Source organism: Schistocerca piceifrons, chromosome X (genome assembly GCF_021461385.2).
Source record: "Schistocerca piceifrons isolate TAMUIC-IGC-003096 chromosome X, iqSchPice1.1, whole genome shotgun sequence".
In the NCBI taxonomy this organism is placed as follows: domain Eukaryota; kingdom Metazoa; phylum Arthropoda; class Insecta; order Orthoptera; family Acrididae; genus Schistocerca; species Schistocerca piceifrons.
The window spans coordinates 198,979,843-199,268,200 of NC_060149.1; the positions used below are offsets into that span (position 1 = coordinate 198,979,843).

Consider the following 288,358-nt stretch of genomic DNA (forward strand, 5'->3'; position numbering starts at 1 on the left):
CAAACAAATCAAAAGAATAAAGAGCAAATACGTATGTTCTCACACTACCGTGATTATAGCGCTGTAAAAGTTCTGCGCTGCAGCGCAGGCAAAGTACATTTTTCCAGAATGGGAATGTCTTGTCCATTATTAGGCGTCAGTTGTGTGCTAGTTTTAGACATGGGTGGGGAGCCTAACAGCTCATATGTGTGACGATTTAGTTATGTGGCAGAGGCCCCCGTGTCCAACTGAAATTTCCCACATTTCCTACAAAGAAGTAAATGAACAAAAAGTTTGTTTGACTGGTGTATCACCGAAGACTTGGAATCTTTCTTTCTTTTTTCGCTTACGCCATAGTCCCGCAGCGATCGCAGGGTTGGCGTGGTTACAACGGATTTGGCAGTTTTAGTGTTAGGGATGGCCAGATGCCCTTCCTGCCGCCACCCCGTACCCCCCAGGATGGGATCAGTGTACCCCAACTGTCTGCGTCGAGTGTAAATCGTGAAATAATGCGGTCGTGTTTCAAATGTCTGCGACGCGTGCAACTGAGGCGGAACGTGGGGACCAGCCCGGTATTCACCTAGCGGGATGTGGAAAACCGCCTAAAAAGCACATTCAGGCTGGCCAGCACACCGGCCCTCGTCGTTAATCCGCCGGGCGTCGACCTGGGGCCGGCGCGGCTACCCGAGTCCATGAAGCAGCGCGTTAGTGCGCTCGGCTACCCTGGCGGGTTTGTTATAGACTTGGAGTATACTACATTAATGTCATGGGCCTTGTGACCAGATTTTTGTGAGTGGGCCGAATTATTATATTTGTTCCATTGTAAACAAACAAATTGTACATGTCCTTTACTACAAGTGTTCTGAGCTTCTCAGGAGGAGCAGTCTTGGCGTTTGTGCCGTGAATAACACTGAGGGCACAACTTACTTCTGTTCGCCTGTGTAGCCGCTTGTTTAGCTAACTGCTGACGCAGCGTGGCGAGGCGTTGTTTACTCGACGTGTCTAGCGCACGCCGCCGGTGCGGAATGGGGCGATCGAAAGCAAGGGACTCAATCCGGCTAATAGCTGGTTGCTCAAATGTATGAGCCGACAAGGCACCGGAATCGTACTGATCTAGTATTTGCACTACCTACTGAAATGATGGATCTTACTGTTTCAAAATTTGTTCTCTGAGTTTGACATCAGGTACATTGTACACGATCGCATCACACAACATAATATCTGAATATAAAGCACCACAGGCATATTTGAATTTACATTTCTTTGTCATGCCCTGCAAATCTGTTACCCACTCGCGATAAGTTGGTTGTGACCGTTTTTCTTGCAATTTAAGAATTGATATCTAGCTGCTACCACATTCACGTGCTGGTCATATTAGTTCGTTAGTGAGTCTATAACACTGTCATACGCAAGTTCACTCAGAGTGGCGTTAGGAAAGAGTTTTTGAATTAATCTGAATACTGCACTTCCTACCTTGAATAATAGATACGGAAGTTTCACAGTACCTGGGATGTTGTAAACTGGCATATGGGCATCGACCTGGAGCAGCCACTAGAGCCATTCCTCGTCTTGTTTAGTAAACTGTCGAAAAGGTGGTATGTCAGCTGTAGCAGGCGGTGCTTGGTCTGTCTGGCGCGCAGCGTTGGCGAGCAGCTGCTGCACCGTGTTGAGTAGTGCAGAAATCTGCTGCGTGTGAAACTGAAACATCTGCATTAGCTGTATGGCATGTAACGCTTGCGGCTGTGACGCCTGAGCAGGGGGCGGGACAGGATCGGTGGGCATATTGGAAGACACAAATGCAACAAGTAGACAAGAAAGAAATCTAAATAACGACAAAATCAGAGAAAATTTCTGCAACGCCCACCTGAAAACACTGATTAGCAGAAGCAAGAAACTGTGAAAGCAATGAAGCGCCCCAGAAAAGTAAAGACAAGATAGAACTAAGGTGCTAGCACAATATACACAAAATGCCGTGGCCGTCAACACGGAGTTCGAAGGAGACTCGCCGCCAGTTGTTGGGTCTTGCCCACTCGTCCCGTATAGAGTGCCTAAGGAATGCTGCGTTCTCGGAATGCTATAACACAATTCAAGTAGATAGTTTTATTTCTATAAAGCAGATTGATAATGCTTAACTCTAATGTACAACGATGTCGCAAGCGATGGGCGACATGCAACATAAATCCGAGTCCTGGCTACACACAATGTTCGAATAAGCCAGGCTCATCCAAGAATTGCGCTCCGCGGGCGCAAGGCAGTATAGTTCAGCGCCCTGTACGCGACCGTGTGTCGGCATAGGAGCGAGAGACGAGCTGCGGAGCGAGTGAGGCCGTACACCACTGCTCTGCGCGTACTGTCCCGCGGTCAGATTCAACGCAACCAAATTAACAGAGGAAGTGCAGCTCTGTAAAAGTGGTCGATGAGCGGAAAATAAGCAAGCCATTTACTGTTTAGGTAACAATTAGGGTTCGTGTATCAGTATTCCTGCGGAAAGCTTTAGAAAACAATATCCAAAGCTACAACCGAAGAACAACTTAGTAGTTTTCTGACCAACGGGTTGATTCTATTAGTATTGCACATGCACACTCGTCATATGTGCAGTAGGCGTCTTTTGAAAGATACATCAGTTTATTAAATGAACTAGTGTCATAAATATTCTATTTTAGAAATAATTTTACGTTAGGGATTATAGAGTCTCATTCTTACTGTTAGTAGTTACAAGTAAATATTTTTTGTTGTACTTCGTGCTACAGCTTTTTGTATCCGTTTTCATAGTTTAGACATCGGATCGTTAGTTTGCTCTGTACGCAATAATTTTAATTGATCAAGTTTGAAAACTTATTAAAAAATAGAATTAAGGTTATAAAGACATTTAATCCTTACAGTCAACATTGTTAAAAAAGACAACATTTTACACATTTTTCTTTTTAGAGGAAATGATTTTGTCTAGGTTTGGTACAATATTCCGGACTGTTAACCTCTACGAATTAGCCACATTTTCATCACTATGTAGTGAACGGTGCTTAGCTTTAGCAAGCCTTAAAAGGGAGAAAAAGTGCTAACAAATTTACGTGGAACCAAATACTGAGAGAACTTTGGCTGCATGCTTGTGCAAAAGAGGATACTTCTTTCGTGGAAAACAGCTGTAAAAGTCATCCAAAGCTTTACACTTACGAAAGCGGTCCTTCAGGCGGATATCGCACTGCAGCTCAATCATCTCTAGTCGAAACACTTGTGAGACGTCCTCTCCCGGAAGGGAAGTGTCCACAATTCTCTTCGCGCAGCAGTTTTTCCCACAAAATTTTTTTTTTATTTTTTTAATGCTTGAATCGTCTGCACTAAGTCAACAACAGAGTGATTTTCGCCTTGGAGTGAAATGTTCAAATATTTAAATGACCAGCTTGGTCACTCAAAAAAGTCAAATTGGCCACCCACTTAGGATCACGAAATAATTCTTAAAAGGTATTGATCTCGTCCCTCAAGAAGAAAACCGATGAAGGACCTCAGCCATCGAACTTCGGGGTGGTAGGGGATGTCCGGGTATTCCACTTCGATATCAAACAGAAATTCTTTAAATTGGCGTTGTGTGAGTCCATGCGAGCGAAGATGTTCAAACAACTGTGTCCCTTACATTTTTTTTATGTTGACAATCTTCGCACAAAGTGCCTCCTGGTGTATCACAAAATGGACTGCCGCGAATAAGAAACAGCCCACTTCAGCCATTTTTGACCTATCCTAACCCAGGAACCCAGTGCGTATCTCTCGTAGCGCACAGGCTTCATCCGTTGTTACCCTGGTCAGGCGTTCCCATTTTAAAGGCATTGACTCGAACTCGTTCTCCACGACTAGAAAAATATCTAAACCCGTGGTTGTGTCCTTTAATGGTATGAGGTCGAGAAATTCTTCGGTGACACGCAGATTGTCATCGACACCCCGAATGAATATGACAAGCTGAGATATGTCTGCAGCGTCCGTGGACTCGTCAAGGGCGATAGAAAATGCAACGAAGTTTGCTGCTCTCTCCATTAATTGCTGCTCCTTATCTGAGGCCATATCTTCGACTCGGCGAGCAAAAAAAAGGCTCTGAGCACTATGGGACTTAACATCTTAGGTCATCAGTCCCCTAGAACTTAGAACTACTTAAACCTAACTAACCTACGGACATCACACACATCCATGCCCGAGGCAGGATTCGAACCTCCGACCGTAGCAGTCCCGCGGTTCCGGACTGAAGCGCCTAGAACCGCACGGCCACCGCGGCCGGCTCGGCGAGCACGGTTTGAGGCGAAAGAGCTATTTTTTCTAATTTTTTCAAGAGGTCTGCTGGACAAATGCAAGCAGCCGAGTCGACCAGGCAGTCCTTGATGAGATTCCCAGCCGCAAAGGGTTTCCCTGCTTTCACATTTCTCAGCGAGCATTTGTAACTTGCGCGCAAACTTTGCCCACCTGCCTCCTGTTCCTACCACGGCAAAAAAAACTTAGAATTAATTTTGTACAATCTAGTTTTCAAAACACTTTTATCATTTTAACAATTCATTGTTTTATTAATTGAAACCTAAATAAAAAACTAACAAAAAAGATTGGTTTTAGGTGCGTTTTCCTCCAGTTCCACTGAAAAGCGGCCATAGACTCTATCAAGTACAGCGAGATGTGGTCGTAACATAAATTTTTATATATTGGAATATTTGCGTTTTAATTATTTGAAAACTTAGATCAAATTACAACATAAGTTTTCCCATCCATCAAAACACAAATACACAAAAACAAAGAATGACACTTAATAACACTTTTCTGTCCGAGAGAGAGTTTGTGGCGGCTTTTCAGAAAGTGGCAAAAAATAAGGCACTGGAAACTTTTTTTCATGTCTGTGCGACGTGATTTAGTGCAATCCAAATATAAAAATTAACCGAAATGTTCCTCGTTGCTGACGATCCGATATTCGATAACTGGCACATTGATAACTGACATATCAGATTATAAAATACAGTTTTATTTATCATCTTTATAAATAATAAAGAGTCAAACGATAGGAAACACTTACTTCACTGTAATGCTGCTTGAAATTTTCTTTCAGTTCTTCAAGCTTTGACTGGCTTTCCTTTTGCGACAAATTCTTGAACTGATGACAGGTATTAAAGTGCCGCTCAGTCGAGTACTTTTTTAAATACGTGAAGTTCCGATGACATACGAAACATTTGGCATGATTTTCGACAGCAGTACAAAAGAAACTAATTTCCCACTCGGGTTTAAACAGTGCGGACGCGCCGCTCCTTCTTCTTTTTTTTTTGTCTGTTGCTGTTGACCATCCATTCCGGTCCACTGTAGTTTCACGTCTGTTGACTAACGGCTTTGTGTCGTATCAATGCTTTTGTCCGCTGCTGGCGCGGCGGTCTGTCTTCCGTACGAAGCGTATGGCGAGGCGCGGCGGGCGAACCACACGGTCAGCTAAGTGACACGGCTCGGCTACTGCAACATACCAATTCGTCCAGAGCGCTGGCCTCGGGCGATCGCGGGCGCTAACGCCCCAGGGGCACAGTTGGGGCGAGCCTCAAATAAGCAATGGATATCACTACAATCTTTATCGTAGCACTCTCTGCTAGGCCGCGCTCATACTGTCCACTAATGTCAGGCCGAGGCTTATATTTACTTCTTGCAGGTGTCGCTCCTATCATGGGGCGGTCCAAATCAGCGCACCTTTGGCCGACATCGTTTCACCACCTTCTCTTGTCTCGCTTTCTTCGACTTCCTTCCGGCGCTTGTGCTTACGCCAGAGCAGTCAATGATCTGACACCAGTATTTGATGACCCATCGATTGTCACCCATGGAGGGTGAAATGAGACGTCAGGAGAGCAGTGGATTTGTTTAATTAACTCCTTTATTCCGGCCCTCAGCTACGGTACATCAGGAAAAGCTTGGTGAAGGCGTCCAGTTGCCTCTCATGAGAAAAAATAGATGTCTTGCATCGTTTACTTGGGTGGCTGAGCTCCCTCCAGCCAGCTGGAGGCTCTGTGCTCTGGCAGTGGCTTTCTCATGACTCAGGGCAGGCTGCCCTGTCCCACGGTGGAACAGTGGACCCAGTACTACATTCCAGGATGTCTCTCCAGGTGTCGCAGATTCGTGTCGTAGGCTGTCATACTGAGACAAGAATATTTTAGTACACGAACGGCTGAGTTCTTACATGCCCCAGACTGTATTCGTTTAGGGCTTAAGGCACACACTCTAAACACTTCCATGGTGCCCAGCGAGGAAAGGCTTCCGTCCTTCCACTAGCGTACTGCAGTGTATAACATTGTTTGTTTATAGGTCATCTGAAGTTTTATAATTTTTTTGCTTCAAAATTTTCACATATAGGTGTTATATTTTCTGTATATGTAAAGTGTGCTATACTGGAGGTTGAAATTCTTTGCACTGTATGTGAGTAATGTACATAAAATACTATGTAAATTGTTTATTGCGTTAATTAATTTTCTGATGACATTTTGTATTTAAAATTATTTGTGTGTATAAACTGTTTATGTTGATATAAACTTGACAGTTGTGAGAAATTGTCGCCGCGCGGGATTAGCCGAGCGGTCTTAGGCGCTGCAAATGGCTCTGAGCACTATGCAACTTAACTTCTGAGGTCATCAGTCGCCTAGAACTTAGAACTAATTAAACCTAACTAACCTAAGGACATCACACACATCCATGCCCCAGGCAGGATTCGAACCTGCGACCGTAGCGGTCGCTCGGCTCCAGACTGTAGCGCCTAGAACCGCACGGCCACTCCGGCCGGCCTTAGGCGCTGCAGTCATGGACTGTGCGGCTGATCCTGGCGGAGGTTCGAGTCCTCCCTCGGGCATGGGTGTCTGTGTTTGTCCTTAGGATAATTTAGGTTAAGTAGTGTGTAAGCTTCGGGACTGATGACCTTAGCAGTTAAGTCCCATAAGATTTCACACACATTTGAACACATTTGAGAAATGGTCACGCTTAGAAACGATGTAAGAAATACACTTTATGTAAAAGCCAGTGTGCTTTTGTTTGAAACGAAAATGGAGAAGGTGGCAAAGGCGAATTGGCGCGCTACCTAGAGCAAGTGCGGCAAGTAAGTCACACAGTCCGTAGGCAGCAGTGATTGAGGAAAAAAACCTTTGTCCAGCAGGAGAAACTTTACCTGAAAATTTTCAAAAAATGCCTCGGATGAAAGCTGCAAACGGCTTATGGCATAGCTGCGAGGTGTTGGGCTACTGTACGAAGAACTCAACAACGCCAAGAAGAGAAATTGAGCTCGAACAACAAGAGTTGGCAGCTCTGCAGCCAGGCGACTAGCGCGAGTTTTGATGTTCTCGTAACGATAAGTCATTTTAGATTATAAAAACATATAGTTTCGTACTGATTACGTGGTAAATAGGTGTATTAGTGTGCCTTTTAAGCGTACCATTAAAGGATTCATTTTTGTTTACGTAATACAGCAGAAAACGCGAAAAGATCGCACAGTCGTATTTTATGTTTACGTTTTGCCGCAGCAAATTTATAGAATTTCGTTCAGTCGTTCTTTGTTCTCTCCAGAAATTTAACTGTAGCGTACCTTTTCATTATTTAACTCACATTTCCGGAAAGTAGAGTAAAGTTTAAGTTGTTGTTTCAGAAACTTTGCACTGTCGTTTTTGTTTACACATAGTTGCATGTAGGTCAAATTTGTGGAACCATATTTTCGTGTTTATCTGTAATTTAACTGACTTATTCTTAATAAACTATTACGTTTATGATGAGTGAAAAGTGCCTGACTTGCAGTAGAATTGTTACGTCGGGGCTTTGGTGTGATGGGTGCTGTAGTTTTTTCCATGTGGGTGACTGAAGTGGCGTGGGAATTGGGGAAGTAAATGAGGCTCATTATTGGTTTTGTAGGATGTGTAGTAGAGATAGGAAAATAATAGAACAGGAGGGGAAAATAGCCGCCCTTCAGGCTGAGTTAGACAAGGCCAGTGGAGATCTTGACAGATTAAGGAGGGAGCAGGCTAAAGAGAGTTGGGAAGTAGCAACAGGCAACAGGAGGAACAGGCCTAGAACTTTGTCTGACAGCTTCGTGGTGAATGTGGAAAATAGATTTGACCTGTTGCTTCAGTCAGAAGCTGGTGAGCCTCAAGCAACTGCAAGTGTAGACAGGTCACAACAAACTTTCACCAGCAAATTGAAAAGTAAGAATGTAGGGAAATCAGTAAAGAGAAGAAAGTGTTGTTGTTAGGTAGTTCCCATGAAAGAGGTGTTGGCTAACTTTTGCAGGATGATCTACGATCAGAATACCAGGTCACCAATTTTTTTAAACCTAGTGCTGGTCTGGAGCAGGTGACAGAGGATTTAGGATCACTTTGCAAAGATTTCACTAAGGAAGACACTGTGGTTATAGTGGGTGGGGCAGGTAATAGTACTGACAGAGATCCTGGGTATAGTATAGAGTGTGACTTGGCAAAGATTGCATCAGCATCCAAGAGCACTAGTGTTGAGTTTGTATCTGTTCTTGGGCGCCATGACCGACCTCATTTGAACTCCTCTGTCAAGAGAGTTAATTTGGAGTTGGAACGGCTGCTTATGTCGGGTGCAGGGTCACACATTGGTGTGGTTCCTGTTGATTCTCTCAATAGGTGGGATTATATTAGGCATGGACTTCACCTCAACAGGAAAGGGAAGGGTAAACTGGCTGGGAAAACAGCACGAAAGTTAAAGGGGGGGAGGCACTGTCATGAGTGGTAAAATATCAGTGGTTATAGGGTTCAGAAAAGGCCCTTTTTAGGGTAGGGAGGACAGAAAGAAACCAAATTTTAAGAGAGGTTAGGACTGAGACAAATTCAGTTTGAGAAAGAAACCAAAAACCATAATTCTAGCTTATTGCATCAGAATAAACAGCTATTGGTTAAGAATTTTCAACAATCAGCAGATATTTCAACTCTACCCAATTTTAACTCAGTCAATGGGAAATGTCAGCTATCTTTATTGCATCAAAATATTCGAGGACTGAGAAGTAAAATTAATGAATTAATTATCTGCATACATGAATTAGAGTCCTCAAACTCATCTGACATAATCTGGCTCTCTGAACATCATGTTACCACTGGTATAGAACTTTTAAGTGTTACAGGGTTTAGGTTAGCATCTCATTTTTGTAGAGCAGAATTGGAGAAAGGAGGAGTTGCCACATTCGTCAGGAACTGTCATAAATTTAAGAACATAGACATTCATAAATTTTGCCTAGAATAGCATGTGGAAGCATATGGAATGGAAGTAGAATCTGACAAAAAAATCCTTCATAATATTAAGTATATATCGAGCACCTGCAGGCAACTTTAATCTATTCATAAACCACCTTGAATCTGTACTGGCCCATTTAACAACAACAAACAAAGAAATAGTGGTTGCTGGTGATTTCAATGTGGATTTCCTTAAATACTCTCCCAATAGGAACTTATTTGAGTTAGTAACACTATCGTTCAACTTAATTCCCACTGTAAAGTTCCCAACTACGGTAGCCAATTGCTCACAAACAGCCATTGATAATATGTTTATACAAAAGTCCAATGAACAAAATTATATTACAAAACCAACAGACAATGATCTCTCAGACCATGACATGCAGTTCTTTCTGTTAAATGTTAATACTGAACAGGATATAAAATCTGTCAAATCTGAGCTCAAGAGGGCAATCAATAAGCCAAAAATTGATTATTTTAGGACACTCCTCAGAGACATTCACTGGACTGATGTTTACAGTGGTCATGGCATGAATGAAAAATATAACACTTCTGCTAATAGAGTGCTTACCTTATTTGAGCATGTTTTCCCTCCAAAACTAACCAAGGTTGGAGCAAAGTCTACAAAGAAGTCATGGATTACTCAAGGAATAGGGGTATCTTGTAAAACAAAAAGAAAACTGTATCTGTCAATCTGAAACAGTTCTGATGTTGATGCTATAGCACATTACAAGAAATACTACAAAATATTAAATACTGTAATACGAATATCAAAGCAAATATATTACAAGGAAAAGATAATCATATCAGATAACAAAATAAAGACAATATGGGATATAGTGAAGGAGGAGACCAGTAGAACCAGCCATGAAGAGCGACAAACAGCATTGAGAGTAAATGATACATTGGTGACAGATGTGTATAGTGTTGCAGAACTTTTTAACAAACATTTTATAACTGTTACTGAAGAGATGGGGTTGTCAGGTTCTGTAGGTTCTGCTATGGAGTACATCTGACCAGACATTTCAAGTAACTTCCATAACATGAATTTGACCCTGACTACCCCAGCAGAAATAATGTCCATCATAAAATCTTTAAAATCAAAAAATCTAGCGGGTATGATGAAATATCAACAAAGCTAATTAAAGAATGCGATTCTGAGTTTAGTAACATATTAAGCTACCTGTGTAACCAGTCGTTTATCAGTGGAATATTTCCTGAATGGTTAAAATATGCTGAAGTTAAGCCACTGTTTAAGAAGGGAGATAAAGAAATAGCATCAAATTTCTGTCCAATTTCACTTTTGCCAGCACTCTCAAAAATTTTAAAAAAGTAATGTACAATCGGCTTTATAACCATCTTATGTCAAATACCATACTGTTAAAGTCGCAGTTCGGATTTCTTAAGGGTTCTGATATTGAGAAGGCTATCTACACTTACAGGGGAAATGTGCTTAATTCATTAGATACAAAATTGCAGGCAACTGGTATATTTTGTGATCTGTCAAAGGCATTTGACTGTATAAATCACAATATCCTTTTAAGTAGATTAGAATATTATAGTGTAATAGGATATGCTGCAAAATGGTTCAAATATTATATCTCTGGAAGGAAACAAAGGGTGTTATTAGGAAAGAGACACGTATTAAGCTATCAGGCATCATCCAACTGGGAACTAATTACATGTGGGGTCGCACAAGGTTCCATTTTAGGGCCCTTACTTTTCCTTGTTTATATCAATGACCTTTCATTGGTAACATTACCAGATGCCAAGTTCATTTTGTTTGCTGATGATACAAACATTGCAATAAATAGCAAATCATGTGTAGTTTTAGAAAGATCGACTAATACAATATTTGTGGACATTAATCACTGGTTCCTAGCCAATTCTTTCTCACTAAACTTTTAAAAAACACACTGCATGCAGTTCAGAACTTGTAATGGGTGTCCCACGAGTATATGCCTAACATACGATGACAAGCAGAGAGAAGAAGTGGACAGCGTTAAGTTCTTGGTATTACAGCTTGATAATAAATTCAACTGGGAGGAGCACACAACACAACTGCTGAAGTGTCTTAACAAATCTCTGTTTGCAATGCGAATTGTGTCAGACATAGGGGTTATAAAAATGAAAAACCTGGTATATTATGCTTACTTTCATTCCATAATGTCATATGTAATTATTTTTTGAAGTAATTCATCAAGCCAAGCTAAGGTTTTCCAGGCACAAAAACGTGCAGTAAGAGTTATATGGGGTGTGAACTCAAGAACATCCTGCAGAAGCCTGTTTAGGGAACTAGTGATACTAACTACTGATTCCCAATATATTTATTCCTTAATGAAATTTGTCATTAAAAATATATCACTTTTTCAAACCAATAGCTCAATTCATGGAATAAATAATAGAAATAAGATAATCTTCACAAGGATTTAAAGTCACTTACTCTTGTACAAAAAGGTGTTCATTATTCAGGAACACACATTTTCAATAACTTGCCAGCAGCCATAAAAGCTAAACAACCAATGAAATTCAGTTTAAGAGAACCCCAAAGGATTTATTGGTGGCCACCTCCTTCTACTCCATTGATGAATTTGTCAGTGTGTGTGTGTGTGTGTGTGTGTGTGTGTGTGTGTGTGTGTGTGTGTGTGTGTGTATGTGTGTGTGTGTGTACACCTATTACATGTTTATTACCTTAATTCAGTGCATGAAGTGTTTGTAAAATGATTCCTTCATATAGTGTTCAATAAAAAAATGACGATCATTCCACTAGGGATCTGTGGAAGGTACATTAGCTTATTTGTTTCAGTTTTAAATATTTGTCATGTATTATTATTTTTATGACATGTTCTATATCCTGGAGGACCTCCTCACTATGGACCAATTGGAATGAAAGTAAATCTAATCTCTAATCTAATACTTGTAGGCCATGCTGTGTGACTGTAGTTGCTATAATTGTTCGCCACTCTCAAGCCTACAGCCATCGGATAAGATTTTTTTGTATTCTATGTTTGTACAACGTGAACCATTAACTGAAACTTTGAATAATCATTCTTGAACTTAAAAGAAATTGGTTCACACTGTTATTTCATCCTAATCATACACCTATGTAGGGCTCCTTCCTCATGTTCAATTAATCTGAGTATCCTGTGGTACAGACTTATGAAAGCCAAATTAATATAAAGAGGCACCATTTAAATTGTTTTTGTGTAAATAATGAGAAAGTTTTATTAAGTATTGCAAAGTTTGCTTACATATAATTCAATCAGAGTGAAGTCAAGTTACTAGAATCTGTTAAATGAATATACAGAGTTAGTTCAAAGAATAATATGTTTTGAGAGTAAATTCTAGTAAGAAAGAGGTTTTCTTAAAGTGAAATGTTCAGTATAAAAAGTGTGTGCTTTAGTATCTAAGTATTTTAGTATTTAAGTTTTTTGATTATGGAAAGTGTTTTTTCTAAAGGTCCCTTCTGGCCAAACTTGTTTAGCTTCCTTAAAGTTATCTACTGGGCTTTTTCTCTTTTAAAAACGTAATGTGTAAGGGTGTAGTCCAACATTGGTTAAGTGGAGTGATATTTATTTGAAGAAGCAACTTAAACTGTAGCAAGAAAATAGGCAAAATTCATACTTCTGCTTTTCCAATACTTCACTGTTTCATTGCCTTCATAATACATATTTTAAACCACTAAATGAACTTCGAATTGAGTTCTCCTAGTTTCAGTATAACACTATTCATACTGCATTTCTTTCTAATTGCTGGGTAGGATCTTAGAAAAAACTGGAATAGTCTGATTTACTTATCCATTAGACACAACACACGGTCAAATCCTGTAAAAGGAGTAACTCTGTTGATTAGCTTTTCCTATTAACAGCGCTATCCTCCCATAGCGCACTTTATTTGGAAACTAAACTAAATTTAGTAATAGGTTATATGTGGCAACAAGGAGACAGTATTTTCTGTTCTTTGGGTAAAAGCATATTAAATTACAATAGTAGTGGTAGAGTTATAAGTGTCGCCTGTTGCTGTACGACATGCAGCTGGCTCTGCTTCGGAACACTTTTGAGACTTGTCATACTTCACAATGCATAACACACTAGCCTGCCTGCGGCTGCCTCTGTTGCCACTCACTTCCCTCCTGGCGCACTTTCATATAGTCGATATGCTACAATACAGTTGATAATTTAAAAGAAACAGCAGATTAATTATTAACATTACATTTGTATGTTACAGTTGATAATTTTTTTATATCATAGAATGGGTTGGCTACTAACAAGTCATGCAGTGTTATTTTGAATGCTTGTTCTGGTAGATCTTGTTCAGTTTGTGGAAGCTCATTAAAAGTGATATTGACAGTCTGTGCTATGGAGTATAAATACATCTATTGCTTCATGTGTTGTAACAATATGTATTTTCTCTGTGTTATGCTTCTGGTGCTTTGTATAAATTAAAATGTAGTATATATATATATATATGTATATATGTTTATTACTGTCAAGACTTTTTGTACATAAAACAAATGTTTACAGTGTGCTTTACATGAAGAACCAGTAATTATCCTAATAGCTTTCTCCTGCAGTATTAAGATGTCATGCACACCACTAGAGTTTTATTTATTTATTTATTTATTTAACCTGGCAAGATTAGGGCCATCAGGCCCTCTCTTACGTCTAACCAGGCATTCTACTTATTTTACATTCATACGTTTTAGTAGGCATGTTAAACTACATCTAGTACAAAAAGTGAAATAAACAATTAGAAAGGTACACCTGGAAAAATACATACATATAGAGTTTATATTCGTAGATCATAAGTACTGTTATAATTAGACATTATTGAAGAGACAAATTTTAGATAGGAGTGCTGGCAGCAGGGAGTATGAGGGAGACTCATGGTGAAGGGAGGAGAAGAATAGACATGATGAAACATAGTTAAGGAAATATAAAGGAAAAAGAAGATTGCCTGGCTAATAGAGATACATGAAGGGGAAGGCATCTCAGGAGCAAGATAGGAGACGCTAGCTTTGCTATTTGACAGATGAGAGGATTGGGCTGGTACATTAATTTTGTGGAGAACTTTATGAGGATGATAGTAGGAAATGCTTCAACTTCTTCTTAAAAGCAGAGGTAGATTGAATTTTGCACAAGATAAGGAGCAGTTTGTTCCACAGGCAGACAGCGGCAACTGAGAAGCAGTTTGCAAAAGGTTTTGTTTTGTGAGTGGGCACAGTTAGGATACCAAATAAGAGTGACCTCGTGTTTCGATTATGATGGCATGACAGGTTTTTAATCTCTGAAGCAAGGTACTGGGGTGCTTGCGCGACGAGGAGTCTGTGAAGTAGACATAGAATGTGGTAGTCACGCAATTTGTCCGGCCGCAGCCACTTTAGCTCGGAGTATGAAGCACTAACATGATCATATCGGCGAATGTTGTAGGTGTAACGCACACAGGCATTCATGGTTAGCTCTAGCCGTCTTTTGTTTTCACTACTCGTGCCTTGTTGAATCACATCACAATAGTGGAGGTTCGGCAGAATGAGTGCTTGCACGAGCTGGCGTTTCAAGTCCTGTGGAAATATGTTCCGAAACTTTTTGAGAGCATAGAGACAAGCAGACGTCTTTCGGCACACTGCGACTGTATTCTCCGCCCAGTTGAGATGCTCATCCAAAGTTACACCCAAGTTCTTCACTGTTTTCTGATATGGTATTGGAGTACCGTCGAGCAGAATAGGAGGTAGCCGTTCGCGGAAATCTGAACTTATTAATATCTGATGGGCTATTAAGATTACTTGCGTCTTTTTTGCATTTAGTTTAAGCCCCAGGCTTTTCGCCCATGTCACTACCGAAGACAGATCATCATTCATCTGAGCGATTGCAGTGTTTACGTCTTCAGGTCTGACGCTTAAGTAGAGCTGGAGGTCGTCGGCATAGAAATGATATTTACAGGAGGACAGAACCGACGAAATATCGTTGACATATAAAGAAAACAAAAGTGGTCCTAAGACTGATCCTTGTGGCACTCCCGAGGAAACATGTTTCCAGGAAGATTTTTCATTTACGCAGACAACACATTGCTGTCTGTCTTTTAAGTAGCTTTCAAACCATCTCATTGCACTATCAGAGAAATTAAGCTGGTGCATTTTTCTGAGCAATATGTCAAAGTTAACAGTGTCAAAAGCTTTGCTGAAGTCCAGTAGCGTCAATATTGTTGCCTTTCGATTGTCGATGGCACATTTCAGGTCATCTGTTACTTTAATTAGATCAGTGTTTGTGCTGTGATGTTTACGGAAACCGGATTGAAATTCGTCATATAGGCTGAATTCATGCAAGTGTTCAGTGATTTGGTCATGAACAATATATTCGAGTGCTTTGGAAACGGCAGGCAGTATGCTAATTGGTCGGGAATCACTAGGCAGTTGCGGGTTTTCGATCTTAGGGATGGGTCGAATTATGCTTCTTTTCCATGCAGTGGGGTATATTCCGTTCACGAGGGAAAAATTAAATATGTCAGTTAAGACAGGTACTAAGATATCGGCAACATTCTTAATCATGGTTATACCGATACTGTCGTTGCCTATTGCATCAGAAGAGATTCTCATTATTGCTTTTCTTGCCGTATTTGTTGTTACATGTTTTAGATGGAAGCTATCGTTGTTAGTTATCCTGTTTGGGGATTCTTGTGGACGGTAATTATCAGCCGTGCTGGTATTCAGAGGAGCAGAGAAGAATTCATTTAATTCGTTAGCTGACACATGAAAGGTAGTTTCCGATTTTGCCTTTCCGACCCCCAAGCTACGGAGATTCTTCCATAGAGTCGTGGGCGTCAGATCGCTGCATACAAGGGAGCGAGCGTGCCTGATTTTAGCATTGCGAATGCGTTGTTTCACTCTGTTCCGTAGCTTTCTGTATTCTTCGAAACGCTCGGGTTTCGGATCTGCCTTGAAACGCCTGTGGGCAGCATCCCTATTAGTCATCATCTGACGTAATTCAGCTGTCAGCGATGGAGCAGGAGATTTTCTTACACGGATTGTGCGCACAGGTGCATGTTTGTCATAGAGGGCAGTGAGTTTATCACCAAGTTCATTAATTTTGCCGTCGATTGTAGGTTCTCTGATTATTTGATGCCATGAGATTTCTGAGCAATTGGCTGTTAGAGCGTCAAGGTCAATAGGTTTCATGTTCCTACGAGTTATGTAACGCGATTTGATCTTTGGGGGCTGCACAGAGTAGTCCAGGAATATTACATCATGTGCGGAGAGGCCAGGGGCCGATGTTTGACCAACATCTCTTACTTTGTCAGTCTGTTTCGTTGCGATTACGTCTATAAGAGTATGACTGTGCGCCGTATGGTGTGTAGGTTGTAATGGAAGAATGTTCATGCTATTGCAACTAAACAATCAAGTCACCCATTACGATGACATGTTCGTATTGACACTGGAGTGAATGTAATTCCGACTGGAAGGAAATCATTCAGTTTATTTTTGGCGGCTTGTACACGACGCCAGTCAAGAATTTCCGACTTTGTATATTTATTTCAATGAACATGAATTCAGCCTCTTTTTCTTCAGCAGGATTTGACATACATAAGACTTTCGCTTTGAGATCTGTTCATATATACGCGCCGACCCCGCCACCTCGCTTTTTTTATCTGTCTGCCCTAAGAAATGTGTACCCTGGGAGATGAATAGATGCAGAAGATATGTGTGGTTTCAACCACGTTTCGGATAAGAGGATTACGTGGTAGTTTAGTTGCTTGAAGAGGAGGCTGAGTTGTTCGTAATGTGCAGGTAAAGACTGGATGTTGCAGTGAGCTGCTAAAGCTGTGACGCGTTCCGCTGAGCAGCCTGGAGTAGGGTGGCAGACTGGTTTGTCCCTTTGTTAGGCACTACCTGCCGCGAGGGGCACTGGCTGGTGCTTCCGCCAAGTGACATAACACAGGGGTGTCCGAGATTTTGCGCGCCCTGTTTGTGACTCCGCGAGTGCCGAAAGAAAGGCGACTGCAAGAGATTTCCTGAGGTTGCGGGAGTATAGAAAATGGATTAGTGGTATTCGGTGCAAGGAGAATATGACCAATAATAGTGACGGCCGTGTGTCACTGTGTATCCTATGTCGTAAGAGGAGAAATGTAATTAGCGTATTTGAAACAGGTTAGGGTGGAAATAAGGGAAAGGGGAGTGATTTAAGAGGCCGATGCTGCCAGCAGAGAGAAGTAAGCTTAATAATTAATAGATTATCGTAGGAAGCTAGAATTAAATTGAAATTTACTAAAGTGATACTGGTAGTGATTATCGTAGGAAGCTACAATTAGATTGAAATTTGCTAAAGTGATACTGATGGTGATTTTTGTTATGAAAAATTCAAACCGAAGAGATGGGTGATTAATGAACTAAAGGAGAGACTAATAATTGCAATAGAACTATTACAGAATGGAAGACAATAAACTGAGAAAATGAAAAAAGTATTAGCAGTAACTAAAATTAAGTAATGGTTAGAGCTACAGACAAAAAAATAGTGAAAAGTTAATACAGTTACAAAAACAATTAGTTGAAGGTACAAATATGGGTATAATTGAAAAGTTAATACAGTTACAAGACTATATCTGAATATAGGGCTGTTACAATTTGCAAATGGTGTTGCAAGTTTGCACTTTTGGCTCAAGTAGCTTCACTTAATACTATTCAGTTCTGTCATGTTTGTGACTGTCTTCTTTCCAGCTGCTGTCTTAATGATTACTCTGCCATCCTGAGTCCACACATTCTGAAGACCGAAATGGGATATGGCACTGTTTAAAATCTTTAGCCGTTCGTGTGTCAGATCTTCCCTTATTGTAAGCCCTGTCCTTGCTAACTTCTTCTTCTGGGTAAAGATCTCTGCCCTTTTCCGGTACGAGAGAAATTTAATTATTATTAGACGAGGTTTGGTAGCACCTGGTAGTTTTCGTCCCACCCGATGGCTCCTGTCAATGTCTGCCTTGGTCACTTCAACACCTAATTTTTCACGCGCAACCTCTATAAGCAGGTTGTCTGTGTCTTCGTCCTTATTTTCTGCTACTCCAAACAGTCGTAGACTATTTCGCCTTTGGTACTGTTCTAGCTCGTCTGTTGCGGCAGATAGTTTCACTTCTAACTCTCGTGTGTTTTTCTCGTATTCAGACACCGACTTTTTTAGTGCTGTAATTTCGGCAGTATTGGCCTCAACAGTTTCACGCATTTTGGCCAATACTGCTGCCGTTACAGTATCTGATATAGTGCCTGCTATCAGATCGAGATTGTTTTTATCGCGAAGCGCAGCGTTTACCTCAGAGCGGACCAGCTCCGCTATAACGGGAGCCGCGGCCGCACCTTCCGCCAAGAGCAGACCCGCCGCACCTGCGGCTTCCCCGCTGCTGGACGCGCTGCTGTTCACTCTTCTGTTTACCATTTTCTCGAAGATATTGGCGGAGCACAGAAAAAAAATAGCACTATTGCACAGAACACTGTTGTTTACACGATTTCCACTTGTACTAGACAGCACCACCTGCGAGAACACCTTCGAAATCAACTAAATTTCGCGAGCCGAACTTAACACGTGTTACACTGCAGCCGCCATGATACTTTAGAGTTATCCCATAACATAATACCATATGATATTATGTTTTGCAAAAACGAAAAATTTATTGTTCTGATGTATATTTGAGGTACACAATCCCTAAGTCACCTTGAAAAATAAATTGCTCTTGTCAACTTACCACTAAAATACTGTACACAATTTGATATCTACATATACCCCCCCCCCCCCAAAAGTTAACATAACTTGTCTTGCCTGATGGAAGCTAGTCTTTTAGACTAAAAACTATGTGATGTGTTCTGTTTTCAACCAGTAAGAACCCATTTGCTTTAAACCAATAGGTTGCTTGATCAATCGTCTTTGCAACACAAATTTTAAGACTACTAAGATCATTACATTCAAATTCTTCAGAGAAAGCTGGAACTATAGAAATTCCTTGTAACTTGAAGGTGAGTCTGTATCTCCATTTTTGTGTACTGGAATTACCCTAGACACTTTAAACTCATCAGGAAAATATCCCTTAGATATACACTTGTTTATACAATATGTCATAGAGTACATAATACAATCAAATACTTTCTTTCGCCTGTTACAAGATATGTCATATACATCTACACTGATGTTTTCAACTGTTTTACTACTCTTAGAGAGAAATGAGGTGAGACCTTGGAGATGGTAAATATATTTGTATTTGTTTAGGACCTACAATTTTTTTTAAAAGTAGTCCTGATGGATTGATAACAGGTTTGGTAACAGCATTTCTTACTTCTTCAACTGATTTAATAAAAAGATCATTCGATTTTTAGGGACTGATATTTAGTTTGTTTTTTGCATTTTTGCCAACACTATCTATTAGTTTCCATGCAGCCTTTCCATTAACGGGGGAAATTCTGAATCTGCTACAATTCTGTGTTTTTTCCGCTTCTACAATGGTATTTTTATACTTATTTCTACATGGAACATAGGCTAATCTGGCACGGTCAGTATTCAGACTATGAAATTTATTGCAAAACAACATAGCTCTATTTTTCAAATTTGTAAGGTGATCAGTATATCATGGATTTTATTTGCATGGGATCTTGATTTTACAGTCTTTGTCTGTTGAAACTTCCTGGCAGATTAAAACTGTGTGCCAGACCGAAACTCGAATTCTGGACTTTAGCCTGGCTGAAGTAAAGTTGTGAGGACAGGGTAGCTCAGTTGGTAGAGCACTTGCCCACGAAAGGCAACAGTCCTGAATTCGAGTCTCGTCTGGCTCACAGGTTTAATCTGGCAGGAAGTTTCATATCAGCACACACTCGAATGCAGCGTGAAAATTTCATTCTGCTTTTGTCAGTTACTTTGCATTTATTTATGGAGATGTTGTGATCAACCTATATCAAATATGATTTAAAACCTACCAAATGTTGTCTTTGCTCTCAAATCATTACTTAAAGTGTATTGTGGGTCACCATAACATTGGCCAAACCAGTCTCTCTCAGCAAGAGTCCCACAAAGCCTGATAATTTTTCCATCAGTAACAGGTCTGATGATGACAACTTTTGGGACAAGGCCTAGTCATATTAACCTTTCAAGAGGGAACCTATTTACATAGTTTAAAGATACAGAATTATGATCAGGAAATGGAAACACTGTCATATCACATGATTCTTCAGTAGTTTTAAAGTTGACAAAAATATTGTCAAGGCAGGTTCGATCTCTTGTGGGCCTATTATTGATATAGTGTATATTGTGATAGTAGATTCTTCAGTTCTGTGACACTAAGTTTATGTGGTGTTACATCAAACAACGGCATTCAGAGCTCCACCTATTACAATATCATAATGCATCCATCTAGTCTCTCTAAATACATTTAACAGCATGTCCAATTTTTCTAAAACTTGGATGATCTGTACAAGGGTAGTATTACTAATTTAAAACTGTCAATAACTATATCAGAGCTTCAAAGTTCTGTTCTTCACACAGAAAATTTAGATCCAGTTTAATAACAGAGCAACTGAGTGATTGGTTAACACAGATTGCGACATCACCTCTTACATGCAGTTTTTTGCAGTAACTGTTTGCCAGTTTATAGTTGTCAAACTGAACAACTGTAAGTTCATTCTCAGTAGCCCCATATTCGCACAAACAAAAAACTCAAACTTATTCTCGAATCCAAAATCATTTATAATAAACTGTTTATCATTTGCTTCTTGGATGTTCAGATAGCAAAATTTTTACATCGAAACTGTGATTTCTTTTAAACATTTTGTCAAGGAGCTATAAAATCTTTTAGACTTACCATTACTTATCTTATGGGTTTCTTCATCCTGCCCGCTTTGACTAAAAAATCATTTCGACAGAGAGGAGGCACTGTTTCCCACTTACCCACAACACTGGACAATATTTCTTCTATATTAGCTCTCTTCCTTCCTTTTGATGGTGCTGTTGTTGCTGTTACTATTGGTGCTACATCTGCTGTTGTTGGTGCTGCTTCTGTCACTGCATTTTGTGCTGCCAATTTTGTTGATGTTTTTACTGCAGTTGGCGCAGATGCTTCCAGTTTTGTCAGTGCTGCAATTGTTTTTCATACAGATGTTGGTGTTGTAGCAACTAGTCTCTGTTGAATCCTCAGATGATTGTCCATATGTCCCTAATGTAAATGGCGATGTATCAGCTGCCAGATTTTGAAGGTAATGTTCGTCATTTGGATCAAATGATGAATCTTTTGCTGCTGCAGGTGATTGTGACGTTGGTGATATAGTTGCTGCCATTCCTGAAATACGGTTGGCACTCTATTGAGTTTTCGTTTGAGCTATTTCCGTAGTAATACCACTTTTCTGTTTTGTTGCATTGCAGAGTACAGATAATGCTATTTTGAGCACCATGTTCACACAGTTCTTTCTGAAGTTTGCTTATATTATCACAAAACGTAGCTGTGATACATTGCAAACACAAAATATCTTCACTGATTTCTTCGTTTCTGTTTATTATAAGCTCATCACTGGATTTCATCAGTGAAACATCGCCCATATCTGCACTCGAATCTGCGCAATTTAATTGTTCAAGCCTTTCCCTCATTTTATACTGTACTTTGCACCTAAGTCACAAAGAACACAGTGTTTTGCGCCTTTTACACGAATGTTTTCACATATCAGCACAATTCTTTATCATGTTTACATACATCACTTGAATAACTATTAAACACAACCAGCCGCCGTCTTGTCAACTTTTGTGCTGCCTACTAAATTTGTTGGCGTCACACAGACCTTCCCTCTCATTTAAGTTCACTAATTTAACAAAATATTGCCTTTGATTTTATTTTCATTGTCTGAAATGGTACCACCTAATAGAGAATTCTTTTCTGCAAGTATATTACGTGCCAGTTTTGGGATGTGAGCTGTGTCAGGTATGTAAAATACCTTCATGTCATTATTTGAAGGGTGGGGAAACCAACACTGTGTTTCCTATTCATCACATTTGATTCCTAATTACGCCATTAAAGAACGATTTATGGCAATACCACCACAAACCACAGCTTCCATATTAATACCAGTGTCTTCAGGTTTTCTGAGATATTTTTGAACCAAATTTACTTTCATGTTGGCTTTATATGCTTCTTCAGTAGCACATTCTCTGCTTGCACTATGTCATATTGTGCTTTCAGCTTTTTAGGACTTGGAAGACAGTAACTGTGGTCATCACAAAGAGATGTCGGTCCTCTAGGCACTGAAAGAATGCAATTACATTGTATGATTATAACAGTTATCTTACTGCATAAAAATAGAAATTACCTAATTCAAAGCTATAAGATCATGAAGTTGAAGGTTAACGCTTTGGGGACTTTATAAATGATTGAGAATGAAGCAAAATTTACTAATAACATTTATTTTATTAAACCATACATAAATTACGCTAAACAAGTTATTGATTGAATATCGTAAAAAACTAACAGGTGGTTTGAGTACACTGGACAAGGATCCTGGGTGGCAGAAGTGAGTCAAGTACTCTAGCCCTAAAAAATGTGGATAGCGCAATCTAAATTGATCTGACACTGAGCAGACTTTGTCTGATCAAATCTACTGTAGTTTCGCTACATAGGTGCAGCTGATAGCAAGTTGCGATTGAGATCTGTACACTTTGACAATTCCGGAGCGGCAGTACATTACTCTGTTTGGTTTGTGCGGCGATGTAACTTGCAGCTGGCCAGATGCGTGCGTTGGAGGTGAAACGCGAGGCGGCATCTGTGAATCGATCGCGGTCATGAAAGAAATGCAAAAATCTCACGGTCTACCGATCAGGCAGACGGATCGCAATTTACTCTCTACCAGAGCCCTGAAAACATGGTAGATTTCAGTGTGTGACACCCTCATTCGCTGGCTGTACGAAGGACCAATTTGGCTCACTTATACGACAGAGCACGCAAGGATACCAAACGTCAAGACTGGTAAACCAAAAATGAGTAAGTGTGCCCTCAGCAAACGAGTAGTCCGAGACATTTGAAGTCATACTGTCGGTACAGTATGAATCTCACTACATGCTCCCCAGTCTAAACTACTCACAAATGAAATCAGTCTCAGGACATGCCAGAGCATCGACCAGAAGTCCTTCCAGACTGAAGTCTCACACCTGAGTGCTTCACACCTCTTCAGAAAAAAAAACCCTTTCCCCACAAAGTGCACGAACAACACCGACGTCACCCCGTCTTAAGCCAATCACAGGGCTCTAGAGGCGCTAAATCTCCCATCCCATACAACAGCACAAACTCATGTCAAACCAGGGCAAGTGTTAAGAAAACTGCGTCTCTGACAAAAAAAAACTGCCAATTAGTGTCTTTTTGAAGTTTTCACAGAGGGGGAAGATGATTTTCTCCAAAGTCGTGTTGCTTCCCACAGCATCAATCAAACAGATACAATCTTAAAGATTTTTATTTAAATCGCCTGTGCCTTGGAGTTTGTTAATCCTAGGTATGAGGTGGAATAAAAGTTCTATCTCTAAACGTTTCTCAGACGCCGGAGTTTGTCATACAACCGAGGCGGCCGATGGAAGTGGTTCACAGGCCTAGTTTCAGTATCGGCAAACACGAAAACTTGTGCATTTTTAATACACGTGGCCCTGCACACAATGCCCAGTTTATGACTCCACTGTATAGACTAATTCCTTCAGTTCATCGCCCCCAGCCCAGACTTTGCCGGCGCCACGGCAGGTAGCTCAGCATTGTTCTGCTGGAGACCTGTCTCGATGACCGGCTGCCCTGTCTGACCTGTACAGCTGTGGGCCTGTCCAGCAAGATTTACTGAGGGATGGACTCACTGACAATTGCTTTCAACTCCCAACACGCCGTTTCTATGAGCTATGAACCATAAAAATACCTCTTGCTTTTAGTGCCCTACCAGGCTCCATCAACATCCGCTCAGGCCATTAACTTTCTAAAGTCTCTCTCAAGGTGCGGAAATTAGGTCAGAGAGTAACTTGTCCTCTCTCACTGCTCTGTACCTGCTGTTGATTTCTGCATGGGTGGTGTCTCACTTCAATATTGTTTAATGTGACATGAACGAGAGAAAATCATTGAAAATAGTAGGAGAATCTCATCCTGATAACCGATATATATATATATCTATAGAAAAGGTAACTTTGCCAATCAGGATTGTCCATGGCTAAAACATATCCTAGCTTGACCTCATTCATTCCGGGGGTCATTCACTCACATGAAGCTGCAAACCAGCAAAAGCACATGAAAACTTTACTGTGAGTAGTATGAATTACATCAGATCCAGGGGGTCATTGCTACATCAGACTTCCATTAAACATTTGATAGGCGGTTAAAAGACCTTGCAGCAAAGAAATATATCCATTCACACCATATCCTGAGGTCAGAGATGTCTAATGACCCTAATCATTTACAATGTTCTGAAGTATGAACTGTTCTCTGCTCATTGATTTACCCCTGCTCTGTCACTCATTTGGTCTCAATCAGCAAGCACGTACTTCTCAAATTCTCAGTGAACAAGGAAATCGCATGTGTAATCCGTATGTCTTAGTACCTACGTTGTGAAAATTTGTATATTATTTTTTACGACATGAAAACAAATACAGGCACATAATCATAGCATTAATAAATGTGCAGAAAAATATATATCTCACGATCAAGACAGGTCAATTGATACATACAAGAACACAAAAGGTCTTACATAATGATGTTACAGAAAGATATCGTATCACTCCCTCCACAAGGGCCCCTTGGGAGACAAATTTTTACAATTAAAAATGTCACACGAATTGAGAAAATGGCACTTATGCAGACGCAAAAACCATGACCAGTAGGACAGAAGAACAGCAATTTGCGCCAGAGTGGAATGGCCTCTCACTCAGCGCATGACATGGAAGAAGTGGCAGCAGACGTCTCTGGAGTTTCCTCTCATCTCAAGGCAGCATCGGGCGACTGGGCAACAACTGGCATCTTTGGCAGCTTCTGGATTGCAGCTGGGCTCTTGCCATCATCCTAATCAGGCAGCTGTTAGCTGTCAGCGACTGGCGTGACAGTACTGCATTTGACATGCAGCCCCCCCTGGTGTAGAAATCCATTCAGTGTTAGTGGACAGCCCTGCTCTTCCCATTCGTCTCTGCATTGGAACGCGCACCTGCCGGCACGGGACATCGGATTAGTTTGCCTTTTGTCGATGGGACACCTTACTCTCAGCACCCCACTGTGTTGGTTAGGCTCGGTGTGCGTGTCGACTGTGGTGCCACGCTACTCGCTTGCCCCTTGATTAGCAGCCTGGCGGGTCGTTGGCTGCTAGGGGGTTGTTGCCGGGCGAGGTGGCATCCCCCTATCTGCGCTGGCTTGTGACATGCCGCCTGCAGTGGTAGACGACAGGGCTGGGTGACGTAGGCACATCAGCTGGCAGCGGCCGGTCACAGCGGGCGGTCCAGTACCTGCTCACCTGGGCTGCCACAGCTGATTCATTCCGACTGTCTGCTCCCTTCGCCCCTCAGGCGGGCCACAAGATGAGACGCAGGCCCGTGAGGTGATGCAGGGGGGCTCACGCCAAATTCCTCATGGCAGCGTGAGCCACGGTGACAATCATCGCAAGTTGGATTGCAGTTTCAATATGCAGTTTGCTGAGGAACTTTGGCTCTGGCACAGATGGCGACTACTTCTGCTATGTTAATAGATATAAGTTCAGAATCGGATTCCAATTCTGAGTTTGAGTTCGAAACGGTGTGTTACATCGCTTTGATGAAACAAAAAACAGAAAAAAGTGCGTACGTGAAAAGAAGACTAAGTCATCGGGAATTCACTTTAACTAAGGAATTTGATGATGAAAAATTCACAAACTATTTTAGATTAAGACGTGATCAATTCCAAGAAGTGCATCGTCTCATCAAGAATGAAATTTACAGACAGGGATGCAGCTCTACAAGGCCGATTGGAACCAAGGAGAAACTAGCTGTGTTTTTAAGGTATGCTATTATGATTAACATATATCTCTATATATAAAAATGTTCTGTTGGTTTGTGTATAGCCACTAACCTCCGAAAGCTCTTGACCGATTGCTTTGAAATTTTGACACAACATTGCATTCTAATACAGGATGGTTTTTAGGTACCTGTTTCTTTAATATACTATATATAACCTATATACATGTAATTTTTCATGATTTTTCTTAACAATGATATAAAATTGTATAAATTCATATATTACAGCTATATAAATACATACATACATATATACACTCCTGGAAATGGAAAAAAGAACACATTGACACCGGTGTGTCAGACCCACCATACTTGCTCCGGACACTGCGAGAGGACTGTACAAGCAATGATCACACACACGGCACAGCGGACACACCAGGAACCGCGGTGTTGGCCGTCGAATGGGGCTAGCTGCGCAGCATTTGTGCACCGCCGCCGTCAGTGTCAACCAGTTTGCCGTGGCATACGGAGCTCCATCGCAGTCTTTAACACTGGTAGTATGCCGCGACAGCGTGGACGTGAACCGTATGTGCAGTTGACGGACTTTGAGCGAGGGCGTATAGTGGGCATGCGGGAGGCCGGGTGGACGTACCGCCGAATTGCTCAACACGTGGGGCGTGAGGTCTCCACAGTACATCGATGTTGTCGCCAGTGGTCGGCGGAAGGTGCACGTGCCCGTCGACCTGGGACCGGACCGCAGCGACGCACGGATGCACGCCAAGACCGTAGGATCCTACGCAGTGCCGTAGGGGACCGCACCGCCACTTCCCAGCAAATTAGGGACACTGTTGCTCCTGGGGTATCGGCGAGGACCATTCGCAACCGTCTCCATGAAGCTGGGCTACGGTCCCGCACACCGTTAGGCCGTCTTCCGCTCACGCCCCAACATCGTGCAGCCCGCCTCCAGTGGTGTCGCGACAGGCGTGAATGGAGGGACGAATGGAGACGTGTCGTCTTCAGCGATGAGAGTCGCTTCTGCCTTGGTGCCAATGATGGTCGTATGCGTGTTTGGCGCCGTGCAGGTGAGCGCCACAATCAGGACTGCATACGACCGAGGCACACAGGGCCAACACCCGGCATCATGGTGTGGGGAGCGATCTCCTACACTGGCCGTACACCACTGGTGATCGTCGATGGGACACTGAATAGTGCACGGTACATCCAAACCGTCATCTAACCTAACGTTCTACCATTCCTAGACCGGCAAGGGAACTTGCTGTTCCAACAGGACAATGCACATCCGCATGTATCCCGTGCCACCCAACGTGCTCTAGAAGGTGTAAGTCAACTACCCTGGCCAGCAAGATCTCCGGATCTGTCCCCCATTGAGCATGTTTGGGACTGGATGAAGCGTCGTCTCACGCGGTCTGCACGTCCAGCACGAACGCTGGTCCAACTGAGGCGCCAGGTGGAAATGGCATGGCAAGCCGTTCCACAGGACTACATCCAGCATCTCTACGATCGTCTCCATGGGAGAATAGCAGCCTGCATTGCTGCGAAAGGTGGATATACACTGTACTAGTGCCGACATTGTGCATGCTCTGTTGCCTGTGTCTATGTGCCTGTGGTTCTGTCAGTGTGATCATGTGATGTATCTGACCCCAGGAATGTGTCAATAAAGTTTCCCCTTCCTGGGACAATGAATTCATGGTGTTCTTATTTCAATTTCCAGGAGTATATATATATATATATATATATATATATATATATATATATATATATATATATAGCTGTAATATATGAATTTATACAAATTCTACTAGAATATGCGCGTATATATATAAACACGCGCATATTCTAGTAGAATGTTGTGTCAAAATTTACATGCGCGTAGTCCAGTGCAACGTTGTGTCCAAGTTTCAAAGCATTGGAACTAGGGTTACTATATATCCAAATGAAGTAACCGAGGGTATTACAGTCTTTATGTGAACACAATGGCTTATTTTTTTTAATATACAAATATAAAAGCATATTTCTCGCTTCCTCGAACTTTCTTAAGTAACTATTCCTTGGATTAATTGTTTTCATAGATCTGAGAACATGTGAGGTCTTTACATGATATAAAAGGCACTGTCCTGATTGACTGAGTGATTGACTCATAACGCCCAGTCGAAACCATTGACGATAGTGTAGGATGTATACACATTTCCCATCCATATTTAGCAACTGCAGAAGTATAACCGGGTCCACAAGTTGCCTATACTTCTGTATGCGATATAATATTGCCATCACCAATGGCAGAGGGTAACAGTTTAGTGTTCATAGAAAATTCTTTATTGAATAAACATAATAATATTGAAATGGCCAAAATATTCTGTAATAACACACAAATACCGTCTGCACAGCGAATGTAAATAGCAAACATTTCACTAATATTCAGTTTTCAGAGAAATCATTAATAAATGTGAGCAAATCATGCCGATTTAAGATCGTAGTTGAACTGCTTTGTTGAAACTCACAATCATCTTGTGTAGTAAGCGATGGACTGTTGGAATGTAAAGAATGGGACGGAGTTGATGAACTAGAGTTGGATGGACTGAGGGATTGGTTACTGTACGGGGACAACTCGTGATATGATGGCCGCTGAACTGTGTTGGACTGTGGAGTTCTCACAGGAATGTTGAGCAACGAGGCCTCCATTTCTGTAAACGCACGGAAAATGTCATTTCTGATGACATACTGAGATGACAGTGCCTGCATCTGGTCATCTGGTACATTGACATAAAGAAGTGGTACAGAGGATCGCTTGGAGCACTCGTTTGTGCCAACAGATTTCTTCTTTCTTCTGATCTCGATCTTCTTCGTTCTTCATGTTGTTCAATGCTTCGTTTGAGTAATCCAGCAATAGTGTCTTTCTTCATTTTTTTGCAGATGTCGGTTCTTGTGGCGGAGGTGAAATTTCAGGAAGTGCCCGTGATTGAAGTTCGTCCCGAGCACTTCTGATTACCTGCTGCATGTTGAGTGATTCCTCACCCTCGTCGACTATATCAGTTGGACTACCAGTGACACAATTTTGTGATGTGGTTTCATTATCATCAGTGTATTCGTTTAGGTTCCCTTCTCGTGTTTCATTGGCCATATACGATTGTAGAAATCCCATCTGCTTTTGAAATTTCCATTCTTTAACCGATTCAGCCGGTGCCCCACTTTTCATGGATTTTTGCTGTCTTCTAAGAGCATCTCTCAGCGAATGTCTCAATTTCTCCAACAACGCTTTCGCTTCAACACCTGCAACAACGATGTCAGAAGAGAATTTCGCTATGTCAATTATTCACTTTTTAATTAAAAAATAAACAAATGCAGCTACAAATCTATCACTCCTTTTTTAATTTTTTTTCTTTTATGTTCTAGGTATTTGGCGACAGGAAACACATACAGAACTATTGCATACAGCTACAGAACGGGAGATCGAACGGTCTCTAACATCGTATCGGATGTATCTCAAGCTGTATGGAAAGTAATGCAACCAATATTTATGCCAGAACCCACAAAAGGACAGTGGGAATCAATCGCAGCTGGTTTCCAACGAAGATGGCAATTCCCACACTGCGTAGGCGCCATTGATGGGAAACATGTAGTAATAAGAAAACCTGGTAAAACTGGATCCTCCTATTTCAATTATAAACACACTTTCTCCATCGTGCTAATGGCTACCGCAGACTACGAGTATAAATTCGATACTATTGATGTTGGGTCACAAGGGAGGTTCAGTGATGAAAGCATTTTCAACACAAGCGTTTTGGCGGAAAGAATGATGAAACGCACTTTACACCTTCCGTCACCTGCAGCACTACTTCCAATACAGGAGGCAATGCCTTTCGTATTTGTAGGCGATGAGGCATTTCCATTATGTGAGAATTTGATGCGACCTTATCCAAAACGAAGCATCACTGACGATTATGAAAACAAAGTGTTCAACTATAGACTGTCAAGAGCACGCCAAACGGCAGAGTGTGGTTTTTGTATACTTGCTTTGCGTTTTCTAGTTTTTCGAGCATCATTTGAAATTAAAGTAGATAGTGTTATCAGTGTTGTGAAGGCAGCCTGTGTGTTGCACAACTATTTAATTACTTCTAAAGCTGAAATAAGTGGAGACGACACTATGGAGGATATGCCAGAGTATCAAATGCGACCATTATTGCAATCAAATGTAACACGAAGTTCACAGAAAGCTTTTACAATTTACAGAACTTCACTACATACTTTAACACTACAGGAATGGTTCCTTGGCAGAGGGAAAGTGTTTCGAAAGGAAAGTACTGAGAAACTAAGAATATCCATACAGCTACGACATAATGATTCAAATACGTAAATTAACTCATAATATTTATGTCATGCTTCTATTTTGTGAAACAATACATTGGTACATGTTAATTGCAATAAAGGTTTTATGTTGGGATCAATATTAATTAAAATTTTAATTGATTTACTCGAAAAATGTTATTATTATAAACCATCCCGTACAGCCTGCAAATTCAACCACCTCACACTAACACCACCAATTTCCAAACCTGACCCATGGACATCCCTTTCATATCGCTAGGCCTGCTACAAGTGGGCCACGTAAACACACAGTACCTACTGCCCCAGTGTAACGACTGTACAGCATGTGCGCCGAGTACGTGGATGTGCCAGTGCCGGAGCAACCACAAATATGCCGCAACCACAAAATTTTTAGTTTGATAAAAATAAAATGAATATTTCTCATTTGCCTTTATAAAAAGTAGAGAACTATTATACAGTGAGAGAGAAGTTAAAATTTCTGACCTCTAAACAATGTCTTTTTTTTCCAGAAGGGTTTGCACATAGCATGGAATCCCTTCTTTTCGGCTTGCTTTCACTTCCTGATAAGTGATACGCTACAAGACGCCTGATTCCATTCGTCAACAGTTGTTTTTAAATATGTCCTTGCCAATATTGAACAATAATAAAGAATAATCCCAGATACAAAGAAGCCGATTACTATTTTTTTAAACATAACAGCGGTGTCGTTTAAGATTTCAGTGCAATTGTTTTCACCTAATATGGATTGTTATCGTTTTGTTTGTTGAGACCATGGTTTGAAGGATACCGGAGCTTTTGTTGTTGACTGACGTGGTTGTAAGCCCTTATGTGGGAGAGATTTTTATTAAATTTTATTTTTTACATGTTTAACAAAGTTTGGTAAGAGTGGCTGACTAGCTGGCTGGCTACAGGTTCTCACGCCGAAGAAGGCACGAGGAGGACTATACGGCGTGAGTCAGAAGGGGCAAAGTAGCTGGTGAGAAAAGCCCTTGCTGTCGCCAGAGCTACTGTATATATAGCGAGAAGTGGGCAAATTTCATTATTATCAATTAACAGAAACAGTATTTTCGCATACAGACATTAGCAGAAACAGAATCCTATTAGGCATCAGGACTATCCAACTACAAATCACTTTAAACAGTGCTCATAGAACTTTGTGTCATTCTCTTTATATATCAGAAATGTACTCGGACGACAGTTTCGATTCTATATTGATATCAAAGACGTGGTTAAATCCATCTATTCCGTTTCCACTGGTAGATATGGAGGGCTACACGCTAGTAAGGAATGGTATTGTAAGGAAGCTAGGCATCTTTTTTGATAAACATTTAACCAGGACAGAGCACATCACGAAAATTTGCTACAGAGGTTTAACAATGTCAATGTAGAATGTTAACAACTAATTACAATGCAACTGACCATTTCGTATGTCCGTTTCCTTGGCCACTTCCTCCCACTTCTCAGCTTTCAGCTTCGTTTTCAAGTAATCTTCATGGCTTGTATCATACAGAACTTTGCGAAAACGTACGGCTTCAATTAGCTTTTCCTCCATTTCGAACTACCAACAGTCAGAACCACCGTGAGCCTCGCAGTAAACTGCGTACAGGAGACTGCGGTCCGCAGGGTCACCAAGCGCGGGAACTGCGTCACGTCACGCTGCGCTCTAACGTGCGCAGGACCATTCAGTTGTGTGGTTCGCAAAAACTCACCGTGAGTCACCCTGCGTCACCTCACGGACCTGCGTCTCATCTGAACTGGCTGGCGTGGGCAGTAACGTACAGTCTGCCATGTTGGTTCCGGAGTCTGCACAATCCTCAAGTGTGGTCAAGTGCCGTATTCCCTTGCAAATGTCATTACGTCGGTGTAATCCATTTACAGAAAAAGAAAATAATGATGAATACAATTTTTTTCTTTACTTAATATATTTATTTATTTTATTACTAAGGACACAAATCAAAAAATAAATTTAATGACTGCAGGGTCCTGTTAACATTGTATGTACGTAAATTTTGTGGTGTGAGGTGTCTATACTTGTGTGTGCTCGTGATTCTGTTAGATTTTTGGTTAGTTCTATTCCTGTCATGCACTCTAATTTTACGCTGGCGTTTCCTCTATACCTCCACCAAACGTACAGACTTCTTCCAATACTAAATACTAACTTATTGTACTACCCTATGCCTTTGCTAATACTACCAAAGCGAATTTTCATGCATTTTTATTCCGTGTATACTCCTCCTTTATTTTTCGATGTCCGGCGGTATTGTCGCTGACGCTAAGTGGCCAGGAAGTGCGTCTACTCACTCAGGTGTTGGTGACTTGCCTGAAACCTTTGTAGTGGCATTTATGGTTATGAACACATAATTTTATATAGTACAAGGATGCCTCCGGTCTCCTGTGTCAGGATCGCTGCTGCTGAAATGAAACGCAAACATACTTCATTATATAGATACACTACAGGCCATTAAAGTTGCTACACCACAAAGACGACGTGCTACAGACGCGAAATTTAACCGACAGGAAGAAGATGCTGTGATATGCAAATTATTAGCTTTTCAGAGCATTCACTCAAGGTTGGCGCCCATGGCGACACCTACAATTTGCTGACATGAGGAAAGTTTCCAACCGATTTCTCATAGACAAACAGCAGTTGACCGGTGTTGACTGGTGAAACGTTGTTGTGATGCCTCGTGTAAGGAGGAGAAATGCGTCCATCACATTTCCGACTTTGATAAAGATCGGGTTGTAGCCTATCGCGATTGCAGTTTATCGTATCGTGACATTGCTGCTCGCGTTGGTCGAGATCCAATGACTGTTAGCAGAATATGGAATCGGTGGGTTCAGGAGGGTAATGTGGAACGCCGTGCTGGATCCCAACGGCCTCGTATCACTAGCAGTCGAGATGACAGGCATCTTATCCGCATGGCTGTAACGGATCGTGCACCCACGTCTCGATCCCTGAGTCAACAGATGGGGACGTTTGCAAGACAACTACCTGCACGAACAGTTCGACGACGTTTGCAGCAGCATGGACTATCAGCTCGGAGACCATGGCTGTGGTTACCCTTGACGCTGCATCAGAGACAGGAGCGCCTGCGATGGTGTACTCAATGACGAACTTGTGTGCACGAATGGCAAAACGTCATTTTTTGGGAGGAATCCAGGTTCTGTTTACAGCATCATGATGGTCACATCCGTGTTTGGCGACATCACGGTGAACGAACATTGGAAGCGTGTATTCGTCATCGCCATGCTGGCGTATCACCTAGCGTGATGGTATTGGGTGCCACTGGTTACAGGTCTCGGTCACCTCTCGCTCGCATTGACGGCACTTTGAACAGTGGACGTTAAATTTCAGATGTGTTACGACCCGTTGCTCTACCCTTCATTCAATCCCTGCGAAACCCTACATTTCAGCAGGATAATGCACGACCGCATGTTGCAGGTCCTGTACGGGCCTTTCTGGATACAGAAAATGTTCGACTGCTGCCCTGGCCATCACATTCTCCAGATCTCTCACCAATTGAAAACGTCTGGTCAATGGTGGCCGAGCAAGTGGCTCGTCACAATGTAAGTAGGCGGTTTAGGTTCTTATATTGGTAACGCCACGTAGCGCTCTGTATGAAAATCACTGGCTGTGCTGTGTGCAGTCTGTGGCTGGGTAGCATTGTTGGAATTTGCTATTGTAGTGTTGGGCAGTTGGCTGTTAACAGCGCGTAGTGTTGCGCAGTTGGAGGTGAGCCGCCAGCAGTGGTGGATGTGGGAAGAGAAAGGGCGGAGTTTTGAGAGAGGATGATCTGGACGTGTGTCCATCAGAGATAGTAAATTTGTAACACTGGATGCCATGAACCGATATATATATATATATATATATATATATATATTATGACTTTTGAACACTATTAAGGTAAATACATTGTTTGTTCTTTATCAAAATCTTTCATTTGCTAACTATGCCTATCAGTAGTTAGTGCCTTCAGTAGTTAGAATCTTTTATTTAGCTGGCAGTATTGGCGCTCGCTGTATTGCAGTAGTTCGAGTAACGAAGATTTTTTTGAGGTGAGTGATTTGTGAAAGGTATAGGTTAATGTTAGTCAGGGCCATGCTTTTGTAGGGATTATTGAAAGTCAGGCTGCGTTGCGCTAAAAATATTGTGTGTCAGTTTGGTGTTGATCAGAATAGGTGAAGAGCGAAATGTCTGAGTACGTTCAGTTCTGCTCAGCTGTTTGAAAATCAAATAATGTAAGAGGTTTACCAGCACAGTACGCCATTAATTTTTCTAAGGGGACGTTTCAACAATACGCCAGTCACTACTCTTGATGAACTTTGGTATCGTGTTGAAGCTGCATGTGCAGCTGTACCTGTACACGCCATCCAAGCTCTGTTTGACTCAATGCCCAGGCGTATCAAGGCCGTTATTACGGCCAGAGGTGGTTGTTCGGGGTACTGATTTCTCAGGATCTATGCACCCAAAATGCGTGAAAATGTAATCGCATGTCAGTTCTAGTATAATATATTTGTCCAATGAATACCCGTTTATCATCTGCATTTCTTCTTGGTGTAGCAATATTAATGGCCAGTAGTGTACATATATTTTTTCCATGGACCATCATTTCGTCCTTGCTTCCTATTCGCAGGTCTGGGGTTCGCCACTCTACCGTGACTTGCATTTGTCCGCGCTAATTCCCCATACACAATGTTTCGCCGATGGCGCTCACATAGCTCTGGCAAAATGCCACCACGAAACAGGCTACAACGCACGACAGGCGATGGCTCATATCGCAGTGAGTCTTAGCGTCGAGACGCGCCCAAAGTGTGGACCGCTAACACCATACGAAACACACCCGAAAATCGAGACGCACGTGCTCTATGGTACGATTTACCGTCTTGACACTACGAAAAACATGAAGTGACGTATATCCGTCCCTTGAGCAGTGTACAAGAAGCCACGGAAAGTAAACAGAAACAATTTCATCGACCATGGTGATAATTGTGAAGGCTCTTTTACGAGAATGCTATGACAGAGTACGATGCTCAATTGCGGAAATCGGACAACAGTTGTGAGGTATAAAGAAATAATAGCAGTAGCCAGTTGTTTGGAGTATTCAGTATTGCAACTTGCATGGTTTGGTATGCCACAAAAAGTGGCAATTGTTGATGACATATCACTTGCAACGGAATTTTAATTCAATCTGCCACCTGCCAGTGAATGTTGGCGGGAAGATGTCACAAATACACAACTCATTTGACCATGTTCAACAAGGACTCATGATGAAAACTAATCGAAATGACAAATAAACAAAATAATACCGAAATGGAACAAATCTAAAATTACGCTAAACAACACAATATCAATATTAAGTTACATTAAACAGTTCATCCAGAACAAATCTAAAATTACGCTAAACAACACAATATCAATATTAAGTTACATTAAACAGTTCATCCATGAAGACCATTTACATACTGTACCTTCTCTTCCCGTTGCAGTTCTCTTGTACCTTCGTACTCTAACAGATTAATATTACTCGTTCCGATAGTTTTTGCGGCATTGTATTGAGCTGAGTCCACAGCAGCTGTGTATCAGTTCCTGTTTGAATTTTCTCTGCGTGACCCCTGCGATGGGTTAGGTGGCCTCAATTCCACACATTCGCTACGTTGGTCATTCCATTGACCTTGACCCTTGCATTCCTGACATTACTTTGCTGTTGGTCCCTAGAATCCTGTTGGCCCTGGTTCGAGTTCTGTTGCTCTCTCCAGTTTCTGCTTCGTCGGTAGTAGTAGTTGTTGTTATGATCATAATTTCCTCGTCTTCCTCTATTTTCCCATGACGGCTGGTTATTCCCATTGAATTATGAATTTGCTTTCGATTCGATCAATATTTTCTTCCATTTCGTCCATCGTCATTCCTCTCTGCCGAATCTGACCAGTTACGGTCATTATTTTTACTTCTTTCCCGAAAGTTGTGAATTTCATTCACGTACTCGAGTTCGCACAGCGCACTCTTGAAAGCTTCAGTTGAATCTCTGCATCTACCAATGAGCAGTTGCTGGTAACGTAAATGTGATTTAATGTAGCAGTGCCTTATAATTTCCTCGGGATTGGACGGTTGATCCAAGAATCGGTTCTTCTTGACCAGGGATTCGAAGAATTTGATCGGACTGCGGAATCCTGACGCTTCTAAGTCCTTTCCTAACACGATCCCCTGTTTTATCGTTTTCTGTGTGTCCTGCGACCAGTATGAGTTAAGGAATGCGTCCTTAAATTCTTGGTAGGAGCGACAATTCTCCGCAACTCCGGGCATATGTTCTGCAGTCGACCCTTCTAAGAAACCACAGATAAACTGGAGCGTCTACTTCAGTGGCCAAGATGCTGGTAGCACATGATCGTACTGTGCCGTCCAGGTCTTTGGATGTAATGCGTTGTTTTCCTCCTTGTAGACTTGAAAATTCTGGATGGTCAAGAAAAGTTTGTGGTAGAAATGTTCGACGTATCCGCCATACGAATTTTCTCCCTCGTCTGCAGCGCGCGATTTCATGTATCCGTGCCCCTGCGATCCTCATGCACTGTTATGGTATCCCCTCTTGTTGTCAGATTCACGTATTTACGTTTCTGACCACCGTAGATGTGTTCAATTGTTTTCCGGCTCGGTCTCTGACACTGCGTAATGCCGGCGGAGCGTGTTCTATTACGCGTTTCGCCGCTGTAGGAGCATATTCCTGCTGCATTCGCCCATGTGCAGGGGTTGTGTTCTCATATAGCGGTTCGGAGAGTCGCAAAACATTCTCTTCACTCCTGTGATGATCTATATGGCACTCTACCGGACGAGACTGTTTGCAATTGCGCGACCCGCTCATGTGCCTGCCGTTCGTCCTTTGCCAACTCGTTTTGTTGCGCAACGACTCGGGTCTGCTGATCTCTTAACTTCAGAGATTTCGGCCTGTTTGATTTCAATTTGTTCTGTTTGAAGTGGGGCATTTGGTGCGTGACTGTCCTGTTAATAAGAGAGAGAGATTGAACAGATGATATCATTGGAAACAGAAGCGGGTAGGACACCCGGTCCCAAAATGGTATTGCAACATTACAGTCATGATAGAGGACCCCTTACCTTATATTTGCGCTCCCTTAACAAAGACTCTCTTTGCCGACTTATAGGTTCTGACAGTTTAGTTTCCCTTCTTGACTACCAGGGCGATTTCGTTTTAAATCATACAGGTCAGGAGTTAATATGTCACATTGTGGGGCGGCGGGTGGAATGAATGTAGTTACATAATGTTTGGTTTGTAATGTAGAAAAGATGCATTTCCCGGCCGTTTTACCATATGTGGGGCGGCAGGTGGAATTATTATTTGTTTATATAAAATGTTGAATGTTTTTCCCGGCCGATTAGCAATAAATGCGGGGCGACTGGTGGAAAATTTACTGTTGTATAAATGTTTGAATGTAGAAACACTGCAGTTTTCCGGCCGATTAAGCATATATGGGGCGGCGGGTGGAATTAATTGTTTTATATTTAAATGTTCCTATTATTTATGCTGTCTTTTGCCGTTCTCAACACTGGCTCTCTAACTACAATTTTGGCAACCAGAAAGTGATTAGCAAAACGTGAAGCCTGTAATTAGAATTCCTAGTGCCCACTTCATCTGAGAAATACGCTTATAGCTACAGCTTATAGTCATTGTGAAATGATGCTATTTGTCAACGTTGTGCACTTGATTTACAAATCTTGTAGTGAAAAAGTTATGTAGCGGTTAGCTTACTGTTAGATCCGTTTTAGACCATACATTGTTGGGAATGAAATGTAGCTAAAAGTACCAAAAAGTTTTTGAAATGATAATGATACTGATATCTGTCTCTGGTCTCAAGTAATGCGAGCTATTCAGTGGCGTCAGTGCCGCGTCCGCAAGCCACGGAGTTCGCGCGGTTACAGCTTGGTTTAGTGTAGTCATATAATGCAGCACAGAAAAAAAACTAATTACTAGTGATCAGCGCAGACCTAGTGCCGGTCCCTCTTATTATTTTAATGGTCTCATTCTCTAGATAAATCCAAATGTATAAGAATTTTTCCCTCGGTTACTGGACAATTCATCTGCTATGCTTTTATAATTGGCCACACGTTGCATCACAAAAGACAAACAATTATTTGTCATCAACATCCTACAATTAGTATGATGTACATTTCGTATTTCGAACTAAAAGATAACTGAAGCGCAATTCTGTAGTCTCGTTGTCTACTTTGACAGAAAAAATAATGGAGAGTTAATGAAACTACTGTAGATCGGCACAGATGTGCGTTTCATTGTTCTTCATTGGTTTTTTTTTTTCTTCCTTGGCGGGCTGCGCTGCACTGTCAAGGTAATCCCCACTCTTTGGCTAAATGGCTGGCGGGAGGCCAAATAAATAAATTTAAAAAGATCTCCACCCTTCGACAGCTGACAAGCAAGTCAGTAGAAAACGCAGCTGCAATCAACAGTTGCTCGCCTTTAGCTAGTCTGTGCTGTCGTGTAGAACGATGTCTTCACTCTTTTATTGGTATTGTTTTGACTCTGCAGTAACTCGTCGAGTTTTGAAGTACAGAAGAACTAGGAGGTTATGGATTCATCCTATGAATAGCGACAGACATTTAGGAGAGTTTTTTTCTTTATATGAAGAACTTAAAAACTATCCTGAAAAATTTTATTCAAATTACAGAATGAATCATAATACATTTCAGTATGTGCTGCAGAACATTCAAGACAAAATTTCTAAACAGAACACAAATTTTCGCAGAAGTATAACAGCAGAAGAAAAATTGTTTATAACGATAAGGTAAGATTCGTTAGTACACACTTTTTGGTTTGCAGTAGAACTTTGTACAACATTCGCTACCTCCAGTTAATTGTCGTCATGCTTTTGTATTTTAAATTTCACAAGCGCTAACCTCTGAGGGGAAGAGGTTTATGGGACTCCTGAGAATCATTAGGAAGTAATTAGCTTCGTCATTTTGGGTAATGTCTTGCTGTGCCTTCAACGAAGAATCGCAGAAATACTCCTTCAGAATTTTCCAACTTTTTTCTTCTTTTTTCTTCATGATGCAGCGCTTGGCAGTGGTGATGGTTCATCATGTGGAGCCCACTGATGACCTCACAGAATTCTTTTCATTACCTTGTAAGATAGACAGATTGATAGGCGAAGAGTTTTGAGATAATGCCCTTTGACTCAGTGGTTCTATTTCCACTGATAAGGAACTGCCACAGCATGACTTTACAATGCATTATCATCTGGTAGGGACACATTTCCGTCCCTCAGTGACACTCATATCTGTCTCCGTTTACAAGTAAATGCGAACTATTCAGTGGCGGCAATGCCGCGATCGCTGGCAAGCTATTGTTGTAAATGCATGTAAATACGGTAGATTAAATAAATGAAATAAAAGTAATTTCGCATGTATCATCATAATAAACGTAATTTTTCCTCACTGATCGTGAAATGTGAGGTAACATCTTAAAGTAAAAGACATGTGCAGTCACACTTGTGATGAAAGCAGAAGGGAGACGTGTGATGCGAGTACTGCAGAAGCTGTAGTGCTGCTCCACAGGCTCGCGCCTGCGGTCGGCTCGCGCCGGCAATATTAAACACTCGGAATGTCGTCGGCTCGGCTCCGGGAGGCTCACGCCGTGTCGGCGCGGCCCGGCCGCCAGTGTGAACACCGCAATTCAAAACCATGTGTTTGATATCGAAGCGGGCGGCGGCCCGGCCAGGCTCGGCTCGGCCCGGCCGGCAGTGTGAACGCAGCCTAAGGGAACGCCTGATCAAATCGGCTCTCCCGACTAGCCGCTGGGCTAGTAATGCACCACTTTAAGTTATTGAATAAATCATCGCTTCCTTTGCTGATAGCCGATGAAGCTCTCAATTTAAATGTGCATTCAGCACACAGGTAAGTAATCATCATAAAAGTCTGACGTGGCTAAGTCAATTATTTTGGGCGAGAGAATTAATTTAATTACACTACACGCAGTAGACGAGCTCTGAACTTGCCCTTTGGAGATACGCTATCGCTATAGTTTTATAGTTATTCAGTTGAAACTTCTCACATCTTTATGATTATAGCGGATCTCCCTTCTACTTAAACTTTAACATCCTAGCCTTATTTATTCGCTACTTAAACTATCTTGCTTCCTTAATTTTTTTGGACAAAAACCAGAAAATCATGAATTTCCACTAAAATTTTAATTTGTGAGATCCAAAGTACTGTTTCTATTAAATTATTATGAAAAAGGAATCTAAATATAAATTTTTAAGTCTCTAGGTCTTTTCTGTTGCGCCAATGATTTTTACAGAGAAACGTCCAAATTTCGAAAATGGTTAAAGTTATCGAACTGATATTCAACACATATTGATTTAGTATTACTCCTGACATGGTAGAACCGTTTCAGGTTATTTACTTGATTTTTAAAGTATTGCGAAACATTTATGACGTCAGAGCTAGTTACAGCGGACTAGGCTGGCACACAATGGAAAGACTGATGAGAATTTTATACAGCGTGAGTAGGCTGCTTCCCTACAACATCACTATTTCAAAGTTTGCTGCAGAAAATATATATTGGAAATTCCACATGACACCTCTCCAAAACTACAATATTTTGATTTTCTGGTTATTTGTTAAAACTCTACAGGCCTTTCTAAATTAGAGAATTCGTGAAAATGTCATAACAAAAGGGAAAATTGAAAAATTGTAGTTAAGAAACGAAAGGTCATAGAGATCTGAATTTATTTTAGATAAATACTTTGTTCACAATAGTATGAGACATGATTAATACATATGCACTTCTGGGCTTGTTTTTCATTCTTGTTTCTTTCATAAATGAAGTATGAAAATTTGTAACTTTTTGCGAATTTCAAAATTATGCTTTGAAAATATGAATAATCACAGGATGTTAACTGTCTGGAGAAATGATAAAGTGGGAGGACTGCTAACTGTCTGCTATGACATTAATGCATGAAATTCTTAAACTGTCAAAATATTTGTACATAAAGAGGAAAGAATCTAAATTTTCTTCATTACTTAGACCTTATTTTCTCCAAAACCCTCCTCCTAAATGTTCTACAAATTTCACGGTACTTTAGCTTATCATTGTACTTAGGGAATGTACAATCATAGTCAGCAATACTTGCCTATACAAAATGTGAGAAATTTTTTAGGTACACCCAGCTCCACTCTCAATGTCAAAAAGTCATAGACACATCAATATTTAAATTGATCAATTATTTTTCCTAAATGTCTTGGAAAACTGGTGTTTCTGAGAAAAATAATTATTTTACAAAATTATAAGTGAATGGGAAAAAATTCATAATTTTGTTCAAGAGCATTTTATAACAAAAATGATATATAGAATGTTTATACCCATTTTCGTTTTTATGATATTATTCACAAATTATTATTTTCTTCTGTCACGATTTTACTTTTTCATGACATTCCTTGAGTTAAAATTGTCTATAATGTAACAGTCAACACTGCACTGTTGAAAGGAGTTCATTTCTTTTTTTTCATCTGCTTTTCATTGAACTTGTGTAGCCAAACTGCATTTGCACGTGGACAAGGACTATCCAACAAGAGCAATACTTTGGAAATGGGAACTGCACGCTCATCTTTTGATGATGGCCATTTCAAAGCATTAGCAGGACCATAAGGTGTCATAAAGGAGATGGTTATATCTTGCAACTCATGACAGACACTTACTATCAGTCCTACCTACCACTGACTGTCATGCACACAAGAAATAAAGTGGCTCACTACAAAGTCTCCTAATGTACAGGGTGTTACAAAAAGGTATGGCCAGACTTTCAGGAAACATTCCCCACACACAAATAAAGAAAAGATGATATGTGGAAATGTGTCCGGAAACGCTTAATTTCCATGTCAGAGCTCATTTTAGTTTCGTCAGTATGTACACTCAATGGAGCACGTTATCAGGATTTCATATGGGATACTCTACCTGTGCTGCTAGAACATATGCCTTTACAAGTACGACACAACATGTGGTTCATGTACGATCGAGCTGCTGCACATTTCAGTCGAAGTGTTCGTATGCTTCTCAACAACAGATTCGGTGACTGATGAATTGGTAGAGGCGGACCAATTCCATGGCCTTCACGCTCTCCTGACCTCAACCCTTTTGACTTTCATTTATGGGGGCATTTGAAAGCTCTTGTCTACGCAACCCTAGTACCAAATGTAGAGACTCTTCGTGCTCGTATTGTGGACGGCTCTGATACAATACGCCATTCTCCAGGGCTGCATCAGCGCATCAGGGATTCCATGCAATGGAGGGTGGATGCATGTATCCTCACTAATGGAGGACATTTTGAACATTTCCTGTAACAAAGTGTTTGAAGTCACGCTGGTACGTTCTGTTGCTGTGTGTTTCCATTCCATGATTAATGTGATTTGAAGAGAAGTAATGAAATGAGCTCTAACATGGAAAGTAAGCATTTCCGGACACATGTCCACATAAAATATTTTCTTTCTTTGTGTGTGAGGAATGTTTTCTGAAAGTTTGGCCGTACCTTTTTGTAACACCCTGTGTACTGGGGTCTCTGCATTTTACACACAGTAACAGTCTGTATTTCGTGGAGAACCGTTCTTGCAATGTATGTGCCACTTTTGGAATCAACACAGTAGTGACCTGATTTAATTCCTAGCACATGCTTCATAGCAGACCACCCTTCTCTCTTTTTTAAACAAAATTTTCTTAATGTGCTTTCTTTTAGATCTAAGAGTTTTTTATTTGTTGATATGGTGAGTTCAAATCCAGTAGCATATCTTAAATCATCGACAGTTTCATGCTGGAGATTAAATGTTGTTGCAAGATATTATGGAGACCTCCTACCTCATTGCATGCACTTTTTCCATTATGTGTCGCTGAAAATATCCATTTTTTTGCCTCAATTCCTGCACTACAGTGTTGACCAAGCTCATAAAGCTGAAATTGGTTTTTGAAATGAGATGCTACTCCATCTGTCACATACTCATGTTTAGGTTCAAATGGCTCTGAGCACTATGGGACTCAACTGCTGAGGTCATTAGTCCCCTAGAACTTAGAACTAGTTAAACCTAACTAACCTAAGGACATCACAAACATCCATGCCCGAGGCAGGATTCGAACCTGGGACCGTAGCGGTCTTGCGGTTCCAGACTGCAGCGCCTTTAACCGCACGGTCACTTCGGCCGGCTCATGTTTAGGAAATGCATGGCCCCTAGATGTTATGTCACAAATTTTCATGCTGACAGTGTAGCATGCATATGCATTATCATGAATGAAATCATCACTGACAATAGCAAAACAGTGTGATGTTCCAAGGAAATGAACAATGCATGTGAATATTGATACCTGTGGTGTGCCTTTGGCAACTTTGAATTTAGTTCTGCAGTGCAACAGACAAGTTCTCAGCAAAGTTGAAATGAAGAACTAATGTGTGAGTGTTCTGGGATGTGGCTGATTTTACTTCTCTATGGTCTGTCTCTGAATATTCTGGCTATGGTGGTGAGCTGTTCCTTGCATGACCCAATGCCTAACCTCTGTAGCAAACTTCTCTGGCTTTACTGTCTTCTTCACCAACTCTCTTCCCTCCCACTATGCATAGGTTACACCATTGTCAGTATCCTGAAGGTGTAATGCTTCAACAGCCATCACTTCAGTATCAGGACACATTGCACACTTCTGCAACCAACATTTATCTTGCAGCTCTTGACATACACTCTGTGCACTTCTTTCCTGTGGCGCAGCTTTTGGCGAAACAATCAAGTTTTAAATTAGAGCAGTAAATACATGTGCATATTTCTTTCACTGGCTGGCATTTTATCCATTTTGGTTGTAAGAAGTAGAATTTTGTGAAACCAGTTTTTAAATTCAGGTTCTGCTTTTTCATTAGGAGATACGCTTCTCTTATTGATCTTGTCATATATTTTTTTTACCTTTTTAACTTTTTCACCATTTTCACTAACAGGGATAACACCAGCCTGCAGTCTTTGTTATCACTTAGGCCATATTCCACAGTAACACAGTAAGCATATCATCTTGCATTGGATGTCTACAGTGAGAATCTGCACATGCCCAAATACCTCTCTCATTCTTTGTTTTACGAGCTCTTGAGTTCAAATAATGTGGAGAAGTGGATATGTATTTCTGTACCTGCTGCTTAAAGTAGCTACCTGGAATCATTGTCAGTAACTGTACTTTCTGAGTATAGGTGGATACTGAGATAGCAGTATTTTGTTTTTGAAACCACACATCACATTTTGTGCACATATCACTACCTTCAGGTTCTGCGCCATGTGCATCTACATTAAACACTTCACAAAGTTTTGAAGATGTTGCTTGTATAAAACTTGTTCCAATTTCTTCCACATCTCTTTTTATGTACTGTTTTATACTTGTGCTTCTTACCTTTCCTGACATTGAAGGGGGATATAGTAGGGGTTACAGCAGAAATGCTAACATTCAATGCATCAACAATTTCACACCCAGCAATATAAACATCTGTACTGTTATCTTCAGTTTCACATTTGGGTGATGGTGATCATTCAGGTGGGTTGTTACTAAATTTTTTCTTGTAGTGAGTGTAGCAGTGCCTGCACAATGCATGTGATGCTAATACTGTTACTTGAGGACCAAGCTATTTCTGCAATACCCCTGAAATTTTCCAACAACTGTGATGTGTTTTTCACTTTTTTAAGCACCACCTTCTTGTGTCTTTTTTCATAGTCCACACACCTCACTCTTTCACTACTGTATTTCCTCACTAACACTGTATCTAACAAAAAGTTCAAACCAAATACAAAACTCGTTGTTGAATGGCTTATGTGCAAGTTCTCATTTGTTTGTTATAAACAGAAAAGCACTGTAAACAGTGTTACCAACATGCATGTTTTACACTAGAAAATCAGTGATCAAAACATGCAGAATGTTGACAAATTATTAACACTTTACTCAGAAAAATACTGCCTGCAATGTTTTCACTGACCACTAAAATATTAACCATCAGAAGTTAGTGAGGCATTACTATTGTGGTCATAAAGAGTTTAAAGGTAAAGTAGGGGAAGGAGCTTTTCTGCAGAACCCCAATACCACCTTAAAAAGGGAGGCAGATTACACCAGTAAATTGGATCTGCAGTCTCTCGGTCCCTTTGAGATCTTGCAGAAATTAAGTCCTGTTAATCTTCTTTTGCACACTTTCCACAGGGGTAGATTGTTGCAGGCTCACATGAGCCAAGTCAAGGAGAATTAGTTTGTTCTATCAAAGAAAAAAAAGGGGAGGGAGAGGGCCCTTCCCTTTTCTAGTTTTGGTGGGGCAGGTTGAGTCTTTTACAAATTGCCTGCACATGAGTTCGGGGCCACAGATAGAGTGCACTGTGACCTAGGGGGCGTGGTGGTGGTGCTGTGATCGAGGAAGCGTGATGCTTCAATGGGGAGTTGTAAGCTGGGACTAGTGGTGCTTGGGCAGCGACGACCACCTCTCTCAGTGTCAAGGGGGTTACATGGCTCGAATTTGTGGTGAGGCACACTGACTTTGGGCATGTTGATGTGTACGCACATGGAATATGTCACGTCACAAGACACAACGTGATCATGGAACTGATTTTCGTCATTTTGCATTCGCTAGCGATAGTTGTCGGCTTATTTGGCTCACAAACCATACAGTTGCCCGCCCTGTTAGCCGTGTGGTCTAACACACTGCTTTCTGAGCGGGAAGGCGTACCAGTCCCTGGCACGAATCCTCCTGGTGGATTAGTGTCGAGGTTTAGTGTGCCGGTCAGTCTGTGGGTGGTTTTTAAGGCGGTTTTCCATCTGCCCCGGCAAATGTGGGCTGGTTCCCCTTATTCTGCCTCAGTTACACTATGTCGGCGATTGCTGCAGAAACACTGTCTCCATGTGTGCATACACCATAATTACTCTACCACGCAAGCATTTGGGGTTACCATTGTCTGGGTACGGTGTGTGGCGGCGGTGGAGTGAGTGGACTGCTGTAGCATGTTGTGGGGTTGTGAACCACTGAGGGCTATGGTGGAGACGAAGCCTCTCCATCGTTTCTAGGTCCCTAGTTCAATACAATACAATACAACCATACAGTTTGTTCACGAAAACGGATGCATGTAGAATTCCTATGTTAGCTCTATTAAAATGCACATTTCCTTTCTTGACCAAATGTAAGTCATCCTGTTCTGTCTGTTGTATTCATTAATAAAAACTTCAATATCTGTGAGTATGTACATGTCCGCTCAGGAAGAACATCAGCTTAAGGTTCAAAAAATCGAACAAACTCATTCGTGACAGAGAGTGCAGTTGTATTTGAAATGACACCTTCCAAGGGTGTGGCTTAACCAAAATCAAACATGTGAAATGACTGGGTCAGGGTTTAAAGTACACATCATTCACCATTTTACAAACTGTATTACCAAAAAAACACTGTATATCCTAACAGAAAAAATATCCGAGACCAGCAGCACTTACAATAAACAACAATTATAGATTGAAAAACAGTTTGGATATGACACTGGTTATAAAATTAAATAGGACCTTTCATCAAATTATAATTCTTCATATACAAACTCACAAACTGGAAAGTTTTAATGTAAAATCATGATGAAATGTTATCATCATTTGAGCCACAGGCTGTATATATTTTAACAAAGGACACAGTTGGGAGAACAGTAATGGGTACAAATAAGTAAAATTCAATTTTCCATTGCCTTTGACAAGAACATTACAAACTTTCCCCACTGGGTTGACTCAACATTTAAACAACCATGAAACTAGGGTGACACAACCTTTATTTTAGAATTACAAAAAAATAACAAATATGAAATACCAGCACTAGGCGCTGCCTCTGGACCCCATGCAAGAGAGGTAGAGAGGTCACAGTTAACAATGCACAACCAGAATGTTTGGCAGGGATAAATCCCTTAAGCATGAGGTTTACGCCACGCAGCACAAATTATATTCTTTTCCTCTTGCAAGATTTGACTGGTAACACCAAACACAACAAACAGACACAACATGGCGATGACCTGAGAAAATAATGAATAACTAAAAACAATCTGTTGGTATATAGGCTCTTTGCATACGAAGTACAGTCAACTGTGGGCAAACCAAGTGCTAGGTGCACAAAGATAGTGCCGTTACAGCCCCCAACATTAAAAAAAAGGGGGGACTGCCACATTAAATTAATTACTAAACAAAAAGAATGAGCAGTTTACAATGGGAGTGGCTTCCCATAGCAATTTAAAAAACCTTCGCCAGTTTAAAAACAAATGGTACCAAACTGACATACACTCCTGGAAATTGAAATAAGAACACCGTGAATTCATCGTCCCAGGAAGGGGAAACTTTATTGACACATTCCTGGGGTCAGATACATCACATGATCACACTGACAGAACCACAGGCACATAGACACAGGCAACAGAGCATGCACAATGTCGGCACTAGTACAGTGTATATCCACCTTTTGCAGCAATGCAGGCTGCTATTCTCCCATGGAGACGATCGTAGAGATGCTGGATGTAGTCCTGTGGAACGGCTTGCCATGCCATTTCCACCTGGCGCCTCAGTTGGACCAGCGTTCGTGCTGGACGTGCAGACCGCGTGAGACGACGCTTCATCCAGTCCCAAACATGCTCAATGGGGGACAGATCCGGAGATCTTGCTGGCCAGGGTAGTTGACTTACACCTTCTAGAGCACGTTGGGTGGCACGGGATACATGCGGACGTGCATTGTCCTGTTGGAACAGCAAGTTCCCTTGCCGGTCTAGGAATGGTAGAACGATGGGTTCGATGACGGTTTGGATGTACCGTGCACTATTCAGTGTCCCCTCGACGATCACCAGTGGTGTACGGCCAGTGTAGGAGATCGCTCCCCACACCATGATGCCGGGTGTTGGCCCTGTGTGCCTCGGTCGTATGCAGTCCTGATTGTGGCGCTCACCTGCACGGCGCCAAACACGCATACGACCATCATTGGCACCAAGGCAGAAGCGACTCTCATCGCTGAAGACGACACGTCTCCATTCGTCCCTCCATTCACGCCTGTCGCGACACCACTGGAGGCGGGCTGCACGATGTTGGGGCGTGAGCGGAAGACGGCCTAACGGTGTGCGGGACCGTAGCCCAGCTTCATGGAGACGGTTGCGAATGGTCCTCGCCGATACCCCAGGAGCAACAGTGTCCCTAATTTGCTGGGAAGTGGCGGTGCGGTCCCCTACGGCACTGCGTAGGATCCTACGGTCTTGGCGTGCATCCGTGCGTCGCTGCGATCCGGTCCCAGGTCGACGGGCACGTGCACCTTCCGCCGACCACTGGCGACAACATCGATGTACTGTGGAGACCTCACGCCCCACGTGTTGAGCAATTCGGCGGTACGTCCACCCGGCCTCCCGCATGCCCACTATACGCCCTCGCTCAAAGTCCGTCAACTGCACATACGGTTCACGTCCACGCTGTCGCGGCATGCTACCAGTGTTAAAGACTGCGATGGAGCTCCGTATGCCACGGCAAACTGGCTGACACTGACGGCGGCGGTGCACAAATGCTGCGCAGCTAGCGCCATTCGACGGCCAACACCGCGGTTCCTGGTGTGTCCGCTGTGCCGTGCGTGTGATCATTGCTTGTACAGCCCTCTCGCAGTGTCCGGAGCAAGTATGGTGGGTCTGACACACCGGTGTCAATGTGTTCTTTTTTCCATTTCCAGGAGTGTAGAATAACTAAGAATGAGAAAAACAGCACTTACATAAAAGAGTTACTAGATTACGTTTATGTAAGTTAACGAGTGCCGACCTCCACTGACTGCTTAGGACTTTAGAATGAAGTAAACAGCAGTTACATGAAACAGCTAACAGATTACAGGTACATAAATTGACGAGATGCGACCTCCTCAGTAAAGGTGGTATCGGCCTTGTGGCGCGTAGAAGCACAGCTCCAAAGGCACTATGGCCAAGAGTCCCATAAGATGGCATACCACGCTGTCCCTGACGCTGTAACAGACTATAGGCGTGTCTAAGTCGCGACCACCACTACACAACAGCTCTCCCGCAGTTATGACACTCAGCGAGAAGACTAAAGACGAATAATCATTATAGTACAGACAAACTGTGGGTATCACAAAAGATGATGGAATAGAAAAATAATCGCAGAAGTATTACCGAGCATGGACTACCAAACCTAAACAGCAAGAAATTTTCTACTCAATTCGACTCCTCTCCGATTTACAAAAGCACCGGGAGCGAGAAGGGTGCGTCAGTGAGTCTCTTACACGGCCGAAACAATCACGCTCACTGTAAAAGAGAAATGTATCCTTTCAGATAAGAAGTAGGTTTGTCAGAGCCAAAATTCACATTAGACGGACAAGCAATGTTGGAGCTTAGTTCCATGGCCAGAAAACAGCTACCATGCGCGACCAGATTACCACATGGCGAATTACTCAATTTCGGAAGACCTGAGTGGGTTCTACACTAAGAAAGCCATTGTACACTTGCCCTTAAGCAGTCGGCACGATGATAGTTTTACGCGATCGACTTTCTAGTCTTAATTGACTCTCGAGACAGGCGTATGTACTGGAGTGCCCCTGGCGTTTAATTCACGTACTTAATCTCGTCTGCTTCGAGTGACCACTTTAGTTTACACTTCAGCGCCAAAACTGAGTGTGCTGTGATAACTGTCTGCTGTGCAGCTAAGCCTCTGAATGGTGAAAGTTTTTCATAAAAAATCGAAATATAGTAACAAAATGCAGGAACAGGCAATGATAATAGTGTTTATTAATGACCAAAGCAGAACTGACAGTGGAAGTTCCTCTCAAAGGTCGTGTAGTAAATGCTTTACACGTCTAAGAACTGACAGAATAGGAAAAGTGTCATCATAACATTTCAGAATATATATATTTATTTGCTCGAAAATATGTACTTGCAAACACATTTATCAGTATCAATAACGCAGTAAATAGAGCCCTTTTGGTTTATCCTTTGTATTTTGTTTTCTTCCTAAGTACCCAATAACATCGAACATTATTTTTCTCGTCAAATAATTCTGACTTTATCACTGTTGAAATAATTTTCATTAAAGCACGTTTATCGATTTACGGTCTAATTTATGCGTGGTGTAGGCTTTCTCCCTGTAGAAACAAAATACCTTTTTTGGTTTCAGTTATTTGGTATGTCTAGAAGGAGAAGGAAGAAAATACCAGGAGCTTATTAACTTTGAAGTGTGCCATAAAACAAAGCAAACAACGAAATAAGAATTAAGAAGACACGAAAGAACAAGATCAATTTCTATAACAGGAACCAGATGGACTACGATGGGCTAACTTCCGAGACAAGGCGCGTGTTGCCGTACGTATAGTCGTACTGTGGGAGATTAGTAAACACGGCGCCTTTGAAGCTATCACATGCTGCACACTACATCAATGAACGGAAGAGAGATCGCATAACACTTTCATAATAAAAAGAACGTCATGTCATGTATTCAAGAGCGTTTTATAAAATAAAAATGCTAATTTAAATGAAAGTAGGTAACTGCGTCAAAGATATTATACCACCATCCGGCGGCATCTCTGTGCATACTGCATATACTATGGGAGAGGGAATTTTGTCGTGTGCTACGGTTGTTACTTTGTTGTCAAATGTTGTATGTCAACACTAATGTGACTGGGTGGTCTCGCGTTTGGTTATTTCTTGCAGGTTATTGCGTGTGATAACGTTGGTTTATTCCCGTTATTGTATCATAACGGGACTGTGTCGTGTTGTGGCGGAGTGTTTGTCACTTTGGTGTTAAACGAAATACAACGAGAGAACGTTATTTCTTTGATATGAATTGGGTTTTCATGCTGTATCTGCTATTTACCACCTTTCATGTTGTTTCACTAGATACAAATGGCTACTGTTCGTCTGACAGATTTGACGACGATGACAAATGCACGAAATTACCATCCTCCAAGGTTAAAGGTATGGTATTTTAGTACTTTAAAGTACTTTATTTTGAGCTGTTTGCCAGGATATGAGCATTATTGTAGAAGTTGTATGCTTCCAGTATCACACATTTTTAAGATATGTGTAGTAAATTTCGTCCGTAACATAAATTGATAAACTGCTGCAAAAGTTTCGGCGTTTTATTTAATCTTGGGTTGTTACTGTGAGATGGACGTCTCGGTACTTAACTTTGTACGTTTTAATAACTTTTGCGACGATAATAACAAGAAAATGCAATTTGAACACTTGTCTACCTTTATACCTCATTTTGTGTCTTAAATTAAAAAAAAATGTTATTTGATCCAAATTGAGAAGCAAAGAAAACGACTGCCGTTCAGGAGAAAAAGTATGTTTTTGTTATCACTGTAAGCCGTCGAAATATTTGTGATAATCCCGTTGTATATTCAATAGCAATGTTGTTGTCAACATGACTGCCAGTTACGCGAAAAAAATTAAGTGATTGTAAACTCTATAAAAAATCTTTAGCCTTGCGTCACACTCTTTTGTACTAGTAAGAAACTATAGCTACAACATCATAATATATTTACTTAGCACTTTCTCAACTGTATTTGTACATTATTCTCAGTAAACCATAACGATACAAAGTACCTTTTACTTGCATCATTTCACCGCCTGTGTATTGTACTGTCATTTCATAAACAAAAGGAACAATTTTCTGCATTCGTCCATAAGTACTATAATTTTTCTTGTTTTGTATTCGAGGGGAAACGGCAATGTGTAAGTTACGGAAGTGCACAAAATTGTGATCCTAGTGTTCACACTGAAGTCGTGCCACCTGTCTTGGTGTACCTTTATTTGATTCTCTTTAATACTCTTTTGCCAGTCAGTCAAATCTTCCATTAATTGTAAAGTTGACATTCAGACCTCAGTCTCCTGCCCATATACGGTGGACAAGTATTACTCATATATAAGTGGCCCTTAAAAATAAACTACACAAAAATTTTTGTGTAATCTCCATCACAGGTTCAACATTACATCTGGTTTCCTCTACAAACATACAAGTGCTGCATAGTGGAGGACACGTGGGGCTATTATACCTCATCACCATTTGTGCTTTATTCATGATACTGGGAAAAAACAGTTGCTCACATTCTTTTAAATGTTTCCATGTTTCAGTGATGTTTGCCATTGTGGTACTTTCATAATTTGTGTGATGAAATAAAATGTTCATAATGTTGCTCAGTGGTGCCATATTCCCTAAATTTTAGTGGAACATAGTGCCTTTCTTTTAGTGTCTTGGAATTTGTTGTGCATTTCTATAATCCTGTGGAACTGACAAAGTAAACCACCCATAGATCTTTGTCTAGTAAAAGACCTTGGTTAAATTCATGGTACTCCCTGGGTATTTTCATTGATAGGTCTGTAAGGATAGTGCACACAGTCTCGTAAGGCCTCTTAATGAACTACGTAGGCCTGAATAAGTAGGGGTAGCTCCATTGTTTGAAAAGCTGACATCTACATGTTGCCATTAGCACAGGATCCCCTTTTTTTGTTGAAACTCTACAGACGCCCTTCCTTTGCTCATGTCTTGAATGGCATTAATAACAACATGTTTTTGTTATTCATTGTGAAATATACATGCTTTTTAAAGAAATATCTCAGTGCTTGTGCAGTTCTCTTTCTTAATGTAAAGACAGATCACCACAGGTTTTTATTTGTTTTTATTATTATGAGGGGATCTTCAGATATTTGTGCAATAAAACGCAGTATTACTTGTTTCGCTCTGCCAGCAAGAGAATGACTTCAAAAGTTCTCCATCTGACTGTACCACACCACCAGGCTACGAGGATCTAAAGATGGTCTTGTTGACAGAGCGAAACTGGTAATAAAAAACAGACAATAAGCAATCTGAGGTGGTTTGCCTCCCCAGTAATTCCTGACTCTTGTTGTGTTTCCTGCGGGTGGTGCTTCTGTTTGCTTAATTGTCTTATTATTTTAGTTACTGTGTCATCTTCATTTTCAATGAAATGTAATGTGTATCAAACAAAAGTTTTTTTTGTCATCATGTTTTTTATTTCTCACTTGTTTGAAAGACATTTCTGTTGGCTATAGTTTTGTCCATTTAAATATATATATTATCACTTTCTGGTTATAATACTTACATGAATATCATCGTTTTAAGGCTTGGTAGCATTTACTACATTCAACTTAAAATTATCAATAACATATCAAATGAAAGAGTAACCGAAACAGTTTTCATTACAAGTGTTCAATGTGAGTACCATTCACCATACAGCACACATTAAGTCGCTAGGCAAGTTCTTCCCTAACACTGATCAGTGTTGCAACAACTGCTTCAGTCCCGTTTGTTTAATTGGGTTGATCAGCAGGTAGTGGAAGCACATATGCATGATCCTTTGTGAACAACCAAAGGTATCGCAGGATGTCAGATTGAATGAATGTGGAGGCCATGCAAAACAGACTGTGTCATCCAACCCATGGCAGCCAGTCTGGTGGTCGGGTACTATGCCATTTAACCAGTCGTGTACTCAGTTATGTGAGTCAGGTGTGCACACCATCTTGCTGCCAAATAGGGTTCTGTGGTTCAGCTTCTTCCAATTGAGAAAAGAGCCACCAGCTACAGTTGCTTCACACTTAAACTTTCTGTCAAGATATGACACAAATAACATTCAATTTAGGGGTGTCTCGTTGCAACTGTACCATGTTAAGGGGATTTGTATTATGTGTGTTTACATTTCCACTTAGGTGAAGTGTCAATCACTGAAGATGACATGATTCAGATAATCTTCATCATCGTGTAGCAACATTTCATTTGCAAAATTGGCACACTAACCATAGTCTGTAGGTTTAGAGCTTTAACAACTGTAAACGATAAGGACATAGTTATAAGCATCTCCATAAGTTTCCACAGTCACGTCACCGGAATTGCAAATTCAGGACTAGCTTTCGTAACTGATTTCATAAGACTGACTCACTTGTTCAGCATGCCCTTCAGCCACTCTTGGTCATCCCACACTGTTTCCTTTGCGGAGACAGAAGGTCTCTTCAAGCTCCGCCGTGCGGGTCTGAGGGTTAGAATAGGCCCGAGGTATTCCTGGCTGTCATAAGAGGCAACTAAAAGGAGTTTCCCACTTTTTGGCCCTTAACGCTTTTTGGGACAGGTATTCAATGCCCACTTAACTTGGCTTCCCCATCTTCAGGACAAACAGTGGCGGCACCTTAATATTATTTGATGCCTGAGCCACACCAACTGGGGTACTGATCTTCTTACACTACTGCAGCTGTACAAAGCCCTCTTACAGTCTCATATTGACTCTGATTCAGCATTGCCCTCCACACTGTGCTTGCTGGACCCTATCCACCACTGTGGAATTTGGCTCGCGACGGGAGCCTTCCGAATGAGCCCCGTGAATAACATCCTTTAGGAAGCTGGCTTTCTTCCGTTGCGGCTCTGATGGCAACTATTGCTTGCAAATTATACTGCCGACATTCATAGTTTGCCCCGACATCTGAATTACCGTCTCCTTTTTTCTAACACGGCAATCCATCTACCGCAACGGTGGCCCAGAACTGGGAATCCCCTCGCCGTCCATGTCTGTTCGCTTCTTAATGAACTTGACATTTTCTCCCTACCACCTTTCCTGCAGGTCCATTTCCGTACAGCTCCATGGTCCATACCTTGGCCATGACTTCAGCTAGACCTATCGCAAGGCCGAAAAGATTCCGTTCCACGTTAGGCCCTCTGCCGGCAATTACTCTCTCTTCTCGGCGAGTTCCAGGACTCAGAAATAGTCTACAACGAGGGATCGATGGTCGACAGTCTTGCTAGTTTCACTTACGTTCACAATGTACGTACTGAACAGTGCTCCTTGACGGATGGCTGCAGTGCTTTCACTACAGAGTTGATAGCCATCTATTGTACCCTCGAGCATATCCGCTCTTGTGCCAGTGAGTCCTTTTTCATCTGTAGTGACGCCTTTAGCAGCCTACAAGCTCTCAACCAGTGGTTCCCTCAACACCCTTTTGTAATGACTGTCCAGGAGTATCTTTATGCCCTCAGGGACAGTGGACATTCAGTGACCTGTATTTGGATCCCAGGAATCTCGACATACCAAGCAGTGAACTTGCTGACAGCCTAGCAAAAAAAGACTACCGATAAACCAACTCTGGAGATCAGCCTGCTGGAGACTGATCTCTGATTGGTCTTCTGCTGCAAAGTTTTTGCGATCTGGGATACTGAATGGCACACCCTCAGTATCCCAAACAAACTCCATGTTATCAAGGAGACAACAAATGTGTGGCAGCCATCCATGCAATCCACTTGCAGGGACTCTGTTGTCCTTTGCCAGCTCCGCATCAGCCATACTTGGCTAACACATGGTCATCTCCTCCGTTGCGAGGACCCACCTTGCTATCGTCGTGACTCCTGTATAACTGTTGTCTGCCTCTTGCTGGATCGCCCAATTTTAGCCACTCTGTGGCGGACTTTTAACCTTCCCAGCACTCTACCTACAGTGTGGGCAACAATGCCTCAACGGCCGATTTAGTTTTACGTTTTATTCACGAGGAGGGGTTTTTATCATACCATATAAGATTGGGTGCCTGGCCTACTCTCCGAGGCCTCCACCCTCCCTTCCTTTTACGTCTTTGTTGCTCTTATTTTGCATTTTGTTTGCCTTGTTGTTTGTCTTCTCGCATTGTCTTTTATGCTGGTGATTTTAGTATGTTGCAGAGCGACTGGCTCATCATTTTTTGTCCTTGTGATCAGCCAGCCCAAGCCATCCGCTATGTCATTTTACTGCCTTCCTCTACCTTTCCTTTTAGTGTATGTTTCCCCCTTTTTTTTCGCTTCTTTCATTTTCTCTTTTGGTGTGGTTCCCTGTCGGGTTTACCTCCTTTTACTTCCCTCAACTCCTTTGTTTTTAATTGTTTTACCTTGAGACTTGTTTTCTTGAGGAACAAAGGACTGATGACCCTGTAGTTTGGTCCCTTTATACCCCAAACCAATCAATCTCTTCAAGCTGATGATACCATCTACAGATGTTATCACTTGGAGGATTACAGTGGAATGTAAAATGGAATGCATGTTGCACCATAACTACAGATTCAGACCTTACAAACTATAAAACACAAAAAGCTTTCTTTTCACAAGTATCTCTTTTTGCTACTAGCACTTGCTAACAGAATACACAGGAAACAGTGCATGCACTCCGGCACGATGATACAAACAAAACTGTTTTAGTTGTTTTTTCATTTGAGCTCCCTGCCGCCATTGGATAAGCAACAGCCAGCAGCAAGTCATACTGTTAGCACACTTATTTGTTTCATAGTTTAATTCTTAATTTCTTTGCATGTTTTTGGGTACTTGTATAGTTTAATTCGCAAATTCCGGGCGTATTATAGTAGTTTAGAGTTTTAATACCCGTATAGTGTAAATTTACATAGTCATCAGTCTTCTGTTTGTTTTGAACGGCTTTTGAGATAAAAGAGAGGGGAAATTTTTTTTTAGGTATGGATAGGGACTGCGCCTGTTGTGTACAGATTCAGGGGGAATTGACCACCATCTGACCAGCTGGAAGCTGTGTTGCCTGTGGTTGACAGGCTCCAGGCTGTTGTCCTGAGCGGCGGTGACATTGGGACACCCGAGGCAAGCATTTTGGCGCCTCTGGAACCTGTAGCATCACCTGGGATCTCTGATGCCACTGCACCCTCGGATTTGGGCATCTCTGCCACTCGACACGTGGCGGGGTTGCAGATCCCTGGGCGGAAGGTGAAAGTTGTTGCTGGCAGCAGAGCTGTACCCTTACACCTCTGTAACAAGTTTGAGGTACTGCCCACTGCTGGAAGTACTTCTGATCCAGCAAGAGTGGCCTCACCTGTTGCGGCAGTGGCCGGTCTTCCTGAGAGGTCAGGACAAGCACAGAGGGTGGGATTGCTTGTCATTGGGAGCTCCAATGTTAGGAGGGTGATGAAGCCCCTTAGGGATATAGGAGCTAAGGGTGGGAAGAAAGCCAATGTGCACTCCGTGTGCATACCCCGGGAGTCATCCAAGATGGGGAAAGGGTCCTTCTGGATGCCATGAAGGGTACAGGGTGCAGCCAACTGCAGGTGGTGGCTCATGTTGGCACTAATGATGTGTGTCGCTATGGATCAGAAGAGATTCTCTCTGGTTTCCGTTGGATATCTGAGTTGGTTAAGACTGCCAGTCTTGCTAGCGAGATGAAGGCAGAGCTCACCATCTGCAGCATCGTTGGCAGGACCGACTGCGGACATGTGGTACAGAGCCGAGTGGAGTGTCTCGCGACTGTGTAGGCTGCAGGTTCCTTGACTTGTGTCATAGGGTGGTGGGGTTTTGGGTCCCGCAAAATAGGTCAAGTGTCCACAACACACAGGAGGTGGCTACACGGGTAGCAGGGGCTGTGTGGCGTGGACTGGGTGGTTTTTTAGGTTAGACAGTCTCGGGAAAGATCAAAAAGGGCTCCAGTCTCAAAGGGTACATGGCAAAGAAACGACGAGAATCGACCAAGCAACAGTCGGTATTGTAGTTGTAAATTGTTGTAGCTGTGCTGGAAACGTACCAGAGCTTCAAGTGGTGATAGAAAGCACTGCAACTGAAATTGTTATAGGAACAGAAAGCACTGAAGCTGAAATTGTTATAGGAACAGAAAGCTGGCTAAAGCTGGAGATAAATTCTACCGAAATTTTTACGGAGGCACAAACGGTGTTCAGAAAGGACAGATGAAATAAAGTAGGTGGTGGTGTGTGTGTGTATGTTGGTAGTGGTTTATCTTGTAGTGAAGTTGAAATAGATAGTTCCTGTGAATTGCTATGGATAGAGGTTATACTCAACAGCTGTACCAAAATAATAATTGGCTCCTTCTACTGCCCCCCCCCCCTCCCCGACTCAGATGATATAATAGCTGAATGGTTCAAAGAAAACTTGAATCTCATTATAAATAAGTACCCCACTCATACAGTAATAATTGGTGGAGACTTTAATCTACCCTCGATTTGTTGGCGAAAATACATGTTCAAAGCTGATGGTAGACAGAAAACATTTTCCAAAATTGTACTAAATGCTTTCCCTGAGAATCACTTTGTACAATTAGTTCATGAGCCCACATGAATTGTAAATGGTTGCGAAAACACACATGACCTCTTAGCCACAAATAATCCTGATCTAATAGAGAGCGTTATGATGGATACAGGGATTAATGAACACAAGGTCATTGTAGCGAGGCTCAAAACCGTATCAACCAAAACCACTAAAAATAAACGCAAAATATATCTATTTAAAACAGCAGATAAAAATTCACTTGATGCCTTCCTAAGAGAGAGTCTCCATTACTTACAAGCTAATTATGTAAGTGTAGACCAGATATGGCTCAAATTCAAAGGTACAGTATCGACAGCAATAGATAGATTCATACCGCATGAGTTAATAAGAGATGGGACTGATCCACCATGGTACACAAAACACGTTAGAACACTGTTGCAGAAGCAAAATTCAGAAGAACTCAAAATTCCCAAGCCTGGCTAAGTTTCACAGAAGCTCGAAATTTAGTGCGGACATTAAAGGGAGATGCTTTTAATAGTTTCCACAATGAAACATTGTCTCAAAATATGGTAGAAAACCCAAAGAGATTCTGGTCCTATGTAAAGTACACCAGTGGCAAAAAAACAGTCAATAGTGTCACTGCGCAATAGCAATGGAAATGTTACCGATGATGGTGCCACTAAAGCGGAGCTACCAAATACAGTTTTGTGTAATTCCTTCATGAAAGAAGACAAAGTAAATATTCCAGAATTCGAAACCAGAACAGCTGTTAGCATGAGTGACATAAAAGTAGATATCTTAGGTGTTGCGAAACAACTCAAATCACTTAAGAAAGACAAGTGTTCCAGTCCAGATGGTATACCAATCAGGTTCCTTTCAGAGTATGCAGACACAATAGTGCCTTTCTTAGCAATCATATACAATCGCTCACTTGACAAAAGGTCTGTTCCTAAAGACTGAAAAGTAGCACAGGTCACACCAATATTCATGAAAGGAAATAGGAGTAACCAACTGAATTACAGACCCATATCACTGACCTCAAGTTGCTGTAGGATTTTGGAGCATATACTGTACTCGAACATTATGAATCACCTTGAAGAAAATTACTTATTGATACATAACCAACATGGATTCAGAAAATATCATTCTTGTGCAACACAGCGAGCTCTTTATTCCCATGAAGTAATGACTGTCGACAAGGGATCTCAGATCGATTCCATATTCCTAGATCTCCAGAAGGCTTTTGATACTGTTCCTCACAAGCTACTGTTAATCAAATTGTGTGCATATGGAGTATCGGCTCAGTTGTGTGACTGGATTCGTGATTTCCTCTCAGAGAGGTCACAGTTCGTAGTAATAGACGGTGAATCATCGAGTAGAACAGAAGTGATATCTGGTGTTCCGCAAGGTAGTGTCATAGGCCCTTTGCTGTTCCTGATATACATAAATGATCTAGGTGATAATCTGAGCAGCCCCCTTAGATTGTTTGCAGATGACATTGTAATTTACTGTCTCGTAAAATCATCAGACAGTCAATTGTAATTACAAAATGATCTAGAGAGAATTTCCGTATGGTGTGAAAAGTTTCCATTGACACTAAACAAAGAAAAGTGCGAGGTCATCCACATGGGTACTAAAAGAAATTTGATAAATTTTGTGTATACGATAAATTGCACAAATCTAAGTGCTGTCAATTTGACTAAATACTTAGGAATTACAATTACGAGCAACTTTAATTGGAAAGACACATAGAAAATATTGTGGGAAAGGTGAAACAAAGACTGTGCTTTGTTGGCAGTACACTTAGAAGATGCGACAAACCCACTAAAGAGACAGCCTACATTACACTTGTCCATCCTCTGCTGGAATATTGCTGTGTAGTGTGGGATCCTTACCAGGTAGGATTGACAGAGGACATCGAAAAAGTGCAAAGAAGGGCAGCTCGTTTCATGTTATCGCGCAATAGAGGCGAGAGTGTCACTGATATGATACGGGAGTTGGGGTGGCAGTCACTGAAACAAAGGCGGTTTTCTGTGCGGTGATATCTGTTTACGAAATTTCAATCAACAACTTTCTCTTCCGAATGTGAAAATATATTGTTGACACCCACCTACATAGGGAGAAATGATCATCATAATAGAAATAAGAGAAATCAGAGCTCGAACAGAAAGATTTAGGTGTTCCTTTTTCCCACACGCTATTTGAGAGCAGAATGGTAGTGAAGTAGTATGAAAATGGTTCGATGAACCCTCTGCCAGGCACTTAAGTGTGGATTGCAGAGTAACCATGTAGATGTAGATTATTTCTAATTGTAAGCTGAATGTAATAAATGCTGCAAATCCTCCACACCCTGATACTCATTTTGAAATGCCTGGTACATGTGGCCTATTTGTGTGTACCTGTATAATCTTCATTTTCTAAGCTGCTGAATTTATACCTTAATTAATCCTCATATTATTCCATATTCTTCCAGAGTTTGATCTTACCATTTCCTTTTCCTATTGCTTTTTTGTGGAAGAATGTGTGAAGGACAAACATGTTGCTCTTCATGGCAATTGTACAGATATATAATCTGTCTCCAGCATCATAGCTAAAGTTTCCCACTGAAGACTAGACCTTCAGCTTTATCCTACTTCTGTATTAAAACCTCCACTTACCACCAGGTAAGAACAGGACAGAAACTTCAAAAATGTGATGCCACAGAACAGTACTGAATGTTAAGTGAATTATCTTATAACTGAAGAACAGTTATTGAATCAAATCAAGGAGTAAAGAAATTAATCTTGCTATTTGGATTCTGACCACAATCTATTGGTTATGAACTGCAGATTGAAACTGAAGAAACTGCAAAAAGGTGGGAATTTAAGAAGATGGGACCTGGATAAACTGAAAGAACCAGAGGTTGTAGAGAGTTTCAGGGAGAGCATAAGGGAACAATTGACAGGAATGGGGGAAAGAAATACGGTAGAAGAAGAATGGGTAGCTCTGAGGGATGAAGTAGTGAAGGCAGCAGATGATCAAGTAGGTAAAAAGACGAGGGCTAATAGAAATCCTTGGGTAACAGAAGAAATATTGAATTTAATTGATGAAAGGAGAAAATATAAAAATGCAGTAAATGAAGCAGGCAAAAAGGAATACAAACGTCTCAAAAATGATATCGACAGGAAGTGCAAAATGGCTAAGCAGGGATGGCTAGAGGACAAATGTAAGGATGTAGAGGCTTGTCTCACTAGGGGTAAGATAGATACTGCCTCCAGGAAAATTAAAGAGACCTTTGGAGAGAAGAGAACCACTTGTATGAATATCAAGAGCTCAGATGGCAACCCAGTTCTAAGCAAAGAAGGGAAGGCAGAAAGGTGGAAGGAGTATATAGAGGGTTTATACAAGGGTGATGTACTTGAGGACAATATTATGGAAATGGAAGAGGATGTAGATAAAGACGAAATGGGAGATAAGATACTGCGTGAAGAGTTTGACAGAGCACTGAAAGACCTGAGTCGAAACAAGGCCCCGGGAGTAGACAACATTCCATTAGAACTACTGATGGCCTCGGGAGAGCCAGTCATGACAAAACTCTACCATCTGGTGAGCACGATGTATGAGACAGGCGAAATACCCTCAGACTTCAAGAAGAATATAATAATTCCAATCCCAAAGAAAGCAGGTGTTGACAGATGTGAAAATTACCGAACTATCAGTTTAATAAGTCACAGCTGCAAAATACTAACGCGAATTCTTTACAGACGAATGGAAAAACTGGTAGAAGCTGACCTCGGGGAAGATCAGTTTGGATTCCGTAGAAATGTTGGAACACGTGAGGCAATACTGACCTTACGACTTATCTTAGAAGAAAGATTAAGAAAAGGCAAACCTACGTTTCTAGCATTTGTAGACTTAGAGAAAGCTTTTGACAATGTTAACTGGAATACTCTCTTTCAAATTCTGAAGGTGGCAGGGGTAAAATACAGGGAGCGAAAGGCTATTTACAACTTGTACAGAAACCAGATGGCAGTTATAAGAGTCGAGGGGCATGACAGGGAAGCAGTGGTTGGGAAAGGAGTGAGACAGGGTTGTAGCCTCTCCCCGATGTTATTCAGTCTGTATATTGAGCAAGCAGTAAAGGAAACAAAAGAAAAATTCGGAGTAGGTATTAAAATTCATGGAGAAGAAGTAAAAACTTTGAGGTTCGCCGATGACATTGTAATTCTGTCAGAGACAGCAAAGGACTTGGAAGAGCAGTTGAACGGAATGGACAGTGTCTTGAAAGGAGGATATAAGATGAACATCAACAAAAGCAAAACGAGGATAATGGAATGTAGTCAAATTAAGTCGGGTGATGCTGAGGGAATTAGATTAGGAAATGAGACACTTAGAGTAGTAAAGGAGTTTTGCTATTTAGGGAGTAAAATAACCGATGATGGTCGAAGCAGAGAGGATATAAAATGTAGACTGGCAATGGCAAGGAAAGCGTTTCTCAAGAAGAGAAACTTGTTAACATCGAGTATAGATTTAAGTGTCAGGAAGTCATTTCTGAAAGTATTTGTATGGAGTGTAGCCATGTATGGAAGTGAAACATGGACGATAACTAGTTTGGACAAGAAGAGAATAGAAGCTTTCAAAATGTGGTGCTACAGAAGAATGCTGAAGATAAGGTGGGTAGATCACGTAACTAATGAGGAGGTATTGAGTAGGATTGGGGAGAAGAGGAGTTTGTGGCACAACTTGACTAGAAGAAGGGATTGATTGGTAGGACATGTTTTGAGGCATCGAGGGATCACAAATTTAGCATTGGAGGGCACCGTGGAAGGTAAAAATCGTAGAGGGAGACCAAGAGATGAATACACTAAGCAGATTCAGAAGGATGTAGGATGCAGTAGGTACTGGGAGATGAAGAAGCTTGCACAGGATAGAGTAGCATGGAGAGCTGCATCAAACCAGTCTCAGGACTGAAGACAACAACAACATCATTTGGATTTATATAGTCTTGCTACCAAAATTTATGCCTCTTGATCTCTTTCCACAGTTACAATGTCTATAGTTCCCTTATACTACAGCTACACAACCTTTGCACTTTAAGATCACATGTGTTCATTTTGTACTGATTTGCTACTATGTGGGGGACTTCAAAAGGTAAGTTCCACAATAATGAATATACGTATTGAGATGCCAATGTCAAAATACGTAGACTCGTGAACAGAGGTCGACAAGAGGTTCGTGAACTAACACCACTTATTGCCCGAACCGCCCGTTTCTGAGCCAAAAATATCCTTTTAGAATGAGAAGAGTTACCCCAAAATATAATACCATATGACAGTAGCAAATGAAAATAACCAAAATAGACTAATTTTCGTGTCGAACGATCACTCACTTCTGATACCGTTCGAATAGTAAAAATAGCAGTATTAAGTCTTTGAACGAGATCCTGAACGTTGGCTTTCAACAACAGCTTACTATCTATCTGAACACCTAGAAATTTGAACTGTTCAGTTTCACTAATCATATGCCCATTCTGTGAAATTAAAATGTCAGGTTTTGTTGAATTGTGTGTTAGAAAATGTAAAAACTGAGTCTTACTGTGATTTAGTGTTAGTTTATTTTCTACAAGCCATGAACTGAGGTCATGTACTGCACCATTTGAAACCGAGCCAATGTTGCACACAACATCTTTTACTACCAAGCTAGTGTCATCAGCAAACAGAAATATTTTGGAGTTGCCCGTAATACTAGAGGGCATATCATTTATATAAATAAGGAACAGGAGTGGCTCCAACACTGATCCCTGGGGCACCCCCCACTTGACAGTATCCCACTCAGACCCCACATCACAGCCATTATTAACATTGTGAATAATGACCTTTTGCTGCCTGTTGCTAAAGTAAGAGGTGAACCAATTATGAGCTACTCCCCGTATTCTGTGATGGCCCAACTTCTGGAACAATATTTTGTGATCAACACAATTAAATACCTTAGTTAAATCAAAAAATATGCCAAGCATTCGAAACCTTTTGTTTAACACAGAGAAAAGAGAATATAGCATTTTCAGTTGTTAAACGACTTCTAAAGCCGAACTGTACATTTGATAGCAAATCGTGTGATATAAAATGATCAATTATCCTTACATACATAGCCTTTTCAATAACTTTTGCAAATACTGATGGCATAGAAATAGATCTAGAATTATCTACATTATCCTTTTCGCCCTTTTTATAAAGCGGCTTTACTATCGAGTACTTTAATCGCTCAGGAAACTGACCATTCCTAAAGGAAAAATTACAAATATGGCTAAATACAGGGCTAACATGTGCAGCACAGTACTTTAATATTCTGCTAGACAGTCCATCATAACCATGAGAGTCCTTGTCTTCAGTGATTTAATTATTGACTCAATCTCCTCTTGTCTGTGTCACAGAGGAGTATTTCAGACATCAATCTCGGAAAGGCATTTGCCAAGAGAGTTATAAAATTTCCTGTAGAAACTAAATTTTTATTTAATTCACCAGCAATGCTCAGAAAATGATTGTTAAATACTGTACATATATCTGATTTATCAGTAATAGAAATATTTTTACTGCGAACTGACTTTATATCATCGACCTTGTGCTGCTGACCAGACACTTCCTCACAACTGACCATATGGTTTTAATTTTAGCCTGTGAATTAGCTATTCTATTTGCATACCACATACTCTTTGCCTTCATGACAACATTTTGAAGCACCTTACAATACTGTTTGGAATGGGCTACTGTAGCTTGATTGTGACTACTTCTAACATTTTGATATAATTCCTGCTTTGTTCTACATGATATCCTTACCCCACTAGTCAGCCTCCCGGGCTGCCCATTACTGCTAGTACCATGTTTAGAATGTTCTAATGGAAAGCAACTCTCAAAGAGCATGAGAAATGTGTTAAGGAAAGCATTGTATTTATCATCTATGTTATCGTCACTATAAACATCCTGCTACTCTTGTTCCTTGACAAGGTTTAAAAAACTCTGTTGCTGTTGGATTAACTTTCCTACATAGTTTGTAATTAAATATGACATTGGTTTGAGTACAAACGCCTTTTAGTGTTAAAATTTGTGCATCGTGCTCTGAAAGGCCAGTCACACTTTGACTAATACAATGCCCATCTAGTAATGAAGAATGAATAAAAATATTGTTTATGGCTGTGCTACTGTTCCCCTGCACCCTAGTTGGAAAAAACACAGTTTTCATCAGATCGCATGAATTTAAGAGATCTACCAACTTCCTTTTTCTTGCACCATCTTATACAAAATTTATATTGAAGTCACCAGATATAACTAGTTTCTGGTACTTCCTACAAAGTGAATCAATAACCCTCTCTAGCTTGAGCAGAAATGCTCTGAAGTCGGAGTTAGGGGACCTATAAACAACAATAATTAGAAGTTTAGTTTCACTAAATTCAACTACCACTGCACAACATTCAAATATCTGCTTGGTGCAGTGTCGTGATACATATATGGACTCAAATGGAATACTGTTTTTTTCATGCAGAGCCACTCGCACACCCCACAAGGAACTCCTTGAGAAACAGCCAGCTAATCTGTAGCCTGGTAAAGGAAGCCTCTGAATTGTTAGATTATTTAAGTGGTGCTCTGATATACCAATAATTTCATGCTCAACATCTATAAGCAGTTCACTAACTTTATCTCTAATACCTCTTATATTTTGATGAAATATGCTAATTCCTTCTCTACTTGGAAACATTACACCCTCGGTAGGTGAGCCCTTAGTTAGAGGAACTTCCTTTAAGCAGGTATACCTATCAGTTGACTTCAATCTAAAAAAGGTGCACCTCTAACACCAACTACTACAGGAATTTTTCCATGAGTGACACCACCACCACCACCATCACCCACTACACTGTCACCTATAAGCTTAGCCAGCATCCCCTTCCTATACCTATTGAGGTGCAGGCCATGCCTAGTGAAACCTGATCTACTGATAGACCCAACTGGCACCACTGAGATGTGACCCATGCTCTCTGCCATCAACGCCCTCCGCAGCCCCATGTTAATGCGCCTAACAGCTGCATTAAGGTGAGGTCGATCATGACACTGAAACAGTTGCACGAAGTGCACATTAGTCCACCAGTTTGAGTAGCTATCTTTACCAGGTCACCACCTAAATCATATTCCCTGTCCTTATCGAGACTGTTCCCTGCTCCACCCACTATCACTACCTGATCCTCCTTTGTAAAATTCTTACATGACTCCCCTATGCTGTCAGTCACTTGAGCCTACCCTGCACTAGGCTTCACAATGCTGGTGACCTGGTACTTACTCCTCAACACTTCCTGCAACTGCTGGCCCACACCTCAACCGTGAGAACTACCTAGCAGCAGAACCTTCTTCTTTCTGCTAGACTTTGCGACTAACCTAGGCCTCCTAATTGCTGAGGACTGCTGCATGTTCCCTACATCTACAGCTATAGGAGGCTCCTCTCCATTCAACTCTGACAGTTGGTCATATCTATTGCATGTATGCAAAGTAAAACTGTCTGAATACCTCCTCTTCCTAGCTGCCTTCTTGCCAACTGCCAGTTCCCATTCCCCACCACCCTTCACCCTCCTCAACCTATCTAGTTCCTCCTTTGAACATTGTAACTGCACCTGAAGGGCACAGATCTTACTCTCCTGCTCCTCTGTCAACTTATTTCTACTACAGATTCTGCATTCCCAGGAGAGGATCTCAGTAAAATGACCACTGGCTTCCCCACTACATTCCCCCCAATGAAAATACTTTGAACAAATCCCACACCGTAACCCACTACTCACAAACCTATGACAGAGCCCACACTTCTCACTCATGGTAAAATTTTGCAGTTACTGAAAAAACTATATGTCTATGTTACCAAAGTTCAGTTACATCAGTAGAACTATTTAAGAACTAACAGTAATGGTCTCAAAATTCTCTGCCTATTAAGAAAGCAACTACTCATGTTAATACTACTACACCACAGCTATTACCAGTACCAACAAAATTTCACAAAATTATTAGCTGAAACCAGCTACACAGTGTTAGTATAGAGTACATGTTTTGGGTTTCCTGCACACACGGGTCTGTTGCGATACAGTTAACAGGTGCTTCACAGTGTGGGGCTGAAATGGCTCGGGAACTGGAAATGTACTCCAAAGTAGGAGTAGGTGGGACAGTGCAGTTCTTGTGGGCAAAAGTCTAAATTGCACACAGATGCACCAGTGATGAGTATGTTCATGCAGTGGTTCTCAAATGATTCCATGACCAAGGAGCAGATTTCTATCATCAAGGAACTGAATGCTCTGCAGAACTATCTGACTGCTGGTTACAGAGACTTGGTGATGATGTTGAAAAATAGTGTCATATATTTGTGTCACTTTGAAATGTAGTGCAGCATTCAATAACAGTTGTATCACTTGTCATAATAATGTGCAGTTTACCTTTTGGAGTCCCCTCATATTTATGTAAATTGTAATTTAACGCTCTTGCATCTTTCTGCTGTCATTAGGTTACCATTGGCTTATGTAACACAGTGTTAGTATTATTAATTTATTTATCCAAGGATCAGTTTACAATAATATAGGATTTTTCATCTTACTAAAATTACAATTTAACTACTAAATTCTGTGTGCACGTTTGTGCGTAAGAGGTGTAACATCACATTTTAGTAACTGTAAAGTGTAGATTTGTGCAGTTTGTAGCACAGTTGTCATTTCTGTTGAACAGGCAGCTACATAGTTCAATAAGACATCAGCTTCCATCGTTGGCGTGTCAGGAAGATAGAAAGTTTCATATTTAGCTTTCTTTGTGTGCTTTTATAGTTAATTCATGAAGACTTTGGCTTAGAGCTTAATGTGTAACAGTCTTTTCATTTTGCCTGTCTGTAACTCAGTGTATCATCTTTATGGTGAATAGCAATCTATCCTTTCCATAATTTTTCACATTCCAACGTTGACTTTCCATTGTTCGGTTACTGTTGTTATGGTGGATAGGATGTGTGCACGCCGTGTGTGGACGCAGGAAAATCTGGCCGCAGTTCCTGAACAGCTGAAGACACTTTCAGCTACCATCAGCTGTCTTCAGACTGCTGCCTCAGGGTGAAGCGGGGGCAAAGAATCTAGCACATTGCATGGGACACCTCAGGTGTCACTTGTTTTGCACACGGGCTCAGCTGCTGAGGCACCTTGCAGTGTACCCAACACAGTGGATCTGCCCCCCCTGCAAGGTGAGTGGCTGGTGGTAGAATGTTCATGTCTCTTGGGGGTGGAGGGCCAATGTGGAGGATGGCAGGCTGTCCTCGCCCATTAACTATGTGAAAGGACAGGTGTCAAATTACTTCAACATTGTCTGAGCAGACACACTAACAAAGGGAGGGGGAGGTTGGTAGTTATCGGGAGCTCCAATGGTAGGTGCATTATGGAGCCTCCTAGGGAAATAAGTGTCCAGGGCTGGAAAGAAATTCAGTGTGCACTCGGTATGTCTGCCAGGGGGCATCATCCGAGCTGTGGAGGCAGCCTGTTGCTACTGGGTGTTCAGGGTGTAGTTCTTTGTGAGTTATGGCTCAGATCGGCACCAGTACTGTTTGTCACTTGGGTTCTGAGGTCATCCTCAGTTCATACGGCCTGCTGGCAGAAATGGTGAAGGACTACTGGCCTTGCACACAGGTTGCAAATGGAGCTCACAATTTGCAGCAACATTCACAGAATTGATCAGGGTCCTCGGGTTTGAAGCCGAGTGGATGGTCTCGAGCAAAGGCTCCGTTGATTCTGTGTCGGTCTTGGCTGCAGATATCTGGAAATGCATTATCAGGTGGAGAATTGGATTTCTCCCGCTGACAGGTCAGGATTGCACTACACAATGGAAGTAAGTACTTATGTAACAGAGTACTTGTGGAATGCACATAGGTTTTTTAGGCTATGGAGTAGTTTGAGGTCCTCTGACGAATGTACGTGAATCAGTATGCAGAGAGCGAGATCAGACTGCATACAAAGTAGACACTTAGAGTGAAAGAATTTTAACAGTAAGTTGTTGAATTATTCCTAACAAAGATAGTGAATTTACTGTCCTCCAGGGAAGTTGTCATGTCGAAATTATTCTCAGAACTGAGAGTGGTTTGAACCCAAAGTAAAAAGCTCTGAAATATTTATCAAGGCATGGATTTTATGTCAAAAAAGACCCAAGGAAATCCAGTATCTGCAGCAGTCCTACTTTCAGTGCTGGGTCTTGCTCTGCTGCATCAGTGAAGAAGAAACGTGCTCAGACGAAAGAATATTGTTTACATCAGGCCTGTGTTAGTTTTGTGCTAGTTTTACATCCAGATACCACACATGAACTTTCATGATCAATACTGATCACTGCTACACTCCATAGAAGAGTAGATTTTCTTCCCTCCCCAGAATTACTAATGTGTGAAAGGACACTGAGGATCCCACAACTGACAACATTTTGTAAGGGATGGTAGGGTGTGGGGTCATGAAGGGACTAGCATCTGATTGATACTCATCATATCCATAGTCCAATTAATTGAACATATTTATTCTTACAGCAATACATGTGTACACACTCGCAGTTGAGGCCCCAGCTGCCTACTGGCTTAAATCTGGCACAGATGTCACTAGCAGTGATGCTTTGTGTCAGGCAGTCATAAAGTGTACACGAGTGGGTCTTCAGCTCCGAAATCCCATATCGATGATGTTTCGTTGAATGGTATTCACACTGACACTTGTTGATGCCCCAGCATTGAAATTTGCAGCAATTTGTGGAGGGGTTGCACTTCTGTCATGCTGAACGATTCTCTTCCGTCGTCGTTGGTCCCATTCTTGCAGGATCTTTTTCTGGCCGCAGCAATGTCAGAGGTTTGATGTTTTACTGGCTTCCTGATATTCACGGTACATTTGTGAAATGGTCGTACGGGAAAATTCCTACTTCATCACTACCTCAGATATGCTGTGTCTCATTGCTCATGCGCCAACTGTAATTCCACGTTCGAGCTCACGTAAATCTTCATAACTTGCCATTGTAGCAGCAGTAACCGATCTAACAACTTCACCAGTCGCTTGTTGTCTGATATAGGTATTGCCGACCACAACACCGTATTCTGCCTGTTTACATATCTCTGAATTTGAATACACATGCCTATACCAGTTTCTTTTATAGTTCAGTGTATATTATTATTATTCATGTTCAAGCCAAGTTATATGGGCATTTTTGTAAAAGTCGCCACTTGAGTCGTTTTTTAAATAGCCCCTGTTAACATCTTGCCTTCATCAGATAACAAATTATAAGAAACAGCTTCTTTGATGTACGGGCTTTTTGCTGTTAAAATTAATTTTCTGTTAACCATGTGAAAGTCTTTTTTATGCTTTGTATCATGGTTGTGAATTTCCACGTTCCTGTTTATAACCTTAGTATCTTCTTTCATGAACATAATGATTTCCGTCATATACAGGGCATAAACTGTGAGAATATCAAATCTAGTGAATAGGCTTTTGCAAGATGTACCTTGGTTTTACCTTGGCTGTGGTCAAGGCCCTCTTTTGCTTTATAAAAACCCTTTCCACATTAGTGTGGCACATCCTACCCCACAGTACTTCATAACCCCCCTGCGGGTCCGGGGTAAGAATAGGCCCGAGGTATTCCTGCCTGTCGTACGAGGCGACTAAAAGGAGTTTCAACCGTTTTGGCCTTCCATGTGATGGTCCCCCTTGGGGTTTGACCTCCATTTTTCTAAATTTCTACAGAAGTACGAGCCTTTTGGGGAAGGACACCTTACGTGGTGTACCACTGGTCCTAAGTGCACTCAGACCTTGGCACTCAGCATTGCACCGGCGTTGTAACCATACCCACTATTACTCAAATTGGGCCTAAACGCCTTTTGGGTTGTCCAAGTTACGCCCATAGTGCGTCTCCATCTGCACCAGCGATCATGATGGACTTTCCATGGCACCAGAAATCCAGCACGGTAGCCAGCCCGTTGTGGTGGGGTCGTCATGTACCCTCTAGGTTGTAGCCCCCTGACAACACAGGGATCGTACTGCCGATACCTGAGCTGCACCCTCCCCACGTCGGCCAAGGAGTAGATGCCCGTCTCCTTGGGGCATCAGGACTCCCGGCAATGGTCATCCTGCCAGGCGGCCCTTGCTGCGGCTGGGTGGCGCCCGTGGGGAGAGCCCCTGGTCGGAGTGGGTGGTATCGGGGCGGACGTTTCGCAGATGAAACGTCACCACGTATCGGGTCGCTCTGCGGCCGAGTCTTTCAAAAGAAAAGGTACCGTTTCTAGTTCTGGTTCTCCTGCCCCTTCCCCCTTGGCCACTCCATGGGAGGAGGGACAGGCCCGCCGGCTTGGAGCGAAGTACTTCCCCCGCTATTTGGTCTGTTCTCGGACCGATGGGGGGACATTCGCCACCTCCAAGCCCATGTTCTTTGTTCAGCACATTGAGGACATCTTCGGGGAAATCGAGGCTCTCAGCAAGATGCGTTCAGGGTCCGTTCTTATCAAGACCACCTCCGCCACACAGTCGGCGGCGCTCCAGGCGTGCGACCGCCTAGGGGACATCCCAGTCTCCATAGTCCCACATCTGGCACTCAATAGGACGCAGGGGGTTATTTTTCATCGTGACCTCCTGCTACAATCTGATGAGGAGCTCAGGGCCAACCTGGAGCGCCGAGGCGTGCATTTCGTCCGGCGAGTCCAGCGCGGCCCCAAAGACCGTCGCATCGACACCGGGGCCTTTATCCTTGCCTTCGAGGGGGACGTTCTCCCGGAGAAGGTAAAGGTAATGTGCTACCGGTGTGACGTGCAACCCTACGTTCCGCCTCCTATGCGCTGTTTTAGGTGTTTGCGCTTTGGGCACATGTCGTCACGGTGTGGGGCTGAGCCCCTCTGTGGCGATTGTGGACGTCCTCTTCGTGAGGAACATACATGCACCCCACCACCTCGGTGCGTTAATTGTCCTGGCGTCCACTCGCCTAAATCCTCAGACTGCCCCGCATATCAGAAGGAGAAGAAGATACAAGAAATCAAAACTTTGGATCGGCTGTCTTATTCTGAGGCCAGGAAGAAGTACGACCGCCTCTATCCCGTGCCATTGACCACTTCGTTTGCCTCAGTTGTGTCCACTCCTTCTGCGGTATCCTCACCCCTCTCCTGTCCCCCCTCCGCCTCCTCCGCCCATCAGGGGGCTCTGCCTCCGCCTCCCAAATCCCTCCCTTCCAAATCCTCCTCCCCCGTGGCCCCCACCCCCTCTGCCCCAGGGGCCACCCTTCCTCCTCCTTCTCCCCACACGCCACCTGAGAAGCGATCCTCTTCTCAGGCGTCCATCGGGGAAACGTTCCGGACCCCGGCTTCCGAGGTCCGGCGTTCCAAAACGGACCCCGCGCGTGAGGACCTTCTTCGGGTCCAGCCCACCATCCCTGTGCCTCCTCGGCCTTCCAAGAAGGCCTCCAAGAAGAAGTCTCTATCCCCCTCTCCACCCCGGCGCGTTTCGACTGACGCGCCATCCGTGAGTCGCTGCTCCCGGCCGTCCTCAGTTTCGCCGGGACGCTCTGCTGCCAGGCGCTCAGCTGGCCTTTCGTCGGCAAATGATGCTGCCCCTCCTACACAACCAGGGACAGCGGCCGCAGCTGGCGACCAGTCGATGGAACCGGAACCGCCTCCCGTCGGTTGTAGCGTTGTTCCCTCGCAACCTGGCCCTCCGCGGCCATCGTGGTGACCAGCTCTTCCCCCGTCTCGTTCCCCCAACTTTTTGACTAGCGATGGCGTTGTTTCATTGGAACATAAGAGGTATTCGATCTCATCGGGAGGAATTACAACTGCTCCTCCGCCTGCACTGTCCGCTCGTCCTTGGACTCCAGGAAACCAAGTTGCGCCCGACTGACCGTATTGCCTTTACCCACTATACCTCGGAGCGGTATGACCTCACCCCTGTGCACGGTGTCCCAGCTCATGGTGGGGTCATGTTGCTCATTCGGGACGACGTCTATTACCATCCCATCCCATTGACCACCCCACTCCAAGCAATAGCTGTCCGCATTACTCTTTCTGCTTTTACTTTTTCAGTTTGTACCATCTACACTCCACCGTCGTCTGCTGTTAGTCGGGCTGACATGATGCACCTGATCGTTCAGCTTCCCCCGCCGTTTTTATTGTTTGGCGACTTCAATGCCCATCATCCCCTTTGGGGCTCTCCTGCATCCTGTCCAAGAGGCTCACTCTTGGCAGATGTCTTCAACCATCTCAATCTTGTCTGCCTCAATACCGGCGCCCCGACTTTCCTCTCGGACTCCACTCATACCTACTCCCACTTGGACCTCTCGATATGTTCTACCACTCTTGCCCGTCGGTTCGAGTGGTATGTCCTTTCTGACACCTATTCGAGCGACCACTTCTCCTGTGTCGTTCGTCTCCTGCACCACACCCCATCCCCACGTCCTTCGAGCTGGAACATACTGAAAGCTGACTGGGGACTTTACTCATCCCTGGCGACCTTTCCGGACCACGATTTTCCCAGTTGTGACAGTCAGGTCGAATACCTCACGGCTGTTATCATCCATGCTGCCGAACGTTCCATTCCTCGTACTACTTCTTCACGTCGTGTTTCCGTCCCCTGGTGGAATGAGGCTTGTAGGGACGCTATCCGTGCTCGGCGACGTGCTTTACGCACCTTTCGCCGCCATCCTACGTTGGCGAATTGTATTGAATACAAACGACTCCGAGCGCAATGCCGTAGAGTCATCAAAGACAGCAAAAAAGCTTGTTGGGCCTCTTTCACCGGCTCCTTTAACAGTTTTACTCCCTCTTCCGTCGTTTGGGGTAGCCTGCGCCGGCTGTCGGGCATTAAGGCCCACTCCTCGGTCCCTGGCCTGACCTCAGGTAATGCGGTCCTTGTTGATCCGGTGGCTGTCTCCAACGCCTTTGGCCGCTTTTTCGAGGAGGTTTCAAGCTCCGCCCATTACCATCCTGCCTTCCTTCCCAGGAAAGAGGCAGAAGAGGCTCGGCGACCTTCCTTCCACTCGCTGAATCTGGAAACCTATAATGCCCCCTTTACTATGCGGGAACTCGAACGTGCGCTTGCACTGTCCTGGTCTTCTGCTCCGGGGCCGGATGCCATTCACGTTCAGATGCTGGCACACCTTTCTCCGGCGGGCAAAAGCTTCCTTCTCCGTACCTACAATCGCGTCTGGACCGAAGGTCAAGTCCCCATGCGTTGGCGTGACGCCGTTGTTGTTCCTATCCCCAAACCCGGGAAGGATAGACACCTTCCTTCTAGTTACCGTCCCATTTCTCTTACAAGCTGTGTCTGTAAGGTGATGGAGCGCATGGTTAATGCTCGGTTAGTCTGGATTCTTGAATCTCGACGGCTACTTACTAATGTCCAATGCGGCTTTCGTCACCGCCGCTCCGCTGTTGACCACCTCGTGACCTTGTCGACATTCATCATGAACAACTTTTTGCGAAGGCGCCAAACGGTAGCCGTGTTCTTCGACTTGGAGAAGGCTTATGACACCTGTTGGAGAGGAGGTATCCTCCGCACTATGCACAGGTGGGGCCTACGCGGTCGCCTGCCCCTTTTTATTGATTCCTTTTTAACGGATCGAAAGTTTAGGGTACGTGTGGGCTCCGTATTGTCTGACGTCTTCCTCCAGGAGAACGGAGTGCCTCAGGGCTCCGTCTTGAGTGTAGCCCTTTTTGCCATCGCGATCAATCCAATTATGGATTGCATTCCACCTAATGTCTCAGGCTCTCTCTTTGTCGATGACTTCGCGATCTACTGCAGTGCCCAGAGAACATGCCTCCTGGAGCGCTGCCTTCAGCGTTGTCTAGACAGCCTCTACTCATGGAGCGTGGCAAATGGCTTCCGGTTCTCTGAAGAAAAGACGGTTTGTATCAACTTTTGGCGATATAAAGCGTTCCTTCCGCCATCCTTACATCTCGGTCCCGTTGTTCTCCCATTCGTGGACACAACTAAGTTTCTAGGGCTCACGTTGGACAGGAAACTGTGTTGGTCTCCACATGTCTCTTATTTGGCGGCCCGTTGTACACGTTCCCTTAATGTCCTCAGAGTTCTTAGCGGTTCATCTTGGGGAGCGGATCGCACTGTCCTGCTTCGCTTGTATCGGTCCATAGTCCGATCGAAGCTGGATTATGGGAGCTTTGTCTACTCGTCCGCTCGGCCGTCCCTCTTACGCCGGCTCAACTCCATCCACCATCGGGGGATACGTCTTGCGACCGGAGCCTTCTACACTAGTCCTGTCGAGAGTCTTTATGCTGAAGCTGCCGAGTTACCGTTGACCTACTGGCGCGACGTACTGCTGTGTCGGTATGCCTGCCGGCTGTCATCTATGCCCGACCACCCCTCTTACAAGTCCTTCTTCGCCGATTCTCTCGACCGTCAGTACGGGTTGTATGTGTCTGCCCTGCTGCCCCCCGGAGTCCGCTTCCGTCGCCTGCTTCGACAATTGGATTTTGCCCTCCCTACCACCTTCAGAGAGGGTGAGAGCCCGACACCACCTTGGCTCCAGGCTCCGGTTCATATTTATCTCGACCTCAGCTCACTCCCGAAGGATGGTACTCCGGCTGCAATGTATTGCTCACGGTTTGCCGAACTTCGTGCTCGACTTGCCGGTCACACCTTTATTTACACCGATGGCTCCAAAACTGACGATGGTGTCGGCTGTGCCTTTGTCGTCGGGGCCGCCACATTTAAATACCGGCTCCTCGACCAATGTTCCAGCTTTACGGCCGAGCTTTTTGCTCTCCATCAGGCCGTTCAGTATGCCCGCCGCCACCACCATTCATCATATGTACTCTGCTCTGATTCACTCAGTGCTCTTCAGAGCCTTGGAGCTCCCTATCTGGTCCATCCCTTGATTCAACGGATACAGCAGTCCCTCCATTCTTTCGCTGATAACGGTGGTTCTGTCAGCTTTCTGTGGGTTCCCGGACATGTGGGAGTGCCTGGGAATGAGGCTGCGGATGCTGCAGCCAAGGCTGCAGTCCTCCTGCCTCGGCCAGCCTCCCATTGTGTCCCGTCATCCGACGTTCGTGGGGATGTATGTAAGAGGCTTGTGTCGTTGTGGTGGGATGCTTGGTCATCCCTCCAAGGAAACAAGCTCCGGGCAGTAAAACCGCTACCAACTGCTTGGACAACATCCTCCCGACAATCTCGGCGCGAGGAGGTCCTTCTGACCGGGTTGCGGATTGGGCATTGCCGGTTTAGCCACCGCTACCTGCTCTCCGGTGACCCAGCCCCGCAGTGCCCTTGTGGTCAGGCATTAACAGTGCGCCATGTTTTATTGTCGTGTCCCCGTTTAAGTCAATTTCGTGTTGTCCTGTCCCTGCCATCTACTTTACCGGATGTTTTAGCTGATGACGCTCGAGCAGCTGCTCGTATTCTGCGTTTTATAACTTTAACTGGCTTGTCCAAAGACATTTAATCTTTTTACTTATTTTGTCTGCATCTTTGTCGGGTCCTTCTGGTGTCCCCTCCATCCCCTTGAGTTCTACCAGATTCCATGTGCTCTAACAACAGTGACTGGGCGCTAATGACCTCAGCAGTTGAGCGCCCTTAAACCCAACCAAAAAAAAAAAGAAAAAAAAAAGTACTTCATAAGACAAGGAAGGACATATTAATCCAAAATATAGAACCATTATGGCTTCAGAATTAAGGTATAGTGGTAATCTCCTTAATACATATAGACTGGATGCTATTTTTTTACAGACACGGTCAATTTGCTGCACCCATGAAAGTCATTTGTCTATGTAGAAACCCAAAAATTTACATTCCAAACGGGATTTTGACACAATTTCATCCTTCAAAATGTTGTGCCTATTTGGATGACTTGGCTTAAAGTGAATAATATTTGTTTTTCAATGTTTACTTTTAAGTTATCTTTTTCAAAGTGAGTTCTAGCCTTTTCAAAAAAGTGTTGAATTTCTTCGATTAGGCTGAGCTCACTGTCTGCACAACAGGCACCAGATGTGTCAGCGGCACACACAGTGGTGATATGCTTATTTTCAAAAGAACTTGGGTTATTATTTACATAACACATGAATAGCAGTGGACCTAAATTGGAGCCCTGAGGAACAGCAAAACATATATTTCTGATTCTTGACCGTTTCCAGTATTTTTCTGTTATCATGTATATTTCCTGTCCACTGTCATCAGTATATCATATATAATTTCTGTAGAGTGTCATCAGTAAAGCTTGGGAGTTTTTATTTCTTCTTTGTAAAGTTTTTATTCCTTTTTTCCAAATTTCTCTTTTATTTCCTCCACTGTTTGCTTTATGTATAGATTGAATGGATTATTAGGTGGGCTGTAATCCTGTTTCACTCTAACTACTACCTTCCTTTCATGTACTGACACCCTTAGAACTGCAGTCTGGCTTCTATGACTGTGCAAGTCACCATTGGCGTGTGGCAAAACTCTTCTTGGAGTCCGACGGTATTTCGCCCATCTTATGTGTTTTGGTTACCTCACTGATCAGCTGGTTGTCTAAGAGTTCTTAATGATTCCAAGTGAATGTCATCCACTCCAAGTGCCTCATTCTGACTTAGGTCTTTCAGTGCTCTGTCAGTTCTTGTCACAACAGTATCACCCCCCCCCCCCCCATCTCATTTTCATCTACAACACTTCCCTTTACATAATATTGTTTTAAAGTTTCTTCCTTTTATGTATTTCTTCTATATATTCCTTTTGGCATTCCATTGATTGCTTAGTACGGACTTACTATCTGAGCTCTTGATATTCATACAGCTGTTTCTTTTTTCACGAAAGGTTTCTGTGATCTCTCCATATGCAGCACCTATCTTTGTCATGGTTGTACATGCTCTACAGCTTTACATTTCTTATCTAGCAATTGTTTTGTCATTTTGCACTTTTTATCACCCTCAGTTTTTAGATTTCTGTATTCATTTTCCATGATTCATCTGTTGCATTTTTGTATTTCCTCCTTTCTTCTATTAAATTCAGTATCTTGTATACTATGCAAGGGTATCTACTGTACCTTGTCTTTTTGCCAATGTAATCCTCTGGTGCTTTCATTGTTTCATCTATAAAAATTGCCCATTTGTCTTCTATTGTCTTCTGTTCCAGTGTTTTAGTCAATAGCTGCCTAGTGCTCCCTTTGAAACTCACAACAATCTCCATCTCTTTCGACTTAACTAGGTCCCATCTCCTTAATTACCCACTTTTCTGCAGTCCTGTTTTAATCTGCATTTAATAAATGATAAATTATGGCCAGAGTCCACCTCTACTCCTGGAAATGTTTTGCATTTTAAAAATCTGGTTTCTAAATATTATCTGTATTACCATTATGTAAATCTGAAACCATATGATGTGTCCAGGTCTCTTCCATGTTTAGTCTTCTTTGGTGATTCCTAAACAAAAATCTTGCAGTGATAAATTGTGCTCTGTGCTAAATTATACTGGGTGGCTTCCCTTCTCATTACTTTCCCCCAGTCCCAGATCTCTTCATCATTTCCAGAATTAGTGTATGTGTATACTTGCACTACTATGGTGGACATTGGCTTTGTATTTTACCCAAGAGGAAGGTATCATCTTTAAACCATACAGTAGAGCTGCATATTTCAGGAAGTCGGTATCTGTAGTTTCCTCTTGCTTTCGACTGTTTTGCAGTACTGGTAGAATAAAACCATGTTGTATAATATTATGGTGTGAAATCAGTCAACCATCTAGATTGTTGCTCTTAGTGTGAGTATATATAACCTACACAATATTTCTGGGCTGTGACAAAAAGTCGAGAAAGAAAATTCTCTTTTTGCTATCCATATTTCAGAGCTATTATGCTAGTTCCACACACTTTTCTGTTTTGAGGATGGGAACCAGGTGATAAGAATTTATTGTTTCAGAAATCATATAATGTTGGGCACACTATCCAGTTTGATTATTTGTAATGGCTGTGACTCTATCCTATTGATATTATTGTAGAGGAAATTTCACACTAGAAACAACACATAATTATGTTAATGTTCTCAATCCTGCTCTTTAGACATAGCATCTACCTTGTAAAAGTCAAAATATGAGATGTGCTATAATGAAGCATTCCATCAAAACTAAAGAAATGTCTTCTTTGCTTTCAGATAACAGTGAGAGTTTCAGTCACTATAAGACACTGATAAGTGATGCAATAAAGAACTATGTTCCTTGTAAACAGGAAAACTGCAGTTGCTACTTAACAGTCATTGATGGTGATTTGAAGAGTTTTGCTGGAGGTATTTCAAAGCAGATGATCGATTCTATTGCAGATCGGTGAGTATTATTAACCCCTTTCTGTTCTTTATGTGCAGGATTTTGCGTGTTACAGGTTTTTATGTTTGACAGCCGCACTACCATTTTTCCATCAGACTTTGTCTCATATTTGGTGTATTAATTGTGTTATCACATTGTCTATCATTCTTGCACTGTGATGTGTCCAGTTACTTATAAGCTGCTGAGATAAGTTTGGTACCACTTGCATGTGTACAAACATGTCTGAATTTAGGTTTGTGGAGAGCAACTAATGAAAGAATAAGCCCCATAAAACTAAAAAATAACTTTACTGTGAAATAAAAAGAAAACAGCAACTAAAATGAAGGCTATCTGTTTGAAGGAACACGTGTGAAATCAAAGCCTGTTGCTTGGTAATAGCCCATTCTCTGTTTTTCTGCTACACAGATTCTAACGTGCTTTTAATTCTCCTCATGTGCTGTCCAGAAGACACTGTTGCTCCAGCTCGACTTGCTATTTGATGGTAGCACTTTTGAGGTCATCCACTGTGTGGCGACTCTTGAATTCTGCAGGCACTGTTCGTAGAATGTGTGTGGTGTGCACTCGAACAAGTGTCTCAAAATACAAACAAATTAACTGAAATGTTGACTGTAAGGGTGAACAATAATTTGGAGGATCCTGTATTTATGTTCAACAGCCCTCAGTGTACCCTCAAGAGCGATGAGAAGCATTCAACATCTATGCATATTACCGATCCAAAATGTGACTGACACACCTCTCTGCTGAACCAGTTAGACTGCATGCCTGAGATATGCATTAGTACTTTGCTGACTCTTCTCCCTTCAGTGGTGATCATGAAGTATCAGACAAGTCTTGCATTTGTCAGTGAAGAGAACCAAATGCTGATGAACCAGGTTATGTTACAGATACATCCTTGCCCAAAGTTTTCCTACACTACAGTCCTTAGGGGGAGGAGGGGTGGCTTGTAATGGACATCTAAAGACCAAACTGATCATGTGGAAATGGCTGCATATTGTCTGGGCTGTTATAGCCCTCTCAGTTGCCTCCATACTAGTAGTGCACAATTGTGTTGCATGCTGTATGCCCCATTCACAGTTAGTCTCAGCACAGTCTGCTGAACTACTCTTAGAATAGGTACGTAGTGATTTCCTGTGGCCAGAAGACTACTGAAAAAGAGATTTCTGAGGCTGGGTTACTTTGTTTACTTCTGTGCCTTATGATCTCTAGCTAGTCACCCTCATTATAAACTTCATAGTGGTAGTTCTAATAACATGTTCATTTCCTAATGTTGCTGCCCCAGTCTAGTTGCCATGTATCAGTTTTATTATTATTATTGACATCAGTTGCTGTTCAGAGTTATATATATGACCCACTGATGTAACTGAATCATTGTGAATTCTTTAAATTTATTCTTTTCTTTGTAATTATGAGAAGCACTCATTAAGTAATTTGACAATTTTTTTCTGAAAGCGGGTTGGTTTTTTTTAGGATACCAATATACCATATTATTCCCCCATCTTTTGGCTACAAAATCATATTTTTTCAGTGAAATCTCCATTCGATGCAATGGCCTTACACCACCTTACTAAGATGGCCTGTATGCCCACACAGTACCCTGTACACCCACATAGTAGTCTGTATGCACGCACAGTACCTTGTATGCCTGCATAGTACCAGTTTACTGGTCAACATTGGAGCTGACGTCTTGGTGCGTAAGTAACCTCCCCATCATCCACGTACTGCTCCCCATGGAGTGCATCCTTTATTAGGCCAAACAGATGGCAGTTGGGAGGTGCACTTTTGTGGTGATGAACATGTTGAAGTTGTTCTGAGATTGCAGGAGTCACAGCTGTGTGCGGCTGGTCGGCATGCAGGAGGTTTGACAGGTTTGCACGATCTAGTTGTGATGATGACAGATACCTTGACCAGTGATTCACCGTGTTTTCGTTCACTGCCAGGTCTCCGTAAACATTCTGCGAGCACCTACGAATATCTGTGATGCTGTAGTTTTCTGCCAAAAGAAACTCGATGACAGCACTCTGCTTGGAATGCACCTCCATTACAGATGCCATTTTGAAAGCTGTGTATAGTGCTGCCACCTATCGAAACTTTTGTGAAACTGTATGGGTGAAGCAGGAGTATTCCACAATGTTCCACAGCATATTATGCGTTTTTTCAACCAAAATTGGCTGAGAAAAAAATTTATTACATTACTTATTGAACACCCTTTGTATAATGTGACATAAATATTAGTACAAAACAGGAAACAGTTTAGAGTTTCTATTGTATTATGTGTGCCAGTGTTCTTCATGCAGTTGAAATATTAAGATAATAGTGTATGCAACACCTATAGGCTACATGTAGAGTGTTTTAAAAACTTACTAGCTATAAATAATTCTGTATACTTGAGGCACTGAGGCCATGCATGAAGTGTGACACATTATTTGTTTAAGTACAGAATTAGTGTGTTTCAAGGGCGACTTTTAAAATTTGGAGAATTATTGGGTTCTGATCCATTGTTACACTGAAAGGAGTAGTGTTTTCTGTAGTAAATTGGATTCTTTTTGGAATTGCATGCAATATTAAAATGGAGGGAGGGCCTCCATAGTCCAGCTTTGCAAGGTATTCATTTACTATCAGCTGAAGAGTTGAAAAGAGCATTTCTGCTGTGTGGCTTTTAAAGATTTCAGTGAGGAATTATTTGAGTGTGTGTTTTGGGCAGTTGCATTATCACCCCAAAACCTTGTGCACAATTTATTTGAAGAAACACATAGGTTTATCTGAGTGCCCAGTGACAGATGAAGTAAACCTGTCCTGTGCTTGGAGTCTGATTGCGTAGTAGCACCATTGTCATATACCAGTGCACTCCTGGGATTCTATTGGAAGTGTCTAAGATCTTAAACAAGTTTTTGAGTCACTAGGGTCTTTTAACAGATGACTGCTATACAATCTAATTAATAGAAGACTTTCGGTTCAAGTTTTTGACAATAACTCCTTGATACGTTTAATATGGTGTCGTCAGAATTAATATTGAACGTGGTTACACGTGGCTATACAATTTGTCTCTTATGTGAAGTGGCCTGGAATTTTTTTCCCCTGATGATGCTCATCCAATAAAACTGGTGAGCATTGAGGGGGGGGGGGGGGGGGGGGGGGACTTGGGTGTGTCTCCCTATGTGGTTTGGAAGAGTAGGGAAGTGGCCAAAGGCTGAGCTCCATAGAATCTTGTTGTACCATGACCTGTGTTAGCACAAAACAACCTAGTCACTAGCATTTCAGCAACCACCTCGCAATCCATCTGGTTTTCCTCTCTCCCCCTGCGGGTTTGGGGGCTAGAATAGGCCCGAGGCATTCTTGCCTGTCGTAAGAGGCGACTAAAAGGAGTCTCACACTTTTCAGCCTTTGTGTGATGGTCCCTTGTAGGGTTTGACCTCCATTTTTCAAAATTTTCCTGAAGAGCGAGCCAATTGGGGAAGGACGCCTTGCATGGTGCATAGTCTCCGTCGTGCGCTGAGACAGCTCGCACCCTTCCTTGACGTGGATCTGCAGTTCCGCTCATTCTCCAGCTGTTGGGTGAGGTCACCCTCCTGGGTGTGTTTTGTTCATGTACCCTGTCGGTTGTAGCCCCCTGACCACACAGCGATCGCTCTGTTGATGCCTGCGCAGATAACTCCCCGTGTATGCCGAGGAGTAGACGCCCATCACCCTGGGGCATCAGGACTCCCAGCAATGGCCTTCCTGCTAGGTGGCCTTTACTGCGGCAGGTTGGCGCCTGTGGGGATGGCCCCTAGTCAGAGTGGGCGGAATTAGGATGGATGACACCCCATGAAGCGTAGTACGTCATCTCCTGCTGGTGGTCAAACACCAGCAGTCTCTAAGCAGTCAAGGCCTAACTTCAGTGCTCAGAAATACGACGCCAGCCAAATCGTCATCCCCCTCCCCCCACACCTCAGCCAAACCGTGGGAGGAACACCAGGCTAAGGATGGCAGCAAAGCTTATTCACCCCGGTACCTCGTATGTACGAGAGTTGATGGGGAATCTTTCCTGTCAATGAAACCTCAGTTTTTTGTGGAACATTTAGAGGTCAAGTTTGGGGAGGTGGAGGACTTGTCCAAAATGCGGTCCGGGTTGGTCTCGATCAAAACAGCATCCTCTGCCCAGTCACGGGCACAACTTGCCTGTGGCAAGTTGGGGGATGTTTCTGTTTCCACCATGCCCCATAAGAGCTTAAATATGGTCCAGGGTATCATATTTTACAGGGACCTTCTTTTGCAGTCTGCCGATGAGCTGCACTCCAATTTAGAACAGTGAGGTGTCCATTTTGTCCAGCGCGTACACCGGGGTCCGAGGGATAATCAGGTTGCCACTGGTGCTTTCATCATGGCCTTCGAGGGTGACACATTACCCGAGAAGGTCAAGGTGATGGTCTACCGCTGTGACGTAAAGCCATATATCCCTCCCCCGATGTGGTGCTTTAAATGCTGGAAGTTCGACCGTATGTCTTCCCGCTAAACTTCCAGCGTCACCTGTCAGGATTGTAGATGTCCTTCACATCCCAATACACCGTGTGCCCCACCTCCCATCTGTGTCAACTGTGGGGAGCACCATTCGCCTTGCTCGCCAGACTGCACGATTCTCCAGAAAGAAAGAAAAATAATGGAATACAAGACCCTGGACTGACTGACCTACACAGAGGCTAAGAGAAAATATGAGAGGCTTCATCCTGTGCATATGACGTCAACCTACACCACCATTACGACAACGGTTCTACCACCTTCCGTTTCCCCGCTTACAGACTCCACCTGCCCCCTTGATGATGGGAGGGGGGGGGGCACTTCCCTCCTTGTTGCTCCTGCACAACCTACTTCAGGAGCAACACCCCCCCCCCCCACTCCTTCCCCCCCACCCCCCCTCCCACCCACCCCCACCCCACCCCCCAACCATCTCAGCAAAGTCTTCTTTGACTCCTCTCACCAGGAAGGGATCCCGTGGGTCACTCCCTTCCCAGGTTCCTACCAGTGGCAAAGCTGACACCCGCCAGTGGCCGAAGCAACCACAGGTAGCTGGTTGTAGGGCTTCACGGTCTTCCTCAGTCCCTGAGACTGAATCAGTGAAGCCCTCCTAGCCCGACAAACCTAAGGAGCAGCAAGAGAAACCTAAAAAGAAAGACCCCCAAGAACAAAAGCATTGCGGTGACACCCAAACCACCCTTACAAGCTCTGTATCTGAGGATGAGGTGGAGATTCTGGCATCCAATGAAAATCTAGATCTTGCTGGGCCCTCAGAGATAATGGCTGTCAATCGCACAGGTACTCATCCGGTGGCAGCAAGTGACCCCGAGATGTAAACTGCCTCATTGAGTGTTTCATGCCTTCCCAGTCTCATGATCATGTAATCCTCCAGGTGAATTGCCACAGTTTTTTCCACCACCTGGCTGAGCTACGGCAACTGTTAAGCTTTACACCTGCTTTCTGCATTACCGTCTAGGAAACCTGGTTCCCGGCAATGCAGACCCCTGCCCTCTGTGGCTATAAGAGATATTACAGGAACCGTAGCGACTATAATAAAGTGTCAGGTGGAGTTTGCGTCTATGTTCTGAACTCTGTATGTAGTGAACCTGTGCCCCTTCTCTCGTGAAGCTGTGGCTGTCAGCATAAGGACGACACAGGAAATCACTGTCTGCAATGTATATATTCCTCCAGATGGTGCAGTACCCCTGAACATATTAGCTGCACTGATTGATCAAGTCCCTAAACTTTTCCTACTTTTGGGAGATTTTAACGCGCATAACCCCTTGTGGGGTGGCGCCATGCTTACTGGCTGAGGTAGGGAGGTCGAAAATTTACTGTCACAACTCGACGTCTGCCTCTTAAATACAGGTGCCCCCACACATTTCAGTGTGGCACACGGTACATATTCAGCCATAGATCTCTTGGTTTGCAGTCCTGGTCTTCTCCCATCTATGCACTGGAGAGTGCATGATGACCTGTGTGGTAGTGACTGCTTCCCCATCTTCCTGTCACTCCCCCGACTTCATGCCTACGGACGCCTACCCAGATGGGCTTTAAACAAGGCAGACTGGGTAGCTTTCACCTCTGCTGTCACCACTGAATCTCCCCCACATGATGCAGGTCACTACAATTATCGTTTCTGCAGCGGAAAACACGATCCCAAAAGATAGTCCCTTGGTGGTCGCCAGAAGTTGCTGAGGCAATTAAAGAGCGTTGGCGGGCTCTACAGTGACATAAGTGATACCCTTCCCTAGAGCACCTAATAGCCTTTATGCGGCTCTGTGCCCACTTTCGTCAGCTTATAAAACAACGGAAACAGGGGTGTCGGGAGAGGTACGTGTTGACCATTGGGTGCGATACGTCACCTTCCCATGTCTGGACGAAGATCAGACGTCTTTTTGGGTACAAGACCCCAACAGGTGTCCCTGGCATTAACATCAATGGCATGTTATCTACTGACACAATCGCAATTGCCGAGAACTTTGCTGAGCACTATGCTCGAGCCTCTGCATCGGAGAACTACTCCCCAGCCTTTCGCACCCTCAAAGGGTGGATGGAAAGGAAAGTCCTCTTGTTCACTACAGGCCACAGTGAACCCTATAACTCTCCATTTACAAAGTGGGAGCTCGTCCCGGTCAAAACCCACTTGACTCGGATAGCTATCGGCTCATCAGCCTCACCAACTTTCTTTGTAAGCTGCTGGGGTGTATGGTGTTGGCGGTTGGGTTGGGTCCTGGCGTCACGTGGCCTACTGGCTGTATGTCAGGGCAGCTTCCGCCAGGGTCGCTGTACCACCGATAATCTTGTGTCCCTCGAGTCTTCCATCTGAACAGCCCTTTCCAGATGCCAACATCTGGTTACATTCTTTTTTGACTTATATAAAGCATATTACACGATCTGGCAACATCATATCCTTGCCACATTGTATGAGTGGGGTCTCCAGGGCCTGCTTCCAATTTTTATCCGAAACTTCCTGTTGCTCTGTACTTTCTTTGTCCAAGTCGGTGCCTCCCATAGTTCCCCCCGTATTCAGGAGAATGGCATTCCGCAGGACTCCGTGCTGAGTGTCTCTCTATTTTTAGTGGCTATTAACTGTCTAGCAGCAGCTGTAGGGCTGCCAGTCTCACCTTCTCTGAATGCAGATGACTTCTGCATCTCATACTGCTCCTTCAGCACTGGTGTTGCTGAGTGGTGCCTACAGTGAGCCATTCACAAGGCACAATCATGGGTTCTCTCCCAAGGCTTCCAGTTTTCAGCCGCAAAGTTGTGTGTCATGCATTTTTGTCGGCGTGGCACCATTCATCCAGAACCAGAACTTTACCTGAATGACAATCCAGTCACTGCAGTGGAGACATATTGATTCTTAGGACTGGTATTCGACGCCCGATTGACTTGGCTACCTCGCCTTCGTCAGCTTAAGTGGAAGTGCTGGCAGCACCTCAATGCCCTCCACTGCCTGAGTAACACCAACTGGGGTGCAGATCACTCTACGCTGCTGCAGCTTTACGGAGCCCTTGTTCAGCCCACCTTGACTACGGAAGTCTGGTTTATGGTTCGGCGACGCCTTCAGCGTTGCATTTACTCAACCCAGTGTAGCACTGTGGCGTTCGCCTAGCGAGGGGAGCTTTTAGAACTAGTTCAGTGACCAGTTTGTTGGTGGAGGCCGGTGTCCCTCCATTGAACATTAGGCATGCACAACTGCTTGCCAGTTATATTGCATACATTCATTGTTCTCCTGCACATCCGAATTACTGTGTCCTTTTCCCAACCATGGCGGTTCATGTCCCGCATCGGCGTCCCAGGTCAGGGCTTATGACCAGTTCGAATCCGGTCCCTTCTGTCTGAACTGGAGTCCTTCCTGTTACCACCTCTCCTCGAGATCCATTCACATACACTTCCATGGTGTACACCTAGGCCGCAAATTCTTGTGGACCTTTTGCATGGCCCTATGGATGCCGTTAACCCTGCAGCTCTCCGCCACCACTTCCTCTCGATTCTCAACATGTACCGGGGCCATGAAGTGGTTTACACCAATGGCTTGATGGCTGACGGTCACGTAGGCTTTGCGTATGTTCTTGGAGGACGTATTGAACAGCACTCCTTGCCAGATGGCTGCAGTGTTTTGACTGCAGAGCTGGTGGCCATATCTCATGCTCTTGAGCACATCTGCTCATGCCCTGGGGAGTCATTTCTTCTGTGTACTGACACATTGAGCAGCCTACAAGCTGTTGACCAGTGCTACCCTCGTCATCCTTTGGTAGCAGCCATTCAGGATTCCATATATGCCCTGGAACGGTCCCATCGTTCAGTGGTGTTCGTGTGGACCCTAGGACATGTCGGAATCCCAGGCAATGAACTTGCTGACAGGCTGGCCAAATGGGCTACACAGAAACTGCTGTTGGAGATGGGCATCTTCGAAACTGACCTGTGTTCTGTCTTACTCCACAGGATTTTTCAACTTTGGGAGACGGAGTGGCTTAACAGTATGCGCAACAAACTGCATGTCATTAAGAAGATTACAAATGTGCGGAAGTCTCCCATGCGGTCCTCTCGCAGGGAATTAATTGTCTTCTGCCGGCTCTGCATTGGCCATACGTGGCTAATGCATGGTTACCTCCTCCATCATGAGGTCCCACCTCGGTGTCGCTGTGGTTCACAAATGACGGTCATCCACCTCTTACTGGTCTGCTCACTTTTAGCCGCTCTGTGGCAGTCTTTTAACTTTCCCAGCACCCTACCTTCAGTGTTGGGCGACAATGCCTCAACAGCAGCTTAAGTTTTATGTTGTATTTGTGAGGGTGGGTTTTATGATTTGATATAAGTTTTAACACTTGTCCTTTGTCCCTCTGTGTCCTCCACCCTAGTGCTTTTAGGGTGGACAATTTAATGTGTTGCAGAGTGGCTGGCTCCTCCTTTTTATTCTCATGGTCAGCCAGCCTTGCGTATCTCTGTGGTTTTCTTGTCCAATTTTGTCAATTTTAGTGTTTGTTGCCCTTCTGTCATTCTTGTGGTTTTCTCCTTTCTTCCAGCTGTGTTTTGTATGTCTCGATAATTTTACTCCCATTCTTGTGGAATTATTTTAATCGGAACGAGGGATCGATGACCTAGCAGTTTGGTCCCTTCCCCCCCTCTTTTAAACAAACAAACCAACCAACCATTTTCCTCTATTCCCAGAATCAAACAGTCTGAACTCTTGGAAGCAACCACAATTTCACACAAAGCATTTATTAATATACCTCCCTCGGAGGTGCATTGAGGGACTATTCACTTAGTGGTTTCAGAAAAGTAACATCTGCACACAACTTCAAGCAAACTGTATTCAAAAATATCAAGGCAAGCACTCTGAAAAGCATTAATTTAGTCAGCTTTCAGGATTGGCTGTTGTTGATAGTACCTAAGCATTCACTTAATATGTTGACTGATAATTTGGACTAGATTATCCCCAGAAAAATAAAGTAAGTTATGTACTGTAGCATAATGGCCAAATTTTGTAATTATAGTATACGTGATAATCACTTTGAATTTTGGAAGAGTTTCTGAGATTGCCCTTTAAACATTCACTCAACAAATTTTATGAGCATGAAACAGAAACATAGCACCAGTTGCTATTTTTTCCTAGCTATACTAGGCCTTTCACTACATTTTCCTATCAAAATTGAGGTCTATGAACCTAATGCTGTAGTTAATAAATGATCCATACCATACTAAATTAAAAGAAGGTGTAGGGCTCTCTCCCTGTCTGGTAGAAGTCATTAATGAACTCTACAAGGTTCAGTTCTTGTATATATATTAATGAGAATTTAAATAAAAAGAAAGCATTTTGTTAAACTACACAGTTCAGCACTTTCTGCCACTGGTGCCATTAAACGTCTCAGAGAAATAAATTGGTAAAATAAATTATTTGCATTCAGTAATTCCCACTGTAATTATATTCTAGTGAAAACTCATCTCAAAAACAGAACATATTCTTTGCACAGAACTATGCAGCAAGAATATTATTGAGTGTCATCTTGTAGACAGTTTTTAAGTAGACCCTTTTGCTAGTACTTCACATTTTTATACAGTAGAGAGAGAGAGAGAGAGAGTGAGAGGTGGGGGGAGGAGGGGGGAGAGAGAGAGAGAGAGAGAGAGAGAGAGAGAGAGAGAGAGAGAGAGAGAGAGGGGGGGGGGGGATCTGATGATTATAATGATAATGATGAAAACTACTGGATTTAAGTGTTCCATTGACCAACTACATAAATATGTTGTGAAGCAACTGTCTTTTCATACTGCGAACCATATGATCAAGTAAAAACTCAATGGAAACTTTTTTGTCTCTTGTACCGATGACTTCCAATGACAGCAAAGAAACAATGAGAGAGTGTTGGGGTTCCATGCTAACAGGCATTGTAATATGCAAGTTGCGGAGTGCAGGGCATAATTGCCAGTGTAGACCTTTGCAACAAAGCAAAACAGCACAGTCAAAACAGCCAATAGTTTATACAAGGGGCACTCAATAATTAATGCAACACTTTTTTTCCGTCAGTCAATTTCTATCGAAAAAATGCAGAATTTACTGTAGGACCTCGTGGAATATTCCCACTTCAGCCCCGATAATTTCATGAAGTTGTGGAAAGTGGTGGCATTATACACAGTCTTCAAAATGGCGTCTGTAATGGGGGTGTATTCCAGACAGAGAACTATAATTGAGTTTCTTTTGGCAGGAAACCAGAGCATTGCAGATATTCATAGGCACGTGCAGAACGTCTACAGAGACCTGGCAGTGAACAAAAGCACGGTGAGTCACTGGCCAAAGTGTCTGTCACTGTCACAACGAGGTCGTGCAAACTTGTCCGATCTCCCACGTGCCGGTCAGCTGCACACAGCTGTGACACCTGCAGTGTAGAAACCTGTGAACACTCTTATTAGAGGTGATCGACAGATCACAATCGAACAACTTGCTGCACAACTGGATGTCTCTGTCGGTATTGCCGACACGCTCGTCCACCAATTTGGGTAGTGAAAGGTGTGTGCCCACTAAGTTCCTCGCCATCTAACAGAAGACCATAAAGAGCAACAAAGGACCATTTGTGGGGAATTGCTTGCACGTTATGAGACCGGCCGTGACAAATTTTTCTGGAACATTGTTGCTAGTGATGAAACGGGTTCATCACTTTGAACTGGAAACAAAACGGCAATTAATCGAGTGGTGCCTCACTACCACTCCTCTGAAGAAAAAGTTCAAATCCACACCCTCAGCTGGTAAAATCGTGGTGACGGTCTTCTGGAACTTTGAAGGGGTTATTCTCTTTGATGTCTGGTGCAATGATCAACTCTGATGTGTGTTGTGCTACACTGAGGGAATTGAAGAAATGACTTCAGCACGTTCGTCACCACAGAAATGCAAATGAACATCTCCTCCACGACAACACGAGGCCTCACACCAGTCTGCACATCCGATGTACTAAGTCCGAGGCTGCCCTTCATTGAGTGTGTCTCCCAAATTTCGTTGAGCCATCGAAACACTAATATACTCCCACACCTAGTTGGAACACCGTCTGTTGTTCTGAATGTTTCACAATAAAATGAACCGAGGGTGATTGACTTGCCATCTTCTACATACTGGAAAGTTTAGTATTTATTTTTATATTGCCTAATCTTTAACCATTTACTCTTAATGCACATTTTATTCAATTTCAACTGAAGATGTTTCGTATCCTCGAATTACTTTGGAAGTTTGAGGGCATATATACCAGGTGTACTCGTATGAAATGAGCGTTAAGATAAAAATGTGTCGATAGGGAACATTTGTTTTGAACGAGCCTTAATTTTTTTTGTTTGGTCGGTATGACGTCTGTCAAAGATATTTAGTATACATCAAGTCACAGAACAAACAAAATCATATGTTTTCATCGTGTTAACGATGTCGAATTTTGTACCGGAAAGTGATGATTTGCGGAAAGCATCAATTTTTTGTTTCCGTTTGAAAAAAAGTGCTGCAGAGTCGCATCGAATGCTTGTCAAGGCATACGGTGATCATGCTCTATCAGAAGCAACGTGCAAAAGATGGTTTCAATGGTTCAGAAATAATGATTTTGATGTAAGAAATGAAGAACGTGGAAGACCACCAAAAAAGTTCAAAGATGCCGAATTGCACAACAAACAATTTCTGACCATTTGAAAGCTATTGGAAAGATCCAAAAGTGTGGAAAATGGGTGCCACATGAATTGAATGAAAGACAGATGGAAAACCGAAAAACCATTTGTCAAATTTTGCTTCAAAGACATGAAAGAAAATCAATTTTGCATCGAATTGTTACTGGCGATGAAAAATGGATTTATTTTAAGAATCCTAAATGGGAAAAATCATGGGTTAATCTGGGACAGCCATCAACATCGACTGCAAAACCAGATCGATTCAGCAAGAAGACAGTGCTCTGTGTTTGGTGGGATCAGAAAGGTGTGGTGTATCATGATCTTCTAAAACCAGGTGAAACTGTGAATGCTAATCGCCACAGACAACAAATGATCAATTTGAACTATGCATTGATCGAAAAAAGACCAGAATGGGCCAGAAGACATGGCAAAGTAATTTTTTTTACACGACAATGCACCTGCACACAAAGCAAAACTGGTTCAGGATACAATCAAAACACTTGGCTGGGAGCTGCTACCCCACCCGCCATATTCACCAGACTTGGCCCCTTCCGACTACCATTTGTTTTCATCAATGGGACACGCATTGGCTGAGGAACACTTTGATTCCTGTGAAGAAGTCGAAAATTGGGTGTCTGATTGGTTTGCTTCAAAAGACAAACATTTCTATTGGCGTGGTGTCCACAAATTGCCAGAAAGGTGGTCACAATGTGGTAAATGTAAACTCCAGAGTACGGTTATTGGTATTAATTTATGAGCAGCCGTGAAAATCCGTATAATTTCCAAACCCTTCAATATTAGCATTCGGCAGTTAGTGAACAGAGGATGGAAATGTTGCAAGTTAGAGAAATTTATTAAAAATAAATCTAATGGAATGAATGATACAGAGGGTAATTCAACCTGCTGTGCACTGCTGTGGCATGTTTTGGATGGACTGCTGCAAAGTTTTATTGCTCCATGTTAGTCTTCTCATTAACACCTAACTGTGTGGCTGAGTTCCTGTAGCAAATAGTGATCTTGTATCAGTTCATTTCTTTAGAATTCTTTGCAGTGAAGTGAAATGAAATATCTGGTCTAGATTTCATTTTCCGTTGTTTCCAAGCAACACTCACTATTAAACCACTTTAAAGAATTTAACATGTACTAATGAAGCACTCTTTCTCTTAAAGCTTTTGTTGTTTATGGATTTGTATTTCAAAAGTTTTCACGTCCTAAGCAGGCACACTGGAGTCCCATTTGAGAAGAGCAGGGTTTAAATCCATGCCCAGCCACACATATTTAGTTTTTTAGTAGTTTCATTAAATAGCATAAGGCAAATGCTGAGGATATAGTAAATTTTCCTCACTATCCTTTCATATACACATGTTTTTCATCTCTAATGATCTTACCACCAAAGGGATATTACAATCTGTTTGTCTTCTTTTTTTCCCCTAAGCAGGCATAAAATGTCATCAGATCATCTGCTAGTGATTTGTCTGTATACACACACATTTAAAATTTAAAATAAGAGTATGAGGTAGAGTATCATCTAGTTTTGTCAAATCTGAATGATTAACTGATATTGTGTTCTTATTTAGTTTTCTTAATTGTCTTAGGATTAGCATAGTTTTCTTAATTGTATTAGGATTAGCAGCCCACTAGGAATGGGGATTCCTTATCTTGCGGGTACTTCTGAAGAATGTTGGCTCTATAACAATTACAAAAGTCCCATTGTCCTACTGATTCTCTCCCGCCCCTAATTCGTCAAATTTTTATTGCATCCATACTTCAATGCTCTGTAATCTATGCCATGAATTTAGCAAATAAATGAGTTATAATTTCCTCTTAATTTTTATAATTTTGCTTTTCAGGGGCACAAGGTACCAAGTGATAAACCATCATTTGTATCGTGAGGAAACGTGCATGTTTCCAGCTCGCTGTGCAGGTGTGGAACATTTTCTTCTGGAGCTACTTCCAAAAATCCCAGATGTTGAATTTGTTCTGAACACCCGAGATTGGCCACAAATAAGCAAGAATTTTGGTGTGCCGAAGCCAGTGTTTTCTTTTAGCAAGGTTTATTTATATTTAAAATTATAGTGGTTGATAGGAGTAAATGTGAAAAAGTTTATATTGGGTGTACTAACTGTAAGTAGAGTGCTCATAGCTGTGCTCTTGACCCATCATACTGAAATTTATTTATGAGTTTTCACAAAAAAATTACCTCTATTTTTACAACACTTTTGTTATGGTACGCAATTTTGTTACTTTTTAATTTGGATATGTCATAGTTCCTGAATATGAGCGAGTGAGTGTTTGTTGCAGAACTAGGAACAGTCATCACGGAGACTTCTTTTTCTCTCAGCTTTTTGTGTGGAGTTCTTCAGAATTCTGCATCTATGTGACTACTCCGCAGTTCACATTTAAGTGCCTGGCAGAGGGTTCATTCAGCCATTTTCACACTACTGCTCTACTGTTCCACTCTTGAACAGCACACAGAAAAAAATGACACTTAAATCTTTCTGTCCAAGCTCTGATTTTCAGCAAAATGTTTTCACATTCAGAGGAGAAAGTTGTAGATTCAAATTTTATGAATAGATCTTGCTGCAACAAAAAACACCTTTGTTTTAATGATTGCTACCCCAATTCACATATTGTACCCATGACACACACTCCCCTATTTCGTGATAATGCAAAACTAGCTGCCCTCCTTTGAAAATTTTGATGTCCTCCATCAATCCTATCTGGTAAGGATCCCATACCACACAGCAGTACTCTATCAGAAGTCTACTTAGTGGATTTGTTACAGCTTCTAACTGTTCTGCCAATGAAACAAAGTCTTTAGTTCGCCTCCTCACAACATTATCTATGTGATCATTCCAGTTTTAGTTGTTCATAATCGTTATCCTTGGGTATTTAGTTGAATTAACAGCCTTTACATTTATGTGATTTATCATGTAACTGAAATTTAATGGATTCCTTCTAGTACTCACACATTTCAGTATTTAGGGTCAATTGACGCTTTTTGCACCATACATATATTTTGTGTAAATCGTTTTGCAATTAGCTTTGCTCTTCTGATGACTTTACTCAATGGTAATTGACAGCATCATCGCAAACACTCTAATAACGTGGCTACTCAATTTGTCTCCTAAATCACTTATATAGCTTAGGAATAGCAGAGGACATAGAACACTTGGGGAACACCAGATATCATTTATGTTTTAATCGATGACTTTACGTCAGTTACTATGAACTGTGACCTATTTGACAGGAAATCACGAATCCAGTCACACAATTAAGTTGATACTCCTTAGGCACACAATTTGATTGGAAGCTGCTTGTGAGGAACAGTATCAAAAGCGTTCTGAAAATATAGAAATATCGAATTAATTGGAGATCCCCTCTCAATAGCACTCATTTCATGAGAATAAAGAACTAGCTGTGTTGCACAAAAACAAAATTTTCTGAATCTGTGCTGACTATTTATCAATAGATAGTTTTCTTTGAGATATTTTTTTGTGGCTCTGAACACAATAAGAGAGACAGTATTAAGAAATCCACTGTTTATTCAGTCATCGTGTGAAAGTGTAAACATAAGTAGACAATACAGATACTGGACACACATCAACACACATCATTGCCAGTGCACAACAATATAAAGAGCATTTGCCCACCAGGGACCACTAGCTATCAGCTGCAGGCAGTTGAAGTGCCAGACTGCATCAGCGGCCTGTGGTGGGGCTCTGGAGTAGCCAAACCCCGCAGTGCGCAAACTGTCTGGTGTGCACTGTGGTAGTGGCACTGAGGGTGTAGTAATGTGCAGGTTACTACACCCCCTCCTTCCCTGGGGGTTCGGGAGGAGGGAAGAGCGACTAGATGCCTGTGCCTCCACAATGTGCTGATAGTTGAGACATCCATAATGTCTGAAGCAGTTTTCCTGGGCTTGCACAGTTCTGGGACTGTGTTAACCAGCGAGCAATGACAGAAGTGGAGGTAGCATGAACCTGCACCTTCTTCCCCCTCCAGAAAAGCAGGCACACTACCCCAACACCCTGTAGGCAGAGGCAGAACAGTGGCATACTCATCTCCAGGTGCTGTGTGCTGGGGAGTCACAGTGTCTGGAGGAAGGACAGGCGGTGCCAGCAGGAAGGTGGCAAGTACCAGCATCAGTGTGGATGGTGGCTGCATCAGTGTGGCAGCATTTGTGTTGATTCAGAAGATGCCTGTCAGTGTGGGAGGTGCTGCATTAGTGCAGGAGGTGCCTGGAGGTCCCCGCATCAGTGCAGGAGGTGCCTGGAGGTCCCCGCATCAGTGCAGGAGGTGCCTGAATTGGGATGGGAGGTGCCTGTGTCAGTACAGGAGGCTCCTAGGTCTGGGTAGGAAGTGCATGCATTGTTGCAGGAGCTACCTACATCGGTGCAGGAGGTGCCTACATCTGTATAAGAGGTGCTTGTGTAGGTGCAGGAGGCACCTGGAGGCGCACAGTGCAGGTGGTGTGTGTGTGTGTGTGTGTGTGTGTGTGTGTGTGTGTGTGTGTGTGTGTGTGTGTGTGTGTGGGGGGGGGGGGTAGGAGGTGCCTGTATCTTTGCAGGAGGCTGTGGATTCAGGTAGGAGGCACCCGCATTGGTACAAGAGGTGCCTGCATAGGTGCAGGAGTTACCCACTTTCATGCAGGCAGCACCTGCGGGCACGCCAAAGAAGTCTCCTTGCTCCCTCCCTTCAAAAGAAGGAATGGGGTTTATTGAGAGACCGAACTGTGCCATCGCCATCTGCCTGGGGGGTGGTCCTCTGGCTGGAGGGTGGACTGGCACGGCGTGGTCAGCATACTGCCCACAACGAACTGTGATGCCAGTGGATGCAATTACTGGAGGAATGATCTTGAAAGGAATGAGCCAAAAATTGAGCTCCAGTGTCCAAAATCACTGTACAAGCTAGGCCTGTGACAAAAAATGTTTGACAGTGCCGTGACAATCGCTTCTGCTACTGTAGATCAGCAACAAACAACATAGAAAACTTGAAAACAGTGTCAACAACCAAAAAATGCCTAAGGAAGGTCCAGCAAAGTCAATATGGATTCTGTTGCACAGTAGTATGGATGTCAGCCAAGGGGAAAAAACAGTGTGCATAACCACTTGTTGATTTGAACACTTGCAGAAGGCTGCAACATGGCATTCCACGTCGCAATCAGGTGTTTAAGTGCTGAGTCTGCAGCTACTGGAAATGCAGTCCTAGAGCTGGTGAACATCAGTATTCTGTTTTTCTTTTGTGTCAAGGTGAAAACACAGTATCTTATGATGAGCAAACCACAGATCGGACAGCCTGGGTAGCCAAGACAATACGTTCGTATTAGTGTGCCACAGTGTAGGGCAGAGAGACAAAGAATATGTTGCAATAACAGAAAATCTGAAAGTAACGAAAGTGTTAACCAAAACAAATTCTCACTATGAGGATCATTAACAACCAAACAGGTGCTAGGACAGATAGGATAGGCTACAGTGTTGGAAGCCGTGGTGGCTCTAAAATTACCAAGAGTAAGAATATGTTGTTTAGTGTAGCTTGTCAGGCAGTGTTGACAGGAGCCGACATTTGGGAGCACAGCCATGCATACAACTGAGAGTAGAAGGGCGGAATAGCTGCTGCAGTATACACAAGGAGCCCTCTCGTGTCGCACAAAGCCAGTGGGGCATGACAGAAGTGCCGCACAGTGCCCTCGTTGCTGCCGACTGGGTTGTCCGTTTCGGCAAGGTTTCCTGGTGTGAATGGCAGCAACTTCCTCTTCAGCTGGCGGGCTTGTTGACGACAACTGTGGCATCCCCTCCCACTTCGATTCGATGTCTCACTCCATGGAAAATGGCATTGTAGGACAGATCCCGACAGTAAAGGGTGCGCTGATAAAACAATTCATCAAATTTGAGGCAGGGGATTGCATCCCTGACCACAGAGTCTGCATAGAAGTCGGTGGAAACTGTAGGTAGAAAATGACACAGAGACTGATGTGGCTGCTTGTGGCACGGGCAAAAATTACAGGTGAGCAGCAGTGACATGGGTGCACACGCAATGATAAGAAGACGACAAACTACACGTGACAGCAAAGGAAAGTGAAGATTGTCCCTGCCAAGGGGCTAATCGACACGACAACAAAGAGAGGGGGCCTGTTCCATTCCAGAAAATGGGGCCGAGTGGCACAAAAGCTAAGAAGGATCAGGATGGGAAAAGGAGTTGGACATGGGGCATATGGTGGTGTTAGGAGACTGAAAAGACTGTTTCCAGTCACCAGTGGAGGTTTTATTTTGCCATAAGCCTATGCCTAAGGGGTACACTAAACTCGAACTCAATACGGCAACAGGAGGCTGCCACTGTTAAATTGAGAGGCATTACGCCCCCAAAGGGAGGAACTAGTGGACACATCCCGTCAGAGACCCAGCTGGCAGATGAGAGAGCATTCTCACCAACCCATCCAGTGTGCCCCATGTGATTGGCCCCCAGCCCTCCTATGGGTGGGCAGAGGGTGCTTCAGTGGGCGTCCCTCTGTCAGCGGTACTCGACACTGTGTCCATAGTCAGTGGTGCTACTGGGGGTCGATGTTCATGTGGGCCGAATGTGGGTGTTACGCAAAATATTCAGTACTGTGCTGGCTCAGACTCAGCCACTGTCTTACCAGAGATGCAGTACCTTATGTCACGTGAAAGACAATTAAAATGAAAAATTTGAAAACCCATTTTTCCTCTGAATAAAACTGCTCACCATGCACTTTTCTTCCCCCTCCTGAGAGAGCCATTTTATGGATTCCAAAAATGATTTACAAATTATAAAACTGAATGCAAATTTAAATGGCTCCCACAGAAAGTCCTGCCTACATTTATGGTAATATGGGCCCTTAGAAATATTGGGGGGATTGAATTATAGCAAATCGTTTAAAAGGGGCATAGTTTACAAATCGTATAATTCATTAAACTGATTTGGTTTTGACATTTGTGAAAGTCATGTGTAGAATGGCTACATAAACTTTTTACAAAATTTTAAAAAATTACAGAGAAATGCCCTTGAATTGGGTCTTGAAGTGGGCTCGATGACGCGATGCCATCATTGTGAGGGTGGTGTCAGGAGGTCGACTGTTGTCAGAGCCGGTGGATGGCATGAGAGTGTGGTCAAGGCGGTGAACGAGACAGCAGCTGAGCAGCACACGACAGGGTTCTGGGGCTGCGATGTAGGGCTGCAGTCAAAACCGGCAGGGCTTGTGCTACTGTAGGGGGTCGGCAGACTCAGTGAGTAAGCCTCACAGATTATGGGCAATTGTAATACTCGAGGACAAGGCTCACTCAGTGAAAAACCCTCGGAAGAATTCAGGGTGTAGGGCCATTTAAAAAGGAGCAGTAGCACAATTATTATTGACATAAATGCCATGGAATGGTCTTTGTTTGACAAAGACAGGCCATGTCTGTGATTCCAGTTTACAAAAATGTATAATCATCTACATTTCTTAATAAAAATTGTCAGATAACCCTTGTGCCTGATATGCACAACTTTTAATGTTCAAATACAAAATTCTTTGATACACAATTATTCACTATTGTGACTCTGCGTGACCCTGTGCCAAGACACAAAATTTGACCATTTAAAGGCAACATCAGCATAACAACACTAACCACTATTTTGTAAATCCTAACATAAAGGAGGGCCATGCCTGAAGCGTGCCAAAGGAGGGCCATGCCTGAAGCGTGCCAAAGGAGGGCCATGCCTGAAGTGTGCCAAAGGAGGGCCGTGCCTGAAGCGTGCCAAGATATTAACAACGATGTTCGCCTGATGGCTACTGCTCGGGTACTGGTTGAGGTCATGGCTTAAACATTCATGATAGCCAGGGGTATACGAGATCCGTACAATGAGGCAAACAAGGATTAGAGGTAGAGGGACAGTTGTAGCACTGGGAATAATCCCTCAGTGTGTGTTATCTTTGTCGTTCTGTTCAGTGACGTACACTATTACATGATCGAGAGTGATTTGTGCATGTTCTTTAGCTAATAATTTGTAACTGAACTTAAAAATCATGTCTTAGAATTGTTGGGTAACCCTGGCAAGCTTTCTAGCCATGTTAACACAGTAGGTACAGTACTTCAGCTAGCAGTACATAAACGGTTTATAACTAGCATTGTGGGAGTAAGTTAAATGAGCAGAAAGCTTAACATTGGGGATAACTGTGTCACAAGAAGAAATGTTAAACAACAATCCACTGTTAGCTATAACAACCCGATAGGTCTGAGACTTGAGTGTAGACTAATACCAGATCTAAACTACTGAGATAGGCTGTGGCACAAAGTACAACAAACTATTTCAGACAGGGCGAACCAGTGTTCGAGTAGTGTAAGGGCAGTAAAATGGCAAATAGGAGTTTTAGTCTCTTCTAGTAATAGAGCGGTTTCACAATTCCTTATCCCAGTAATTAAGTCATTTATAGAACACGTGATAATTAATGTTGGTACAAGACCGAAAGTCATTAAGAGATATCACTGCTTGTGTTTGATCATCTTTACTAATGACTAGGACATCCTGGGTTTGCCAGAGGATGTGTTTGCAAGAATATGAGGGCTATTCAGAAAGTAGGGATCGTATCCATCTAACGCCGCTAGGCGCACAACGATTGTGTATATTGTGGTATATGCATGCTCGGCAGCTCAGTCAGCATCCATCGGTGACAGCAGGAACGTCTCTGCGTGTCTGGTTTTTTTCGATATTCAAATTTGAAATGTGCGCTGCCATTGAAAATCCTGCTAGTTGTGAGGTGCGATCTGTGATACAGTTTTTGTTGGCAAAAAACCTAAAACCTACAGAAATTTATCGTGAACTGTGCGAAATGTACGGAAACAACATAATGAGAGAATGTTCTGTCTGGAAATGGTGCATTCAGTTTAAAAATGGCCAAACCAACGTTCGTGATGAAGAGAAGAGTGGACGCCCGAGTTTTGTGACTGACGATCTTGTCGCTAAAGTTGATGAAACGATTCGTGAAAACCGTCGCTTCACAATAACAGAGTTTTCGCTTTCTTTTCCACAAGTTTCACAGACTTTGTTGTTTGAAATTGTCACTCGAAAGCTAAGCTACCACAAGTGTTGTGCTGAAGTCTCAGGTGGCAGAATTTTATGTTGAAGGTCTTTCAAAGCTTGTCCACCACTATGATAAGTGCCTCAATGTGTTTGATGACTATGTGGAAAAGCGACTTAGTTATTTTTAAATGCCAAATTGTTCCGTACTTTCTGAATAGCCCTCGTATTTCAACAGGTAATAAGTGAGGCCTAAGGTTTTGTTATAAACTTATATGAATAATAGCGTGCAATGTAGTAGCATGTAATTGGGTTGCGTGGGTGTTATACAATAGAATTTGTAGTGCCTTAGTTACTTCTGGGGTAGCTGATGGTCTTGATTTGGGTTTCTTGAGCGACAATCGGCATCTTGGTGTTTTCTTCCAGTCTTGTACACTATGGTAATGTCATACTCTTGAAGACGTAGTGCCCACCTGGCGAGTCGTCCTGTTGGATCCTTTAGACCCATCAACCAACAAAGTGAATGATGGTTTGTAACAACTGTGAATGACCTTCCATATAGATACCGTCGAAATTTGTACATGGACCAGATCACAGCAAGACATTCTCTTTCTGTAGTTGAGTAGTTTCTCTCGGCTTTTGTAAGTGTCCTAAAAGTATACGCTATAACCTTCTCTTTTCCATCCGAAATTTGAACCAGAACAGCACCAATCCCATACCCACTGGCATCTTTATGTAGTTCTGTAGGTGCTCTCTCATCATACAGACCAAGTACAGAGTCAGTCGTCAGAGCTTTTCGCAGCACATCGAAAGAATCTTGTTGAGCACCACCCCCGATAAATTTGGCATCAGCTTTTATCAACTGTTGGAGTGGCCTGGCTTTTATACAAAAGTCTTTGATAAAACGACGGTAATAAGAACATCATCTGAGGAAGCTTCTCACATCTCTAATACGTTAGGAAACTCCGTTATAGATCTCACCTTTTCTGGGTTTGGCTGCACACCTTCGTTTGACACAAGGTGTCCAAGTATTTTGATTTCTTTTGCTCCAAAGAGACACATTCTTGGATTAAGTTTCAGTCTGCCTTGTTGGAGACACTTAAGAACGGTCCTCAGTCTTTTTGTGTGTTAATCAAATGTCTCTGAGAATACATTACACAAACCGAACGGTGTTACCTTAAACTCATACAGGCTCTCAGGGCTGATGAATGCAGTTTTCTCATGATCAGCTTCATCTACTTTGATTTACCAGTATCCTGAGTACATATCCATGGTTGAGAAAAACTTAGCCCCCTTCAGACAATCTAGTGTATCATCAATTTGTGGAAAAGAGTAAACGTCCTTTTTAGTTATCCTATTAAGCTTCCTGTAATCAACACAAAAGCACCAGCTGCCATCCTTCTTCCTGACGAGAACCACTGGTGATGATCATGGGCTCTACGAAGGCTGAATGATGTCATTCTTCATCATTTTATCTTCCTCATCATGAATTATTTGACATTCTGTTGCTGACACACAGTGTGTTCTCTGGCTTATTGATTGATGGTATCCGGTGCTAATCCGGTGCTTCTCCATTGACTTGTCTAATTTGCTCTCCACCTGTGGATTGAAGCATTCAGAGAATTCTTGAAGAATGGCAAGTAGCTTCTTCTGTTGTTCCTTAGTAAGATCTGGTGATAGTCAAGCTAGAAGATCTTGTCTCGTGTTGGTAGCCCACAGACTCGGCATGGGAGGTTTCTATGATGCTCAGCTGTTCGGCAATTAACGGCTCAGCGTTTGCTACACACATGCACCTTGGAAGGATCTACGATTCTCAGAGACAGTTAACTATCCACAATTCACCGAATCCGTTCTTAAATGTGACGACAGAGGCTGGGATGACCAAGTTATTCTTCAGTGGTATGCTTCTCTTCCATTCCACTACAAGATCCATGTGTTGATGCATGGCATGACACATGACAGGTAACTTTCTAGAGCTGACTGCAGGAATGATCACTTCATCCAGCACACAGTCTCCACACACTCGGATGCGCATCTTCCTGTCCACAGTATCTCATCTCGTCTAGCATAATCTTTGAGCGACCACAATCCATAATTGCCTGAGAAACTTTCATAAAGTCCCATCCAAGAATGATGTCATGTTTACAGTCTTGTAAGACGATGAATTCTAAGGGGTGTGCATGGCCACTTATACCAACACGAATGACAAATCTTCCTGTAGGTTTTACATATTTTCCACTAGCTATCTTCAGCAGAGATGTTTTGTTGTCGACAAATACGGTTTTCTGCAACTGGCGACAGTACTTCTACGAAATGACTGAATATGATGCTCCAGAGTTCACAAGAGCTTGGGCTGGTCAGCCATTCCATGAGGATATCGACCTAGTTTCCTATCATTTTTGTAGTGATCAGTGGCAGAGGATTTTTCTTTTCGGTGGCCTCACCTCCAAGGAAGGTCGCACCCTTTAGTTTTCCAGGTTGCAGTGGCTAGGTGATCGGCTGGAGCTTCTAAATGGTGGTTGAGACCTTGATCGGCGAGTTGGGGAGCATCCTCTCCAGCGACTGGCATGCGGCGATGGTGACCTACATTGTCCTGCACCCACATCTTCTTGTTCATCTCCATCATCCCGGTCTGCTGTCTTCGGGCGTGGACGTCATCAAATATCTGCCGCCTTTCTTGACAATAGCACACCACATGTCCCAGTCGTCCCCAGTGGAAACATACTGGTTGGTTATCCTGGGTCCTCCAGACGTCAGTCTTCCGTGGTGCCCAAACAGGTTCCTCATGTTGCATTGTAGGAACGTAACTTCACCTGGGTCTCGACTTTTTAAAATGGAAGTGAAGGACGAGAGATTGGGTTCAATGTCTGTTCCACTTCCTCCCTTATGACCTCTTGAAGAGTCTTGGTTGTTTGCTTGCCGTGCAATCCAGGTGCCTTCTAAACTTCCTCTCTCACTATCTGATGAAGAACACTTGTGAAATCAGTTCCTTCCTCCATCACAGACATCGATACGGTGTTTGGAAGCTGTTCAAACTTCTTATGTGTAATTCTTTTTTGATGCATTGTCTCAATATACTGGCATCATTTTATGAATTCGTCTGCTGTCGAAACCTCCTTCAGGAGTAGAGCTTGATGCATGTCCTTAGCAACACCCTTCATGAAATGTTCAACCTTATCTTCCTCCTTCATTCTAGGATCCTCTATTTTACACAGCTCCAAGACGTCTTGAATGTAGGATGATGTAGTTTCTCCTGGACACTGTGCCCTGTACTTTAATTTATCTTCAGCCTTGCACTTTTGTCATTGTGTGTCGCCGAAATACTTGCACAGTTCCACCTGGAATACTTCCCAGCTTGTGAACTTCTCCTCGTTGTTCTCATACCATTGCTTGGCAGTGGCCTCCAAGTAGAAAAATACGTTAGCCAAACACATAGTGTTATCCCATTTGTTAAATTTGGCTATTCACTCATATACCTTCAGCCACTTGTTTGGATCTTGACCATCATCACCAGAGAACCCGGAGGATGTCTCACGTGGTGGCACACAGTTGCTGTTATCGTAACTTCCTCTTCTTCTTCTGTCTCTGGTAGATTGCGATCTGTTGAATATGGCTTGAACTCGGGTTTCTCGCCACATAAACAGTGGCTCTGTCGTGACCTGATGGGAGCCACTGTGTTGTCAATAATGTGTGCCATCACAAGTTCCAGTACCCAGCATCTCCACCTGAATAATGTTATGGAGAAGAAGGTGTAATTAGATGAATGACAAACACTAACTTCACTTAATGAAGGTTTATTCAGCACTTGCACATACAAGAGCGCAGAGCAAACTGCCTGCTTCCAGAACACATACGGTATATGTACAATTACAGAACATTCCAGTACAATGATTCTTGACATGTGTGGATACTTCCAGAATCTACTCGAACCAAACATAGAAATTAAAATTTTACACTTCAGGTGAGTTTTGAACTCATGACCCTCCATGCAACAGTCTAGTATAATAACCACTACACCACAGCTACTCAGCTTCTTCTGCGACAATATCTTGACTGTTCTTTGGACTTCTGAAGGATTTCACTTTTTTAAACATTTTTCCCCTCACCTTTTTTGGCTTTTTAAATTCTAGTCCCAATTTTGGGTTTGACTTCCACTTTGCAAATTTTTCAGAAGTGCTGTTTGGGAAAGGATACCTTACGGTGGTACATTAACTCTCCACTGTGTGCTGTTATCTTTTGCACCTACCAATCAAGTGGATCTACCTCTGCACCAAAATCCAGCACAGTAGCCAGTCCATTGTGGTGGGGTTGTCATGAACCCTCTCAGTGGTAGCCCAGTGACTACGCAGGGTTCGCACTTCAGATGCCTGAGCTGTAACCTCCCCATGTCAGCCAAGGAGTAGGTGCCTGTCCACTTCGGGGTACCAGGACTCTGGGAAATGGCTACCGTGCCAGGTGGTCTTTGCCTTGGCAGGGTGGCGTCCACATGTAGAGCCTCTGATTGGAGTGTGTGGCATAGGGCCGGATGATCCACAATGAAACGGATCAAACTTAATGGTGGCTGTGCCAACACAGCCGTGATGGCCGTGCCGACACAGCCATCTCGTCAGTCAAGAATGGTGATTTTAATGCGGAAGTTTACAATCCTATGGCATTTCCGTCTTTGCCTCAAGCCGAGAGCCGGGTAAGCAGAATTGGAAGTGGACAGTTTGCTGAGTTTTTGGTTTGTGCCCAAAATGACGGTGAATCTTTTGCAATGACAAAGCCACTTTTTCTCATTGAAAATTCCAAAGAACAGTTTGGATAGCTTGCGGCAATAGAAAAAACGAGAAATGGATCATTGTCGATCAAAACATCGCATGCCAACTGATCGTGGGCACTTCGGGCCTGTGTGAAGTTGGGAGATATACCAGTCACTATTTCTCCTCATAACAAGCTCAATAAAATTCGAGGTCTTGTCTTACATTGAGACCTAATGCTACAAACTGACGAAGAGCTGCATAGTAATCTGGTGTGGTGTAGAGTCCGTTTTGCTTGCCGCATCCAGAAGGGACCCAAGGATAATAAGAGTGGACAATGGAGCTTTTATCCTAGTCTTCGACAGCAACATTTTACCTAAGAAAGTTAAGGTCACAGTTTATAGGTGTGATGTCATGCCTTATTTTCCTCCTCCGATGAGATTTTTAAAGTGCCAAGGGTTTGGACACATGTCCTCCCACTGTTCTAACGAGGCCATCTGTAGGGCTTGTGAACGGGCATCTGATGAGGGCAGCCCTGGTGGCCAATCCCCTCAATGTGTCAACTGTCCGGAACCGCAATCTTTTCATTCACCGCAATGCTAAGTGTTCAAGAGGGAGCAGAAAATTTAAGAATATAAAACACTTGACTGCGTGTCTTATCAAGACACAAAGAAAAAGTTTGAAAGACTTCATCTGACTGATATGGTCTCAAATTTTGTGACTGTTGTGTCACTGTCCATACCTCACAAGATTACAAGGTCTTGCACAACACCTCCTGGCCCTGGTCATATTCCAGGACATGCCGTACAGTTGGGAGAAGGAATGTTGGCTCCCTCGCCCCCTAAACTTATAACACTAGCAGTTCCACCACCATTGGTGTGGCCAGAGATGCCTGGTCATCCTCTGGCATTGTCAGGGACAAGGACACCGGTCAAGGTGACCCCCATCCCCCTCTCCAGACAAGAACCAGCAGCAACAGGCTGTGGACCGATGAAAACTATGGTCCTCTTCGCTCCCAGAAGATAAAATGGGGAAATCCTTGCAGAAATCGAAGTCTCACAAGGGTAAGAAGGATAAGCAGAAAGATAAACTACTTTCTAAGGTTTCGGATGTTCCACTCCCCAACCCTGGAGAGTTAGAGCCTCTGCACACTGATGATGGATCACGCAGTCAGGTGGACCACAACCTGGTAGCGAAGTAATCACTCCCATCTTTTCCATTTGCCACTTTCTCAGACCTGACTCCAATGCTCCTTCAATGGAACTGTAATGGCTACTGTCACCATCTGATGCAACTCTGTTATTTATCAGATACTTACTCTGTATTGGCATAGCACTTTAGGAAACACGGTTTACGGCAGCCCAACTCCGTGCTCTGAACAACTGCGAACCATACTGTACCAATCCTGTTAATGTCGAGAGAGTATCCGGTGGGGTGTGTACTCTCATATGCTGTGATATTTTCAGTGAGTAGGTGCCCCTTACCACTGCACTAGAGGCCGTGGCCATTAGTGTGTACTGTCAGTTGGGATGACAATATGTAATGTTTATTTACCCCCAGATGGACCTTTCAATTATCATGAGCTGCTAGTGCATTACATGCTGTCTATTGGACTTATTTACAACCGTCTTGTGATACTTGGCTATTTTGTGGACATTAATTTGGACTTTATTCCTTTCAGTTTACATTTGGGTTCCACACCAACGCATCTATTTCATTAATGCGATGCTGTCTTTATTCGAGTCGTGTTGTGACTTCTGTGAGGAAACCGAGAGCGTGCTTTGTAGTCGTGTACCTCTCATTCAATACACTGTCAGTGTTCTGCAGCACTAACATTTGAATTATTAAGTAAATCTCCAGAGTGCATTAATGGCCAAGAGGCCTTCAGAAGTCTTTATTTCTGTTTAGATCAAGAAGAGTCAGGCTCTGTTATATACTTTGATGTATTTGACGGTAATTGGTGTTGAATAATACCTGTGTTGTTGAGGGAGCAGACTTAAAACATACAAAATGAGGTGTAGATGGAATCGTGCTTGCTCATGTGTCGAGAAAGAGGTGTGTGATAAAATGCACGTCTCTTACTGCATGTGAGGCAAGTGTAGGTGCACAGCAACTGGGTACGGAGGAACTAAGTGCACCTTCAGATGTGGGAATCAGACTAGGAGGGGGTTGTGGGAGAGAATAAAGTTGAACAATTCAGAACTGCACTAAAATTACAATACATCAACCCCTTCACTTTGCACAGTGGAGCACCTGCAAATACATATCTGTATGTGCAGTGAACTTGAATCTCCTAACAAAATGAACTTGGTTGCCAGAAAATGAACTGATGCAGTAGTTTGCAGTGCAAAAGTGTGATGTAGATGGTCAATACAAGGCCTGTTCAGAAAACAACCTGACTTTTAGTATTCAGCTTATAGATGTTTAAACCATGTCTCCTTCAGAACACTCCTGTTTTCTATTCACACTCTTAGCCTAGTAGAATTTCTACTTTATCATGCACTCCTGGAAAGCTTACGCTGGACTGTCCTTCAGTGCCCATCACAGATGTTTCTTAATGTCATGAGTGGTGTCAAAACTGTATCTCTTGAGCACTGATTTTAATTTTTCAAACTGGAAAAAGTCACTTGGAGTGAGATTTAGTCAATTTGAGTGTCTAGGGGAAGACAGTCATCTGATTTCTGATACTGAACTCTGATGTGTCGACAGAAGTGCTGACACAGTGTTATTTTGAGGAGGCCGATAGGCACGCTATCTAACGCAGACGGGCGTGAAGTCTGGAACAGGATAACTATTGAATGGTAGCAAGAAAAGTACGTAGCTGCTTTATACTTAACTTTTAATAATGGTTGTATACATCGTTCTTCTTGAGACATTTATACTATAACTCTCAAAGTAGGTAAGGCTAATGGCGCCTTGCTAGGTCGTAGCCATGGGCTTAGCAGAAGGCTATTCTAACTGTTTCTCGGCAAATGAGAGGAAGGCTTCGTCCGTATTGTCGCTAGCAATGTCGTCGTACAACTGGGGCGAGTGCTCTATCGTATATCGAGACCTGCCTTGTGGTGGCGCTAGGTCTGCGATCACACAGTGACGACACGCGGGTCCGACATGTACTAAATGGACCGCGGCCGATTTAAGCTACCACCTAGCAAGTGTGGTGTCTGGCGGTGACACCACATTCCTCCCCCGCAAATCGGCGAACGGTCGTGTGATAAGGCTTCCGCCCGCCGTGGGGCGGACCCCATGTTGACGTATGCGATGAGGTGGGGAGCCTAACAACAGGCGAGGCTGTGCCACCCGCACCCGGCCATTCGGTCCGAGGGGAGCTAGGAAACGCCTGAAAACCTAGTCCAGGGTGCACGTCAACATGCGGTGTATGCGCCCGTAAAGAAACAGGAGGGGCCGAAGGGTCGACCTCCATTGCGTCGGGGGGAGCCGACGCGCGATGACGTCATGTGGTCCGGAGCGGGCAAGAGGCCCATTGCGGAGGACGGCTGGTCACGGGAAGCGATCGGCGGCGCGCGACCCAGGGAGGCGCTTGGCGGCTGCAGCAAAGCGTCGAATGCGGGCGGCGCCGGCGGGAGAACAGGCGGCGACGGCGGCGGCGGCTGCTGCGGCGGCGCGTCGCCATGGGGCAAAATGGAAGGCATCGTCGGTAACACCTGGGGATGAGGCGAGCCAGTAGATGGGTCCCCAGGGCGCAGACCGGACGGCACCGTCGCTGAAAGCAGACGGGGAGCGGCAGAACCCGTGCGACGACAGAGACGTAGCTGATTGAGATGCCGACGCACCTCACCAGAGGCCCCCAAAACCAAATACATCGCGCGGCCAAGGCAGCGAAGAATGCACCCTACGAGCCAACGCCGTGAACCTCGATAGTTGCGATAAAATACAACGTCGCCTGGAGCAACAGCAGGAGTCTGCCGCTGCACAGGAACCTGATGCGGCGGATGCAGCAAAGACATCAAAGTTCGATGAGGACGACCGTGGAGCAACTCAGCCGGCGAGCGACCATCTCGGGGCTGAGAGCGATACGAAGACAAAAAGAGCAACAATGCAACCTCCCGAGAATGCGACTCTTTCAATTTCAACATCTGTGACTTGAAAGTCCGGACCAATCGTTCAGCGGCACCGTTTGACTGAGGCGAAAACGGCGCGGATGTCAGATGTTGAATACCATTGGCCTGGCAGAATGACTGAAATTCTGTGGACATGAATTGTGGGCCATTGTCGGAAACAATAGTCTGCAAATTCTTCACATAACCGAGCAACACTGTCTGAAGGCACAGTCTGATTCACTGATAGGACCTGATTTACTATAGACATGTTAAACAATTGAAATAAATCTAAACCAAACAAGTTCACTGCAGTAGAAGAACGAAGAACGTAAAATGACACAAGTTTTGTGTGTCCCTTATATGTTGCAAGAAGAGTGCACTGTCCTAACACAGGTATATTCTGTCCTGAATAACTATGTAACTTAACATTTGCGGCACGCAACGGAGGTGCGCCCAGTTGTTTGTACGTGTCGTGATTGAGCAATGAAACTGCAGCTCCGGTATCGAGCTGGAATGGTATGACCTTGCCATTAAAGTCCAAATCTACAAAAAGTTTATTGTCCTGCTGACGACAAGAGCGACTGGTTTGTGCAATTTGAACAGACACTTGTACAGAAGCACTTGCGAATTGACGTGATTTCCGGCGACGTCGACGCACAGTTTGTGTGGGACGAACACAGTCACTGGTAGAGAAAGTGGCATTGGACGAATCGGAATTAACTACATGAATGTCCATGGGCGAAGGTCCACGATCCTGAGTGTCCTTGGTTCGATTCCGGCGCGAAGCAAAGGGCCTGGAATGATTGTGATTGTCTGATCGGAGCTTTTTCTGGCAAACACTTTGAACATGTCCTTTCCTATTACAGAAAAAGCAAATAGCTCGGCGTGACGGGCAATGTTCACGCGAATGTCTAGTAGCACACTGTGGGCATGATTTCACTGCATTTGTGGGCTGGCGCAGCACACCTGGTTTAGAGCGCGGCGGCAGCTGCGTTTGTGTGCGCGAGGGCAGTTGACCGGGCCGCGCAGCTCGCCCGGCGGGCCGGTTAATGTTACACACTGCTGGCGAAGTTTCAAAAGATTCCTGAGCACAGTCAAGTGTGTCTTGTCTATCCAATATGTCTATCACTTGTTGAAGGGAGGGATTAACTAGTTTCAAAATGTGCTCCCGTATGCGAACATCAGAAACGTTCTGTGCAATTGCATCACGTACCATTGTATCTGAATAAGAAAGGCCACAGTCACAGTCAAAAGAACACTCCCTAGTAAGTCCTTGCAATGTTGCTACCCACTCCCTATTAGTTTGACCGGCCGTACGTTTTGTACGAAAGAACGTATACCTTTTTGCAACCACATTAACGGTTTCTTTGAAATAGGCATCTAAAGCAGACAAAATTTCCTCGTAGGACAGAGTTGCTACGTCGCGTCGGGGAAACAATTTCACTATCACACGGTAGGTGGACACACCGACACAAGAAAGCAAAAACGGCTGCCGCTCATTACCTTGAATTCTGTAGGCGGCTAGATGGAAGGCAAACTGGCGGGACCACTTGGTCCACGACTCGTGCGCCGGGTCGTAGTGCCTAAAAGGCGGTGCAACTGCGAGTTGTGGCTGCGGTAGCGGTGAAGCGGCGGCTGCCGCATCGGTTTGAATGGCACGGTGACCCTGGACGAGCTGTCCAAGGGCATCCAATAACGCCTGCGTCTGCTGATTCTGCAAGCGATAAAATTCGGACAGTTCATCTGGCGAAGCCATGACACAAATAAATGTAAGCAATCGGAAAGAACACTTTTCCTTTAAGCCTCGTCGCCAAATGATGTGTCGACACAGTGTTATTTCGAGGGGGCCGATAGGCACGCTATCTAACGCAGACGGGCGTGAAGTCTGGAACAGGATAACTATTGAATGGTAGCAAGAAAAGTACGTAGCTGCTTTATACTTAACTTTTAATAATGATTGTATACATCGTTCTTCTTGAGACATTTATACTATAACTCTCAAAGTAGGTAAGGCTAATGGCGCCTTGCTAGGTCGTAGCCATGGGCTTAGCAGAAGGCTATTCTAACTGTCTCTCGGCAAATGAGAGGAAGGCTTCGTCCGTATTGTCGCTAGCAATGTCGTCGTACAACTGGGGCGAGTGCTCTATCGTATATCGAGACCTGTCTTGTGGTGGCGCTAGGTCTGCGATCACACAGTGGCGACACGCGGGTCCGACATGTACTAAATGGACCGTGGCCGATTTAAGCTACCACCTAGCAAGTGTGGTGTCTGGCGGTGACACCACAAACTCATGTAAACAAATCTGGGGAAGCACATTATGGTGAAGTAAATATAATTGTTTTGCCAGAACTGTGGACTCTTTTTGCTAATTTTGTCGAGCAACCTTTTAAAAATGCATAATTCCATTAACCCCCCCCCCCCCCCCCCCCAAAAAAAAAAAAGAAAACAGTAATAAACAGTATAAGCATCACTTAGTCATTATATTTAGGCTGTTGCATTTTCTTTGATGTGGAGATCTTTCGCCAACCCGCACTGATGACTGAACTTCTCTCTCGATGCTGTAGCAGCAACCCCACACTCTTCTCCTTTGATGACCCTTTACAAAAATGTTTTACCATTGTCAGTCTGTTCGATGCATTCCTTGAAAGTATCACTCAATGTTTCTTCTGCTCTGCAGTCATCAACTGCGAACCTTCACTGCAACTCATTCACAGTTCACATTTTTTTACTTAAAATCCAATAACATAAACAGATTGAGATTTCAGGTTCTCTGACAGGTAGAAGATGGTATATGTTTGCCAGATCCTTGGTTTTGTGAATGCAAGTGGCACCAGTCTAAGTCTTGGCTTTTCTGGTTGAGGGTCATTTTTGAGTTTTATTTGAGAGAACCGTACTTAAAGATTGTGGTCAACCTAGATGATCATCACTGTAAGCTGACTTCAGAATTTCAAATGTTACTGAAAATGTTTGATTCACTTTTTCACAAAATTTCTTGTTGCATTGCTAGATTTGTAAATGAAACGTTACAAGAATAACAACAAACACTCTACCATATTTTACTCAAATAGCAATAGTTTGTAAACTCAAATAGCAATAGAGACATCAACAGTGTGGTTTCTTGGGCTACTGCGATGGATGCTACCACCGGCAGATTTCTAGGACATGTAATTCCTCCACAAAAAAATTTTGGTATTTTTAACAAATCTTCTATGCTTATATAGTTACTAAAAACCATTGTCATTTTGATTTCATTGAATCATTTCGCAGTCCAGTAGCCAAATTTTGCTTATTTTCCACACATTAGTCATCAATGTGAAATTTCATTAGTGCCACTGATAATCTTATCAGTTAACTTGCCCCATAATAAATATTTGTGCCAGTTTGAGTACAAAACTGTAGTTATTTGAAAGAAAATATCTCAGTTGGAAATAGATAACATAAACAGTCACTTAAAACATGTTTGCAGACCAGCCAGTATTATGACATAATGTATCCTGCATGGGCGTTTTGGGAAGGTGGACCAGCAATACACTTGTATCCAAGAGGCCTAGGAAGATGGGATCTTCATCGGGAATCTTTGGTGAAAGCTGCTGCTAAATGGCCTTGGGAAAAGAAGAAACCAATTGGCTTCTTTCGTGGTTCACGAACTAGCCACGAAAGAGATGAGTTAATTATGTTATCACGTGAACGTCCTGATTTAGTAGATGCACAGTATACAAAAAATCAAGCTTGGAAGTCAGAAGCTGTAAGTATTTTTCTTTATTTCTAACATATAATTTGTGTTTTCAGTATCTTGCACATGTTTCCTTTGGCTCCATTGTAAGAGTGTAGCGGCAGGAAAGTTATGGTGGATTACTTATAATAATCTTTCCTCAGTGCTAAAAATGCCTGAAACACATTTGATTAAAACATTTCAGAAATGTGAACCATAACAAAAAAATCAGACAACAGAAAAAGCATATTTTATTTATCCATTATTAGATTACAAAAGGAAACAAACATTACAAGAATTTTATGTTCCATTGAGCCTGCAGCGTAATACATCAGTGTAAGACATAATGAGCATTCATTTTCATTATCATAAGAATTGGACAGAGCATTGTCAGCCATTTTAATGATGAGTAAAACAAGAAAATTTTTCAAGACGAAGAATCAAACATTGATTTTCTGCTTGTTATGAGCTAGCACATTAGTCATTAGGCTAGACTGAATCAAGTGCTCATTGTCACTGAGTGTTCCCTCTTAGGTAAATTAGCACAGAACAAGAATTTTGTGAACTAATAACTTCAGTCTTGGGTTATCAGACAGGTTGTAAACCACAGTTCCTTGCAGTAGGCTACTCACACATAAGGTAGCTTCTGCATACATGTGTTCAGATATTAGACGAGGATATTTCTGAGTGACAGCAAGGTTTGAGCTCAAATTCCATGCATAAATTTTACCAGAGTTGTTAGTCACTCTGTACGAGATTTAGTAGTGGAATTATGAAAAGGTGAAAGAAGTTCTGCTACAAGAATGTTTTTTTGAAGGGTTGACATTTGATTTCTTGATTTTTTCCTTCAGTTCTTCTGAATTTTCTGACCCAGAGCTCCTCTTTAAAGGAATGAATTAACTTTTGCATAATTACCAGAATAAAGACCTTTTTTTAAGGGGGGGGGGGGGCTCAAAAACAAGATTTGCAGTAGTATTTCATTTGTTTATTAACTTTTGGAGGGGGAGGGGGGGGGGAAGTTGCTTATAATGACATCAAATTTGAACGGAATAATATTGAAGAGGGGCAAAACGTTATTTTTGGGGGGGGGGGGGGGGGGACCATAAATGCACTGTAAGCATCATAATGTGAATGGGTTCTGGCTACAAGTGACAGATGAATCGCAATACAGTGGCTAGGGTGTGAGTTGCACACTAAACCAAATGTATTGTACAGGTGTGCATGACCGCGCAACTAAGGTACATGTTGGAGGGTACCCTGTACCACTATGTGTCATTTCCGTTCCTGGTCCACTCGCAAATAGAGCAAGGGGAAAACAACTGTCTATATGCCTTCATATGAGCCCCAATTGCTTGTATCGTACCATTGTGGTGCTTATGCACAGTGTATGTTGGCAGCAGTAGAATCATTTAGCAGTCAGCTTCAAATGCCAGTTCTCTAAATTTTCTCAATAGTGTTTCTCGAAAAGAACGTCGCCTTTCCTCCAGGGATTCCTGTTTGAGTTCACATTCAGCAGCTGTCTCACTGTTAGGAAAGTCCATCTACTATAGCTAGCCCGCAGCTCGTGGTCATGCGGTAGCGTTCTCGCTTCCCACGGCCGGGTTCCCGGGTTCGATTCCCGGTGGGGTCAGGGATTTTCTCTGCCTCGTGATGACTTGGTGGTGTGTGCTGTCCTTAGGTTAGTTAGGTTTAAGTAGTTCTAAGTTCTAGGGGACTGATGACCTAAGATGTTAAGTCCCATAGTGCTCAGAGCCATTTGAACCATTTTACTATAGCTAGTTCATACCGCATCGATGGGAAAAGTCAGCTTTTAATTGACCTGAGGCCAATAACCGCATAAAAGGCAACAGTTAAATCGGCTTTTAATTGTTGTGAGACTGGCACAAGAAATTAAGAAACAGCTTGTTCCACAACAGATCAGTGTGTCTCAGAGGTCATATTCAGAATGCACGGCACAATGCATGTCTTCAGTTCAGCTATGTTTGTAATTGTAGCACTGGACATAGCATCTTCCAGATAATCCCACAGCCAGAAGTCACGTGGCTTAAGATCAGATGATGTGGAAGGCCAGGCTGTAAGGAAATGATGGCTGGTAATCCTAGTATTTCCAAAATGCCTCTGCAGTAGCTGCTTCACTGGCTGTATAATGTGTGGTGGAGTGCCATCTTGCATAAAAATGAACCTATCCAGACATCCGTGCTGATGAAGGGTTGGAATGATGGTGTGGACACTCATAGTGTTTGCCAGTGACAGGGCAGGTAACAAAAACCACAGAGCCCACCTCCTCATAAAAATATGGCTCTATTATAAACAATACCATAAACCTGCACCACGCAGTTCTCTTTGCAGAATGAAGCAGTATCGGTTGATGTGCCAGCAGTTTTTCCAGTGCCCTTATTGTGTACTTCTGTGTATTGACATGTCCATGGAGATGGGAATGGGCTTTATATGTGAACAATAAATTCTAGAGCCAATGTTTGTCTTACTGTTAGGTCAGCACGAAGCAACTCTCAAACATGAGTAATTTTGTATGGCTAGCAATGCAGAATGTTTTGTAGAATTTTATGCACTGTGCTCACTGACATGTCCTAAGTTCGGGCGATTCCCTGTGCACTACACCTTTGCACACCACCATTCAACTCCTCCTGTAATGCCGTGGCACTTCTTCTACTGATGTCAGATCAGTTGTTTCCCCCTCTTCCACGCTGCACTTCAAAACAACTTGTCTTTTCAAATTTTGTAATCATTTTCTCCAGACTCTTAGTATACATTGGACCAATGCCTTTTTTCATACCTTTGAGTGTCAGGAACTTGTGCAGAGCTATCAGCTCACAATCACAGTTCATGTAAAAGATCTATACCAGCAGCACACAATACTGCATTGACACAGTCATGCCAAGCATCTCAGGCACAAACTGAGGAACAGTCAGTACTCTGCACCTTTTATTTTGCATATTCTGTCACTTATGGCACCACCTAGTAGTAAAATTTTCTTTTTTTTTTTCCTGTAATATTTTCCCCTTCTTTGATAATATTCCGTTCAAATTTTATGTCAGTCTGAGCCGTGTTCATTTTTTACAGTGTTTTGGAACTGGTATTTAAATTATAATCACCCTGTACAGTCATTACATTGAATTTCCGTACATAATGTTATATTTATCATTCATAGCTACTATACTGTAACGTTACAGGTGGCAGTTTCATAGTAAAAACTAAAACTTGAAGTATTTACTGTGAAACTGCCACCGATAACATTACAGTATAGTAGCTATGAATGATAAATATAACATTATGTAGGGAAATTCAATGTAATGGATGTACAGGGTGATTATACACTCCTGGAAATTGAAATAAGAACACCATGAATTCATTGTCCCAGGAAGGGGAAACTTTATTGACACATTCCTGGGGTCAGATACATCACATGATCACACTGACAGAACCACAGGCACATAGACACAGGCAACAGAGCATGCACAATGTCGGCACTAGTACAGTGTATATCCACCTTTTGCAGCAATGCAGGCTGCTATTCTCCCATGGAGACGATCGTAGAGATGCTGGATGTAGTCCTGTGGAACGGCTTGCCATGCCATTTCCACCTGGCGCCTCAGTTGGACCAGCGTTCGTGCTGGACGTGCAGACCGCGTGAGAAAACGCTTCATCCAGTCCCAAACATGCTCAATGGGGGACAGATCCGGAGATCTTGCTGGCCAGGGTAGTTGGGTGGCACGGGATACATGCGGACGTGCATTGTCCTGTTGGAACAGCAAGTTCCCTTGCCGGTCTAGGAATGGTAGAACGATGGGCTCGATGACGGTTTGGATGTACCGTGCACTATTCAGTGTCCCCTCGACGATCACCAGTGGTGTACGGCCAGTGTAGGAGGTCGCTCCCCACACCATGATGCCGGGTGTTGGCCCTGTGTGCCTCGGTCGTATGCAGTCCTGATTGTGGCGCTCACCTGCACTGCGCCAAACACGCATACGACCATCATTGGCACCAAGGCAGAAGCGACTCTCATCGCTGAAGACGACACGTCTCCATTCGTCCCTCCATTCACGCCTGTCGCGACACCACTGGAGGCGGGCTGCACGATGTTGGGGCGTGAGCGGAAGATGGCCTAACGGTGTGCGGGACCGTAGCCCAGCTTGATGGAGACGGTTGCGAATGGTCCTCGCCGATACCCCAGGAGCAACAGTGTCCCTAATTTGCTGGGAAGTGGCGGTGCGGTCCCCTACGGCACTGCGTAGGATCCTACGGTCTTGGCGTGCATCCGTGCGTCGCTGCGGTCCGGTCGCAGGTCGACGGGCACGGGCACCTTCCGCCGACCACTGGCGACAACATCGATGTACTGTGGAGACCTCACGCCCCACGTGTTGAGCAATTCGGCGGTACGTCCACCCGGCCTCCCGCATGCCCACTATACGCCCTCGCTCAAAGTCCGTCAACTGCACATACGGTTCACATCCACGCTGTCGCGGCATGCTACCAGTGTTAAAGACTGCGATGGAGCTCCGTATGCCACGGCAAACTGGCTGACACTGACGGCGGCGGTGCACAAATGCTGCGCAGCTAGCGCCATTCGACGGCCAACACCGCGGTTCCTGGTGTGTCCGCTGTGCCGTGCGTGTGATCATTGCTTGTACAGCCCTCTCACAGTGTCCGGAGCAAGTATGGTGGGTCTGACACACCGGTGTCAATGTGTTCTTTTTTCCATTTCCAGGAGTGTAATTTAAATTCCAGTTCCAAAACACTGTAAAAAATGAACACAGCTCAGACTGACATCAAATTTGAACGGAATATTATCAAACTCATGTAGAAAACAAAAGGACGGTGCCCCAAGAATCCCTTCAACTTTAATTTGATAATCTGGGGCTTACTGACTAAATATTTCAGTCCTCCTGAAACCTTATTAAAGATGGGACCTGCAAGATAGTACATGCGATTCTGTACAGTGGCTAAGAAAAATTGGTTTTGTCTTGCGTTCCTTAAGTGGACACTATGGTTCCTTTTCAGTGAGTCTACAGTTTGTTTCTGTGAGCATGATGCAAACTTTTGAGAATGATGGAAAAGGGCAAATATATAAATTCAAGATAAGGCACCCTAGTCTGGAAATAAATAGTCAAAAGTTGTGGTTCTATGGGGTTGTGGAATAAGCAGAGGCACTTTACTTGTATTTATGAACAAATAGAAGGGTAGGGAAGTTGACATGTTGTATTGGGTCAAGTGCCTGTATAGAAGAGTTCAAACTCTCACTGTGTGTCTCAGAGTGTTCAAAGTGTTCAGTGAATTGGAGGAAGTCCTACCTCAGTATAATGACAAAAAATGACAACCAACTGTATAGACTTCTAACTTGTATAAAATGGCAGTGCTTGCTTGAATGGTAGAACATTTGAATATAACACTCACTTCTCTGATCATTTGTTAGATTGTCAAAAATATGTGAGTACATTACTGCTATTTTTAAAGAATTAACATGCTGTCAGAATGAAACATAGTTGTGCACTTTTAATAATTTTATCATACACAAAGCATCTAATCTTGACTGTTGTGATGAAGTTCTGTCAAAACTGAAATCTAACAGACGTTTTTACTTAAGTTGGTCCAACAGTCCCTGTTAAAATATTCGTCTGTAGAGTATAAGAAGCTGCCTATCAAAATGTTTTTCAAACTCTGTTTAAACTGTGCTTTATCTTGAGTGATTTGTTTGTTCAGATAATTTCTTTAGTTCATTTATTTAAATTTTTGTTGGAAATCTAGTTGTGTAGCAGTGACAGAAACATTACAGCTTAACGCTTTCACATACAGATGTTTTTACATCGTTCCAAAGAGTCTTAACTGCAAAACTAAACCAGTTTCAATTGGTAAGGCAGTAGTTTACAGTGAAGGCGCAATCTTGTCCGTCTAGATGTATTTATCTTATGGCACGTATTAGATAATATGGTTACTTGGTAAAGACAATTTTGTATTGTTAAAGACAATATTTTCAACAAAATAAGCATTCAGCATGGGAAAGTTTTTGAAGAAATTAATATTGTTGGATTGTAAGTCATGATTTAGCACCATGTTACCATGTACAGTGCCATGAATGATAATTTGTAAATCTTTATATTAGGTTGCTGCATAAGTTTAGCTTTTTTGTTTAGCATGTTGGTATTCTGGTTGCCATGGATTTATTTATTGATTATCATTTTTTATTTGTAGTTCACTGTTATTATTTGAAGTGTCATTTTGTCACTTGGAGATAGTAAGTGCTGTGGATGCTAGAAAATGTAGTGGCAAGTGGAGAAATTGGAACATTTCTAACATATTCTTCTGTTTGAGTTCAATAGGAGGGTGACCATGCTTGCTCGTCATCAGTTGACTCATGAACAACACTGACCATTCCTGTCCTGTTGACTATTCCTGTCTTGTATCATTACTGGTGATGACAAGTGGTGTCTTTATGCTAACATAAGGAAAAGAGAGGAATGGTTCAGCTCAAACAAATCAGCAACTCCCCGTACAATGTTCTGCTTGCATCCGCATTTGCAATGTTGTGCATCTGGTGGGACAGCAATGGTGCGGTGTACTGTGAATTGCTTCCTGAGGTGTAACCAACACTGCTGATGTTTATTGTCAACAAATGAGATGTCTTTCAGACGCAGTCCAAGAGCAGTGACCAGGAAGACTGCGTGAAGTGATGCTTTGCCATGATAATGACCACCTGCATCTGCTAGACAGACAAAAAACACCATACAAGAGTTAGGCGGGGAAGTCACTCTGCTCTCGCCTTATTCACATGATTTTCTGCCCTCAGTTTTTTATGCTTTCCATTCTCTATCAAACAGCCTTCAAGGCACTTCCTTTCCAGATGAAAATGGCTCGAGAAGTTCTTATCCTCAAAACCACGTGATTGCTACAGTCATGGAATTGAAATTTACCCCAGCATTGGTGGACTGTTGTAAATAGTGAAGGAGAATATATTATTGATGACTAAAGTCTCTCTTATGTGTATCTGTTGTGTTTATTAAACATGTAGAAAAATACTACAAACTTATGCACCAACCTAATATAAGTCCATTTGGTGTCCCTTCTCCATTTTATGTAACATGTGAAGATCTGATTAAGTTTGTTTGTTAATTCTGTAATCTGGGCTGTTCCTTGGGCTCACAGTCAGGCAAATTGAACAACCTTCTTTATATTTCTGGTTGCGATCTTAACTTTGATACCTGAGGATTCATAATCATGTTATATTTCTTCTCACTAGCCGAGACGTGTACCATATTGACCCAATTATAAGACAAGGTTTTTTCCCAATTTGTCATTCCAAAACTACAGAGTCATGTTATATTTGCAGATTTAACTATTACTGCTGCGGTTAACATTTTTAATCTTGTTTAATAGAGTATACAGAGGTCATGTTACTTTTTGCAGGTGAAGCTGTGGGTATTGAGCTCACATGCAGATTTATTTTGAAGAATTTGAAAGGACAGGGCTGGGCAATTGGTCTTGTAACAGGCTCAAGATTTCCCAGTATGCCAGAGCACTCAGTACAGTATCAATGTTGCTGGAACATTCACATGACATTTAACACACGCAGTCACACAGCACTAGTGCAAGGGATACTATGAACTAGTCACTACAACAATGTATTGCTCTGCTTAAAATTTGACTATATTGTGAAACACGGGAGGAAATAGCACCAAATTGTATGTTAGCAACTCTTGTTGTATTTTATCATGTTTGCAATAAAAGGTCTCATACATGTATGGATACCCTGTATAAACATAATGCTGCTTTTTAAGTAAATGTAACATTCAAAAACAGAAATGTTGCCCTTCAAAAACATTACTTGATTCTGAACCCTGATCAGTATTTTATTTGATTATGAGAGACTAGTATGATTCACTAAGTGAGTTGCAAATGACAAATTCAGTCGCTGTTCACATATCAGAATACTGGGTAAAAACATGACCAGCCTTTAATCAGCTTTAGAACATGATGCTGACATTCAGATGCAACAAGAAGGAAAACTTATCGAGAATGAAATGTCTAACATGCAAAATAGATCATATTAAACTGACTGTAATTGTTGTCGCGAGAATAAATTGCAGCAGCTAGACCTGTCATGCAGATAGTATCAACAGACATGAGTAGATGGCGGGATGGGCACAATTTCAGGTATTGGACTGAATTGTGATTGCAATCTTTTATTTATGTTTTAGTTGCTGTGTTGTTATGTATGATTTGCAGTCCATGTTTCACAGTTGCTCAAGCAAAGCACTGCAAAAGAGTTTGAGGGAGAACAGTGATACCAGCTTGGCTGTGAGAACTAGATGAGTGTGGGGAGGAATGTAGTGAGTGATGTGTTGCCAACTATGGGAATCTATACAGCATACTTTGGGTTTTTAGGAACATCTATCATGTTTAAATTGCAGTTTGCCTCAATCCATTTGTAGTTGGAATTGAATTATCTGTAAAATTGGATGAATGCCCAACAACAGTTTTCATTTCTGCAGGAGATGGTAAAAGGATAGATTTGGGCCAGTGGCATACGTATGTGTTTCATGCTACAACATTGTCTACACTCACCATGATGTATGACGGGAACAAAAGGGGGCATGTCAGCTGCTGGTTATACAGGATGTTACAAAAAGGTACGACCAAACTTTCAGGAAACATTCCTCACACACAAATAAAGAAAAGATGTTATGTGGACATGTGTCCGGAAATGCTTAATTTCCATGTTAGAGCTCATTTTATTTCGTCAGTATGTACTTACTTCCTCGATTCACCGCCAGTTGGCCCAATTGAAGGAAGGTAATGTTGACTTCGGTGCTTGTGTTGACATGCGACTCATTGCTCTACAGTACTAGCATCAAGCACATCAGTACGTAGCATCAACAGGTTAGTGTTCATCACGAACGTGGTTTTGAAGTCAGTGCAATGTTTACAAATGCGGAGTTGGCAGATGCCCATTTGATGTATGGATTAGATCGGGGCTATAGCCGTGGCGCGGTATGTTTGTATAGATACAGATTTCCAGAACGAAGGTGTCCCGACAGGAAGACGTTTGAAGCAATTGATCGGTGTCTTAGGGAGCACGGAACATTCCAGCCTATGACTCGCAACTGGGGAAGACCTAGAACGACGAGGATACCTGCAACGGACGAGGCAATTCTTCGTGCAGTTGACGATAACCCTAATGTCAGCGTCAGAGAAGTTGCTGCTGTACAAGGTAACGTTGACCACGTCACTGTATGGAGAGTGCTACGGGAGAACCAGTTGTTTCCGTACCATGTACAGTGTGTGCAGGCACTATCAGCAGCTGATTGGCCTCCACGGGTACACTTCTGTGAATGGTTCATCCAACAATGTGTCAATCCTCATTTCAGTGCAAATGTTCTCTTTACGGATGAGGCTTCATTCCAATGTGATCAAATTGTAAATTTTCACAATCAACATGTGTGGGCTGACGAGAATCCGCACGTCATCAACACAGATTTTCTGTGAACGTTTGGGCAGGCATTGTTGGTGATGTCTTGATTGGCCCCCATGTTCTTCCACCTATGCTCAATGGAGCACGTTATCATGATTTCATACGGGATACTCTACCAGTGCTGCTAGAACATGTGCCTTTACAAGTACAACAGAACATGTGGTTCATGCACGATGGAGCTCCTGCACATTTCAGTCGAAGTGTTCGTACGCTTCTCAACAACAGATTCGGTGACCGATGGATTAGTAGAGGCGGACCAATTCCATGGCCTCCACACTCTCCTGATCTCAACCCTCTTGACTTTTATTTATGGGGGCATTTGAAAGCTCTTGTCTACGCAACCCCGGTACCAAATGTAGAGACTCTTCGTGCTCGTATTGTGGATGGCTGTGATACAATACTCCATTCTCCAGGGCTGCATCAGCGCATCAGGGATTCCATGCGACGGAGGGTGGATGCATGTATCCTCGCTAATGGAGGACATTTTGAACATTTCCTGTAACAAAGTGTTTGAATATATCTTCTGGTAAACTTTCCGGGATGTAAGGTCGTGGTCCATGAAACTCTTCAGCTCCTAACGTTTCATCCAGAGCTGCGCTGTACATCTTCAGAGGGGTGTTTCTCCTCCGGAGGAGAAACACCCCTCTGAAGATGTCCAGCGCAGCTCTGGACGAAACGTTAGGAGCTGAAGAGTTTCATGGACCACGACCTTACATCCCGGAAGGTTTACCAGAAGATATGTCATCCGGTCGTGAAAGCCTTCAAAGTGTTTGAAGTCACACTGGTACGTTCTGTTGCTGTGTGTTTCCATTCCATTATTAATGTGATTTGAAGAGAATGAATAAAATTAGCTCTAACATGGAAAGTAAGCATTTCCGGACACATGTCCACATAACATATTTTCTTTCTTTGTGTGTGAGGAATGTTTCCTGAAAGTTTGGCCGTACCTTTTTGTAACACCCTGTACACAGCCAATGAGAGAGTGACGGGTAGATGATACTTTTGGAAGCAAGAGACAGTATAACATTATCTTTTCAGAACAGAAGTAAAATCCAATATGTATTTGGATAAAAAAATCTGTTATCAGGTCCCACCATAACCACAACCTCAGAAATGACAACATATTCGGATGAAACTGCCAAATATTTATGACAACAAAGATTTAAATTTAACAGCTGTACTACGAGGGGTGATGATTAAAAATAGTGATACCTCAGATGACAGGATTAATAAGTGAACATATAGAAAAGAAAATGGTTTGCCAATTAATGTAAGCCATTTCTTTTCATTTATTTTATTTCTCCTTATATTATCAGAATGTAGACAAGTCAATAAATGAGATTAATTTAGAATAGACATAATGTTAACTTTTTAGCCAGATGCCTTATGCCATTGAAACAGTTTTAATTTTGATAGGTCAGAAAATGTTAAAAATAAATTTTTCACAAGAAGCCTCTTGAAGAAAAGGGGTCTTCTTATAATCACGGTCATCTTATACTAGAGTAAATGTGGTACATTCACTAAAAACTATGCAGTAAAAAAACAGTGAGCAGCTAATACAAGAAATTAAAAATATCAAGACCCCCATTGAGCCCAACTAGTAACATATGACATACACCTATACACAAACATGCCCATTACACAATCACTCAAAAGTCATCAGGTGAAACGTCATAAAACATAAACTATCATTGCCTGAAAGTGTTGAATTCATGGGCGCTCTTGACCTAGTACTAAACTACAACTATTTTGCATTTAATAATAAAATGTACATGCAACATAAAGGTAGGTGTGTGTGTGTGTGTGTGTGTGTGTGTGTGTGTGTGTGTGTGCGTGCGCGCGCGCGGGTGTGTGTGTGTGTGTGTGTGTGTGTGTGTGTGGGCGCGCGCGCGCGCGCGCGGGTGTGTGTATGTGTGTGTGTGTGTGTGTGTGTGTGTGTGTGTGTGTGGGTGTGGGCGCGCGCGCGGGTGTGTGTGTGTGTGTGTGTGTGTGTGTGTGTGTGTGTGTGTGTGTGTGTGTGTGTGTGGGCGCGCGCACGCGCGGGTGTGTGTGTGTGTGTGTGTGTGTGTGTGTGTGTGTGTGTGTGTGTGTGTGTGTGGCGCGCGCGCGCGCGCGGGTGTGTGTGTGTGTGTGTGTGTGTGTGTGTGTGTGTGTGTGTGTGTGTGTGGGCGCGCGCGCGCGCTCGCGCGGGTGTGTGTGTGTGTGTGTGTGTGTGTGTGTGTGTGTGTGTGTGGGCGCGCGCGCACTGAAGCAAAAACTCTTGCAATAAAGTCACACTCTGTGGATAAAATTATTAACTATGTTGATAATACAGTGCTCTGGGTAGATGGTACGCAAATGATATTAACAACATTCTTGATATACCCAATAAACAGGACAGAAGTATGAAATTCACTTGTGAATGTGAAGCAATTGTAGCATCAGCTTCCTAGACTTAAACATCAGTAAAATAAAAATTTACACACCTTCTAATTCCACAGAAAAACATCAGATGACACCAACACACACAGTTCATCTTGCAACCTCACGACACATATACATGCCGCATACAGAGCACTAGTTAACAGAGCCAACAGGATACCATTTGATAAATATGTGAAGCTGAATGAACTCGGTACAATCAAATAAATAGCTGCAGCAGATGGATATGGTGAAATTCTTTTTGAGAACCTCTTATAGAAAAGAAGAAACAGTAATAAACCAACTGCTACACAGAAAAGGAGAAGAAACCGCTGCTTTCATACCATTCACAAGCAAAGCTCTGCTACAAAATAGCAAACGTTTTCAGACTGCTAAACTTAACATTGCCTTCACAACACAACACTGGGACACAACATAAACACACAAAAACAGGCACCTGTAAAATAATATATAATACATGCAAAGCCCTCTATGTAGGCTAAACTGGGAGAGACTCCCAAACAAGATACAGTGAACAAATAAATGCTTACCATATAAACAGTTAAAATAAATCAGCAATAGCCACACACATTAACGACAGTGGCCTCCCATGATATTGTGAATGATATTCAAATTTTAGGTAAAAAGGAAAAGGGATACCAAATGGACCTATCAGAAATATTCATTCACGGTACTGCGGGAGTTGCTGCTGTCAGGGAGGAAACTTCACAGTACACCGTGAAGTGTTGTGCTTTGGAGAGAACAGAGTTGATAGTTCAGATACTCTGTGGTTTAAATAAATTTCCTCATTTTTGTAGTAGTGTTTTTTTTTTTTTTGAGTTTGTTGGTTGAAAACTAACAAAAAAGTTTATTGAAGCGTTCTAGCTGGTGTGCATCATTTGATTAAATCTAAAGAACTAGAATTTCTATAAAGTGGTGACCATACAAGTGAGTAAAAACAGTAAAATGGACATGTAGAACCAATCAGTATCATCAGCTTGAGACATGACTGCAGGGCAGTTGAGAAAGGAGTCGACAGCCTTCTGGGACAATTTTCAGAGTCAAATCACTGACCCGCAATTTGCAGTGTCAGAGTGAGGGTGCCCGATGACCAGTCTGTGATCACCACACTTTGGCTTGCAATGCTGGCATTTGAACAGAATGAAGTAACAGACAAACACGTGAAATGGTGAATGCATTAGATGCCAGGGCAGCTACACACACACACACACACACACACACACACACACACACACACTCTCTCTCTCTCTCTCTCTCTCTCTCTCTCTCTCTCTCTCTTCATACTCGAACCACCAGAAGAGCAGTATGCATGTTCGAAGAAGTTGTTACACCGCATGTGTAAACCGTTGGCTCGGCACATTCAGCAAGTTTTGCATAACTGGCAAATGGGGGACAGGTCTCCCTCCAAGTATTGGTGGCACTTGCATGGCATTGTTGGAGATGTAGAATTACCAGATGGGATGCTGTGGCACATAAGGTTAGTATGGCTACTAGGCAGTAAAAACAGTAGTTGTCATTTGAGAAAACTATGGTTTTTACTGTGCTGATAGCATTAGTGGACACAGTTTGTGCAACATTAAATATCTCACATACAGCGAGTGTTGCATTAGTTGCTGATGAATTCAAAACATGAGAGGTGGCAGCTTTCCAGAGAGGGCAACAGTCGGGTGTAAGTAAGCAGCTGCATGAACTGCAGAGACAGGTGTCCTGTTTATTAGAGGACGATAAGAGCTCACCCAGGCAGTACATAAGGAGTGACAGTGGGATGAACTGGAGCAGTTTTCAGCAGCATGTCTGTTGGTATCACAGGCAAAATGGCAACGGAGCTGTGAGATGCATGGCACCACGCACCTACCCAAATGGCATTGGCAGCCAGCAGTGGGCACAGCGGGCTGCAAGACTTGACAGAAGCGCTTATAGCAAGGAAGTGAGTAACTTATCTCACTTACCTAGCCCGTCCCGAATGTAGTACATCAGAGACGTGAGGGCAACCACTACTGTCTCATAGATTGTGGGTTGGACCTTAGTGTACTGCCAGTAGGAAGCTACATAGCAAAGGACAGGTCCCCTCAAGTAAACCTCATGGCAGCAAATAAGTTACCAATAGCCACACAGGTTAAGTGTACAATAAAAGAATTCTGATTGGATTTTTATTATAGCAGAAGTATCGGATGCCATACTATGTGTTGATTTTCTGTACCACATAGAAGTGGAGGTCAATATTAGTGGCACACAGATTTGCAAAGGCAGTGAGGTGGTTATGAGCAGGGTGAAGCACTATGCAGGCTGCAAACCGTGCAAGTGAATTGGTATCTTCAGGTTGGAGCAGTGCCAAAGTGTCACCTGTACAACAAGTGTACACTACACAGTGCACCATATTCAAACAACACTGAGTCAGCCGCTGTCACAGGACCATGGAAGTTAACAACAGACTGTTTTGTAATAGTGAAGGCAGAGTTCGAAGACTTACTGCAAGTGGGCATGTTACACAGGTCCGACAACCGGTGGACCTCACCATTGCATTTGGCGAAGAAAAAGTGCGGTATGTGGAGTACTAGTGGTGATTGTGGGGCACTTCAAACCAGTACAGTCCCAGATCGCTACCTGATGCCCAATATCAGGGATTCTACCAACTTAATGGCAGGGATGACAACATTTGGTGTAATTGACTGCAAAAAGGCAGACCATCAGATTTGGTTGCAAAAGATCACATACCAAAGACAGTGGTGATAAAACCTTTCAGTTTCTTTGAATACATGCAGATACCTTTTGACGTGAAGAATGCAGCGCAGATACGGCAGTGGTTTATCGAGATACTACGAGGATTACAGATGATATATTAGTATTCTTGAAGTTGGCACGATTGCATGAACACCACCTTAAGGCTGTAGTCAAGCACATAAATAAACATCGAGTTGTGATTAATGAGATAAAATTTATGCTCTGGTGGCACCAAGTAACATGTTTTGTCAGGATTATCTGTTCTGGAATAATGACTGCAGTATACCAGGAAATGTTTTATACGTGCCGTTACACAGCTATGATCTATCTTATTCGCTGGGATATGTTTTCCACAGTTATCTGTGACTGAAAGAACTTCCTTTTTTGATATACAATAGTAAATTCGACCCCAGCTGATGTGTAATATACCAAGAAAATACTTATTGCAAACAATGTATTTTCCTCATTGAGGATTATAGTGGTAGGTGTAAGATTTTGATGTTCCACTGCCATCACTGCGATGGGATCGAATAGCTCTGTTTACTTTCACTGAACCCTAAAGATAAATGTTCTGTTTCAAATAATCCACCAGTTTCCAAAATGAATAGCATACAATTTTACTTCGTTCATTAGGAAATTTCTCAGGACACCGTGTGGGGCAATGGCAATCACAATATTTTAGCAGGTACCTTCCATTCTGACTGATACTTTTCACCACTATTTTGCAAATGTTCTTAATATTCTTCTTTCGTTTATGTTTGTGCCTTCTCCACTTTCTTCCTCTTCCATCATTTTCAGTTAGCTTAGACTGTGAATATATGTTGGGATATTCTGCAACTGGTGAAGATGCTCCTTCAGATACCAAAACAAATAAAAACAAAGTAAGCTTGGTACAGAACTCAATACCTGACAGTAATGATATTTATCAAGTAATAAAATGCAATTATTGATTTATGAGAATGTAGTGGAAGCAGATTATTATGATCATGCACATACCATCAGTAGAATCATGAGCAAAATCTCTACTTCTTGCACTGCAAACTTTATGTTTACTGCTACTGAGTTTGAAAAGAGTATCTGGAAAAAATATAAATTGTGTAAGGTCAAGCCTCAGTTGTACAATCATTTTTTGAAGTGCTCTCCTAAACGACAACAACAAAATAAATAAGTGACAAGATACACTTTAAATCAGTTTGTTAGTGTATAAAACATAACCTCAAAATGAACAAAGATGTGTTTTCATTCTATGAAGTAATATAACTAGTAATAATTTTGGTTGACTTACCTAGGACCGAAACAGATGATGTGTTAGACAGTGAATTAGGAACATAATCTTCCTTGGTAGACATGCTATTGAACACACAAAATGCACAAAAAGAATGGGCTTGGATCACTATGGCAATGAGAGTTTCTTATAGCCCGCTTCACATAGGATGGCACTTCCATGCATAGAGGCAGAGCAATAGGAAGGCGTGGAGGGGATAAGGTTTGCGAATGCGTGGCAGTGGCAGAGAGCGGGCAAACAAAGTCCGTGTTGTCGAACTGTGTTGCTGTGGACAACAATCATGTTCATTTGCCTTTGGTACATCATATTATATGTTCAAATCTCTGAGGGAGTAAAACATTTTAAAACTGATTTTAATCATTCGTCTACATGAGAGAAATCTTACTTGTGAGTCTTGAGGTTGTGTACACTGCTCCACAGCAATTTACTGTGTGACGTCAGAAGGCGAGAACAGATGATACAGCTTTGTGAACAATTTTTCTCAAAATGACAATTGTCTAATGACAAGATCATTGGAAATAGTTGCAATAATTGCCATTTATTGTGATTTGGACTGTATTATAATGGAAAATGTAATACATAGCAAAATAAATTTCAAACTCAAACCGAAATCATTATCTCTGTTTGACAACTGGTTCTGCCTCATATAATTTTTTAAATCTATGTAACACACACATGTAGGTGTGTTTCACTGCTGTTCAGTGTAAATCACTATGAATGTAAGAAAATTACTGGTAGCAAACACTAGTGGAAAAGACTATCTTAAAAATTGTCAGTATGTTATCATATTGTTCAGTGTCAACAGGCATTATAAGTTTAAACTAATTCATTCTACATTACAGTGGGAGAACGCATTTATGATCCATTGAACAAGCTAACAATTAACCATCTTCTGTGAATAGCTCGATGGAATGCTGACCGATAATGTCGAGAACCACCAATATTGCAACAGGTAACCCTCCCTTTCATTTTAAGGCATTTTCCAATTCGCGCCATGAAAATGATAGGGGTTTACGTGTCAAAATATGGGAGCTTTTGACGAATTTGTCCAGCCGCCTTCTCACAAGTAACACAACAGGCTGGGAAAAGTTTAACTTCCCCTTGTACAATGTGTTGAACATTATGGTCTGAATGCTTCTCAGGCTACATATTCCTAATCAATAAAAGTTAGGAAGTTCTAAAGTACAGTGTATGCAATTGATATGTTTTCAAAAATGTTTTTAAACCATGAGTCTTTTAAAACCAAGATAGATCATTACTTTGCTTTGTTTCAAAGTTTAATCATAATATCATCTGCTATCTGAGTCCATGTCCAAACCATGTGATCCTAAATTTAGTATGATACGTTCAAGGCTTTTATGCATCTTCACCTCCATGTGAAAGTCTTATTTTTGAAACTTTTCAGCATGACACACACAGTGTGCCCACACTGAAGTGGGATGTTGTGTGTTGCTTCATGCCCAAGCCTTTCAGTGTGTGTTATCTTGAATGTTTTGTTTTTTCACCCATGTCGCTCGTAACCTGTGCGCAAATTAATTCTATCAGATTATTCTGACAGTAATATGTGGGTAAACGTTACACTGTGTGACCACATTCTCATGCAAGAAAGTCAAAATTATACAGTCTGTCATGTGACTTTTATAAATTAACGAGCTGCGGGAGTTCACCATGAGTCTGGCTTATATTGCCCAGAATATTTTTATTTTTCTGCCAGAGCTCAATATCCCCTCTCCTGGTGCTCGTACTTAGTCATTTCTCTGTAACATCTGAATAATAACTGGCATGGTAATTATAATGACCGACTTCTACGCTAGATGTGGCAAGAATTGTTCAATGAATCACTTCTTTAAAGTGACAGCGTTCATTTTCGAATGGTGGTCGCTATTGTTTTTCTTACAACTAAATACAAGTTTACTCTCAGGAAACAAATCGGAAGAAGAGGCAGCAAGTGGAATAAGTATCTGAGAACCTTTTCGTAAGGGAACTTTAAAACTGCCAGTACCATCACTCATTTTCCAGCAGGTATTCATGGAATGATTCAAATCCACCCATGTTTCATCAAGGTAATACACTGTGGAACTAGCTCCTCCTCTTGTATCGTGCGTCTTTATAATGGACATGCTTTGTGCTGCTTCTATGTAACTTCTGTCAATTAAAAACTCTCTTCTTAACATGTTTAAAACCACTGTACTTTAAAATTCTCTACATTGATGAAGCATTACCTTGCTCAGGTATAATTGTAACAAGTTTTGTGATGTTTGGTATTCCCTTCTTATATACATTTCAAACATGGAGCGCTTTAAAACATCATTGTCAAAACCATATAGTTGTATTACAGGTTTCTTATAATTTTGATGATTTTCAGGTGGCATGAAAACAAATTTTCCTGAGGTTTCTACAGTTCTGACACTTTTGTTTGCTATTATCTGTACAGTTCTCTTGCCGATATGTGCTTCTGCAGTTCATTCATGAGTCTCCAAAATGTCAAAAATAGAAGTATCGCTTTCAGACTCACATTTGAAGAAGTTATAAATGTGGTATATAAACCACCTCGACTGCTTGTGAAGCACTCCCTGTTCTGCACTCATAGGCAGCACACCGCACCTGGTACACATGGCGCTCGGGGACCACAGCTCAGCCACGCCACCTGAGGATGGGCTTGTAAAAGTCCGAAACCGATCCTGTGAAAATAAAGTAATTTACAACTGAAGCGGTATTTTCAATATCTGCTTGTGAAGCATCTACATCTATATGATTACTCTGCAATTCACAATTAAGTGCCTGGAAGAGCGTTCATAGAACCTGTTCAAACTATTTCTGTACTGTTCTCCCTTAGAACAGCGTCCAAGAAACACAAATGCTTTTATCTTTCCTTGTGAGCTCTAATTTCTCTTATTTTATTATGATTAACATTCCTCCTTATGTAGATGGGCGCCAACAAAGTATTTTCGCACTGTGAGGAGAAAGTTGGCAACTGAAAGTTCATAAGAAAATCCTGCCACGACAAAAAACGCCTTTATTTTGATGATTGCCACCCCAATTGGCGTATCATATCCATGACAGTCTCTCCCCTATTTTGTGAAAATACAAAACTAACTGCCCTTCTCTGAAATTTTTCGATCAATTCTATCTGCTGACAGAAATACTTGAGATGAGGGCAGGAAAGCATAGTGTAAGTAGTCTCTTTAGTAGACCTGCTGCATTTTCTAAGTGTTCCACCAATAAATCACAGTCTTTGATTTGCTTTCCAGACAACATTATCCATATGATAGTTGCATTTTAAGTTCTTCGTAGTTGTAATCACTAAGTATTTAGTTGAATTTACAGCCTTTAGAATCGTCTGTTTTATCCTGTAAACCAAATTTAGTGGATTCCTTTTAGTACTCATGTGGATGACTTCAGACTTTTCATTATTTAGAGTCAATTGCCACTCTTCTCACCATACAGATATCTTGTCTTAGTCGTTCTCCAATTTGTTTTGATCTCTGTTGACTTTATAAGATGGTAAATCACAGCATCATCTGCAAACAGTTTGAGAGGGCTGCTCAGATTTTCTCCTAAACCGTTTACTGGACTGGGTAGAGAGAAGCACCTATAACACTTCCTTGCAAACACAAGATATCACTTCTATCACATTCAATGATTTTCTGTTGATTACTACATACAGTGGTCTTTCTGACAGGAAATCATGAAACCAGTCACACGACTAATACGATACTTCATAGGCATGCAATTTAATTAAAGTTGCTTCTGAGGAACTTCACGTTTATTGCTGTCACATGACATTTTCGTTTAAAAATCACATGAAGATGTTTTGATACACATTCACAGCTATACTGCTACAAGAAAGTAACATTGACATATGAGTAAATAATTTGGTCGCTCTGTGAATGAAACTGCATTGTCGCAAAATATGGCAACAGCGCACTATCCCCTGAACTTAGCTCACAAACAGATTTCCCACACTGTATCCTCTCACACTCCTACCCTCTCACTACCCCCAAGAACACGCTACAAAGGAGCATGCCCCTATTCACGAAATACCATCCCCACTGTAGTGACTGAACCATATCCTTCACCGGGTCTTTGACTATCTGTCATGCATGGAAATCATTCCCATTCCTCCTAGAGTGGTATTCTGCTGCCCACCTGACCTATATGATATCTTGGTCAGTCCCTGTGCCACAACCACTCTTGTCCCTTTTTACACAGATTTTATCCTCATGGAAGACCCACATGAGAGACCTGTCCAAATTGTCCACCTAGCACATTCTACTCTAGTTCTGTCATGGGCTTATCTGATCCCGTAAGAGGCAGGGCCTCCTACAAAAGTAGCCGTGTCGTATACCAACTCTGCTGCAATTTTGCACAGCATTTTACATTGATTTGACTACCAAATGACAAGCCACTCGAACAAATGGCCCCACTAAACTGTGGCCGTGTACAGAGTTGACCGCCTGACGGCAGAATATGTTGTCGAGAACGACAAACTCGATTCCGACAGCCGCTTTGCAACTCAGGCCATTTGGATTCTTTCCCCTGGCACCGACTTTTCATAACTGCATACTTGGGAGCTATCTTTGGAACACATCCTTCATTCCTGTAATCCTCTTGGCTTCAATCTCAACTAACCCCCAGCACCTGCACTCTCTTCCCCGTGGTCTCCTCTTCCACAATTCTGTCACCACTTTCCAACCCAAGCTCCTGTACCGTTGTCAGTGCTCACTGCACAGACTCGCTGGTTCTGCTGTGTGTGTGCGCACCACATTCCTATCCTGTGCACCTACTGCCTCCCTCTGATCTTTCAGCCACTCTTCGCTAACTTTCCCTCTTGCTCCCTGCCTCCCTTTCCATCCCTTGTCCTCTCAACTCAACATAACCCTACATCACCCAGCCTACGTGCCAAATCACGGTATCGACAAATTTGTGTGTGTGTGTGTGTGTGTGTGTGTGTGTGTGTGTGTGTGTGTGTTTTTTTTTTATGTTTTCCCTAGCTTGAAAAAGAATTCTTATGAAAGCTAACGAAGTTTGCTTGCTGTTGTCTTAACTCTTAAATTATATACATTGTGCCAGAACTTTCCATACCATATTAAGCAAAGGTCATTTGATAGATCATTGATAACCCTTATTTCAGATTCTTTTCCCCAGCTGAAGTATCAGAAAACTACTTCTAGGGATGCTCAGACTAGTTTAGATGATACTGTATCTCCTGGGCTGATTACTCCGTCAGTTCTGAATGCCCCACTGACCTGATGAAAGCTAATGATAGCTATAACTTTGACATATATATTTATTTTCTTTGGACTCTTCGAGATGACTAGAAAATATGTCCACCCTTCTCAGCCAAATTGGACATGAGGTCTGTGTGCGTGTACTGTGCATATGCTTTTCAATAAACCAAGCTTTTCACTATTTTTGTATGATATTGTGGTCACAGTTCAGTTGTACTGCAAACTCACGGATGAGCATGATATGTCTGCCTGTGGAAATTTACGTATCTATTTGCTCATTATTAGTGACCGGAAAACGTAGCATCTATCTTTGGCAAAATTCACATCTGCTTTTGCAAAATTCACGTCTATTTTTGTCGAAATTCATATGTATTTTCTTTGTTTGTAAATGATTTGATGCACAAATTTAAAAGGTTGTCACGTTACGTGAGTGTAGACAAGCAAATTATTAGTTCTTTGAAATTGACTGTTAAAAAAAAGTGCTCATTGGAAACTTTTTGACTGGAATGTTTGCTTTTTCAAAAACTTAAACACATTTTTCTTCTGAAATGGCCTTTGTTTTCTTCGTTTGGCTGTATTCAAGCTTTCAAAAATAATTGTTCAGTTAAAAGGCAGCGGCATTTTCCCTCCAGTTAAGTGAAAGCGTCTCCAATATAAGTTTGGTCTGTATCACAGTTTTCCTCTTTCAGCTACGTAGTAACATCTTCATCAATTCCTTCTCCTCCTGGAAGGTTGTGGAACATACAAAGTAATTGATAATTCTGAATTGACTGGCTCATTACTGTCACCCACTACTGGATCCAACTTGACATCAATGGATGGCCACAATTTTCTCCAGCTCTTCACCATGGTAGCGCTCTCTGCTTTGTTCCATGTTTTGACTGCTTGGAAAACAACATCACATATGTTAGTTGCTTTCCATGTTTTCAGCATTGTCTCGATTGTGTCATTTTCACTTTTGTTCAGCAAGGAGACGAGAAGTGAATGTCGATAATGACGTTTAATTTATTCCAAAATTCCCTGGTCCATGGGCTGAATTAGGGCTGTCACATTGGGTAGGAGAAAGAGTGCTTGCATATCATGGGACTTCAGAGAAACATCTGAAGGATGACTGGGAGCATTGTCAGTTATAAGGATAGCTTTCAGTGGAAGCTTTTTCTTCTTTAGCTCTTTTCTCACTGCCGGTACAAACATTTCATGGAACCACCAAGAGAATATTTGTCTGTCCATCCATACTTCCTTCTGGGTGCAATACTGCACTGGTAGAGTTTATGTCAGTGTGTTGAAAACAACGTGGATGTTGGGATTTTCCAATCACCATAAGCGGTAGTTTATAACTCCCATTTGCATTACAACATGCCATTAATGTTATGCACTGTTTCTGTTACTTGTAACCATGAGCTTCCTTCTCGTTCTTGGCGTCTAATGTTTTTGAAGGAAGCATTACTTGTTTTTAGTTTTATTTTTCACTGGAGTTATTTGTGTATCACCTATTCATGCATTTGTTACATTCTTAACATTAGTTTTATGTCTGTGTTGTTATAGTACTTACCAGAGTTCTGACACCCACTGCTCTTTGACCATTTGTATAGTTATCAATAACTGTGTAAGACTGAATGATAATCCCTCACTCAAAATTAGACGTGGTTTTCCAAGTGTTCTTCAACATTCAAGTTATTGTCAGTAGTGATGTAAGCAAGTAACACAATCTATTTGCAGGATAAAATATTTCTCAAAAACAATAAAAAATATAGTAGGGCTATTGCAACAAATGAGAGTTCAGGATGTGGAGACACCTGAATACATAACAGTGACTGGGGCGTAGCAGCATAGTTGGACTGCCATAGGACGAGGCATGTTTTCTAAAATGGAAGCCAAATTCACAGCCGTGGTTTGGCGCTAGTAAAGCTCGCTGTCCCAGAGCAGGATATAGTTTTTGAGAAAAAGGTGACCAAATCTGTGTTTATCGCATAGCAAATGCTGGTAAGCAGCGTCACATTCTAAAGAGCAGCTTGCCAGCATCCAAACTGACGTATAAGCTTGGCAGTAACCAGCATCAGCATTAGAGAGCTTGAGTAGTCCCACAGAATAGTCATGTGATTTCTTGTGATGGATGAGTTGCTGTGTACAGTGCCTTCTCACCAGATAGGTTACAACTACACCAAGTGGTGTATCATTGGTGAATTTATAGTATACTACCATCAGCTATGCTCTTTACAAACATTCAGAATGGATTAAGTTTGTTCAGTGATTTTTTATTTGAGGACTGGTGTAATAGAACTCCAGAACTAGAAAGAGCTGGATTAAATTTTATTGTATGTTCATGCATATAGAAAGAAGCTTGTAACACAACTTACATGACAAAACATCATTTCACTTCCATAGTGCATACAGAAGATCTGTGGCATAACCTATGAAGCTTTGGAATGATCTGTCCAACAGATGTTTTCTGCAGTTCTGTTGGAAGATAATATGTGAAAATTTCTAATTAACTTTCAGATTATTAGAAGTGTATCTTTATTTCATTGTCTTTGTGCTGGAATAAGTAACTAGTTTCTTTCAGTTCCTGTATTGTGCAACTACTATCTAATTTGGAAGAGTCAGGTGCACAGTTTGTCATATTCATCTTGACTGCAAGCATCAGTGACTAGTTTCCTGTATGTCTTTCTAAAACCTATGCTCTGATTGTTTCTGTGTTATATTTAATTGGACATGTCAATTCAGTTGATTAAAAAATTACCTAGAATGGAAATGACATATAAATGAAACAACAATCAGATCATTATTCACAGAAAAAGTGTCTACTTACTAACAGCAGCAGGGAGAGATACATAGGAAAATATCCCCTGCATGACTTCTTGTTTGTACTGTCTGTGCTGCTGTCTATTAATTATGAATTTGATGCTATGTAGTTACTTTTATAAAGTGAGGCTGCTTCTTTTTCCTTCAGGACACCCTGTATGCAGAGCCAGCTGAAGAAGTATCACTAGAAAGACATTGTGAATACAAGTATCTATTTAATTTCCGGGGAGTTGCAGCCAGTTTTCGATTGAAACATCTCTTCTTATGTAAGAGTTTAGTGTTTCATGTTGGTGACAACTGGATTGAGTTCTTTTACCCAGCTCTGAAGCCGTGGGTACATTATATACCAGTTAGTAGTACAGCGTCAAGAGAAGATATCAGGTGAGTGCTGTTTCATATATTTCCTTTTATTCAGTTTATTCACATTCAACACTTTCTGGATGCAAGTGTGTGTTCATGGCTGTGAAGTGTGGGTGCTGTCATTTTGCTCTTAGGGTGCTTAAGATTGTGTATTCATACACATTTCTATCATGTCACTGTTCATATGGAAGCTGTTGTAGTCCTTGGCTGCATTAGATTGTTACAAAGTGTTGTAAAAACATTACTCAGATTATTTCTTTCACTAGAATGTTCTTCTGTTGAGCGAGTTATTGATGATTTTGTTGATAATGTTGAATAGTCAGTTGCAATGGATGAGCTATTTCAGTCACAATGATGATCTGTGGTCTATACAGTATTGTGGCTAGATGTTACATTTTCATGATGTTCGACACTGTCATCACGTTGTTTTATCATAGAAAATAACAGTTCCTCATAATAGGCTGTCTGACAAGAAAAGTGAAGCACCCAAGATAAGATAAGATAAGATAAGATGCTTTATTGCCAAATAACATGTTTTTATACAGTCATTCGATTGAGAACATTGGTGACTCGTCAGTCTTTAACCTAAGTTGTTACAGTATTTTATATACTACAGGAAATACATCATACATACATTGCTTATTATAATAAAAATACAACATTATATTTTAAATCTTTTCGTAACTCATCGAATCATTACTATATCCTTCACACACCTATATGAAGTATGGATGTACTGAACGGGATACAAACTGCCATATAATTCTATATATAAACATGAATATACAGTGAACGTGTATACTTTGTTTGTATCTATATGGCTTCGAAAGTATACCATTTGTACTTGCATCTTTACTCCCTATTCCTATTTATAAATTCTTCTAAACTATAACATTGCTTTTTATTCATTTAAAATTCTTCTAGACTATAACAACATTTGCTTTTTAGGTATGTGCCAATGGTCTCCAATGTGGATTCCCCAAATATTGACCTTATCTTATTTCTGCTCTTCAGAGCCATGTAATATGGAGTATTTTCATATACGAGTCGGTGACAAGGTAGCATGTATTTCAATTTATGTCTAGTTTCATAGGCATGTGTGAATGTATTTCCTTCTAACAGATGTGAGTTTTTTTCTGTTCAAAGAGAAGTATTTCATATATGAAGATGGAAGGGATTGTCATGAAGTCCAGGCTTTTGAATAGTGGTTTGCATGAATGTCTACTATTGGTTCCTGTCATTGCTCTGATTAATTTTTCTTTGTAGTTTGAAGATTCGAAGGAAGTTTGTCTTTTCAGCACCCCAAAATATTATTCCATATCTTATAAGTGTTATGAAATATGCGTGGTATACAGTTTTCTTCACTGTTAAATCCATTACTTTGTGTAGTACCCTCATTGCATAAACTAAACTATTTAATCTCTTCAGTAAACTGTCCACATGGTTGGTCCATTGCAAGTTTTTATTTAAAGTTATCCCAAGAAATTTTACAGAATCAACTGTGGTCAGTTCTTTACCTGAATATTCTATTTGTGATATACATTCAGTAGTTTGTTTGGTCCTGAAGTGTATGATTTGGGGTTTTTTCAAGATTTAATTTCATAACATTATCTTTTATCTATTGTTCAAGTTCTTGTAGAGTTTGTTTCGTGGTCCTTACTAATTCGTCAGTGTTTTTGCAGCAGACTACAGCAGTTGAGTCATCTGCGTAAAGTATTGTATCTGTATTTACTTTGCTAGGCATGTCATTTATGCAATATAAGAACAGAAGTGGTCCTAATATCAAGCCCTGGGCACGCCTGCTTGAATTTCTTTCCAGCTAGAGCAAGTTTTCTTTCCCTTTTGATGTATCACCACTCTTTGGTATCTGTTTTTGAGATAAGATGAAAACCATCTTATAGATTTTCCATGGAAGCCATAGGTACCCAATGTTTGGAGCAGTAGCTTATGGTTTACTGTGTCAAACGCCTTTGAGAGGTCACAGAAAATACCAGATACACTTTGTTTGTTGTCAAGGCATTTACTTACTTTGGAGATTAGTTGATTTACAGCTTTTAAAGTGTTTCGTCCCTTCCTAAACCCATATTGGTTATTGAGAATAATATTACGTTCGTTATTGTACTTTTCTAATTGATTACATACTATTCGTTCAACTATTTTAGAGAAAACTGGGAGTATAGACACTGGGCAGAAATTTACTAAATCATCTTGTTTTCCCTTTTTGTGGACTGGACGGACTTCAGCATATTTCAGTCTGTCTGGAAAGCAGCCCTCATCAAATGATTGGTTTATTATTTTACGGAGTTGACTCCACAGGTTGAGAGAATATGACAGTATGAGCCCACTTATCGGTATGACATTACACCCCCTTTGGCCTAGATGTGTGGACTGCTTTGGTTAGGATGTCACAAAACTGTTGTATCCTCTCCTGCTGCGAGTTGGCCCACAACTGTTGTAGCTGATCCTGGATATTTGGCACTGAGATGAAATTTACACCTGAGGTCGTCACACATGTGTCCTATTTGGGACAGATCTGGAGATCTTGCTGGTGTCCTATTTGGGACAGATCTGGAGATCTTGCTGGCAATGAGATAGCCTCAGCATCATGCAGACAGTTCATAGAGTCATGTGACATGTGTAGACAAGCATTGTTGTGTTGAAAAATGGTACCACTATACTGTCACACACAGGAAACCTTTGATCTGCCATTGTGCCATTGAGTTCCCTCAATAACTACCAATTGTGACTTGAAGTCGTACCTGATTGCTCCTCACACTGTGATGCCAGGAGTAACATCACCATGTCTTTCCAAAGTGTTGGAAGAGTGGGACCTCTCCCCAGGTTTCCACCATACTCATTGACGGTGGTCGTCCGGAGAAGTGCAGAACTGTGATTCGTCGCTGAACAAAATGCAACTCTGTGCGTCGTCAGTCGTTACTTCCTGATCACAGCACCATACCGAAAACAGCAGTTTGTGTTGTAATGTTAACAGCAGTCTACATACGGGATGGTAATTTCCTAGTCCAGGTGCTGTTAGTCTGACCAATGATGGAGAATGACACGGAATGTTGCAGGGAGTCCATTACTAGTTCTCAGAAGGCAAGTGCACTTATGAAGGGGTTACAAACTTGGATATTGCAAGATTTGACGAACCAGCCAAATGGAGATCAACAATGAGGCTCCTGTCAGACAATTTCGTGTGCTGATAAAGCTGTCTCACATTTGTTTGCAGCATCTCCCTGTCCTTTGTAGTGATCACTCAACATCTGATGCTGTTTGGCATATCCCACGCCAGGCACACTGAAAACACAACCCAGGTAAAAAATGCAGAATAAATTAATTGAAATGCACATAAACAGAAACTCCTCCTTCCAGTAATTTTTTTTTACAAAAACTGTTTGTAGTAGCTCTTGGTAATCGCTGATTTTTCACAAGTTCATATGCAGGCAGATGGCCCTAATAATGGACAAAATTAAAGTCTGAGTTCACTATGAAGTGGAACAGCTACAGTGTAAGACAATGGCACCAGCTAATACCAATGTCTTCTGCAATCTCCAGGTGTGTAGGCCACTTCATGGCATTGTCTGAGGTATCACTGGCAGCTCCACATTCAGCAGTGACCTTTTCCTTAGCGAAAGCTCTGATTGATGGACTGCTACTGTGGCCACTGCCTGGCCCAGAAAATTCAAAGAAAAAGAGTTGTTAAATAGCTGAGACTGCCATTCCGTGGTAGTGTGCTGACATAAATACTGTTGTTGCACACGGATACGGCACAACCTGTTATTGGGCGTTTGATGAGATGCAGAAAAATAGTGCCTTTAATCACAGCGCTGTGGCTGTGGAAAGTGTGCTATGCTGACAATGGACCTGAGACCTCTCTTGGTGGCTGCCTTTTGTGTGTGTGTGTGTGTGTGTGTGTGTGTGAACTCTAATGCAATCTGGTGGGTGTTCTACCTGTCCTAGAGAATTGCAACTCTTAATAATTTACATGCACACTAATGGCATGTGCATGTACAAAGATAAGTTGGCATTTGGCTGTTTTTAGTGGGTACTTCACCTTATCTTTTTTCAGGCCATGTATAAATTTTCCAGCTGTAGTTTCAAACACAGGGATAATATACAGTGTAATATTGTTTGTTTGGACATGAAGTAAGTGCTTTGTTTTAATACTTTAATGTGTGATCTGTAATGTAACTAACATACAGTTGAATGATTAATCGGGAAGTAAGTTTCCTTGTGCTGTAAATAGAAAGAAAACATTATGGCCAGGAAACATTTATTTAAGAGATGTTGACATACTTTTCAGTGCACTTACCATGGTAACAGAAAATTATCATACTACGGTAACGACTTGTGTATTTATGTGCCATATAAGTCTGTCACCTAGGCTTCACACTGGCTTTTCATAACTGAGAAAATGTTGATGGACAGTACTTTCTGCAGTTCTTAGGACAGATGGAAACTGATGGTAGCAAGATATGCACAGTGAAATGTTGACAAAACAGTGCTTCAGGTGGAGAGGATGTGGGTGAAGTTGGGGTAGGAATAAGATTGTAGCAGGTATTGCTGTGAATTTAATTCACATGGAACTAGAATGAATATAAATTGTCCCTTGCAAAAGCAATCTGGACTTCTTTTGCTACTGCCAGGAGAGACTTATGTCCTGTACTTTAAAAATCATTAGAATTGTATTAATACCTTCAGCTGCTAACAGGCGTTGATATATATCAACGGGGACAGGTGAAAATGTGTGCCTCGACCAGGACTCGAACCCAGGATCTCCTGCGTACATGGCAGATGATCTGTCCATCTGAGCCACCGAGGGCACAGAGGATAGCGTGACTGCAGGGACTATCTCGCGCACGCCTCCCTCGAGATCCACATTCTCTCCTTGTATGTCCACACACTATATTTGTAGTTGATCTATATCAATGCCTTTTAGCAGCTGAAGGTATTAATACAATTCTAATTTCTTTCTAGATGGTTGCAGGTCATCAATGGTGTCTGTTCTTTCAGACATGTCCGAAAAAACAGACACCATATCCATATAAGTATTAAAAATCATTTGTTAAAACTTTTAAGCTGCTACTGTAATTATTTTATGGTTGAGCTTCAGAACCTTCCTGGCATATTTGTAGCTTTCATCTTTGCCTTTTTAAAGGAGATCTTGGAGGGTTTGTTTTTAAACTATGAAAGACCTCAGTGTTGTAGCAAATGAGAAAGTCCAGGCAGTCATTAATGTTGAAGCATTTCAACTTTTAGATAATCAACTTGTGCAGATTAATTAGTGTTGCACAGACTTGGGGCCTTCTGCATATAGTCCGGGTCCAGATCCAGATCCATAGTGATGACGGATAATGCTGGAGAACTGAGAATGCCAGGTGACCATCACCTGGGATGTTGTCTTGGAATGGGACACCACATCTGCTGTTGTTGATCATTGGGCTGGGTGAGATGGGGTGCTCTCCTTAAAAGATGTCACTGCTTCTTCTTCTTCATCTTCATCTTCTTGTACCAATGGACACTGCAACAGATACAGCAAAGGGACAATGAGGGTGTCCGTGCAAGAATTCTACTGGGCTTCTATAGTGGTTCAGTGTTGGTCAGTAAGAGGATAAAAAGAAAGCAATCGAGAATCGATAGGTGTGGATGTCAAACAGTTTTTCCATCTGTGTGTCTAAACACAAAACATTCAGCCATGCCATTAGACATAGAGTGAAACAGAGGTGCGATAAGAGTTTGATTCCATCCTGGGTGCAAAACAACTAAAAACTGGTGAATGAAAACTGTGATGTATTATTGGTGATAAGCTCTTTGGTCTCCTTCCATAGAAAAAACAGTGGCGAGGCCTTAGTGATATTCCCCTTTGTGGTTTGTTACATTTTTATGACTTACGGGAAATGAGAATACACATCTATTAAAATCGACCATGTGACCCTGTAGAATGTCACCACAAAAACTGTATGCACTCGTTCCACAGTCGGTTACGTGTAGGTGATGGCTGGTAGGTTTGGGTTGTGCTGGTTGTGCCTCTGACAAGTTTGGCAATGTTGAACCATAAGCCTATTATCCTCATTAACCTGTGGCCAGTACACATCACTGGGCCAGATACTTCCTTCTGGAATGCTCCAGGTGGACTGATGCAGGAGTTGCAATATATGAGAGCACAGAACTTCCTGAATCACTGCTTGACATTGGAAATCATCTTGATTTGACAAAAGGACAACTTTGAAAAGACGAAGTATCGCAAAAAGTGATGAGGAGGCTCCTCAAAGACTGCTGAAAGAAGGGCCTGTGGCCAGTTGCTAGTATGAACTGCCAAACCTGTCTCGAGAGTGGATCATTATGTGTGGCTGCTGCGGCAATATCTGGAAATTCTTCCACTGACTTTCCCAATTGTGAATCAATTTGAAAACAAACAATTATCTTATCATCAAATTCCTCATCAGCATCCATAAATAGCCATAACAGCATGTCCCCTGGGCCAGTGTACGATCGTGAGTTGAATAGTGGTAATTTGATAAGAAAAGTGCCCAGCATTATAAACTCTGAGTTATCTGTTCAGACAACTTTGATTTAGGGTCAAATGCAGACAGTAGTAGCTTATGATCTGCGACCGGATGGAATTGGGCCATACAGGAAAATTCTGAATTTCTGGATACTTAAAATAATTGCCAATGTTTCCTTCTCTATCTGCATATAATTTTATTATGCCATCATGAGTGTCTTGGGGGTGAACCTGAAAGTAGTTCCAAACCATTTGGGTACTTATGTGATAGAATGGCCCTGTCATTTGTGGCCACCAAGAGAGATAAATGAGGCTGACACAAAATCAGGCAAGGAGCAGTTTAGAGACATTGCTTCAGCTTAAACAGTGCTTGGGGACAGTCTGCAGACCACTGAGAAGGGGCCCCTTGTTTCCAAAATAGATTAAAAACAGATGGGCCTCAGTTGAAATTTCAGGGATAAATCCAGCATAATATCTAACCTTGCCCATAAAAATCAGCAGGTCCTTTACATTTTTTGGTGTAGGAATATGGGAAATTGCTGACACATTCTCTGACATCCGTTGAAGGCCATCCTCGCTAACAATATATCCTATTTACTGTAATGGACTGCTGAAAGAAGGGCTGTTTCAATGAGTTATACTTTAACCCAGCTTGCAAAAGAAACGAAAGTACTCACAGTAGACTTGACAGATGCTCCTCCTGAATCCGTCCTGTGACTGCAATATTATCCAGATATGTGACACATTGTAGAATGCTTAACAATAGTTTGTTCTAAAAGTTTTTGAAATATTGCTGGAATGCTAGCTATCCCGAAAGATAACTTGTTGTAGTGATAGATGCATTATGGAGTATTTAATACCAGAATGGCTGTGGAGGACTCACTCAGAGCAAGTTGAAAACAAGGTTCCGATAGATTGATTTTAGAGAAATACTGACCCCTGTCAATTTTGAAAATAATTCACCAAGACATGGAAGGGGTATGAGTTCACAGTCAGCTGAGTGTTTACCATGTTTTTGAAGTCCCCACAAAGACGTAATGCATAACATTGTTTGTGATCAATAGAAGCCATTCCCAGGCCCATTGAAAACGAGACCATAACAAATACATAAAAAATCCATTTCTGCATATGGAATAGTATTGTGAATTACTTGGACTGACTGTTGTATAGAAAACCCAAAGGCTATATATCCATCCAGTTCAAAAATATTTTCCACTCAGCATTCTGCTACTCCAGAAAAAGGGAGGGTGCAGTTACTTGTCAATACTTTTAATTCCAGAACTATCTAGCATAGTATTGGAATTTCATGATGAACGTAAGCCCGCAGCATAGTTGATACTGAATTTAAGGGTAGAGACCCCAGTTGGAGAGACATAGACTGATTAATAATTAAGACCCAGGTCCTTGTATCAAAAAGGGAAAAAATGGTAATACTATGAACCACTGCTTACAGCATAAGATGGTGTGGTGCTATACTTGACTCTGTGATGTCATTTATTTCCATCAGCGCACTCGATTGCAACCATGTGCCCAATGACCGTGGGAAGAATACTGCTGAAAGACACCATTAGAATGTGAATAACTACATACAGCATGTATAGAAAAACAATTCAGACAACTGGGCAGTCCATAAAATTATATTGAGGCCAGGTGGAGACCATGCAGCTTTCAAAGCTGCCGACCCAATCTGTCTGCTCGTAGTACTGGTCATCCAATATAAATGAAATGGAAGTGAACACATGTGAAAATAGGTTCGTTAATTCAACACCAAACCTAACTTCAATCAACCATAATGAATCAGACAGAGGAACAGGAGTGAAGACAAAGACCACGAGAAAATTTACTGGAATGTCAGAGTCATTCAAACAAATACCCTCTAATTTGTATGTCTTTGCAGGGTCTCATATCTGGCTTTGTATGACATTCGCTAATTCTCATAGAATTGTCATCTTTAATCAGTTTATCTGACATAACTTCTGAAGTACTATAAATACAGTGAAGGCCTTACTACTCATAGCTGGCATAAAATTTTGTATTGAAAAGTGTCTGCGAACTTTTTTTTTTTTTGTGGGGCTATTGGCTGTATGTGTAACCCTTGTGTTCATAACAATATTATGAAAAGCATAAGTTGCTACTCACCATATAGAAGAGATGTGCACAGCAAAAAGAATGCTATACATTTACGCTTTTAGCCAAAAGGCCTTCTTTCGAAAGAGAAAAACCACATAAATTCACACAAGCACTACTCACACACTCATGACCACTGCCTCAGGTTGTGGCCAGACTGCACACTGAAACTGTGCCTGATGGGAGCAGCAATCTGGAGTATGTCTTGGGGGTAAGTAGTAGGCATGGATCAGGGAGGGGAAATGAGAGCAGGATAGAGATTTTTTGGGGGGGGGGGGGGGCAGGTGTATTGTTGCTTGTGGGAGCTTGTAGACGCATGATGGGGACAGGGTAGAGCTGCTAGGTGCAGTAGGGAGGTATGAAGGTAGTGGAGGGGGGGAAGCGAAAAAAAGAGAAGTGGGGAAGGGGAATAAGACTAGTCAGTACACTGGTGGAAAAGATGTCTGTGTAGTGTTGGAGTGGGAGCAGGGGTAGGGATAGGCAGGTGTAGGATTAGGGACTAGTGAAGGTTGAGGCCTGGGGGTTATGGGAATGTAAGATATGTTATAGGGAGAGTTCCCATCTGTGTAAATGAGAAAGCTGCTATTGGTAGAAAGCATCCAGATGTTGCAGGCTGTGAAGCAGTCACTGAAGTGCAGCACATCATGTTTGGTGGCACGTTTGGCAAGTGGGTGGTCCAGCTGTCTCTTGGCCACAGTTTGTTGATGGCCATTCAAGCAGACAGACAGCTTGTTATTGATGAAGGTTTCTCGGGTCTTCAGCCGGGTGGTAGCGTTGATATCTCGCGATGTTTTGGGAAGTGTCATACTACCCATCTTCTGGCGAAGTGTCGAGATTTGCGGAGAGCGGGCTATTTATATGCGCGGTCACACCCCTCCACTAGACCTCAGGTGGCTGCAGTGGACCAGCGGCGTGCGCGTGGTGGTGGGGATGGTGGGCTCCCCCGGCGACCGCGTTCGGTTCTCGGTGTAAGCATTCTGCCTGCGTCTGCGGCGAACGACATGATGGGCGCGCTCCCGACGGATTGCCGCTATCGCAGGGTTCCATGCTGCGCTGAGTTGGTATCCCTCGTCTCTGTTGACCAGATTCTCGTCAATCCTTATTTCTATGGATTCTTTGATAACGCTTTCCCAAAAGCCAGATGCTTGGCACAGTACCTTCATGTTTTCGAAGTTGAAGGTGTGTTCTTCATTGATGCTGTGTTCTGCTATGGCTGATTTTTCTGTGTGGCCTAGTCGCACACATCTGATATGTTCTCTGCAGCGTTTAGATATGCAGTGCTGTGTTTGCCCAATGTATTGCTTTCCGCATTCACATGGTGTACTGTATACTCCTGGTGTGTTAAGGTTCAGCGCGTCTTTGGAAGAACCTAGGAGCTCCCTCGTCTTCGGTGGTGGTCGGAGAATGGTTTTGATCTTGTTCCTTCATTATTTTCTTCAGGGGTTCTCACTGCAGAAGGAATGGTCTAGGAATAGTTATATCAGAGAGAAGAATGTGGGACATGAGATGCTGCATCAACCATCTGCCCTGTCACATAGCCATATGTTGTGCACGGACAAGACCATTGATACAGTATGGCTCGTAAGGCAGAGTGTGTGTGGTTTGGAAGCGGACAGGAAAGAAGAGAAAGAAAAGGAGGATACTGAGTAAAATAATGTGTTAGGGACCAGTAAACAAAGGAAAACGGAAATATGTCCTGGAACAAAAGAAAAACTGTTTGACAAAATCAAACTGTGGAAAGTCCAGGACGGAATAACAACAATATTGTGAGAAGAATGAATTGTTACTCACCATATGGAGGAGCTATTGAGTCACATACAGACACAATGAAAAGACTATACATTTAAGCTTTCAGCTAAAAGGCCTCCTCCTGAAATAGAAACACACACACACACACACACACACACACACACACACACACACACACACACACACACACACACAAAAGCACAAAAGCACAACTTGCCCATACATGACTGTGCTCTCTGGCAGCTGTGCCCGAACTGCAGACTGAAGCAGACTGAAACTGCACCTGACTGGAGTAGCAATCTGGTGTGGGTGCTAGGGGCAAGGAGAAAGCACAGAACAGGGAGGGGGAGGGATAGCAGGGTAGGGGTAAGGGAGTGTGTAGTGCTACTTAGGGTGAGAGCATGCAGGGCCATGGTAGGGATGCTAGATACAGTCCAGAGGTTCGGGTTGGGGGGGGGGGGGCAGAAAAGGAGAAAAGTAGAGAAGAGGAGAAAGACTAGTTGGCGTGTTGGTAGAATAGAGGGCCATGTAGTGCTGGTGTGGGAGCAGGGAAGGGAACAAGTAGGTGGAGGACACGGAATGGTGGAGGTTGAGGCCAGGGGGGTTAGGGGAACATAGCATAAGTTGTCATCATATTACCAATTGGTGGCTGCAAACCCTCCTTCTGCAGTGATTTATATCTTTTTAAATTCTCTCTGTCCATAGCCCTCAACAACCTAACCCTGCAAAATCATGTAAATCAGGCTCAAACCAACTTGCAATATCTCCTCTCCATTTGTAAAATTATCCTGCTCTGCACTCCCAAATTCCAGCATCCCATCTCTCACAATGAAACACATGTGCTCCAGGAACTAGAGGAGCAAGCAAAATGCCACCTCAAAAAACTCTCCAATCTGTTCACCTCCTTCTCCTGCCGTGGACTACCACTATCCATCGCCTCTACAACAGACTCGAGACCTCCCTCACATCCCATCATACCTGACAAACCATGCTTCACATTTACTACACCCTCAGAAACTCTCTCTCACCACCATACACAATCTAGAATGTAAACAGACCCAGAATACAGTCGTGAACCCTTTCTCCAAGAACCTCAGTCCCTCAGAAGTATCAGTCCTTTCCAAAGGCCTTACCTTTTGCTCCACTCCTCAATGCAATAATGCTGGACTTGTTATACATCTTCTCTCCCTCTCCTGGTCTCTACAGTGAAAACACTTTTGGCTACCAACCCTACCATTTAGGCTCGACACAAAATCTATATTGAACCATGCCTGACTCAGTGCACTCTTCCAACCATCTAACTGTGATCCCTGCCCCTGCCCCCAATTCACCATCTGTTAATATTCTGTAGTTTCTTAACATTGAAACTTGCCTCACCAGGATCCCCCCCCCCCCCTCCCACCCTGCCCACCAATCCCCGCTCTCCTACCTTTTGCATGATTTCTAAAGTCCATAAACCCAACCACCCAGGACACCTCATTGTTGCCGGCGACTTTGTCCCCACGGACAGAATCTCTGCTCTCGTGGACCAACACCTTCGGCCTATTGCCCATAACCTATTCTCCTATGTAAAGGACATCAATCGTTTCCCCCATTACCCATTGACTCTCCACAGTTCTTTTTCCTTTACCACACAGCTCGCTGCTCGTCACTGTTGATGCCAGTCCACGTGGCTCTACACTAACATCCCCAATCCTCATGGCCTTGCCGCTATTGACTATTCCTTTCCCGATACCTGATTGACTCCAAACCTAGAACCTCCTTGTTGGTCACCATGACCAACTATATTCTCACTCACCATTACTTCTCCTCTGAAGGCAAACCTACAAACAAATCCATGGTACAGTTGTGGGAAATCGCATGGCACCACCCTACACCAACCTATTCATGGACAGTCTTGAGAAATCCTTCCTAACCACGCAGAATCCAAAACCCCTATCTTGTTGAGATTCATTGATGAAATCTTCATGACCAGGACACACCCTATCCACATTCCTCCAGAACCTCAACACTATCTCCTCCATTCACTTCACCTTCTCCTCCTCGTGAAATATGGGAGAGAGTGTCACAGAAATGATACAGGATTTGGGCTGAAAATCATTAAAAGAAAGGCATTTTTCGTTGCGACGGAATCTTCTCACAAAATCCCAATCACCAACTTTCTCCTCTGAATGCGAAAATATTTTGTTGACACCAACCTACATAGGGAGGAATGATCACTACGATAAAATAAGGGAAATCAGAGCATGTACGGAAAGATATAGGTGTTCATTCTTTCCGCGCGCTATACGAGATTGGAATAATAGAGAATTGTGAAGGTGGTTCGATGAACCCTCTGCCAGGCACTTGAATGTGATTTGCAGAGTATTCATGTATATGTAGTTGTAGTTGTAGTTGTAAAACCCAACAAGCCACCTTCTTCGATGTTGACCCCCATCTCAAGGATGGCTACATCAGTACCTCCCCCCATATGAAGCCTACCAATCACCAGCAGTACCTCCACTTCAACAGCTACCACCCATTCCATACCAAGAAGTCCTTGCCATACAGCCTAGTCACTTGTGGTCATCACTTCTTTAGTGATGAGCAGTCCCTCACCAAATATGCTGAGGGTCACTCTGAGGTCTTCACAGACCAAAATTACCCTCCCAACCATATACAGAAGCAGATCTGCTGTGCCCTGTCTCTCCAGCCACCTATCCCCTCCCACAGTTTGGCTATAAGGGAGCACCCCTCTCATGACCCAATACCACCCATAACTGGAGCAACTTAATCACATTATCCGCCAGAGTTTCAGCTACGTCTCATTGTGTCGTGAAATGAGGAATATCCTACCCACTATCCTTATTATCCCAGTCATAAAGGTATTCCACTGGCCACCGAACCTATGCAATTTCCTAGTCCATCCTTACTCCATCCTTACTCCATCCCTGCTCCACACATCTTGCCTCTTGGCTCATATTTCTGCAACAGAAGTAGCTGCAAACCTGCTCCATACAGCTTCCCACCACCACCTTTTCCAGTCTGTTAACAGGCATCCTGTAAGCCATTAAAGGCAGGGCTACTTGCAAAAACAGCCATGTAATTTAAAAACTTAGCTGCAGCCACTGTGTTGTATTCTACATGGGTATGACAGTCAACAAGCTGCCTCTCTGCTTGAATAGCCACCAACAAACTGTTACCAAGAGACAGCTGGACCTCCCACTTGCTGCACAAGCCACCAAACATGACACGCGCATGCGCGCGAGCATGTGTGCTCTCGCATGCAAGACCTTTTGACTGAAAGCTTAGCAATCTTTTCATTGATTCCTTCCTGGACTTTACGTTGTGTGCTTTATGTTACTACATATACATAGCAATATTTGACCACCTTTAGCTCACCAACTGAGTCAGTCATTATGGTTCCCCATCTGATAGTTAGGTGAAAATTCCAGCTACTATTTGTCAGACTCACTTGCATCCTTGCCGCAGCTGAGAGGCTATTACTTGCTAGGACCCTCCAACAGGTACATCACCAGCTTACTGCAGGGCTTCATTTACATCATAGTTATTCTTTGCACTGACAGTGTTGTTGCTCATATGTGCCTGAACAACTTGAATTGCATTCTGTCTGATTTGCATGGAGCCCACATAATGTAGCTGTCTTGCAGGTCCTCTGAACTCTTTGCTGTATAGTCGTGTGACTTTACTAAATGGATACCACAAAAGATCACTAGAGAACACTGTTCTGTGTGGCAATCAGTGATGTAAAATAGCACCATGATATTGCAAATACTGGGAAACATGTTATTAGAGATGAGACAGCCCTTAATGCTTGTAAATGCAACCTAATTATAATATGTGAAATTTAAAAAGTGTTACCAGACTCATTAGAATTTGAAACTACTCACTCTGTCACAAAAATCGTACAGTAATCCATAGGCAAAATTAAATATCATTACGAACAATATCTGGTCTCCTTAATTTCTATAACAATTTGAAGTATTTTTGCTCTCTGAAAGGCTTTTACACTCCTTCTAAATGCCATTCCTTTGGCAAGTGGTTCTGCATAAACTGGTTGTTGAACTAATACTTAAAACAAATGTGATTAACAGAACAAGCGCTCTAAGAGAACCTCAACATTAACAAATTATTGCCAGTAATTCACTATACTCATGATTCGTGAATAATTACTTGTAAACTTGTCTTAACTTTAACCACTTAACATATTGATTTCTTTCTTTCTTTTTTCAAATTATATTTCAAAAAAGATATATTTTTTATTAATGAAAAACATCCTATAATGAATGATATCATATATAGACATATAAAGATACGTTATAAAGCTCAAAATAACGAGTTACAAAATTTTGAAGATCACCAATAATAAAATCCTAAGTATACACATGCACCGGACTTTGACTAAAATATCCTGAAACTTGAAGTAATTTCTTAGTTTCTGTGTTGTTATGAAGTCTAACCATATAATTCACTACGGTTTCCTGTGAACATAAATGTTGTAGGCTCTGGCTGGAGCACAGTGGATGTAGGCCCTATTTATCTTGTGCCTCAGTTGAGTACTTTCACTCAACTGACAAACTGTCATCACTTTCAGTCTCTAATGAAGTAACATCACATTTTTATTCACTTTCTGAGCTGCTAAATTCAATGTCAAACTCACGATCATTATAGCCATCCTTTTATGAAAGCATTGCCTAAACATGAAAATAGGATAGAGACTGAAAGTGCATATTTTGTTGTCAAGTATCCAAAGCTGCACACCGTAAAGATGATATCTAGTGGCAACCACCTCAACAAAAACATGACAGCCAGGCTACAAATGTAGGACCACATACTCTCTAGTGGCCGAACATTAAACTATCAGTGCTGTAATCGACATAAGCAGGGTTTTATATATTCGAAGGTCTGCTCTTAAGTAGGCCGAGTATACTCGGGCTTTTAAGTTTCTGTCAGAATTTAAAAATGGGTTAACTTGCCGTTTTATGTTAAAGGGTTAAATAACATGACGAACCTGTTTGTTCTGGATACGGACTGAGACCCAGCACCTATAGCCATTGCTAACTGAGCAAAGCTTTCATGACTGATGGGGTCTCAATCACAGCAATAATTGTCATTGCTGGCTAGACATCAAGAGACATGAAATATCAAAGTTTTTGCTAGTATCAGTTAGCAAATCTGAACTTGGAAATAAGTGACAAAATTTTTTTTACTGAATCCTATTAACTAACCACGAAAGACATTTAATATACACTGCCATTTGTGAAAAGTGCAACACCGAGAAGGAATTACCTGAATAGCGCCACACTTGGTGGAAGTCGCAACAGGTGTGCAAGCAATACATGATAGGTTTTGCAGAGAGATGGGGTACACGCAGGCCGAGCAGAGCCCTCTCGTGTCGATCCGACAGGGTCAGTGTTGCGCGTAGTGTAGTTCGTGCAGAGCTGTCACAGAAGGTGGAAACAATACAGTGAGTGCCAGTGTGCCTCATCAACGTCAAAGGGAGCCATACCAGCATGTGAGTGAGTTCGAACGGGGCAGAATAATGATCGGTCTCCAGGAAACGTCGTCATACCTTGGCAATTCGGCTTGCACAGGGCATGCTGCTACGACATTGATGATGCATGTGTGGAAGCAGTGGATAGAAGTAGGTCGTACGCAGCGACGTACGGGAACTGGACCACGGAACATGACCACAGCACAGGATGGCCGTCATCTTGCCCACATGGCCATTACGGACCATTCAGTGTCATCCACAGTGTTGGCTCATCGCTGGAGCACTGCAACAGATGTGAACTTGTTTACATCGACAGTTCGTCACCGTCTGCTGCAGGTTGGACTGGTTGCATGTATGCCATTATGTTGGCTTCCATTGTCCAGAAACCATAAGCTCCTCTGACTGCAATGAGCACGTGAACACTATCACTGGGGTGCTGAGTGGCAACATGTAATCTTTTCGGATGAGTCCTGCTTCAATGTGTCCTACATTGATGGCGGCGTACGTGTCTGGCAGTACTGTGGTAAGCGCAACCTGGAGGGCTGCATTGTGGCGCGGCATAGCAGACAAACACCAGATGTCCATTGGCTACAGCAACCAGTACCTAATGGAGGTTGTGGAGCCTGAGGTACTCCCCCTCCTTCACGCATCTCCACATCTCCGCGTCCACATCATGCATCTCCGCATCTTCCAACAGGACAATGCCCGGCCACATATTGCGAGGAATGTACAGGCCTTCTTCGAAGAGTGTCGCGTACCATTGCTTCCCTGGTGTGCATGTTTGCCAGATATGTCGCCCATCGAACATGTCTGGGATATGGTCGGTTGGCACCTCGTGTGTCACGATCCTCCAGTAACTGGTGTCATGGATTTGTGGGCTTGGATACAAATACTGTAGAGGCAAATCCCTCATAACATATTCAGAACCTTATTGACTTAATGCCACAGCATATAGCAGCTATAATTGCAGTGCATGGTGGCCACATGACATCCTGAACAGTAGGGCTCAAAGGACATGTACAGATTTGAAAAGGTAATCGTTTGTTACTTGTCATGTACCTAACCTGTGATATTAAAGAAATTGAATTCATGTGTTTCCTTCTTGGTGTTGCAATTTCCACAAATGGTAGTGTACTTTCATTCACAAGTATCAAAGTGTGCACATGCTTAAATCTGAAATGCCATGATGTAAAGTTTTGTGATGGGGATTCATACCCAGCATGTAATTGGATTGTTATCTAAGTAAAATCGGATGTTAGATATCATATTTTTTTTCACCGGCAGTTAGATGTTTGAATCTGAAAAGACTATATAGTTCTTTTTACCTGACAGGGAATCAAACCTAGCACTTACCACTGTTTTTTTCTATCCATTAATAGACATTAAGTATCAACTGTTTGCTCACCACCAAGTGGCCTATTATTATTATTGTTGGCAAGCACATGAAGAGACATTAAAAATCAAAATTATTTTTCACTAGTAGTCCAGTGTGCACATGCAAGGACTTGAAATGAAATTATGAATATTTTGTGCTGGACCAGAATTTGAATCCAGGTACATGCCTTGGTGGAGACCTAGAGGAGTTTGCAGTGTAGGGGAAAACAAGGAAATGATTGAAGTAAGAGGGGCATTCAGTAAGTAATCCAACACTTTTTCTTCTTGGGCAATTTTGGTTGAAAAACTGTGGAATTTGTTGTGGGATGTCGTGGAATATTCCCGATTCAGCCCCTATAGTTTCATGAAGTTTCAGTTGGTGACAGCGTGGTACACAGTCTTCAAAATGGCATCTGTAACAGAGCTACATTCCAAACAGAGGGCTGTCATTGAGTTTCTTTTGGTGCAAAACTGCAGCATGATAGATGTTCGTAGGCGCTTGCAAAATGTCTACAGTGACCTTGCAGTGAACTAAAGCATGGTGAGTCATTGGGTAAGCCATCTGTCACCATCGCAACAATGTCACACAAACTTGTCCGATCTTCCATATGCTGAGTGACCACAGACAGCTGTAACTTGTGCAATGTTCTCTTCTGAAGAAAAAGTTCCAAGCTACACATTCAGTTGGTAAAGTCATGGCAATCGTGTTGTGACTCTGAAGGGGTAATTCTATTTGTTGTCCCCTCTCATGGTGCAATGATCAACTCTGAACTGTGTTGTGCTACTCTCAGGAAATATTCGTCACCACAAAAATGCAAACTAACTTCTTTTTCACAACAAAGTAAGGCTTCATGCAGCTCTGTCCACTTGAGAGGATTTCACAAAACTTCATTGGACTGTTCTCCCTCATCCTCCCTACAGCCCGCATCTCACACCTTCTGACTTCCATCTGTTTGGTGCAATGAAGGATTCACTCCATGGGAAGCAGTAGATGGATGACGGCGAGGTTTTTGATGGAGCAAGATGTTGGCACTGACAGCCACCAGTAGAGTGGTACCACGCGTGCAAACAGGCCCTCCCAGTAAGATGGCTTAAGGCCGTCATATTGGAAGGACATTATGTTGAAAAGTAGAATTTTGTAGCCAAAAGAGTGGTGCATTGGAATCCTGGATAAAAACAACCTGCTTTCAGGGGGAAAAAAGTGTTGCAGTACTTATTGAGTGCCCCTCGTATATTCTTCTGAGAGGGTCAAATACTGCAAAAGTGAAAATCTGAATTTGAATCCTAGTCCATCACTATAATTTACAAAGTCTCATGTTCAGTCAAAAGAAGAGCCCTCTGACCTTAAATGCACATTGGTTAATGAAATGAAATAAAATTTCTAGAGTAAATAAGGCTACTGGTGACAGCGTTTCTGTTTTCCACGACTTTGTTATGGCCCAACTTAAACCAGCTCTGTCCTAGTTGGTTGTGAATATGATGTTTAATATGGATTCTGAACTCTGGTGCAACCTGGCATTTTTCACTTGGCATTACAAGAGGTGATGTAGATATGTTTGTGTCTGTTACAAATGGAGGACTTAGACCACAGTATCCCACAACTGACCAACTCATGATTGTGTTGTAATGAAAGATGTGTTTGCCTTACAAATAGACGTGGTGAAGAAAATCCAGCTCTCTGTTAACTGATTAATTATCAGCAAGCTTCTGACATGGAAATTTGCAAGTCTCGTTCCAGCGGGATGTAAAGATGCTGCTAGCAATCTAGCCCATACGTAAAGCCATTTTGAAATATTCACTATTTCAACAAATTTCTTACTGTGAGAAATACCACTGCAGAGTATGAAGTTATCAGAAAATTAGTTTATTACTGTCATTTTCTTCACTCCAATGCTGCTACACATGTGCTTGAAGGAAACAATTAATGCTTTTTGATCATTTTTAGAAGCAGTTGCCCAGAAACGGTCATGAGCATTAGTTACATGTGAGATTGGAAGACCAGGCTCTGGACAGCCATGTGGCACTACCAAGAGGGAAGACCATTATGTTCAGTGTGTGCCTCTGGTGCTTTGTACTGCATCTGCTGCAACAATTTGAGCAGCAGTTGGCACCATAGTGACACAATCAACTGTTGCAAATCAGTGAATTCCAGGACAGCTCCAAGCCAGATAGCCTGTAGCATGCACTCCGCTGACCCCAAACCACTGCTATTTGTGACTTCAGTAGGGTCAAGCGAGAACTTCTTGGAGGGCTTGGTGGAGGTCTGACGTGTTTTCTGATTAAAGTTGGTTCTGCCTCGGTGCCAGTGATGGCTGTGTGTTGGTTACAAGGATGCCAGTTGAAGGCGCAACCAACCTATCGGTGTACTAGACATACTGGACTTACTCCTGGACTTATGGCTGGGGTGCAATTTCATATAACAGCAGGAGCACTTCCACAGTTATCCCACACCCTCTGACTGCAAATTTGTTCATCAGTCTGGTGGTTCCACCTGTTGTGCTGCCCTTTACGAACAGCATTCTAGGGGATGTTTTCCAACAGGATAACTCTAACCCACATACTGCTGTTATAACCCAACATGCTCTACAGAATGTCAATATGTTGCCTTGGCCTGCTCGATAATGACCCGTTTCCAATCGAGCACTTCTGGGACGTCATTGGATGACAGCTCCAGCGTCATCCACAAACAGCATCAACCATCCCTGTATTGACTGACCAATTGCAACAGGCGGAGAACTCCATCCCACAAACTGACACCTGGCACCTATACAACACAATGCATGCACATCTGCGTGCTTTCATTCAGCACCCTAACAGTTACACCAGTGATTATGTACCAGCATTTTGCATTTGCAATGGCTTATCTCATATTTACATTAACCTGTGATCCTGCAATGTTAATGACTTGGACAAATGTATTCCTGAAATTTCATTGCTCTACATCATTTATCTTTTGGTGTTGTGATTTTTTCCCATGAATGTAGTATCCACTTCTACGATATTGCACAGCTCCACAACTACACTGTAACAGTAATTTTGTGTGCAAGAAATGCATATGGATTGCAGAATTTAATAGTAACTCTGTATATGCCCGACCTCAACTGGCCTTGCATCAGTTTAGACGCCCGGTAGTGCACCATCAAAGTGATACCAGCAGTGTGCTCATACTGCCAACTGCATTGTTCATTTTACTTAATTTTGGAGTCACTAAAATAAAACCCCATGACTTCCCAACATGGGATGTTTCATTTCATTCCTCCTCTCCTTTGGGAGACTTCCTTAAAAAATCAGTTGGCTTTTTCCCTTCCAACTAGCAAAATGTGGCCAGTAATCAGTTCACAGATCACTATTTAGCAACAACTCTCACAGATTTCCCAAACAAGAAAAGCTCATTGTCCAGTCCACACTGTCTGGACCAGGTCGATCTTCTTCCTGTAGTTGTGGAAATCATTAGCTGAAACAAAACAGTGTTACCACCCAAGGGTATGGTACTGCACAAAGTACGAAACAATCATCAACCGAGGACTGAACTCATCCTCAAACTGAGGCATTTTTATACTACAGAAGCTAGTGGAGACTGTTTGTCCTTGCCTTCCTCCAGTGAGCATTGGAAGCCATATACACAAATGTGTGGGCAAAGATGGAAAAAATTGTTAGTTGTGGAAGGCTAGCACCAACAACCAAAGCAATGATGTTTGAAGCAGTTCATGATGCGTGGGAAGGGATGTCTCAGAAAACTGCTTCATTCAGTAACTTGTTGCCTCTGTTCACTGGTTGCTAAATGTTGCTGTAGAGGAGGATGGAAACTCGAAACAGTACTGAATCTGTTGCATTATTAGGGAGAGACATTTGTTTATGATACATGCACATTTTGTTTCCCTTTTGGTCACTTTTCTTGAGCATTTAAATTACTGAACAAAAGGAGACTCATTTATCTTATCTTAAAAAAAAGTGTAATGTAACTTAAGTCACAAATGTATGAGTAACAATGACTAAGATACTTAATTTAAAGTGGAGGAGCAGAATATACATGTAAGTCAATCAGTCAACCTATTTCACTTTCTTCGATTTTTTGATAGACCCTTGATTTTTAATTATTTTATAACCATTGATCAAGAAGACAGTGGCCAACATCAAAACAATTTTTTTTCACATAGAACATGACATTAGTGCAGGTGAAGGGATAAAACAGAAACCATGTAGTTTTTTACACCAAGAAGAAGGCATCATATTAATTTGTGTTTTCTTTATTTACATGCCAGCAGGACACCAATACCGACAAAAGCATAAAAGATGTAACAATTTTTTAATGCCAAGCAGAAGGCACAAGACACAAAGACAGAGAGTGCTGAAAGGCTGTGGTGTAGACACAAAGTAAAGTGAGGCCACTACTTCCTTAGTTACACAATCATGAATACATAAAATGCTACTGTTGTTGTTGCCCTCCGTAACTAATGACTCTTACCACGAATTGGAATTTATGAAAGTGAGAATTTGCTAACCCATTACCAGCAGAGCAGAAATTCACTGCCATAACCTCTACACCGTTCTACCAGTCACATACACAGGTATTACCAAACAGTATGGTCTGTCCATTGCTTCAGGTTATAGTGGTCTGGTGGTAAACAATGTTAGGAATGATTTTGAAGTTGCAACTTTACCTGTGGTTCTTTGAATCTTGGTAATTGGGCTATGCACTGCTCTGGTTAAAAAGGATGGCTTGATGAAGTCATTGGGTTGGGCTGCACATGTCTGCTTTTGTGCCCAGCAGCTCACTTGCTGCAAATAATAATGTGCAGCTGTGATCTTGCATTCAGTTGGTCTGTGCATTGCCTAGAATTGCAAATTAATAAAGTAATCAAAAATATTAAATAAAAGATAAGTGAATAATTGATAAAGGATTCTACTATAACATACGAAATTGTTTAGGAATTATATTCAATAATGTTTATGCAAGAAACTCATCTCAAATCAATAGAAAGTTGTCCTACGGTTACCAGTTATAATACAGACAGATAGATAATCTTACAAAATGCAGTGAAGTTGCATTAAGTGCATTACAAGAATGTTAGCAGAATCCCAAGCGTAAGAGTCATCCAAGACACACAAAAAATTGAGTCCATCTTGTGAGGACAATACACAATTTATTTGGCAGCTCAAATTAATTCAGAGTTCATTATGATAATTTACACATTAGCATACGAGAGGTAAAGAGGAGGAACTCATACTCTGTCTAGTCTCAATTCTGTAATACAAATGGAAAAGTGAAAGTTTTGCACTTGAACACAGTCAGATCTTGTGAAAACTAAAGTTCCTTCAAAAATTAAACTTTTATAGAGGGTGTTCTGTCATTGTCTGCTTCTCCATTAGCTGAAAGCCTCCCCCACAAAAAAGTAATAATAATAATACATAATTCTTATGTTCTACAGATATGATTTGACTCAACTTGACAGCTTTCCACAATGAACTAATATATCATACAAATAATTAAATAAAAGATTGTTATAAACAGTCAGTCATACTTAGACCTTTTACAATAAATATAAATAATAATTTAGTCATAAATAAACCAGCATTCTTGAACATGTCTGCTTGGTAGAATCGTCTTTTGGCACCCTTTTCAATAGTGGTGTCAACTAACATATGCAAATGACCACTTTTAAACTGCTATGGTTTTTAATATTGATTGTAATCATGTTTACATGAAGTCAATGGCAAAAATAGTAACATATTCCTTAAATAACTACTTTTGTGTGTCAAGATAGGAGGTATTCATGCTATATTCAATTGATGTGCTATTGTGGAGGATATAATGTTCTGACAAAAATTTGCATAATCAAAAAGATATAAATATATAACTAATCAATAAATAAATTAGACACAGGTGAGTATCTTCCATGGATGATAGCTATAGTGCTGAGCTATCTTTCAAGACATTGTTTGTTAAAATCTCAAGAAGCATTTAAAAGTTGTTAATGTCAGTGTTTACAGTGACAGTATTTAGTCACTGTAAAAATCTTAACTTTTGTAGTTTTTAAGGTACTGAAAATGATGTTGTATCATTGGATGCACCTCATTTTTTTTCTGAGATTGCAGAGGCATTCAGATTTGATTTATTGTGTAACTGTGATTTATTATTGGATTTCTAATAGTTGTAAGTAGCTATATTTCAGACTGCCTTAAACTCCACTATTTCTGCTGCATCTACTGCACACAGGCAGTGCGAGCAGCTGCCATCTGAATTCCCTCCTCTGGGATTTAACCATTTCCAGCTCTGTGCTGACCACATTTGTACCTGGGCTGACTCGCACTGGCTGCTCAGTTGGGCAAAACAAGCTGTTTCCTGGGTCCGCCTGCTAGTGTTCAGCCGCACAAATTTACGTCATCTTGTACCAATTTTAGGTGGCAGGATCAATTGCCTAGATATGTGTAATGTTACAAAGTCTACTCATTGTATTGCATTTCATCTGTATACTAAAATTATATGTCTAATGGAAGTAGAATCATAATTTCCCCCTTTCCTTCACACCAGTAATGGTAGTCAAATGCAAAAATATTTTTGTGATAAATTTTTAGGCTGGATGTCCACTACTGAATGCTTTTGTGCTCCAGAGTCCACCCCAACATGGGGCACAGGTACTGGCTACTGCCACAGGCCCCCTAGCAGCAGGGACTGCTTGTGATCTATGGCTTATGTTGCTGCTCTCATTTCGGACAGTATAATGCTCTTCATAGTAGCTGTGTGAGTTTCGATGGGAAAATACTTAGCTATACCGAGTGAAAGCAGTACAGTGCATCTTAGATGGAAACGCAGACACACCATCTGACTTTCAATTCTGTGAGCAGAATTATGAAGAATAAAAGTTGACTGAAAGTGACACAGTAGGTATTCTGCTAGATTTTATCAGACCTGTTTGTTTTGGAGGTGGTAAGTGTGAGAACTTAATAGGTGCTAACACAAGTGTCATAATCTTTCAGCACTGGGGTGGCAAAGTTTCTCACATACCAGTTGTTCAGACAGGATATGACTTGATAATGATTGAATCATATAATTTACCACCACAATTGCAATGTGTCAGCAAATGCAGTTGAATTCTACACTTATCATGTCTATCTAAGTTTGTTGTAATGAAAGAACATGGTAAACTGTTTGTTTCAATCACAGTCATGAAATTATTCAAGTACATCACACAGTAATCGGATTGTGTATTCATAAGGAAAATGTCTCTCTTCTGATGCAGATGGAAGACTTCCGCAAGGCGTTCGATACAGTTCCCCACAGTCGTTTAATGAACAAAGTAAGAGCATATGGACTATCAGACCAATTGTGTGATTGGATTGAGGAGTTCCTAGATAACAGGATGCAGCAAGTCTTTCTCAATGGAGAGAAGTCTTCCGAAGTAAGAGTGATTTCAGGTGTGCCGCAGGGGAGTGTCATAGGACCGTTGCTATTCACAATATACATAAATGACCTTGTAGATGACATCGGAAGTTCACTGAGGCTTTTTGCAGATGATGCTGTGGTGTACCGAGAGGTTGTAACAATGGAAAATTGTACTGAAATGCAGGAGGATCTGCAGCGAATTGACGCATGGTGCAGGGAATGGCAATTGAATCTCAATGTAGACAAGTGTAATGTGCTGCGAATACACAGAAAGATAGATCCTTTATCATTTAGCTACAAAATAGCAGGCCAGCAACTGGAAGCAGTTAATACCATAAATTATCTGGGAGTACGCATTAGGAGTGATTTAAAATGGAATGATCATATAATGTTGATCGTCGGTAAAGCAGATGCCAGACTGAGATTCATTGGAAGAATCCTAAGGAAATGCAATCCGAAAACAAAGGAAGTAGGTTACAGTACGCTTGTTCGCCCACTGCTTGAATACTGCTCAGCAGTGTGGGATCCGTACCAGATACGGTTAATAGAAGATATAGAGAAGATCCAACGGAGAGCAGCGCGCTTCGTTACAGGATCATTTAGTAATCGCGAAAGCGTTACGGAGATGATAGATAAACTCCAGTGGAAGACTCTGCAGGAGAGACGCTCAGTAGCTCGGTACGGGCTTTTGTCAAAATTTCGAGAACATACATTCACCGAAGAGTCAAGCAGTATATTGCTCCCTCCTACGTATATCTCGCGAAGAGACCATGAGGATAAAATCAGAGAGATTAGAGCCCACACAGAGGCATACCGACAATCCTTCTTTCCACGAACAATACGAGACTGGAATAGAAGGGAGAACCGATAGAGGTACTCAAGGTACCCTCCGCCACACACCGTCAGGTGGCTTGCGGAGTATGGATGTAGATGTAGATGTAGATGTAGACATAAAGCTAGGAACAAGCATGCAATGTTGATATTCCATATGTTTGTATCTCCAGATTTACCTCAGTGTGTTCATTGCATCCATAAGTTTTCTCTGAGATGACAATTCTCTAAATGATGAACAACTCACAGATTACTGTCATTAATGGTCCCTGTGAGTCTTTTCAGAATCTATCTCATGAAGTGAAACAGTATTTCCAAAAGATACACCTACAGTGTATTGAACCAAGGCTGTGAGATGGCTTATGATGCAGAACTTCTCTTAAGATTTCATTAATATTGTAACATTCCACAAACACAGTGTCAAAATTCCAACCATTCAACTTTTATTTTCCTTCAACATGGAAGGATATACTAAGACGCTGAGTAAAATAGTAATCAGTACCAACACATTTAACCATAGAGTACCTTAAGTTACAGTCATACAGTGAAGCATATATTACTCACATAAACAAGATTTTGCCCAAGGGCTGATACAACATGTGATCTCATTGTCAATACCTGGCCAAAACACGTACATTGGATAGAAATGAATCTCATAGCTCTAACGACAAAAAGCAGAGCCCGGCATTGCAGGCAGTAGGGCACTTCGTCTGATAAAGATGCAAAAGGATGGAAAAGAGAAACCAGATGTTTATGATCAGTAATCAAATGAAATTTAGAACCATAGAGGAAAACATGAAATTTTTTGAGTGCATACATGATAGCAATAGCTTGTTTCTCTACGTGTGAGTTGTGCTGTTGTGCCCGATTCAGTGTTTTGGAAGTGTGCACGATAGGGCATTCAGAAATGTCCACATATTTGTGCGTGAGAACAGCCTCAAGGCCTTACTGGTAGGCATCTGGACAAAACAAGATGTTGGCCTGGTTGGAAGGTAACCAAGCTAGGTGCTGAGTGAAAATTTGACTTCGACATGGTAAAAGCACACTCTCAGGTGGGCAACCAGTGACAAGGAACATCTTCACATAAGAGAGCGTGAAGGAACTGAGCCACTGTGCACGCATCAGGGAGAAATTTATGGTAGTATGCAATCTTTCCAAGAAAGGCTTGCAACTCCTTGACATTGGTAGATGCAGCGAAGCCACAATGGCATTGACATGCTAGTGTAAAGTCTTAATGCCAGCACACAATACTTCATAACCAAGATAGACAATAGACTGCTGAAAAAAATTGTGATTTGACCAAGTTACATTTCAAGCCAGTGGCCTGCAGCACTGTGAACAAGGAACGAGGGTTTCGCAAGTGTGGATATGTTGAGGAACCAGAGACCCCAGTATCATCCAGGTAGTTAAAGCATCCTGGCATGGAGGCTGTGAGTCACTCCAAAAATCGTTGGAAAATTGCAGGGGCACTAGTGGCACCAAATGACAGACACTGACATAGCTCTAACCGGAATGGGGTATTCAGTACGAGGATACATTTGGAATCATCATCCAGAGGCAGCTGCATGTAGACTTCTGACAAGTCTATTTTGGAAACACTGGAAACATATTGCCCCCTGGAAAGCCATGCTAAGAGTCCATCCTGACAGTGTAAGGGATAAATATCAATAATAGACTGTGAATTTATAGACTTATCATCACAGAGCAAAGGTTGCCTAACATTAGGTTCTGTGATAGTTACCAACGGAGTAGACCATTCATTCGAGGAGACAGGCTTGACAACACCCAAGGATGTAAACCAGTGTAGTTCTAATTCGATTGGCTCCCGTAATGGTACTGAGATTGACGGGAGAGCACCATCGGTTTCATTGTGATGTGAGCCTCAAAATCGGTTGCACCCCCTAAACCTTCTGAAAACAGTGAGTAAAATTCCAAGCAGAGTGCATCCAGTTGTTGGGAAGGAAGTTGATCTCATACCATATGCACTTCATCAGAAACAGAGAATCCAAAAATTTTGAAGGCATCTAATCCAAATACATTTTCCGTGTTGGCATCATCCACTACTTGAAAGTTCAAAGGACAAACAACTGCTTTATACACTACAGGAATAAAGAACTGTCCCAAAATTGGTATCTATTGTTTGTTATAACTTACCAACCTCTGAGAGACTGGTGTCAACACCACTGACCCAAGATCCACATAGGTTTGAGAATTTAACAACGTCACTGCCACACCCATATCTACTTGCATTTTTAACATCTTTTCTGTGGAATGTACTTCAGTATAAAGTTTGTTAGGGCTGCTGTCACTTGGCAAACACTGTTCACAATCATGTTCATGTCTGGTGAATTAGGTTGAGAGTTGCACACAGAAACAATATGTCCCTTTTTCTTAAAAAAAAAAAAAGGCGGTTGCGTGTCACCCAGTGCTTTGGGTACGGAGCCTACTAATATTGAGCAAAACAGTAAGGGCAAGACAGGAGAGGAGCACGCAGGCACTGTCGTGATGCAACCCCCCCCCCCCACCCCCCTCCTCCCATGTGGTATCCAATGTCAGCTGACAAGGAGAAGTGATGGTGGCTACTTCATACCGAGCTTCTATCTAATTTCCTGCTCATTTAAATACCCTGATGAGCTTCAGTAACATACTGGCAACAATGACTAAGCCCATGAAGTTGTTCTGCCTGAGACCTTTACGGCTGTTGTGGCCACTTTTGACAGTGATAGAACTTGGCACAAGCCACAATAATTTGAGTATGTTTGCAGTGATACAGTGCAACTGACATATTTCCGTGCAGTACTTGCTGCCAATGTGCAGCAGCCTATTAGGCCGGTCATGGAGGCATGCACTGTTTAATTAAGCACACTCACTGTATAGGGTTACAAAAGAGAGACTGGCAGGTTCCTGAAGAGGAGCTAGCTGACACAAAAGGTGATAAATACAAGGAGAAATCCATGACAGAAAGAAAGCCTTACTCATGTTGGGGTCGGAGACACAAAAAGCTCGCAAACATTGCTGAAAGTGTTTTACACATGCTTCCCAGTCTTTCACAGTATCATCAGACAGAGGAATCGGTGGGGATTGCATCAGTGGCGGTGAACCATTGTGCGTTGACGGTGCTGCCTAATTGTTTAGTGCCATGGAGAGCACCTTCTGCCGGTTGGTGAGATCTCACTGCTGTTCGGCAAGAAAATGAAGAATTTCTTCCAGTGACATGTTGGCCATAGTGAACTGCGAAACGAAATTTGCCGAGTAGAATACCTCACTTGTTGTCAAAATATTGTACTGTTGTCGAAACACAGTATCAGAAAGCCCACCAACCATCTTTTATTCCCCTACCACATGAAAGGATGTACTGAGACATTGACTAAAATAGTAAGCACTACCAACACATTTAACCAAAAAGTACATTCAGTTACAGTCATACAGTGAAGCATACATTAGTCACATAAACATGAGTTTGCCCAAGGGCCCGGCATGATGGCTTACGTCAGGCAGTTTTGCACAAGGTACAGCACTTGCTGCACCAATGTGCAGCGGCCTATTCAGGCCAGCTGTCGAGGTATGCACTGTTTAATTAAGCAGACTCACTGTATAGGGTTACAACAGTTACTGAATTTCATTCTGGCCATTTGCAGATTGAAAAATGAGAAAAGGGCATACAAACAGCAGCATTTCTCCCACGAGATTCGAACTGATGTGTAAATAGCCAGTGCGTTAGAAGTCAAGTGTGTTACCGCTAAGATTTCAATCTACTGTTAATATGTTGGTGAAAGTACATTTTTGAAGTCAGTGGTAGGTATAAAATGCTGTCTGAAATTGTACTGAATACCTTCTCAGAAAATTATTTTGAATAACTAGTGCAAGAGCCCACTCAAAGTGTAAATTGTTGCCAAAACATATTTAACCTCGTAGCAACAAATAATCCTGACCAAATAAGGAGCATCATGACAGGTACAATGATTAGTGACCTTGAGGTTGTTGCAGCTAAACTGAATATAATAATAAAATAAACGCGAAATACATCTATTTAGAAAAGGAGATAAAAATTATCTTGGCACCTTCCAATCTGACTGTTTAAGCATGGACCAGATGTGGTTTAAATTCAAAGAAATATTAGCAATGGCGCTTGAGAGATATACCAAATAAATTAATAAGAGATGGTACTGATCCACCATGGTACACAAAACAGGTCAGAACCTGGGAACCAGCACTGGCAGTACTAAGGCATCGTCAGCCGTCCGAGTCAACACAGATGTAGAATCAAAGTATTTGCAGCCGCACTTTTCCCACGTCGCCAATGAGAAGCCCATGGCCTGTTCGCACGGCAGGGGGCACTGGATGTTGCTGTGTTCTATGATTCGTCTGTGATGACGTTATAGCCTCAACCCTTGGCGCCTTTGCTTTTCTAGCGAGTCAGCGTATGTTCGCGAGCCATTGCAGCAACATGTCAGTAAGCACCTGAAGATGACGAGTGGCTGTCTCATCGAAATATTGTGCAGCATACACAACATTATCTGACGGGACGCTCGTGAACCAATGAAGCAGGTCAAAACACAATTGCAGAAGCAACGAGAAAAGCATGCCAAATTTAAAAGAACGCAAAATCCCTATGTTTGGCCAAATTTTACAGAGGCTTGCAATTTAGCGCAAAATTCAATGCGAGATGCTTTTAACTCTGACTCAAAATGTGACAGAAAACCCAGATAAATTCTGGCCATTGTGTAAAATACACCAGTGACAAGACACTATCAATACCTTCACTGCGCGATGGTGATGTTATTGATGACAGCACCACTGGACCAGATTTCAGTTACATAAGAACCTAAAGGCTGTAAACTCAACTAAGTACTTAGGAATTACAATTATGAATAACTTAAATTGGAATGATCACATAGATAATGTTGTGAGTGTGTACATACACATACGGTCTCTAAGAAATTTATTATATTGGAACTGAAAAGAAATCTGCAGCAAACCGATGTTAGGGATATTGGTCTGTAATTTTGCTGGTCCGTTCTTTTATCGTTCTTATTTACAGGAGTCATCTGTGCTTTTTTCCACTTGCTTGGGACTTTGCGCTGAATGAGATATTCATGATAAATGCAAGCTACATAAGGGGCCAATGCCGTGGAATGCTTTTTGTAAAACCAAATTGGTATTCTTTGTTTCCAGCTCTTTCATTTGTTTCTCTATGCCAGGGATGCTTATTACTGTGTTGTCCATACAGGATTCTGTACGATGATCAAACAACGGTATGTTTATACAATTGTCCTGCATTAGTGATTTCTTAACTGCGAAATTTAAAACTTTGGCTTCCCTTTTGTTATCTCCTAGTGACGCACTAGAATGGTCAACGAGTAACTGAGTGGAAGCCTTGGATGCACTTAGTTATTTTAGAAAGGACGAGAATTTTCTCGTGTTTCTGGACAGAACTTTTGCTAAGGTATTACTAAGGTAGTTTAATGCTTCGCACATAGATCTCTCTACTAACCCTTGCCTGTCGTTATTTGCGCATTATCTTTTGAAACGAGAGTGCAACAGCCTTTGCTTCCTCAGCATTTCCAAATTTCATTGTTAAACCGCGATGGGTCTTTTCCATCCTTAATGCACTTACTGGGCACATACTTCTCCAGAGCGTGATTTACCATATGTTTAAACTTTGCCCATAATTCCTGTACGTCCATCATACGGGAACTAAATGGCATTTCATTGCCTAAGTGAGATGATAACAACAGCTATCTGCTCTTCTTGGGAGAAACTCTCTCTTCTCCTTCTTGAATGGTTTATTAACTTTTGTAACCGTAGTCACTAGATATCATGATCACTAATCCCCATCTGTACTGATGCCGTCAGCAAGATGCATCCTGTTTGTAGCTACAATTACTAAGATATTTTGATTGCATATGGGCTGCCAAACTAATGGCTCAAGACATTTTTCAGAAAACTTGTTTGGAAGTAATTTGCAAGACTGACTGTGTATATCCACTGCAATGAATCCATAGATGTCCCAATCTATACTCGGTAGATTAAAGTCGACTCCAACTAGTATAAAGTGATCTGGGTATTTACGTACTACTGACTGTCCACTTCCTTTGCATGACTCTAAAACTGTCACAATGGAACAGGGCAGCTGGTAAAAACATCCAACAGTCAACTTGGTTTCATCTAGATCTCCTATATGCAACCAGATAACTTCACTGTCACACTCAATTTTGACTTCAACAGAGACAATATCTTTGTCAATTGCAAATAACACTCTCCCTCCTACGCCATCTAATATGTCTTTCCGATATACGTTCCATGAGTCTCTAAATATCTTGGAACTTTTTACTTCAGGTTTCAGCCGGCTCTCGGTCCCTAGAATAATTTTGTGCACAGGAACTTTTCTGGAGGGCAGTAAATTTGGGAACTTTATTATGAATACTTCAACAATTTACTGATAAAATTTTGACAGTCAAAGCGTCTTTACTCTGAATGTGGTCAGATTTTGCTATCTGCATTTCATCTAACAAGTGTTCATCAGAGAATGTCAACCTACCGCTTAGCCTAAAAACCCGCTGTGTGCACTCCACAAGTAGTCTGCTACCTGAGTAGCTGCTTCCTTTGTGTAGTGCACCACTGACCTATTAAGGGAAGTCCTGCAATTCTCCACCCGGTCATTCAGATCCAAAAATCTGCACTCGAGAGATTCACAGAGTTGACAAAATTTCTAGTTGAGAACCGCTACACGGCTCCAAACCAAAGGACTCGATTGACTCTGGGTGCAGTCTCCGCTTGCACCCAGCATGCGAGGCCAGCACTCTTCACCACTGCTGCAAGCTGTCTGTGTGAACTTAGGGTGACCTCATAACCGAAGCAACAGGCATCGTCGGTGCTGACGTGAACCATATCTTGCAGACAAAGGCACCATGCACTCTCGATAGCCGCACACGAGGTCGTCTCCACATAACTAACAAATCCCTTCCCACATGTGGCTGCTCGGACCCTGCTGAAGGAATTGCCACCTGTTCACTAACAGGGCGAATGGGCAAGGCCAGACGACCATTCTCCACATCAGCCCTCCACTTCGAGCGACACGAATATGTTATCACCCGTCACTCAGCCTGCTGTGAAGGCGGATCCACCACGTGGGGTACACTACGAGATGTCTCGGCAGTAGAGCCCGTGGGTGAAAGAAGTGACACCTGAGATGTCCCATGCAATGCACCAGATTCTCCACTGTCGCTACACCCCACGCAGCAGCCTTAAGGTGGCAGGCCGTAGCCAAAAGCCCATTCAGCTGTTCGCAAACTGTGGCCAGCTATTCCTGCGTGTCCACACAACGTGCACACGTCGTACCCACCCTAGCAAGACTAACTGCAGAAGCAAACTATAAAAAGCAGACAGGAACCTAGATATGCAACTTCCTACCCTCCAGACATGTCACCAATGGACACTGATGCCCTAATGAGTTGTGTATCTGTCTGTTCGGAAGAAGTGATAACTGTGCTACAGACTGCTTAATTTGCACTTGTAGTTAAAAATGCGAGATTAAACCACCTCAGTGGGAAAAACTTGAGCGAAATTTAAGAAATACACTACTAAGAAACCACAGGAAAAGCTAAATAAGTGACTCACTGCTCTGGCGATGTGAACGCACGACAGCTGAGGGTCTGACTAACTGCAGCAGATGAGGATCTGACTGACTGCAAACTTTACACTGAGATGACAAAAGGCTTGGTATACCTGCAAATATCGTGTCGGACCTTCTTTTGCCTGGCGTAGTGTAGCAGCTCGATGTGACATGGACTCAGGAAATCGTTGGAAATCCCATGCAAAAATATTGAGCCATACCACCTCTGTAGCTGTCCATAGTTGCGAAAGTGTTGCTGGTGCTGGATGTTGTGCACGAACTGACCTCTCGATTATGTCCCATAAATGATTGATGGGATTCGTGTTGGGCAACCTGGGTGGCCAAATCATTTGCTCGAATTGTCCAGAATGTTCTTCAGATTAGTTGCGAACAGTTGTGGCTAGGTGACACGACATCATTGTTCAGGAGGATGAAGTCCGTGAATGGCTCCAAACAGTCTTCGAGCAGCCGAACATAACCATTTCCAGTCAGTGATTGGTTCAGCTGGAACAGAGGACCCAGTCCATACCAAGTAAACACAACCCAAACCATTATGTAGCCACCGTCAGCTTACACATTGCCTTAATGACAACTTGGGTCCGTGGCTTCGTGGGGTCTGCACCATACTCGAACCCTGCCATCATCTCTTACCAACTGAAATGGCGACTCCTCTGACCAGGCCACGGTTTTCCAGTCATGTAGGGTTCAGCCGAAATGGTCACAAGTCTAGGAGAGGCGCTACAGGTGATGACGTGTGAATAGCGAAGGCACTCATGTCAGTTGTTTGCTGTTATAGCCCATTAACGCCAAATTTCATCACACTGTCCAAACGGGTATGTTCGTCGTATGTCCCGCAGTGATTTCTGTGGTTATTTCATGCAGTGTTGCTTGTCTGTTAGCACAGACAGCTCTACACAAACGCAACTGCTCTTGGTCATTAAGTGAAGGCTGTCGGCCACTGCCTTGTCCTTGGTGAGAGGTAATGCCTGGTCTAGGCCATAATCACATTAGAAACCTTTTCACATGAATCCCAGAGTCAAATGATAACTTCGTGAACGCACTGCCCTTTTATACCTTGTGTGCCCAATATTATCGTCATCTGTGTTAGTGCATATCACTGTCCCGTGTCTTTTGTCATCTCATCACTGTCTCATGACTCTTTTCAACTCATCACTGTCCCATGACTTTTTTTATCTCAGTGTACGTTGTGAATTCTTTATCTTAGTCATCACTAGTAGACAAGGGAGCAATGTGTGCTGCAGTGGGATGTTATCTTTGCGATGATGTGTTCACCCCTCAAGTGGAAGATTGTGATATTTTTCGGCTCTAATCCCACTGGAGACAAAATATTTACATCTTCTGTGAAAGAGCCACTAGCAAGCGGATTGAGAAACAGCAAAGAAATCCTAAGATAAATTCTCTCCCGTAAGTTTTGTCACTACCAGTTCTGTACCATGTAGATCTAAATGTGAAGTACTTGCTGAACTGCACAATTGTTAGTGCCTGATTTTCTTACTTCCGTCAGTTGTATTGACTCAATTGTGGCATTGAATGATTTATTAACTGAATGTTGTGCCGGCCGGAGTGGCCGAGCTGTTCTAGACGCTTCAGTCTGGAACCGCGCAACCGCTACGGTCGCAGGTTCGAAACCTGCCTCGGGCATGGATGTGTGTGATGTCCTTAGGTTAGTTAGGTTTAAGTAGTTCTAAGTTCTAGGGTACTGATGACCTCAGATGTTAAGTCCCATAGTGCTCAGAGCCATTTTTGAACTGAATGCTCTTATGCAGCAGGTGGTTATAATTAAACTTTCCCTATTTAAAACATTATAACATGGAAACTAATTACTGTACGAGTACCAAACTTGGTAGCATTAATGTCCAGAGTATGGGGTGCATGATTTCCATGCGTCACAGTGCCACTGTCCAGTTCCAACTATGGCCACCAGGTGCCATGATACGTCATTGTGATTCATAGTCACACACACCTGACCAGTCATAGTGCACTTGTTGGTGTGTCAACATGAGCTTGGACAAAAGGAGCAGGGCATTATTGGTGAAGCTATATTATCAAAACAACAGTAATGCTGCAGCTGCACTTTGAGAATATCACCGGGTGAAAGTATTGTGGAGGGGTTCTCTTTCTCCACCTGCTGTGTGGAGCATGCATGATGAAGTAGTTCGAATCAACTGGAGAACAGGGTGTCGCTCTGGGGAGAGGCCGATGATCGGTTGCTCCACAAGTGGTTGATGAAATCACTATCACTATGGCAGACAACACCGCATGCAATTGCCGATTGTCGGGCAGTGCGCATGTTGTGTCACGACAGTTGAACATCCCATGGTTCGCTGACTGGAAGGTGTTCTGAACAATTCACAAATTGTATCAGTACAAGACCCATATCGTACAGCTACAGTTGCTTGCACCACAGGATGCACAGTGGTGTGCTGACTTCGCTCTCCTCTTTCTCGCAAAGAGTGAAGTTGATGAGTGCTGGCCCTGGACCATCCTATGGACAGACGAATCTCATTTCTCTCTGACGGGTGAGGTGAATACACACAGTTGCCGAGTGTGGGGATCGTCACCTCCAATCAATGTGCATGAAGTTCCTCTGTATGGTGAATGTGTCACCGTATGGTGTGGCTTCACGGCTACGTTCATCATTGGCACATTCTTTTTTGAACAGGTTGACGCTCAAGGGCCAAAGATGTGCAGTTAACCCCTCCGCCACAATCCGTGCATTATGAGCAGGGGCTCGATCGTGTTGAAATTTGCAATCGCTATCCCCGAATTGCTCTTCAACAGTGGGAAGCAAGAAGGTGCTTAAAACATCAGTGTAGGCCCGTGCTGTGATAGTGCCACGCAAAACAACAAGGGGTGCAAACCCCCTACATGCAAAACACAATCACACCACACCATAACACCACCGCTTCCGAATTTTACTGTTGGCACTATACACGCTGGCAGATGATGATCACCAGGCATTCGCCACACCCACACCTTGCCTATCAAATTGATATCAATGACGTGCCGCCTGACTGGTGGAAGAGATGGCTAGGGCACCACGGAATGATTCTTGACAAGCGTTTTTTTTCTTCGTTGCGGCAATATCTTTGAACGAAATTTCAATCTCCCAACCTCACAGGGCGAGACAGGCTCTCACGATTTCTTTCGTAAACGCTAGTATGACATAGCATTGCACTGGTAAAAGGAGCCCTGTCATGGTGTATGTTCTCTTGAATTACAGTTTCTTGTTGTCAAAAGTAAAATGAATGTGTTTTTCTCCTGACATGTGTGCCAATGGCGTGAAAGATTGTCTGAAATGTTTGTATTACACACGTGCATGACAGTTTATTTACAGACGCTGAACGCGAGAGACGCTCTAAGGTTGTGTAATTTGTTCAACAAGCTGGAAAAAATTACTTAATATAGATTTTTTTCTTTGGAGTTTCAATACTCCTTTTTCTTTGCTCTGATGACGGTTTCGAACCAATGAGGACATTCTACAGTGATTGGTAGTTCTCACATCAAAATAGTCAAATTTTTTTTTCCTGATTTTGCGCAGGATAGGCGTGTCTCTGCTAATCATTTGTGATCGGTGGCGGTACACTTCACTGGACGTCACAAAATAATGAGATGCGACTGCAGTCGAATGAAAAAACTATACCGATTTTGCTCATATAACTAAAAGAAAATGGACATTACCTATTTTCGTGGATTTGTTATGGTCACAAAGGTGTTTTGCTTTTTTAAATAGATACTTGATTATAGATGCGCTGACGTCAAATACAATTGTTCTCCATTGCCGAACGGCGGGTTGCTGCGTTCGAGGGGTCGATGGGGTGTGTCTGCTGTGGCGGTCACTGGACGCAACCGCTCTCTGTCCCCGAGGGGGGTGCGGAGGGGCGGCGTGTGGGGGCTCTCTCGCTATATTTTAGACGAACAAGTTGCACTTGAGGTGACCGTCCTTTTATCTCCTATTGTTTAGTCGACTAGGAGCAGGCGTAGGAGCGTCGAGTTAAGGCGGCGGCCAGATGGTTGAAAGCTGAGTGCGAGTAGCAGCCTTAGAGTGTGGTAGTGGGCGTGTGGGACACGGCGGAGCATCATAGAGGGGGAGGGGGAAAGGTGTGTGGGGAAGTGAGGAGGCCTTGGTTTTCGGCAGTTTGTGATTGTACAGCGAGAAGAACGCATATTCAACTACCACCCTCTCTGCAGTCTACAGTCCTTAAGGACAACGATTTTCCCCTAGTACATGTGCTGCATTATGACCTGTTCATTTTGAGTGCTGGTTTTATAATGACAATATTTAAGTGTAATTAGAACTGTGACGATTTTTTTTCGTCAGTTGTGGTAGTGTGTATTGGCTCAGATTACCTGGGCTGTAGGATGGTTTTTGAGCAGGCATCTGTAGCGAACTCTGGCATCAAACATTGATAGATACTCTACACTCACAGGTAATACACTTTTTAAACTCCTCTCTGTCCAACACCAGTGTCTTTTCAGTTGAACGTATTTCCCACCAAAAAGAATAAAGATAGTTCCTTACACACCAGTCTTTTTTACCCTCCAGCTTGTAGGTGTAGGGTAATGTTTGAGTGCGTATGTCGCTAGTTTTGAGTGGTATTGTGAATTTTTTTCCCGGCAGGATAACACCAGTTGTATGGTATCATCAGTTTTTGTGGTGTATTGCGCTTTATGCCACCCTGTGCATATACAGGGTGTTACAAAAAGGTACGGCCAAACTTTCAGGAAACGTTCCTCACACACAGATAAAGAAAAGATGTTATGTGGACATGTGTCCGGAAACGATTAATTTCCATGTTAGAGCTCATTTTAGTTTTGTCAGTATGTACTGTACCTCTTCGATTCACTGCCAGTTGGCCCAATTGAAGGAAGGTAATGTTGACTTCGGTGCTTGTGTGACATGGGGGCATTTGAAAGCTCTTGTCTACGCAACCCCAGTACCAAATGTAGAGACTCTTCGTGCTCGTATTGTGGACGGCTGTGATACAATACGCCATTCTCCGGGGCTGCATCAGCGCATCAGGGATACCATGCGACGGAGGGTGGATGCATGTATCTTCGCTAATGGAGGACATTTTGAACATTTCCTGTAACAAAGTGTTTGAAGTCATGCTGGTACGTTCTGTTGCTGTGTGTTTCCATTCCATGATTGTGATTTGAAGAGAAGTAATAAAATTAGCTCTAACATGGAAAGTAAGCATTTCCGGACACATGTCCACATAGCATATTTTCTTTCTTTGTGTGTGAGGAATGTTTCCTGAAAGTTTGGCCGTACCTTTTTGTAACACCCTGTAGTTGTGTAATTAGGCCCAGCCTTTGTGATGAATTATGTAATTAAGATCGATATTTACGCCAGTTTCCTGACCAAAATAACTAATATAAGCTTCAACTGGTTGGGGTTTGGTGATGATCTTGTTCTCCTAGTCAACAATGTTCAAGAAACGAGGCAACAGGTTAAATCACTAGAGGAAATACCACAGAAAATGGCCTTGGAGTATCATTTGAAAAAACAAAGATTATGCTAAGTAACCTACCATTTGGAAACAAAATTACAATAGGAGAACAAGAAATAAAAATTGTTGATAAATTTCAATATTTGAGTGAAATCATAACCTGCAATCTAAATGGGAAACCATCATGGCAAAATAGAATAAAAACTGAACAAAGCAAATTACATTACCAAAAACACATACAACAAGAAAGCCTACCCACAGATGCAAAACTTCCTCTCCCGCATCTGGGCAGTTTCCATGTGTGGAGGGTGCACTTGGGCCTTCCATCCAGTAGATTGAAGGTTCGAGTCCCGGAAAGGGCACAGCCGTTTATAAATTCCCGTGAATTTCAAGTGTGTCTAGTGATTTAATTGCGTTAGGGGGGTACAATAGGGCTTTCCATCCAGGAGGACCAGGGTTGGAGTCTCGGAAAGGTCACCGCCATTTTTAATTTCCCGTCAATTCCAAGCACCTTTGGTGGTTTAATTGTGTTAGAGGGGTGCACTTGGGCTTTGTGCCCATGAGGACCAGGGTTCGAGTCCCTGAAAGGGAACCACCAATTTTACTTTCCCACCAATTCCTGTAGGGGGGTAGGGGTAGGATGTCAGCACAGCCCTGGCACTAAGAAATTCCCGCCAAAGTTCGAAATTCGGGTCAAAATTCAAAATGTCCGCCAATAGGGTAGGTTGCAGGAGGGGGAGGAGGGGGCTTGGGCACAGATGCAGCTGAGAAAACACGTGATGTCATCTGGGTGTGAGGATGGGCGTGGTCGGGGGTGGGTGCTGGCGGCGGTGATTAATTGATCAATTTCATTACTTTGCATATCAATTTGATATCAAAGGTGTGCTCGTGCAACCAACTCCAGACTACTCACCTTTGGTATGTTTTGGAACGCTGACTTAATGCCAGGCCTCACAGACCAGCATCAATATCTCTCCTGATTGCAGCACTCCATGAAGAATGAGCTGCCATTCCCAAAAAAACTTCCAACACCTGATTGAATGTATGCCTGCGAGAGTGGAAGCTGTCATCAAGGCTATGGGTGGGCCAACACCATATTGAATTCCAGCGTTACCGATGGAGTGCGCCATGATCTTGTAAGTCATTTTCAGGCAGGATACTTTTGATCACATAGTGTATTTTGAGCAGTATTGTTCTCTTAGGTGACAACGCGGTTTCTTTTCAACTGATGATTTGCACAGCTACAGGAACACAACTTGGGGTATCTCTTAGTCAAAACACTTATGCATTGGTATCAGACAGAAAGATTGACCTGGCTCAGATTGTGTGGACTTTGTTTTTAATCCTCTTCCTGCTTAGACAATGAACTCTATTCAGGAAATCTGTGCACGTCGTTGGTTAAGATGTTTGAATGAGAAACTAAATTCCTTCACCTCTGACAACATTAAAAGAAATCTTCGTAACAGTAGTAAGTAACGGTTTGTGGATCGATTGCTGGCCGCATTTTACCGCATTTCGCTTGTTGTAAGGGAAAAAATGGAGAAAAAAATATGTCCCGGAAGGAAAGGAAGAACGAAATTAAACTTCCAATGTGAGTGATCACAAAAACAAGTGAAACAAACAATGAAGTTGGCAGTATGGACACACTGCTGGTACCAGTATGATGTTCCACTACCTGGCGTCTGAAATGGTGCAGGGTCGGTTCAGATCAGGTCTATACATAACTGGGAGCTACCGTACTATTAAGTTCTGCAATCCATATGCATTTTCTGGTGAGAAAGGACATTGGCAAACAGTCTTAGCTACATTGGATTACTGAAGCCGGTGTTATGCAGAGTTAGAATTTTAGGTTAGCAACAAATTGTAAGGTCACGAGGTCGGATGTGAGTTTTGCAACTGTGCAATATTTTTCTACTTTTTTGAAATAGATACTAGATTTACTCGAATTCCACGAAAATCTGAACTTTGACCACTTAACATACTAAAATTTGAGTTTATTGAAACGAGAACATTGATCTTCTACAGTATTTTCTTCATTATACTATTTGAAACCAATGACGTCAACCATGTCATCTGGAAAGAATGACCGTGACAGTTAACGGACGACATTAACATCCTCTGGCTTTTGAAGTGGGAATTACCGCCAGTTTTAGCATTATGTGTCGTTGCTAAGCCCAAGCAAATGAAGTAATGCAATATGATTTCTGATATAAAGTATCGTCTTCATCAATTAATTTAGTTTTAATGTAATCAACGAATAATTGGAGATGTCCGGTAGTAATGTGAACAGTATTCTGTAGACACGGAAAGATTATATACATTGTGTAACAAAATTAATGGATCACTTTTTCGGAACCCCATACTTGTGTCGCATTGCGAAGGCTAAGTTTGAAATTTGACGTAAAGGTGCGTAGAACCTTCCTCTGTAATGGAGCAGTAGCGTGGCGCCACGTGACATCACCGTCGCACTCGATGATGTTGCATACGGCAAGGTTTCCGCACGTGCGAAAGAAAGGCCACAGCTCAGAAGTTCGTGTCAGATGTAAGGTGAGTTAATGAAGTCACATTGGCACCAAATCTCCCCAGCACCACCGAATATGTGTCAGACGATGAGAAGGTCATCACAGCCCCTCTTACCCACATTTCGACCCTCCTTTTGACGTCTCTACGATGGAGAACAGAACCGTGACACTCGGCACTAAAATCATGCGGTTTTCTCATCAGTGGACGAGAAAAACTTTTCAGACACACCACTGCTCAGAATCACCATCAAAAGGCCTCAGGGAGTCACATAAAGGGCGTCAATAAAACCACCCCTTTCGCTCAGGTATTGATTCCCACAGATTTTGCGGTCAAAAATGACAGTTTGCAGTGTGACGAGCAACAGGAAAATGTTCTAATGGCCACATCCCCAAGGAACGCGATCCCATCCCTTTGGAGTACAGCACGACAGCAATTTTTTCTCTCATGTACAGGTTGAAACCACTAGGTACATTCAGAACCATTTTTAGACGATCCAAAGCAGCAAAAGGTCCAGCCCTCCTGTTTTCTGCCTTCCTGTGATCACAGGGGAATCCAACATCAACATGTGTGTGAATAAAACAGTAAAGGGTCCCTGTAATACCCTCCACTTTGGCAACACCCTCGGTGCCACCTACACACATTACAAATTTACATGTCAGAAACTTCGACACCAATACAGCCTGGTGCCTGCTCTAGCACCTAAGAGTCAGGCAGCCCTTTCGACACCGCTCGTCTACCTTTGAGCGGCAGAGCAGCCACCAGGCCCAAGTGGTGTCGAAGCTCCTGACAGGTATATTTGTAACATGCCCAATAAAGATGTGTGAGTGGCACTGAGGGTATTGTCAAACTGGAGGGTCTCAGAGAGACCCTATGGCACTTTATTCATGCACGTGTTAATGTTGCACTCTTCCTGGATCACACCACAGGAGGGAGGAAAATGAGAGGGATGCAAAAGAGTAAGTACCCTTTGCCGCTTTGTATCGTCTTCAGATTTCATCAAACGGTTTTGAACGGTATGTAGTAGTTCCGACCTGCACACAAAAGCAAAAATTACAGTCACACTGCACTCCAAATGGGTACGATCGTGTTCAGCAGGAATGCAACTTTGCAGTGTCGTTAGAGAAGAGCTGAAACGTCTGAGGGTGTTAGCAGTGCCAAAGTTTCTCGAGAATATCTTCCTGTTGATCACTGCTCTGCAAACTGTCAAAATGTGTGGGAATCGATGCCCGAGAAAAATGGGTCGTTTTGTTGACACCCTTTATGCCACTCCCTGAGGCTTTTTCATGTCAGTTCTTAGTGGCAGAGTGTCCGAACGTTTTCCTCGGTCACCGATAAGAAAACCGTGTGGTTTCGGTGCCAGATGTCCTGTTCTGACCTCTGTTGCAGATGTGTCAGAGGGGGTGAAATGTGGGTAAAAGAGGCTCTGATGACCTCGCCCTCGTGTGAGACGTCCACAGTGGTGTCGGGCAGATCTGTGTTGAATTTTGGTATGAATATGGCATCATTAACCTACCTTACATCTCGCGTGAACGTCCGAGCTGCGGCTCATTTCCACATGTTGACACCTTGCCGTTTGAAGCATTGTTGAGTCCGAAGGTGACATCTTGGGTCACCGCACTTTTGCGCTATTGCGGAAGAAGGTTTTTAAACAGACCCATAACAAAAAGTTTGTTGTGTCATTTACAGTTAAAACAAATGCACAAATAATTATTAATGAATCATGAGTACAGTGAATTACTGGTAATACCCAGTTAATGTTGAGGTTCCCTTAGAGCACTTGCTGCTGTTAATAACCATTTTTTTTAGTTCAAGTAGTTTATGCAAAACCACTCACCTAGGGAATGACATTTACCAGGTGTGAGGAAAACATTTGAGAGAGCAAAAATATTTAAAACTGTCATAGAAACGGAGGAGTCCAGTACTTGTCTCAAAATCTCTTATTCATAACAATATTTAATTTTGCCTAAAGATTACTGTATGATTTTTGTGACAGAGTGGGTTGTCTCAGATTATAATAAATCTGGTAATGCTTTTTAAATGAAATGTATTCTAATAAAGTTAAGTTTGCAATCGTCTCATCTTTAATAACATGTTTCCTAGTATTTACATATCACGGCATTATTTTACATTCGGATTGATTGTCATACAGAATGCACCCATGCTGCTACAGAAGACGAGTGGCAGGCAGATAAAGTTTGAGAGTGGATAAAGCTAGAGAGTGAACTTGGACATCAGGGACAAGCTACTTATCACAGCTTGTCAGCTGTCAAACAAAGAAAAGGTTCCTTTGCAAAACGTTGTTTAATGTGTATTAATTTTCCATTTTTTGTAGCTGAACAACTGTATCACAAAGAGTTTAGAGGACCTGCAAGACAGCTATATTGTGTGAGCAGCATGCAAATCAGGTGGAACACAATTCAGGACATTCGGGTGCTTTTGAGCGCGATACTACATCTATTTTGTACTGGCCGAGTCACAATGTGGCACAAGGCAGATTGTGTGTGTGTGTGTGTGTGTGTGAGAGAGAGAGAGAGAGAGAGAGAGAGAGAGAGAGAGAGACTTATTTTTAAAAACCTCTGTGGATACAGATAATGGAAGGAATAGTAACCATTCACTATTAGTTGAGGCAGTGAGTCTTCAACAGGCGCATAAACAAGATTTAAAACTTTGCTAAGGTTGCTAAAAACACACACACACACACACACACACACACACACACACAGATATGCATGGCTAAATTGTCCAGGCCAGCTGCATTGTCCTGGCACTACTGCCTGATTGGGGGTGAGGTGTTAAAAGGAGCAAAGGGGTATGGAGTGGGTAAGTGGGTAAGAGAGGCAGTATGCCACACGAAGTGGAGGATTGGTTTAGATGGGGAGGGGAGGGAAGTGAGGTGGGAGAGGTAGAACAGAGGAAGAGGGAGATGATGGGGTGAAAATTGTGAGTGTAGATTAATGGAGTAAAGTGAAAGTTACCGGGGCAGGGACTTGTGGAGGTTGCCACCAGGAAGAGTGCCGGCTCGAAAGATGTGTTATAATGACAATATCCATCTATATAACTCAAAGAAGTTGGTATTAAGTAGGAGGATCCAGGTGACATGGGTTGTGAAGCATCCGCAGAAGTTGAGCGTGGTATGCTCACCAACATGTTCAGTCACATTTCGGCAATGGAGATGATGGACAGCTAGTTGTTTATATTAGATTAATACTCGTTCCATAAATCATAAATACAACACTTTGTAATCATGTGGGATGTGTCTGTTTAACAAAATGTTCCTTTACATACCGTAACTCAATTTTTTAAATTTTTTTTAGTTGTAAGAATACTAATTTATACCTAGAAGTTCATATATTGAGTAGAAGGAGTTGCCATTCAGAAATTTTTTAAATTTGTTTCTAAGTGTTAGTTGGCTATCTGTCAGACTTTTGATGCTACTTGCTAAGTGACCAAAGATATTTGTGGCAGCATATTCACCCCCTTTCTGTACCAAACTTAGATTTAACCCAAAGTAGTGAAGCTCAGCCTTTCTCCTAGTGTTGTAGCTCTGCAAATTGCTATTGCCTTTGAATTGTGTTGGGTTATTATTATTATTATTATTATTATTATTACTTTTATTTTATGGCCTTCGTTGGACCACTCTAGTCACTAATACAAAAGTTTATCCGGGTTTCGTTACTCTGTAATACAATACAGTTCAAAAATAATACAATAAGACAATTCAATAGTGTAGTGATTATACAGGGGTTATTATAATTTATTATTATATGAAGGGTGTTTTGCACTTCTGTCTGCCCAATACTTCTCCATTTTTCAGATTTTTTTTTTTTTTTTTTTTTTTTTAAAGCCCTGTTATTGATCTTTTTTTTTAGTCTGGTTTGTGTGTCTTGCAGTATTCTTGCTTTCTCTGTTCTGTTTTTTGTAATTTGGAGTTCTCTTATAAATTCATTAATTTCTGTGATCTATTTAATGTTGCCCTTATTATTCCACAATTTTTCTACTATTCCCTTATTAATTCTGTTTTCTGGTGTTCTCATCAGATCTCTAGAGAATGAGATGCGCTTGTTCCTGTTTGTGCTCATTATTAGTTCTGATTTCGTGTACACTGTTTCATTTGAAGGTATTCTCCAGTACTCATTGTTTATTTATGCACGTCCTAATTATTCTTTGTCTATATTTAGTATTTGGTCAGTTTCTGCTGTTTTAACTGTTTTCAAGACGGTTTCAGCTGCTCAAATTAGTTTTGGGTGTGTAACTATTTTATAATGTTTTAGTTTTGCATCTGTGGATAGGCTTTCTTGTTGTATGTGTTTTTGGTAATGTAATTTGCTTTTTTCAGTTTTTTATTCTATTTTGCCATGATGGTTTCTCATTTAGATTGCAAGTTATGATTTCACTCAAATATTTAAACTTATCAACAATTTTTATTTCTTGTTCTCCTATTGTAATTTTGTTTCCAAGTGGTAGGTCAGTTAGCATAATCTTTGTTTTTCAAATGATACTCCGAGGCCATTTTTCTGTGGTATTTCGTCTAGTGATTTAACCTGTTGCCTCGTTTCTTGAACGTTGTTGACTAGGAGAACAAGATCATCACCAAACCCCAAGCAGTTGAAGCTTATATTATTTTTAGCACTTCCAATTCTTATGTTCTTTGGGTTATCCTTGTACCATTTCTCATTATGTATTCCAGTGCACAGGTGAGCAGTAATGTTGGTAGGCAGTGACCTTGTCTTAAGTCTGTTTTTATAAGGAATGGTTCAGAAATTTCTTCTCAAAACATTGCTTTTGATTTGGTGTTGGTTATAATAAGTCCTTGTAATTTAATTAGTTTTGGGTGGTGTCTCAGATTCCTTAAAAATTTTAGCACTGAAGGTCTACGCCTTCTTAAAATCTACAAATGTTATTGCAAGAGGTTTGTTCCATTTCATGTAGTATGCCATAATCAGTTTGAAACTAATGATTTGCTCTGCACAGATTCTTTTTATTTATTTATTGTTCCATGGGACCAAATTAAGGAGAAGTCTCCATGGTCATGGAATGAGTCAATACATGAAATTATAACACGATAGTAGAAACAGATAAAATGAAATATAAGTAACATATTCAGGTGACAATTCGTAAGTTTAAATAAAGAAAATCAACAATGTAACACTGGAATTTGCTTAATTTTTCAGCTCTTCCAGGAGCACCTCGACAGAATAGGAGGAGTGAGCCATGAGGAAACTCTTCAGTTTAGACTTAAGAGTTTGGGCTACTGCTAAGATTTTTGAGTTCTTGTGGTAGCTTATTGAAAATTGATGCAGCAGAATACTGCACTCCTTTCTGCACAAGAGTCAAAGAAGTGCATTCCACATGCAGATTTGATTTCTGCCTAGTATTAACTGAGTGAAAGCTGCTAACTCTTGGGAATAAGCTAATATTGCTAATAACAAACGACATTAAAGGAAATGTATACTGTGAGGGAAATGTCAGAATTCCCAGACTATTGAATAGGGGTCGACAAGGGGTTCTCGAACTTAAACCACACATAGCTCGAACAGCCCATTTTTGAGCCAAAAATACCCTTTTTGAATCAGAAGAATTACCCCAAAAAATAATACCATATGACATAAGCGTATGAAAATATGCGAAGTAGGCTACTTTTCGTGTTGAACTGTCACTTATTTCAGATACTGTTCTAATGGTAAATAAAGCAGCATTTAGTTTCTGAACAAGATCCTGAACATGGGCTTTCCACAACAGCTTGCTATCTATCCGAACACCTAGGGACTTGAACTGTTCTGTCTCGCTTATAATATGCCCATTCTGTCTGATCAAAATATCGGTTCTTGTTGAATTGTGAGTTAGAAACTGTAAAACTGAGTCTTACTGTGATTTAGCATCAAATTATTTTCCACAAGCCACGAACTTATTTCATGAACTACATTATTTGATACTGTTTCAATATTACACACAAGATCCTTCACTACCAAACTGGTGTCATCAGCAAACAGAAATATTTTTGAATCACCTGTAATACTAGAAGGCATATCATTTATATAAATAAGAAACAGCAGTGGCCCCAGCACCGACCCTTGGGGAACGCCCCACTTAACAGTGTCCCATTGGGACTGAACATCACTACCACTCTCAATATTGCGGAGAATAACCTTCTCCTTTCTGTTCTTAAAGTAAGAGGCGAACCAATTGTAAGCTACTCCCCTTACTCCATAATGGTCCAACTTCTGCAGTCATATTTTGTGGTCAACACAGTCAAAAGCCTTCGTTAAATCAAAGAAAACTTTCATTTAATCCGTCCAAAACCTCACAGAGAAAAGAGAATATAGCATTTTCAGTTGTTAAACCATTTCTAAAACCAAACTATACATTTGACAGCAAATTATGTGATTTTAAATGCTCCAGTAACTTTGTTTATACAACCCTCTCGATAACTTTAGCAAACACCGATGGCATAGAAATAGGTCTATAATTGTCAACATTATCCCTGTCTCCCTTTTTATAAAGTGGCTTCACTACCGAGTACTTTAATCGGTCAGGAAACCGACCACTCCTAAAGGAAAAGTTACAGATATGGCTAAGTACTGGGCTAACATACATAGAACAATACCTCAGATATCCCATCATATCCCTGAGAGTTCTTGGTCTTTAGTGATTTAATTATTAACTCAATCTCCCTCTTGTCAGTATCATGGAGGAGCATTTCAGGTAACAGTCTCGGAACACTTTTTTCTAAGAGCGCTATATGATTCCCTGTTGGGACTAGGTTTCTATTTAGTTCACCTGCTATATTCAGAAAGTGATTATTAAATACTGTACATATATGCGACTTATCAATAACACGGACATTCCCACTACGCACTGATTCTATATCCTCGACCTGTCTCTGCAGACCAGCAACTTCCTTTACGACTGACCATATGGTTTTAATTTTATCCTGAGACTTAGCTATTCTATCTGCATACCACATACTTTTTGCCTTCCTAATAACTTTTTTAAGCACCTTACACTACTGTTTGTAATGGGCTGCTGCATTTAGATTTTGACTATTTCTAACGTTTTGATATAGCTGCCACTTTGTTCTACTGGATATTCTTATCCCTCTAGTCAGCCACCCAGGCTGCCTGTTTGTGCTAGTACCCCGTTTTGAATGTTCTAACGTTCTGAAACCTCCTTGGTATTCCCCTAACTTCTGTTCTAGTTGTTACTTGATTCTTCCATATAGAATCTTGGATAAAACCTCAAATGTGCAGTGTAGGAGAGAGATTCCTGTGTAGTTGTCTGCTTGCTCTTATGCCCCTTCTTGTGTAGTGGGCATATGATGGCCACAGTCCACTGTCCAGAGAATTGTTCTGTTACCTAAGTTTTTGTTAATAGCCTTGTGTAAGGGGGTTATTAATAACAAATTTCATAAGTGAATATATGTATTGCAAAGCTACTGTGAATATCCCTAGTTCCTTAAATAAGTGTGTGCAATATGACTTGGCTGAGCTCTAGCTGTTATTCTAATTACACACTTTTGTGCAATGAATTTTTTTTTTTTCGTTAATGATGAATTAACCCAAAATATGATGTCATACAAAAGCAGTGAATGAAAATTGGTGTAGTAAACCAATTTATGTGTATATTTATTGCCAAAGTTTGCAATAACTCTAATAGCATAAGTAGTTGAACTCGATTGTTTCAGCAGATCGTCAGTGTGTTGCTTCCAATTCAATCTCTCATCACTGCACACACCCAAAAATTTGGAATGTTCTGCCTCAGCTATAGACTTCTGTTAGAGCTATATTTATTAAAAGTGTTGTGTGATATATTGTACACAAATGTATGTACCGCATTTTTTAAAAAATTTGTTGAGAGTCCATTTACAGAGAACCACTTAATAATTTTCTGGAAGACATTCTTTACAATTTTGTCAGCTAATTTTTGTTTGTTGGGTGTGATTACTGAAGTTGTATCATCAACAAAAAGAACTAGCTTCACATCTTTCTGAACATAGAGTAGCAAGTCATTAACATATATTAAGAACAATAAGGGACCCAAGATTGAACTTTATGGGGCCTCGTTCTTGATACTTCCCCAGTGTGAGGAATCTGTCAATTTTTGCGCATTATGTGAATTGTTTATTCCAACTTTCTGTAATCTTCCAGTTAAATATGAATTAAACACTGTCTGCTTAAAAGACTGTGTGAGAGCTAAGGTGGAGTTGAGGCATCCCAACCTCTGATAGGGAAGGATATGCCTATGTATGACTGGAATAAAATTATTAAAAGACTCTCAGTTTACTTCTTGCATTACATCTGGGTACAATCTTGAATTTTCAATGAAATCCTTCCTTGCCTTCATTATACACGAACAGTAGTTGCAGCTGCTGTTGGGGTGAATATTTATAGCTCATAGATGGCTTTTGATTGGCCAGCATATATCATCATTCTATTCTGCTGACAGAGATTGTATCTGTGTCTGCACTGGTGGTGCCAGAAGTCTTGTAAGAACATAAACAATTCAGCACATTTCTCTGAATCTTATCAGTGTCGAGAGATCGCTTCTGTGTGTCTCTGCATCTACATCTACATCCATACTCCGCAAGCCACCTGATGGTGTGTGGCGGAGGGTACCCTGAATACTTCTATCGGTTCTCACTTCTATTCCAGTCTCGTATTGTTCGTGGAAAGAAGGATTGCCGGTATGCTTCTGTGTGGGCTCTAATCTCTCTGATTTTATCCTCATGGTCTCTTCGCGAGATATACGTAGGAGGGAACAATATACTGCTTGACTCTTCGGTGAAGGTATGTTCTCGAAACTTCAACAAAAGCCCGTACCGAGCTACTGAGCGTCTCTCCTGCAGTCTTCCACTGGAATTTATCTATCATCTCCGTAACGCTTTCGCGATTACTAAATGATCCTGTAACGAAGCGCGCTGCTCTCCGTTGGATCTTCTCTATCTCTTCTATCAACCCTATCTGGTACGGATCCCACACTGTTGAGCAGTATTCAAGCAGTGGGCGAACAAGCGTACTGTAACCTACTTTCTTTGTTTTCGGATTGCATTTCCTTAGGATTCTTCCAATGAATCTCAGTCTGGCATCTGCTTTACCGACGATCAACATTATATGATCATTCCATTTTAAATCACTCCTAATGCGTACTCCCAGATAATTTATGGAATTAACAGCTTCCAGTTGTTGACCTGCTATTTTGTAGCTAAATGATAAGGGAACTATCTTTCTATGTATTCGCAGCACATTACACTTGTCTACATTGAGATTCAATTGCCATTCCCTGCACCATGCGCCAATTCGCTGCAGATCCTCCTGCATTTCAGTACAATTTTCCATTGTTACAACCTCTCGATACACCACAGCATCATCTGCAAAAAGCCTCAGTGAACTTCCAATGTCATCCACAAGGTCATTTATGTATATTGTGAATAGCAACGGTCCTATGACACTCCCCTGCGGCACACCTGAAATCACTCTTACTTCGGAAGACTTCTCTCCATAGAGAATGACATGCTGCGTTCTGTTATCTAGGAACTCTTCAATCCAATCACACAATTGGTCTGATAGTCCATACGCTCTTACTTTGTTCATTAAACGACTGTGGGAAACTGTATCGAATGCCTTGAGGAAGTCAAGAAACACGGCATCTACCTGGGAACCCGTGTCTATGGTCCTCTGAGTCTCGTGGACGAATAGCGCGAGCTGGGTTTCACACAACCGTCTTTTTCGAAACCCATGCTGATTCCTACAGAGTAGATTTCTAGTCTCCAGAAAAGTCATTATACTCGAACATAATACGTGTTCCAAAATTCTACAACTGATCGACGTTAGAGATATAGGTCTATAGTTCTGCACATCTGTTCGACGTCCCTTCTTGAAAACGGGGATGACCTGTGCCCTTTTCCAATCCTTTGGAACGCTACGGTCTTCTAGAGACCTATGGTACACCGCTGCAAGAAGAGGGGCAAGTTCCTTCGCGTACTCTGTAAAATCGAACTGGTATCCCATCAGGTCCAGCGGCCTTTCCTCTTTTGAGCGATTTTAATTGTTTCTCTATCCCTCTGTCATCTATTTCGATATCTACCATTTTGTCATCTGTGCGACAATCTAGAGAAGGAACTACAGTGCAGTCTTCCTGTGTGAAATAGCTTTGGAAAAAGACATTTAGTATTTTGGCCTTTAGTCTGTCATCCTCTGTTTCAGTACCATTTTGGTCACAGAGTGTCTGGACATTTTGTTTTGAGCCTCCTACCGCTTTGACATAAGATCAAAATGTCTTAGGAATTTCTGCCAAGTCAGTACATAGAACTTTACTTTTGAATTCATTGAACGCCTCTTGCATGCGCTTCTCACACTACATTTCGCATTGAGTAATTTTTGTTTGTCTGCAAGGCTTTGGCTATGTTTATGTTTGCTGTGAAGTTCCCTTTGCTTCCGCAGCAGTTTCCTAACTCGGTTGTTGTACCACGGTGGCTCTTTTCCATCTCTTACGATCTTGCTTGGCACATACTCATCTAACGCATATTGTACAATGGTTTTGAACTTTGTCCACTGATGCTGAACACTATCTGTACTTGAGACAAAACTTTTGTGTTGAGCCGTCAGGTACTCTGTAATCTGCTTTTTGTCACTTTTGCTAAACAGAAAAATCTTCCTACCTTTTTTAATGTTTCTATTTATGGCTGAAATCATCGATGCACTAACCGCTTTATGATCGCTGATTCCCTGTTCTGCGTAAACTGTTTCAAATAGTTCGGGTCTGTTTGTCACCAGAAGGTCTAATGTGTTATCGCCACGAGTCGGTTCTCTGTTTAACTGCTCAAGGTAGTTTTCAGATAAAGCACTTAAAAAAATTTCACTGGATTCTTTGTCCCTGCCACCTGTTATGAACATTTGAGTCTCCCAGTCTATACCTGGCAAATTAAAATCTCCACCCAGAACTATAACATGGTGGGGAAATCTACTCTCTCTGAGAATGTAACCTCTGTCCGAGTGAAAATTATTCTTGCACATTCTAATTCTACTGCTTCTTTAGTAACAGAATCCTAGCATGAGAAAGCGTGCGTCAAGATTTTGGTTTTATTAAACGTTAACGTGTGTTTATTTGTGGGACTGTGTCCAGAAACTGCTTATTTCTTAAGTCTTTCCTGTTTAATGTGCCTTTGGTTCTCTGCGCAGCTGCTGTTAGTGGTACAATTAGACTGACAAATGTAGTTACTTCTGCACACACAAGGAATCTTATAACTTTCAGGGATCCCGAGATCGAGACTGTCACTAACCCGGTGCTGCATCTCCTTTTTCACAGGTGTTTGGGAAGTGGCTTCTATGCTGCTTCTTCCCGGTAACTTACCAATTTTTCTAGATGTAGTGCAACAGAAAGAAAAAAGCACATAGGAAGATAGTCACATGACAGTTCAACATTTTCGCATTTTCATTCCTTGGAGAGTGCTAAGTTTACATTTCAAACCTCACAGTGATTATTTCATAACACGTGCTTCTGATGAATAATCTCAAAACTGAGATGGTCTGTGTCAGAAACTGTTGTAGCTGTATATTAATGTATTTAAAACATCTCTCTTCTGGACTTGGTGGTGAAAATTCTGTGTGCCAATATATAAATCGGTGTTGGTTGCCCTGTAGTATACGGAGTTGCTGCGATGTCCATCTGATATTCATTAAATGGAAAGATCTAAAAGTAGAAACTTTCCTTCTCTTTCTGTTTCAACAGTGAACTGGATGTTTAAATGCGTGCTATTCACATGATTGACAAACTGCTCCAGAGCTTTGGTGCCATGTCATCAGACCATAAAATATCGTTAACATATTGTTCACTCCAGTCGATTTTATGTTATGTTTAACTATAGAAAACTTGAGCTCAATCTCTCTGTCTTGGCAGTGTTGCAGAAAATCCAAATTGCTCCACACCTCATCAAGGTGGTTAGGGAAAATCTTGCACTGGATATTCCATGGGGATAGGATCTCATTTAGCAAGGTGTGTAGGAGCTGGTCTGGCAAAACGATAGTCTAGATATTGTATGGATTAGGTGGGAGAAGTTGGGAAGGATTATCCTTATTTCAAAGCACCGTGAAGGGGAGTCGAAGTGCTAACAAAGGATGTGGTTCACTTGTGCACAATGTAGGATGTAACTGCAGTGATAATAGAAAATCATGCAAAATTTATAAGTGTCTATGTTAAAAGATACTTGGATTGTAAATCACAAGTTTATTTCATTTTACACACACAGATTTATCAACTTAAGCTTTGCGAGTGATATTAATGTTTTAATCCGCTATGTTAGTTAACTTTGCGTACTCTTTCATTAATGCCATACAGAATAATGTTTTAAGGTGTTATTTACATCAAGTTGCAAAAGTATTATTATTATTATTATTATTATTATTATTATTATTATTATTATTACTAATGGTGCATACAAGCATAGTTCCTGTAAGCAAATGTTAAAGCATTTCAGTATATTAAGAACAGCCTCACAGTGTGTTTACATCTTTATGGAGTTTATCATTAATAACTGCTGGCAGTTCAAAAACAACAACAGCACACATAACACTGGGAATCAAAATTTCCCTTGTCTGTTACAGAAAGGGGGGAAATTATGTAGTTATGCAAGTATTTCAGTACATCCAAAGTGAATTAAGGACACAGAGTACTTTTTAATGGTCAAAAAATCATTCTTGTAACATTATTAAATTCTACAGTGTTTCCTGATTTCATTCTAAATCCAATAATGTATATTGTAAAGTAACCACTATATACCATATTTTAAGAGTTAATTTCAATTACAAAAGACTCACAAGACAACCGTTAAGTTTTTGTTTCCAGAAATTCTGTGTGCGATATATTGTGTTTGTTGGTTTCAAGTATCTGTAAATGATCATCTTTACTCCTCTTTACTACTGGAGTGGTTTGTTTACATCCTACTGGAATTTTGTTATACAGATTTTTCTTTTTGTAAATATTCACTAGTATGCTGTAAATACTAACAGTGCCACACATCAGTGAACTTGATAAAAGAAAATTAAGGGGTAATCAGTTTACAAACAGAGCAGTCCATAATATTGAGATCAACCCTTGTATCAGTTATTCAGGAAACAAACACGCACATGGCTTATCTCCCCTCTGTGTACTTCAGAAAATCTGGCAGTGGAGAGAGGGATCCAGATGGCCCGGGTTGTGAAGCAGCCATTGAAATCAAGCATTTTATGCTTGGCTGCATGTTGTGCCAGTGGATGCTCAACTTTTTTCTTGGCCATAATTTTGCTGTGGCATTCATTCTGATGGACAGCTGGTTTGTTGTTCAGGGATTACATGCCAAATATTACCATGGACTGGAACAACTAAGCCATATCCTACTCCAGGGTTTTGAGTATCCATCATGGTGCGGAATGAAGGACATCTTATCAAAGATGCTTCCCACCTCTCCAAAAGTAGTATTCCCTCACCAACCCAACCTGCATGATATCCTGGCTTGTCACAATGGCACTCTCACCCCCATTTCTACTCCCAACCCCTTCCCACAGGGATATGCTCACTGTAGAAGACCCAGGTTCAGTGATGTCCAGTCCACCCACCCAGCAGTTCCTACTCGAGTCACCTCACATGTTTCTTCTACCCCTTTAGAGGCAGGGCCACCTCTGAAAACAGCCATGTCATAAACTAGGCCTGTTCAGGAGGTGGCTCATGCTCACTTGCCACCTGGGTAGTGATTGCTCATGGAAAAATGTGCCTGTCAAATGTCATTATGTTGCGTGGGCAAAGTCCAAACTGTACTGTCTTCAGAGGAATGACTGTGTGTTACATTCGTTATAGTCTTAGACACTAGTGTATATACCCATACATAATAGTGCAGTGCTTTTAGTGGAGAGTACCTCTTCATAAATCTATGAGAAGAAGTGTTGTGACTGGGTTAGGAACTTCAAAGTGAAGGTCAGACACACCATCATCAGTCTACAAGACATCAGTGCAAGATAGCTACCTACAGTTATATCTTTTAGATATATAGTGCTACAGGCAGTTGCTTGTTAAATTTTGTAGTAAAATTAGTCTTATAGAATCATTAAAAAAATTTCCTCATTATAAATTTCCACAGCTTCACAGGTTTGCAACTATGATTAATAATTAGAATCCTTTGACATCCAGTGTTTTTATGTTTAACATGTGGATACAGTAATCACGAGATATAAGTGGATGTCAGTTTAAACTTCATCTGAAAATAACTTTCAGCACAAGGGGTTTTTGGCCCTGTAGACCACGCGCTGCATCAACGATCTGCTTCCACCGCCTTCTATCTCTCCCAGCCTCTCTCCACCCTGCGGAAATTCCTAATGCCGCGATATCCTTCTCTATGTCATCTTTCCACCTTGTACGAGGTCGGCCCAATGGTCTTGTTGCCTGGAGAGTTCCTTCAAATGCTTTCTTGGTGATTCTGTTGTTTTCCATTCTGGCCACATGTCCAGTCCATTGCAGTCTCCTACTTTTCAATTTCTGGACGATAGTGGGTTGCTTCATTAACTGATAAATTTCATTGTTCTTTCGAATTCTCCATACGCCATTCTCCAACACAGGTCCCAAGATTTTTCTCATTACTTTTCTTTCGAAAACATTCAGTTTTTCTCTTTTATTCTTTGTAAGTGCCCAGCTTTCTGAACCGTACAGTACTATGGGGCAGATAATAGTGTTGTATATCTTCGTCTTTGTGGTGACTGACAAAGCTTTATTTTTGAGTGGGTTGCTTAGAGAGTACAGACATTTTGACCCCGAGGCTATTCTTTCTTTTATATCCATTGTTATGATCCAAGGTATTTAAACTGGAGAACTTCTCTGAATTTAGAATGTTGGTCAATTTCAAAGTAAGGATTTGGGTTTATGACTCGACCTATTTCCATATATTCGGTTTTCTCTTGGTTAATCAAAAGCCCGATTTTGCTGGCACTGTGCCTGGGAGATCTGTACATATCTTTCAGTTCTTCTTCAGTTTCACTCAGTCGTATAGTAAACGTATATCATCTCCATAAGCCAGGAGTTTTACTTCACTGTGTTCCAATCAGAGACCATTGTATAGATGTAAATTACTCTACCGAACCACTTTCTCTAATGCAAGGTTGAAGAGGACACGTGAAAGAGCATCTCCCTGTCGTAAGCCTCTTTTAATTGGAAAGGTGGGGGATATGGATCCTCTGAACTTCACTACTGCCTGGGAGCCATCCATGCACAGTTGTATCATCCTAATGATTTTACTGGGTATACTAAATTCTCGTAATGTGTTGTAGAGGCTACTTCTGTGGATGCTGTCATAGGCTCGCTGGAAGTCAATGAAGAGACAGTGGACGTTTTTGTTAAATTAACAGTATTTCTCAATGATCTGTCGTATAGTAAACAAATTATCAGTGTGGAACAGTTTGTTTGAAATCCAGTGTGGTAATCTTGAATAATGTTTTCTGCGTACGTTTTTCCAGAATGGTCATTGACAGGATTTCATATGTTATGTTCAGCAAACTGATTCCTCTAGTTTTCCAATCTTCAGGCAGTGTTTCAGTTTTCCAGATCATTGTGATAAGGTTATAAATTTCTTTGTGTAGTTTGCTTCTACCCTCTTTTAACATCTCTGCTGATATCTGGTCCTGGCCTGCTGCCTTGTAGTTTTTGAGCTTTTGAATGGAGTCGGTCACTTCCTGTACTCTGTTTCCACATTCGTCATTATTAATGCTGTCACTCTCAGACATAGCGTAATTGAAGGTTATGTGCAGATCTGTGCAATTTAACATTTCTGAGAAATACTCTTTCCATCTTTCTAGGATACCTTCCAGCTGCATTAGCATATTTTGATATTTATCTTTTATGAATAGGTCTTCACTTTGATAACCTCTCTTACTTTTCTTTGTATACTGAAACAACTTCTCTGAGTTTCCATTCCTGCTTCTATAGATTTTAGGACTCCAGTTAGATATTTCCTTTTCTCTGTTCGTAGAACTCTTGCTGTTTCTCGTCTAACCGCATTGAACATCTCCCTCCTGTCCTCACTCCCCTTATCATGCAGCCATAGCATCCTGGCTTCTTTCCTCCGTTCTACTGCTCTCTGACACTTTTCGTTGAACCATTTCTGTTTCTTCATTTTCATTTTCTTTTTCTTGTCCAGTGTTTTTTTTTTTTTTTTTTTTTCTTCCTGCATCTGTTACTGCAGTCTTTATTCTTTCCCAAGCCTTCTTGATACTATTTTCCTCCTCAGCATCTTGCAATGCTGTAAACCGGTTATTTATTTCAATCACATGGGCTTCTTTAGCAGACAGTTCCTTTAGTCGTGTGATGTCTAAATTAGGTTTTGGTGTGGCTTTTGGTTGTTGATTCCAAATCATCTTAATTTTCATCTTTTCTGCCACTAGGAAATGATCTGAGCCAATTTCAGCTCCTCTGTACATTCTGACATCTCTCATAAATGAAGTGAAATGTTGATCTGTCATAACATGGTCAATCTGATTTACTGTTTTTCCATCTGGAGAGCACCATGTACCTTTGTGTATATCTATTTGAGGGAACATCGTCGAGCAAATTCTCATATTCTTTGACAGTGCAGAGTTGATCATTTTTAATCCATTTTCGTTTGTGGTTGAGTGCTTGCTATGGTTTCCTATTGTGGGGATGAACATATCCTCTTTAATGGAAAAATAAGTACAGTTCATTAAGATAATTCTCATATTTCTTGTTGGAATACTTTCGACTACTCTCTCTAATTCTTCATAGTACTTATCTTTCTCATCCTCAGTTAAATCTTCAGTCAGTGCCTGGACATTTATGAATGTTATATTGTACCACTGGTGTTTGATTGTTATGTAAGACATTCTATTGTTAATGGAATGGAATTCCTTTAGCCAATTAACAATCCTTTTCTTAACAGCAAAACCAGTACCAAATTCATGATGTTTTTCATCTCCCCCATAAAAAAATGACACAATTGTTCTTCGTGTGTATCTCTTTTCCAAGCCACCTAACTTCCTGTAGAGCTACAATATCTGTCTTGTATGTTTTTAGTTCAGATATCAAAGCTGCTGCTGCAGCTGGTTTATTAAGACTATGAATGTTCCATGTCCCAAATGTGAAGCAGCGTTTCTTGTTTCTATCACGCAAATTCCAGTTCCATAGCGTATGTCTGTTTCCTTTGAATCCATTATCCGAGGCAAATCGTTGATGTGAACCAGTAAGTATAGAATCCCTTGGCCGCTTTATGAGCACTGTGCAGGTTAAGCTTGGTGATGGGGCTGCCACTTCACAGCTTCCAAGCTTGCTAAGTAACATTTTGGATTACCATTTCCTAGGCAGATTGCCTTTCCCAGGCTCCAAGCTCTGCCTGCCCAGTGGAGATGCCTTCCGCCTCTTCTACCATTGAAATGCTATTAAAAAAAAAAAAAAAAATAATAATAATTCTCTTCCAGCATCCAAGCCGTTGACTTCCTCTTCGCTGGTTTTGGTCGACCCTGAGTATTTTATTTCCCCGGTGCCCACCATATCTGGTGAGCATTCCCCTATCCGCTACCTGGGGAGGCGCCCGATGGGGGACCAGCAACCCCTCACGGGAGGACTAATATTTTACAAGGACTAATATTAGTGTTCACAAAATAGATTCATTGACATTAGTTTATCCTTCCAAGCTGCCTTATTCTGATTCCTCTTACCCTTCCCCCACTTTCTTCCTATTCCCCCACCATTGCTCACTGTGAGCCAGTTATTCACTCACTGCTGAGAAGTGAGTGAAAGCCAGCTCACCCAAGCAGACCAGCAAACAGGCCTGTCATATACGAACCCTGCTGCAATCACTGCATGACATTTTATGTTGGTAAGATAACCAACATGATGTCCACCAGCACAAATGTCCACCAACAAAATGCATTTGAGAACAAAGTTGACCACACAGTGGTACAACATGAAGCCAAGCACAACATGCTCAATTTCAATGACTGCTTCACCACCCACACCACCTGAATCCTTCACTCCATCATCAGCTTTTCTGAATTACGCAGATGGGAGTTATCCTTGCAACACGTTCTTCGCTCCTTTAACCCTCCTGTTCTCAATCTTTGTTATCCCACTGCCCCCACACCTCCAACCAACAGTTTCTCCTTCCTCTGTCCTGTCACCTCCCTCCACCAATCCATGTTTGTCACCTCCGTTATGCACTACATTTCACCGGCTCCATTGTCCACATGTCGCATGCCTAGCCTGTGCACCTGTCACCCTTCCCTCCTGCATTCATAGCCAGCAAACACAAGGGGCAGATTAATGAAGTTTTGTTGGTGGGGACAGTTGCCTAGAAGAGGAAGAAGGCCCAGGGGTCCTCTCCTTGACTGTTGAATAGAAAATTATAATTGTAAAGCATGCTGCTACGGCAGATCGGGAAGCCCTGCTAGTATTTAGTGCCCACAATTCAAACACAGAGGAAGCACAGGTCACTAGTACAGGTAGTATGTTCTCTCAGGTACGCAAAGTAAGATGGCTTGGGGAATACTGAATTAAATCACTAAATCCACTGACCAAGACTCTAAATTCGCATGCTTAACTTTACAAAAATTACCATTTGCTTTTAATTTAGTTTCAACTCTCGAAGGGGGTGATTGTCCTCTCCACACTCCCCCCCGTTTAACCGGCCCTTGGCGGACACCTGCTGCCTTCCTCTGAGGTGCTAGCTACCCACCCTCAACCTCTCTGCCTGCCTCCCACCAATCTCTTACTCTACCCACCCCACACTAGTCCACGTGCCAAAATGCAATCCCAGCATTCCGTGTTCAGCCAGCACGATGTAAGACTCTGTGTGGGGGCTGTGGGTGTGGGGGAGGGTGGTGGTGGCTTGGGTGTGCATGCTCTAGTTCAAGTTCGACACAGGATTTATACTGAAAGTTAGTAAGTTTTCTTTCTCTTTTCTCTGTGACTGTCGATGGCTCAATGCACCTGCTATTCGGTGAGGGGTCTCTTTTACTCCTAAATTATAAATATAAATTGTGTAATAGGTGAATACAAATTATAACAATACATACGAATGATCAACATGTATCCATATTTTCACTTGGAAAACAAGGTCTGGAGAAATTGAAAATAACTAAATCCTTAACTCAGTGGTAGTATGTTACGGTCACAAATATTATGCTGGACTTTGTTTTACATCTTTATTTAGCTAAATATAATTTTTTGTTTGTTTTTAAACAAGAGAGACTTTTCTGTCTTTCAGAAATCTTCTGGAATTTGCAGAGAGTGAGCCAGATTTAATGAAAAATATAGCAGAGAGGGGTCACCAGTTCATAGTGAACAATCTAAGAATGAAAGATGTACTGTGTTACTGGAAAGCTTTAATGAAAAAGTATGCAAAATTATTGACATTTCAACCAAAGAGAAATAAGTCTCTGAAGGAAATAAAATGAATGTGTATTTTCTTGCTGATATCTTTGCAATTTTTGTAATATGTTCTCCAAATAGGGGAAGCCCTGAGCAGCGGACAAGCATGTAGAAAATGCATTGCTTTTGGCACTTGTGTGTCTGTGGGGGGGGGGGGGGGGGGGGGAGCACATAGGTGCAAGCACACACACATTTTTTTTAGCTCCAGTGAAAGTCTTTGTCTGAAATCTAATAAGCATTGCCACCTATTTTTATTTGCCTATCCAATGCTCAGTGCATTCTCTATTTGGTGAGTGACAAGTATTTGATGAGTAGTCATCTATCCTGTTATACATTTGATCTTCCATCCTGGATGTATTTTTTTGCAATTTTTGCTCTTCCTGTCTTGCAGTTTTTGTAATGCAATGTTAAGTGTCTAGCATATTTTATTGTATTAGTAGCTTGTTACTTTTTGTGTAACAAGTTTAACATATCTACATGTTCCTATGTATAAGTTACTTTGATAGGTGTGTGACATTCAATTTGCAGTTTTACATAAACTAGTTTGAAAGATATACATATTACTGTCCACTGTGTATCCTTTATATTTCATGTAATAGAGTTAAACTGTATCATTCTTATTAGTCTAGTTGTTGGCCAACTAATACATACTTTAAAAAATGAATTTTCTCACAATGAAGTGGATATAATAGTTTTCCACTGTGTCCATGAAATGAATTGCTCTCTTGGGGTAATTGCATAATTTTTATCCACATTATACACTATTGTTCAGAGACACATACACATACACATTCTTTCATGTCCATTTTTCCAAAAACAATCAAGAAATGAGTGATGAGAATAGAAAGTAGATTTAGTATTGATAGATGTCTGCAGGTTTTTAAAACTTAACTTAAACTCTGAATAAAATCTTAGAGGAATTAGTGTTTATAGTCAGTTGTCAGTAGGCTGAGTATTAAGTAACTGATGTTTAATACTGATAATTTATGTAAATGTGTTTATTGTTTCTTTAAACTGGACTAGAAGTTCTGCTCTCACTTAGTTATTCATTGTCAGTACAGTTGCACACCACTACTCAGAAATGGCATTTTCTAAATATATGTTATCATTCTCTTGTATCAAATAGAATGCATTATAAATACAAGGTGTTTAAAAAAGAATGGTGCAGTTTTAAAAATTAATAATAAGTAGATTTGTTATTTTATGTGGTCAGACCTTACAGCATGACCAGTGACAGCTGTCCAAGTTTTTGATGCATTAATCACAATCCTTCAATATGTGCACACTTGGTCACATGACATGTGTTTACACAATAATTAAATTCTCCCCACGGGTCATTCTCACGAAAAAGGGGTCTTTTGACAAACAAGTTTTTTAAAAATAAAATGTATTAAAAACGTTTATTTAAAAAATCGTAGAATAATACTTATGTTATGAAACTGCATAATTTCTCCAGTTCAATAAATCATCTTGTGGCAGAAAAAAAATTATAAAGATTTTCCATGTTCACAGCCATGATACTGTAGTTCGATGGACATGATATTTTGGTCTGCAGACATGACTATAAATTAGATAATCACTTGCACCTCCTTTGTTAAATAAAAATGAGCTTTAACTTCAGTTACACACTTATTAGTGTGTGTGTGTGTGTGTATATATATATATATATATATATATATATATATATATATATATATATATATAAAAAAACCATAGCTGAGCTTTGATTTAACCAATATTAGGCCATTAAGTTATTTTCCATTTCATTTATACACAGCTTAATTCATTATACATTACGTTAACTACATTTACATTTGTTTAAATAAATAGTTTCCAGTTAAATCTACTTTTAATGTAACATATTTTTTCCAATGCTTATAAATTTTTAGACCCAAGTAGTAACGTAAACCTTATAAGAGTCACATAAAATTAAAATTAATTGGAAGAAGAAACATTATTCTAAATTGTACTTGTCAGTATTTACTAGCAAATATTGTTGCTTGTTATTCATAACAGGCAGTTCTAATTTTCTGACTATGTCTGCTTTATCCACAGTATAATAGTGATCAGATTCTGGCACAAAATGATTGTTCTTTAGTCTACGAAGGTGTTTAATACTATACTCATTGTCACTAAATTTTGAATCAGTCATAGCTGCATATTGATTTATCTTCATTTTTGCAGCCAATTTAACAATTACAAAGTCGCTGACTTTAAATTGGGATTCCAGCGAACATACATCATTCTGGGGAGGGTCCTCATTTGTGTCAGAATAAGTGTCACTCTAGCCCAGTTTCTTTCTTGTTTTAGGATCGGAGGCACTTGGTTGAGGGAGATCAGTGTTATAAAATGTAAATTTGGCAAGTGTTTTAAAGTAATTACCGTAAATAATATTAAAATTATTTTATTAGTCATGTGTTCCTATGCATATGTCACAATTTTAACATTGCAGTATCATCAGAGTAATAAATATATAAAAAGGGATACTTCTTGTAGTTTTTAATTTAATTTGCCCTGTAGTATAATATGAACAGTGAATATTAACAGCACATTTTGCATAGCTGAGTTTTCTTGTCCAGATAGTTGACTTTTTTTCTGAACTTCAGGCTATTTCCTGTTTGCTCAAAGTTCCTTTTAACACAGGACATTTCTTGGGAAGCATCTTTTCAATCTGAGTTATATCATGATCTTCAATTCTGTAAAGGATAATTCCAGGACAAGATTTTTCAAGTTCTTGTAAATGTCAATATTTGTAATATTCGTACTGCAGGCAACCAAATTGTCAGCCATTCTTTTTAAACAATATCCAACACCATCTGGGATTTCTTTACCGTGGTCTTTCTCATAATAATGCCAATGCAAACTTTCAGTACTGAGTGCCTGCACTGTCACTTAAAAAATGGACATTTTTTATTGCTGGAACTATTTGTTGTTTCTTTAATATTGATGGTTGAAAATGAGCACATATTGCAAGTGGGTCGTGTTATAGATTACTACAGAAAGTACAGAATGACTGACACTGTGCTGAATTTTCAGTTTTAGAGTAGTAATACTGAACACAGGTGTGTAATGTAATCTGGTTTGTTGAACCTCCAAAGTGAACTGATTGTATTTCATTAGAATATTTACAGTTATAATTTTTAGAGAAATCATGGTGAAGTAAAATCTCATGCACAGACAAACTGTTTTTAATCACTCTGACTATGTTATATTGCTGTTTTATATTATGTTCCTGCTGCATAAATGAGGGCAGCAAATATTTTTTTTTTTCTTTGTTACAAATTCTTTCTTTCCAGCACATGACTCACTGTTGTTATCCTGTTCCATAAATTCTATTACATCATTATGTGCATTACTCATTGTAGTAAACTGTGAAGTTGCTGAAGGCAGTTTATCATTTTTCATTACCTTAAGTGAAGAAAAACTTCCAACACCCTTCATCAGTAGAGGTGGTAGAGTCAGACTGGAGCACTGTACTCCATGGAGTACCCCAGGGATCCGTCCTTGGTCCATTGCTGTTTCTGATATACACTCCTGGAAATGGAAAAAAGAACACATTGACACCGGTGTGTCAGACCCACCATACTTGCTCTGGACACTGCGAGAGGGCTGTACAAGCAATGATCACACGCACGGCACAGCGGACACACCAGGAACCGCGGTGTTGGCCGTCGAATGGCGCTATCTGCGCAGCATTTGTGCACCGCCGCCGTCAGTGTCAGCCAGTTTGCCGTGGCATACGGAGCTCCATCGCAGTCTTTAACACTGGTAGCATGCCGCGACAGCGTGGACGTGAACCGTATGTGCAGTTGACGGACTTTGAGCGAGGGCGTATAGTGGGCATGCGGGAGGCCGGGTGGACGTACCGCCGAATTGCTCAACACGTGGGGCGTGAGGTCTCCACAGTACATCGATGTTGTCGCCAGTGGTCGGCGGAAGGTGCACGTGCCCGTCGACCTGGGACCGGACCGCAGCGACGCACGGATGCACGCCAAGACCGTAGGATCCTACGCAGTGCCGTAGGGGACCGCACCGCCACTTCCCAGCAAATTAGGGACACTGTTGCTCCTGGGGTATCGGCGAGGACCATTCGCAACCGTCTCCATGAAGCTGGGCTACGGTCCCGCACACCGTTAGGCCGTCTTCCGCTCACGCCCCAACATCGTGCAGCCCGCCTCCAGTGGTGTCGCGACAGGCGTGAATGGGGGGACGAATGGAGATGTGTCGTCTTCGGCGATGAGAGTCGCTTCTGCCTTGGTGCCAATGATGGTCATATGCGTGTTTGGCGCCGTGCAGGTGAGCGCCACAATCAGGACTGCATACGACCGAGGCACACAGGGCCAACACCCGGCATCATGGTGTGGGGAGCGATCTCCTACACTGGCCGTACACCACGGGTGATCGTCGAGGGGACACTGAATAATGCACGGTACATCCAAACCGTCATCGAACCCATCGTTCTACCATTCCTAGACCGGCAAGGGAACTTTCTGTTCCAACAGGACAATGCACGTCCACATGTATCCCGTGCCACCCAACGTGCTCTAGAAGGTGTAAGTCAACTACCCTGGCCAGCAAGATCTCCGGATCTGTCCCCCATTGAGCATGTTTGGGACTGGATGAAGAGTCGTCTCACGCGGTCTGCACGTCCAGCACGAACGCTGGTCCAACTGAGGCGCCAGGTGGAAATGGCATGGCAAGCCGTTCCACAGGACTACATCCAGCATCTCTACGATCGTCTCCATGGGAGAATAGCAGCCTGCATTGCTGCGAAAGGTGGATATACACTGTACTAGTGCCGACATTGTGCATGCTCTGTTGCCTGTGTCTATGTGCCTGTGGTTCTGTCAGTGTGATCATGTGTTGTATCTGACCCCAGGAATGTGTCCATAAAGTTTCCCCTTACTGGGACAATGAATTCACGATGTTCTTATTTCAATTTCCAGGAGTGTACGTAAATGACCTACCTTTTTCATGCAATACATGCAAGTTCACCATGTTTGCTGATGACACCAGCATTTTGATTAATAACAAACAGCTCACTGATATAGAGGTTGATGCCAACAAATTACTTACAGTACTATTAACCTGGTTCCAAGTGAACTCGCTCACAGTAAACCTGAGCAAAACAAATTATATCCATTTCAGCCTTGACCACAAACTCCCCCAGGAGATTACTGTTTTAAATAACAATAATCAGATAGAAAGGGCACACTGCACCAAATTCTTAGGCCTCCACATAGACAGTAGGCTCAACTGGGACCACCATGTCCTTGAGACTGTAAAAAGACTGTCCTCAGCAACTTTTGCCATTAGGACAATCGCACAATTTGGAGACATAAATGTCACGAAGTCCACATACTTTGCATACTTCCACTCCATTATGTGTTATGGCATCATCTTCTGGGGCAATTCACCCTCATCTAAAAAAAATCTTCCTCATGCAGAAAAAAGTAGTCCGTATAGTGTGCAGGGTACCCATGAGAACCTCCTGCCTTACGCTATTTAAAAAACTTGGAATACTTTCCACAACCTGCCAGTATATTTTTTCCCTAATGAGTTTCTTGATTGACAATCCCGCCCACTATGAAACCAATGAAAGCTTCCATTATCACAATACCAGAAAGAAGGCTGACCTCCACTTTGAACTAAAAAGTTTAACTCTGGTACAGAAAGGAGTGCATTACTCCAGTGTCAAAATATTTAACTTATTACCGAGCTATATAAAAAGTCTACATAGTAACAGTGCATCATTCAAAAACAATCTAAAGACATATTTAATTGATAAAACGTTTTACTCACTTGATGAATACTTCAACAGAGAAAAGTAGTCTTTGTATGTATTTATATTTACTGTTGTTTGTTTATGTTCTTTTTGTTCCTATTTGTAAGCATATACTTACTGTGACAAATAGGCTTTTGCAATGTGATAAACTTTGCATAATGTATTATTCCTATGACTTTATTTTAGTTCATTATTATTTTTACAAGTCTTATGTAATGTATGTCTAGTTCTGCTCTTGTAAACTAATTGATACCATGGTCTGTGAACATATATTACTCAAGTTGTTCTACATCCTAGCATCATACGCATAACAGGATCTATGGAATTTGTAGATAAAATAAATAAAAATAAAACTTATATTTTTGATAATTTTTCCACTAACTACTTTTATAAAGTTTAAAGGCATGGATTTCTTAAAATCTTTTTGAACTTGATTCATTATAGCTTCACCTAATAATAATACTCTTGTAATGAACACTTTTTTCCCCTTGTACAATTTTCTTCACAGTTTTCTTTGGAGTATTTTCTTTCTTCTTGAGAAGCCTGTGATACTTCTTCTCAACCTCTCCATTTTCTTTTTATATTTATTTTTCTCTTTCTTTGGCATTGTTATTTTACTTTTCAGACCATGTACATTTCTTCTTCTTACTTTCTTTCCCACATCTCTCCTTACAAACATTCCTTCTTTGCTTGATCCAGGAGAAGCTCAACTTACTTTTTCACTTGGTCTAGGAAGATCATGCTCATATGGTTCTGGACTGTAAGGTGGGATTTATATATTCTTGAGCATCTCTAGACCCCCCCCCCCCCCCCCCTTTCCCTGTTGTTTTATCAGGATTTTCTGGTCTTCTTTTCTCTCTGTTTGTCATGTCAGATTTTTTTCTTAGCAGTATTTTACTTTCTGTGTCTTTTTCTTCTGTTCCTCGTGTTTTTGTGGTCATTTATAATCCTTTCCCTTGCTCTCCTCATACTAAAGTGCTTTCACTCTCTTCTTTTATTAGTTTTACTCTTATTTATTCCTGAAAGTAGACTGATTGTCTGTTAAACTTTTGAGCTAAAATATTTTTTCATTTAGTAAGTATCATATCCCATTCAAGCAATACGTTTACATAATACCCTAAAGACTAAAATTATGAAAGTTTGTGAATTGTAACTATAAGTATCTTTTTACCCCTATGAATAACACCAAATAAAACAATCACAACAGCGTACACTTTATTGTTTTGTGAGATACCTATCTAAAATATACACAAGCATACATCCACTTGAATATTTTCTGTGACCTTTTTTACTTGGTAATATGTAATAAAATAATGCATTTCTATGTCGTATGGGAAGTTAAATAAAGCCTAGCAAAAAAAGTAGCTCATGCAGTTAGGCTTATTTAGTTATAGTATAGGTTTATATCGTCTTAAACTCAGAAATTAGGATTTGTAAAATAAGAAAATGTGCAAAGTTTTATGACCTGACTTAAATGTTTGTCATATCCATAGACATGAATGTCATGTCTGTGGAGACACATCATGTCCATGGATGTGACATCTACGGACATGACAGATTTTATAAAATGTTGAATTTAAATTGGTACATTAAATTTATAGATAAAATATTATATAATTAATTTAAATTAATCAACATATACCTTTCATGTGTACGTAATTACAGGTTATTTTACATCTAAATGTAAAGTGGTAGTGGGCATGGATATAACACGATGAAGTTAACCATGCACAAAAATTTACCTCAACAGTAGCGTTTCCTCTCACAAGTAAGTCAGCAACTACATACAGTAATGTCTGCTTGCTAGTCTTCATCGATATTATGAAAAATACTACTGGTGCCCTTTGTTGTGATTTATAGCAATTGACATCTGTGTCTGTGGACATGACATAAAATTTGAGGACATGAGTTTAGCATACTTTAAAATGTAGTCCCTTTTGCAAACCTCTTTTACAGCTATGTTAATGTCTAATGTTTATACTTTTAGAAAATATTATTTTAACACTTGTAACATATAAGAAATTTATTTTAAACTCATCGCAGCTGTGCAAACAGAAGCTGGGAACAGTCCATGGACGTGACATGTCACATTATGTGGTCAGTTTTTAAAAGTAAATTAAAATTAAATCATGAATTTTTTGTCAATATAGTACCTTATGATATTTGTTTTAATAACTTTTATATATATTTAATAGCCAGTAAAGATTTCTATATCACATTTGTGCTGGGACAAGAAAGATCTGTTTTGTGAGAATGACCCACATACATGGTGTGGCATGTCCTCCGTGATTGTCTTCATGGCATTCTTTATCCAATCACACACTTTCTCAAGGAACAGGAGCATTGGCAATACATAAACTCAGTCTTTCACAAACCCCCGCAGAGAGAAATCACAGGTAGTTAAATCCAGCGAATGGGGTTGTCAAGGGAGAAACTTGTTGTCTGCTGTTGCAGCATGTTCAGTCAAGTGTTGGTGAAGAACACGATTAAGAAGCTCTTGTGCATTCGTGTGAAAACAGGGTGGAGCACTGTCCAGTTGCAAAATTTAATCATCATCAGGGTAACAACCAGGTTACCAACATGTCTAGAAATGAGTTAACTGTCACAATTTGTTGTTCTGAGAAAAATGGGCTGTGCACTTTTTCTGCATGACACTGCACAGAAAACATTCACATTGGAAGAGGCACATTGATGCTCCATCAGCATTTTCTTGCTTCCCCAGATATGATTGTGTATGTTTACCTTGTCAATTACTTGAAAAGTGGCTAAATCACAGAAAGTGAGTCTTCCTACAAAATGAGTGTCCTGCATTTTTAACTGCAGCTCTTCAAAAAAGTCACGTCTTTTTACTTTGTCTACTGGTATAAGGGCCTGCACTAATCCCACTTTGTACAGTTTAAAATATAGCCACTTACGCAACAACTTCCACACCGTAATCTCTGGCATGAACAGTTCCATGCTTGCTTTACTTAGTGACTTGCAAGGACTTCAGACAAATGCCTCGCACACTCTTTCAGTGTTTGCATCAGATACATTAGTTCAGCCAGGACTCTACCCCTTACAAAGGCATCTGGTTTCCCTGAACTGTCGATACCATATACCTATGTTATTCTAGTGTGGTGGGTCTTTCATAAAACGTGCAGGAAAGTCATACTTGACTATAATCACCGACAGGGACATCTCAAAATGGAGTGGCCATATAAAGTAATAAATCAATTTATTCCAGAATGAGATTTTCACTCTGCAGCGGAGTGTGCACTGATATGAAACTTCCTGGCAGATTAAAACTATGTGCCGGACCGAGACTCAAACTCGGGACCTTTGCCTTTCGCGGGCAAGTGCTCTACCAACTGAGCTACCCAAGCACGACTCACGTCCCGTCCTCACAGCTTTACTTCTGCCAGTACCTCACCTCCAACCTTCCAAGTTTGGAAGGTTGGAGGTGAGGTACTGGCAGTAGTAAAGCTGTGAGGATGGGGCGTGAGTCGTGCTTGGGTAGCTCAGTTGGTAGAGCACTTGCCCGCAAAAGGCAAAGGTCCTGAGTTCGAGTCTCAGTCCGGCACATAGTTTTAATCTGCCAGGAAGTTTCAATCAATTTATTATTAATTTTTAAAATTGTACCATTCATTTATAAACTCTCTTTATTTATATGCTTATTTAAAGCGCTACAGCTCCTTCCCCTTCTCCCCCATATGCATGCACAGTAATAAAACTGATACATACATACATACATACATACATTAATCCTTGTTCCATAGATCATGAATACAACATTTCATAATGATTTGGAACATGTCCCTTTAACATAAGTTTTCTTTACTCAAAATAATTAATTAATTAATTTTTTATAGAAGCTTCATTGGCAGAACACATCTTTGCCCAGTTGAAGAGTTCTAATTCTCTTCTGAATCTTGTAATTTCTCTGTCAAGGCACAGTGAGCAGTGCTCTAAAGTGAAACATCTTTAAAAATGTGGATTATGTTGCATTGAAAAGCAGTGCTATATCTTTACATTATTTTTTAAAAAAAAAAACATTTCTTATGTAGTCTCACTATTGAAACCCTTTCTAAGAAGTAATAATGTTTATTCAAGACATGCACTGGAACAATTTTTCTGAAGAAATCGAACACATAATGTGTCCTTGAACTTCTTTTGAAGTTAACTATATAATTTTAATCCTTCATAGAATTAGAATATATTATGTTTTTTATTTTTCCTCATGTGTTAATTATACGTGATATACATTAAACAGTAGTTATTTACTGAACTTCAAATAATCCCTTATGCTGATAAAATTATACATTGAATGAAATCTATTTCAGTTTCAGTCTAACATAGGGGTTATTCTTCTGAAATTGTTAAATAATATTAGTTTATAATTCAAAAATAAACATTACATCAATAAATACACAAATAATATTGAGGTTTCCAATATGTTTTACATCAATCAGTATAAAATAACTTTTTCACAGTTTGTGGTTTTGATGATCCTAATTTTGTTGTGAATCATCTTGCATAATATTGCCGACAAATTTGTATGTATTTTTGTGATTACAAAAAACTATTCTGAGTGGGTAATATGGGTTTTGAGATGCCATAATGTTTAATGCTGTGCTGTGTATACTTGAATGGCACTTTGACTCTGGAGCTACTCCATACATAAAATCAATAATTTTTCTTTTTTATGGCTCAAGTTAGTTTTAAGAAATGCATACTCCTATCCATACCATGTAAATTTGGCAATATTGACATTATCAAATGCTTACTTTAGTCAGCAATACAGTTATAACATCCCCCCCCCCCCCCCCAGTTTTTGTCATTACCTGAACCAATTAATGCTACTACTGTTACAGGAGTTGATTGTATCATAGATGCAGTCTGATTTGCAAAACTTGAATTATGTCATAAGTTAGAAACAATGTTTTTACACTATATGTAACTCTCTCAGTGATCTTAGAAAAAAAGGCGGAATTATAATTGGAGTACTGTTTTCAGTTGTAGATGTATCACCTTTTATTAACATAACTATACAGGGTGGATTTTTTTTAAGTGTCTCATATTCTTATAGGAGACAGCACTGGTCAAAATTATTCATGACATTCATTGGTCATTTGTTACTGGTTGTGTTTGTCTCTGTACTTACTACACTGACTGTGATGCTGTTGACAGACATAGCACTTATAATTGTCTTCTACAACAGTTATTCAACATGTACTGTTTTGAAGTTGTATTGGCTTTAGAACAAAATTAGTGACTTTCGGGAATGTTAAAAACATGCACAATGAAATGGATTCTTGTTATTATGCAGGATGTGGCAGATGTGATATGCTGCAATGATTTAGCCAACAACATTAATAGATAGGCACATGTCATGTATAATGAATGACATCCACAAAACTGCATTCCATCCAAAAAAATATTCAGTAGATTGTTCCTGTGACTTTCAGACATAATGTCATCACATGATAAGAACGATGGATTATGATCCTCAAGCAAGTGTGCAAAGAATTGGAGTTGCTGAAAGCATAAACCAGACTTGCGTGGTCAGTTTTCCATGTCACTTACTGTGTCTGCAAACACTTACGCCACAATACCACCATTCCAAGTTATATTTTTGCTAGTGGATTGTAAGATGATGAAATGAAGATCTGCAATCCACAGCTTGCATTTTAGTTTTGGATGAGATGGGTTTCACATAGAGTTTGCAGTTAATGCAGAGCAAATCCTTCAGCAGTTGTGGATGCTAGACATCAGATTTAGTGTCAATGGGTGAGCAGGAATTTTGGATGACAGACTCATAGACACACAGATTTTATCAGACAAACTAGCAGTCACTGCGTATTGCAAATTTCTGTGTGACAAATTACCCCAACTATTGGAGAATGTTACTCTTGCAAAAGACAACCAATGTAGTTTTTGTGCAACAGGGTACAAACCCATTTTTCGCACCTCGTATCTCAGGACCTAACAAAGTGTAAAGAATGGCAGATTGGTTGAGGTGGTTCAGTAGCGTGGCCTCCTAATTTGCATGACCATCCCTTGGAATTTTAGCTCCCTTGGAATTTTAGCTGTGTGGACATTTAAAGGAACTGATGTATTCCACACCCTTCCGTTATGGGAGCTTGAGTCCAGGCATTTGACCAAATTTGAGGGCAGTCAGGTATGTTTGAACATGTTTGTGATTCAGAGGGATGTGTAAGAATAGAAAACAATCACTAGATTGTGGACCTTTAGGTTAAAACTTACTCTTTTCCTGGGTTCCTAGTTGTAAATAAATTTGTTTTTGTGCTTTTCATGATTAATTAAACTTAAAACCATTAATTTTATAACTGAAAACAGCATATTTCAATGTCAACACATATTTTTACTAATTTTAGCTTTAGAATCCTAGATTTAATGTAAAGTAAAATTCTTACATTTTCAAAAGATTAGAACAGCATACAAGAATCAAAAATTGGGAGGACTGAACGTGATTTAAAAAAAAAAAAAAAATCTGTAGCTCACAGAATCATGGTCAACTGCTTGTTTCCACAAAGAAAGATTTTTGTAGGCCTCTGACATAATCAGTATCATTAAATCACGTAGGCTGTGATGGGCGGGTCACGTAGCTCGAGTGGATGATGGCAGGGCAGTGCACAGAGCACCAAGAGGGAAAACAGCCTGTGGGGAGACCGAGGCGTAGATGGGAGAACAATGTGAAGGCTGATTTGAGGAGCCTAGGTATTGAAGGTGAATGGAAGGAAATAGCCCAAGACAGGGACAGATGGTGAAAATACGTTGCTTGAACTGACCACAGATGGAAAAAAAAGAAAAACACACATACACAAAGGGAGAGCCATTGTAGTAAAAAAAAACCTCACTTCTTTCCTAGCTTATACACGGATTCTCACTGTAGGAAAGCGAACCAACTGTCAAATTTTTTATCCACCTGCTAAACTAAACTAGTATGTGGTGTATCGATAGACGTATAAAGTGTAACATTTCATTGTTCAAAATGTATTCTAGTTTCAGTGTATGATAGTTCAACAGAAGAAAATGCTGAAAACAGCTAGTCCAAAGTCTAGTCATATAAGACTGTGACTGCCAGAGTTTCTGCACTATACAATAAATGAAAAAGTTATATTTTACTAAGCACACAACAAAGACATTAGTTTGGATATGAAGTTTTTCAAGGTGGATCCTTGCATAAGTAGTTCTCTGTTGACTTGCTACATCAAATACGAATAAAATTCCAAGCTTTCGATGATTGCCTCAATCATCACCGTCGTGGGGTAAAAATGACTGTTATGAACTGGAGAGGTTCGTACTTTTGTACCCACAGTGTGGCATGTGATTGGCTGTATTATGTCATGGTGCCAACACAGAAATCCATAGATTTTGTTTGTGCTCTCTATCCAGTATTGCTTGCAGTGCCATCCCCCCTATCAGGTGTTAAATTGTGGGAAGTTTTCCTCTGTGATTTTCTTTATCAAGTGCATGCTTCCATGCATTGCTACATGTGTAGCTGGTGTCTCTACTGAAGTTGTTTTCACAAAGTCTAATTTCAACTGCTTCCCTTATCACAGAGTTCCAGTAGGCCAATGCATGAGCAAGTATTCTTGTTTGTTCAAACAAAATTTGTGCTCATATAACAGGCTGTTCTCTGCCGCTACTGATTTATCCAAATAACTGTATTTAAGGTGCCATGGATGCTCAACACAATATCAGTCCGTATAGAGTCACCCACATGATTTTGCCAGACTCTCGGGCCAAGATTATCCTTGATTGGTAACAATTGTTCTGAACTTTGCTCCAGCTCCACATAAGCTACCAGTGGCCAAGATTACCAGTGGAGTGCAACAAGTGGTTCGGCACCTCCCTGAAGAATTGCAGATGAGGTAAGGCTTGCTACCAGCTGGATTTTAGTGACACAAAAGCCCTGCTAATGAGTGGAGAAACATGGACTGAGATCATTGGAGGAGGATGAAGAGGTAGTTATCTTACAAGCTGACTAGCGGAATGTTACAATTATCATACAAAAGTGGGTCCGTTACTGGAAGACAGCACATACTGAATTCTCCATTGGGTTTCCACATCAGCACTTATCAGGATGAGGGGTGAGATACTAAAGAAGACTGGTTTCTCAGCTGAACATTAAGAATTTAAGGCCAGGGCCATCCAGGCTGTACGGCTGCCTAAGATACACAAAGGTGGCATTCCACTGAGAGCCATTATTAAAGTTATCAGCTCTCCTACATACAGGCTGGCAAAGTACTTAACTAAATAATTGACACCTATAGTTAGTCATTGTAAACACACATTAAAACTCTCAAACGTTTGTTGATACCATAAAGCAGGTGAGAATAGAGCTGAATGAAGTCATGGTCAGTCTCGATATGGTCTCCCTGTTTATGAAGTTGCCATGGAAGAGACACTAAAATTGAAACTTCCTGGCAGATTAAAACTGTGTGCCCGACCGAGACTCGAACTCGGGACCTTTGCCTTTTGCGGGCAAGTGCTCTACCATCTGAGCTACCGAAGCACGACCCACGCCCGGTACTCACAGCTTTACATCTGCCAGTATCTCATCTCCTACCTTCCAAACTTTACAGAAGCTCTCCTGCGAACCTTGCAGAACTAGCACTCCTGAAAGAAAGGATATAGCGGAGACATGGCTTAGCCACAGCCTGGGGGATGTTTCCAGAATGAGATTTTCACTCTGCAGCGGAGTGTGCGCTGATATGAAACTTCCTGGCAGATTAAAACTGTGTGGCCGACCGAGACTCGAACTCGGGACCTTTGCCTTTCGCGGGCAAGTGCTCTACCATCTGAGCTACCGAAGCACGACCCACGCCCGGTGCTCACAGCTTTACATCTGCCAGTATCTCGTCTCCTACCTTCCAACACTAAAATTGTTGGTTACTCATTTCTCCCCTGAAATTTTGAAATTATTTTGGCAGACTTTGACATCCACTTACTTCCTGTGTGGTGGAAATTATTACAAAATGACTGATGGAACAGCCATGACTTCACCAATGTCCCCAGATGTAGCTAACTTTTTCATGGAGGATTTTGTAAAACGAACATTTTACAGTGCTCCCTTCCGGCCTTCCAGCTTCTTCAGATATGTTAATGATACATTTTTAATTGGCCGCATGGAAGTGAAGCACTGCAGCAGTTTATTTACCATTTGAATGTAATACAACCTAACATAAGATTTGCTGTGGAGATGGAGAAGTCCAGGAAGTTACCTTTTTTTACGTGTGCTGGTCGAAGTGAAGTTAGATGGGTGACTTGACCATTCTTTGTACAGGAAACCAACACATACAGACTTGTGTCACAATGGGCATAGCTTTCACCATCCAGCTTAGATGAGAGCTATGCTGAACACCTTGGTACACAGATCCAGGTTTTCGGACAAGGTCCACATCCACTGTGAGATTAATCATCTAGTGATGGTGTTCAGAAGCAATATTAGATCAACATTGTCAAGGAAACCGAGATGCGACGACATTCAAACGTGCCAAGAGAATCAACACACACTGTAAATTTCCCTTCTGCAGTGCAACAACTAGCAAGATAGATAGAGTTATAAACAGACAAGGAATCAGACCAGCCTTCTGGCCAACCATAAAATTTAAAGAATGTTGCGACCAGTCAAGGATAATCTTGGTTTGAGAGTGCTGGGAATTTACAGAATTCCTTGTAAGTGTGGCAAAAGTTATGTGGGTCAGTTTACATGGTCTGTTGCCAATTGCTGCATCGAGCATCAGCATCACCTTAAATACAGCTATTTGGATAAATCAGCAGTGGCAGAGCACAGCCTGTTATATATGCACAATATTTTGTTTGAAGAAACGAGAATACTTGCTCACTCATTGATCTATTGGGACTTTGTAATCAGGGAAGCAGTTGAAATTAGACTTCATGAAAACAGCTTCAATAGAGACAGTGGCTATAAACTTGGCAATGCATGGAAGCATGAACTTGATAAAGAAAATGCATAAAGGAAGACTTTTTACTGCTTAGTGCCTGATGCGAGGGATGGTGCTGCAAGCAACACTGAATAGAGCTTGCAAACAAAATCTATGGATGTAGAGGATGCCACTTCAGTACACATAATTTCTATGGATGGAGAGAGCACAACCTCAGTAGATAGTTTTAGCCCACAATGCTGATGGAGGCAATCATTGAAAGCTTGGAATTTTATCTGAATTTGATGTGGCAAGAAGCTGAGAACTTTTTATGCAAAGAGGTTAGCGGTTACATTTTGATTCTTATAAGTTTTTCTTGCCATTTTGGAATTGTGAATTTGTTCCCACATCTTTTGACACCAGAGACTTTCTGAAGCATATTGTTTTGTAAATATTGTTTAAAATTATACTAAATGCTACTGGGACTCTTATTGTTCACATGTGTTATAATTACTAAGTCGCTGAGTTCGATAATGTCAATCACTAATTAAGAAATGTGAAACTGCCGCACCTATAGGACAAAGCATAAACGGTTTAAAAGGATGCACCAAGTTTTGACTTTTTTTAAAGTTTTGAGTTGTAACAAAAATATGTTCAGTGACAGGATGGTTGGAAAAATAAAAATTGCTAAACTGTATTGTATGTTTTTATTTTACCAATATTAAGTACTTGTGTCCCCGAGCAATACCAAATACTTTTTATATGCACTTCTATGCAGCATCTTGTTTCTTTCTCGTATTATGTTTTGAGTGGTGAAAAGCGGTACTTAACTCAGCATGCAAATGGAGCATTACATAAGATAAATGTTGGACGAAAATCAAAACTGAAGCAAATACCTTTAACAAAGATGTCTGATGAATCCACCAAAAAGAACCAATACTGCAGTGACTTGCGTCATGCTATTATAGCAACAAACATCCCTTTTCTAAAACTAGAAAATCTGTTCTCAAAGGTTTTTCTTTAGAAATACAGCCATCAGTCTGTTCTTGCAGACTCAACATTGAGTAAAAATTATGTGGATTCAGCTTACATGGATACATTGCATGGAATTCAAGAAGATCCATCCAGGACTTATTTCATTTCTTCAAAGCAACTGCCAAAGACTAACCAGCAAACACTTGCACATTGTCAACAATGGGCTGTAGGTACTATATCCAAATGGCGTGGATGAAAACAAGATGATTCTGGCCTTCACAGATGTCACTGCACATATTGTTGCAGTGTTTCAATTGCTTCAAGTATTGTACCTTTTGATGATATATCAGAGCACGTAAGGCTAAAATTCCCTAAGGTAAGTAAGTCAATCCAAACAGTAAAGTAAGTTTTGTTAAAGCACAATCAAGGATACAAGCATACAAATAAAAACTCCCAGCTGTGCCCTTGCCACATGAACCTGCAGCAAAACAACTGCTCAAAGTTCCCTCGATTCAAAGGGACTTGGATTGTATTAGAGCCAGCTACAAATTTATGGCAATAATTATTTCAGAATTAGAAGGCTCAGGGAGACCTATCTATGAGAACATTTCTTAACTGGATAAAATGAAAAAGAAAATTAATGAAGTGGGAGAAATAATATGGGAAAAATTCAAAGGGTTTTGCAGAAGAACACTGCTGTGAAGGACTTATGCACAGTAGCATGCATACTTAGCAGAAAAATCCAGCTACTCTGCTTGCAGCATTCTTGTCCAACATGTGCCGAAAGTGAAGTATGCCCCTGTCACATCCATTGCTGTAGGATGTTCTTTTTCAGCATATAAAGTAATGACTGACTGACAAGTGCCATAGTTTTTCTCTGGAAAACTTAGAAAAGGTTTTAGTGATTTAAGGTTGAATATTAAGTACACTTGTTTTTGTTCTACTGATCTGTGTTTATTTAAAACTAGTTTTCGTCTTATTTGGCCATCTTCAGGAAACAACTGACTAGCATCTGGAAGGGACACTAGTTCTTATGTAACCAAAGATTATAGGCAAAGATACAATCCCTTACATAGTGTTGTGCCTCAAACTTGTTTTCTTAACATTGAAATTACACTTTATGCAATGGAAAATGTAAAGCACTATAAATAATTGAATTACACAATATTACAGGTTAAATGGTTACAATGTTTTTTGTGGTCTTGACATCGGCTGAGAAACTGTTAAACTGAGTACACTCCATTTATGTTGTGCAACACGTTTTTTAACATTATAAACTAAATTTTAGGTAATGGATAGTGTTATACTCAGTAATTAGAATACATAATTGTACAGTATTACAGGTTGTGTGGTTATAGTGATATAATTTATGAAGTCATGACATTGGTTAAGAACCATCTTACCTAGCACTAGTAATGTATGTTGAGCAACAAAACATGTTTTACATTGTAAATGACATTTATATGCGATCGGCACTATTAAACATAGTACATGGTTAAAATATACAATATTAAAATGTTACAAGTTATATTGCTGAAGTTATTTACTGGGAAGCCAACTATGGTCTGAATGTTTGAAACCACTGGTTTCTCTGGCATTTATTAAATTACGCAATACACGTATTTAAATATATGGCTATATTTGTTTTATACTGTATATTTATCTTGGAAAAACTAGAAGGTTTGGGATCAGTTGGAACATTAAAGTAGTGTGTTTGTTGTGTTGTGCAACTGAGTATTTTCATTTTCCTTGTTTTTAATGAATAAGAATGTGCTCATGTGTCAACATTGTGTATTTGATGCTATGTTTAGTTTTTCTGCATAATACTTTTTAGGGCCTATTTTAGGTTTCATGTAACTTAAATGAGGTACTGAAAGAGCTTATTTTAGGCACTTAAAATGCACTTCTGACAACCTTAAACTTTGTGGTCTTGCAGTGTCAACAGACAGATGGCTATCATAGGACAGAATGGCGTACATCTCAACAAGCATTTGCTTCCTGGGATATGTTTATAGAACATTTTTCTCCTAGTTCTGACTAGTTCCCTCTTCTGTATGAATATTACACTCTTGTTAACACCTTGTGTAAGATACATTCTGTTGGGTGTATTGTGGCCATTTCATTATCCAGTGTACGTTCAATATTGTGTAATTTAAAAGCACCACACTTGTCATTTGTGTGTGTTTATAAGCCTCAAGACATGGTCTCAATATTAGTTGAGGACAAATTAGTGTACCTTTCTTTCTATAATAAGCCATGGGTATAATATTTGTTACTAGTTAATGTTCTGTTAAACCTATGACAGTATGCAGACGACAGTGTGTATTTGTGACTTAAGTGTGTGTAATATGTATTTCACCTACCTGGTTCGTAAGCCTGTGCCTCTTAAGCATTGTGGATTTCCTACGTCAATCTTCATCCTGTTGCTATTGAAGGTGGATCATTGTTTTTAAATTATGTACACAACACTGTGGATTTTAATTGTCACTTCTCGTTTATTATTACACAGTTCATTATAATGACCAGTTTAGTAAATTACTGAACATCCAAATCTTTGCGTAGGTCAATAAGCTCAATAAGCTACACAGACTCATAGACTGTTCAAGAAGTTCACAAGTGGCAGTAATGAACAGAAGGGCTGCACACTTTGAAAACTTGCTGTGCCATTTTCCATACTGACACATTTCAATTGTACACATTACACAGTAGTGAACTTTTTTGCTGGTCGAATTTTAGCCACCGACTTTCATAGAGATGTTAACCAAGCACTAACTTGATGTGGAATACAGATGTGTTGTTGAGGCAGGTCATAGAAAGACTGGCATGGTGATATGTTTGAATTGGGTAATCATGTTTTGGTTTGTAATGCTGCAAGGTGACTGCTTTACTAGTGTTGTTGTTCTCTTGATTCAAACCATAATTTGATTTAGCTACATGATATGTGATTACGATTGTGTAAAATTTCCAGGTTCATAATTTTGCTAATTTAGGATATTTCTTAATCGGTGAATGACTAAAGGCACTAATCAATTCAGGAAAATCAGGGCAACGGAAGTATGTCAAATCTGGTAAATAAACAGGCTTAAGGGCTCAAATAACAAGTATTTTAGTGTGTGGCATGAATTTAATTACAGATAATTTCTTAATTAAGGAGTTCTCTGAAAAGTTGAAGTGGTCGCTGTAATGAATGAAATTATGGCTATCCAACTAACTACATCAGTGTCCTCATATTTACTGATTAGCTCATGACTTTTTTCCAGCTACATAGCATAACCTTTAGTTACTGAGTTATTTCAAATAAAAACGTTTTATGTAAATAAGAATTTTGCATTTCTGTACATCAAATACAAAGACCCCAATTTGAGTATCACCAAGGTGGCACTGAACGTAATTAGCGAGTGTGTAAGTGAAGAAAAGTGTGTGTTCTGCTGGCATTGCAATCAATTTCATGATGTGTTATCTAATATTAAAAATAACAGAGAAAAATGGTCATAAATTTACAAATTGTTGTAAAGAAACTGCCATACAGATGTGTGTACAAGAGAGAATCAACTCCACAAACAAAGGCAAAGAATCTGAAGAAATTTACGTTAAATGTAAGAAGTTTGACATATTTTGAGACAGGAAACGTATCTCGTGTAATATAATTATGAAGGTTATGGAAAGAAACAAGGATCACAGTGTTTGCTGACCATCAACTTCATTATACAGCCACAAAACTGCACATGAAGCAGCAGTGGACAGAACCGGGTAACGTTTCCAGTCATCAGCAGTCCAATGTCAGTGTTGACAGGCCCAGGTGAAGTATAAACCTTTGTCTCATGCAGTCATCAAGGGTACCCGAGTGGGCCTTCGGCTGCAAAAGCCCATATTGATGTTTTGTTGAATGGTTCGCATGCTGACACTTGATGACTGCCCAGCACTGAAATCTGCAGCAATTTGCGGAAGGGTTGCACTTCTGTCACACTGAACGATTCTTTTCAGTTGTCGTCGGTCTCGTCCTTGCAGGATATTTTTCCGGCCGCAGTGATGTCGAAGATTTGATGTTTTACCGGATTCCTGTTGTTCATGGTACACTTGTGACATGGTCATTCGGGAAAATTCCCACATCGTAGATGCTGTGTCCCATAGCTTGTGTGCCAACTATAACCCCACATTCAAACTCACTTTAAATCTTGATAACCTGCCATTGTAGCAGCAGTAACCAATCTAACAACTGCACCAGACAGTTGTCTTATATAGGTGTTGTCGACCGCAGTGCTGTATTCTGCCTGTTTTAATATCTCTGTATTTGAATATGCATGCCTATACCAGTTTCTTTCGCACTTCAGTGTCTTTTGCAACACCACATTGCTATTTCTAAGACCTTTCTGATTTGATAATGTGCTGGCCATTAAAACTGCAGCACCACAAGGATATCAAGTGACAAAATTTTACTTATTGTGATGGCAGAGGTCATGGCACACATTCAGTGGTGCCAGTTGAGTCTGTCAATAGATCGGGTTTCACTAGGCATGGCCTGCACCTCAGTATGTATGGGAAGGGGAGGCTGGCAAAGCTTAGTGGTGACAGTGTAGTGGGGGTGGGGAGGGGGGGGGGGGATCACTCACGGGAAAATTCCTGTAGTAGTTGGTGTTAGAGCTGCACCTTTTTTAGACTGAAGTCAGCTGATAGGCATCCCTGCTTAAAGGAAGTCCCTCTGACAAAGGAATCACCTTCAAAGGAGGTCAGGTATCCAAGTTGTGAAGGAATTAGCATATTTCATCAAAATATAAGAGGTATTAGAGATAAAATTGGTGAACTGCTTATAGATGTTGACTCTGACATTACTGGTATATTGGAGCACCACTTAAGTCCCCTTACTCAGACTTCAGAGTATTTCTGCTCAAGGTAGAGTGTTCTTGGTTCACTTTATAGGAAGTACCAAAAATTAGTTATAGGTGGTGGCCTTGATATTAATTTTGTATGTGATTGTGGAAGAAAAAGCATGCTGGAAGATCTTCTAAATTCATATGATCTGATGCAGACTGTGTTTCTTGCAGCTAGGGTGAAGGGGAAAAATAGCACATCTGTTGCTAAAAAAAAAAACCTGACTTTGATTTTCATCATCGATCCCATGTGTCAGTAAATGTTGTTCCAGCCATTCGACATAATAGGACCATGGTTCGACCTGCCTGATCTGCTGTAGTTTCTGTCAAGATCTGAAGAAATTCCTCAAAGGAGGCCATTTCATCCATAAATGAAAGTTTAATCCTCGTCGCCGATAACTGTAGTGTCCTGCGGTTGGTAGGAAAGATCTAAGAATAAAGTCTGAACACTGTTTTTTAACTAAAACACCTTCTTGGCGTGCACTAATTTCCACACTCAAGAACAACAAGAAACACAATAATTCTTGTGATGGCAAAAGCCAGATAAGAGTACAAGACAATGAAAAGAAATAATAACCAAAATACTATGCCACCCAATTACAAAGTGGCATGATGCCCAATAAGATACAACTTTCTAATGAAGGCTACGACGAGTGTCTACAAGGCTAGAGCTGGCATAGGTATGGCCGAAGTTGTCCTAGCTGTAGGTACACACTGCCGGTCTTACTTTGCTGGCATGCTTATAACACTGATTCGGCGGAGTGCTACACGTGGTCCCATTAGTTCCAATTGGTGGATCTCTGTCACATGGCTTTTCACGAAGTAGTGCCATATTTATGCGGAAAGTCTGTTGATGTTCAGATCCACTGGCAATGTTTCGAACAGAGCTCTTGAAGGCAGGTTGGCAGCCCACCTCGCTTGTCTGTTGTGCAGCCCCTCTATCTGATAAGGGGCCACTATGATGGTTTTATTTCATGTAATTTGCTATCAAATGTACAGTTCGGTTTTAGAAGTGGTTTAACTATTGAAAATGCTATATTCTCTTTGAGGTACTGTATGAATTAAACAAAAGGTTTTCAACACTAGGCATCTTTTTTTTAAATATCTGAGGCATTTGATTGTGTTGGTCACAAAATAGTGCCCCAGAAGTTGGACCATTATGGAATATGGGGAATAGCTCACAATTAGTTCACTTCTTACTTTAACAACAGTGTTGAGAATGGCTATGATGTTATGTCTGAGTGGGCACGATCAAGTAGCAGGCGTCCCGATGTTCAGAACTGGAGCCACTCCTGTTCCTTATGTATATAAATGATATGCTCTCTAGTATTGCAGGTGATTCTAAAATATTTCTGTTTGCTTATGATCCTAGCTTGGTAGTAAAGGATGTGGTTTGCAACATTGGCACTGTTTCAAATTGTGCAGTTCATGACAAGTTTATAGCACGTAGAAAATAAAATAACGCTAAATAACAGTAAGACTCAGTTTTTACAGTTTCTAACACACGATTCAACAAAACCCAGTGTTTTAATTTCACAGAAAGGCATATGATTTGTGAAGTTGAACAGTTCAAATTTCTAGGTGCTCATATAGATAGTAAACTGTCATGGAAAGCCCACGTTCAGGAGCTTGTTCAAAGACTTAATGCTGCCATTTATACTATTGAAAAGGTATCTCAAGTAAGTGATAGCTTGACACAAAAAGTAGTCTCCTTTGCTTATTTTCATTCGCTTATGACTTATGGTATTATGTTTTGGTGTAACTCTTCCCATTCTCAGAGGATATTTTTGGCTCAGAAACGGGCAGTTTGTTGACCCCTGTTCACTAGTCCGGCTACGGTATTCTGACATTGGCCTCTCAATATATATATATTCTTTACTGTCATTTCTTGTTAACAATATCAGCTTGTTGCCAATAATTAAAAGGTTTCACTCACTTAATACCAGGCAGAAATTCAATTTTCATTTGGATCGCACTTCCTTGACTCTTGTGCAGTATACTGCTGAATCCATTTTCAATAAGCTACCACAAGAATTCAGAAATCTTAACATTAATCCACGCACTTTCAAGTCGAAACTGAAGAGTTTCCTCACGGGTCGCTCCTATTCTGTTGAGGAGTTCCTTGAAAAATTAAGCTGATTCCTGTGTTATATTGTTGACTGTGTTTATATAAACTTATGGCTTATCTTTTTTGGGTTCATAAACATTTTATTTTATCTGTTATTAGTTTTATGTTATAATTTCATGTACTGACACGTTCCTTGACCTTGGAGATTTGCTCCTCAGTTTGGTCCTACAGAACCAGACATGTACAATAAAACACGAAATACAGGGCCATTCAAGGTACCACTCTACAGAGCACCGTGATTCTGCTCTTTGCATCAGCTCCATCAGAGCTCTGTGAGCGGGAGTGTGGACCACTCGGCTGTTCGTGTGACAGTGACACGAATGCTTATTTCCCCGACTGAAAATACATTCGATTCCAAAGTTATTTGCTCCGTATCGCAGTCAGCCAATGATGACAGAGGCTACAATCGGCCAAAGAAAACATTCTGATATGAGTGGCGTACTGTATTATTCTGGTTCGTGTGGTTTAAATACAGATCATATGAGGTGTGACTCTAAAGTTTTAAGAATGTATCCGCTACTGCTTACTGGTTTGGCAGGCAGGTATGCAGAGGGTGTGGAGTGAGTCATTGCCTTGTCCTTGAACGCCCACTGACAGGAAACTTCATTTCCTTAATTCAGTTCATTGTGGCAGCTGGTTGAGTGCGGGTCTGTTAGGGCTTGCTGCCGGATTCTGTCTGTGTGAAAATGGACGGAAAAAATGGAGCAATCACTTTGTGTGAAATTTTGTTTTAAAACTGGGAAATCAGCTTCCGAGACTTACGAACTATTAAAAACAGCTTTTGGAGATAATTGTATGAGCCAGTAAATGTTTTTGTCTGTTTCAACAGATTTAAAAATGGGCCCGAATCATTTGAATATGAACCATGGTCCGGCTGTCCTTCCACCTCAAAAACGAATGCAAATGTTGTGAAAGTTCGCGACTTAGTGCGCTTGATTACAATTAGGGAGATGGCTGATGAACTTAATTTAAGTTTCTATGAAGTTTAGTCCATTTTAAATGAAGATCTGAACATACATTGAGTGTTCACAAAACTCATTCCAAAAGTGTTGTCAAGTGAAAAGAGACAATACTGACTTGAAGTGTGGCAAGAACAGATTAATCGGACTAAAAATGACACATATTTGTTAAATAGGATAATTGCAGCTGACAAATCTTGGGTATGTGGATATGATACTGAAACCAAAGTGCAGTCTTCAGAGTGGAAGACTCAAGGTTCACCACAACCGAAAAAAGCACGGCAAAGTTGGTTGAAGGTAATGACAATGTTGGTGCTTATTTTTTATTCTACTGCTATTGGGCATCATGAATAAGTAAGAAGGTGCTTAAAACATGTGTAGGCCTGTGCAGGGATAGTGCCATGCAAACAACAAGAGGTGCAAGCCCCCTCCATGAAAAACATAACCACACCATAACACCACCGCCTCCGAATTTTGGCACTATACACACTGGCAGATGACATCCATCAGGCATTCGCCATACCCGCACCCTGCCATCGGATGGCCACATTGTATATTGTCATTTGTCACTCCACATAACGTTTTTCCACTGTTCAATCGACCAATGTTTACACTCCTTATACCAAGCAAGCCGTTGTTTGGCATTTACCAACATGATGTGTGGCCTATGGGCAGCCGCTTGACCATGAAATCCAAGTTCTCTCACCTCCCGCCTAACTGTCATAGTACTTGCAGTGGATCATGATGCAGTTTGGAATTCCTGTGTGATTGTATGGATAGATGTCTGCCTATTACACATTACGACCCTCTTCAACTGTCGGCAGTCTCTGTCAGTCAACAGACGAGGTTGGCCTGTACACTTTTGTGCTGTACGCGTCCCTTCTCTTTTCCACTTCACTATCACGTCGGAAACAGTGGAACTAGGGATGTTTAGAAGTGTGAAAATCTCGCATACAGACATATGACACAAGTGACACCCAATCATCTGACCACGTTCGAAGTCCGTGAGTTCCGCGGAGCACCCCATTCTGCTCTCTCAAGATGTCTAATGACAACTGACGTTGCTGATATGGAGTACCTGGCAGTAGGTGACAGCACAATGCACCTAATATGTAAAACATATGTTTTGGAGGTATCTGGATACTTTTGATCACATAGTGTGTGTGTGTAGTGTTCTGCAATGTATGTATGAAGATTTTTGTCCACCGTCATCACTTGTGGCAACATTAGTTCATTTGCCAGTGTCAGCAAGGCAAAGAGAACACAATGTCGATTTTTGACGGCCCTCAAAAACACATGAAAACACACTGGTGTGCAAAAAGAGAGGCACAGAAAGCATTCAATATGACGTACTGTAATGTTGTCCATGTATGTATGACAGTAACATATTAGTTTGTTTAAGCACATGCTTACCACGTATTCCCTTGTTACTAACATATTAGTTTCCTTGTTTTTTGAAAATGCTTGCCACATATCCCATTTCTTTTTTAAGGAGCCATGCAGAGTGTGAAGCTTACACATGCTCAAAATGCAGGAATTAAGATTCCACTTGGAAAATTTGCACACAAAAGAAATGTTAATAAAACTGGAGTTTGTATATGGCAAGTAAGGAAACATATTTACAGTGTGAAACTTCCTGGCAGATTAAAACTGTGTGCCAGACAGAGACTCAAACTTTCATGGGCAAGTACTCTTATCAGCTGAGCTACCCAAGCACGACTCATGCCCCGTCCCCACAGCTTTACTTCTGCCAATACCTGTCTCCTACCTTCCAAACTTCACAGATACTGCAGCAGATGGAGGTTTAGTTGTAGGTCAAGATGATTGCCCCATACATATCTCGTACTCTATCAGGTCTGGGGAAGAGTCAGATGAAGCATCAGGTAGAACCATATTGACATGGTCGGACGATTTACCACTTGATTTTACTTGTTGTTGCTGCTTTATAGTAGCTTTTCGCAGTTTTGTGGGTTTTGCTGGAGTAGGAGCGGTAATGGCTGTGCTGGGCTTCTGAATAGCCTCAGCCATTGGAGGTGCCAGGGGCTCGCCCAAGTTGCCACTTTACCTATGTCTGCTGTTCTAGTGGGGGCTACGGGCTCTGAAACACTTGCTGCCTTGCAAGTGCACTTACAGATGCAGGCTTTAGTGCCAATACTCGCCGCCACCGTGCATGTAGAGGCATCAGCTTTTGGAGTAGGCTTCTGAAGTGTGGCTGCAAAAGATATAGCAGATGTGGGAGGCTGTATGGACTTGTAGATCTTTTTGGCCTCACCATGGGGGATACACTTGGTTGTTTTTATATCCTGTACTTAGGATCTACTAGAAACATTCTGCAGTCCCTACTCCAAAGAATGGTGGTTTCCAGAACAATTGATACATTTGGCTGGAGGTGAGCAACCACTCCTTCACAAGTGGCCTTACCGCAGTAGCCACACGTTGCGTCTCCTTTACACCCTAGGGTTGTATGCCCAAAACATTGGCGTGTAAAACAGCGTATTGGGTTTGGTAAATAAGGCCTCACACTAAGGTGTAGGAAGCCAGCCTTAACATGCTCAGGAAGTTTTGTGCTACTGAATGTCAGGATAAAGGAGTCAGATTTGATATCATTCCCGTCAACCACTTCATGATATGTTGCACTTCAACTATATCTGCTGCAGCCCACTCATGTTGCAATTCCTCCTTGGGAAAGTCTACTAGATCCCTGTATGTGACAACACCTTTGCTATAGTTCAAGGTATTTTACAGTTCAGTGCCTATTGCATACTCCCCAATACATTTACCAGTTTGGAGGTTAGCAGCTTGCTGGGAGTTTGAAGTTTCCACTAGCAGGGCCCCATTGCACAAGCGTTTTACTGATTTTAAGGAGCCACAGATTCCCTCCAGACCCTTTTGTATATACAAGGGCGAAACCTTCTCAAAACTACCCTCCTTCCGTTTCACTATGAGAAACACATTCTGAGGACCAGCATGAATTGTGTCACTAGAGACTGTACTTTTTGAACAAATTCCGGAGTCAGGAGGACTGACTACACGAGCCCTCTTGTTAGACTGGGTGTTAGTGACTTCCAGCAGCTCACCCTACCCACTGGGAGGAGGAAAAGACTATTTTGGTCCCACAAGCAACTAAGGAAATAACGAGTTCACTCAGACAGAGCCCCGCATGCCTGACTAAGCCTTATACAACTGAGGTGTGTAAGGTTACCCAAAAGTTGCCTGCTAACGACTGTTCCGTCTCAACAGCCACGCACCCCATCAGCGTGCAGCACACTTTAAGATTTATTTCACCCTGACGATTTGGGCAGTCAACAATGTTTCACCACCACTCCGCAGAGTGGTCGCTGAGGCATACCCAGAGCTTACGGTGACAGAGGACTGGCAGTGTTCACCAGTCCCTAGCTCAGGAACCTGAGTTGCCAGGCCCGTACAAAGCAGGGCCATGCCAAACAGAATTGCTGATCTAATACATTTCCTGTTAAGCAGGTGGTCATAATGTGTAAGCTCACGAGTGTATGTTATAGTGATTATTTTCAATAATTTGCAGTGCCTGTACAGGTTGTTATTAAATGATACTGCACACCATTTTTATTATGCACATCAGCTGCTATAGACTTCCCATTCTAAGAGTTATTTTGATGATAATCTTTGCATGACAGGAAGATTAGAAAAAGGAGCATTACTGATGAAATACCCTGAGTGAATGGTGTGCTTAATAATGCCAGTGAGTCATCCCTTATCTGTAAACGTTGTATGGCATTCCTCAACACCACACAAGAAGCTGCAGTGAGGCAGGCCTTCCTGTGAATATGGATGCCAATTTGAGTCTGACCTGACCTCTATGCACAGATTATTGTATTATATTTCTTCCGAGTCCTTTGACACTGAGGTTCCCATCACATTTACATCTGTGGTGTACTACTGACGGCCTGATGGAAAAGTCTGGTTCTCAGTATGAATCACATTCGACAGCTGAAATACAAAAAAATTATTACCATATTTACCCAAGTAAGAGACGATCCTGATTATAAGATTACTCCCATTTTTTAAGAGGCTCCTTGAGAAAAATTTATTTTTAACATATTCTGATTAATCAACATTACAAACTTTATTCATGTAAGGGTCTGCCTAAACCGTGAACATTACATTTTCATCTTCATTGCCTTTTTTTTTGTTTACTTAGCCTGTCTTGTGTGGTATCACTATTTTTAATCATCATGTTCAGCATCCTAACAAGACTGCTGTGAAACTTATATCTTCGTTGTTACAAATATTTGGCTGTTTCTACCAACTATGTCACTATTTCTGAGAACGTGGTCCCAGCGGCAGATTTAGCTTCTATGCTGACATGAGACTTCTTGCTTCCAAACATATCATCTGCCTGTCTGTCTCTCACTGGCTGTGTAGATGCAGTAACTGACCCACCCCCTATCATTCCCGTGATACTTTACAGTCAGTATTAACAACATTGCTGTATAAAACATAGCTATGCCATTGGCCCCAATTGTCCAATTTTAATGTCATTTCGATTTAAGAGTCTAAAGCATTCAGGCAAACTGCAGTTTGAACGTGGTATACATTCATTAAGGTGTCAAATCAAACATTAAAAGAAACAGAGATGAAACAGGACTGAACTCTTAATTTCATTCAACATACAGTGGAACTTTGATTTTACATTTTCTGATTTTACGTTTTTCACAATTCTAACCCGTAAGTTTGTAACCCTTGTGAAAAACCAATAAAAGCAATGCTAAAAATTCCTCTATTTTACATTTCTTCTTAGTAAAGTTTACCTCTATTCTAAATTCTTACTCCCATTTTCCTCTTATTGGCATTTGATGTGAATGAACGAGTTATAAGTGGCACAAAAAAACAGATGGTTCAGACCACAGTTGATGGCGGAGTTAAGGGAATATTTTAGTCTGTTGTGGAGAGGTGAGATACGAGAGGAAGTACTGACGTAATCCACGATCAAGGTTGGGTTGACAACTTGCAACATTTAGCTTCACTGCACAATTATGATACAACTACTGTTATGTTGCAGCAGTAATGGAAAAACAAGACAGTCGATGTGAAGTGTTCTGGACCAAATCAATATGTGATGAAGGGGCCCAGCCATCATGCTTCCCGCCGGCCGCGGTGGCCAAGCGGTTCTAGGTGCTTCAGTGTGGAACCGCGCGACTGCTAGGGTCGCAGGTTCAAATCCTGCATTGGGCATGGATGTGTGTGATGTCCTTAGGTTAGTTAGGTTTAAGTAGTTCTAAGCTCTAGGGGACTGATGACCTCAGATGTTAAGTTCCATAGTGCTCAGAGCCATTTGAACCATGCTTCCTTGTTTCACTTATAACACAGTCTCATCTTTTTGCATGTATTTCCGATGCACTGTATTCAGCGACAATATAAACTGTCAACCTTTTAAATTCAAACACTGAATCTCAAAGAACATGCTCGGTCATAATCAAGGAAATGTTGCCCATTTCTGGCTACTGAACTCTTATTGGCTGGTGACTTGTTAAATCACCCAATAGCCAACACAGCCACCACACCACACTAACACACACAAAATGAGCTCATCTACTGATTGTGGGGGAGGGGGGAGGCCCTCCAGTGATGGGAATGCAGGTAGGTGTGAAAGCATTTTGTGCAGTGGTGAAAATATACTTTTCGTGCAGATGATGTGCTATGACAGAGATGACACATGGAAATAGAACAAGGGTTTTGTGATAGCAAATTTTAAGGACTTTTGTGTTCACATTTGACATGATACAGGTGTAACAACTACATACACTACTCGTGTATAAACTTTACATCACACACCGTAGATTGTAAAGATTGGCAACAGTGATAGAGGGCATGAAGCAAAACTGTAGTACCTGGGCTTTCTTTCAGATTTACAATTAACACAGTGTACAGAAATTCACTGAGCCGACTTCTAGTGAGTTTATAATGACAATTGGGGAAGTAAACTCATTTCTCATGTCTTTGTTATCTCATCATGCTTATATAACACTTTAATGGTGGTGAGTATGTGAAGTTCTGCTCATAACAACAACATTGAACAATAACAGCAATTCTGATAAAGTACATCATTAAGCAGGTGACTGCATTTCTACTTACAGTTTAACCACTTAGCTGCTGTAATGTTCATTAATTTTTGCTTTTTTGTGGGTGAGCACAAAGGGTGATCTCTCAAAAATATATGGTTTGAAAGTATAATGTGTGGTCACAGCATGTATGAAAACAGCTAGATTATATTGTACTCAATTTTTTGATGAAGTTTTACTTGCTGTTACACATCTGCTACTTTTTAAGAACTGATGAAATACATTACCACAAACTACTGTATAAACATTGTATTGTACATTTAATTTCCTTCACTTACAAGGGAATGATCAGACTTGTCATTCTGAAACAAGTATTGTTTTTTTTAGCACTGTTATTTAAGTGTGCAAAAGGTCTGTATTCAAAATTGTAGCTGCTGACATGAACTGGAAGTCACCTTATAAAAATCATGAACATGGCTGTGTTTCCTACTTGGCTCTTGCAGTGACGGCTTGCCGCCCCTGGAAATGGCGAGTCGCGAGCGTTGTGCGCATGGTCGGGAAGTGAGGCCGTCTTATCGCGGCGTTCACTAAAGAGGAATATCGCTGCACGGTTTTGGATTAGTCGCTTCAAAAGATCACATAAAATTGTGGCAAGAAAAATAACAAAATTTGTATCGAGAAACAGGTTGGAAAATGAAGTGACACAAATCGAAATGATAGAAGCTTTTCTTACAAATGCAAAAAAATAAGATCGCTAGTTTTAGTGAATCGTACGTGTACAATCTTGTATGAATATCAAGAGCTCAGATGGAAACCCAGTTCTAAGCAAAGAAGGGAAAGCAGAAAGGTGGAAGGAGTATATAGAGGGCCTATACAAGGGCAATGTACTTGAGGACAATATTATGGAAATGGAAGAGGATGTAGATGAAGATGAAATGGGAGATACGATACTGCGTGAAGAGTTTGACAGAGCACTGAGAGACCCGAGTCGAAACAAGGCCCCGGGAGTAGACAACATTCCATTAGAGCTACTGACGGCCTTGGGAGAGCCAGTCCTGACAAAACTCTACCATCTGGTGAGGAAGATGTATGAGACAGGCGAAATACCCTCAGACTTCAAGAAGAAGAATATAATAATTCCGATCCCAAAGAAAGCAGGTGCTGACAGATGTGAAAATTACCGAACAATCAGTTTAATAAGTCACGGATGCAAAATATTAACGCATATTATCTACAGACGAATGGAAAAACTGGTAGAAGCTGACCTCGGGGAAGATCAGTTTGGATTCCATAGAAATGTTGGAACATGTGAGGCAATACTGACCCTACGACTTATCTTAGAAGCTAGATTAAGGAAAGGCAAACCTGCGTTTCTAGCATTTGTAGACTTAGAGAAAGCTTTTGACAATGTTGACTGGAATACTCTCTTTCAAATTCAGAAGGTGGCAGGGGTAAAATACAGGGAGCGAAAGGCTATTTACAATTTGTACAGAAACCAGATGGCAGTTATAAGAGTCGAGGGACATGAAAGGGAAGCAGTGGTTGGGAAGGGAGTGAGACAGGGTTGTAGCCTATCCCCGATGTTATTTAATCTGTATATTGAGCAAGCAGTGAAGGAAACAAAAGAAAAATTTGGAGTAGATATTAAAATCCGTGGAGAAGAAATAAAAACTTTGAGGTTCGCCGATGACATTGTAATTCTGTCAGAGACAGCAAAGGACTTGGAAGAGCAGTTGAACGGAATGGACAGTGTCTTGAAAGGAGGGTATAAGATGAACATCAACAAAAGCAAAACGAGGATAATGGAATGTAGTCGAATTAAGTCGGGTGACGCTGAGGGAATTAGATTAGGAAATGAGACACTTAAAGTAGTAATGGAGTTTTGCTATTTGGGGAGCAAAATAACTGATGATGGTCGAAGTAGAGAGGATATATAATGTAGACTGTCAATGGCAAGGAAAGCGTTTCTGAAGAAGAGAAATTTGTTAACATCGAGTATAGATTTAAGTGTCAGGAAGTCGTTTCTGAAAGTATTTGTATGGAGCGTAGCCATGTATGGAAATGAAACATGGGCAATAACTAGTTTGGACAAGAAGAGAATAGAAGCTTTCAAAATGTGGTGCTACAGAAGAATGCTGAAGATTAGATGGGTAGATCATATAACTAATGAGGTGGTATTGAATAGGATTGGGGAGAAGAGAAGTTTGTGGCACAACTTAACTAGAAGAAGGGATCGGTTGGTAGGACATGTTCTGAGGCATCAAGGGATCACCAATTTAGTATTAGAGGGCAGCGTGGAGGGTAAAAATCGTAGAGGGAGACCAAGAGATGAATACACTAAACAGATTCAGAAGGATGTAGGTTGCAGTAGGTACTGGGAGATGAAGAAGCTTGCACAGGATAGAGTAGCATGGAGAGCTGCATCAAACCAGTCTCAGGACTGAAGACCACAACAACAACAACAACAACAACAACAACAACATGTACAATGCAGATCAGTCAGGTTTTCAAAAAGAAATGCGTGCGAAAAGAACACTGTCATTCAAAGGAGAAAAACATATTGCGATTGCGCTGTCCACGACTGCACTCACCCATTCATACACTATAATGCCCATAATTAGTCTGGATGGTTCATTCCTGCTTAAACTATATGTGTGTCTTCAAGACCCAACTGGACGTTTTGGACCACGTGTCAAAAGAACAATGTTCTACGCAAACACTCTTGTGGTAGACACATCGAAGTCTGGAAAAATGAGAAATGAAAACGTTACACTTTTCATGTGTCATGCTTTTCTTCCGTTCTGCGGGAACAAATCTCTTCTCCTTCTAGATTCGTGGTCAGGTCATAAAAGGTCTGATTCATTAAAAGCTGTATTTCGAGCCCACCCTGACAAAGTAGTAGAGAGACTTCAGATTCCACCCGGCACGACGAACGTAATTCAACCTTTAGACAGAGAATTTTTCCATCAGTGAAAGTCATTTTACAGAAAACTAACAGAGAAAATTATTGTGTGCAGATCACTACAATTTCCTGTCTATCACCGTGACAATATTCAAGCTGCAATCAGTACTACATTATCAATTTTCCTCCCCACGGTTTCAGAATTTGATTAAATATGCGTGGCACTCCTCGAAATATACTGATACTAGGCCTGATTCATTCCTAACACCAGCCTAGTTTTGTCTACGGACATCTAACAATGTCTGTGATTCGCAGGGCTGCCATATGTTGTCCTTGCTTGTATGTTCTTGGTGCACAAGAAACCTATGTTTTGAACATTGTATCAATATTTCTCATTTTTGCGGTAATTACAAGAAATAAAATTTGGACGTGTTATAAACTGTATATTTATTTGTGTCTATTTCATAGCTATTTGGAAAGAATGTTGTAGATAACATGTGAGCCATATTTGTCGAATAATGTTTAATTATCATATGATCGCTTTCACTGGGGGAATCAGCTCTCTCACTGCTGTGGCAAGAGAGCGGCGCGTAGCTAACGCCACCTTGTCCCTAGATGGCGTTGATATAACATAGCGAGAGAGATCAGGGTTGTACAAGAGGCAGTTATAAGTGCAGAAACCCTTGCGACAATAATGTCTTACTTCAGAAAATTGTTTACAGACTTCCAGGTCATCAGCAGCTAAAATTCTGCATACAGACTTCTTGCCATGTTAACTCACAGTGGTAAAAAAAGCAACACAGGTTTCGACATGAAAAGTCTGACCATTCCCTTGTTAGAAAGATTGTATACAAAGTACTGGAGAGGATTGGGATTTTTAATCATATATGCCATTTACATGTGTGCTCATATTTTGGGGAGGAGGAGGGTGTTTTAACATTTTCATCGAATCCACATTTTCCTCAGTTCTGCTTTTTTAAGTCTGGACCACAAGAAAACATAGAATAGGGGTTCCACTGTATTCTTCTCAACTACAGAGTGCACTGTTTAACTCAAGACTAGGCTGGACAGTCTAAAATTTGGTAATATTAGTAGAATAATTGTTGCATCTGATAATAGCCTAAACTATACGAAGCTCAAACAGAACCATTCCACTAGTATTCTGCTCTTGTATTTTGAAAACAGGGACAAATTTGGAAATAAAAATAACTTAGACAATCAATATTACACGAGTGTGTCATTTTTCAGTGGCTGAAATTTCCTTTGGTTCTTTCTTGGTGTAGAAATTCATGACATACATGTAGTATTCTCCAATTGTCACTGTTTCAGACAAATTGCAGGGAGATAGATGAACAAAAGTATATGGTAAATCACACTGAAAGGCAAATACTGTATATAATTACCTAAGGCTGCAGAACCATACCAATATCATAAACTTAGAAACAGTATACCATAACTACAAAATGCTGCATTGTCTTCTCTGTCTGTTGTTGACACATTACTGGCATGTGTTGGGGTCTCCTAGGATGACCCTCAGGAACTTCGCACCTAGTATCTTCAGTATAATATGAAACGAGTTTGCAGGAACATGGCATTTTCAACGCTGTTAAATTTGATGAAATTATTAGTTGGTGGAGGCATGAAGATTTCGGAGATCTCGTTCAAGAAATATACAAAAAAGAAGACAATTTTCCAATAGCAAGTGATCACAGTTCTGCTAGCAAATAAGACAATCATTCAGAGGAAGAACTTCAGGGCAGTTGTGGTGGGGACCTTTCTCTTTCTCCAGAATGTATTAAAAGTGTTAGTTCAAATCAAATGTGTTCTGAGTGGCGATAAAGAAAAATTTAGATCCCAACAATGAATGTCAATTTTGCAGACTTTCTTTTTGTGTCTATCAACTGTAGTTTTTATGTGCAAGTTTAAACCCTACAATTTTGTTTTGTGTGAACATTTAATTGCTACAGACATACTACAGTTTGTCAGAATGTAGATTCAGTTGTGTAACAATTCCTTTACGTGTACTACTTAAAAAAATTGCACAAAAGTACTTGATTCTGTGTGATAAAAAGTAAAAAACTGCAGGCATTATTTAGTGCAATAAAATCAATAACAAGTATTTAAGTAACATAAGTGTAAAAATAATTCTCATATAACTTAAATGAAAAATTTCAAATGATTTGCATCCTATATCTTGGGTTAAACATAGGATTCCCAGGGACCCCACCTCATAGTATAAATCATAGAAAATCACATTATGTGTTTAGGTATACAAGAAATGAATAACCTGCACAATTTACAGCCATCAGAGAATATAAGCAACTCTGTTCTTTGGGCTATTTCTGGTTATTAACAGTCAACCAAATTTAGTTTCATTCTGCTGCCAGAAATAATGTGTGTGCGCTTTTAAACGCAAATAAAAACATTTCTTACATTTTCCTTCCCCCCTTTTGGACTCATACACAGAAACTACCAAAATCTAAAGCAATAACATCACAAAAGAAATAAAGTATATAAATCCTGATACTACATGGATTACAAACACGAGAAAATTAATTTCTTTCAAGAAAGATTAGAGAAGTATCAAAAGGTGCATGTGTTTTATTGAAAGTAAAAATAAATGAACATTTTTCAAGTTTTTGTAAAAATATTCCTACAACATTGATATCTCTATTTATTTTCATAAATATTTTGCATGGATTAAAATGTTCTCACTTTGTACATTAAATAATACAATTTCCAAGCAATAAACAGAGATCAAATGTATGACCCCAACACTGTTATCAGTTCTTGTAATTACTAATTTAATTGAAAAAATGTATAAGAAACACATTTAAAATATTAACACACAATTATTTGCATCTGGGCACTCCAAAATCTAAACTTTTATTTATATATATATATATATATATGTATATATATATATATATGTATATACATATGCACACAATTATACATACAAATATTACAGTCTGAGTAAAATAGTTTTATCACTCTGAAAAATGACTGGCAGGTAATAAATAAATACTATCTACAAATGCCCAGTTCCATAAATTAAAACACAGTTTCTACACTGTTCCCAATGTACAATGTGGATAAACACATTTAGCTTGGACTTGCAGTTACCCGAAATACAAAACACCGTACATTATCTAGGCTTCAAATTTGGCGAGGCATGTTCCACAAATCTTATATTTACAGAATTTTCATAGGAACCAATAATTATATCAATTACATTTATGCACACATGGAATTGCTGCAGTGTACAACAACATTCATACAATTATATCAGATTATTAAGTGTGAACCAGAAAAAAATATATTTCATTGTACAGCCAATTTCTCTAAGCACTTGAGTGAGCTTGCAAAATGATATCTGATGCAAGTGATCTCAGTCTTTTGCCAACAGAAAGGGGACTCGCTTACACTGAAGTAATTGAAAGAAGGCTGATGACTAATGATCAATTAAAAGTCTTAAACTTCTAGAAGTGGGATGGCTGTGCATTATACAGTACTAATTTCTAAATCACACTCGCCTATTTAAGCAGTGCATTTGTGTCCTGTTATCTGCTTTATATGCTGCCACAAACAAAATTAAATGTTGCAGGGACAAATAATTTTAGAATCAACAGAGGTTTGGTTAGGAGGATGCACCATTTTCATTCTAGCTATACAGCCTGTTAATCAAGTTAGTTATGTGAAGTGGTCTCTACTACCACAATAAGTGTGTTAAAGCACTTACAAATATGATGGCATTACCAACAATGAATTTCAACTAAAAACTGAAAAAGTTTGCAAAGTGAGAACACTCAGGAATTTATTATTTATGATAAATATTTCTGCACTACAGCACATATTAAACAAACTATTTGGAGAAACACAACACTTTTACTACATAATGAAAGGCCAATGCCCTCCACTACTTACTACCCAGGAAGGGAAAAGTGTTCTACATATATAAACAGGCTCATCTCCCATCATACTGACAAACTGAACTACCGCAGAATTATGAGCAGCAAATAATTAGTCAAAATACTACACAATAACCTGTCTTAAATATTTGTGATCACAAAGTTTATAATAGAGACATAATCATTTCACTATGAAACAACACAATAGTGCATTAAAAATGGTGCAACCTTCTCCTTACCACAGAAAATTAAGTGTGCCTCTCACTGAAAAATCATTAACTACATACAACAAATAATGTAAAAATGACCACATATTATATTACCTCATGGATTACTTCTTGTGCAGTATGTAACACTGGGTACTTAAACACATGTAGTAGCAGTTCTCTACATGATATACAAACAAATGTACAAGGTAAAAACAGTGTCATCAGTCTCCAAACATTTACCTCAGATTTTACATCGGTGGTCTGGTAATCCTGAATATCAATCACTTAACTGGCTACTACTGATTTCAATATGTGTAATCAGAAAATACATTTTCTTGAAAGCAAAGAAAGAATTTAATACATAAACTTAAGTAACAATATTACACAGCAAAAATCACAACACTTTTGCATCACATTATTATATAATAAATATTAGCTCCTGTTCAGAACCAGAGAACATAATTTCAGGAGCAGTAAGTGTTACATATAAATCATTCTGGCTCCTCTGCCAATGCCTCATATACTTTTGTACTTAAAAGATTCCAGACATTTTGCAGCATTTTCTTTTATTTAAGAAATAAAATAAGAAAGTATTCCAAGAATAATTACAAAGAGAAGAGAACATAAGAAGCTAAATTTACTGGGGAAGGGGGAGGGGGGGAAGGAGATCTATAAAATCGGCAACCACAGTAAATAAACAGACTAAAAAAATGTGAACGGCATAAATTGTGATTGGCATTTGGATTACTCCACTTTCTTAAAGAGTGAATGTGGTGTACTAATAGTATCTACATTCCTGCAAAAGACTGCTGAATACTGAGAAGAAGATGCTGTCAAGCCTGTTACACTGATGAAGTTTTACATTTACGTGAACTGAATGTTGCAGTGCTACAAATACAACTAACAGAGGAATATCTAAAAATGAGTTAGGACATCAAATTTGTTCCCCATGAGTGACACAGTATATCATAAGCACACAAAGGCAAAACCAACAGGTTCTAAGCCAAACAATGCTATTAATTTAAAACTGGATAAATTCATCTCTTGTACACTTTCCCTCATTTAAAATTATGTCACTATAGATGTTTTTAACAATTAGTGTGACTATACACTCTGGACATGAAACGGTGAAAGCAAAAATTCACCAGCTGTCTCTGGATTTAAGTAAGTTAGTGAAGATAAAATAAAATACATTTTTGACATATGAGTACAGGTACTAGTCATCCCTATGAAACTATGGCAAAACACTGTATGTTTAGTTTTAATGCAATAAAGGAGACAAATATTTAATGAGTATGGACAAAGGTTTGGGTCTAAATGTTTGACTGCCATAGTTAAATAACACAATGCAAGCCATCTTGATACCTTCAAAGTGCAACATGTTTTAAGGATGAACTTGAAACCTTTCTCCATAATATATTTAAACAATGCTGCAATAACTGTCAAAAAAATTTCAGTTACTAAGGAAACACCCAGTGGAGACAGAAGTAATATTTTTGAAACTTTTCCCTTGCCCATAATGAATATAATGTAACAGAACATGTCTGATGGTTTTGATATACAAAAGGAATGTTCAAATTTCATGTTCCATTGACATCTAGGCCTTTAGAAGTAGAGAAATAGCTCATATTGGGCAAGTGGAAAGAAATTCACCACAGTCCCATTTAAAAAACTACCTTGACATTTGTTTGAAGTGATTTAACGTAAAAAATACAAAACCTCAATGAGGATGAACAGAAAGGGATTTAAACCTCACTTCTCCTGAGTACATGTCCAGAGTCTTCACCAAAGGAACTGTAATAATTTGTTTTCGATTTGAGAGAATCATCTTCAAAAATAATCATTAAATATCTTAAAGATAAGCAACTATCATCGCAGCAATGATCCAAAGAATTCGCCATCAGTTGCATAGCCACTTAGTTAGGAGAAAGGAACCACTATTATAAGTTCATTTGAATGTTTTCACTACTTTAACTATGTGTGACATGATCAAGAATGTGGAACACGTACTTTAATTTTTTATATAACTTTTATTTGTCTAGATCACAAGTTTATAAAATGATATTACTGGTCCTGGTTGTGATAGTAATCATATTAGATACAAGGTTGAGATTTGGGCAGTGTACATCTCTGATGTATTGAGTAAGATCAAATTTTAATGAAAATTTTTTGCCAGTCTCCACAAACCAAAGTCTAGCTCTCTGTTTTGTCTGACACACTTAATCCATACGAGTTATGTTTACCATAGGGCTTCCTCTCACAATCTTGTGAGACAAACATCTTTTCTCTTTAACATGTGAAGTATTTCTATCACAGTGTTTGTGTGCTTGTGGTTCAGGATTACATGCAGCATTTGCTGTGTGACCTCACTGATTTTTGCATAACCCTACACTTAACACTAGTGGATGATTAATTATTCTATCAAATCATAACATCACACCGTAAAATGTAACCATGGTTGCTTACATTTTACAGTGCGCTGGTTTAAGTTGACAAAGCAATTTAATATCTACCAGCATTAAATCAAGCAGTATAAAAGATCAACGAGGTCGCGCAGAATAAACAAGGGCACAGCTAAAGCTATGCTTTGGATGTTCTTATTGATCTTTGCATAATGCTTGATTTAACACTGGTAGATATTTAATTACTCTGTCAAAGCACACCATCACACTGTAAATTGTAAACAGTGTGGTGGTATGAACTGATAAAGCAATTAAACATCCACTGGTGTTAAACTTAGGGTTATACAAAATTCGATGTTGTCACACAGTATAAACCAGGGCACAGTAGAGGTAGCATGTAACCCTTAACCTGAAGCATATGAGCAATATGACAGAAACACTTCACAAGAGAACAGATGTGTGTGACAGAAGATTGTGAGAGTAAGCCCTGTGGTGAACATAACTCATCTGGATCTGGGTTAAGTCAACCAGAAGAAACTTAAAACACCATCTTACTCGACACATCAGAGAAGTGCACTGCCCAAATTTCAACACTGTATGTAAGATCCGATGATGACTGCTAGCACAATCAAAACCACTAATACTTTATAAATTGTGATCTAGACAAATAAAAGATATATTTATTTTCTCTACTCTACGTTACAAAAAAGAACAATATTCAGTACTTTACAATATTAATTAGATTGCAGTTGAGATAAATAATCTATGCCTTTGAAAGCATAGAAAAACGTATACATGTTCAATTTATTTAATAAAAGATGGGTTCTTCTTAGCTTGGGCTATAATGTTCTGTCCTTTGAATAGCCACTTTTGCATGATAGAAGAGGCTGACTATGCTGTACAGTGATTTAACTAATATGGACAAATAACTGATATATGCATAGAGTTAGTTTTTTTTACCTTAAGGACAATCTGTTTAATTCTCTTGTGTATCATTTGACACCATATTATTCTTTTTGTGATAGAGCTACAAAATGATTTTTTATAACTGATATGAATGTATGAGTATTCACCTTAAAGAAAATATCTGAGTGGCTTTATTTGAAAACAACATATAGGCCACAAATTACAGTATGCTGAAGGGGAGGGGTAGAGTACTGCACTGCAGCACCACCCTCATGTTGTATGTCCAAAATGTGACTATTGGATGGCACATGTATGTACTCCTCATTATAATTGTCTTAAACTCAGAGCAAAAACCAAGGAATGTGATGACACACAGCTCCCAGCTCTATATTCCATCTGATGTTCCTGTAACCTGTAGGCAAACTTCCTCTACATACAGAAACTATTCTCTATCGCATGCAATATGGACATTTTGTATGAATCTCATAAAACCTCAGCACTAATATTCTGCCTAAGAACAAAGAAGACAAAAACTGATCCAGAAGTGTCATCTACATCTACCTACACAGTCATTTGTATCTGTACTAGCACTGCAACAAAACAGTTATGGTAACAGTGTCTTACTGGAAGTTCAGGAATCACTCCACATGAAACTATTGATAATGACTAGATTACATTCTGGAAACAAATATAAAACATGTTTCTCACCCACTGCAAGAACACCGGTAATACTTAAGTTTTAAAACCAACTTATTATTAACTGCCATTCACATAAGAAACAACAATGCTACAAAATGCCAAACAGTGAGCAGATTCGCAAACATGGGTTCCAGCATTAATGTGTGCAGTTTAATGTTCACCCATGTGATTACCCCTCTCTCTCTCTCTCTCTCTCTCTCTCTCTCTCTCTCTCTCTCTCTCTCTCAAACACACAAACTTCCCTGTTGAATCAAACAAATCTAAGTAAACAGTGTAATACCATACTTTCTACACAAATATGGCCAGCATAGATGACATCATTATTTGAAACGTTAGCCATATGTTTCCAGAAATTTAATATTGTTCAGTAATGTACAAATTGCCAATAAAATAAAAACAACAAAACCTGCAGGTTTTCATTGCTGGAGCATAATATTTATGCAAAAGATTGGTTTTACACTTTAGAGCTGTTAAACGAAGCTTGACTGACTGCCTGTCACAGACTTCCTCGCAGATCATAGGTGGTCAATTTTCACTAATAAAATAAATACTGATTTATGTTTTAGAATAGTGAAGAATTTGTGCTTAAATGACATTTTTATAGAAGAACGTACATTATAATGAATTTATTCTAAAATAATGACTCAACTTAGCAAAAAGTTGACCAATTTGAGCTGAGAATGGAAGTCAGTGGTGCATTTGCAAAGGTCAGCAAAGGCTGTGTCATGCTTTGCAAAGGTCAGGATGTCAATATACTTCTTACAGCCTCATCTAAAGCAGCATCACCATTTCCACTGCTGTCTTCTTCGATACCACCACCATTAGTAATAACAATGGTAGAGTTCCTATTTATGAAAGGATCTGTTTCACCACTATACTCAATGGACACTGGAGAATTAACACAAGAATTCACAACTGATGCTGTAGTCCTTTTTTGACACTTAAGAAGCTTTGTACTTCTCTCTTCCGAAAATAATTTATCTTCAGCAACTTTCCTAGAATATTTGTGATCTATTTCTTCAGAGTTTACATCTACCGGCAGGTTGAGTACACTCACATCACTCACGGCACCAACACTCGCAGATGGTAATTCGTAGCCGTCTTCTGAGCGTTGCAGATTCAGTATGCTATCGATAGCACTTTGTACTTGAGCATTTAAAGCATCATTTTCTTCCTCCTCCTCCTCCTCCTCTTCCTCCTCCTCCTCCTCATCATCATCTTCGTCATCGTCGTCATCATCATCGTCTTCATCATCATCATCATCATCGTCGTCATCATCATCCTCGTCATCATTTTCCTGTTCACTTTCACAAAAACTCCTATTTCCACGTACCACATTAGACAGTCCTTTAATACGTTCACTGACAAAATGAGTATCATGTTTGTGGCGTTTTCTTTTGTGCACAAAAGTTGTGGTACTGTCAGTGGTATCACAGATATCTCGCCTGTCTTTCTTTTGCACTTCAACATCACTACTTAAATTGTTCACAACACACTGGCTCAAATACTTCAATGGCTCACTCTCCCCAGCCACTCTTTCTCTAGAGCACCTACTTTTGAGACCCCCCGACACCACTCCTAACTTTTTCTCCCAGTTTGGATCTTCTGGAATTTCAGTATCTGAAGTAACAGATTTAGGAATATTGTGGTTATAGAGATCACAGAGTTCACCATTTGATGCACTATCACAGGACTTTTGCACTGTGTCCATATTTTCAGAGTTAGGTTCACATTTTAACGCATCTGTAGAAATGTTCTGAACACTATCGTGAGTCCTGTTGTACTCAGGAGTCCTACAATTCAACGGATCTAAATTTTTTAATCCGTGTGACATGTCATCATCAGCTTCCATTTTAATGTGGCGGCAGCAACTGTCGACATTCTCATTTTCTTCAGATTTTACAACAACAGAGGTCTCCTGAAGTGTACACGAAGATTGAGAGGTGGGACAAAATACTCCTAGCTCCTTTTGTATTTCTTCCCATTCATCATAATTCTGATCTACCTTCGGAACAAGTGCTGATGTAGACTGCTCCACTGGCATCGCTTCATCACTGTCTATATCGAAGTCCAACTTTTCCTTCTTTATGACAGTGAATTTGTCTTCTTCCAACTCTCTCTTTATTGATTCATTTTTCATGACATCCTGGATGACTACTCGCACATCTCTAATGTCAGCTAAATCGGAATTCAGATACCTGCAGTTCTGGCAATCAACTGCAGGCTCAGTTTTCAAAGCTGTTACATCTGCTGTCACTGGTTCTTCTGAAAAGAAGTAAAATTTATTATCTACCCAGAATTTTTTTGAACAAACATAATATTTTCATTGGTACTATCATGTACACAAAATGTGAATACAAGACAAAAATTTGTATTAGCGGCTGCCTATGGGATTTGTGGAAGAAACACACGCTTCAGTTACAGTCAGTGTAAAATATTACATATTTTATTAATATTGGAACTGCGATTTAACATGGATAGTGAAAAGGATTTTTTGGACCAATTTCTGTTGTAACTGGGCTTCTGGAAGAAACACTGAAACAAACATTTGGTTTATTCTGTTCAAAATTACTTTAGGATTGACAGCTACAAAGGGAGAAGTGAGGGGAGGCTCATGCAAGAGGAACAGCAACACTCACGAGACCAATATCCACACAGCAACCGTGTAGTGTTGCCAAACTCGCACCCCCACCATTACAATATTGCATTATGCACTATGCTTCAAGCTTTAGGTAGTTTGATGCCTTACGGGATAGTTTGTTGTGTGCTAAGATTGTTTTGTTTGTTTTCATTTCTTACAGTTACGGGGCCATTAGCGTTGTATGCTGTGATCACTGAATGATGTCAGAGGCAAGTCTGTAAAATGTTGTTAAGAGAAAATCTCAACACTGCTTTCCTGGACAGGGGATTGCTGCACAAGGTCAGCCGAGAGAGATGTTTTGTGCATTATGTTCCTGCACTGGCAGCAATTATTCTTAATGATGTTCCTAGCTAATCTGTTGCTGACATGTAGTGATGTCAAAGTAAATGATAATCTTAAAATGGTGGAGCTTACAGAACTAATCTCTCTCCACAAGCAATGGTTCACAAGATATGAAACTGACAAGCTGACAAACACACACGGACACACAGTCATTAGGCTGCCACTTCATCACTGCCATTTTGACCCAGCAGAATTGATATGGACCTAAATTGAAGGTCATGTTGCAATAATAATCATTTAAGAAATACTCTGTCTACAATCCAAGCACTCACCAACAAAGCTATTAGAAAAGTCACCACTGAAGAATAGAAGAAAGCAGTCCATCATACATAGCAAATCCATGTAAAAAATATGTCAGAATGAAGCTATTTTAGAAAAGTCCATAAAATAAATTATCATATCATTTAACAAAAACAGTGACGGCGGTCTTTTCAAGCACTGAGTTTTTTTCACTGTCATTGCAGAAAAAGATGCACAGTTGGATTAAGAAGAATATTTGTTGGATGGTTGGGGGCCAAAGGTGTTATGCTTGATGAAGCACCAGCACTGCCGCCAACCCATCCCGATCGCCACACCATACCATACCATGATCATGGCAATGGGCCAAACACCAGGGGAAGAAGACAAAGAAAACAGGAAACAAAATTATAAAAAAGACCAGACAAAATGTGGAAAAGAGGAGAAGAACGTGGCTTGTGTGGAAGCTAGGCCAAAAGCCTCCCAAACAAATGCCAATGTTAACCGAGGGACTCCAATTAACACAGGACAGACATAGCCGTAAGACGGTCATCCACTAACATCCGGAACAAGAAAGATGGGAGGGCATTATTAGTGCGAAGGGCCAAAAGGCAAAGACAGTCCAGCAAAATATGGATCTTCATGACAGGGGGCCTGCAACTACAAGGGGAGCGGAGGGCAGGCCTCATTACGGAGTAAAAAATCAGGGGTCAACCTGGTATGACTGATACAAAGAAGACAGAGGATGGTATATTCCCACTGGGAGAGGGGGCAGGGGGGGGGGGGGGGAGAATGGCATGTGGTGGGAGTCCCCACGATCAAATAAAGATTATCAGACAGTGGGGTGGGCCACAACTGAGGTCACAGATTGAAGAGACCAAGGGGAGTCTGGAAAAAACACTGGGTAACTGCCTGAAAACCACTCATCGAGCCCATGCATACCAAAACCTGGGTGAAGGAGGACTGTTTAATAAAGTAGACGGCCTAATAGATTGTCATCAGTTTTGCAGTAAACATCCCACACATGGAAGGCAAGAGATAGTGTTCTGTGCCAACAGAAGACATGAAGGCATATCCCACATGATCAGCAGATTGAGAGCTGTCACTGTAAAAAAACAAATAGCACCCCAAATCTCCTGTAAGAGCGGGTGGAACAAACAACAGAACCACTGCGGCAATGGAGACTTTTGGACACTGGAACAGATCCATGAGAATTCTGGACCAAGGAAATAACCAAGGAGGGGGAGTGGGGGTGTTTCAGAGAGAACATGGGAAACAGGACAAAGAAGGAAGGTGGCAATTGCAGCAGAGAGAAGCAAGGCAGAGCCCAACCAGTAAAGCCACCCAAGGTCGGGCAGTGGGTGGGTGACATTTGAAAGCCGCAAAAAGAGGTGCGTACAGGGAAAGAATGGATAGCGATGGTATTGGAAACAAGGAGCTGGGCCTACCAAACTGAAAGAGGGCAGGGAGGGATCCCAACATTAGTCAGAAAACTATCGACAGGGGAAGCGCGGAAAGTTCTGGTGACCAAACGGATACCACGATGGTGGACCAGGACCAAGTGAGCAGTGTGGAAGGGGCAGCTGAGTCAAACTTGACGACCATAGTCCAGACAGAGAGAACTAAGGCCCGATAAAGGCGGAGAAGAGTCAAATGATCTGTGCCCCATGAGGTGTGGGCAAGGAAGTGACGGACATTTAGTTTACAAGAAAACAGCTAATCTTCAGGAGGCATTTACGTTGTACCAAATAAGCTTCTCGTTAAAAAGAAGACCCAAGAAACAGAACTGAGGGGCCATGGTCAGGTGCTAGGTATCGAAGTAGGGCTCTGGACAAGGACAGACCATTGTACAGCAACAGAAATGCATTATCCACAATTCAAGGGGTGAAAACTGAAAACCACATGAGTGTGTCAACGGAGAAATGCATCTGATAGCAACCTGGAGCTATCACTCCACAGGGGATACCAACTGGGAACCAGCCCAGTTACAGAATTAATGCCATTCTAATGGTCTGCAGAGGGCTGACAATGTTGCCAACTCTATCTAGGGACAACCTTGTGGGGCAGGAACTGGTGAATAAAAGTTGGAAGAGGGATGCAAAGACCCCACTCGTGCAGTGTAAAAAGATGTGATGGAGCCATGCCATGTTGTAGGCCTTAAGAAGATAAACAAAACCCCGACAAGATGGCAGCGCTGAGGAAAGGCTTGCCACACTGCAGTTTCCCATCAAAGCAAATGATTGATCAGAGATTGTTCCTTCTTGAAAGCCACACTGATAAGTAGATAAATGGTCCCAAGATTCGAACAGAGCAGATGGGTCACCATCCATACAAATACACTACTGGCCATTAAAATTGCTACAAAGATGATGTGCTACAGACGCAAAATATAACCAACAGGAAGAAGATGCTGTGATATGCAAATGATAAGCTTTTCAGAGCATTCAAACAAGGTTGGTGCCGGTGGCGACACCTACAACGTGCTGACATGAGCAAAGTTTCCAACCGATTTCTCATACACAAACAGCAGTTGACTGCCGTTGCCTGGTGAAACGTTGTTGTGATGCCTTGTGTAAGGAGGAGAAATGTGTACCATCACGTTTCCGACTTTGATAAAGGTCGTATTGTAGCCTATCGCGATTGCGGTTTATCATATCGCGACATTGCTACTTGCATTGGTCGAGATCCAAGACTGTTAGCAGAATATGGAATCAGTGGGTTCAGGAGGGTAATACGGAACGCCGTGCTGGATCCCAACGGCCTCATATCACTAGCAGTCGAGATGACAGGCATCTCATCCGCATGATCCGCATTGCTGTAACGGATCGTGCAGCCACGTCTCGATCCCTGAGTCAACAGATGGGGACGTTTGCAAGACAACAATCATCTGCACGAACAGTTCAACGACGTTTGCAGCAGCATGGACTATCAGCTCGGAGCCCATGGCTGCGGTTATCCTTGACACTGCATCACAGACAGGAGCGCCTGCGATAGTGTACTCGACGACGAACCTGGGTGCACGAATGGCAAAACATCATTTTCTCAGATGAATCCAGGTTCTGTTTACAGCATCATGATGGTCGCATCCGTGTTTAGCGACATCACGGTGAACGGTGAACGCACATTGGAAGCATGTATTCATCATCACCATACTGGCGTATCACCCGGCGTGATGGTTTGGGGTGCCAATGGTTACACATCTTGGTCACCTCTTGTTCACATTGACGGCACTTTGAACAGTGGACGTTACATTTCAGATGCGTTAAGACCCGTGGCTCTACCCTTCATTCGATCCCTGCAAAATCCTACATTTCAGCAGGATAATGCACGACCGCATGTCCTGTACGGGCCTTTCTGGACACAGAAAATGTTCGACTGTTGCCCTGGCCAGCACATTCTCCAGATCTCTCACCAATTGAAAACGTCTGGTCAATGGTGGCCGAGCAACTGGCTCGTCACAATATGCCAGTCACTACTCTTGATGAACTGTGGTATCGTGCTGAAGCTGCATGGGCAGCTGTACCTGTACACGCCATCCAAGCTCTGTTTGACTCAATGCCCAGGCGTCACCCAAATTGCGCGAAAATGTAATCACATGTCAGTTCTAGTATAATATATTTGTCGAATGAATACCTGTTTATCATCTGCATTTCTTCTTGGTGTAGCAATTTTAATGGCCAGTAGTGTAACTTAAAGGGGATGTTGGTCAGACTGATTGGCCAGTAATTATCTACGGATGACAGATTTTTACTGAGCTTAAGAACAGGAACCATAATACTGTCCCTTCACTGAGATGGAAAAACGCCTTGCAGCCAAGCACGGTTGAACACCCGGAGGAGATACTGTCGTTGTGGAAGACTGAGGCATTGAAGCAACTGGTTATGAAGGGAATTGGGGGCCAGGGGCTGAACTGTGAGAAGAGGAGAAGGCTAGAAGAAGGGTTCTGCACGACCAGGGATAAAACATAAGTGCGAAGCTTCAGCCTGCTGTTCCTGGAGGAGGAAGGGAGCTGGATAGGAGGCTGATACCGATGCCGTCACAAAATGGGCCGCAAGGTACTGGGCAAGAACTGATGGACCCTATAAAGGTCATCCAGAAAGACAAACCCTTGGATGGAAGACTGCCACTGGAACTATGGAGGGTACATAGTGTAGTCCACAACTGTTACAAAGGGACAGAAGAACCCGAGGAGGAAACAAAGCATTGACAATACACCAACTTGCTCTGTTTGATTAAGTAATGGGCACTGACACAAAGACATTTAAAGGTAAGAAGATTGGTGGAGGACGGATGCCACTTAAGGCATTGCAAGGCCCAATGGTGATCACAGATGGTGATGGCTAAGGCAGTGCTCCACCACAGGATCAGCCGGCAGCAAAAGGAGCCCACTAAGAGGAGGCAAATAATTGTATCTGACATGCCATGGATGACTTCATCAATACATTGTGGCAAAGAGGAGGGAAACATAATCTGGGTGATACAGAGAGGCCAATCAGCATGATGGAAAGCCCAGTGAGGTAACCTGGACATAGAGGGCAGGAAGGGGATGAGAGAATCAACAGGAAGTGGTCACTATAGCAGAGGTCATCATACGGCAATCACTGTAATGAAGAAAGAACAGGAAAGGAAATGCGTGAAAGGTCTATGGCAGAGAAAGTGCCTTATGCAACACTGAAATGGGTAGGGAACCATCATTAAAAAGGTACAGGTCATGGTCTGCAAGAAACTGGTCTATGAGGAGACCCCAACTAGACTAGAAAGCACTGCCCCACAAGGGGTAAAGGGCATTAAAATCTCTTGGGGGGGGGGGGGGGGGGGGGGAGGAGGAGGAGTGCTCCACCACAGGATCAGCCGGAAGTGAAAGGAGCCCACTGAGAGGGGGGTAGGAAGTTAGGGCAGTGGGTGTAGGTGGTCTGTCAGGAAGGAGACAGAGATTGTAAACAATGACCAGAGTTCAAGAAAACCTGGACAACAATTGCTTCCAATATTATATGAAGGAGGAAGCCATGTACCAACAACGTCTGTATAGGCCAACATGCAGACACCACCCGAAGACCTCAAATGGCCAACATGCTTCTGACAGAAAGCGCGGAACCCACGAACGGTTGGAGAGTGAGCATCAGCAAAACAAGATTCCTGGAGGACGACACAAGCAATGGAGTAAAAGGAAATAAAGAATTGCAACTCTGCAAAGTGATGGTAGTAAAGGAGACAGAGATTGTAAACAATGACCAGAGTTCAAGAGAACCTGGACAACAATTGCTTCCAATATTATATGAAGGAGGAAGCCATGTACCAACAACGTCTGTATAGGCCAACATGCAGACACCACCCGAAGACCTCAAATGGCCAACATGCTTCTGACAGAAAGCGCGGAACCCACGAACGGTTGGAGAGTGAGCATCAGCAAAACAAGATTCCTGGAGGACGACACAAGCAATGGAGTAAAAGGAAATAAAGAATTGCAACTCTGCAAAGTGATGGTAGTATCCACTACAATTCCATTGAAGAAGTGCAGAATGGAGATCCAAATGGAAGGCGAATGGGCCGAAACTGGTCACGTCCCCAGGTCACCATCCACCACTAACAAGGAATATGTACATGGCCGGGGGCACCACAGGGCCTTGTCCAAGGACTTTTGTTTTTGTTTTTCTTCTTCTCTTCCTCCTCCTCCTCCTCTTTCGTAGGTCAAGGAGGGCAGGGCCTGGAGAGAGAACAGGCTTCAGCAAGATCTGGAATTGAGAGAAAGAGTGGGTGACCTTGGGTCACAAGGACTGTGGGTCCCACAGCCGGCTTATGGCAGCAGGCCTCCAGTCTGAGAGATGTTGGGGGTGGGGGCTCCTTAGAGGGGCACCCATCATCGGCAGATGCTGAAAAAGGGGAACTTCTCCAACGAGGTAAGGGGAGTGGTACCCGGAGGGGATGGTGTGGGAGCCGCAGAGGAGTGAGACAGGAGAGGGACAGGACTAGGGTACTGAGGAGGCTGAAAAGATGTGACAGAGACAAAAGTTAGATACCACAGACACACTATGAAGATGGCCATATATCTGATGATCCTCAGTGTAGGATAAACGATCAAGGGGATTTTATTCCTGTATCTCTTCTCCTTCTTATAAACCAGACAATCTGGCAAGCGTAATGAGTGATGGTCGTGACAATTAATACACCTGAGTGGCAGAAGACAAGGGTTTCCCTCATGGAGCGGGTGTCCACATTCATTGCATAGTGTGTGCAAAACAATCAAAAACATTTTATGGGTGACGGGACATACAGCTTCACATCACACAAGTTAACACACAAGGAAAAAGGGGGGGGGGGGGGGATTTTCTAGATTTTTTCCCCCCAGATTTCCCGGTTAAAAATACAGTTTTTTTCCCGGGTGCAAATAAACTATACCCTTGATGAAAGGGCATTTTTTTTTCTGTGTTAAGAGACAAGATTCTTATCAGTCCTTTACATGGTAAAGGTTTTCTACACCAGTGTAGAACTTTCTGGAACTTTAGGAAATTAAACCCAGCAAAAAACAACACATTTCGGAAACATCTTTAATGCGCAGCAACATGTACACTACATATTTTAGTATTATGAAGGTATAAATGCAAATTCTGCCAAGTACAGTATGGTAGTTTCTGAATCACTGAAATTGAGATTCTGATGCGCTTTTCTCAGATAATCATAGCTCATGTCACGGTATCACCAGCCAATGACAGCAAATATTCAGAACATTGGACATGTGATGTACTCTGCCAATAGCAACTTCACTTTAGTAGCGTGAACACACAACTAGGAAAAATTAATGGTTTAAATTTATATACATATATACAGTATAGCTAAAAGAAAAGCTAAGCTTTTGCATTAAATATTGGTCATCAAAATTTGTTTGCTGTTTTTTCTGAGAATGCGATCAGGCAGGATCCTAACAGCACATCTTACATTGCATCATCAGCTGAATATCTCTGACAAACACGATTACAAATTTCACTACTGTGCACCAAACATTTTGTGGGTTACCTGGTTGAATAAATGTTCCAGCAAGCATTTTTCCATAGAAAAGTCAATTACATGTGAAAGTGTACAGCCGACTTCCTTCCCCATCCTTCCCTAATCCGATGGGACCAATAACCTCACTGTTTGGTTTCCTCCCTTTAATCAACCAACCAACCGTGTGAAATTTCTCAAGAACTGAACTCGAACCTTTTTTTTTTTTTTTTTTTTAAGGATAATTTTTGCATTATTACTGCATAATTTGTAATCTATGAAAGAACTAAAATAAACATGAAAAACTGACCTTAAAGCTTGGTATTTTATAGCATGTGTTGCCGTTTAAGATGTATCAAATAGCAATACACCAGAAAAATTTTAAAGAATGGCATAAATGGTTCGTGTTCTGCGTCCAAAATTGTTTCTAAGTGGCTGGTCCTCAAGGTGTTTAAGTTTTAAGTTTTGAATGACATTCAAACACACTGTGATTTAAGAAACTCACTGCACATTCTCACACATAGTGTAATTCATCTTGCATAAATAGAAATTTACTTTGAAAGTAACACTTCTCAAACCACCATTCGCAACATTTTCCCATGACATATCAGGACAGTAAACATTTTTGACATCACACTCATTGAAAACAGTTTGTTGTTATGAAGTATTGCACAGTCTTCGTTCTAAAGCCTTTGACACTTGTGTGTGCACTGTTTTTTTGTTCAGGGTGTATAGGTGGAAAAGGAAAAAACATTCCCGGGTTTTTCCTGATTTCCCGGTTAAAAAATACACTTTCTCCCGGGCCAAAATATGCTTTTTCCATGTTAACTGACAATATACCTTCCCTCGGGATCGTAAAACTGATCAATCCTGTGAATGGTTAAGGTTTTATAAACCGATGTAGAACCTCCCGCCACTTTAGGAAACGAACATCAGAAAAAAAATGTGTTTTGGAAAGATCTCTGATGTGCAGCAACATGTATGCTGCATATTTTTGTATTACGAAAGTATATAGTCGAATTCCAATAAACACAGAACGTTAGTTTCCAAAGCATTGAAATCGTGAGGTGCTTTTGTTAGCCAATCATAGCTCATGTCATTTGATCTCGCCAGCCAATGATAGAAGATATTTACTGCATTTACATGGGGCTCTGAAAACTGTATTTAGTAAATTGATCTCCAAGTACCGCTTCTGTGTGGTCATGTAAACATTTCAAAACCGATTTGGAAATCCACTTCTGGTTGTCTGTTCTCCAATCCTGCAGTCGATTTTCGCTCCCATGTAAACACAACTGGTTTTGAAACGTGCTTGGGCTGTCAGGTTTCATTTTATTTTTAAAAATGTTCAGGTAATATGAACAGAGTTGCTTTTTGTAGAGTGAACAATAAGCAGAAATGTTAGATTCACTATCTACAACTAGTCTAATTGAAGAGAAATAGCGATTGTGCTGACTAAATAGCTGTTTTACAGGTGCCATAGTTAACTGCGCGAGCAAATCAACTTCAGACCTTAACGTGCAAACACGACAGCGAAAAACAGTTTCTGAAATTTGGTTTTCGTCTTTCGGAAGATGAGTCGCATGTAAAAATAGTGATTCACAGCACAGGACACGTGATGTAGTCAGCCTATAGTAACATCACTGTTAAGTTGTTCAAACACATAAATAGGAAAAGTTGATGGTTTAAATTAATGTACATAGTGTAGCAACAAGAAAAGCTAAGCTTTCACATATAACATTTGTCTTTTTTTGCATGTGTTGCAGTTTGATACATCACACAACTGTGCAAGTATTTCGGTGACACACAATGAGAGAATTGCGAGGCTGAAGATAAATTGAAGTGCTGGGCACTGTGTCCAGGAGAAACTACAGCATCATACATTCAAGAAGTCTTGGAGCTGTGTAAAATAGTGGATCCTAGAATGAAGGAGGAAGATAGAAGATAAGGTTGCACATCTCATGATGGGTTTTGCTGAGGATATGTATCAAGCTGTACTCCTGAAGGAAGTTTCAACAGCAGACGAATTCATAAAATGGTGCCAGTATATCGAGACAATGCGTCAAAAAAAAACAATTACACGCAAGAAGTTTGACTTCCAAACATTGTATCGATGTATGTGATGGAGGAAGCAACTGATTTCACAAGTGTTCTTCGTCAGATAGTGAGAGAGGAAGTTCAGAAGGCACTTGGATTGCACGGTGAGCAAAAAACAGAGATGCTTCAAGAGGTCATAAAGGAGGAAGTAGAAAAAAATTGAACCCAATCTCTCGTCCTTCATTTCCCTTTAAAACAGTGAAAAAGTTGAGACCCAGGCGGAGTTACGTTCCTACAATGCCACATGAGGAACCTGTTTGGGCACCAAAGAAGACTGACATCTAGAGGACCTAGGATAACCAACCAGTATGTTTCCACTGTGGACGACTGGGACATGTGGTGCGCTGTTGTCGAGAAAGGCGGCGGATATTTGATGACGGCCGTGCCAGAAGATCTTAGCTGACGTCAACTCTGGGACGACGAAGATGAACAATAAGATGCGAGTGCAGAATGATGTAGGTCACTATCGCCACAAGCCAGCCGCTAGAGAAGACGTTCCCCAACACGCCAATCAAGGTCTCCATCGCCGTTTAGGAGCCTCAGCCGATCACCTAGCTGCTGCAACCAGGAAAACTAAAGGGTGCGACCTTCCTTGGAGGTGAGGCTGCCGAAAAGAAATATCCTCTGCCGTCAATCACTACAAAAATGATAGAAAACTACGTTGATACCCTCATGGATGGCCAAACAGCCCAAGCTCTTGTGGACTCTGGATCACCATACTCAGTCATTTCGGAGAAGTACCATCACCAGTTGCAGAAAACTGTATTTGTCAACAACAAAATATCTCTACTGAAGGTGGCTAAAAGGAAATACGGTGGGACTTTTTGAAAGCTTCTCAGTCAATTATAGATTGTGGTCGCTCGAAGATTATGCTAGATGAGATGAGAAACCGTGGATAGGAACAGGCGGATCCAAGGGTGTGGAAACTATTTGTGCTGGATGAAGTGATCACTCCTGCAGTCAGCACTAGAAAGGTAACTGTCACATGTCATGCCATCCATAAACCCATGGATCTTGTAGTGGAATGTAAGAGAAGCATATCACTGAAGAATAACTTGTTCATCCCAGCCTCTGTCATCTCGCTTAAGAACAGATTTGGTGAATTGTGGATAGGTAACTGTCGCCAAAAACAGCAGATCCTTCCAAGGCGCATGTGCATAGCAAATGCTGAGCCATTAATTGAAAAACAGCTGAGTGTCATAGAAACCTCCCATGCCGAGTCTGTTGGCAAAATTAGCGCAACCACTACGAGACAAGATCTTCTAGCTCGACTACCACCAGATCTCGCTAAGGACCAACAGGAAAAGCTACTTGCCACTCTTCAAGAATTCTCTGAATGCTTCAATCCACAGGTGAAGAGCAAACTAGACAAATCGAAGGTGAAGCACCAGACTAGCACTGGAGACCATCAACCAATAACCCATACAGCATACCGTGTGTCAGCACCGGAACGTCGAATAATTCGCGATGAGGTAGAGAAAATGATGATGAATCACATAATTCAGCATTCGCAGAGCCCATGGTAGTCACCAGTGGTCCTTATCAGGAAGAAGGATGGCAGTTGGCGCTTTTGTGTTGATTACATGAAGTTTAATAAGATAGCTAAAAAGGACATTTACTCTCTTCCACAAATTGATGATACTTTAGATTGTCTGAAGGGGGCTAAGTTTTTCTCAACCATGAACATGTACAGGGGATACTGGCAAATCGAAGTAGATCAGGCTGATCGTGAGAAAACTGCATTCAGCACCCCTGAGGGCCTGTATGAGTTTAAGGTAATGCCGTTTGGTTTGTGTAATGCACCAGCAACTTTTGAATGGATGATCTTCTAAGTCACCTGAAGTGAACGATGTGTCTTTGTTATTTAGATGACATTATAGTGTCCTCCAGAGACATTTGATGAACATATAAAAAGAGTGAGGGCCATTATTAAGTGACTCCAACAAGGCGGACTGAAACTTTAGCCAAGAAAGTGTTTCTTTGGAGCAAAATAAATCAAAGTACTTCGACAACTTGTATCAAACAAAGGTGTGCGGCCAGATCCAGAAAAGGTGAGATCTATAACAAAATTCCTGATTCCTAAAAGTATTAGAGATGTGAGAAGCTTCCTCGGATAACGTTCTTATTACCGTCGTTTTATCAAAGACTTCTGAATCAAAGGCAGGCCACTTCAAGAGTTGTTAAAAGCTGATGCTAAATTTATCTGAGGTGCTGCTCAACAAAATTCTTTCGATGTGCTGCGAAAAGCTCTGATGACTGACCCTGTACTTGGTCTGTATGATGAAAGAGCACCTACAGAACTACACACAGATGCCAGAGGGTATGGGATTGGTGCTGTTCTGGTGCAAATTTCAGATGGAAAAGAGAAAGTTATAGCCTATGCTTCTAGGACACTTACAAAAGCCGACAAAAACTACTCAACTACAGAAAGAGAATGTCTTGCTGTGATCTGGGCCATGTGCAAATTTCGACAGTATCTCCAAAGAAGGCCATTCACAGTTAGACCATCATTTACTTTGTTGGTTGACAGGTCTTAAGGATCCAACAGGACAACTCACCAGGTGGGCACTACGTCTTCATGAGTATGACATTACCATAGTGTACAAAAGTGGAAGAAAACACCAAGATGCCGACTATCTCTCAAGAAACCCTGTGCATGACAATCAAGACTTCGATGAAGATAGTGACCGTCTCGCTGCACTCCAGGATCTCTCTGCTGAGCAGAAGGACACTAAGATCTCAAATTATGCTTGCCTTAAATCGGTCAGAGGATGTGAAAGGACAATTTAAGGTAGTTAATGGATTACTTTGCAAGAAAAACTTTGATCCATTTGGAAAGACGTGGCTAGCAGTGATTCCTAAACACGTGCGCTTAGATGTTCTACAGAAATTCCATGACACCTGAGGCCGGACATCTAGGATTTATCAAGACATACGATATAATCCGCAAGAAATTTTTCTGGCCAGGTTTATTTAGGAGTGTCCATCACTATTTGTCGCACTGTCGAGAGTCCCTGAGGAGAAAGGCAGTTCCTCAGAAACCACCTGGCTCACACCAATTCCACCAGCCGAAACGCCTTTCCAGCGTGTTAGGATTGACATCCTCGGATGATTTTCAATGTCTGCTAGTGGCAATAGACGGATTATTGTTTGCACTGATTACCTGACATGCTATGCCATTACAAAAGCCGTGGAAACAGGAGGAGGAGGATATTAGTGTTTAACGTCCCGTCGACATCGAGGTCATTAGAGACGGAGCGCAAGCTCGGGTGAGGGAAGGATGGGGACTGAAATCGGCCGTGCCCTTTCAAAGAAACCATCCTGGCATTTGCCTGAAGCGATTTAGGGAAATCACGGAAAACCTAAATCAGGATGGCCGGAGACGGGATTGAACCGTCGTCCTCCCGAAAGCGAGTCCAGTGTGCTAACCACTGCGCCACCTCGCTCGGTGCCGTGGAAACCGCCAAAGCGTTCGAGGTAGCCAAATTCATCATGGAAGACATTGTATTAAAACACAGTGCCCCAAGGTCATTAATTACGGATCGAGGGAAAGTTCTTCAGTCGAATCTTGTGACACAGATAAACCGTTGGTGCAACGTTACTCATCACACGACGACTGCCTACCATCTGCAAACTAAAGGGCTTACTGAACGCCTTAATAAGACCTGGGCCGACATGCTATCAATGTTCTTCAATGTTGAGAAGAGCAATAGGGATGAGGTGCTACCTTTTGTGATGTTTGCCTACAACACTGCCAAACAAGACACCACAGGATTTACACCACTTTTCCTGGTGCATGTGCTTGAGGCGACTATGATGATGGACTCTGTGTTTCCGTTACATCCTGATGACGTGGATGATGACTACATAGGCCAGGTGTTAACCAGAGCTGAGGAAGCTCGGCAGTTAGCTTGACTCTGCACGCTGCAGCCTCAAGGAAATGATCACCGAAGGTATGACACAAACCACTGGCCTGTTATCTACTGGCCTGGTGACCTCGTCTGGATCTTCACTCCTGTTCGGAAGGTTGGTCTCTCTGAGAAGTTCTTCAGGCGCTACTTTGGACCTTATAAGGTTGTAAGACAGTTCTCTGATGTTACTTATGAAGCTGAAGATTTCGACCCCGACACAAGACGACGAAAGGTCAGAGATACAGTCCACGCCCTTCGAATGAAGCCCTGTAAGGATCCTGCAACCCACGATAAATTCGTAGCTCCAGCGAAAGGCAACAAGCGGAAAGGTAACTAAGAGCATAGTAGCAAAAGAACTTCTAAGAAAATCACCGCCAGTGCGAGAATCAGTCATCAGGAGTCAGAGTATGCAGGACCTATGACTCGTTTCCGGACTAGGAGGACGTAACACCGAGACGCTGTTCTCTTAAGGACGGAGCAATGTCACAGAAGAAGCTGAGCAGCTCGGTGGTGTAGAGGTTATGGTACTAAACTGTTGCATGGATGGTCGCGAGTTCAAAACTCACCTGGACAAAACAATTTTAATTTCTATATTCGGTTCGAGTACATTCTAGAAGTAGCCACAAATGTTAAGGATCATTGTACATATATACTGTGTGTGTTCTGGCCAAAGGCAGTTCGCTCTGTGCTCTTGCACGTGCAAGAGCTGAATAAACATTTGTTAAGTGAAGTTTGTGTTCGTCATTCATCTAATTACACTTTCTATATAAAAACAAAGATGAGGTGACTTACCGAACAAAAGCGCTGGCAGGTCGATAGATACACAAACAAACACAAACATACACACAAAATTCAAGCTTTCGCAACAAACTGTTGCCTCATCAGGAAAGAGGGAAGGAGAGGGGAAGACGAAAGGAAGTGGGTTTTAAGGGAGAGGGTAAGGAGTCATTCCAATCCCGGGAGCGGAAAGACTTACCTTAGGGGGAAAAAAGGACAGGTATACACTAGCACACACGCACATATCCATCCACACATACAGACACAAGCAGACATATTTAAAGACCAATATGTCTGCTTGTGTCTGTATGTGTGGATGGATATGTGCGTGTGTGCTAGTGTATACCTGTCCTTTTTTCCCCCTAAGGTAAGTCTTTCCGCTCCCGGGATTGGAATGACTCCTTACCCTCTCCCTTAAAACCCACTTCCTTTCGTCTTCCCCTCTCCTTCCCTCTTTCCTGATGAGGCAACAGTTTGTTGCGAAAGCTTGAATTTTGTGTGTATGTTTGTGTTTGTTTGTGTATCTATCGACCTGCCAGCGCTTTTGTTCGGTAAGTCACCTCATCTTTGTTTTTATATATAATTTTTCCCACGTGGAATGTTTCCTTCCATTATATTGATATCATTAATTTGAATCCAACAATTACGTTTGTTATTGTCACTGTTGCATTTCGAAATCTTTTCTGTCGTCTTATTTTCCTCTTTCTGTTTTTGCCAGTAGTTTCACTTTGTATTCACCTTCTCCTTTTTACCGTAATCTGCTATACTATTTTATCCCGCCTATATATATACTCAATAATACGTAACCCACTTCCAAACCATAACCAAAAAAATATTTTTTTGCCGCTTTCAGCACTACCGCCGCTATAATATCCACCGTTTCTAGTTCACAAACAGCTCCTTTCACCTTTTAAACAACCATTACGGCCAGTTCTAATAACTTTCGCTTTATTTCCATTTCCGTTTTTCCCACATCACTGATCATTTTTAGCCGCTTCCCACAGGTTTTAACGCCATTATTTCTTCGTCAGACAATTGTTAGCCTCATTTTCATAATCTGCCACCACAATACCACTCCTTTTAATATACTACACGCAGTTTTTTCGAAATTTTCCCGAATTTCTCCGTCCTTTAACGTGTTTTGGCGGCAACACAACCACCTAACCTTTATGCACATCGTTGTCTACCAACCCAAGTCCAACATAGCCCATCTGTAACCAACACCTTTTCGCCTTTTTTCATTCCAGATCTGGTCTTTAAATATGTCTGCTTGTGTCTGTATGTGTGGATGGATATGTGCGTGTGTGCTAGTGTATACCTGTCCTTTTTTCCCCCTAAGGTAAGTCTTTCCGCTCCCGGGATTGGAATGACTCCTTACCCTCTCCCTTAAAACCCACTTCCTTTCGTCTTCCCCTCTCCTTCCCTCTTTCCTGATGAGGCAACAGTTTGTTGCGAAAGCTTGAATTTTGTGTGTATGTTTGTGTTTGTTTGTGTATCTATCGACCTGCCAGCGCTTTTGTTCGGTAAGTCACCTCATCTTTGTTTTTATATATAATTTTTCCCACGTGGAATGTTTCCTTCCATTATATTAATTACACTTTCTTATACGTGACAATATTTTAGCCTTCCATAATTATGTAAAGATTTTAATTCTCTTTATTGCTACCAGCCACAGAAATCCATTTTGTTCTTGAGGGCTGTAAACCAAGAGGAAACAGCAAACGTAAACACGGTTCACGTTGAGACTACCCCTCATCCCACTACAACTCAGAATGCTTTGCGCATGCACAAATCTGGCAGCTTGGGTGTGTCAGAAAAATGTTTCCAGGTACAATCTGGCTGCTTGTTGCTACTGTCGATACCACTCGTGTCTAGTTATCTTGATACAGCTAACAGTCGCACTTGAAGTAGCCAGAAGCGGGAGAAGGTACTGCTCATACGCGACTGAACTGCGCATGCGCAGAAGCCCACTGGCAACTGCTCAAATGAACCTAAAGTTAACCGCTGTGCCATAACGCCCATCAGAAACAGTATGTTGTTATGAAGTATTGCATAGTCTTCGTCATAAAGTCCTTGACACATTTTGCTGTTGGCAGACACTTGTGTGCATGCTGTGTTTTGTTGCTGTAAAAGGCGCATTTCCTTTGCAACTTAAGTTATATCTATTTCTTTTCCTCGTATATGTTTTATTGCTGCAGTATTATATTGCGGTAACAGGCTAAAGTGTAATTCTTTGTTAGAGTATCAGTTCTTACCAGTAAAAGCTACAAAATTTAACTGAAAACTAAAACAATGAAAAATTCCCGGAATTCTTAAAAATTCCCAGGTTTTTCCCAGTCTCAGGTTCTTCCCGGATTTCCCAGTGCATATACATCCTGTTTGTTGTTGTAAATGGCACATTTCTTTTGCAACTAAAGCTCTATTTTGGTGTTGTTATCTTGTTTTTGTTTTATTGCTGCAGTATTATTCTGCAGTAGCAGGATAAAGTAAAATCCTTCGCTGAAGTATCAGTTCTTACCAATTAAAATTACAAAAATTCAGTGGAAAACTGAAGCAACAAAAAATACCTGGAATTAAAAAAAATCCCAAATTTTTCCAAGATGAAAAAATTTCTGGGTTCTTCCTGGATTTCATGGTTGTCCCAGCGAATATACGCCTTGTGTAAAATGAATCATAGTCTGCAAGGAAAAAATGGGAAACATTGCTTGCAATAAAAATGATGAACTTAACCTGTGTGTGGTGACAACTGAGATCAGCCATGTGAAGTCTGAATGCTTCCAATTCATTCCAAAAATGCTGACTGTGTCTAAAAGCAGCACAAGTGGACACTTCCGAGTGGCTCCGAACCTGGGATGGGACCCGACCATTGGGTGTTTCGGACTGTTTGATGCTGGACTAATGGATGTCTACTTACTGCTCAAAGTTAGGTAAAATAAATCTACTGAAAAAGCTTTCTGCAACTTGCAGCAAATCCTTACTGTTACACACAAAGATAAATTTAACAGTGGGCTGTTTTTAGATTTATTTATACCTTTGAGCTGAACGATAATCATCTTCCGCTGCTTAGGAAATTATACAAACATGGTATTCATGGCACTATCCACAACTTGTCTGTCATATCTTTCTGCCAGGCAACAGTCGTTAGAAAATATGTCATGAAAGTAAAAGTTATGTTTCAGAATAGAGGAAAGTTAGTTCTGGAGTATCTAAAGACTCTGCCTTTGACCCTAATACTGCTCTTAATTTTTATTTTTATAAATGATTTACCATAACACCTGTCAGCAACACAGGCAGTGTTGTTAGCAGATGAGTTATTAAAGTACAGACATAATGAAAATGATTTGCAGTTGGAGGTTTGTGACAACACAAGACGCAGCAAGATGATTTAGAAGCAGTTGGGGAGTAGTAAATGAGAAGAAATTGGTATGGGTGAGATTTAGCAATTTGAATGTTTCTGCTCTGTTTTGAAGTGAGCAATAATAGCTGTGTGGGTGAAACTATGTGAGTGAGTGGTGACTGTGTTCTTTGTGTGTGTGTGTGTGTGTGTGTGTGTGTGTGTGTGTGTGTGAGAGAGAGAGAGAGAGAGAGAGAGAGAGAGAGAGAGAGAGAGAGAGAGAGAGGGTGAGGGTGAGGAAATTATCTATCCCTTCCTAAAGAATAAAAACTATAGTTTCCTACAATATGTAATCTAATTCATAATGTTTATAGATTGCTTAATACCTTTTGCCCTCTGTTCCTCTTCCTTTAACTTCTCCAGAATATTATGTTCCTCTGCCACAAACATCCGATCAATCATTATCAATTCTGATGTGTTTACTTCACGCTGAAAAGCAAACAGTATGAAATTCATAAGATGCATGGAGGGAAATGGAATACAGACACTTAAAATGCTGTTATATCATTACACATCCAGCTTCTCATGCATGACAACACATACATATCTGAACCAATATGAATCGTACAGATATAGTGTAATCCACAAGGGAAGATTGAATAAAATACTTACATAATTATAGAGATGTAAGAAAATGTGAATATAGTGCACAAAATTCTGATTTCGATCATTGTGTGACCATTATTTGTGCTAGTATTAAAGCCCTGTGGACTTATAAACACAAGCAGTAAAACTGTAATATCTTTACATATCAAACAAACATACTAGTCAGACCGAAGGTACAAAATCAACTGGGCTAGGGCTTTAACAGTAGCACTGATGATAGTCACACAGTGATTGAAATCGACTGGCAACTGTAAAATATTTACCAAAAACCTAACTTTGGAAGTAGCACTGTTTCATTTATACAAAAATGACAACAAATAACTTAACATTCCTCAGTATTTGGCTCTCCATTTCCTTCTTGTCTGATCTTATCATGGCTACCAGCCTATCTGCACAGATTCAATTTGTGTACTCCCAGCCTCAAGGCAACACAGTGCAAACTTATACTTATCTCCCCCCCCCCCCCCCCCCCACTGTACCTGACAACACTACATGTGACCCCAATATAAGAGGCAACACAGTGAGCTCAGGGGCCCTGAGGGCAGCAAATGGACAACTGCTGGACCCACCCACTTTACCCACAGTAATGTCAATCACTAATATATTTTATCAAAGTTTAACTTCTGTACTGATTCAAGCCAGAGAAATTATATCAATGATGTGAAAGGCATCACAAGCTATAGATAACACATCAGCATGGGCTGCTCTTCCTCCACAGACATTTAGACACCTTACTGAAAGTGTCGGGAGCAGAGTTCAAGATGTCATAAAGGCGAAGAGTTGACACACTTCATTAACATTCACCAATAGGTGCCCTGATACTTACCATCAGATAATACGATTTAAACAGGAACGAGTAACTGGAAGGAACACAGATTTATCTATGATAGCACAATAAAATACTTTTCCACTATCATTATGAAATTAGCACTTCCACAGACTTTCCAGTGTTGGAAAAATGCAACAAAATTTTATCAGGAAATTATTCCCAAACACCAAAACAGTCCTGTATTTATCAAAACCGACTACAGACAGCCAGTCGCAGATCAAGATTTTGATAAGTCTACAGTAGAAATCTCACTCTTTAATTATCCAAGGTTAGAATGGCAGTTTCAGCTTCAAATAGTCCTAAGGTTACGGAAATGAGCAAATTTCTACATTCAATTCAATCTATGTTGGATTTGCTCTAACAGTTTTACTGACATTAAATGTTTTATTATAACTGCCACTCCAGTTTAGTAGCAAGTCTTTCTGATGCTTGGTTTCACAAAAAAACAGTCTCCTATGCTGTCTTGACAGCTTTACTAGCTGTCTTCTTTCTACAGTGGCAACCCCTGACATCTGTATTTACAAAACTCCAGCTGTTTTCTGCTCTACTTTTCAATTATGCATCAGCATTCAAATTGTTTGCTATAAATATCATGTCCAGGAAAGTCACAAAGTTAAAACTAAAAATCATAGTGCCTTCATTTCAAAGGAAATTAGATGTAATGAAATGTAGAAAGATACTGACAATGCCAAGAAACTGTTCTGTTGCTGGCGAGCAGCAGATGTATAAGCCTTTTGGATCTCAAAATTATGGCTAAGACAAAGGTACTGCACGAAAAATGACGTCATGAAAAAGAAAATTATTGCCAAATGAAGCATGGATTAACAGGTAAAAAAACAACATATTACACGGCATAGTAGTTATAATTCTTGGGTGTTCTTGGGTGAAAATTTATCAGTTGATAACATAGCAGCTGTTCTGTTTTGTGAAGGCTTCAACATTTAGTGGAGAAAGATGGACAAATAGTATAGCACTTATGGAATGGGTTTAAATATTAAAATGCTACCTACAAAATGTCACACCTGATAAAAACGGTAAAGAGCTACTGAGTGTACTAACAGAAGCTGATAGTCATTGGTAGAACTGCCAAACCAAGATCTCTGAGAAAAACCACTAATGTCCCCATGTTTACTACAACAATCGCAGAAACACAGGAGTATCTGTAGAGGTTTTTGTGGTTGGTTTCATAATGAGGATTTCCTAAACACTGAAAATACCTCATGTCTACAGGGTTTCCAAGCAAAGCTCTTCACTTGCTGCACTCAATGAGACAACAACTAAGAAGAATCTACTATGTAACGTATCAGTCCTAATTCAGGCCATGAGCTAAAGAGTTACTGCCATTGGAAAATTGCTACTTCTGAATCACAATCACAACACACCATTGCAAAACAGATACGTGCCAGCATCATGAAGCACACTATATACTGGGTAGTTGAAGCTCAAAGTATAGTGTGGGAAAATACCTTAAAATTATCATGGAAAAACTTGCTAAATGTTTTGGAAAAAACAGAAACTGATAAAACTTCTTTCAAACTTAATAATGGTGCAGAACTCTTGCTCAATGACAGTGAGCGTTAGAGATGGCTATCAAAGTTGTTGGTAGCGAAATACAGGTCGACGAAGAGTTTGGTGATGTAAGTGCTACAGAGCAGCTTGTTTTGTCAATGAAATGTTTTAAAGCATTTGTAACTGTCATGGCATTTGTGGAGCTGTGGCCCAGTTTGTCAGCCCCACACAAAGGGAAACAAAAAGTTTTTTAATACTATTGTGTGAATGTATATACAACGATGAGCCAAAACATTATGATTATCTGCTCCATTGTGTGTCAATCTACCACAGATTCGACAAGTCCTCGATGAGTTCCAGAGATTTGTAGCACCAGATGTCTATGCACAGGTCACGCAATTCCTGTAAATTATGGGGCAGTGACTCGTGGGTGCGGAGCTGGCACCCAATAGCATCCCAGATGTGTTCTATCGGTTTCTGATGGGGGGGTTTCATCGATGAAAGTTCGCTATAATGCTCCTCAAATCACTGTGGCACAATTCTGACCTGGTGATGAAGACAGTTACGATGTAGGAAGATGCCATGGCTGCCAGGATAGACTTCAAACATGAAGGTACATAGGTGGTCACAATAATGTTTACATAGTCCACAGCTGTCTCCGTGTCTTCGATTACTGCCACAGATACAGTGGAAGCTCAGGTGAATGTCCTCCATACATAACACTATCGGCTCGTGTCCGTAGCACAAGGCACGTTTCAAACATGATTCACTCGCATAATGGTGTAACTGGACACAACCATTGAACTGATACAGCAAGAAATGTGATTCGTCCAATCGGGTATCATATTTACACTGATGCACAGTCTAGTGTTGATGATCCTGTGCCCACTGAAATTATAACTGATGACGGTTGGAGTTGATGTAAGAAAGTGTAAGGGTCGTCTGCTGCAGAGCCCCACATTCGACAATGTACACCAAATGGTGTGCTCTGAAAAACTTGTGCCTGCACTGACACTGTACTCAGTAGTGTGGATGTCCGGCAGCTTGTTGCCTATTCATGGTTCTACCATCCTTTGACCACTTTTCGCACGTGCTTATGACAGTAATACACAAACAGGCAACCAGTGCAACCATTTCCAATATGCCACTTTTCGTACACTCAGTCATAACAACATGTCCTTTGTAAAAGTCACTTATCAAAATGTTATGGCTCATTGGTGTCTGTATGTTTCAGTGGTTCCGTATACAATTTAACATTTGTTTATTACTACCATTAGATATATACATATCAGTTCTTTCAGAAAATGATGTTTTATCCTTCAATTATGTACAGATGTCAATTGCACACTGTACCTTCCAAATTCAAAGTCTTTGTATCACGTGAGGTTGTTCATGACCTGAGCATCTTCGATAGTTGGTGTTCTACAGTATTTCACTTGAAGAAAATCCTTTCCCTGGTAAGTGAAGTGTTTCTAGCTTGTATGTTCTACACGGAAACTACATCTAGCCCAGATGCTTGTTCCTCTGTTTTCTTTTCCTTCCTAGGTGAACTTTTGGAATATTAATTTTAACAATGTTGATTTACATAGTACTGCTGCTGAATTAATCAGTTAGTCAACTTAAAGAAAATGAGCCATTTATATAGCATATAACTAATATTATGAGGTTACAATGAAATTGCAATGGCATATTAGAAATCAAGCCACTCAAAGTGACCACAAGTTAATTATTTTTCACAGATTAATGCAACGTAATTGATTTAGCTGTGATGATATCACAGAATGCAAGACAGAAACATTGGAGAGCATTATAGCAATACCTGCTTAGTGTTACAGGTTGTTACACAATATTGTCCATTAGCCCTACCTTTAGGAATTGTCATCAACACGAATGCTATGATTATCCATTTCATTTCAAGAAATAAACAATGTAACGAGTAGTTGTGAGGTAAAGCTACAATACTACTACTTCCAAGGGAATAGTCACACAGTATGAGAACTAATTTTACATTTATGGGCCAGATACAAGAATTAAAATATTGAGCATTTGATAAAGCAAGAATTCATTCCAATACCTGCCATACTCCCATCTTCTGTTCAACAAGAAAAACAAAAATTGTTGCTGCTCTTATCATAAGTATGACCGAGTCATTTAGATGAACTACTTATAATGGAATGGTCCAATAAGACATGTCGAAACCTACCCTGAAATTTGTTACACAGGAAGAAAACAATGAAAGAAATGTACTGCCAAAATTTTAGCTGCTAAGAGGCACTGCTAGTATTTTGTAAAAATGTTGAAGTTACACATTTTTGCCATGTGAATAACAGCTTACAACAGCGGTTTGCACAGCCCTGCCCACCTAGCGCGCAACTCGGTGAATTACTCATGCAGCACCAACACAGCGGAATTATCTGGAGTTGACAGACACCAATGTTAAGCATCTCAAGCCTGGTATACTATGGAGCGAAAGGAAGCGAATCCATGCAAATAAACATTTGCATAAAATTCACAACAATGCACTTGTATATGGGTAGAATTGTTTATACTAGAGGGAACAGAACAGAATAAGAGGTAGCGAACATTGCCTATGAATGCTGTGTTATTAGTTTTTGGAGCTAATATTTGGCATACAGGATACAAATCTATCTTGTTACAGCCACAATGCAAAACTTTGCTATTTAGTGAGGACTATTTTGCAAGGCGAGCACACTGTTCTTGACGGAGTATGCAAAATGGCGCAGGGAAGAAAGAATTAAAGTGTCTCAATTTGTATGGAAGTGTGACGTGTGGAGATCGTGCACTTTACATGGACTTCCATTTCCATCTCTCCTTATCACTGGTCCAAAATTTTCCTTGTATGCCGGCTGGCATTTTCCCCTTGCTTCTCATTAGCACTGGGGGGAAATTTATAAACAGAACACTAATTACCAGCATAGAGCACCATCTCAAGAGCTGACAAAGCTAGCATTTCCATTACATGTGCAAGGTTTACTGGTTCTTTAAAAAAAAAAAAATAAATAATAAAAAATAATAATAATAATAATAATTTTAACAAAAATGGTCTAGTGGCAAAGCACGCACTTCATGATCCATGGAGTGCGGGGTCAAATCCTGTTTAGTCCACAACTTTTTTCACTATGATTTTTAACCGAGCATTCACCTCTCACAGATGTAGGAGTGGCCACGAAAGACATGTGGTTTGGACTCCACGTTACACTCCAGGTCTCCATATTCCGATATGTAACTGGGGAAAGTTAAGGACACTTAACTAGCTGCAGTGGCGTCCAGTTGAAAGATCTGCAAGTAATTCTGATAAAAGAGGTTACCAGAGGAAATAAAATCATGGCAGTGTTTGATGTCACAGACGACTTCCATAATTGAGGACTTGTAATTTGTTGAAATGAAATGTGTCTCGCAGTACTACATTTTATAACAATTCCTGTAGACCATTCTTTATAATAATGTCTGAATGTTGTACATTTGACTGTCAGTGAAACAGTTCTTTGTTTATTCCCTGTAGTCGTCACAAAAATGCGAAGTGTGTATTGAATCAGAAAAACGAACACGTTTCTTGCACCAGGCACACCGAACAAAGGAAAAATTAATGCAGTCAGGCACTTTGCATATTGCACTGCATATCAGGCCTACTTGATCAGATTCGTAAAGCGTAGAGAAGGAAACTGGTAATGCACAAGTGACTGTTCCGCAAATACTGTTCCGCCGATAAACGTGAAACGAGAGAGATATATCAGAAATTATGTTGTCTGATAATTTACTGAAAAATGCTTTCCATCCTTGAAAAAATTCTTTATTGAGGGGTTGAATCCCACTAGTAGTTCCAGGTGGAATCCACATTACATCTACACATTTTTCGTCTTCCTCCACAAAAACAGATGCGTCGTTATGTCCAGACCATGAATCCAACAAAAGTAATGAATTAGTTTCTCCAGCTGGTAGGAATACGTTTCAAATGAAATGTTGAAAATTATTCTTTCCCATTTTTCCAGATTTTGATACGTAGATTACAAGATTTTTGCAACTAAACAGTCCATTTTTTTTATTTTTGGTCCTTATTTGCCCTGCAGTTCTAGAGACAGATATACAGCTGCGGAGACAGTAAACCACTCATACTTATCAGTGGCATTATCGTATATGAATGTGTCATTGTATTCATTGATTGGACAACTGACTCCGCCTTTTTTTCATCCTGAAATGATAAAGTGCAGTGTGTATGCAATTCTTTCATGAAATCTGACTGATCAGCATTATAAACAGCAGTTGCAAGGATAACTGGCAGCTGTTCTACATGTTTATGAGACTTAAACTTGGTAATTTTGTGATTTCCTGTTCTGTGCGATTTCTTGAAACTGCGTAGCCAGGTCGACAAAGTCTGGAAATTAGTAATGTTCATGTCAGATGCAATTTGAAGGGCCCAGTCTCGTAGGTATCTATCGGTAACGATGCGCAGGCTCTCACGAGTAGTTCTAAATCTTTTGCACAGCTTTTCATTCAGCTGACTTTGGGTTTCTGTTTGGCGCATATTTCTTACTTAATGTAATTCATTCTTCCAGATGTACAGTGCACGTACAGATTTTACGAAATGAAAACTCCTTTGCACACTGCTTAACTTCAAGTGTTTTTTCCCTCCATCGTTTAATCAATATTTCACTGCCTTTTCTTCGTCGCTGAGAGCTGTTGCAGTATATGTTTATTTTAAGGCTTGGGAAGTATTCTTCTTCAGAACTGTTACTGGCACTACTGACGTCATCTGAAACTACAACTCATGGAATTGTCACAGATATTTTCTATTTCTTTTAACGTATCCACACTTTCGAACAAAATGTCGTATCATTTGAATGAATGTCAAGGAAATCAATTAATAAATGACACATATGTATGTCCTCAGGAGAAGTAAGTGATTTCGGTTGGAAACCATGCTCTTCACATTTCATCATTGCTAAATTGAGAACGTTAACTGGATTCCACATTACTGTGGAACTAGGAAGGGGGGGGGGGGGGGGAGGGGGGGGACAGGCATGTCTCACGAAAGCACAATAAATATTAATTCAGCTTTATCTGTAATTCCAATACTTACTAATACTGCAAAAGGCAATTGATAATTTGTAATAGATGTTACCTGGGTGGCTAATTTGAGAGAATAGTGACTGGGTACTGTACTGTCAGAGAAACTATCAACGAACGGTAACCTGAAATGTCCTTTCCAAATTACGATCGGGTAGTGTCGTGTTTTCTGTTTACAAATGTACCGTTGTGTGTGTGTGTGTGTGTGTGTGTGTGTGTGTGTGCGCGCGCGCGCACGCGTGCGCGCCTTGTTGCGCATGCGCAGTTGCTATAGTGCACATTTCTACTGCCGCCTGGTGCACTACAAATTTGACAATTTTCAGCTTTTTTTAAAATACTTACAGTGGATCTTAGTAGCTAAAATTTTGACAGTGCTCATTTCTTTCTTTGTCTTGTTTCTGTGTAATAACTTTCAGGGTAGGTTTCAACATGTGTTACTGGACCATTCCCTTGTCAGTCGAATCTATACCACCACCGACTATCATCATCATTTCAGATATTAGTTACGTTAGGAATGGGAAAAATGACAAAGACTGTAACTGGAAGACACTAGAAAGTAGAAAGGTTAAAAGTTCAATGTCTGATCATCAAGGGAGGGAGACAGGATGATGTGTGTGTGGAAGGAGGGATGAGGGTGGGAGAGGCTTGTTACACAGCTTCCTTAAGGAGATACAGGGAATTGGTTGGATTTAGGAAAATGGTCAGCTGGATATATGATCCACACACCTTCCGATTACAAGTCTAGCAATTTTACTTAAGTCAACTCATTACATCCTAACATTTTCTTCAAAATCAGTGCAATTAGACTGCAGAAACTTGCCTGACTTGCTACATTCCTCAAAGGGTGGAATCTTGAGATGTCACTTTCACCTCAATGTAATGTTATTTTAAAGTGCAAATCACAAATACAACATTTCTTCTAGTTTCTTGTAACTTTCAAGCATGGTATCCTAAAATTACGAATGCAATAGCCTGACAGTGCAAATAATGAGGATGACTTAATGACCAATTAATTAAACAGAAAATACAAAAATTCCTTTCATAAACAGCAGTACAATTTCACAGAACTATTTCCTACAAGTTAAGAAGGGAAACACAAATTCCTTCTCCTCATTTAGAAATATAATACATGTCCATCAATTGTTCACATGCTTACCATGCTCTCCATCAACAGCAAATAGTTGTATTTATTCATCATTTGCCGAAATTTATCTAACAGGTGTTTCGCAGTTGCTTCAAATATTTCATCAGCTTTCTCCAAATCTTTCTGGCTCAAGACCTTTTCATTATACACGTGATACCGAATAAGGCGCTTACATGCATCGCGAGAACTTGAAAAAGGTGTCTGCACATCAGGCATTGAAGCTTCAGTTTGATCAGTTTTCAGCTGATGTTCAATGCTGTCAATCAAGAGTTGAAAAATAAATTAACAATCTATAAATGCAGTTCACATCGTTTGTTTCACAAATATACATTTTATTTAACAAATATTATAACAGTATATTTTCACAGAAAAATTATTTACACAATTTAATTTGAAACATGACCCTCCAATGATTTCACAATGGCTTTGACGTTTGCCTCAATTTTTATCATAGAAAAACAAAAAATTGGCTTTAAAGTGTTATTGGTCAGATCCTATTCTATGATTATTTAATGTTCCATTATGTAAAAAGTTGGTTCACATATACAGGATGTCTCTTCTTAAAGAGACATCAGCGCATTTTCTCTGGTGTTTTGGCAGATATTTGCAATGTTTAGCCAGAGTCAATCCAAACAAATATCATTCATCACATTTCATATGACACCCTGTGTCAACAAAAAGCTTCAGTTTGTTTCCTACTGCAAAGAAAATTATTTTCATAGTGAAATTATACGTTCCCATTAGATAGAGTGGGCTTAATGTTAGTCTTGTGCGACATTAATTTTATAGACATGTATCCAGCACGAGGAATAACCAGTACTCCAGTAACGACTCATGTGCAGTCCTGGCGCATGCTGACTGCTACTGCCATGCAGAAGCACTGCTCAGTTGCTGCCAGATTACTGGTTATTATTATTGTTTTACTGCCCCTGTTAATAGATACTGATAAAACAAATAAGGCACTAGGCCAATTTGGGACCACTCTATTGAATGGGCACATAAAATTCCACTATAAAAATAATTTTATTTGTAACAGGAAACAAATCTACACTTTCCATCAACAGTGGATGTTGCATGAGAAATGCAATGTGCAGCATTTATTTGGACTGACCCTAGCTACACAATGGGGGGGAAAATAATGCAAACATCTGCATAAATACCAGAGGAAATGTGCATGATGACTCTTAGGGAGGGACGCCCAGTATAAGTTGACCCAAAGAGCCTCCCACATTTTAGTTTACTATCTACCAATAACTTATAATCATTTCAATCAACATGGACTCAAAAGGACTAAATTATACAAGGGCCTGCTCTCTCCTTTTCAGTAGGGGGGAAAAATAAATAAATAAATAAAAAATAAAAAAGTGAGAGCCAGGTTGCCATCAGATCAATGGCGGGCTGCAAGTGGTCCAAACTCTGTGCATCCCTGTTCTGCGTAATTCCACATCAGTTCAATGCAAGATACTAACATTTTCTACTTGACAATCTCGGATTTCTTTCACGTTTTGGTGGTTTCACTGATCCAGATATGAAATGGAAAACTACCAATTTGTAGAGGTATATGAGAATTGTGGAGAAAATTATAGGTTTGCAAAGTTTGGAAATTGTGTGAAATTTACTTGTCTGTCTATACATAAATGACTAGAATTCTGGTTCTAATCCGGATACAGCAATGCAACTTATATCATTGAAAAATTAACCAGTAGAGCTTCATGGTGATTGCAATTCATAAGGAATGTCATACAAAAATAGGGTTTACATTACTGTGGCGGTATTATGAACCATTTACAGAGTAGCTTCAATGTAAATGCAATAAAACTGGTTACATCTCTTTTCACACGTCTCCAGTAATTAAAATATTAATGTTCGACTGATCTGACAAAGGGAAATGGTATGTCCTACCAGTTGGTGTCACTGGATCCAGTCTTCTGAGAATGTCACATCATCTTATAACACAAACGCCTAGTATCGCAGGAAACACAACTGATGAAGATGGTCCATGTAGATGCAAGATGCTGTTCTGTTTCTTCGTAAGTTTGTAAGACCTGTGCAACCCATCAATGACTGTCATACATAGCTGCAACATATCCATGTATGTTTGTTAATTTGTTAACAGCATTTCTTTCCAAATAGGAATCAGTGATTGTTCTCTGCCCACGAAAGAATGCAATATTTACATTTGGATACGTATCTTTGAAATATGCATACAATTCTGTAAGATTGTGCAACCCTGGCTACTTATGTATCCTAACTCAATTTTCTTTCACATACACACAGTCTTTCCTTTTTGGCATCACACAGCCTCACATCATGATCACATGTAGCTGAACAGTCTTTTCACAATATGTCTTACCCGGCTTTGAATTTGGCATCACTAAAATACCACGTTCTACTACTAACTGTTTTGGTCTTGGCACCATGTGATCTGAAGTGGAAAATTCTTTCATAGTTTTCCATATACTCCAGCTCCTTCGAAGTGATGTCAAAATCCGTATTGTCATACATACATACAGATATTGTGAAACTTATCTTTCCGCTGGGCTATGATTTTTCTTTCTCCATTTTTTCATGCTCTTCTTTTTGCAGTTGTGCCACATAAGTATGCTCCAATGCTGAGGCAACCTTTTTCAGTTTTTGCTTTGGGTACTTTTTCTCACACAGCACCCTCTTTTTCTTCACAGGAGATTCTCCTAAGAACTGAGTGCTAGTATTAGAAGAGTCTAGTGTCAGATCCGATGCTATTTCAACTTCAGTTAAAGTCTTCTCTGGAAGTACTTAGCACGGCTCAGACAACACTGCAGGGGTTTACAGACCTATTTGCTTTCTACATTTGCTGAAAATTTTTCCGCACAGCAATACATCAGGACACTATTTTACCATCCACTCCTTAATATTCCTCAAATTCTTGTGTACTCTTGCATGACCTCCCTTTTTAAACGAATTTCAACAGTAGGAGGATTTTGAAATGAAATCAATTTTTTACAAAGTAGTATTAAATACTACTTTACAGCACATCTACACTGCAGTTTGAGTAAAAAATCCACATCCATGAAACATGTAATGATGACTGACTGAAATAAAAGTCTTTCTGGTTGCTCATAGCAAGAAATTTTCACCAATTTCCCAGAATAGCGACTGCTATTGGTTGCTGTTCTTGGAAACAACTATGTACATAGCTACTTACTGCATTTTGTCAGTATAGTGATGTAGATGGAATACGTTTTTGGTCATGATGCCTTTGGCGTGCCACCATGACATTTGCCATGTATTTAGTAGCATACCAAGGTTATAAACTGAAGGTTTTTTTTATTTTATTATTTTTTATTTAGATAATAAAGGTCAAAATTTAAGGTCAGTGACCTTGAATGTGAAGATTGCTGTATCTGGATTAGAAACAGAATTACAGTCACTTATGTTGAGATAGACACATGTAAGTTTCACAAAATTTCTAGACTTTGCAGATCTGTACATTTCTTCACAATTTTCATACACCTCCACAAATTAGCATTTTTCCATATCTTATCTGGATCATCAAATGCACCAAATTTGAAACAAATCCGAGTGGGTCAGGACAAGTGCTGCACCAAATTGACACGGAATTACCCCCTATGGCAAAAAAAAAAAAAAAAAAAAAAAAAAAAAAAAAAACTGGATTTTGATTTAGCTAAACAGCTGGAACAATAAGAATGAAGTGCACTTGAGAACCCAGTGTGAAGATCAACATTAAAAGGTGAAGCAAGTAAGCAGATTATCAGAATGGGAAAAAAACTGCTTGCTGGCACATAATTCAAAAACGTAAGTAATATTGATGTAGGCTAATTCTCCAAAAGCAGCAAGAATGTGAAATAAAAATTCAGAGAGACAGTAAACTAGTGCATGATGGCACATCTCCAGTGAATTTACAAGTACATTGCAGGACACGGTCCTATTTGTATCGGAAGACACAAGAAACTCAGCAACAACTGTTATTGAGTTCTGAAGCATAAACTGAGATAAAGTAAAATTAACACAATAAATAAACTGCACACACAGGTAGTTAGGAAATAATTTTTTAGTAAAACAGAAATGCTTAAGCCTAAACATATAATCATATTATCCTGAAAGACAAAATGACAAATGCAGCAACACAATCACACACCTCTAAATGTCGTTAACAAGTTAAACTACAAGTGCCAAAGAAAATCAGAGAAATAGTAAGAGGAAACATGCACAGGTGAGAGGGAGCATTATGAGCATCTGCTTAACAGCATGTTGGTCCACCTTCGGCATGCAATAAAGCAGCGGCTCTGCATGAGGTATGTAGCTCCAGATGTCTAAACACAGGTCACATAGGATCAGTGTACAAGTTTATGCCATTTTTTCAATACCATGATTTTATTTTATTAGCATAAAAAACACTACACTATATTACATTGCAATACAAAATAACAAGACTGATACACAGCTCAGCGATGTAATCATCATCTTTGTCAATGACCTCCTGCCAGTGCTCAGTCAGGAATTCTGTGACTCTCCTGTAGAATAGTAGTGGTTTTGAATTGAAGAAATCAGTTAACTAGCTGCTAAGAGAGACTTCATCATAAAGCACTTGACCGCGAACATTGTTAAAGTGAGACCAGAAAAGATGATAATCAGAAGGGGTTAAGTCTGATGAACATGGAGGGTGAGGAAATGGTTCCCAACCAAGTTCAGCAATCAGACCTGAGGTGGTTCTGGTCGTATAAAGGCATGCATTATCCTGGAGCAACAACACAGATTTATTGGATATACTTTTTTCGATAGCAACGACGAGATGTCTTAGTGGTTCAGTATACATAGCAGCTTTTACCACTACATTTCTGGCTAACAATTCGTGATGAAAAATGCCAGTTTGATCCCCAAAATGCACAACATGATTTTTTTGAGGGTGTGCACCACCCCTCGTAAGGGATGTTGCTTTTTTCACTGAGTTGAGCCACTCTTCCCTCCTCTTTAAGTTCACATACGAGAACTTTCTCATAGCCTGTAACAATGTTCCTGATGAATGGCTCGCATTTACGACAAGTCGACAGGCCAACAGAGATGAATGTATGGTTATTCACCAATTTTTGTTAGAGTTGCTTAAACCGTGTACCCAATTTTGGCAACTTACCCAATGAATGCAAATGGCACAACAAGGCTGTGTGAATGTATTCCACAATTTCTGCCAATTCCCACATTGTTTGGCGAGGTTTATTATGAATAAACTGATTTAGGCAGTTTTCACCAAAAAATAAGGTCTTCCGCAACGCAGTACATCACACAAGACCTATTTTCCACATTGGGAAGAGAAAACCATTTCTGCACCATCCTCTCAGCAAATGCTTCCCTCCTGTACACACCACAAATTATTCTCATCCTCGATTACATTCAAAACAGTAGTTTGTATCAGAAGTGTTCTTTTTTTTCTTTACCCGACACTCATTGATTAGCCTTGAAAATGGCCAAAATGAGCTGTTAATAACACACAAGTACCTGTTGAAAATAATCAAATGCCAAATAGAAGAAAATCAGTCAAATAATCACAAGTAAATAGCACAAACTTAAGCACCAACCCAATAATTCCTGCAAATTACGGATTGGTGGTTTGAGGATGCAGAGCTGGTGTCAAATAGCATTCCAGATGTGTTCCGTAGGGGTCGTATAAGGCAAATTCAATCGACACTAATTCACAATTGTATTCCTCAAATCACTGAATCAAAATTCTGGTCTCACGAATTGGACAGCTTGCCGGAAGATGCCATCACCAACATAGAAGACATCAAGTATGCGGGTACTGCAGGTAGCTCACATAATAATGTCCAGGTAGCCAACTGTCACAGTGCCTTTATTTACTACCACAGGTCCCACAAAGCTCAGGTAAATGTCCCACCCACACCACAATACTGGTCCCACTGGACTGCACTTGTGGCATAGTGCACACTCTAAGCATCCATTTGCCCAGATGATTACGTTTCTGGACACAACCATTAAACTGGTGTAAGCAAAATGTGATTCATCCAATCAGGCAACACGTTTCCAACAACCCACGGTTCAATCTCGACAATCCTATGCCGACTGTAAATGTAGCTGATGACTGTCGGATCTAGAAGGGAGAGCACAGAGGTTGTCTGCTGCAGAGGTTGACGTTCGACAAGGTGTGCCAAATGGTGTGCACCTTAACACTTAAGTGTGTATCAGCATTGCACTCTGTCACTGGATCTGCGATACATCACTGCCTATTTTGTTCTACAGAGTGGTCAAGCCAGCAACCTCCACATTCCGTGACGAGGCATGAATGTCCGACACCCTGTCACCTACTCACAGTTTTGCCATCCTCGAATCACTTACCACTGATGTTCATGACAGTAGACCAGCTTTGACATTTCCGAGTTGCTCATTCCTAGGTGCTGTGCCACAACAATTTCCTTTTCGTCAAAGTTGCTTGTATCAGTCGAATTCTCAATTTGTCTCTGCTCTACTTATATACTTTCCTTACCACTTCACATTCCCACTATGCCACCAGACATCATTCAGTATTGGCTTGAGCAGAAATAATAATGTTTTGGTTCATCAGTGTAAAATGAGTTCAGGTTATTTCAAGGTTTAACCAAATTGCCTGTCATCTCCCTTCTTTACAACATTCTCTGAAGTGGAGTAAACAAAGTGCAACTTGTAATGTGTTCCTGAAATATTCAGTGTCAAAAGTTCCTAATTCAGCAATTACACAGATAATTTTCCTGGCATCACAGACTGATGATGACATAAAAATAAGTTTCAAAGACTTCTATTTACAAGAGACAAAGGATGATCACTGATTAAAATCACATACTAATCAAAACTACTATCTCCATTTTATACTATATTATTATTACGTGACTTTTACACCAATGACACTGTTTCTACCAGATTTTATGGAAACTTTGTACACACACACATTTGTAGGCTTATCTTTTCTTCTCAATGGCATCATAAATAATCACTTATGATGCAATATGATAACAAGAAATACAATTCACCTTTAATTACAGTACATTTTTCAAAAATGACTTGTCCAATATCCTATGTATTAATGAAAAAAAAATTGATAAATCTCTTCACCCTCCAATGAGTGATAGTATGCCACTGATAAGCCAAGCCTGTCCTTTAGGTAACCCCACAGCCAGAAATCATCCAAGTTCAAATGCAATCTCGGTAAATTTCATGTTTGTTCTTCTGTTTAAGAGATTTAATCTAACATTTTGTAACTGTAAGAGAATATTCAGGCAGTCTATAGCGCATTAGTTATTCATTTATTTGTTTTGAAGAGCCAGGGATCATTCATTTCAGTCTAATAAGCTTATCAGGCAGGCCACAACTGTCACCTGGTACACACCTGCAGAGCAGCAAGTTACATATTTTGCTTTTACTGTGTTTTTTTAGTACTATACTTTTAAATTTTCTGCACATTAACCTATTTATAAGGTTCAATCATGCATTTTGTAACAGTAAAATGTAGAATCAGGAAGTCAGCAGCACAGTTGTCATTTCTTCTGAACAGCTAGCTACACAGCTCATAAGGTGCCAGCCTCCACTGATGACATGTCAGGAGGGTAGAATGAATATCTAGGTTTCTGCCTGTGCTTTTATAGTCAATTCTCAAGTTTAATTTGCGAACAGCTGAATGTGCTTTTGGTTATATCAGTAGTCTCCCAGCTGTTTCCTGGGGGGTGCAGCGGTGGAAGAGCATCTGGCACATCACTTCGGACGCCTCAGGTGTCACTTGTTTGGCCCATGGGCTCTGCTGCCGAGGTACCTCCTAGCGTACCCAACAGTGGATCCACCCTCACAGCAGGATGAGTGACACTTGGTAATACGTTTGCACCACTTGAGGTAGAGGACCAATATGGAGACCGACTGTCTCTCCTCTACTACTTGCCCTGTGAGTGAACAGGTGGCTGTTCCTACAGCAGGGCCTGAACAGGCAAACTGTGGCACAGGGAGTTCCTATATTAGGTGCATTATAAAGGATATGAGTTCTCAGAGATGGAAAAAGTGGATGTGCACTTAGGACATCTGGCTGCAAGGCCCATCTGATGTGAGATGTGGCATCTGATATGACATGTGGCGGAGGGCTTGTCTGTGGCCATTGAGCATGCAGAGAGCAGTTGTCTGCAAGTCGTGGGTCACATCAATCCCGACGACATCTAAATCTACATCTACATGACTACTCTGCAATTCACATTTAAGTGCTTGGCAGAGGGTTCATCGAACCACAATCATACTATCTCTCTACCATTCCACTTCCGAACAGCGCGTGGGAAAAACGAACACCTAAACCTTTCTGTTCGAGCTCTGATTTCTCTTATTTTATTTTGATGATCATTCCTACCTATGTAGGTTGGGCTCAACAAAATATTTTCGCATTCGAAAGAGAAAGTTGGTGACTGAAATTTCGTAAATAGATCTCGCAGCGACGAAAAACGTCTTTGCTGTAATAACTTCCATTCCAATTTGCGTATCATATCTGCCACACTCTCTCCCCTACTATGCGATAACACAAAACGAGCTGCCCTTTTTTGCACCTTTCCATGTCCTCCGTCAATCCCACCTGGTAAGGATCCCACACCGCGCAGCAATATTCTAACAGAGGACGAACAAGTGTAGTGTAAGCTGTCTCTTTAGTGGACTTGTTGCATCTTCTAAGTGTCCTGCCAATGAAACGCAACCTTTGGCTCGCCTTCCCCACAATATTATCTATGTGGTCTTTCCAACTGAAGTTGTTCATAATTTTAACAAACAGGTACTTAGTTGAATTGACAGCCTTGAGAATTGTACTATTTATCGAGTAATCGAATTCCAACGGATTTCTTTTAGAACTCATGTGGATCACCTCACACTTTTTGTTATTTAGTGTCAACTGCCACCTGCCACACCATACAGCAATCTTTTCTAAATCACTTTGCAACTGATACTGGTCTTCGGATGACCTTACTAGACGGTAAATTACAGCATCATCTGCGAACAACCTAAGAGAACTGCTCAGATTGTCACCCAGGTCATTTATATAGATCAGGAACAGCAGAGGTCCCAGGACGCTTCCCTGGGGAACACCCGATATCACTTCAGTTTTACTCGATGACTTGCCGTCTATTACTATGAACTGCCACCTTCCTGACAGGAAATCACGAATCCAGTCGCACAACTGAGACGATACCCCATAAGCCCGCAGCTTGGTTAGTAGTCGCTTGTGAGGAACGGTGTCAAAAGCTTTCCGGAAATCTAGAAATACGGAATCAACTTGAGATCCCCAGTCAACAGCGGCCATTACATCATGCGAGTAAAGAGCTAGCTGCGTTGCACAAGAACGATGTTTTCTGAAACCATGCTGATTACGTATCAATAGATCATTCCCTTCGAGGTGATTCATAATGTTTGAATACAGTATATGCTCCAAAACCCTACTGCAAATCGACGTCAATGATATAGGTCTGTAGTTAGATGGAATACTCCTACTACCCTTCTTAAACACTGGTGCGACCTGCACAATTTTCCAATCTGTAGGTACAGATCTATCGGTGAGCGAGCGGTTGTATATGAGTGCTAAGTAGGGAGCTATTGTATCAGCGTAATCTGAAAGGAACCTAATCGGTATACAATCTGGACCTGAAGACTTGCCCGTATCAAGCAATTTGAGTTGCTTCGCAACCCCTAAGGTATCTACTTCTAAGACACTCATGCTAGCAGCTGTTCGTATTTCAAATTCTGGAATATTCCATTCATCTTCCCTGGTGAAGGAATTTCGGAAAACTCCGTTCAATAACTCCGCTTTAGCGGCACAGTTGTCGGTAACAGTACCATCAGCACTGTGCAGCAAAGGTATTGACTGGGTCTTGCCGCTCGATTACTTTACATACGACCAGAATTTCTTTGGATTTTCTACCAAATTTCGAGACAATGTTTCGTTGTGGAACCTATTAAAGGCATCTCGCATTGAAGTCCATGCCAAATTTCGCACGTCTGTAAATTTTAGCCAATCTTCGGGATTTCGCGTTCTTCTGAACTTCGCATGCTTTTCCCGTTGCCTCTGCAACAGAGTTCGGACCTGTTTTGTGTACCACAGGGGATCAGTTCCACCTCTTACCAATTTATGAGGTATGAATATCTCAATTGCTGTTGCTACTAAATCTTTGAATTTGAGCCACATCTCGTCTACATTTGCATAGTCAGTTCGGAAGGAATGGAGATTGTCTCTTAGGAAGGCTTCTAGTGACACTTTATTCGCTTTTTTAAATAAAATTATTTTGCGTTTGTTTCTGGTGGATTTGGAAGAAACGGTATTGAGCCCTAGCTACAACGACCTTGTGATCACTAATTCCAGTATCAGTCTTGATGCTCTCTATCAGCCCTGGATTGTTTGTGGCTAAGAGGTCAAGTGTGTTTTCACAACCATTTACAATTAGCGTGGGTTCGTGGACTAACTGCTCAAAATAATTTTCAGAGAAAGCATTTAGGACAATCTCGGAAGATGTTTTCTGCCTACCACCGGTTTTGAACAAGTATTTTTGCCAACATATCGAGGGAAGGTTGAAGTCACCACCAACTATAACCGTATGAGTGGGGTATTTATTTGTTACGAGACTCAAATTTTCTCTGAACTGTTCCGCAACTATATCATCGGAGTCTGGGGGTCAGTAGAAGGAGCCAATTATTAACTTAGTTCGGCTGTTAAGTATAACCTCCACCCATACCAATTCGCACGGAGTATCTACTTCGACTTCACTACAATATAAACCACTACTGACAGACACAAACACTCCACCACCAATTCTGCCTAATCTATCTTTCCTGAACACCGTCTGAGACTTCGTAAAAATTTCTGCAGAACTTATTTCAGGCTTTAGCCAGCTTTCTGTACCTATAATGATTCCAGCTTCTGTGCTTTCTATTAGCGCTTGCAGCTCGGGGACTTTCCCAGCACAACTACAACAATTTACAACTACAATTCCGACTGTTCCTTGATCCAAGCACCTGTCGCTCGGGTTCTGGAGCCGTCCTCATTTCATACAGGGAGCTGGTGGAAGTGGTGAAGGCTACTGGCCTCGCATGCAGGGTAGAAGTAGAGCTCACAATTACAGCATTGTTCACAGAGTTGATCGAGGTCTTTGGTTTGGAGCCGAACAGAGGATCTCAACCAAAGAATTTGCCGATTCTGTGATGATCAGGGCATTACCAGGTGGGGAATTGTAGGCCTCCCCTTAGCACGGCAGGTAGGCGCTACACAAATGAAGCAGCTACTTGAGTAGCAGAGTACTTGTGTAGTAGACATGGGGATTTTTTAGGCTAGGCAGTAGTTTGAGGTATTCTGATGAACATTCGCCAGATGACATGCAGACAGCAAAACCACCAGACTGCATTCAGAGTAATGACACTTTGACTGTCAAAATTTTATCAGTAAACTGTTGAAGTATGTGTAACGAAGTTCCTGAATTTACCGCCCTAAAGGAAATTATTCTTGCGACTGAGAGTTAACTGAAACCTGAAGTATAAAGCTTTGAGATATTCAGAGATTCATTGAACTACTGAGGTCAAATTTGAGCCTGACAGTGAAGTACCTGGTTGTGTATTAAATGGTCTAGGTGAAATTGAGTTAATTGTGGAATGCCATCCAATTCTATTGTGACAGCTTTAGAGTCATTTAAAAAAAGTCTACAGACAGTGCTGCAGAAATACCCAGATCATACAATATTAGCTGGAGGCAAATTTAACCTACCATTATAGACTGGGGAATTTACAGATTCATTGCATGAGGTACATACAGACAGTCTTACGATGTACTTCTGAACACGCTTTCCAAAAACTGTCTGTAACAGCTAGTGAGACAGCTCACGCAATGAAAATATTTTAGACCTTTTAACTATGTACTGGCCAGACATTATTGACGGTATCATTATACAGAGAGGGATTAGTGACCTTGATATCGTAGCAACAGTGGTTAGTAAAGTTAATAATTCAATCCAGAAGGCTAGGAGAGTATTCCTGCTACAAAGAGCACATAACCAGTAATTAGCATCCCACTTCGACAATGAATTGGTATCATTTACTTCCAGTATAATGGACTTCAAGAAAGTGTGGACGAAGTTTACAGGATTGTAAATCCTTCTCTGAAGAAGAATGCGCCGAATAAGTGATTGAAGATGTTTCGATCCACCCTGGTTTAAGAACAAAATTCAGAAAATGCTTAGGAGGCTGTTGCACTCTCAGTTCAAAAGGGAATGCGCAAATGCTGACAGGCACAAGATAGTAAAAATTCATGCAACTGTAAGAAGATCAGTGTGGGAAGCATACACAACTACCACTATCATACCTTAGCAAAAGATCTTAATGAGAACCTGACAAAATTCTGGTCCTATGAAAAATCAATTAAAACATATTAGAAGATAGTGAAAGGAAAGCCAAAGTTTTAAATTTCATATTTAAGAAATTGTTCACACAGAAGAATCATCAAACATAATGTCACTTGACCATTGCACAGACTCCCATGTGGAGGACATAGGAATAAGCCTCCCTGGCATACAGAAACAACTCAAAGAGTTAAAAGCAAACAAATAACCAGATATGAAAGGAACTGCAATTCAGTTTCACAAAGAGCACTCTAAGGCATTGGCTCATTGCTTGGCTTCCATTTATCACAAATCTCTCACTCAGCACAAAGTCCCAGGCAGTTGGAAAAAGGTGCAAGAGACTGCTGTATAAAAGAAGGGTAAGAAAAGGGACCCACAAAATTACAGACTCATTTCCTTAACATCACTTTGCACAGAACTTTTAACACACTCTCAGTTCCCTTATAATAAATTTCCTTGTGGCGGAAAAGCTTCTGTCCAAATTTCAGCATGGATCTAGAAAGCACTGCTCATGTAAAATTAAACTTACCCTTTTCTCACATAACCTTCAAATGAATAATGGGGGTGCAAGGGAGTGGGATGGGAAAGAGATAGGAAGGCAATAATGACTTCCAGCCATGCATCACATTGCGGCAATGCAACAAGAATTGAAAATTTGTGCCAGTCCAGGATTCAAACCCAGATGCTCTGCTTCTCTGGAACAACTGCCTTAACTGCCTCAGCCATCTGGACATGCTTCCCATCAGACCTTAATTCCTAACTTCTTGCTCGCCGCACCAAAGCGACTCCTATTCATTAACATCTCATATCTATGATATTCTATGAACCAAGGATGAGGGGCAACAGACTGATTCTATATTCCTAGATTTCTGAAACGCATTTGACATGGTGTCTCACTGCAGACTATTAACAAAGGTTCAAGCATACAGAATAGGCTCACAGATATATGAGTGGCTTGAAGACTTATTAAGTAACAGAACCCAGTATGTTGTCCTCGATAGCGAGTGTTCATCAGAAACAAGGGTATCATCACAAGTGCCCCAGAGAAGTGCAATAGGATAGCTGTTACATTCTACATACGTACATGATCTGGCAGTTAGGGTGAGCAGCAATGTGCACCGCTTTGATAATGATGCTGTGGTGTATGGGAAGGTGTCATCATTGAGTGACTGTAGGAGGATACAAGATGATTAGATAAAATTTCTAGATGGTTTGATGTATGACAGCTCGCTCCGAATTTAGGACAATGTAAGTTAATGCAGATAACTAGGGTAAACAATCCCATAATATTCAACTACTGCATTAGTAGCAATTAAATACCTAGATGTAACATTACAACGTAATATGAAATGGAAAAAGCACGTAAGGACTGGACTAGGGAATGTGAATGGTCTATCTCATTTCATTGCGAAAATTTTGGGAAAGTGTAGCTCATCTTCTTTAAGATGGCATATAAAACACAAGTGCGACCCATTCTTGGTACAGCTGGAGTATTTGGGATGCCCACCAGGTTGTACTGAAGGAAGACATTGAAGAAATTCAGAGGCAGGCTGCAAGATTTGTTACCAATAGGTCCGAGGTATTACAGAGGTGCTTCACAAACTCAAATTGGAATCCCTGGAGGGAAGGTGATGTTTTTTTCGAGGAAAGCTAGTGAGAAAATTTTGAGACCTGGTATTTGAAGCTGAGTGCAGAATGATTCTGCCCCCGACATATATTTTGCATTAGGATCCTGAAGACAATCAAAATTAGGGCTCTTACAGAGGCATATACACAGTTGTCTTTCCCTCATTATATCTGTTAGTGGAATAGGAAAGGAAATGACTATAGTTCAATTCTTTTATCTTGGCGGCTTGCGCTTGCCTGCCCAGACGCTGGAGATTGCTGCGTTGCCAGTTGCACACGACACACGCACCAATAGAAGCAGCGCCATAGTATAGCATAGTTCGCAAGCTTACGTTTAGGGGGGGCGCGCAGTTCATGAAGTAAAGCCACCACGACCACATTAATCCTTTCGCTGCTACAAAGACGTGCTCCCTGCATTCCGCGCTGTGGGCGATTTTGTCACTGCACTGCTCGCTTGTGCAGACACATTGTGTTCCGACTGCTTTGACACTCTTTATCATTCGATTCCACAAAAACTATTTGGCTCAAAAATTACATTTTTACCTATCTTCTTGACTGATCCCTTCCCCCCATAAATGACTTAATTTTGTTTCGATGTTCAACGCAGTTATTATGCAGCATTAAATATAGTAAACCTTTGCACGAAATTTTGAAGAGTTTGCAGAGGTAAAAGTCCATAGAGTATACTTTCCGTATGGTCGATTTTAGTTGCCACAATGTTGAGAATGAAATGTGGACAAGATACCTATATATTTCATTTAATTTAAGTACCACATATCGTATGTAATATTGAGAAATATTCCACCTTTCACGACTGTAACAAAAGTTTTACTTACACTGGGCACGTTTGGCTTTATTTTAAAGCACTTCAATCAATCAAAAGGAAGTAGACAAAATACATTAAACAAAACCGTGGACTTACAAAAACATTAGGACTTTAATATACAGTCTGTCAGTGAAGTGCTCAGAGCTATGTCAAATATAATTTTGTGTGTGGCACACACAAACAGCATTTATTTGCTAAAACACTGATGAGCCAACACAAACGTTGAATATTGTGCTACCGCAGCACAAAACTACAAAAGGTGACTTGGCAATGGAGGACACAAAATACAGTCCTCTTATGATGCTTCAAAAGAGAGAAACGCATCTGGTCTAAATAAGTCGCTTATTACAGTTGCAGAAGAGGGATATATTTCAATACCATTGGTAAAACTGCGACTGTGGAACAAAAACAAGAAATAGAACATGAATACCATTGTGTATGTGCCATACCTTTCACCGATGCATGTGCTTTAAAATAAAAATAAAACTTTTATTACAGTCGCGAAAGACGGAATATTTCTCAATATTACATACGACACCTATGTGGTACTTAAATTAAATGAGATATTGTTATACAGTAAATATTATATGAAATTTAGGTATCTTGTCCACATTTCATTCTCAACATTGTGGCAACTAAAATCGACCATACGGAAAGTATACGCTATGGACTTTTACCTCTGCAAACTCTTCAAAATTTCGTGCAATGGTTTACTACATTTAATGCTGCACATCAAAACAAAATTAAGTCATTTATGGGGGGAAGGTATCAGGCAAGAAGACGTGTAAAAATCAAATTTTTTGGCCAAATAGTTTTTGTGAAATCGAATGATAAGTGTGTCAAAGCAGTGGGAACACCATGTGTCTGCACAGGCGAGAAGTGCAGTGATGACAAAATCGCCCACAGCGCGGAATGCGGGGAGCACGTGTCTGCAGCAGCGAAAAAGTTAATGAAGAGGCAAAGCACTAGAAATTTCATTCAAACGAATAAAATTCGTGACGTAAGGCACTCCAATATTGTTTTTTAATAGAGAAAATATTAAGCACCGCACAAGGTTTGAAATCATAACCTTTCACTTTGCAGCCCAACACCTTAACCGTTCCGCTACCTCAGCTCATCGAACAGTGTAACTCCGTAAGGGCTCTAACACCTCACGCAACTACTTATAAACACTGTTGGTATGACTATGTATAACTCCGTAAGGGCTCTAACACCTCACGCAACTACTTATAAACACTGTTGGTATGACTATGAATTACTCACGCTTCGTCGAAGTACAATAGGAAATAAACAATTACCGCTGTTCTTTATTGCGAAAAAGCAGTTCGTGAGATTGAAACAAACCCCTTTCCTTGCTATCGCGTAAATTAGGAGTACTATTTACAGTACATAATACACTACATAAAATTATTCACCACTGTGTTTAGCTGCTAGGAGTTTGCTTTATAGACCTTCAATGTAATTCTTCTATCTCTTGATGAACAACTTCCAAGAAGTGTCCGTAGACCTGGATGTGTATTGTTATGCAAAACATAGGAGCAACCCGCAGCAAAAAATAGCTGTTTTTGAGAATTTTTCTGCACAACTAGTGCATGTGGCCACAATTATACACTCAATAACAAATGCCCCACCTACCAATTTGTATCATGAAGATCCCTCAGTGAATGCAATGAATAATAATTTGTTTCACACTGGAGCACACTTGGTAACATATATTTCATCCCAGAACCGAAAAAAACTCTTCACTCAGTTAACTGACACTTCAATGCAAATTCAAAGTTTTTGTGATTCAATGGAGGCAGTTTGTAGTGAATACCTAATGCCCCTGTAATTTCTTCAAGTTGATCAACAATCTTTGGCTACCCATCACACTGCACTGATTCTTCAACACTTTTTTTGGCATGTGTATCATTGACTCATTCTTTATGCTGACAAGAGCCCTGGCATAGATTGTAAAACAGTCAGACCATAATGTTTATATTCTGTTGCACACCATTTGTTCATCTACAATCACTTTCTCTGAGACCAAAAGGCTACACTTCATGCAGTTATCAGTTTCACACCGTTTTGTCACAAATGACACCTGTGTCAACAGGACATTCCACTTCACACATACCTCCTCCCTCCACATTAAATTCGTTGCAAAGAACGTGAAAAACATAAGCTGCTTTCTCTCGAAGTCATCTAACATTCTCACCTAAGTTACGCCTTTCACAGTGCAGCAAATATATATATTATTTTGGTAACTAACCTGAATATGTTATGGTATGACATACAACATGCTTTAAAAGCAAGCTGTCTCTCTAGGGTTGATATATTACACACAACCAGAAGAAAGTAACAGGGAGTAATAAGTCGAAATAGATTTTTGTGCAGATTACACACACACACACACACACACACACACACACACACACACACAAGTCGCTCAAATAACTAACAGGAATTTCATTCACACATTATTTTAACTAAAATAAGAAAGTACTCACAGGTCGCTTCTGCTTATAGACCGCAACGGACTTGTAGCAGAACGTTTAGTACCACGTGGTGGAGACGCAGGAGAGGAATTCGCTTGGGGCTTTGGTCCACCAGCACATGATAGTGCATGAGACTTGCTGCCATTTGTAAACACAGTATTTGGTACGGATTTTAGTGCTGCTGACGTGTGATTAGGTAGAATTTTACTACTAGAGGTAAGCGCAGATTTATTGTTGTTTAATGGCAGAAATGTGTTTGATGTACACTGCTGGCCATTCGGTGATCCATTACAAGATGCTCTGTTACTCATATGTGCAGAAGTTTGAGGAAATTCTTCTGGTGGCATGCATGTCTGTGTTCCAACCTGCAAAAAAAAGTTATCATCATAAAAATGTTTTCAGAAAATGTATTAATATATGAAGGAAGACTTAATCTTTAATCCTCAACTGATAACAACAACAACAACAACAACAACAACAACTTACTCTGGCAATATATAAAAAGCACTTTACAAAAATTAAAACGGGCTAGTGGGAAATAGCGATAACATTCAAATTTGAAAGGTACATTTGCCTTGACCACACAAGTTCTTTGAACCATTTATATTATTGTTACATCATATTTATTAGTTGTAAGTCATATGCAGACATTTAAAAAAACCTGAGAAGGGCAAAACCATCACAGCGAATTACGTTCAACAAGCAATCAAAAATTATGTTGTACTTCTATCTAACAAGTTTTTACTCCATATGTTACGGAAAGCATTTTGTTAGAACAAAAATCATACAGATCATGCAATACAACTTATGGCAAACATATTATACACATTCAAGCAAAATTTTCAAAGAAGTCAGCTTCTCAGTTTTGAAACTTGGGAGCACTGACAGCATTATTCCTAACTTGCAAGAAACAAATTACACTACAAAAAGTCTTAATGTCCATGAGTTTTAACAGTTTTATGATGCTGCCTACCATGATTCAGTTGCCAGAGGTTCAGTGCATGGTAAGAGGAAAGATTTGTGGAATGAATTATTTGTGGGGGAACAGAGAAAGATAAAGCAATTATTACTCACGTGTATGCAAGCACCAACAAACTGTTACTGTTGACGTTTTGTTCATATGGTGATTAGCCTTTGAATCTTTTCACACTTCCCCTGCGATTCATTGGGAGCATACCTTGTGACACATCAATCAGTAAGGCAAAGAAGCCCATACAGAGCTCCACAATACATGAGAATACATCTGTTTCTGTCGTAGTGCCAAAGTAACACAACATTTAGTCATTACTGTTGGGGGTGCCAATTTAACATAAAATATAGTCAGTAACAAAGATAAAGAGACATTATCTTTCATACCTCTTGTAGACTGCAAGTGTGTGACATCATTCACACTAGTTCTCTGTTTACACACATTTCACTATGAATGCTAGCACACTGTTTTCTTTACACTAGTACTCAATGAGATCAGACGCAGCAAGAGTTAAGCTGCATCATGTACCTGATCCACAGCCATGGAAAATTATGCCCTCTTGGTGAAATACCACTATTAAATAGTTTCTTTCTTTTCTCGAAGTAGCAGTTCCACTGTTAAACTTTCTGCTTTTATTATATTTATTCC

At 41.2% G+C, this 288,358-nt stretch overlaps 2 protein-coding genes across 2 annotated transcripts in view; one reads left to right on the forward strand and one right to left on the reverse strand.

Annotated features, from left to right (window-relative positions):
* Positions 1–51,062: 51,062 nt before the first annotated feature.
* Positions 51,063–198,349, forward strand: LOC124721598 (O-glucosyltransferase rumi homolog). Its single transcript, XM_047246650.1, has 6 exons — positions 51,063–51,449; positions 79,615–79,783; positions 93,760–93,961; positions 113,189–113,467; positions 137,527–137,759; positions 198,046–198,349. Exons 1-6 carry the CDS (start codon positions 51,314–51,316, stop codon positions 198,233–198,235), a joined length of 1,209 nt encoding a protein of 402 aa, XP_047102606.1. The 5' UTR covers positions 51,063–51,313; the 3' UTR covers positions 198,236–198,349.
* Positions 198,350–234,392: 36,043 nt separating this feature from the next.
* Positions 234,393–288,358, reverse strand: part of LOC124722247 (serine-rich adhesin for platelets-like) — a 218,441-nt gene continuing 164,475 nt past the window's right edge. The window contains exons 13-16 of the mRNA XM_047247437.1: positions 286,753–287,105; positions 269,444–269,687; positions 260,585–260,687; positions 234,393–242,149 (exon numbers count right to left, since the gene is read on the reverse strand). Coding sequence (XP_047103393.1) covers positions 240,624–242,149; positions 260,585–260,687; positions 269,444–269,687; positions 286,753–287,105 — 2,226 coding nt within the window. The 3' untranslated portion in view covers positions 234,393–240,623. The remainder of the gene's footprint in view (positions 242,150–260,584; positions 260,688–269,443; positions 269,688–286,752; positions 287,106–288,358) is intronic.

What these genes read in the sequence shown, in the direction of transcription:
- LOC124721598 (XM_047246650.1), top strand. Translation starts at nt 51,314, where the DNA reads ATGAATTGGGTTTTCATGCTGTATCTGCTATTTACCACCTTTCATGTT. An exon ending in ATCGATTCTATTGCAGATCG is followed by an intron (nt 79,784 to 93,759) that starts GTGAGTATTATT and finishes TTTGCTTTTCAG; the next exon opens with GGGCACAAGGTACCAAGTGA. An exon ending in AAGCTTGGAAGTCAGAAGCT is followed by an intron (nt 113,468 to 137,526) that starts GTAAGTATTTTT and finishes TTTTTCCTTCAG; the next exon opens with GACACCCTGTATGCAGAGCC.